Source organism: Anolis sagrei, chromosome 1 (assembly GCF_037176765.1).
Source record: "Anolis sagrei isolate rAnoSag1 chromosome 1, rAnoSag1.mat, whole genome shotgun sequence".
NCBI lineage: Eukaryota > Metazoa > Chordata > Lepidosauria > Squamata > Dactyloidae > Anolis > Anolis sagrei.
In genome coordinates this window covers 297,990,741-298,279,098 of record NC_090021.1, presented here as the reverse complement: position 1 = coordinate 298,279,098, position 288,358 = coordinate 297,990,741, and the positions used below count along the sequence as shown (strand labels likewise).

The 288,358-nt window shown below is 39.6% G+C and overlaps 1 protein-coding gene across 2 annotated transcripts; it reads left to right on the top strand.

Moving 5' to 3' along the window:
- Positions 1 to 71,514: 71,514 nt before the first annotated feature.
- Positions 71,515 to 214,767, top strand: PRKD1 (protein kinase D1). 2 transcript variants are annotated; one of them, XM_060759728.2, is made up of 20 exons: positions 71,515 to 71,678; positions 76,786 to 77,007; positions 159,836 to 159,974; positions 172,878 to 173,009; positions 176,030 to 176,187; positions 179,413 to 179,436; positions 183,024 to 183,231; positions 184,202 to 184,279; positions 190,604 to 190,805; positions 192,310 to 192,433; positions 194,578 to 194,655; positions 195,721 to 196,000; positions 197,428 to 197,480; positions 198,339 to 198,411; positions 199,810 to 199,916; positions 204,060 to 204,221; positions 206,690 to 206,788; positions 208,168 to 208,435; positions 212,494 to 212,579; positions 213,752 to 214,767. In XM_060759728.2, the coding sequence occupies exons 1-20, from the start codon at positions 71,661 to 71,663 to the stop codon at positions 213,968 to 213,970; spliced, it is 2,730 nt and encodes a 909-aa protein (XP_060615711.2). In that variant the 5' UTR covers positions 71,515 to 71,660; the 3' UTR covers positions 213,971 to 214,767. The 2 variants fall into 2 exon arrangements, with proteins under 2 accessions (XP_060615711.2, XP_067318965.1); XM_067462864.1 differs by lacking the exon at positions 71,515 to 71,678 and having other exon boundaries at positions 76,434 to 77,007.
- Positions 214,768 to 288,358: the final 73,591 nt, after the last annotated feature.

Here is a 288,358-nt window from a genome sequence, read left to right as displayed (position 1 = left end):
TAAATAAAGCCAAAACACAATAACAACACAGTAAAATACATACAACATATGAGTACAAAAAAGAATAAAACAAAATCATACACAATATAATAACAATGAGTGGGCCACATGTGCAAGATAAAATACTAAAATACTAAAAATACTAAAAATCAGGATGAGACAGGGATGGAGCTAATTGTTTGTGAGGGAGAAACTCATAAAGGAATGGGGTCGTAAAAATAGACTTTCATACAGGTGGAGAAATATACTCTGGGGACAAAAAAAAAACATTGAGGGGGGACATCAAGTGCATCAGAAAAACCAGGTTTTGAGATCCCTCTTGAAAGTTTCTAAGGTGGGGGGTTTCCTAATTTCACTGGGCAATGAGTTCCAGAGTCGGGGGGCCTCAGAGGAGAAGGCTCTATCCCTTGTGCTCACAAGATGAACCTGTGATAATGGCAAGAGCAAAAGGAGAGCCTCCTCCGAGGATCTAAGAACTCAGGCTGGTTCATGGAGAGAGATACGGTCATGAAGGTAGGCAGGTCCCAAACCGTTTAGGGCTTTGTAGGTGATAACCTGCACCTTGAATTAGGACCAGAAGACAAAAGGTGAAGCTCCTTAAACAAGGGAGTTGACCGTTCCCTGCAATTCACCCCTGTTATTAATCTGGCTGCTGCACGTTGGACGAGTTGTAATTTCCAGGCCATCTTCAAGGGTAGCCCAACATAGAGTGCATTGCAGTAATCCAGTCTAGAGGTAACTAAGGCATGGATCACCATGGTCAAGTCAGACTTCATGAGGTATTGTCGTAGTTGGTGCACGAGTTTAAATTGTGCAAAGGCTCTCCTGGCCACCACTGATATCTGTGCACCTAGCATTAGCGTTGAGTCCAGGAGGACCCCCAAACTATGGACCTGTGACTTCAAGGGGAGTGTGACCCCGTCTCGTACAGGTTGCTACCCAATACCCTGGTTGGATGAGTGACTGACCTAGAGGACCTCTGTCTTGTCAGGATTGATCCTCAGCTTGTTTGTCCTCATCCAGATCATCACAGCGGCCAGGCACTGGTCCAGTATCCGAGGGGCTTCCTTGGAGTCTGGTGGAAATAAATAGTGGAGCTGGGTGTCAAAGTAAACCTCAGGTGAGTGTTTTAGTTAATTACCTATCACCTCTGAAGGGGGTGCCTTGGGTGTACACTAAATATTTAACTTTCCCTATCTGTTTTCCGTGACATCCTATTTAATGCCACACCACCCCAATTTGCCCTATAACTGTATAGGGTAGGCGAAAAACCCTCCTAGAACACAGGAATAAAAAAAAAATCCTACCCAGCCCCCTAATGGCAACCAGAGCATACTGTTTTCATGGGCAGGCATGGTGGGTTGAAGGCCAATCCTGGAATGAAGAAAAGGGGGCAGGCCAGGCAAGAACCTGCCTCTGCCACCCCCACCCCAAGAAGTTCTGGCCAGAACAATTTCTCTTCATTTGGGGGAGGGGACAAATCTCTCTCCCTGTCCAGCTGGGCAGGGGAGGGAAAACTGTATATAAAACCAGCCCTCCAGCAATATATTACATCTGTTCAAAAAAACTATAGGAGAAGCTTGGAAGACAATTTGCAATGAAGCACTGGGGTGTGCATGGGTTGATTGAGCAATCCTGGTTATTTGCTTCCACGGAGGGAGATGACTCTGGCTGACATTTGAAGGAACTATCAAAGGCGATTAATGTATAGACAGGACTCCATACCTTGACTAACTTCTTAAATTTATTTCTAAAACATGGAGTAGATTCACTGCTGCCATGGGGACATGAGACACCAGCAACAAATGTTGGATATTTTTTATTTCATCTGTTTTTCCCAAGACACAGATAATCCCAATGCCCACAATCTGGGATACCTAAACAAAATTTAACATTTCATCTCAAAAAAAATAATTTTAGCATGTCTTTCTCCACCTAACTGGCTCACTGTGGCATAAAATTGTAATGTAATGTAATGTCTTATATCATTTTTAGAACCTACCATTTATTTCTATGTATTATTATCTACTTTTTCATACATAATGGATGTTTTAAATACCATCATGCTCAAATAGGTAGCCCATACTGTTTTAAATCTTCAAGAAGGCAATATTATAAGATTAGTTGACTTAATACATCTTTTTTTTACATTACGTGGGGAAAAGCGTCAACATTTTACAAATAGGAAATGTTTTGTTAATTAAGGCATTTACTATACAGGATCTATCATAAGCTACTGAGATCAAGATACTGAATATTTTGATATTTATCATGTCAAATAAAAGTCTTTTAAACTATATTTAATCATGCGTAAACAGAAATTAGATAACATTCCTCCAAGATGTACATTAAGATATGTATTGGAAAAAGAAACTGCTTTGGTTATCCTGATGATTTTCTTGTATTATTGATGATTACTGATGACCTGGAGGCTGCAAAAGTTTGCTTTTGCCTAAGACTACTGGGAAGGCGAGTGGTATTTTCAAAAAAGTAATGGACATCATGAATATGGACCTTTTGACCCAAAAACTTGCCCAAAACAGATCAAGATCAAACAGAACGGATTGGAATAATTTTATTAAATTTCTAAAAAGAAAACAAATACAAATGGTTATAAAAACAGAATAAAGAAATATTCCAGCCAAGACTAAAAATATATGCAAAGAGGCATATATATTAGAAGGAATATATAGGGGGAAAAAGAGGAGCCCTTGGTGGCGCAGTGGGTTAAAGCACTGAGCTGCTGAGCTTGTTGACCGAAAGGTTGCAGGTTCGATTCCGGGGAGCGACGTGAGCTTCCGCTGTCAGCCCCAGCTTCTGCCAACCTAGCAGTTCGAAAACATGCAAATGTGAGTAGATCAATACATACCGCTCCAGTGGGAAGGTAACGGAGCTCCTTGCAGTCATACCGGCCACATGACCTTGGAGTTGTCTATGGACAATGCAAGCTCTTCAGCTTAGAAATGGAGATGAGCACCACACCCCAGAGTCAGACACGACTGGGCTTAATGTCAGGGAAAAACCTTTACCTTTACCTATAGGAAAAAAGAAATAATTAATACCACGGGAAGTGATCTGGAAGTGATAAGGAAAAATGTATAAATGTATGTTTTGTTATGATGCTGGTTTTATTCTTTGCTTTTTTTGTTTTTTATCTCTTTCCTTTCTTTATCATTGCCCTCCCCCTCTTTTATTTTTCTTTCCCATTCACCTCTATACTCTTACCTTTCTCGTTATGATGTTCTCCTACTTTCACTGTACCAAGAACCAGTATCATAGGCATGTCTAGGATATTTTATTCATTTGTTTGTCCAATATGTTTTTGTTCAAGGTTGTTTATGTTACTTCTAATAAAAATTATTTTGGAAAAAAAGAAAGAAATAAAAGTAAATAAAATTACGGATCAAATAAAGGTTGTCCCAGGAAGCCATCCAGCCCCCCTCCAGCTCCCAATTTCACCTGTAAAACTTACCAGATGGACTGGCAGCCATAAAGCCTCTCTGGAGAATCTTCCTGAGTTGAGAAAATGGCACCTTTGGAGATGGGAGGGATAAAGAGGGAAATCTCTCTCCCCATCCCTGAAGCACCATTTCCTCAACTCAGGAGGACTCTCCAGAGAGGCTCTGTGGCTGCCATGCCATCTGGTAAGTTTTGGGGCCCAAATAGCGAGCTGGGGTGGGTGCCCTTTTGCACCTTTGGGCTCCAGGAGCCCAAAAGTCCAGGATGGCTGTGTAGATTGACCCTTGAGATCATATTACGTGAGAGTCAATCTAAGATTCGAATCTTAGCTTATTTATTTATTTACTACATTTATATACCACTTTTCTCCTCTGAAGCGAACTCAAAGTGGTTTCCAACATAATAAAGGCAAAATTCAATGCCATACACATATGTGAAAACCAAAAGATAATAGCAAGACAGTAACATATAACTTTAAATTAATCTAACCAAATTTAAACATAAACGTAAAAGAACATTTAGACATAAAGCATAAAAAATTAAACATCGATAATATAATAACATTATAATGAGCCACAACAGTTTAAGTGGTGTCCAAGTGAGGGCACTGTGCGGATTGACTCCGAGGACTGCTCCCCCAAAATGATCTCAGTTCTTCAGGTTCAAAGAGCCCAAAGGAGCTAGATGACAACCATCCACTCTCCTCCCAACTCTCCATTTCCCTCTAAAAACCTTACCTGAGTAGCCTGCTGGTAATGTAAGGCCCTCCAGGGAGCACTATTGACACCCGAAAATGCTGCATCAGAAGGTGGTGGTGGTGGGAAAATTCCTCCTCCCCCACCTCCTGGCATAGGAGGGGCCCGCGCTGCTGGCAGGCCCCTCAGATATGTTTGGGGAAAATGGGGTGCTGGGGAGTGGCTGGGATTTCCTCTTGGGCATGTAGCCACTCTCTCCCCTAGGAAAACCCGGAGTTTGTGCTGGGAATGGGGACTAAATCCTGGGAAGAACTGGGATTTAATATCCCAGTTCTTCCTGGATTTAGCTATGCCTGGAAGGTCCCTTAGATGCACTCTGGCAGAATTCAGGATTGTTGACTGTCACTAGTTTTGTTTTGTTTTGTTTTTAAAAATCATAATAATGAAGCACCAGTGGTTTTGCATATATTGATGTAACTGTATATTTTTCATAAATGCAGCAGTATATGAAACATAAGTATGCTAATAAATAAAAATGTCAACACTGTCAACGCTCCCATGTTAGTAGCTGAAGAAGCATTGATCTAGAAGGGATTTGGATGAGTAGAATTAATGCTATTTGACACCACTAACTGCCATGGACAATACGCTGGAATCATGGAAATTACATTTTTACATTTTTTTTAGCCAAATAGTGCTGGTGCCTCACCAGAATACAACTCCCTTGATAAGTGTTTAGAAAAGAAGGGAGATGGGCAGTTTGTTATAAAATCCATAGATATAGCTTTGATTGTGAGTTGCCACTAGATGTCAGCAGAGAAAACAGGTTAACTTAGATGCACCCTGGCAGATTTCAGGATTGTTGACTGTTACCAGTTTTGTTTAGATTTTAAAAATCAAAATAAAAACACCTGTGGTTTTGTATTTATTGATGTAACTATATTTTTCATAAATGTAGCACTATATGAAAAGTAAGGATGCTAATAAATAAAAATGTCAACACCTTCAACGTTCCCATGTTAGTAGCTTAAGAAGCACTGATCTAGAACAGATTTGGATGAGTAGAATTAATGCTGTTAGACACCACTTTAACTGTCATGGCTCAACATGATGGAATCGTGGGGATTGTAGTTTTATAAAGTCTTTAGCCAAATAGTGCTGGTGTCTCACTAGCTAAATACAATTCCCGTGACTCGAAAACATTGAGCCACAGAAGTTTAAGTGGTGTCAAACTGTTTGTGCTAAATCCAGGGCTGTTGTCCAGGTGGCCTTGGATTGCATCTGTTCTACTGGAGTGACCTGTATCTCACTTCTGTTGTGTTGCTACTGCTGCCAATGTTCCTAGCTGGTCATGGAGCCCCCCCCTTATTCATACTGGTTTTGTAGGCATCCTGACATTAGCAAAATGTTCCAGAGCTGCAGGGAAGCTCCGCGGCATCCTGCAACTTTTTTTAAAATGCTGGAGTAGCTTTCTCCTGCATCAAGGTGAATGAAACCCATATATCATGTGAATGTCATGTAGTCCATTCACCCCTTAGCTAACTCATTTGGCTCATGCAAATGAGCCCTCAATTGAATTTTAGGTGAGGAACTGCCCAGAGGTTATACCTTTTAGTAGATCCTGGGTCATTTGCCTAGGATAGGACAAGGAAACACTGCTTTACATTTGGTTCTGGTTATTTCTGATGCAGGTAATAATGAGGGACTCTGATGACAGTCTAAAGGCAGCAGATGTCTGTCTTGGAATCTAAATCGGGCTCTGGCTAGTACTTAGATGGGAGACCACCAAAAATGCCTAATACTGCAGGTTATATTTTAGAGAAAGGAACTAGCAAAACCACCTCTAAGTATTTCTTGCCTCCCCCTCGATGGACTGTCACCTTGTCATGGTGAGGGGGCTTGCATGTTCCAATGAACCTGCGGGCACAACAACTGGAGTCGTGCACTCCCAGGAGTGGCTGCGGGGGAGGTTCCATTCCAAGCACAGTCCGAAGACCCAAAGACCTCAACAGCAGAGCAGGCGGAGGATAACATGGTACATGTTACAATGGCTGTGAAGGTGGAAGAAGGCTGCAACAGTTTGAGAAGCCACGGTCATTGTGTGGAACCTCACTCTGTGAAGACTGTGTTGATCAGCTGTGCACTGACCTCCACACATTAAAAAAAACCCACGCACAGGTGTCTTCCAAAGAAAATAAAAAACAAACCAGCAAAAGTCCCATGGCGATCAGCGAGTGGCGACGGGGGCAGGACTGTGAAATCTGGAAGCCCCTAGTCACAGACTGGCACATGGGCGGTGGATATGAACTCAGTTGTTCTACTTCAAGGTCCGAGGCAGTTGAGTAGTTCGGCAGCTGCTTCCACGACTGAACAGCCCTTTTGAGGACCCATTCTGCTCACCCCACATTGAGAGGGGGCTAGAAAAGGTGCCCTAAACATAGTCTGCCTCTCTTATCCCTGACTGGACTGCCGCGTCCAGTGAGGTCACCACCCTATGGCCAAAAAAGAAAAATGAACTTCGGTACATAGAACGTATGGACACTGATGGACAATACTGATAGTAAACACCCTGAACGCAGAACTGCCATCATTACAAGGGAGCTGGGACGCTTTAACATCAACACAGCAGCACTTCAGGAGACCCAGAGAGCAGGAGAGGGACAGCTGAAGGAAGAAAAAGGAGGCTACATTTTCTTCTGGAAGGGACTGCCTGAAGAAGACCAAAGAATGCACGGAGTTGGCTTTGCTATCAGAAATGATATGGTGAAACATCTGACTGAAGCACCCATTGGCATCAACGAACGACTCTCAACCCTCCAAATTGATCTTGCCAAAAACCAACAGGCAACCATCATAAGTGCCTATGCGCCAACACTAGATGATGATGAAGACATCAAGGAGAAATTTTACTGTCAGCCTGACACTGTCCTATCGGAGATACCTAAGGAGGACAAAATCATCCTCCTGGGGGACTTTAATGCAAGAGTCGGGCGAGACTTCGACCTGTGGCCAGGAAAAGATGAGGTTGGAAACAGCAACTTGAATGGCATCCCACCACATGTTAATTTTGCGTAGAATAAGTTCTGAACTTCAAGAGTCTCATCAGTCCAATTTTTTTCTCATCAGTTGCTTAACCATTGAAGACTCACTTTGAACCATTTTCCAAATATTTGTTTATATTCTTCCTAATTCTGTTCTCATGGCCTTATATCCCACAGGGTTTCTGAAACAAATAAGGATGAATAACTTCTATAGATTTATCCCTGCCTTAGAGAAAATTAGTATTTTTACACAATTTTCATCCAGAATGTGCACATCTCTGACAGTTTTGTAAATTGTTCTACAGCAGTGGTTCTCAACTTGTGGGTCCCCAGGTGTTTTGCCTACAACTCCTAATAGATCTGCTCCCTCCCTCCTGGCTTTTAGAAAGAAATTAAAATCATGGTTTTGGGACCAGGCTTTCAGAGTGTAGATGTATGTAGAGTTTCAGAGGGACATTGACTGGAACGGCAATACAATTGGCAAGACTGTTTTATTGTTTTAATGCTTGCTGATGTACTGTTTAATTATTATTTATGTTTAATTGTGGTTTTTATTATTGTAACTGTTATGTATTGGCATCGTGTCAGTGCCCAATGTAAGGCATTGAATTTTGCCATCCATGTGTAAACCACTTTGAGTCCCCCCAGGGATGAGAAAAGCGGTATATAAATACTGTAAATAAATAAATAAATAAATAAATAAATAAATAAATAAATAGAAATGCCAGCCAGTTTACCAGCTGTTAGGATTTCTGAGAGTTGAAGGCCAAAACATCTGGGGACCCACAGGTTTAGAACCACTGTTCTACAGAGAAATAATGCAGTTAGTTTGCTTGAAATCTGTTTGTGTTAGTAGTTTGAAAACATGCTAACGTGAGTAGATCAATAGGTACCGCTCCGCTGGGAAGGTAACAGCGCTCCATGCAGTCATGTTGGCCACATGACCTTGGAGGTGTCTATGGACAATGCCAGCTCTTCAGCTTAGAAATGGAGATGAGCAACACACCCCAGAATCAGACACGACTGGACTTCATGTCAGGGGAAAACCTTTACCTATCCTTTCTACCATGATGGGACTCAAAGCCCATCATTATAGGCTTTCATTCATAGCCAAGCATGATTGCCTTTCAAGTGTAGAGTCTTGGCGGTGGGTCCATAGGTGACTATAGAGACCTTTTTCCGGATCCACATATCCTTTTGCAGTAAGGACATCGATTTTCAGGTAGAAAGTGGTCCTGACAAGGGTTGGCTTGACACACCTTCCTTTTGACATGTTTCTCCCTTTTACCCTCCATTCATCCCTCTTCAAATTCCTTAGCACTTTTACTAACAGCTGGCCTCCAGCTAGAATGCTCTAGAGCCAGGGTTTCCCAGTTCTCGGTGTCACAGTTTTTAAGATTAGCTTTAAGCCCATCATTAAACCTATTTTGCTTTCTACCAATATTCTATTTTCCGTTGAGAGTAGAGTAACTGTTTTGGGACAAGGTGTTTGGGCATTCGGACAACATGGCCAGTCCAGTGAAGTTGATGGCGGCACAAAATTGCTTCAATATTGGTGGTCTTTGATTCTTCCAGAATGCTGACATTTGTCCACCTGTCTTCCCAAGAATTTTGCAGTATTTTTCTGAGACAATGCTGATGGAATTGTTCCAGAAGTTGAGAGCGACATTTGAAGACAGCCTACATTTCGCAGGCATATATATATATATATATATATATATATATATATATATATATGTGTGTGTGTGTGTGTGTGTGTGTGTGTGTGTGTGTGTGTATTCACATACAGACACACATACACACTATAACCAACCATGAGAAAGTCACACAGCATGTATGGTTTCTGTTATTACTAATCTCAGAGCTGTTAGTTTTCCAGTTGAATGAAATGAAAAGTGGGGGATTCCGATCAGTGATTGGGGATAGCAATGAGATTTCTTCCAGCACCTCTCAGTTTCCTAGTTGGTAAGGCCTGTGGTATGTTGGTATATACTTTTCTTTGCTTGGAATTCATGGCTTTATGAAGGAATTTGCTCAGGAAATATCCACCAGCTGGAAGTATTGTGTTGTTAGAAAATGAATTGAGGTGTGTGCTCATTACAGGTTTCCTTCTTATGAATGACCACAAGTCTAACTTGCTCTTGGCTTTTTAGAGGTTAATCAACTTCTTTTGAGCTGTGAAGGATTTTCATGGCTTTTAATGGTGATAATTATGCAAATTCTAATTACCCATATACTTTAATATTTTGCTGCTGTTGTTATTGTTTTCAGGGCTGAGAAGTAAGATAAAAATATAAAAAGAGGCGAAAAGTCAGAATGCAACTAACCTGTGGAATTGTTTACATAAAGAAGGGGTCTTTGTCTCCATGGAGATGAGGCTCAGCAAGGGCTTGATGAACTCAAGGTGCTTAAAGAAACAGCAGTGACAGGCAAACAGAAAACACAACCTTGCATTATTGTTCAACATCTATTTATGCTGTGATATGTTGGAGGCTGACACCAAAAGTAGTTGTGTCAGGAGCATACAATTTCAAGTATTTTTTCTCCAAATTGCATTTAGTATATGAAATCCACATTGCACTCTGTATCCATGAATTTGCATCCAACAATTCACCACTTCAAAATGTTTTAAATATCCAAAAAAGTAAATTTTCATTTTTGCCAATTTTATATAAAGGATGCCATTATATTATGCCATTGGACTTGAGCATCCATGGATTTTGGTGTCCACAGGGGTTCTGGAAACAAATCCAACAGATATCAAGGGCACACTGTGTAGAAAATCAATTTATGCTGCAAACTCGTCTTGATAAAGGTATTCATAAGATCAGCATCATATCTAGTTCTCCACTAGACTTTGGCAATGGGAATTTGAACACTTCATATTCAGATGACTGATTTTGAGAATTGCAGTAGGGGCAGAACTGATCTGGGGACTTGGGAGTATGAAGGGCTGCAAAAAAGGGTCTTTGGTGAACCATGTCAGGCCCCATGGGTGCATGTTGCTCACTTCTTATCAGGAACATAGCAGCCCTGATCCAGATGACAGGCCCCTATCAACTAGGGAAAAAAATCTGTCAAAGTTAGGAATTATCCTCAGAATGCACCCCCAAAAAACTGTAAGCAAAATCAAGAGCTCAGATTCTTCAATCTCTTCTCTGCCTGCTTCCTTGTCTGAAAGTCACTTTGTGTATTCATATCAGATGGGTAGGAATTGAATTTTGATTCACTTTGATTTGGATGTTATAGTTTACACAGGTCTAATTATAGGATACATTTAAATTTGTGCAGCCCAAGGATGTAAACAGGATCCTCAGGAGATGTGAGAGCCACCACATGAGTATAAGACCCATGCCCTTCCTGGTTTTGAAGGCAGCCAGAACAGAACTGATGAAATGGTAATTGGAGTAGCAAATGTGTCACTGCCACAAGGGAGGTTCCCATCCTGCCTAAAAGGGGCTGTGCTGAGACTGTTATTTAAAAAGCCTTCCATGACGCCTCTCATACTGAACCGTTATCGGCCAGTCTCCAATATCCCTTTATTGGGAAAATTTTGGTTACCCTGGCAGTACTGTTTAGGTAATCCGACCAAGGGTAGGGGAGTGCATTCTTGTCAGTTCCACTGGACATTTTGGTGGCTTATGATACTAATACTCATGGTATATTCTCTGTGATGAGACTTGGTGGCACTGTCCTATTATATTTCTGGTTTTTCTCAAAAGTTTGTGGCAGAGATTCCTGTTCAGTACTCTGGCCACAGACCTGTGATGCAGTAGACCGCTGAGATATGTTATCCAGAGTTTTGCGATTTGATGTCAACAGCATGCTAATGATACAAAACCCTATCCCACTTTCCCACCTAACTCAAAAGAAGTTGTTTCTTTACTACACCTGTGTCTGCTGTCAGTAATTATCTGGATTAGTGTGAAGAAATTGAAATTTAATTCTGACAGAATTTTTTCCAGGTCAATTGCAAAGCAGCTCAGAGAATAGGGATTTAGCTGGGGATTCAAGTTTTGAAGAGTGTCTTTGCACAATTAAAGTGTATGGACCAACTGTTCCCATTGCTGGAGATGTCAGATCTAAACACAGTAGAACATGCCTTGATTACATCCTATTATCATAACACATTCTATGAGGGGCTGTCTTTCAAAATTGTCTGGAAGCTTCAGCAGGTCCAAAATACTGCAGCCAGCTGCTGACTGGGGCTGTTTACTGAATGATGTCACTGTAGGTGATGGTTGACAGGTGGAGTAGAAAGGGGCAGTAAGTACCATCCCATCTCGCCAGGCTTCCCAAGTCTGGGAAATGGAATGACAGTGAAAATAGTTGCTGCTGGTTACATTCCAGAACCAGTCCAACTGTTCAGGTGGGTCCAAAATTGGAGGATACTCTGAATTCTGCTGCAAAGTTCAGACTATCTCCTGACTTTGGTTAATGTGGGGCAAGACCACATTTAGGTGGTCTGCCCTGCATTTCTTGAATCAGCTATGCACAGCATTTGACTGCCACAGAGCTGATGCAGGCCCATTGATCCATGTATGTATGCCCTAGATCTCAGCTTCCCCAAACCCCATCCAAATCTTTTCTTTTTCCATTTTCCTCAATGACTCTATCTAAACCTTTAACAGACAATCCCTTGGCTTTTATATTTATATTTCATAGGCACACCCCACCCCAGCTTTCCATCAGTTTTTTTTGTTACACAGGCCCTAATGCAAATATCCCCACTGCTTCCGACTCCTTGAAAGACAGATTCAGTTCTTGTTGTCCAGCAGCATGTCATAATTGTGTAGTATCACATTGAGAAGAGAGAACCACGTGTAACAACTTGTTACTATGTCCAGATTGTCTTTCCAGATTAGGCTGATAGATCGGAGTGCCTTGTCAACAGTGTCAGAAACTGTGAGATTGTGTGAGTGTTGTGTTCATATATTAAACATGCCATGGATGGTAACATTTTGCTTTATTTTTGCCATGTTATGAAACCTAGGAAGTCATTAAAATGTGTTCATATTACTCCCAAACTGTAGTGTCATCCTGAAGACAATTTCTCTTCATTGCACAGCTCTAACTGTGCAATATTTTCATTTTCACTTAACTAGAGCTGTTGGGAGCACAACCCTGATATTAGTTTCAGGAATCTTGGGGTAGATACAAAGAGAATGGGAGCAGTGGTACCTACTTTGAATTTCAACCTACAATACAGACAGCATGAAAAAAAAATGCTTAACCAGCACTTTGCAAAGATGTTAAGCAAATATTTGTAGTGATGCACACACACACCTATAGAGAAAAACAGTTCTTATTGCTGTTGAAGCAACAACACAACCCAGCCTTGATTAAAGCATCATCTAACCTGTTTTTTTATGCTACAGTTGCAGAATCTTGTTAAAAGGAAAAGAATTAATTACAGACAGGCTGTGTGTCATGATAATTAACAATTGCTGCTTCTCTGTTTTGTCACATTCTGGAACTCTCCCCCTGCTTGATGCCCTCCTTTACTAGTTAAAGGGAGTAAGATTTTTTTTATCACATTTCATGCCCAGAATCCCTGATGGAACTGACACCCATAAATTTGCACAGCAAACACAAAATATTGCGCCATCAGCGGTTCGAAACACCATACACCACGGTGTTTCTCATAGGAGATGTTTTGTATGTGAGCCTTTGTGAAGCGGTAAACACAATAATGAAGGATAGTTAAATATTAATGACTTTTAAAAATATAGCACTGTATATGCCAAGACTTTACTGTGCACTGAATTTTTATATAAATAGTGCTTTATAGAATAAAGTTTAAATATGGCTTCCTTATTTAATTTGTGTTGTTGTTGGATTAGCAGCTTGATCATGTAACAAAGTGATACAAGAACAAACACTGCATAACACAAGCAGTGCATCTTTGCATAACAGTACTGAAAACATCAGCATCTTCATTTACAAACCACACCATCCCCCCCCCCACTTCGCCATCCCTATTCTAAAAACTGAAAATGGGATATCTACTGCTTTTTCCTTTGCCTCTGGATATTGTTGGACAACAAGTCCTATCATCCGTAGCTGATATAGTCAGGCTATATGTCAGGTTACACAGAGAAGCCATTGAAATCCACAAGCATGTGGACAATTTCAACAAAAAGGAAGAAATCATGAAAATGAACAAAATCTCATTACCAGAATAAAAAAAAGAACCTCTAAAATTATAACAGTATATAAAGAACAACACCCAAACACAGGGGAACTCCAGACAAGAAACAATCAGAGACAGCTAATCACCTCTCAACAAAGGATTCCCCAGGGCAGTAACAAGCCATACCTAAAAACTGTCCATCAAATGGTAATCAAGGTGGCAAATTGAAACATTCACACCTGCTCCAATAGATACGACTTCTTTCTCCCACCCAGGACTTTCCACAGATATATAAACCCAATTTTCCTAGTTTCCAGCAGACCTCACAACCTCTGAGGGTTCCTGCCATAGGTGCAAGTGAAATGTCAGGAGAGAATGCTTCTAGAACATGGCCATACAGCCCGAAAAACCTACAACAACCCAGTAGTGAAGGATTTTGGATCATGTTGTGCTTCTACTACCAACCTGTGGATCGGTATAGCAAAATGTAGAGTGGCATATAATAACAATGCCTACAGGTACTAGAACATAGGCCTGACTTACAGGGCCGGGAAGTTTTGGTGGCAGGGCGCTCCCTCCACCTGACATCTTAGCAGGACTCCTTCCCAGGGAGCCCTGTGTTGCATGTGCTCTCTGAGTGCCTTTGCCGGCCAACCAATCAGGACCCTTGTTCCAGGACCCATGTATAGCTGCCAACCCTGTTTTCAGTTGTAACAAAATAAACAAGTTGTGGCCCAAAATCATGTGAGACTGTTTCTCTGGTCAGGTCTAGGGGGGTGGTTGCGCACGCAACATAACCTCTTAAACCCTTTTCTAGCTTCTCACTTTCCCGATATTACACCAGGGGTGGATAGGGGAACTGAGAGAGGGTTCTGGAGAGTTCTAGCTTCCCTGATCCTCCTCCAGCATCTTCCCCACTGATGTCATGTGGAAGGCAGGGGAGGAGTAAAGCATGGAGGGATATAGCCTTGCATGATCCCCTCTAGTTTCTATCCCCCCCCCCTCACATAACACCAGGAGGATGTGGGGAAGCATGATGAGAAAGAATCTCTCAAAGTTGTGCAGGTGACAGGAGGGGGGACTTGCTGCCACAGATATTCTCCTCCTGTGAGACTTTCAAAAAACCTACCTGTAGGTCAAGATCACTGCAGCTATAGCCTTGCCACCTGTGTTCTGAGAGCTGGATCACCATGATGCGGACATGTCATTTGGTGTGTCTACACTGTAGAATTAATGCAGTTTGACACCACTTTAACTGCCATGGCTCAATACTGAGAAATCCAAGGAATTGCAGTTTGGTAAGGCACCAGTATTCTTTGGCAGATAAGGCTCAAGATTTTATGAAGCTACAACTTCCATGATTCCATAGCGGCTCTGGCAGTTAAAGTGGTGTCTAACTGCACTAATTCTATAGTGTAGATAGACCTCTAGCCTGCTGGATCACACTTTGCATGCACCTGCTCAACATAAGGAGGCAAAGGGAGACTTAAGAATGTCTCTGAAAGTCCTTTTCAAAAACTATGTCATTCTCAAGATGTCTGGCAGAAGGGAGGAAGTTGATTAAATTATTCCTTCTCTCTTGTGAGAACAAATAACATAACTTGTGCTATTCCAAGCCCAAAGCTGTTTGGCAGAAGGCTCACTGTCACCTCTCAGCAAGTTTCCCCCCCCTTAGACCCTGTTCTACTGCTGGCTTGCTCCAAATGACATGATGGGCCCAAATATGTGCATCTACCCTCTCTCTCCCCTCCAGCCCCTATTCTTAGCGGAAAATATAAGATATAAATAGAGTTACAAGATGGGTAGATGGGGGGGGGGGGGAATGCCATGGATCGCTTTTGACAAGGTCCCCCGTGACCTTCTGGCAAACAAACTAGGCAAAACTACGGTGAGGTGGATCTGTAATTGGTTAAGCGGACACCCCAGAGGGTGCTCACCAATGCTTCCTCTTCATCCTGGAAAGAAGTGGCGAGTGGAGTGCTACAGGGTTCTGACCTGGGACTGGTCCTGTTCAACATCTTTATTAATGACTTAGATGAAGGGTTAGAAGGCATGATCATCAAGTTTGCAGATGACACCAAATTGAGGATAGCCAATATTCCAGAGGACAGGAGCAGAATTCAAAACGATCTTGACAGATTAGAGAGATGGGCCAAAACTAACAAAATGAAGTTCAACAGTGACAAATGCAAGATACTCCACTTTGGCAGGAAAAATGAAATAAAAAGATACAGAATGGGGGACGCGTGGCTCGAGAGCAGTACGTGTGAAAAAGATCTTGGCGTCCTCGTGGACAACAAGTTAAACATGAGCCAACAATGTGATGTGGTGGCAAAAAAAGCTAATGGAATTTTGGCCTGCATCAATAGGAGCATAGTGCCTAAATCCAGGGAAGTCATGCTACCCCTCTATTCTGCCTTGGTCAGACCACACCTGGAATATTGTGTCCAATTCTGGGCACCACAATTGAAGAGAGATATTGACAAGCTGGAATGACTAAAATGATCAGAGGTCTGGAGAACAAGCCCTATGAGTGGCTTAAAGAGCTGGGCATGTTTAGCCTAAAGAAGAGAAGGCTGAGAGCTGACATGATAGCCATGTATAAATATGTGAGGGGAAGTCATAGGGAGGAGGGATCAAGCTTGTTTTCTGCTCCCCTGGAGACTAGGACACGGAACAATGGCTTCAAACTAAAAGAAAGGAGATTCCATCTGAACATTTGGAAGAACTTCCTGACTGTGAGAGTTGTTCAACAGTGGAACTCTCTGCCCTGGAGTGTGGCGGAGGCTCCTTCTTTGGAGGCTTTTCAATAGAAGCTAGATGGCCATCTGTTGGGGTGCTTTGAATGCAATTTTCCCGCTTCTTGGCAGGAAGTTGGACTGGATGGCCCATGAGGTCTCTTCCAACTCTATGATTCTATGATTTTACAAACAAGATAGGTTCTGCAGATGTGTTCTCAAGCTGAATTTGTTAGTCAGAACAGGAAAAAAATTTTTAATGTAAGTCCAGCCAAATATCTATATCTATATTGGCTTTATATACCAAAGGAAAGACTTACTACCTCTGGGGTGTTTGTTTTGCTGTCTGTGCAGAAGATTTCACTTCACTTTCTGTCCCTACAAGAACTGGATTTTGAAAATTGTGGTTTGTTGTGGAAACAAGGATTGGAGACACCTTTCCCCTATGATAACTCTTTCAGGAGTGAATTTCCCTTCCTAGGGGTAGATTTCTCTAAATTCCTGTTGTCTTACAAATAAGTCATAGTTAAAAGCAGAGGTAAGTCAGATGTTTGTAACTCAGGGACTGCCTGTATATATATTTTAATATATGTATTTATGTTTTTAATCTATACATTTTAACTTTGTTATACCCTGTCTCGAGTCTTGAGAAGAAATGGGTAAGAATTAAATTATGTTCTTGTTGTTACTAAAAATATGGCCTGGGGCCCTCATTACTGCTGCTGCACTAGCGAAGGGGACAAGGGGAAAAGGGAAACTTGTACCTAATATTTTCCTATGCTTCAAGGAAATGCTAGTTATTTTTCTGACTCCTTAGTTCTAAAAACTAAGGGGGAGAGAAAGCAAGAGCTCTCAATTTCTTTGTGTCCTATGTTACTAGGAGGCAGGGAGAGGGATGACAACTATCTCCACATATCCCTGATGGGTTTCTCAAGGATGGTGAGGACACTTGCAGTTTTTAGTGCTATTTCATGCCCAGGAGAGGAGCAGAAGAGAGATCCTTTGCATTAGATCCAAATGACTGAGCCTAGCTATTATGTTCACAAATCAAGCTGACAAGGTAAAGTCATTCCATTAAACAGTTTCATTATTCTGACAGGCTTAATTCAGTTTACAGTAATCTGATCGGCCATTGGAGTCTAGGAAATGCAAAGCTGACTCAGTTTCATCTGTTTTGGCACTTTGACTGTATATTAATTAATGATGTGACCTCCAAGCACACGCTGAGGCTTTCAGCATATGTTAACAAGCAGCCTTAAACTGTCTCCTCCTCATCAACACTAGTTCAATTTTTTCCTTCCGTAACCTTCCCAAGCATTTTTTTAATGACACCTTCTAGGATTCCTTTTGCATTTGCTTTTGCTAGAACAAGCAACGAAAGTAAGGATGAATAATTAGCAGCATTTTGTCATTTTTGATGACTATGTGGAGCTTTTGTTGATGACTTCTTGGAACTAAGTTAGGGCACAAAGAGGGTAAAGAGTTCTGGAATAAGCATGACTCTATCCAGCTAGTGGCACAACTTTCCCAAAGTACAACTTGCTCAACATTTATGATGGAAACTTGTCTCATTATGTGGAATTGAAAGGTAAATTTTATTAATCTTTGAAATGAGGATCATCATGTTCACGTCTGTGAATAAGATGGTCCCAACTGTTGAAATGGATTAGGGTTGTACCTTGGGTTGGGAATTGTGCAGACCTTCAGATGTTATTGGACTGTGATTCCCAGCACCCCTAATCAACATAGCAAATGGTGAGGATCGATGAAAAGTGCAGTTCAGCAACAGCTGTAGGAACGCAGAATTTCCACCTTGGTCAAAAGAAAATTCCTGCCATTTTTATGCTGAACACAGCTGGAGGGGTGTTGGCTCATTTTTCAGTAATCGAGGGTTAATGATGCTAGGGTTGGGTGACATTTTGGGTCTGCTTCATCTTGGATCTGCAGAAAATCCTAAGAGACATTCATCCAGTGGGACGAGTTGTTTGTGAGAAAGTGTCAATAGTATCAAATGCTTTGATGGCGAGAGATTATAAAAATATGACACTATGAGGTATGAGAAAAAACCTTGATATTGTTTTTTAAATATTTTTTGATATTGGAAAGGGAAGGGACTACTCCATCAATCTGGGAAAGCATGATCTCAGATTAGAGAAAACGGACCAGACTCTCCACTCCTTAATGCACATCTGAAGCCCAAATGTGAATGGCATTGTCAGTAGAACCAGGACTTATGTTATCCGGGTTCAGCTGAATATGATTTAAGACTGTTTAGCAACTTTATTAAAATTAGCACACCATAAATACTCACTTGTATGTTACATTCTTGGGGCTTCTGTTGCTAAATAGTCTGCTTTTATGTCAAATGAACATGACAAGGAAAGTGCATTTCACTATGCAATCTTACACAAAGAAGGAAATTCCAATGAATGTAAAGGTTTTTTCCCACCAGGTAGGCTGGTAAAACAGAAAGAGAAAAGGGGAGAAGTGAAGATACTGTACTCTTTTCATTAGTTTCCTTTAGTTATTCTATTTCTGCCAAACAGTCCAACACATTTATTAAACAAACCTCCAGGCCAGGCAAGAGAACCAAATCCAATAGGTCTCATTGTTATGGACAGCTCTGACAGCAAGGACAAGGGGTTGTTAGAAGGGCCACTATTGGATCTGGAGACTAGTGGCCTCCAACAGTCCTTCCAGCCTACCATAGTCAGTTCAGAAGAGCCCTCAACAGAAGCTACTGCTTGCCAGCAGGAGAACAAGTAGAGGCCTATACATCAGGGCAGGGTGAGGAAGGGTTAAGTGCTCTGTCCCTTTTACAATTTCGATAGGAACATGCTGCTAACCACAGGTTTGCACGAGTAGCAGAGAAATTAGCTTTTCACAAGCAACACTCGAGAACATAGAATAAAAGTTTCTCAAGTTTGCAGTGCTGTTGTTGAAGGCAATGTCTTGCTTCATGGTGAAACTCTGGGTGCCTTAGATTATTCAGCTGTGCTGATTCTGGGTTGTATCTTGACTTCTGGATTTGGATTCAACCTTGGACTTTGTTGTCTTTGACCTGACTAGCTTTGTTGGTTCTAGAACTTTCTTGGTGTGACCATAATATTTGGACTCTGAATTCAGATCTTGAATTACTTTCAACAGTTGATGTGTGCTTTAACACTAGACCTCAAAGACTTGGTTCTGGGCTATTTATGTGTTATATTTGAAGCCTTGTTTGAATATTGTGTTAATAGTTTAATTTGGGACTTGGCATAACACAACACTTCTTTGTGCATGCACATGAAAATACACAAACACAAACCAGGGCCAAGTATCATCTCTTCATTATTATGGCTCAGGTCTATATAAAAGTAGTTAGTCATTATGTATTAGCAGCAATGATGAAGCAATTCAGTTTCTTCATGTATGAAAATGCCCTAAAGCTATAGTCCTCTGTACACTTATCTCTAAGCAACCTCCATTGATTTCAGTGATACTTCCTAAGAAATGGGCAGGTTACAGGTATAGGCTACAAATGTTGCTGTTTGTGGAAATGCCCTTGAGTTAGCTCTGAAGTTTGTTGTACTGGTTTTATATCACTAACTCTTAAATCACTTGTATCATATAATGCAAAACAAGTGAGGGGTTTTCATTTGCCCACACTTTTGTTCCCTAGGTCTACATGGCATACATCTTTATAAATAGATTATTACCCCCAAATTGGCTCAAGCTGTTTTGCCTTGAAGCACTTGGCATAATTGCTAGTTCACAGGACATGAAAAGTGGAGCTGCTGTGCACTCTACCTGCTACAAGGAAGCTTATAGGTCACCCAGAATGGCAGGAAATGTGGCATTTATGGCCTTTGCTTTATTCAGGTCCAGAAGCATTTTCCTTTTGATATGTTTGTTAATGTGTATGTCAGCAAAGAAAGGACAAATTGTCCATGCTGGCTTCATTTTCTGTCACCCATTAAACCTGTGTGTTAATTCTTCTAACCTTGAAAGAACAGAGAAACAATTCATCTTAAATAATATACCACTAAATGCATTCAGTTGTTTATCGGCATGAAGTTACCTCTTATTTCATCATGGGTGGTAGCGGTAGCTTTGAACCTGATTGCACCTTAGATTCCAATAGCTGAGTCCATTTATTTTCCTTGGGAAAAGCAATAGTGAAATTTGGAAGGAAACACAACAGAATTTGGAAGAAAACACCCTTCCTCTCATTTCATATTAGAACACATCGTTTTGGAGTAGAATAGAGCATCAGAGTAAGCATCATTCACATTATTTGCCCATGTAGAATGTCAGATTCAGGATGCATGGATTCAGTATAAATCTTAATGTACTGCAAGGTGAAATCATATTATTTTCCTTCCTGAGGTGAATAAGAAAATAGCTATCTCTACTCAGTGAAGAAAAAATGAGGCCCAGTGACCACAGACTTTTGCCTATCTCCCATTCACCTGGTTCCATCCTCCTTTTCTTTCTCCTCTTCCTCAAAGCTGCAGGATCATGCCCTGGATTTTAGGAAAAAGTAACAGGTTGACTGAGAGTACAAGTTGAGTACCTGTTATCCAAAATCCTTGGGACAAGAAGTATTTGGGATTGTGTGTGTGTGTGTGTGTGTGCGTGTGTGTGTGTATATATATATATATATATATATAGGTACCTGTATTTGCATAAATGTGCATAATGAGTAATCAAGTCTAAATACGAAATTCATGTATATTTCATATAGTATTTTAAAAATAATTTTGTGCATGAAACACAGTTGGTGTACACGGAACCATTAGAAAACAAAGATACCATTATTTCATCCACCCATATGGATTTCAGAATATTTCAGATTTGGGAATAAGGGATACTCAAACAGCTCCAAGATTTGCTAATGCTAAATAGATTACCTCCAGCAAAGGGTCACCACCTTGTTGTGGCGCTGGAGCTTGAGCACCTCAATGATGTCATGAGCGAAACCGTGAAGGGCCACCCAAGACGGGAAAGGTCGTGGCAGAGAGGTCAGACCAAGCGTGATCCCTGGGGAAGGCAATGGCAAACCACCCCAGTATCCTTGCCAAGAAAACTAAATGGACCAGTACAACCAGAGATATGTCGGTATGCCATTGGAAGATGGGACTCCCAAGTTGGAAGATGGCCAAAATGCTACTGGGGAGGAGCAGAGGATAAGTTCAACTAGCCCCAGTTGGAGACTAGGACACGAAACAATGGCTTCAAACTACAAGAAAGGCGATTCCATCTGAACATGAGGAAGAACTTCCTGACTGTGAGAGCCGTTCAGCAGTGGAACTCTGCCCTGGAGTGTGGTGGAGGCTCCCTCTTTGGAAGCTTTTAAACAGAGGCTGGGTGGCCATCTATCAGGGGTGATTTGAATGCAATATTCCTGCTACTTGGCAGGGGGTTGGACTGGATGGCCCATGAGGTCTCTTCCAATTCTTTCATTCTATGATTCTATGATTCTATGAATCATACAAGGTATTGATAAATATCAATTAGCCAGTGTTAATCTTTTGTGCCATAGATTCCCAGCACATCTTTTCAGTTGATGTCTGATCTACCACTTGACCAAAATAATTGAATAGATTAGTGGTTGCCAACCCATGGTTTTATGTGGGGTTGCTGGGCAGTGGTAAGCTATGAAAATTTTTAAAAATAAAAATAAAAAAATCACATCATCGTGTCCTGCATAGAAATTGTTTGCAGAAATGTGTAATAATCTTGCCTTCATCAGGTTAGCTTGTTGTAAGGTCCAGGTTTATGCGCAGCTGTGGTTGGCTCTATGGAATATGGGAGCTGCTTGGCTTGTGATTGGTCGATTCTTAGTGATACATGCACACTGAGTGCCTAGACTTGTTTCTTGTGGGCAGCAATGGTTTTTCTTTGATACCAGTGAATTCTATGAAATATAATAAATCATATGTCAACACAAATCGAATGATCCCACTTCCAGGAATCTAACGCCCAACACATCACATTATTTCTCTTCTTTGGCTAGCTGAACAGCCAGCCAAGAGCAATCAACCATGAGCTGAGAAATGCTGTAAGTTCCAGACACCATAGTTGTCACTGTAGTAGCATCAACAGCTGTAAATTTTAATGTATCAGGGTCGCGGGTAATCTATTTTTAATGTATTGGGGCTGTGGGTTACTTGCTTCTATAGAATGGAGTTGTGAGTCGAAATATGTGGGGAACATCTGGACTAAATAATATCTTATTCAAACAAGGTGGGAATAACACAGAAATGCTGGACCACTCTCACAACCACCATGTCAGACTACACAGAGAAGCCATTGAAATACACAAGCATGTGGACAATTTCAACAGAAAGGAGGAAACCATGAAAATGAACAAAATCTGGCTACCAGTATTAAAAACCTCTAAAATTGCAACAGCACAACAACAGAGAGGAAGCAGGCAGGGACATCTAATTACCTCTCAACAAAAGTTTGCTCCAGGCACAGTCAGCCCATTGTATGCTAATCAAGGTGGTCAGTTGAAACATTCACACCTAACTCCAGCAGAAAAGAGTCCTTTGTCTCACCCTGGTCATTCCACAGATATATAAACCCTTTTTCCTAGTTCCAACAGACCTCACTACCTCTGCGGATGCTTGCCATAGATGCAGGCGAAACGTCAGGAGAGAATGCCTCTAGACCATGGCCATACAGCCGAAAAAACCTACAACAACCCAGTGATTCCGGCCATGAAAGCCTTCGACAATACTTATCTGTTCAGTTAAGTAACATTCAATTTGTTTTAGAGGAGGTTTCTTTTTTGTTAAAGGATCATGTTGGTAGTTTGGTGGTACCGTTCAGTGCAACATGGCCAATATAAGCATACACAGTTTCTGTGACATAGGTGTATCACTTTCGGGTGATATATCAGCTCTGACCCTAGTTGACACACACACACTCACAGAAAGCTATGGAGTACCATTTTGCTTCCTCCAACTATTCCTTGCCTAGAAGAACAGTATGAAATTTATGGACTCACCATATATCGACAGGTGACAAGATACAAATATACATACATGGATTATTGCAGCTACTTTAAAAAATGGTCCAGACACTTCAGTTGACCCAAAAAGAGATCGTTTGGTAACCAAGTGGGAAAGGCAATTAGATATCTATCTGTGTATACCTATTGTGAGTTATTTTGAATCTCACACTATGAAAAAGGCAGCATATAGATAAAACAAAAGGAAGGATGGAAGGCTTATCTAATTTTTATATCATCATCTTTTGGCCACTGGGTGAATTTCCATTAAGATTCCCAGAGATTTTAAGATTTGTTCTTAATGTTTTAGATCTTAGCACTGTTCTTATTTGTTTATAGGATTATTTTATTTCTATGTGTTGCAATTTTATCTTGATTATATGGTGAGCTGTTTTCATTATTTATTCCTTCGACTTCATATTTTTATGTACTGTGCATCAATAAGAAGACTTTAGTTACTTGGCAATGCTGAAGTATAATAAAATAAAATGAACGAATGAACAAATACATAAATAAAGATATCCTCACTTTGAAAATGTTCTTTCTAGAAATTAGAATTCACAAACTGCTTCCCTTCTTTAAATTGAGTCTTGATGAAACTTGGTATCTCAGTTTGTGGCAGCTGATGAGTATCGTGGCAATTGGGGGGGGGGGGCAGTGAAATTACTTCTCTGAACTTTAAAGGAACTTTCTATGGTGTTAAACATAATTGCAGACCAAAATTCAGTTGGATAACTTCTTTAAAACCAGAATGCATTCATTTAAACCAGCAGTTATTGCTGGCCTTAGTCTAATAAGTTATCTTGTTATCAGGAAGATAAAGGAGGAAACTTGACATGGTCCTTAAGGTTATTTTTGTAACTCAACACATATTTGCCTTGGCATTTCATTGTTTAGATTTTGAAGTTCTCTTCTGCAAAGCTCACCTTTCTGGAATCCAAACATATACAAAATTGTTGATACTATTTTAATACCCCTTCTCCTTCAAATGATTGTCCAATTAACGGCTCCAATATGTTTATGAAATGCCTAACCCAAGAACACCAACAGGCACAACATTTGGTACAGATATTTTGATATGAGCAGTAGCTGGTAGTGGTAATACAACAATAATTGCTGGCTCATTTACGGGCTATTTAGCTCGTGCAGTGAGCCAGATGAGAACAACTAATGAGCACAGCTTCTTGCTGTAATTAGTAGAACAATCCTGGCTCACAGATGATTTGCAATTTGGGAGAATAAAAAGGTTTGCATAGTGACTGGTGTTTTTTATATGCCCCTGTCCAGATATATCTATACATCTTGTGCCATGTCATGTTTTCTTCCTGCTCTGATCTAGCATTCACATCTAATAGGTTTCATAAAGTCTAGTCATCCAGCGATAAACTGAATTTGCTTAAAGTTATACTAGGTACTTGGACGGTTTCGCTCAAATTAAAGATTAAAACTGAAATGCGAGTTACTTAAATTCAACAAATTATGGATGTTCCCATTCCCCTAAGGAATTCAGGAGAGTCCACATCCCTAAGTGGCAGACAGTAAAGTTGAAACAACATTATTTTTATTGCTTCCCACTTCCCTAGCCAATCTCAGTTCACTTGGAGCTTTCGCTATCCTTATACTGTTGCTGCAAGCTAGGGTACGCATCTATACTCTTCCTTGGTGATTCATTCTTCCATTCCTTATATATTATTTTTTAATCACCTCTTCCTCAAGTTTGCTCTGCACTCTGCGTGGCCTTGTTTCCCATTGCTTTTCTTCCATGGAATTGTTTTGTGCTTTTTCAACTCCTTTGTGAACTCTTTCCCTTACTGGGTGCACTTTCCCATTAGCCACTCCTGGCCTACATGCTTGACCATCAAACATAACATGTAATGAGATCATAGATAGAAGGGGATAAGACAAAAGCAACAGATAGCAGCCACGAGGAAGGAGGGGTCAACATAGCAGATGAACCTATTGGGCAAAATATTTTCTAGAGTAGAACCACTATCAATGGGATTTATTTTTATTTGATTTACTTTATTTTATCCCACTTTTCTCCTGACATAGGGACATCTAACTATCACTTCAAACCCACAATGTATGATAAAATACCTCACAACCTCTGAGGATGTTTGCCATAGATGCAGCCGAAATGTCAGGAGAGAATGCTTCTAGAACATGGCCATTTAGCCCAATAAACCTACAACAATCCAGTGTTTCTGGCCATGAAAGCCTTCGACAATATCATAAAATAGTGACATTAGGCACAGAACATTGATGCACATTAATGGCTTTCCCCCCACACACTTTTGTGGGAATTTGTAGTCTTGCTGCCACAATTTGAAGCTAGATTCTTATTGCATTAAATGGTCAGTGTAGATGTGGCATAAGTCTATTTTATTTTTCTGCTAAAACTTGTGGGTGCTGGTCCAATCTCAGATGCTTCATGAGTTCGAAGCCAGCCTAAGTTGGACTGAGCTCCCGACCAAAATTGTGTAGCTTGTTGTCAACCTTTGCAGCCCGAAAGACAGTTGCATCTGTCAAGTAGGAAATTTAGGTACCACTTATGTGGGGAGGCCAATTTAACTGATTTATGAGGCCATAAATATCTCCAGGAAGTATGCAAGGAATGAGGAAAGTACTTCATCAGTGTCACAAACGGACGGTGAAGCGACAGCTCCCCTGGTGACCAGAAGCTGGAATGTTAAATTGCCTTTGAGTTTCTGTCTATATATGTTGTGTGTCTATGTCATTGAATGTTTGCCATGTATGTGTACATTTTAATCCACCCTGAGTCCCCTGCGGGATGAGAAGGGTGGAATATAAACACTGCAAATAAATAAATAAATAAATAAATAAATATTTCTCTCTCCGTCTTCACTTTAGTTTTCAATCTGATATTATCACCTTCACTGTCGACTGAGCTTGCTCTGTCTTGATGGGCTATGGACGAGGATTTGTCTTGTTTGTCAGCATCTATCAAAATCCACAATAAACAAAAGTAGGAGAAAGTGAAACTGACAGGTTGGCTCAACCCCATATGGTGTGTTTTTGTGTGTGGGTGAATGCTTGGCAGTTTTTTTAAACCTTGAATCATAGAAAAATAGAGTTGTAAGAGACCACATGTGCCATCTAGTCCAACCCACTGTCATTGAGGAAAAGCACAATCAAAGTATCCCTGACAGATGGCCATCCAGCCTCTGTTTGAAGTTCTTCTAAATATTGCAGAGCCTTCTCTTTCTCAGCCATGGCCTTGTTTTGACTCTGTTTTTATTGGCAGAGACACCAAATCACTATTGGGGTGATGATGATGGTGTGATGGTGATGATGATGATGATGTCTAAAGCCAACATTCAAACGACATAATAATCAGAACTTGCAACATGAATTCTTAACCGAATACATTTAAAAATGTGTACTGATTATGCATTGCTCTTTCCTGTTCTTTTAAACTGATGTTTTAATTGGTTTATGTTTCATGTGTTTTAAGCTAATGGTTCATGTTGTATTTGAATATGTTGCTTTTTGTTACCTCAAGACATCATTATCGTCGTTGTCACCATCATCAGCATTATCAGAAATAATTTATTCTCATTGCTTAATACAATGTTTGGAAAGCAATGTGTTGATAACTCAAGCCTGAAGTCTTCCCAGAAAGCAAAATGGCTAAACCAAGGCCATTGTATTTTGGCCATATCATGAGAAGACATGAGTCACTAGAAAGGACAATAATGCTTGGTAAAGTAGAAGGCAGTAGGAAAAAAGGAAGACTGCATTCTAGATGTATAGACTCAATCAAGGAAGCCACAATACAGAGTTTGTAAGATAGGAACTGGACTATTGATATAGAGGTAATTTAAAGATGTGTCATTCAGATGTTCAACACAAGTCTACGTCCATTTGACAACAGTTAATAACACCTGTGTATAAAAGTAACCTGTTGCTTTGCTAGCTGCATTCTTCTTCTTCTTTTAAATCATTTATCATTTATAAAAACCCTGGGATTTAAAACAAAATGGGATATAGCTTGAAAAAATATTTTAAATGACGCAAAATCTCTTTGATTTTTTAAAATTAGAAAATGTTATACTAATAATGTTGCATCAGTCCGAATCTTTGCTTTTTTGAGTTATAACTTCATTATATCCTCAATACCAAGGAAAGTAACTTGTTGCTGGTAACTGCTTGTAAGTCACTGCTTCCAAATTCTGACGATGATAAAGAAGAGCAGTGATTTATGAAAGAACTACAGATATCTAGCCATTGTTTTTTCATTCCCTTTTCTTTAATAAAAATTCAGATTCTTTTCACAAGGAAAGATTTTTCCCAAAGACAACTTGAAATACTTAATTAAAAGGGGGGCTGCTCAATTTACAGTTGCAAACTGAAATTAACTAAACACAATCATGCAAAAATAATTTTAATGGATTGTATAATTCCATGTGGAGAATGAAATGCAAATAGGTTGCATTTTTCTTTTATTGTTTTCCCTGCCTTCGTCCTCTTTCATCATCTGCTTTGTATTTTTATTGCGGCCTGGCTTGGAGTTGTATTTTGAAGCGGAGGGAAAACAATCAAATCAAATCAAAACTTGTCAACAACAACAGCAGTCAAATTTGTTACTGGGAAATAATATGCCAAAGAAATTAAAACAAACCAGTGACAACAATAACATCAAAAATATTCCCAAATAAATTATATCCCCAATTTTGGGATATACCATACGATATCAGCTGTTTTTTTTATTTTACATGCCAAATAAATTATCATGGCTTGTCCCAAAGAATCATGGAACCTTGCTTTCTGAGGACACCAAGAACACTTCTGCAGTGTCAGAATAAGTCAGTTTGAAACCAGTTCAAAATGAACCAGTTTCACTGTAGGATGATTAGATTGACAGGTCTATAACTGCTCTCAAATTGTCTTGCAGGTCCCCCCCCCCCCATTTTTTGAAGAGATGTGCATCAGTGTACCAGAAACAAGGGATATAAGGGAAAGTGACAGGTAGGTGCTGAGGTAATCATTAGCTCCCTGCTACCCAACCATGCCCTAGCCATGCCCTAGCCTAGGGCACTTATCAGCAGCTCCAACTCAAGATTCTCTATTGCACTTCAACACTTTGCATTTTGCAGAGCCAATATCAGCCTGGATCTGGCATACACAGGGATCAGCTGCAGCCCATTTTTTCATGGACCTCAGACAGAGGCGGCCCTAGGTAATTTTCAATGGTAAGCAAAGAATATTTTGGCGCCCCCCCCCCCCAAACCAATCACTGCGATACACACACACACACACACATATGGGCATGGACAAATTTTGGCCCTCCGGGTATTTTGGACTTCCTACTGGCTGTTTGGATTTGTGGGAGTTGAAGTCCAAAACACATGGAGGGCCAAAGTTGGCCTATGCCATCCATACACACACACACACACACACACACTAGCCGTCCCCTGCCACACGTTGCTGTGATCCAGTCTGGTGATCTTGAAAAGAAAGTAATGAGAAAGTTGGTTTCTAATCTATGTAATGCCTTTCTGCTTGTGGGTAAACAGTATTTCTTGTTTCTTTGTCAGTGTTGATATGGAGATTGTCTGGTTTGCCTACTCTGGAACATGCAACATATCATTGTTCTTCTTTAGGGATCCCTTTCAAATCTATGATATTACATCTTCCATATGTGTGTGTGTGAGAGAGAATCATATAGATCTATATCTATGGCTGGATGGCTCTTTGTCAGGAGGGCTTTGATTATGTTTTCTTGCTCTGGTGAAGGGAGTTGGTCTGGATGGCCATGCAGTACAAAAATATCCATTTGAGGCAGAATTTCCTAACTAACAATCATCTAAGTAAATGCAGCTGGAGCACAAATAAGCAGCTCTGTTACATTATCTGACTAACAAGGTTATCCTCTGATCAGATTAAAGTGTTTTAAATTGTTGTTGTTGTTGTGTGCCCTCAAGTCATTTCCAATTTATGGGTACCCTAAGGCAAACATAACAAAGTGCAATTCATCAAGTATCAAAGGGCCCTTCAACATTGCCATGTAACCCAGAATAGCAAGGCAGATAATCCACATTATCTTCTTTGAACTGGGTTATCTGAGTTCACACTGCCATATAATCCAGTTCAAAGCAGAGAATGGATTTCAGGAAGGCCTTCGACAAGGTCCCCCACGACCTTCTGGCAAGGAAACTAGTCCAATGTGGGCTAGGCAAAACTACGGTGAGGTGGATCTGGAATTGGTTAAAAGGACGAACCCAGAGGGTGATTCTCCCCAAGGCTTCCTCTTCATCTTGGAAAGAAGTGACAAGCGGAGGGCCATCAGCAGGGTTCCATCCTGGGCCCAGTCCTGTTCAGGATCTCTATTAATGACTCAGATGAAGGGCTAGAAGGCAGGATCATCAAGTTTGCAGACGACACCAAATTGGGAGGGAGAGCCAATAGTCCAGAGGGCAGGAGCAGAATTCAAAACGATCTTGACAGATTAGAGAGATGAATGGCCAAAATTAATAAAATGAAGTTTAACAGTGACAAATGCAAGAGACTCCACTTAGGCAGGAAAAACGAAATGCAAAGATACAAAATGGGGGGCAATGCCTGGCTCGAGAACAGTACGTGTGAAAAAGATCTTGGAGTCCTCGTGGGGAGGAAGTTAAACTTGAGCCAACAATGTGATGTGGCAGCAAAAAAAGCCAATGGGATTTTGGGCTGCATCAAGAGGAGCCTAGTGTCTAGATCTAAGGAAGTCAAGCTCCCCATGCTCTATTCTGCTTTGGTTAGACCACACCTGGAATATTGTGTCCAATTCTGGGCACCACAATTCAAGAGAGATATTGACTCTAAGCTGGAATGTGTCCAGAGGAGGGTGACTAAAATGATCAGGGGTCTGGAGAACAAACCCTATGAGGAACGGCTTAAGGAGCTGGGCATATTTAGCCTGAAGAAGAGAAGGCTGAGAGGAGATATGATGAGAGCCATGTATAAATATGTGAGAGGAAGCCACAGGGAGGAGGAGGGAGCAAGCTTGTTTTCTGCTTCCCTGGAGACTAGGATGCAATGGAACAATGGCTTCAAACTACAAGAGAGGAGATTCCATCTGAACATGAGGAAGAACTTCCTGACTGTGAGAGCCGTTCAGCAGTGGAACTCTCTGCCCCGGAGGGAGTGTGGTGGAGGCTCCTTCTCTGGAAGCTTTGAAACAGAGGCTGGATGGCCATCTGTCAGGGGTGATTTGAATGCAATATTCCTGCTTCTTGGCAGGATGGGGTTGGACTGGATGATGGCCCAGGAGGTCTCTTCCAACTCTTGGATTCTATGATTCTATCTGTATTTTATATGGCAGCATAGAAGGGGCTGAAAACCCTTTCTACACTGCCTTATACCCTGGGATCTGAACTGACATTATTTGCTTTAAACTGGTTTAAACACTGCCAGATGATAATAATAATAATAATAATAATAATAAGCTTTATTTATTAATGTGGGATAAGAAAATAATCTGGGTTTAGATCCTGGGTTATAGGGCAGTGTAGGTCCAAAACCCCTTCTACACAGCTGTATCCAGATTCTCTGCTTTGAACCGAATTATATGGCACTGTAGACTCAGGGCCCTTCCACATAGCCCCATATCTCAGAATATCAAGGCAGAAAAACCCACATTATCTGAGTGTGGACTCAGATAACCCAGTTCAAAGCAGATATTTTGGGATTTCTGCCTTGATATTCTGGGTTATATGTTTGTGTGGAAGGTCCCTGACAGGTCCTATATCCTAGGATCTGATCCCAGATTTTCTGCTTTGAACTGGATTATATGAGTCTGCACTGCCAGATAATCTGGGATAAACTGACAACCTGGGATCAGATCCTGAGATATAAGGTCTGCCTGGAAGGGCCCTGTGACAATCCAGTTCAAAGCAGATAATATGAAAAAGAAAATAAGAAAAAAAACTCAACTCTGGGGTTTTTGCAGGCCCCACCCCCCAAACCCCTGCCATTGATATTCTGGATTATGTAGGTGTGCAGAAGGGCCCTAAACCTCCTTCTACACTGCCATATACTCACGGGGAGTGGGTGGCTGGGAGTGGAGTGAGGAGGTCGGTGGGAGAGGTCGCCCTCGGCTGCTCTTGCCCCGCCCCCATGGATGGGCCCTTCTGCCGCCGCTGCCCAGTCACTCCAAGCTTGAGAGGGAGCCGGGGGCAGGGACAGCTCAGCTGGCCACCACCCCACCGGTCTCCCTGATAACCGAGCCTGCCGCTCCTCCTCCTCTTCCTCCCCCCCTCGCCCTCGGCATCTTTGAGCGGCGCGGCCTGAGGAGGAGGAGGAAGAGAAAGGGACAGAGGATGGGGGGCGGGGAGGAGGAACGGAAGGCCCCATGACCAGGGAGACTGGCGGGGGTGGTGGCCAGCTGAGCTGTCCCCGCCCCTGTCTCCCTCTCAAGCCTGGAGTGACAGGGGGCGCCGGCAGTGAGAGGGGCCATCCACAGGGGCAGGGCAAGAGCAGCCAGGGCAAGAGCAGCAGGCTGCGCCGCTCGGTGGGGGCGGGGAGGAAGAGGGACCCTGCTGCTGCTGCTGCTAGTGGAGGCGGAGAAGGAGGAGGATGGGAGGAGGAGGAGGAGCAGCAGGCTCTCTGGCCTCTGCTAGCTTCCCGCGTCCCTCGCTCGCGGCGCCCCAGGGCAAAATAAAGTGTTCCGCAAGGGCTTACTTCGCGTAATGCTTGAGCCGCCCCTGACCTCAGAGTTTCCTGGGACTTTTTAAAAGCACAGTAGCATCCTTTATGTGTGTTGTAGCGCACATTGAAGTTTGTGCTTTGTGGCCACCACAGTCTTCAGTCACCTTATAGTGTTAATGCAGAAGAGTCATGAAGAGTCATGAGAATATTCTTAAAGGATCCTTCATGGAACTCCTTATCCTGAAGGGAAAAGGATGATGATGAAATTATTTCAAGTTTGTATCTAGGCCAAGCACCAACTGAAAGGCCTTCCACCTCTCTGTCTGAGTTGTCATTGCCATATCTTTGCAGAGAGAGAAGAACAGTCAGGCACAGTTCCATCATCTGATGAAATGTGCTTGAACATTTGGGCCTTTGGGAGCATTGACTTCTCTGTAGCATTGGAGCATCAGAAGGTCTTATTTAAAAGCCAACCAGATCTGAAGAAAAACTTCACTCTGTCTTGTTTTCTGCCTGCTGAGGAGAAAAAAAAAAACCCCCACTTACTAGAATGCTGTCAAAAATGTGATCTGGAAATTTGTAAAATGTGGGCACCCAATTTCAACAGATTTTCCCTCATTACTAATAAAAAGTGTGTGTGTGTGTGTGTGTGTGTGTGTTTGTTTGTGGGGGTTTATGGATGCTCAGAGAATCAGAAAAACAATCAGACTTCCCTGCTGGGATCAGTCTGTTAGGGGAAGCTAGATGTGTTCAGGATACAGTATCTGAAAGCAAGACATGCCATAATAAATAAGCATTTCATTAGATTTGATCTTGGATCTACTGGGATGAGTAAGCCAAGTTAGTTACACTTCACTTCAGTTCCATTGAGTTAAGGAATACACAGGTTAAGTATCTCTTATTTAAAATGCTTGAAACCAGAAATGTTTGTTTTTTTAGAGCTTTCTTTTTTTAAAAAAACAGACAAACAAACTATATAGTCTATAAGCTTTGGATAGCATAGGGAAGGATGAACAGCCCTATGGTGTTTGTTTTGCTGTCTGTGCTCCTCTTCAGAAGATTTAACCCCACTTTCTGTCCCTGTGAGAATTTGATTTTGAAAAAATGGCTTGTTGTGCTTCACTGGAGATACATTTTCCCCATGATAGCTCTTTCAAGAGTGGCTTCCCCTTCCTAGGGGTAGATTTCACTCACTTCCTGTTGTCTCACTTCCTGTTCTTAACTGTGAGTCATTTGTAACTTTTGGTCTGTGCATACATAATACATATATTGTAGATGGGTTCCAAGTGTATACAAAATTCATTTTTGTGTCATGGATACTTATACACATGGACTGAAGGTAATTCTATACACAATATTTGTTTGTGCATGTAACAAACCTTGTGTACACTGATCCATCAGAAAGCAAAGGTGCCATCTATCCATGGAGACAATTTTGTAGTATTTTAGATTTTGGAATTCCAGATAAGTGACATTCAATCTGTACTTCCAAGTAACTTAATATAGATCTAACTATTCTACTGAATATTTTTTAATTCATTTTTATTTGCAACAATTTCAGAATAACAATAAAAGAGTGGGAACAACTCAGATGTAAAGGAAAGTAGGAAATTAGGTAGAATAGGAGGGATAGGATATGGGGAATGTGGTGTGTTGGGGAGAGTAGTCAAGGTTGGGGGGGGGGGTAGGTTGGGTGCTGCTGCTGGGAAGGGGGAAATAGGGATTTGGGAACTTCCAGTCCCTTCCACAGAGTGATGATCGTCTATTTTATTTTATTTTGGATTCCGCTACCGAATTGACTCTGGTAACTTTTAGTATCGGTTTTTAAATATTCAATTTCATATTCTCCTTCAGATACTTTCTCAATGGTTTGCAGTTGATTTTGCTCTCTTTATACTGATCTTTTAATAGCTGCGTTAATGTGTCCATGTTCATATATTCCGCTGACTTAATAATACAATCCTCAATTGAGGGAGGGTTTCTCTCTCTCAGTTTTTGTGCTATTACTACTCTCGCTGCTGCTGTCAAATGAAATAACATCTTTTCTTTGTTTTTCCCCCACCTCAAAGTCTATTATATTCAACAAGTAGTATTCAGGTTTCAGGTCATATTTTACCTTAATCATATTTTGTATATGTTTATGAATTATTGTCCAAAACTTTTTGATTATTTTACAGTCCCACCATAAATGGTAATCGGTACCAGGATCATTCCCACATTTCCAACATTGGCTTTTATAATTTTTATAATATCTTGCTAGTTGCAGTGGCGTTAGATGCCAATGATAAAACATTTTATACCAGTTTTCTCTTATACTGATAGCTCTAGTATATCTTAATTTTTCATTCCATATCCATTCCCACTCTTTTAATTATATTGAGTGTCTGATATCTATCGCCCATTTTACCATGCTTCCTTTTACTTCCTTTTACTAATTCTTTTTCTGTGTCCCATTCTAGTAAGGATTGGTATAATTTTTATCAGCTTTTTCTACTTTTGCATTATGATGTCCCAGCATGTCTCTTGTGAGTTGAAACCTTTCTTTTTATTTTCTTTATAACACTCTTTTACTTGTAAATAATGGAACCAGCTTACATTCTCCTCCGTTTCCCTTAGTTCTTCTAATGTTTTGAGAAGCCATTCATTGTTTTGGTTTTTTAGTAAATGTTTGTATGTGAGCCATTTTCTCTCTCGGGATTTCCTGCTTATGAAAAGCCTCTGCTGGTGAGAGCCATATTGGGATTTTATTATAAAAATAACCTTTATGGTTTTCCCAGGTTTTTAACAATGCTGCTCTGATGAAGTGGTCTGAGAAGTTTTTTTCAACTTTAGCTTTGTTGTACCATAGATAGGCATGCCAGCCTCTTCGAAGGTCAAACCCCTCTAGTGTTAGAATCTTTTTCTTTTCTAACATGGCCCAATCCTTTACCCATGTTAGGGCACATGCATCATAGTACAGTTGGAAGTTGAGGAGTGTTAGTCCCCCTCTATTTTTTGCGTTTTGAATTTGATTCTGGGTTTTTTTCCTGTTCCATACGAACTTTGAAATGTCTTTATCCCACTTGTTAAAGCAAATTTTCATTCTAGTATTGGGATCGTTTGACATAGGAAAATCATTTTGGGCAACACACTCATTTTGATGACTGAGATTTTACCCATGATTGACAGATTAAGCTATTTCCAATTTTCTAATTTCTTTTTGATGTTTTTCCATGTGCTCTCATAGTTGTCTTTTAATAGATTTGAATTGGATGCGAATATTATTATTCCTAGGTATTTAGTTTTTCCCCCCACTACTTCAATTCCTGATATTTCTTGTAATTTTCCTTTTCTTTCCATTGTAATGTTCTTGGTTATAATTTTTGTTTTGGGCTTATTGATCTTGAATCCTGCTAGCATTTCAAATTTCTCTATTTTTTTTAATCCATTGTCCTATGGATTCAAGTGGTCTTTCAATATTTATGCAGACGACCTTGTCGGCGAAAGCACTGATCTTAAACTCATCTGATTTTTTTCGTCCCCTGGAGGTATTATTCTACTGAATTTTCAAACCAATTTCAGTGTGCCATTATTTATGGTAGCTATTTGCTACTGGAACCTATATCAAGTATTAAAGAAAACAAGGATTATGATGACCAAAGCAAACTTAAGAAATCATATGAACAGACACATTACATGCACATGTGTGCATGCACACACATACACACACACACATACACACAAAGACTTTCAATGACAGTACTTTTGCCTTAAAATTTCTCCCCCTGGCCCTTAAGACATGCTGTGAAACTTAAGGGATGCTCTACAATCTGGAAACCATAAACCACTATAAAATACTGCCTTTCTTTGATTCTTCAATACCTTCTGTAATTTGCTAGAATTTTAGAGGACTTTTAGCACTGAAGACACTTGTTGATCTGAACTCTAGATTTATGTATTCCTACTTCTGTTTTGCCTGGAATTGATTAAACAAAGAGATGTGCTTCCTTGCACAGAAAGACAACATTCCTATTAAGCAGAGAAATTATCTATTTTAGGACTTAAAATCCATGTCTTCCCATACAGAAGAGAGAACCTATGTTACAAAGGAGATTAAAGAACCTGTCTCAGGGCCTTATTGGATGGGAATTATATTTTCAAAAAATCTTTTCCAGTGTCATAAAAAAGAAATTACAATATTCAGGTTTCAACAGACTAAATGGCAACATTTGATAATAACTATAATGGATAGAATTAGGATTTGGCTAGACATTCAGAGCTGAGGGAGATTTATGATTTCTTTTAATGGCAGGGTGGGAGAGTTGGTAAATTTCTTAGGTATCTAAAGGAATGCACACAAAATTGTTTTTCAAGTATTGTACATTATATTTCCAAGGCTGTACATGGATATGAGTGACTTCATAAGTATAAGAAAACAAATGTTAAATGAATATATGAAAGCATGTCTCTCACGGAGTTAGTAATTGTTCTCTCTCCCCCCCTCCCCCACCTTTCTCTTGCATCAGTGACTTTTCCCTTTTTTCCTGAGACATCTGAACAGATCAAACAGTTAGACAAGTAATTGATTATTGGTACCTTGAAAGATTATAGTGAATTAGTTTACTCTTTCAGAATATAATAATGAGAGCATCTTGTTCTTGGTTACATGTCTGAGTGTGCTTTCAGGAGTTGAAATGTACATGTGAATCAGGTTATTATTTTAATGTGTCATTTTCAATTAGTTAGCACCTAATATATTGAACTTGTAGTCCTTACTCTTTTAAGATTCCATTTAAATGTGTTTGTGGAGCAGGATAAATTGGTACATCCAATGCCCCCGTTCTCTGGCTGCTGAGTGGCATGGAGGTGGGTTCTCACAGGAGGAACATGAGCCTAGTGGAGTTTTGACTTGTTGCACAACAGAGGTAGTGAATTCCTCCCTTTTGAACAACCAAAGAAGTTCAGGCATTGAAATAGTGTTCTGGGAAGTAATTGTGTACATTCTGTGTGCTCCTTCATCTTTCCAACTAAATTCTCATTTGCAGACCTACACAGGAAATAATGAGACCACATATAAAGCATTTTATTTAAACTATCATCTATTTAAATATCCCCTAGGGTGTGCAAAAATGGAGGGGATAATGTGGGAGCAGTTGGAACATTTGGACTTTTCTCTAGCTTCTCTAGGTGAAATCCCAGAGCCCCAGGAGGGTTTAAAACCTTGGCTGCTTCTAGGCTGGCCATCTACAGGAAGGGTAAGCCAAACAGCCAATATCCTAAATTAATAAACAACTTTTCAGCTACTATTTATTTCTGTACATCATGCAACCCCCCCCCCCCCCAAAACACAAAAAAGCCAAAAGAAACTTTTGAATAGATGGGACAGAAAACATAAGGCTAAACTAGATTGTTCATCCAGTCAAATATCAATGTAGATATTATGCTGCTTTCCCAAAGAAATTTCCTCAATAAAGGGGCTGTCTAGATCTACCCAGAAAGCCACTAGTTTCTCTCTGGTTACTATAATATCTAGATTTCTCTCTCTGACATTCTTGTTTCCTTGACTGTCCTTTTGAACCCCCTGACAAAAACAACTTCTAAATGAGCTGTCTCTAATCTGGGTAACTTCAGATGTTTTGAGGCAACAACTTCCTTCCGTCTAGCTGGCACGACCAATGTACAGAGACAATGGGAGCTGCAGTCTAAAACATCTGGAGGGATTCAGACTGGGGAATGCTGCAGCAGAATCCATCAGATTATAATGGAAAACAAACATAAAACATTGGAATTGTTTCATTCCAATTACAAAGACTACCACAAGGCCGGAATGATAATACTGTTGTTTTGCTTTTAGTTGTTTTGCTGTGACCTTCCTGGTGTTGATTTATGCTCAAATTGCATTTTTGATGTTCATTTAGACTCAAGCTACATTTAACACATCTGGTTTTAATAAATTAAAAAAGACAACAGCAGACAGTGAAGGAGGGAGAGTGAGTGCTGTGCAAGACATGTTTAAGCCCCCTTTCCATGATATGATGAAAATCTCCCCCATCTAAAGCTGCTATCTGTCATGGAAGGGAAAATCCTGAATAGTAAATAGAAACCTTCCTCTTGTGGTTACATGACACCTTTCACTGAATCAGAAGTCTTTCTTGTGCAATGCCACTTGTTTTCAGAGTTGTTACTATACTATTAAGATTTTTAAAATACATTTGAAATGCAGTTAATACAGTTCACCAGTAGTCATATCTGGATTTAGACTTCTGATCCAAGTAGTATCCAGGCCGGAAGCTCACAACTGATAATCGGTTAGCCTGGTCTATGCCAAGCACTTTTTACAAAAGTAACTCAGATCTAGGAAAGGTTACTCTGGCCTTAGCGAAGAGATTTATGAAGCTGTCATTCAAGCAGCAATGTCTTTAGGCTCTGAAATAGCTAATAACTATTGTAGATATGAAGTTTTCCATCTGCATTTCTCAAAATGTTGCACAGGATGAGTGTCCCTTATCCAAAATACTTGAGACCAGAAGTGTTTGGAATTTCAGATTTGCATATATGTACATAATGGGATATCAGGAAGATGGGATCCAAGTATAAACACAACATCCATTTGTGTCTCATATAAACTTTATAAACATGCTTAAAAGTAATTTTATGCAGGATATAATATTTTCAAACATAAAATAAAGTTTGTGGACATCAGAAAATAAAGATATCATTTTCTCAATCACCCATGTGGACTATTTTAGATTTTGGAGTTTCTTGGATTTCAAAATTCCAGAGGAGTATACTCAACCTGTATAACAAATTCATCTAGACCCATAGATTAGTTCTAATGAAATATAGGCCTAGGAGGTAGACAGAATTTTCAGGATAAAAGAAATCTTAGAGCAATTCAATAACTTCAGAACATGAAATTTACATAAATTTAAAAACAGTCCAAAAATTGTGCCAACAGCTAGAAAAGATTAATCTTAAATATTTTACACAGCCAAAACCAAATATCCAAATGAATAGATTTAATGCTGTGATACAACTAGATAAAACTGCAAAGATTTTGGTGTGTGTGTGTTTTAGTCAAAGCTTTCCAAAAACATTCCTAGAGTAAAACCTTTACAGAAAATGAAATTTGGGGAAAAGGTCATGACACCATCTGATCTTTCCGTCTACTTGGGAATCATTAAGTGTGACAGTACCTCATTAGCTGTGCATCAGTCACTCTATATATTTCTAAATAGATATCCATTATGCAGACATCAAGGGTGCCAAACCAGAGAATGGGATAGTAGAAGATCTCTGTTATCAGTAGGAACCAGCTCCCCCTCTATTCCTTTTTACAATAGCAAGGGTTGGATTTACCCTTTTCTCCCACAAACTCCCTAAAGTGTGAAACATGGATGGGGAATTTGTGTCCCTTCAGATGTTGGGCTGAAGCTCTATCCTTCTTCAGTATTGGCTATGTGTAGTCCAACAACATCTGGAAGGGTACAGACATTATTATTACATTTATTTATTTATTTATTTATTTAGATCACTCTTTATCTCTCCTGAAGGGGACTCAAAGTGAATAGAGACATGAGGAAGTTACCATCTGTCAATCTCCCAAGCCAACAGGACTGTTTTGTAGGCAGGTGACCCAATGCTGCAAAGGACATTATATAACAGGCAAGGACAAACTTCAGCCCTCCAGGTGTTTTGGGCCCGATAGGCTGTTAGGGATTGTGGGAGTTGAAGTCTAAAACACATGGAGGGCTGAAATTTTGCCCATGCCTTCTATAAATCTTACCAAGAAACCGCTACCCTAGAGTTGTCATGAACTGACTTGAAGTCACTGAATAATAACAAAGCATTTGAGACACTACCAAGAGACTATTTACCTCATTAGTCGGCCGGTGGTAGAAGGAGGTGGCAGTCTGCTTTGCTGCAAGGCATGAGGGATCCGGCACTCCATGCCTCACATTGTCCACCTCGCCACGAGAGTGATCACATGGGGGAAGCGTGGAATGCTCGTAGTGTGCATTGCTTCCCCCCACAGATTGGGTTGCATGGGAAGCTTCCAGCTTTGCCAGGGTGGTGGTGACAAGCCGGTTCTACCCCTCTGCACCCACAACATTGTTTGATGGGAGCAACTGTGGGTGACCAGGGCTAGATAAACATTGGCCCCAATGTTGGGATCATGAATATGTAATATGGTCACAAAGGGATACATTTCATTTGCAGTTTGCACAAATATCACCCATAGCCTGAATTCTATTTTAGTTAAAATTAGAATAGAATGTTGAATCAGTGGCAGTTACCTATGTGTACTCACTGTGCAATGAGTTATGCAATTATTTTACATAAACAAGACTTGCCACTGTTACTAGCCAATATGATAGAATTATAAAATCATAGAATCATAGAGTTGGAAGAGACCTCGTGGGCCATCCAAGAAGCAGAAAAATCACATTCAAAGCACCCCCGACAGATGGCCATCCAGCCTCTGCTTAAAAGTCTCCAAAGAATGAGCCTCTACCACACTAGGGGGCAGAGAGTTCCATTGCTGAACAGCTCTCATAGTTAGGAAGTTCTTCCTAATGTTCAGGTGGAATCTTCTTTCCTGTAGTTTGAAGCCATTGCTCCGCGTCCTAGTGTCCAGGGCAGCAGAAAACAAGCTTGCTCCATCCTCCCTATGACTTCCCATCACATATTTATATGCAGCCATCATGTCTCATCTCAGCCTTCTCTTTTGCAGGCTAAACATGCCCAGCTCTTTAAGCTGCTCCTCGTAGGGCTTGTTCTTCAGACCCTTGATCATTTTAGTCACTCCCCTCTGGACACATTTCAGCTTGTCAATATCTCCCTTCAGTTGTGGTGCTCAGAATTGGAAACAGTATTCCAGGTATGGTCTGACCAAACCAGAATAGAGGGGTAGCATGACTTCCCTTGATCTAGACACTATATTCTTATTGATGCAGGCCAAAATTCCATTGGCTATTTTAGTTATTGCATGACATTGTTGGCTCATGTTTAATTTGTTGTCCACGAGGACTCCAAGATGTTTTTCACACATACTGCTATCGAGTCAGGTGTCCCCCATTCTGTATCTTTGCATTTCATTTTTTTCCTGCCTAAATGGAGTATCTTTCATTTGTTCCCGTTGAATGTCATTTTGTTAGTTATGGCCTGCTCCTGTGTTTTGGCGTATTGGCTATCCCTCCCAATTTGGTGTCATTTGCAAACTTGATGATCATGTCTTCTAACCCTTCATCTAAGTCACTAATAAAAATGTTGAACAGGACCGGGCCCAGGGCGGAATCCTGTGGCACTCCGTTCGTCACTTCTTTCCAGGGTGAAGAAGAAGCATTGGTGAGCACCTTCTGGGTTCATTTGCTTGACCAATTACAGATCCACCTAACTGTAGTTTTGCCTAGCCCACATTTGACTAGTTTATTTGCCAGAAGGCCATGGGGGACCTTGTGGAAGGCCTTACTGAAATCCAGATACGCTACATCCGTGGCATTCCCTGCATCTACCCAGCTTGTAACTCTATCAAAAAAAGAGATCAGATTAGACTGGCATGACTTGTTTTTGATAAATCCATGTTGACTATTACCGATGACCGCATCCTTTTCTAAGGAATGTCCTCCCAATGCAGCTCCCATAAGCAATGGAAATGCAGCACTGCCCTCATATCCATGGGTGATTTGTCCCTGGACCTTGCATTGATCATGCCAAACTCTGGTTAATAGCGGAACTCTGTTGAAATGAAGGATTTCTGTCTAAGGAGTACTCTAGAGTCATGCGAAAGGATCCAAAATGCCTAGAGAGGACACATTTTGTTGGCATTGGATAAATAAATACATATATTAACAATTGGAAGCAGTGCTTCAGCTGTGAAGCTAGCTGTATGTCATGTGGATTTCTGGCAGCAGTTGCAAAAGGAGTCAACTTTTGTGTGTATACACAGTCCTATATATTCATTGAGCTGAAATGTTATTTTTTTTAAATTGAAGAGGGCAGGGCTTGCTTCTCAAATTACCATAAGAAGTCTCTGGGTGGAATGAATCATGCAAGTGTTCCTTCTGCTACATGACTCTTGGAATCTTGTCATTGCATCCTACAAAGACTATGGCTCTAAGTCTTCTCTGAGTTTACTGTCATTTGAAAAAAAGACCTTTGATGCTAAAATTATTATAGAGGGAGGGTGGAACTGATTTCACTGCCCCCATTGGCATTTTCATCCTCCCCCTCTCCTATGAAGGTTGCTTTGTGGGGAAAAGGAGAGTTGAATCATCTTTTTGCATCTGAAGCATCTATAGAAGTGAGGGGTTTTTGCCTTAGAATTAGTGTACTTTTAACTTTGATCTACTTGTGTTAAAATACTGACAAATGGCTTCTAGATTTCCAGTACAATCACATGTACATAAAACCATATCCCTAACCATAGAACATGGGCAGGTTCTTATAGGATCTTCCCTGAACCCATCCCAAAGGGTCCTTTACACTATTAGAAAATGTTTTTTATCAGTTCAGCAAAATGTCCATTTGATGCAGACAAGAAAAAAACACAGTACAAAAGAGTAGCTAAAGATGGCAGAATGGAACTGGCTGAGTGGGTAAAAGAAATGATTAACATGTCTTCTTTAAAAATACATTTTGTTATTGTTTAAAGAAAAAGGAAAAACAGTGATACACATTTACAAACAGAGCACAAAACAAACAGAGACAGTAACAAACACAGTGGAAAATACATTCCCTTCATCCCTGCACCCGTGAACCCACCACCATGGACTTCCAGTCCCTGCTCACTATGATATCTATATTCTATAATACCTCCTTAAATAGTTCTCCTTGCAGCATCCTTAAAGTCAACTTTGGCCTTTTTTCCAAGATATGTGAAGACCAGCCATCATTTGTTTACAAATTGTTCATTGTTTTTATCTCAAAATCTGTTAGATATTTTCTCTCCAGTCTCCCTTGAGTATTTCTTTTTCTCCCTTCCATGATTTCTCTATAACCATTCTTGCTGCAACAAAGCTGTATTGGTACATTTCTTTAAAATCTTCCTGGTTAATACCCTCTCTGAATAGACCTAGAAGGCATATTGCTTGGCTTTTCTTGACCATATTGGCGAGCAAGGTATTGTTCGAAACCAGCTGTGAGCTGTGAATAGAGAAATTAGGGGCCACAGGGAGCCTAATCTATGACACCATAAAAATGCCAGAGAGCAAGGAGGAAATACTATGATAAAAAAGGCTCAGCATCATAATGGACAAAATGACATAGTGGACGAAGCGTCAGCTCCCCCTGTGGCGAAATCGAGCAACCTCCAGTATCCGAAGTGGAAGAACTGCTGAGTGGCCTCTATCTGTCTGTATGTTTTGTATATCAAAAACAGCATTGAATGTTTGCAGTGTATATGTGCATTGTGTAATCCGCCTTGAGTCCCCTTCAGGGCGAGAAGGGCAGAATATAAATACTGTAAATAAAATAATAAATAAATAAATAATAAATTTCCATAACTACCCCTTTCCAAAATTGTAATACTATCGGACATGACTACTGAACATGGAAAAAAGTACCCTTCTGTTTTTTACATCTACAGCACTCACCCCTGTGAGTTTTGTCCATTTTAGCTAATAACTCTGATGTTATATAGCTTCTGTTTTTTAAAAAACCTTATAAGTTCTCCCTAATGGACCTTGCTATTGAGGACAGACTGGAACTGGCTGAATGGGTAAAAGGAAAGGTTAAGGTGTCTTTGTTGCAATGCAGGGTCCCCAAATGTCTGAAGGAGGCTATTGGTAAACCTCTACTGAAAAACTTTATCTGAATCCTACTATAATGGATAAGTGTTTTCCAGTGTAAAACTGTGCTGAGCAAGAACTAAGGGTGACATCTCAGCTCTAGGGGTTCCTGGATGAAATGAATTGTCTTAATTCATTTTAGTCTGGTTTCAGAGCTGGTCAATTGGATGGAGACAACCTTAGGGATGAGCTTAATCAGGAACTTGATGGAGGGTGCCCTCCCGTTGGTTCTGGTGGACCTTGGTGACTTCTGGCAGTCTCAATGTGATGGGAATTAGAAGGACTGTTTCATAGTGGCTCCATTCCTTCTTGGAGTGACAAATTCAGATATTACTAGGTACTAGAAGATTTCAGTTTGACTCCTAGCTAATAGCCTGAGCACTCATAGAATCAGGGTAGAGACTACAAGGGTCATCCAGTCCAACCTCTTGCCCTGCAGGACCACATAATCAAAGCACTACTGACAGATGGCCATCCAACCTCTGCTTTAAAACATTGAGATCGGGAGACTCCACCACCCTTGGAGGCAGCGTATTACACTGCCAAACAGGACTTACCATCAGGATGATCTTCCTAATATTTAGGTGAAATCTCTTTTTGAGGTCTCTCTGTTGTCACTCATGCTTTCACATGAAACCATTGAGATTGTTATCTGGAGATTTGGGATCCCGTGCCACCAACATACTGTTGACACCCAACCTCATTTCTCCTTGCTGTCAAACTCTATTACCAGAGTAAACAAAAGTAAAGGAATTTGGGAGTGGTACATGTTCTGGAGTTCTTGGGGGACAAAACTAACCAAAGATAATAATAACATGTCTTGAAAACAATGGTGGAGGGCCATGCCCTAGGTGCCTTTCCTACTTTGAAGGTTGTGCAACTCAACTATTATGTTGCAAAAAAAGTGACTGATTGAAGCTGCAGCTTTTGCTGGTTTGAACATTTTGCTGCCTTTTCATTGCCTGAAGCTCTGCAGCTTTCAGTTTCTGCTGAAAGCTGTGAAGTTTCCATAAAGCTATATAATTTTCCTGGATAGATGCACAGCTTTCATAGAAAACTTGTGCACTTTCATATCCTTATGCAGAAAAAAAATCCCAGCGCTTTAGTTTGAAGAACTGTTACCTTGCCCCAAAGCTATGGGATGAAAAATTGCTTCCTTGTTTTCAATATGCATTAGGAAGCAGTAAAATTGAGATTGAATATCCCTACACTCAGGTCCCATCTGGAGGCAGTCTGGAGCATGATGCATCAGACTGACCACAGTTCAGACTTGATGGTGGCTACATGTACTGGACTGAATTCTCTCTGGAACCATGTTGGTTTCCAAATAGTTTATCTGGACTGAGAATGCATCAACCATGTTATTTATTTATTTATTTATTTATTTATTTATTTATTTGATGCACTTATTAACCGCCATTCTCAGCCCTTACGGGCGACTCATGGCGGTGTACAGTACACATAAAAAGACAGTATCAACAACATATAACTATACGACAAATACAAACTACATAAAAATCCGCTTCGTCTCTTAGTAGAATCATAGCCAGTCTCATCTTCCTTATACCATTCCAGTTCTCATTACCGTAATGTTGTTGCTTAGCACTTAATTAAATGCCCTCTCGAACAGCCAGGTCTTAAGGCTTTTTCGAAAGGACATGAGGGAGGGCGCCTGTCTGATGTGTGCCGGGAGAGTGTTCCACAGCCGGGGGGCCACCACCGAGAAGGCCCTCTCCCTTGTCCCCGCCAGCCGTGCCTGTGATGCAGGCGGGATCGAGAGAAGGGCCTCCCCAGACGATCTCAAGGTCCTCGTGGGCTCGTAGGCCAAGATGCGGTCAGAAAGGTATTTTGGGCCGGAACCGTTTAGGGCTTTGTAGGCCAAGACCAGCACCTTGAATTGGGTCCGGTAGCAAATCGGCAGCCAGTGGAGCTGGGACAACAAGGGCGTTGTGTGCTCCCTGCTACCCGCTCCAGTTAGTAACATGGCTGCCGCACGCTGGACCAGCTGAAGCTTCCGGGCCGTCTTCAAGGGCAGCCCCACGTAGAGAGCATTGCAGTAATCCAGGCGGGATGTGACAAGAGTGTGTACCACCGTGGCCAAGTCAGACTTCCCGAGATACGGGCGCAGCTGGCGCACGAGCCTAAGCTGTGCAAATGCTCCCCTGGTCACCGCTGAAACCTGGGGGTCCAGGCTCAACGATGAGTCCAGGGTCACACCCAAGCTGCGAACCTGCGCCTTCAAGGGGAGTGTGACCCCGTCCAGCACAGGCTGTAACCCTATATCCCGTTCGGCCTTGCGACTGACCAGGAGTACCTCTGTCTTGTCTGGATTTAGTTTCAGTTTGTTCGCCCTCATCCAGACCGTTACAGCGGCCAGGCACCGGTTCAGGACCTCGACAGCCTCCTGTTGGCAATGAGAAGTGGCAGCAACAACACAGATGGCAAGATTTGCTTGTCATCCGTGTTGCTGCTGCCACTTCTCATTACCGGTGACTGAGCTCCCTGCAAGAACTTGACCATCATGATCAGTCTGCAAGGCATACCTGCATGATCAGCAAGGATGAGACAGGGCTCCATGGCTAATGAGTATGGACAATCCACCCCCTTCCCTGTGCTGATCAGTGCATAGAATGGTTGTGTGTGTGGACAATGGATTGGGACATAATGGACCTAATCCTGCTATTCATACAGGTACAAAGTCCGAAGATACTCTGGAGCTTCCTGGAAGTTGTCATGTGTGTGAAGACTGCTAGTACCAGATTCAGGGTACGGTCCTATTTTCCCTGTCACCTCCCCACCTCCAAATGTAGACATGAGCTTGTTCTCTTTCACATACACACACATTGTAGGATGGAGAGAAAAATGATTGTAGATCACCTTTAAGGCTAACTGGTTTTTAATTTAGCATGACCTTTATAGATTGATATATTACGACATATTGCTCTCCAAATCTGTTGAATTCCATTTCCCATCATCCTTCACTGGTTAAACCAATGTCTTAATAAATGAAATAATACTGCTCCTTTTCTTCTTCCATCACATGTTGAGCAAGCTTGACATAGTCATTCCCAGCAGTTGACAAGACCCACTGGTTTTAACATCTGTTCAGAGTCCGTGTACCCTTCTCCTCATTTAGGTTAGTAAAGAAATAGGAATGTGGGAATCTTCCATGATTTTAAATTTCCCACAATGTTCCCTGTAAATTCATATTATGTTATGTTTTTCATTCCCTCTAGTCAACCTGTCAGGAGAGATGGTGAAGTTGGGAGGGAACCAAATACAACTTTGCTGAGGGAAAGAAACATGATTCGTCTAAAACACGGAGATGCTGGACCCATTATATGCTGGACCTACCTACACTTGTTTTACTTGTTTTCTGTCATTAAATAGTGGACCAGTGAAGAACCATAAAAAGAAAATGAACTGAAGCAAAAGTGAGAATTTAGATGAGATGGAAGCATGCTAAGCAACAGGTGGAATTCTATACTCTCTAGAAAAGACTGCCTGTAGCTCTCTAATGTTTATTCTTGGGGAAAATATCCAACTGTTATCCATTTTTTCTTATAAAAGCAACAGATGATTTGGACCTTATTTAACAAATATAAAAAGAGCAGCAGCTAACCTCTTCAAGCAACATCTGTGGCACATACTTTTACATTTTGCAGGATGTTCTCACACTTCTATTACTATTCCCTGTCCTCTTTTTTTTGAGACATGTATTAAATGATGAGCTGGAAGCAGAAAAAGACACGTATATCCCAAGAATATCTTCTATGTGATCTCACTGAGATTAATCAAAGCTGAACACATCTTTGCATGTGTGTGCTTGGTTATTTTAAATGTGTTTAATATTTCTGCAATTTTGTTCTCCTATAGAATCACAAAGATTATTAACAGGCTTGATTACAATAGGTGGTTAATGGTACTGTTTATAATCGTTTTTAAAAGGTAACCCCCCATCAAACAGTTGTAAAAACAGCAGAAAATTAGGGGAGGGTGTGTGTGTGTGAAATAAAATGAATTGCCATTGCCACTAGGAGAGAAAAACATTAATTCACATTTAGACTTATACAAAAGAAGAGATCAACTAAATTTCTGAAGGCAAAGTATTTGATAGAAAACCAGCCTGGAATCCTAGGGTTTGTAGTCTGTTAAGCTACTAAAGCACTCTGAATATGGAAGATTGTATGTTTCTATGTTCCATCTATATAAATAAAAATGTAATGTTTGTGGGATTAACATAACTCAAAAACCACTGGAAGAATTGACACCAAATTGGAACACAAGACACCTAGTAACCCAAGGAGTGACCATCACTCAAAAAATGGATTTTGTCATTTGGGAGTTGTAGTTGCTGGGATTTATAGTTCACCTACAATCAAAGAGCATTCTGAACTCCACCAACGATGGAACTGAACCAAGCGTGGCACACAGGACTCCCATGACCAACAGAAAACACTAGATGGGTTTGGTGGGCCTTGAGTTTGGGAGTTATAGTTAATAGGGCTGGGCGGTTTCGTTCGTTAATTTCGTAATTCGTTATTAATTCGTTATTTTTTTATAACGATGCGATATTGAACCATTCAGGAGGAACTAAAAATCGAAATGAATTTTTAAAATTTATTTCGTAATTGTTTCGTAATTGTTTCGAAATTGTTTCGTTATTGTTTCGTTATTATTTCCGTATGTCTGGTGCAAGTTTTATAGTTGTTGTTTGTTTTATCAGTGATAAAAAAATAAATTATCACACCAACAGTCAACAACAGAGGGAGAGGGAAGCTTCAGAAGTTCCCCCTGTCCCATTTGGAGGGTTTTTTAGCGTATTGCGCAATCGCGTCCGCCATTAACGAATCGATTCGTTATTGTTTCGAAATTGTTTCATAATTTCTGAAATTTCGTAAATATCGAACTTTTTTAAAGAAAAATTCGGAATTCTTTTAAAAAATGAAACGCAAAAACCCCCTAAAAACGAATTGAGTTTAGAAACAAATTTTTCAGTGGTTGCCCAGCCCTAGTAGTTAACCTACATCCAGAGAGCACTGTGGATTCAATGATGGATCTGGACCAAACTTGGCATGAATATTTCATATGCCCAAATATGAACACAGATGGAGTTTGGAGGAAATAGACCTTGACATTTGGGAGTTGTAGTTACTGGGATTTATAGTTCACCTACAATTAAAGAGCATTCTGAACCCCATGAACAACAGAATTGGTGCAGACTTCCCATACGGAACCCCCATGACCAACAGAAAATACTTAAGGCCATCCAGTCCAACTCCCTTCACCAGGGCAAGAAAACATAATCAAAGCCCTCCTGAAAAAGAGCTATCCAGCCATAGATATAGATAGATATGATTCACACACAGAGAGATGTATAGTATCATAGATTTGAAATGGACCCCTAGAAAAGGACAATTATATGTTGCATGTTCCAGAGTAGGCAACCCAGACAATCTTCACATCAACACTGACAAAGAAACAGCAAGAAATACTGTTTACCCACAAGCAGAAAGATATTACATTTATTAGAAACCAACACTTTCTCATTACTTTATTTCCCAGATCACTAGACTGGGCCACAGCAACGCGTGGCAGGGGACTGCTAGTCTCTCTCTCTCTCTCTCTCTCTCTATATATATATATATATATATTTCCCTAAACTGCAAATCATTGGATTCCATAGGATGGAATCATGTTGGTTAATGGGGAAACAATAGTGTTATAACTGTGTAATGTCAAAGGGCCCTGGGGTTCGAATCTCCACTCAGCCATGGAAACCCAGTTGATTTCCTTAAGAATAAAAGCAATAGCAAACCTTTTCTGAATAAATATTACCAAGACACCCCTACACTAGAGTTGCAATAAATTGAGTTGAAGGCACTGAACAACAACAAAACATCTGAGATACTGCCAAGAGACTGTATATGTTCTATGGTCACAAAGGGATATGTTTCATTTGCCATTTGCGCAAATATCACCTCTAACCTGAATTTTATTTTTAGTTGAAATTAGAATAGACTGTCGAATCAATGGTATTTACCTATGTGTGAACTCACTGTACAACGAGTTATGCAGTTGTTCTACATCAGGGGTCCTCAAACTAAGGCCCGGGGGGCGGATACAGCCCTCCAAGGTCATTTACCTGGCTCTCGCTCAGGGTCAACCTAAGTCTGAAACGACTTGAAAACACACAACAAGAATGTTATCTCATCAGCCAAAAGCAGGCCCACACTTTCCATTGAAATACTAAGTTTATATTTGTTAAAATTGTTCTTCATTTTAATTATTGCATTGTTTTTACGTGATTTTTTTTTGCCCTACAAATAAGATATGTGCAGTGTGTGTAGGAATTCATATTTTTCTCAAATTAAAATCTGGCCCTCCAACAGTTTGAGGGACTGTGATCTGGCCCTCTGTTTAAAAAGTTTGAGGACAAACAAATTAAAATTGAATCCAGACAAGGCAAAGGTCAGTTGTAAGGCCAAACAGGGCATATAGTTACAACCTGTGCTGGCTGGAGTTACACTCCCTTTGAAGGTGCAGGTTTGCAGTTTGGAAGTGATTGCGCTGGCATGGCAGTGCCAGGAGATTTGAATTCCTTTTCTTGCACTGCTAGTTTGCATGAATCTATTTAAACCATGCATTTTGCAATAAGGTAGCTTCCCTCAGATTGCAATCATAGGGCCAACAACTTGGCAATAATCATTAGAATCTTTAGACCCGCCCCTTTTCCCAGGGTTTTGGAGGGAAAGGAGGACTTTGTTCAGTCTCACTCTTTTGGAGCCTAACAGCAAGACATGTGGGTCTCTCTCTCCCACCTGCACAAAGGCTTTACTTCTCACAGCTTTTGCTGGGGGTTAAAGAAATAGATCCCCAGCTCTTCTGGGGAGTAAAGAAATACTTCCTACAGCCTTCATGGAGAAACTAAAGGACACCTTTCAGCTTGGCAGATCTACAGGAACCTTGCCAGGTAAGGGACCACTTGGGCTATCCATAAAGCAGCTTGGAGCCGGGAATAGGGGCCTCACGCCAGCAAGGTAAAGAGAGATTGCCCAGGGAGGGGTCTTCCCTAAGGAAGAAAGAAACAGTTTACCACCAGTTGCCTGCCTCTTGTTGGCAGAGTGAGGAAGCTACCAGTTTTCCAAGGTTATAAAGTGTTTAATTCATTTGTTTGAAGATTTAAGCCCAAATAAAAAACTTTGTTGAACTTATCTTGAGCCTCAATAGAACTTTGTGTTGGGAAATCTAAAGGGCCCTTCAGCTGAGGCACCCTGGTGCCCTGTTGGGCATACAGAAGGCACATCCTGTAAACAGACGTTATTTCAGGCCCAGTGTGCGACAGCACAGTGATCCTAGATTCATTGTTGAGCCTGGAACTCCAGGTCTCAACAGTGGCTAGGGGCGCTTTTGCCCAACTAAAACTTGTGCACCAGCTGCACCTGTACCTTGGGAAGTCTGACTTGGTCACAGTGCTCCATGATCTTGTTACATTCCATATAGATTACTGCAACACATTCTATGTGGGGGTTGCCTTTGAACACTGTTCAGAAGCTTCAAATAGTCCAATCAGCAGCAGCCAGGTTGCTCACTAGAGCATTGTTTTGGGAGCATACCACCCCCGTTACATCAGCTTCACAGGGTGCCAGTCTGCTACTGAGCACAATTCAAAGTGATGATGTTAGCCTATAAAGCCCTAAATGGTTCCAACTCAGCTTACCTGTGCAAACATATCTCCTCCTATGAACTATCGCAGAGATTAAGATTGTCAGGGGAGGCCCTGCACTCAGTCCCAGTACTTGTTCAAGTGCGAGTGTTGGGAATGAGAGACAGGGTCTTCTAAGTGGTGGCCCCTCATCTGTGGAACTCACTCCCCAATAAAATCAGAAAATCTCCCTCCATCCTGTCTTTCAGGAAAAAACATAAACATGGTTATGGGACCAAACATTCAAGCAGTAACTATAGCAATGCAATACTTGAGATTGCTTAAAGTGATGGACCAATGGACTAATCTTGGACTACGATTTTGAACTTGTGTGATTTTATTTGCTGTTCTAACAATTTATGTTTTATCGCTGGTTTTAATTGCAATTGTTATTTTTGAGATTCTGTTGGTTTGTTGGGCATTGAATTGTTGCCAGTTGTGAGGCTGCCCTGAGTACCCTTCGTGGTGAAAAGGGCAGGGTACAAGTACGGGAAATAAATAGTGAAAAGTGCTCTGGAAGTCATCTTGTTTTCCACTCTGGGGAAAGACAACATACAAATGAAATAAATAACTAAATGGAAAAATCCATGAACTCATCTGAGGTATATGAATGACTAATTGTAGAGATCACTGTTGCAATTTAACTCTTCAAAGAAGTCTGCTTGTGAACCCTCTGTTGAATGCACTTGCTGTGAGAATTCTGATAAAATCCATACATTAGCTTTCCTCAAGCTGTTCTTCAGCTAAGATTACTGTTTATTTCCAAACACCATTTTATGATGGAGCCAAACCAGTAACTCAAAAATCCTTCTTGTGGCACAACAATTTAAACAGGCACATCAAGTGCTTTGTTCTTTGTTTATCAAGAGCTGTGGCTCAGCCATGAATTTTTAGGTTGAAAAAAAAAGATCCTCAAGCAAGTGATCTGCCTTTTCTTTGCTCAAACCCAGTTTTGCCATGTCAGACCTGTCAACACTGCTGAATATTCAAAGTGAACAGAGTTAATTGCTGGGTGAATGAAGGTCGGGAGCATTTCAAGTGAAAAGGAAGCCCCTTAACTGAAATCCATCATTTTATGACAAGCTGTAATTTATTCCCACTCCATAATAGACACTGACAGGTTCCAAACCTTTCTTTAGTCTTTGCCACAAATTGCAATTATAATAATGTATGGTGACATTTGACCCTAGAGGTTGTGGCCCTATTTCACCACACTTTTATCTCTCAGGAAATTCTTGGCAACCTTAGTCAGGAAAAGAACCACTTCTAACTCACAATTGTGTTTACTCATCATCCACTGTGCCTGGAGGACTTATTAACATTATGTGTTTCAGAAGCCTACATGATACTATTCTGAAGAAGAACAAACTGATGTTGCGGTCAAATGTTTGTATATGCTAGCAGATATGGCAGGACCATGTGCAAGCTTTTGTATTCAGGTTTATCTATTTTTTTTGTATTGATAAATAAGTTCAGTTAGGCCTGGTACCAACAATTAAAATTTAAAGATATAAGCACACACAATACTTGTAGCAAGTTTTTAAAAATAAAACACCCGACTTTTACAATGGATGAAAAAATATATATCAGGTTGATTATTAAAATAATTTATTAATTATATTTATGAAAACGAAAACCCGTTAAAACATAAAGGAAAACAGCAAATAGAAAATCTACACATTATACAAAGTCCATTGCACTTCAGCAATCAATCATCCAAGGTCTGATAAAACAAAAAAACATCTTCACCTACTGGTGGAAAGGTAGTTTAATCTTTCTGAGAAAGGAGTTCCAGAACCTTGGTGCTAGGTTTTCCAGATCTCAGAGTCCAGCCTTATGAAAGCAAGTCTTAATGTCCCTCTCTTGCTTTTCCACTAGGTGTACCGGTAAATGGCCAAAGGGGAGAGGGTTCTGTGTCTCAGTGGTATGTGGGGTTTTCCTTCTTCCTGTGTAATTACTGTGTCATGATATGCCATACAGGATTCTAGTCTTTGTCTGATTTCCCTCACTACACCTTTTGTGACCCTAGAATAGTATGATTGCAGTCTCTGTCCACATTTCTGATTTTGACTTTTGCGGATTTGATTATTCAAAGAATTGATTAAAAATATTCTCCCTTGGACTCCCTAGGTCCTCCATTGTGACTCAGTGGTCAACTTCCTCCAGTCATACTGGAGCACTTAGAGAGCCTTCCCAATCCAGTTCTATGTTCAGCTTGCAGCACAGGATGACCATGCAGTTGTGCTGCAAAACATAGAAATTCCTAGAGAGATGTTCTCTCATACAAAAAACAGCATTTTTATTATTTGTGGATTTTCAATATCATGGGATCTTTACCCTAACCCTAGTGAATGTGGAGGGCTGACCGTTCTTGCATAGTGCACCAACACAATTCTGGACAGAGGCATGTGGCTTCAGCAATTGGACAATGCTATTGTCCCTTAAGGATCTCTATAACCTTCCTTTTCACACACACACACAAGCTTTGAATGTCACCAATGTGATTACTATTTTATTTCCCATGCTTCTCCTTTTAAAGGAGAAGAGAACGGGAGTGTGGGCAGAAGAACTGCCATCTTGAGGCCTTAGCAACGTCTTGACTGGTGCTAAAAGAATTGAGAGTCGCAATCTTATCCAAAACTTTTTAAAATGAAAGTTTCCAGACATTTTTTTAGAATTAGCTGATGCCTTTGACTCCTCTTATGAATTTGCTCCACTTTACAGCTTTGCTGAAAGACATAAACTTGAGGAGAGAGTTCATTTTATCTTGGTGCAGTCTCTCCGAACACTTCTAATAAAGAATAGACTCCATTTTCAGGACTGTCTTTTCATTAGGGCAGAAAGCAAAGGCCTTGAAAGTGGTAGAAAAACATGGTGTAATCACTAAGGGACCATTATCCTGTCCTAGTAACCTAGTAAGCCATTAAGTGTAAGCTTCCCAAAGCCAAGGAGAGTAAATTACTCATTTATTGTTACCTGAGCTGCCTAAGAGAGATTGAAATCTGGACTATTAATGATTTTTTCATTCTGTTTGGGAGAGATTCGGTAAGAGTTGGATGTCTACATTTTCTCCAGGTGCACAATAAAATAGAGGTGGAGTGTCATCTTTCTCATATGAAAAACCCTCATCTTTTTCTGAGAGTAGCTATAAGCAGATAAAAAGTGTAGTTCTTGTTATTCCTAGGCAACTCTGAAAAATATTAGATGCCTTGCACTTTTCATGTTTTCTCAGGGGAAAAAGAAAAAAGAAAGAAAGAAAGCTAGATGGAAAGGAACATTTAATGTATATATGTTTGGTTTTCATGCCTGAGCTCTGTTTCATATACTTACTAAGTACAGGAAAGTAAATATAGCTATGGATATACTTGATCATCAGCTATTTTGTTGTATTCTCATTTTCCTTTGTTACTATATTCATCTTGCACATACACATAGACACTTAACTTGTGCTCATGGCTGCATAGTGTTGGTTGATGACTTGTATGTCAGTCGGACAAAGAACCTGCTCAGACTTAAAAAGAGCTATCCAAGGTGCTGAATACTATCTGCAATATAGATTATACATCTTGAATAGCTCCTTTAAGTTCAGAGCAGATTCACTGCTTTCCTCACATACGATAGGTCATAATTTTGCCTATGTTTGCAGCTGTGTATATGTGTATAACTACAAACTCATGGGTGCATGTGTATACACTCACTAAACATACACACACATTCCTTTCAGCTTAAAATATTCTTTATATTTGGGAGTGACTGAAGAAAATTTATACACTCCAACAAAAACCAAAAATAAGATAACATTCAAAACTAAAATTCCACACTAAGGGAGGCTTTTCATTGGAACTCTTTACCAGGAGAGGGTAAGAAGAACACTCCCTTTTGACTTTCTGCCAAGAGGTAAAAGTCTTTTTATTCTAGTGGGCTTTCAGCAATGGATTGCATTTGAGCTAAATAGATGTATTGTAACTCACTCCATGGACAACTCAGACAAAGAGGAGGTTTGCAAGAAAGTGCCAACTCTTGATAATGGAACCTTCTCTGAATTCTAGGAAATTGGGACTGGGACAGTGGAAGACCCCCTGAAATTCTCATGGTGGTCCACGAAAAGGCCTTACTGGTGCATTATTTAAACTGTTGTGTTTATTCATATCATGATCTGATCACAATAGTCAATATATCCCATATGCATGGGGGTATTGGGGTAACAATACAAACGCTTTGCTAGGGTAGACCCTCTTTCACTCAGACTCAGCCCCCCCCCCCCCGAATCGAAATCCTGGCTACGGGCCTGGGGAAGATCAAACATAGCCATAGTCAGACACATATTCCATACTTATTTTTTGGCACGACACCTCCAAAACCAACTCCCCCACAAAAACATAAAAAGGGGAAAATAACAACTTGAAATGACGGGTATCCTTCATGTTCATCTGTAGTTGATGGCAAATCTCTCCTTGAGTTTCATAGATTTAGGCTGTACCCACTGTTTTTGTTTATTTTAATTTATCCTTTCCATTTCACTGTGTGCTGCCTTGTTTTTTGTGCTTTCCAAACACAGCCAACTGTTGAACAAATTCAAGAGGCACCAGCTGAGCCTGCATTTCATATGAACACTTCCAAATATTCCATATTTGAAATGGTATTATCACACCTTCAAAGATGTATTTCCTTTCCCACAGAAAAAGTGATGGCAATACACTTTTTTGATCAGGTTTTCATTTGTATTGCCCTAAGGGAGGAGGTAAAAGTTTAAAAAAATGAAATGAATCCCCCTTCTCCCTCTCCTTGACTCTCTAAGGTATTTATCACTTCAGATTCAATACAAAATGAAAGAAAACATTTCTGCTACACTTTATATTTTGACTACCTTGTTTAGTAAAATTTTCCCTGTCTGAAAAAATTCTGGGATGAAACCATCATTCTATCAATAGTCTTCCCCACTATGGTGCTCTCCAAGTTTTGTCTTTATCCAATGCCATTGGCCATTCTGATTAGGGAAGATGGGAGCTTAAGGATGTGGAGGGGTGGGGGAGAGTGTCCTAGAGAAATCAGTGATGAAGGAGCTGTTGCATCCTGTTCCCCAAAGGAAGTATAAGGGCTGGCTCCATGCTGTAGAATTAATGCAGTTTGATATCACTGCCAAGACTCAATGTTAAAGAATCCTGGGGTTTTGTAGTTTGGTTTCACCTTTGTTGAAAATATTGCTCACATTTGTTCTGATTTTGTTGCTACAGTATGATCAAGATATATAGATAAGCCTTTTGCATCTGCTTGTCAAATTTGATTTGCAAAGATATGTTTTAACTAATTTAGCCTAAGAAGATAGATTGACAACAAGAGCTGATGTGTACTGTGCTACCTGAGATAGCCAATGTGAGACTTATTAGTAGAAAAGATTTGGAATGTTGTTCTGGGTAGGAATGAAGTACCAGGAATTTGAAGCAATTAGTTGTAATCCCATTGGCCTTGAATCTCATCAACAACTTTTTCCTGCAAAAACCTAACAAAAAGTAACAGAAAGCTATGAATAGTATCATTGTTACAACAGCAGATTCCTTCTCAGTCACTGTAATAAAAGTAATGTCATTCAACGAATTTAAATTTGTGATTGTGACCTGCCTTGTGAAGCCCATGTAGGAATGGAATGTGGGACAAGTAGAATTTTCTAAGTAAACATCCTCATTTCTTCTCACACCAGAAGTGACTTGCAGCATGCAACCAACCAACCAACCAAACAACAAAACAAAACAAACAAACAAATCTTTTCAGGACCAACCATGACAATAATCTCAATCAACATTGAAAGCATGTTAGCTGCCAAAGAACAGCTGCTTTACGAACTGTCTTGAGATAAGAAATGTGATGTGTTGTGTCCAAGAAACACAAAGGGATAAACAACAGAAATGACCAGAAGTTCCAGGAATGATCTTAATGGCAGAAAGACCACATGCATAGTATGGAAATGCTGTCCCCTAAATGAAGAATTTTGTTTCTCCTCTCCTGATAACTTTGATAGGCACCAAAGGGTAGTAGTAATTTGTGTATTTAATAGCCATGGCCATGTATGGGGCTATGCTCAGGAGGATAAAAATGGAGAGGCCGTCCTCTCCTGGACTGAATTGCATAAACTATCGCTTATTAATGATAGTAAGCTCCCACCATCCTACAACAGGGGGAGATGGCACTGAGGTTATAACCCTGACCTCCTATTGTGCAGCAATGCACTAAACCAGTGGGACCACCAATACTAAACACTAGGCCTGGGTAACAACGGAAAAAATTGTTTCTAAAATCGATTCGTTTTTTGGGGTTTTTTGCGTTTCGATATTTAAAAGAATTCCGAATTTTTTTTTAAAAAAAGTTCGATATTTACAAAATTTCGTAAATGGTAAAAAAATTACAAAACAATAACGAAACAATAACGAATCGATTCGTTAATGGCGGACGCGACCGCGCAATACGCTAAAAAACCTCCAAATGGGACAGGGGGAACTTCTGAAGTTTCCCTCTCCCTCTGTTGTTGACTGTTGGTGTGATATTATATTTTTTTTTCACTAATTAAACAAAAAACAACTATAAAACTTGCCCCAGACATGCGGAAATAATAACGAAACGACCTCAAACCAATAACGAAACGAATACATAACAAAATACGAAGCATTTACGAAACGAATTGAAAAATTCGTTTCATTTTTAAGTTGCTCCAGAATGGTTCGTTATCGCTTCGTTAACAAAAAAATAATGAATTTTAACGAATTACGAATTAACGAAACGAAACCGCCCAGCCCCACTAAACACACAGCATTGGCCGATAGTATGCCAATTGTTCCCAACTATAAGGTCCCAAGAAGTTCAATTTAAATGAAGATTCAACTTAGAAAGGCAGCTTGGCCTAATTCTCAGATATGTTAAATGACAAGATCATGTTGGTTGCCCCAATCTCTGAGGACTATGAGCACTTTATCAAAATAGTGAAACACAATGCACACAGAAAACATGAGCTTTGAAATTATAAGAGAAATAATGGCAAAGAGCTAAAGTTTGTGGAGGTTTTTAGGCAGAAGGACGTGAGCAGCTGACCCAACAAAGTCAAGAGAAAACAATGCTGTAATCTGTTAAAAAAAGGAGGAGGAAGAACTACTGAAGTAACTGCTGAAATGCATTGTCTTCTTGTTTCCAGTAGATGGCAGGTACAGTTCTTTAAAAAAAATTAATAAGGAAAAAAGGAAGAAAGGGAAAAAACAACAACAACATTTGCAGTAATCTATTTGCAATTATATGTATTATACTTTTTGACAATTAAGATTGCGCAATGTCCCAAATGGAATCTGTTAAAAGATAAATGTTTCTGCGTAAAACCCTTCATAAAGTTTAGCTCTTTGCCATTCTTCCTCTTATAATTTCAAAGTGCTTTGGATTCTTTTTTTAAATTTTAGAACACCTACATTTGTATTTACTGTATGTACATAATGAGATATCTTTGAGATGGATCCAAGTTTAAACAAGAAATTAAGTTATGTTTCATATAAATGTTATACAATAACATGTATGAAAAAAGTTTGCTTACATTAAACCATCAGAAAGCAAAGTTGTCTCAGCCAAATTTTGGATTTTCATATGTATACTTTTATCACAGTGAAAATGAATGATTGCTAGGCAAAATGTAGAAGACTTGAACAATAAAAAAACCTAAAGGCTCAAGATGAAAATGCAGTGAAAGATTACAACCCATTCTGATTTATTTATTTATCGTGTCAGGAGCAAACCAAACAGTTGTATTGCATTAAAAAACAAACAAAAACAAAACAAAGTTTGCAAACTTGGTAGTTGATTAAATGTCCTTTGACCAATAGCTGGCCACTTGGAGTGCCTCTGGTGTTTCTATAAGAAGGTCCTCCATTGTGCATGTGGCAGGGCTCAGGCTGCATTGCAGTAGGTGGTCTGTGGTTTGCTCTTCTCCACACTCGCATGTCGTGGATTCCACTTTGTAGCCCCATTTCTTAAGTTTGGCTCTGCATCTTGTGGTGCCAGAGCACCATCTATTCAACGTCTTCCAAGTCACCCAGTTTTTTGTGTGCCCACCTATTCTGATGAAAATTAATTTAAAAGTCAGCCCTGCTGCTATTTTCAGTGAGACTTATTCTTTTTTTCTTCTTCTCAAGACATACCTTCTTGGCAGTGGTGGAAACACTTTGCTTTAGGAAATGAAATGTAAAATTAGGTGTTTATTGGCAAAGGGTTGCACTGATAAAAAGTAAAACCTGTCTGCTATAGTAGTTCACAAATGGAATGGGATGTGTCTTTGAAAAACATAATCAACAGGGGATCTGTAGAACACCTGAGGTTTGTAGAGTGAAATCATATTCAGATGACACCCTCTTTTGTCACTTGCTCAGCAACCTAAATGAGTACCTGGGGCCCTTCACCCCAATTCTTCTTAAAATTTGATTGCTGCAATATATGGAAACCTGGGATTTGCATTTTACAGAGGGATATTTAGAAGTCAGCCAGAGGGTTCTAGTGCCTCACCAAACTACAAATCATAGTATTCCATAGGACTAAACCATGACAGTTAAATGGAAACATAATACTATACATATTATGTACAGCCTGCAGCCTGGGGGGGGGGTGTTGAAAAGTTAACCCCCCCCCCCAAATGTGTCAGGTTAAAAAAAGACCTGGTTTACTCATGAATTGGTTAACAAAAGACCTGGTTTACTCATGAATTGGTTACAATTCATGATTAAATCTGTTTTTTTAATCTGACATATTTGAGGGGGGGGGTTGAATCCTTACCCACCCCCCTTTGGTTATGGGCCTGCCCCTAGTTCCTGGTAATGTCTATGGCAGCTGCTGACAGTTATTCATTATCATTGCCATTTTTTCCTTTGACAATCATGCAAAATGCTTCAAAGTACTACTGTTATCCAATCCATTTTATGTAGACTACAAATACTGCAGCTCAACAGGGCGCACTAGAGATCTCTCAGAGGGAACTCTGAGAGACTCGCCAAACTACAAATCCTCAAGTACTGTGGAATTGTCCACCTTTGGTAAGATAGTAGGTGGGAAATAGAGGATGAAATTGGAGCATGGTGAATCACAAATGTCTCAATTGACCAAATCAAGGTGAGCATGGCTGAAGGTTGCTAAGCAAAATTAGAAGCACTAGTGAGTCTTAAATACTGCCTGGATGATACTATCCTTCCATTTATACTGTCACCACCATTGCCTTCCAGCAGGCATATGTGTCCCTTAGTGGATCAAATGCTTTGTCACAGATTATAGAAAGAGTTTGAATTTGGGATTTCTCCTATCTCTATCTCTCTATCTCTCTATCTCTCTATCTATCATCTATCCATCCATCCATCCATCTATCTCCAGAAATCTATAATTTTGTATAGGTAATCTTCAGTGGTGGGCTTGATGGTAGGATCCATGTCCAGATGTGGAAGAATGAAGGGCATTCCACTGGGGCATGTCATTGGGTGGACTTTTTGTGAGTATGAGGGATCTATTACACACCCTTTTCTGTAGCTGTGAAATAAGAATTTTGTTTCTTAGCAGTGCTGTCTGATGGTTTCAGTGAAAGTGGATTGATGAAATTGCAACAGGTTTCATTCAAAATTTTAATAAAACTATCTAAGATACTGGGACTTCTACCCAAAATTTAGGATTAAAACATAGATGTGATTCACCATAATACTGATAAGGAAGCATTTTGGCAATGTTAAAGCAGGCAATTGACTTCTAAGACTGCTGCATTGCCCATCTTTGATCTAAACCAATTGTTGCCATCACAGCATCTAAAAGGTAGGCTTTGCCCTGAATAGGTCCTGTGTCTGTCTTCCCACTGTAGAGTTCAAATCGACACCTTGTACTTAAATCGCACTACTGATTCCCACTGAATAAATAAGCCTTGTTTTTTTAATTCATGTCTCACATTAATATTTTTAGGTAAAGGTAAAGGTAGTCCCCTGACATTAAATCCAGTCATGTCTGACTCTGGGGTGTGGTGCTCATCTCAATTTCTAAGCCGAAGAGCCAGCGTTGTCCGTAGACACCTCCAAGGTCATGTGGCCGGCATGACTGCATGGAGCGCCGTTATCTTCCCACCGGAGCGGTACCTATTGATCTCATCACATTTGCATGTTTTCGAACTGCTAGGTTGGCAGAAGCTAGGGCTGACAGCGGAAGCTCATGCTGTTCCCCGGAATCAAACCTGCGACCTTTCGATCAACAAGTTCAGCAGCTCAGTGCTTTAACCCACTGCGCCACCGGGGGCTCGGTGGTGCAGTGGGTTTAAGGTACCTTATAACCGGGGACCAGTTTCATGGCTTCTCTTAATAAACAAAAATGGCTTCCACTTTAGGTGTTAATGAAAAATTGAGACATCTCATCCCAGTCTCATCTGTCTTGACCATAATCAATCCTCTTTCTCTTGCATGAACGCATGATATTTAAGTGCCTCCCCAACTGAGCCATTTTCAAGGCAATGGGAACCAAAGAAGTTGGTGAATCAAAGCAATGACAATCTCACAGATCCAAGGTGATAACAATTACTTAAGGTGACAAGTCTCCTTTTCTTCTTAAGTGACCACACTCTAGCTTGATAACCGTTCCTTTTCATTATCCAAATGCCACAATACTAAAACATTACCTTGTTTTGACATCTAATTAATGAATCGAACTATTCATACTGGGAAAGCTGCTAAACTTCCAAAGATGTACAATCACCATCATTTTAGATAAATTGTCCTGTCACTGACACATTTGAAATGCATACATAATTATTTGGCCTCTAGGAGTGTGTTTGTACTTGATCTCAGATCTGAATGAAGGCTTTTCATGAACACTAGAGTTCAGACTGCTGGGGACGGGGGTGGCAGCTTGGGACATTGGAAGTGTCTCAGTTTCCTGTAGCAAGTCACACATAAAGGATCCCTTCATTCAAACAAGGAGTTCGCACGAAAACTCTACCCTTTCTTGACTCCTTTGTTATTTCCCATCTACTTCTATTGAGTTTGTAACTTCAGGCAGAACTGCAACTGGGGGGCAGGGTTGATGGAGATGAAGAGTTTTGTTAGAAACCTCTTACTTATCGATTATAATAAGTGTAATATCAAGAGCTCATGGGCCTAAACCTGACTACTAATCTAATCCGAAGAAAAACTATTGAATCAGAGGGATTTACAGAAATGTTGGCTTACTATTCAGTAATTGATTCAATGAGTTTATTTTAATTGGCATTAGTAATTGAATTTGGGCATAAGGTTAAGCAGCAGTACTAACAGTCATTTTACAGACTTTCTGAAACCAATGATTTTTCAAAGAGTCCTTTTATACAACTTCGGTTGTGTTTTACAATAATATATAGAGAATATCTATTTACATTTCACAGTCAATACAGGGTGTTAATCCTGCCTAACAATTGCAATTGTTTATTCTCACTTGTAAACGTAACCACCTTCAGTGGAGGAATAATGATTCTCTTTACCTAAATGGAATGTTTGGAAAAAAGTGGTTAAAGCTGATCAGAAACAGTAAGTTATAAAAGAAGACCAAAAAAAAATCCCCTCATCATTGTAGAATGATTTGATATGCCAATTAAAACTGAGAAAGTTCCAATCTGTCTTTAATTCAATAACTTTGCTGTGGAATAAAGACCTAAAGATCTCCCCCATTCCTAGTAACAGTCCACATGAAATGAAACGAGTAAAAGAGGTTTAATATAAAATGGGTTCTGTGTATAACCCGGACTTCCATTAGGTTTTGGACAATGAACACAACTTATTTCATGTTTTCCTTGAAATGAGGAATTTTCAATTTCTGAGACTTATTGTAATACAAAGCATACCACTCCTCCTCCTTTACATATTTGTGAAGCTTTTATAGTGTGTTTTTGAGAAGTACATGCACAAAATAACACACACCTTTACAATATGTGAATGGTTAGACATGGTTCAACAATATGGACAAACACACTTTAGTCAATAAGGAAATTAAGTAGAAAAATACATTTAGTATTAAAATATCCCTTCCCAGTGATGTTAGATCAGCCCCCTTCCTCCTGACCTTCAGAGAGAGAATGAAAATGTGGCTCTGGATTATGACTGCAGATAACATGGTTTTATAGTGATTGTAATGTTTTTAAAATATTTTAATGTATTTTAATTTTAATTTAAATGTTTATTAATTGTATGCTGTAGTTAAGGCATTGAATTATTGCCTATCAGTAAACTGCCTTGAGTCCCCTTCGGGGTAGGGAAAGGTGGGATATAAATTGAATTTTTGCCGCTTCTTATTGTTAACCGCTCTGAGTCGCCTAATTGGCTGAGAAGAGCGGTATACAAATAAAGTAAACAAATAAATAAATAAATATAGTAAACAAATAAATACACATGTATACAGAGTTTTTCAATCCATGAGAATTTTTTTGAGAGAAAAAAACAACATCTGTGAAACGATGGACAAGAATGTACTATTTGGAGAACAGCAGCAGTCAAGACTTCCCTCTCAGGATATGGCACCTGTACATTGAAGGACATATATCCAGAATAGCCAAGTTGGTCTCACAGAACTAATTTAAAAAAAAAATCTCCAGATGTTTGCCTTAAATGAACACAACAACAACAAAAGCTGAAATGTGCCAATGATAGTCATTTTCAAATTGTTTTTACTTCAGTTGGAGATGAAAATCTCAAAGAGTAAATGTGCTCTCCATATTTCAGGATTCCCGAATGCATCTGAATTCAGGGTTGTCTCTGTATGCTGAATGTATATATAGATATATTTTATTGATAGAGCTGACTCTATTCTTAAGCAGAATGAAGCATATGGTCAAGGTGGAAGGCATAATTTTCTGTTTGGTCTCAGTCCACCAAATGTTTTGGTCTGACCTTGGAAACTAAAACCAATAGATGAAACCAATGGTTTTTATGGTCCCAAATATTTATCTTCATAGAAGTGGTTGAAGTCTCCAATTTCAAATTTAATGTGTCGGTAGAAGTGAAGCATATAACAGTTCCCGTTAATTTAGGCAAACCTCTTGTTTAAGTATATACTTTGGAGTCTGGAGTCAGTTTTAAAGTAAGTTCCAGTTTATTTGATAGAAATTCCATTTCCCTTAGTGTAAATAAATGCATTTTTTGCCCTACTGTTGTTTGTGATCAAACAGGTTTATGAAGTTCTTGAAGCACTAGAAGAACTTGCAAATGTGTTTAACAGAGATGATTCTGAGATGAGCTTATATACCAAGAATGCCTGTCATAGTACCTTCAATACTTAAAAAATACATAAAAATGGTCAGCTTCCAACCAAAATCTGTTCAAAATTATTTGACATCTGTTATCATTTTTAAAGAAATGATTGATCACAAATCTGTTACTGCAACGTCTCATATTTCTTGTGTCCTTGTCAATGCAAATATAGCACAATATTGTTTCTATACTCCTCCAGCTATATGTGGGTAGTTAAGTACTTTTCCACAGAAATGTTTAAACTCACTTAACATCCACAGCAAATGTAACTTTGAGCGCAATCTGCACTGCTTTAAAACTTCTTTTTTAATGGAATGGAAATACAAAACAAATGTCAACAAATGGATATTAATTTAACACATGAACTACAGTACAAAGTTGCACTGGCTATTCAGCTGTGCTAATATATTAACAAACTTGAATAAGGTAAAATACAGAAATGAACAGAGATACATTAAGCAATATGGAATATTTACTTTATGATATTCATCTACTGGTTCCGTTTTCTTTTTGTTTCATTTCAATGGCTTATATGCCATTGGTGAGAGGTCAAAGGAGATGTGACCACTTTAACTGGAATTTCTTACATTGATTGTTGCTCTTTTTGAGACTTTTTTCTTTCTTGTTCAGTAAGATGTCACTATGCACAGGCCAGAAAACCACAAATGCAAACGATACCTTCCTTTATTGAAAAAGGAGAAATGTGTAGGAGAATCTGGATATTTGCTAGCATCATGGGGCTCTTTGTCTGTCAAGTAGACAGTGTTAATCCTCCAATGAATGAAATAGCTGCCTCTGCCACTTTGTTATGATACACAGTGCTTACTACAGCTGAACTGTGTACCTTGATACTAAAGCCACTGAAATGTGCAATTGAATTCCCACATAGCCCACGTTTCATATAAAACCAACAGTCTGTTTGACAGATATTGAGCCATTTCTGAAGTTCTCAAATGTTTAGCTATTTTCCCACCACTTCAGATTATTGATAACTAAAATTATTTTCTACACTATAATCATATGCGCCCAAACCACTAAACATGGCACTTTTTAAAGAAGATTCTAATTTTCTTATGTCCTGCTATTGTAAATGTCCTCAGAGCACTTAGAAGCTCTGGCCAAGATCCAACTGGACTATTGATGCAGTGTAAAACTCCATCAATCCTCTCATTCTAGTGGTTGGTGGGGTACTGGTACTGGAGGCTGCTTTGATGTGCCCCTATTCTCAGACAGTGACAGGGGACACTATGCCTGGGAGCTGTCCAACTGCCACTGTACAGTAATAACCTCATCAGATGGGGCTTACATCAACACCATATGCCGGTTCAGCAATAGTTTACCCATGGGGCTCCGTGGGTAAACTATTGTGGAACTGTCATGTGCTGCCATGGTGGCAACACAGGAACCTTTCTGTGTTGCATCAGCAACAATAGGGGGAAACCCGGCAGGTGATAGCCCCCCCCCTCCCATGGGATCGGGGTGACACGTACTGCTGGATTTGCCACAATGCAAAGTGATTTCAACAGCTCATCTGATGAGGTTATAAGTGACAGAGATACTACACAAGAAAGTACTGGATATCTCATTGAGCAACTCTTCAAGAAGCATGTATTGTAGTATGACCAGGGGTTGTATCAGCGTAAATTGCCAATAGGATTCTGGCTATTGCTTGATTGCTAGCCAATTATCCACTTCATGGACAGGCATCCTCAAATTGTGGCCTTCCAGATGTTTGGGCCACTAACTCCCAGAAGCCCTAGACAGCTTGTTCAATGGTCAGGAATTCTGAGAGTTGGAGGCCCAAACAGTTGGAGGGCCCCAGTTTGAGGAAGCCTGTCTTCGGAGGTGACCTGGGAGCTACTTTAAAAATATTTCTTCTGAGCCTAAAATGTCCTGCTATCTCCAATCCCTTTTCAAAATTGTCCCTTGTCCCCAAATGATGGCACAAAAAGTGTTTTTCAGGAGATGGTAGAAAGGAATATCACTGTATTTTCAAGGAAAATATCAGTGTCCTCAATCTCCCAAAAGTTATTTCTTAAAAGAGAGAAGCACTCCCTGTAATAAGTTACCTGATAGCATTCCATCTCCAGGTACCAGCAGTGAGAGAAACATGATATTTGATTGCAAAAGAACTTTTTCTGTGGTGATGTTTCAATCTCATACTGCCTTGCTGACAGAGACATGATTTGTATTAATATTTTTTTCTTTTCTTTTCAGACTCATTCCAAAATGCTCCTAAGCATTTAAAATTTTATATGGTGCTCATGCATGTGTGTGAAAAATGACTGATTGATTTCTCTGCTGATCAGATAGTTTCTGTACACAGCTATTAGTTCCTTCATGAATTAAGAATGGGTTACACAATTTTAAGACAAATGAAAGAAACAAAACTATAGTTGGCCTGCATATTAAGTGAATGACCAATTAAGTTGCAAGACCAATTGTAGAATATCATTTTTAAATAGTTGGGAACTCTTATTTTTCTTACCTTATATCTGGGGGCCCTCCTCCCTCCCCCAAAGTCCCTAAACCCCTTTTAAAAGTAAAGAAAACTTACCCGGCCTCCATTACAGTCTTAGAGCAGCTCTCCTGGCATGTAGAAATGACGCACAAGGAAGGGGGGGGGAGAGTGATTTTCCTCCTCCCCCCCCCGATCTCCTGGCATGTCATTACTACTGTCATTTCTTTACTTTTCCAAGGGGTTTGGGGGCTTTGGGGGAGGGGGTGGGTATTCCCATAGTTTTCCAAATTAATTTAGTCCGGAAAACTCTGGGAATGGTGTCTGGACTGCAGTTCAGACACCAGAAATAGTGGGTTCATCCCACATCTTCCAATAAGGGGCGGAATAAATTCACTACCTAATTAATTTTCTACAAACCAGGGTTGGTAGCTGTGCCTCCTTCACATATGGCCATCATTTCATGCCAGGGATCATGGGGTTGTAGTTCAACTCCCACAATTCCTTCTGCAAAAATACAATGACAACATCATTGATGTAGGCAGAAGCGTCTTCATTTTTCAAGTAGTGGGAGGTGTAGATAACAGTTCCAATGAAACTCATCCAGCTCCAATGAACCATCTCCACCTACTATCTTTTCTCATAACGCCCCATTTCTGTTCTGATCATCACAGCAGAGATAGACAATTTGTCTATCTGTCAATCTGTCAATATAATTTCTCATTTTCCTTACCTGACATTTATTATGTCCCAATTTTTGATCTTCCTCTAAAACTGCATTTTAAAAGTCGCAAATGAAAATATGTATGTCTTCTTCTAATAAATGCATTTTTATTCAATCTGTCCAATATATGCATTTCAGCAAACAGTTTTTCTTCATATAATGCTGCTTTTTCATTAATATATATGCAGCTTGTGTAACTGCCCCCAATGTATGTGTTTATAAACATTTTAAAATAATTTTATTAAATTGTACATCAAAAATACAACTTCCAAACATTTTCTGGTTGAAGGAATAGCATTGTAAAATTCTGAAAAGTATGACTACCGAAGTATGATCATAACCTGGTTCCCATATCAAATATTTTGCAGTTCTCATAGTCCAAACAAAAAAAAAATAATTCCCATCCTTTTCTAGCAATGATATAAAGAAGGACAAACATAGTCTAAAACTGAATTATCTACAGTAAGCATTGCTGACTTATAAAAGTGCCATTGGGAGTAATAATACTTACTTAGGCGATCCCTCGTTGTCTGAATACGATGGCCTTCCAAGTGTAGTGTCTTGGCGGTGGATATGTAGGTGATTGTGGAGTCTTATTCTTGATCTGCATGTTCATCCACAGTGAGGGCATCGGCTGTCAGCTGGAAGCCAGTTCCAATCAGGGTTGGCTTGACGCACCTTTCTCTTGGCACATTTTTCCTTTTTGCTCTCCATTTGTGCCTCTTCGCATTCTGCAGCACTGCTGGTCACAACTGACCTCCAGTTAGAGAGCTCAAGGGCCAGTGCTTCCAAGTTCTTGGTGTCTATGCCATAGTTTCCAAGGTTAGCTTTAAGCCAACCTTAAATGGTAATGGTAATGGCAATAGTTGATAGGTAATAGGAATTAATAGGTGATAGTAATGGTAATAAGTGATGTAACTATTTTGAGCCAGAAACAAATCTAAAAGTAATTCTGTAAATGGAGAATATCTCATTAGGTCTTATGTTGCAGGCTCACCATCTTAAAATGATTGAGTCACTATAACAGGTATGGGCAAACCCAGGCGCGGGGCCAGATGCAGCCCCTTTGGCTCTTTTCTCAGGGCCTCGTCTCTCTCACCATCCTATCATTCCTTCCAGAAGGAAGGAAGGAAGGGAGAGAGGTGGGGAAGTCAAGAGAACTCGGCTTCCTTCCCCACCTCTCTCTCACCCTTCCTTCCTTCCTTCCCTCCCTCTTTCTCCCTCCCTCCTTCCCTTCCACCTTTTCATCCTTCCCTCCCTCTTTCTCCCTCCCTCCTTCCCTTCCACCTTTTCATCCTTCCTTCCCTCTTTCCTCCCTCCCTCCCTCCCTCCCTCCCTCCCTCCCTCCAATCCTTTCCAGTATCCTTCTCTTCCTCCCTCCCTCCCTTCCTAATCATTTTCCTTCCTCCTTTCCTCCTGAGAAATGTTTAGCTGGGAGAAAAGAAGGTAGAGAGGGAACATGAAAACCATGCTTCAAGATTTAAGAGAGTGTCCCATTGAGGAGGAGGAGGAGGAGGGGGAAAATTGACTTCCCGCTGTTCTAGAGACCTGTCTGATGGAGCTATAATGAAAATTTTAAATTTTTATGTATGTTTTAGTATGATTTTATGTTTTATGATGCTTGGTTTTAATTTGTCTGTATGGTTTTTCTTTTCTGGCAATTGAATATTTTGCCTTATAGGTTGGAAACCACCCCGAGTCCCTCTGGGGTGATAGGGCAGTATATAAATAAAGTATTATTATTATTATTATTATTATTTGACACATAACAAGATTAGTACACAGCGAACAAGATCTCTATGTTGCCTTTTGCAATTGATCACACATCGGACACTTCTCAAGTATCTAGGTTTGTGTGATGTATCAGCAAATAATGAGTGCATATCCAAGTAGGGTGTCCTTTTGCAGCTGACAGATGGTAATTTTGTCAGTGCTGCCGCTGATTGTTTTTAAGTGCAGGCCACTGCACCCAGTGTGCCAATCACCACTGGGACCAGCTTTACTGGCTTGTGCCAGAGTCTTTGCAATTCTATCTATAAATCTTCATATTGTGTAAGCTTTTCCAGTTGCTTCTCATCAATCCTGCTGTCACCTGGGATTGCAACATCGACGATCCATACTTGTTTTTTTCCTCCATGATCATGAGGTCAGGAGTATTTTGCTCCAAAACTCTGTCAGTCTGAATTCAGAAGTCCCAGAGTAGTTTGACGTGTTCATTTTCCATAACTTTTTCAGGTTTGTGATCCCAGTTCTTTGTCACAGGCAGATGGTATTTGTGGCACAAGTTCCAAAGGATCATCTGAGCAATATTATTATGCCTCTCCTTGTAGTCTGTCTGCGCGATCTTTTTGCAGCAGCTGAGGATGTGATTGATCGTTTCATCTGCTTCCTTGCAGAGTCTACACTTGGGATCTGCCATCAACTTTTCAATTCTGGCTTTGATAGCATTGGTTCTAATGGCTTTTTCTTGGGCTGCAAGATTCAGTCCCTCCATCTCCTATAATAACAACAACAATAATGATTTTACTGACACAAAAACACAGTATGACATAGCAATCAAGATATATATGCTAGATTTCATATCACAAAATCACAAGTAGAACACTTCCCAAGCATTTAGGACTGTTTGATATATTTTCGAATGATGTGTGCAGATCCAAGTAAGGTGGCCTTTTACAGTTGAGATTGTGATTTGTCAATGTTCATTGTTTCCAAATGCTGGCTGAGATCTTTTGGCATGACACCCAGTGTGCTGATTACCACTGAGACCACCTGTACTGGTTTATGTCAGAGTCTTTGCAGTTCAATTTTGAGGTCTTGGTATAATCCAAACTTTTTTCTTTTCCACAATCATGATATCTGGTGTATTGTATTCCAAAACTTTGTCAGTTTGGATTCAAAAGTCCCACAATATTTTTGCATGTTCATTTTCCATGACTTTTGCAGGTTTATGATCCCACCAGTTCTTTACTACAGGCAGGTGGTACTTGTGACATAAGTTCCAATGAATCATTTGGGCCACATGGTTGTGCCCCTGTTTGTAGTCTGTCTGTGCAATTTTCTTGCAGCAGCTGAGGATATGATCAATGGTTTCATCAGCTTCCTTGCACAATCTGCATTTTGGGTCATCGGCTGATTTTTCGATCCTGGCTGCCTCCGCCTCCTCCTCCTCCTCCTCCTCTTCTTCCATAAACTGTAATAACATAATGTCATGAAAACTTTTCATTTATATTTCAGAAAAAAGTAAGATAATAACACACATTTTCAAGATTTTGTCATTTCTCGTTATGTTTATGTGACACATCTGCACAGTGCAACCAACACACTAACGTGTCATGACATATGGTTTGGAAAGCTCTGCATTACACCATGGCGGCTCTTAAATTTCTATTAAGTTCAAATTCCCAGTCTTTTGCACAGCATTTTTGTGTTGCCTAATTTGTCATACAAGATACACTCTAGAGATGCCACCCCAAGATCCTTGGTATAAAAAGGATGCCAAGGAAATGAAAAGAGGCCCATCCTGCTTTATTAAAGCTTTCATTTGAACAAGAGCTGAAACATGCACTTGTTCTGTTGCTGGAAAGACAAACTCCTCCTTCCTGCATTAAACATAAAGAGCTTCTGGTTAGAAAATGACATTCACTAGATAGGATGTTTTTGTGTGTTTGGTAAATAGAAAAAAAATGACAGGTGGTGGGTGGGATTCTTTCTTATTATTCTCCACTAAATCAGATTGGGGAGGAGGAACAGCTGAGATGAAGGACACAGCAGTCAGCTGAACAGAACCCCCCGTTTTATGTGGTGACAGCTGCCTCCCTCTCCTGTCAGCATGTGACTGGCTCTTTGTGTGTGTGTGTGTGTGTGTGTATGTAAACTGGGATGGGGGAGATCTAGAAAGAGTGGGCTGGCAGGTGGAAGGAAGCTCCTACTCACGTGTAAGTCCTAAGCCAGCCCAGAAGTAGGAAGGATTCAGTATTTCTTCAATGTGAACAGCAGCAGTGCACAAACCAGTAAGAACAGCTGGGATGAAGGCTGCTTTGAAGGTATCTGGAGGGCTTCAAGGGAAGGGGGAGGGGGAGGGAGATTGTCTCCCTTTTCTTTATGCGAGACTTGTCAGGGTTGGAAAGGGAGGTGTTAAGTTGGACTTTATGGAAAGGTGGACTTGGGAGCAAAAGGGTTACATGGATTGGAATGTGCTAAAACAAATTAACTAGATGGCAAGAGGGAAGTTTGGTATGAAGTTGGGAAAGGGGGGGAGTTAGGCAGAACACAGGTTGGCTATTTCCGCCTCTTTTTGAGGGCTTTTTTTTGGGAGGGGGGGAGTTAGGAAGAAAGAAGGTTGCCAATTTCCTCCTCGCCCCTTTTGATGGCTTTTGGGAAGGGTGGTGGAGGAAGAAGTGACCTATTTCCTTTTTTTGGAGAGAGAGGGAGTAGGAAGAACAAGTGCTGCTGATTTCCTTTCCATTTTTGATTGCTTTTTTGAGGGAGGGGCTTCCTATATGGCAAGAAGTTTTGTACAAAGTGGTCTGGGAGATGTTAGGAAGAATTAAGGTTGCCAATTTCCTTCCCCTTTTTGAGGAATTTGGGAGGGCAGCAGGAATTAAGAAGAATTTATTTATTTATTGTTGTTGTTGAAGGCTTTCATGGCTGGAATCACTGGGTTGCTATGAGTTTTCCGAGCTGTATAGCCATGTTCCTGAAGCATTCTCTCCTGACGTTTCACCCACATTTATGGCAGGCATCCTCAGAGGTTGAGAGGTCTGTTGGAAACTAGGCAAGTGAGGTTTATATATCCGTGGAATGTCCAGGGCGGGAGAAAGAATTCTTGTCTGCTTGAAGCAAGAATGAATGTTGTAATTGGCCACCTTGATTAGCATTGAATAGCCTTGCAGATTCAAAGCCTGGCTGCTTCCTGCCTGGGGGAATCCTTTGTTGGGAGGTGATTAGCTGGCCCTGATTGTTTCTTGTCTGGAATTCCCCTGTTTTTTGAATGTTGTTCAAGATAATAAATATTTATTTATTATCTTGATTTATATCCTGACTTTCTCCCTGTGGGGACTCAAGGTGGCTCAGATTCCACATCAGGCAAGTTTAAAAGGTGCAATACGAAAGTTAAAAAGAAATTAACAAGGAGCAGTGTGGTAAAAACAAAACTGAAATACAGTAGATATGCTAAAATGCCATTTAAAACTCACAGGAAGGTTTCCCTTTTTGATGGCTTTTGACAGGAGGAATAAGTTACCAATTTCCTCTCTCTTGGGGTGGGGCGGGGGGGGGGCTAGGAGAAGAGAGGGCTGCTAATTTCCTCTCTCTTTATTGAGGGGAGGTAGATAGAAGAAATTAATGTCAACTTCTTCCCTCTTTTTGAGGGGAGGGGGTATTAAGAATAAGCAACACATCTTTGGCAGGCATCCTCAGAGGTTGTGAGGTCTGTTGGAAACTAGGCAAGTAAGGTTTATATAATAATGATAATAATAATAATAATAATAATAATGAAAGTTTATTTATAGAGCACCCTCTCTCCCCAAGGGGACTCAGGACAGTTTACAAACAACAAAGGTAAACATTCAATGCTTGAACTCAAATACAAATAAAATAAAGAGGATAATACAAAAATAATAACCATAAAATTGTGACAAAAAGGAAATTAACATCAAAACGAGGGGCAAATACGAATAACTGAATAAACCTAATTATACTAATGACATAAATTAACCATTGAAAAATAAAGCCTAGAAAATACAACTAAAAACATTAAAATGACTATCAAGGTTGTTCTTCTCATGTACCATAGCAGCAGTGGGATACAAATAGGTTAGCCAGCATTCCTGTGGAACTGAAATGCCCTAATCCTCCTCCTCTCCATACATCAAAGTGCACAAGTGCGTTTTCAAGAGCCCTTTAAAGGAGAGGAGGGTAGGTATCATTTTTATTTCTTTGGGAAAGGAGTTCCAGAGATGGGGAGCGATCGCAGAGAAAGCCCCCCCCCCTCATTCTCACCAGCCACACTTGTGATGATATCTGTGGAATGGAAAGGAGAAAAAAAACATGAAAATGAACAAAATCTGGATACCAGTATTTAAAAAACTTTAAAATCAGGGCAGTAAATGAAGAGCATACTCCAAAAAACAAGGGAATTCAAGATAGGAAACAATCAGGGCCAGCTAATCACCTCAAAACAAAGAAGTCTCCCAGGCAGGAAGCAGCCAGGCTTTGAAGCTGCAAGGCTATTCAATGCCAATCAATCTGACTAATTTCAACATTCACACCTGTCTCAGGCAGACAAGAGATTTTTTCTTCCACCCTGGACATTTCAAAGATATATAAACCCCACTTGACTACATTCCAACAGACCCCTCAACCTCTGAGGACGCCTGTCATAGATGTGGGTGAAATGGGAGGAGATAATGCTTCTGGAATATGGCCATACAGCCCACAATGATGGAATCATTGAGTTGGAAGAGACCTCGTAGGCCATCCAGTCCAACCACCTGCCAAGAAGCAGGAAAATTGCATTCAAAGTACCCCCGACAGATAGCTATCCAGCCTCTGTTTAAAAGCCTCCAAAGATGGCACTTCCACTACACTCCATGGCAGAGAGTTCCACTGCTGAACAACTTTCAGGCTTGGGAAGTTCTTCCTCGTATTCAGGTGGAATCTCCTTTCCTGTAGTTCTGTGTCCTAGTCTCCAGGGCACAAGCAGAAAACAAGCTTGTTTGCTTCTCCCTATGACTTCCCCTCACATGGCCCTCATCATGTCTCCTTTCAGCCTTCTCTTCTGTAGGCTAAACATGCCCAGCTCCTTAAGCCTCTCCTCATAGGGCTTGTTCTCCAGATCCTTGATCATTTTAGTCATCTTCCTCTGGATACATTCCAGCTTGTGAACATCTCCCTTCAATTGTGGTGCCCAGAATTGGATACAGCATTCCAGGTGTGGTCTGACCAAGGCAGAATAAGGGGTAGTATGACTTCTCTGGATCCAGACCAGGCATGGGCAAACTGACCCTCCAGGTGTTTTGGACTTCAACTCCCACAATTCCTAACAGGCTGTGGGAGTTGAAGTCCAAAACACCTGGAGGGCCGAAGTTTGCCCATGCCTGAACTAGACACTATACTCCTATTTATGCAGGCCAAAATCCCATTGGCTTTATTAGCTGCCACTCTTTTTGTCTAATTCTATTACCATTTTATCATTTTTTATTATGATTTTTAAAATTTCATTACTATGTTATTATTAAGTATTTTATTTGATGTTATTGTTTTGTTTATATGTATTTTGCTTTATTGTAATTTGTCTGAGCTTGACCTCATGTTAGCTGCCCCAAGTCCCTTCAGAGAGATGGTGGCGGGGTATATTATTATTATTATTATTTGAAACACAACAAGATGAGTCCACAGCAGACACTGTTGGCTGTTGAATTGGAACACACATTGGACACTTCCCAAGTGTCTAGGACTGTGTGATGTATCTGTGAATAATGCGTGCAGAACCCAGTAAGATGGCCTTTTGCAACTGGTAGATGGTAATTTTGTCAACGCCAATTGTGTTTAAGTGCAGGCCAAAGTCTTTAGGCACTGCACCCAGTGTGCCGATCACCACTGGGGCCACCTTTACTGACTTGTGCCAGGGTCTTTGCAGTTTGATCATTAAATCCTCATATTGTGTCAGCTTTTCCAGTTGTTTCTCTGCAATCCTGCTGTCACCTGGGATTGCAACATTGACGATCCATACTTTGTTTTTGATTGTGAGGTCAGGAGTATTATGCTCCAAAACTCTGTCTGTCTGAATCCGGAAGTCCCAGAGGAGTTTGGCGTGTTCATTCTCTGTAACTCTGGATTGTGATCCCTCCAGTTCTTTGTTGCAGGCAGATGGTATTTGTGGCACAAATGGGACTCTCTGCCCTGGAGTGTAGTGGAAGTGCCATCTTTGGAGGCTTTTAAACAGAGGCTGGATGGCTATCTGTCCGGGGTACTTTGATGAATCATCTGAGCAATGGTGTTATGCCTCTGCTTGTAGTCTGTCTGCGTGATCTTCTTGCAGCAGCTGAGGATGTGATCCATTGTTTCATCTGCTTCCTTGCAGAGTCTACATTTAGGATCTGTTGTCGACTTTTCAATTCTGGCTTTGATGGCATTGGTTCGAATAGCTTGTTCTTGGGCTGCCAGAATCAGGCCCTCTGTCTCCTTTTCAGAGTTCCATTTGTGAGCCACAGCCATGTTTTTTCTTTGTCAATTTGGCTATTATTATTATTATTATTATTATTATTATTATTATTGTTGCTATTATTATTGGCTCTTGTTTAAGTTGTTGTCTCTAAGCAACCCAGTGATTCCGACCATGAAAGCTTTCGATAGCCTTTATATTCTCACTTTTGAGGGCTTTTTTGGGCGGGGGGGAGAGGGGCTAGGAGGAGTGAGGCTTCCCAACCCCTCTCTTCCTTTTTGTGAGGGCTTTTGAGTCTCTCCCTTTGGCAAGCAGAAGTGCCAACAGGTGTGGCATCCCCACCTGGGCCTTTTATAGTTCAGCAGCGAGCCCTGCCCTGACAGAGTGGCACCAAAGCTGGGTCCGAGCAAGGGCTGGGCAGTTCCTCCTTTCCTCGGGCCCCTTCCAAGCCGATGTTGAAGAAAGCGACTCTCATAGGGCACCCAGTAGGGATGCCGCACACCCGGCAGAGCAGTGCTGCCTCTGAGAAGGGCTCCCTCGTAGCCCGGCCGCCTCCGCAGCCTGAAGCGGTCAGTGCAGACGGGGCCGCCCCAGGGGAGCCGGGCCTCCGCTGCTGTCGCCCCGCCCTCCTTGGGCGCCGGAGAGGCTCCTGTTGCTGCTGCTGCTGCTCTGGGAGAGGCTTTCACGCCCTTCCTCTGCCTCGCTCGGCTTCTCTCAGCCAGAGAGCCAGCCCGTCCTCCCTCATCCGCTGCAGCCGAGGCGGCCTGCCTGCCTCGCTTCTCCTCCTCCTCCTCCTCCACGCCTGGAGGCGGCCTTCCTTCTCCGCTTCCTCTCTCCCCGCACATTCCCACAGACAACGAGGACCCTTGGAGGGGAGCTCGGCCTCGGCGGACAACTAACTTTGCTGCGGGCCGGCTCCTCCTCACTCTGCCCCTCTTTCTCTCCCTCTTTCTCTCTCTTTCTCCGATTCCCGGGGCGGAGGGAAGTTGTCCATGAGCGCCCCGCCGGTCATCCGGCCGCCCAGCCCCTCTCCGCCGGGCTCAGGCGGCAGCATCGGAGGAGGAGGAGGCGGTGGCGGCGGCGGCGGCATCTCTTTCCACCTCCAGATCGGCCTCAGCCGGGAGCCCGTGCTCTTGTTCCAGGACTCTTCGGGGGAGTTCAGCCTGGCCCACGTCCGGGAAATGGCCTGCTCCATCGTCGACCAGAAGGTAAGGCCGTCCAGGGGAAGTCTCCCATCGAGGCCGGGAGTGCCTCTGAGCGCGTGCAGGGTGCCGAGACGCCCTGGGTTGGAGACAACTAGGGGCCCTTCCACCCAGCCCTATAACTCACAGTATCTGCTTTGAACTCGGTCATCTGAGTCCACACTGCCTTATATCCCAGTTCAAAGCAGATAATGTGGGATTTTATTCAGCTGTGTGGAAGAGGCGTGAATGGATCTCGGTTAACTCCCAACTGACAATTGTTATTGTTATTCTTCTTATTCTTATATTATTATTATTTTACTTTCTTCAGAGTGGCTATCTCAGGCATGGGCAAACTTGGGCCCTCCGGGTGTTTTGGATTTCAACTCCCACAATTCCTAACAGCCGGTAGGCTGTTAGGAATTGTAGGAGTTGAAGTCCAAAACACCCGGAGGGCCCAAGTTTGCCCATGCGTGCTATAGACCCACACACCACCACCACCATAAATTGTTCTATGAAGACCCTGCAAAAATGGCACCTATAAGGGGGTGGGGTCTAATGGCCCCTAAAAGGGGGTGGGGTCTAATGGCCCCTGAAAGGGGGTGGGGTCTAGTGGCACCTAAAAGGGGGTGGGGTGGGGTCTAATGGCACCTTTACATTCAACAGAAGCTTCCCTGGATTTCCCCTGTGTACTTCTGACAGTAATAGTTAGGTAGCCCAGGCATGGGCAAACTTCGGCCCTTCAGGTGTTTTGGACTTCAACTTGCATAATTCCTAACAACCTACTGACTGGTAGGAATTGTGGGAGTTGAAGTCCAAAACACCCGGAGGGCCCAAGCTTGCCCATGCCTGCTATAGACCCACAAACATACCCACCACCACCATAAAGTGTTCTATGAAGACCCAGAGCTCACCAAATAAAAAGGGGGTGGGGGTCTAATGACACCTTTACATTCAGCAGAAGCTACCCTGGATTTCCCCTGTGTATTGTTGAAGGCTTTCATGGCCAGAATCACTGGGTTGTCGTAGGTCTTTTGGGCTGTATGGCCATGTTCTAGAAACATTCTCCCCTGACGTTTCACCTGCATCTGTGACAAGCATCCTCAGAGGTTGTGAGGATTGTTGGAAACTAGGAAAATTATATAAACCCAATGTTCCTAGTTTCCAACAGACCTCACAACGTCTGAGGATGCTTGCCACAGATGCAGGTGAAACATCAGGAGAGAATGCTTCTAGAACAGCCCGAAAGACCTACAAGAACCCAATTTCCTCTGTGTGCTTCTGACAGTAATAGGCAGGTAGCCCAGGTGTTTTGGACTTCAACTCTCACAATTCCTAACAGCCTATTTACTGACTGGTAGGAATTATGGAAGTCCAAAACACTCAGAGGGCCGAAGTTTGCCTATGCTTGCATTAGCCCCCACCCCTTTTTATTGAATGAGTTCAGGGTCTTCATAGAACACTTTATGGTGGTGGTGAGTGTGTTTTGTGTGTCTATAGCAGACACTTGGATGGGATGTCAGTTTGGGAAGCAAAGTTCTGGGAGCTTTAGTTCTTTTCTAACACATGTTTTGTCCTTTCAGTTGTTTGTCAGACAGGCAGGCAGGCCCCCACCCTGTCCTCCTTCCAGAGGGAGTTGAAGAGACTTGGATGTTTAGACAATCTTTGAAACGGTCTAGACCAATGGTCCACAATTATGATACAGCACAGCACTTTCATCCCATGACCTTGTTCCTTAGCTACTACTTGCACTATCCCTTTCTCTTCTTCTTGTTTACAGTTGATCATGTTTTTATGACAGTTGACACTACAGGTTATTAGGTGTCATTTTGAGTTTAAATTGTTGTTTTATATACTACTGGTTTTTCTTGTATTGCATTGTATTGTACTGTGTGTTTATTTTATTTTATGTGGGTTTTTAAGCACTTTCTGCCATTTGTAAGTGTCCCTTCAGGGAAATGAAGGCGGGGTACAAAAATAAAGTAGTTATTATTATTATTATTATTATTATTATTATTATTATTACTAGCTGTGCCTTGCCATGTGTTGCTGTGGCCCAGTCTGTGTATACATGTTTTGTGTATATATTTATTTGTGTATATGTGTATATATGTGGTTTTGCGCATGCGTTGTAATGTATTTTTTGTTTTTTGGCTTTTTAAGTGTCTTCAGCTGTGTTTTTCAGTGCTTTTATGAGTTATGGTCACTTATTGGCCTGATAGGTGTCTTGTGTCCAAATTCATCCAGTGGTTTTTGAGTTCTGTTAATCCTACAAATGAACATTACATTTTTATTTATATAGATTATTATTACTGTCAGTAGGCAGTTAGGAATTGTGGGAGTTGAAGTCCAAAACACCTGGAGGGGCAGAAGTTTGCCCATGCTTGGGATATCTGCTTATTACTGTCTGAAGCACACGGGAAATCCCAGAAAGCTTTTGCTGAATGTAAAGGTGCCATTAAACCCCACCCCCTAGCAGCTGTTAGGAATTGTGGGAGTTGAAGTCCAAAACATCTGGAGGGCCAAAGTTTGCCCATGCCTGGTCTATAGTATAGTGCAGTGGTTCTCAACCTGTGGTCCAGATGTTTGGCCTTCAACTCTCAGAAATCATAACAACTGGTAAACTGGCTGGGATTTCTGGGAGTTGTAGGCCAAAACACCTGGGGATCCACAGGTTGAGAACTACTGGTATAGACCAAAGGGTCCAGATCCGATCAGATTTTGGATACTAAACAGGGTCAGCCCTGGTTAGCATTTTTGGATAGAAGACTATTCCCCAGTACTAGGTGCTGTAAGTTGACATTACAGAGGGAGGGACTGGCAAAACCACACCTGCATATCCCATGACTGAAGGGTGCACGTTTGCTGTAGAGCAGTGGTCCCTAGCCTGTGGAACCCCAGGTGTTTTGCCTGCAACTCCCAGAAATCTCAGCCTGTTTACCAGCTGTTAGGATTTTCAGGAGTTGAAAATCCTAACACAGGTTGAGAACCACTGCAAATTAATACAATTTGACACCGCTTTAACTGCAGTTGCTCAATGCTGAGAAATCATGGGAGTTGTATTTTCACAGTCTTTTCCCTTCTCTACCAAAGGGTACTGGTGCCTCACCAAATTACAGTGCCAGGATTCCATGGCAGCAAAAGTGGAGTCAAACTGCATTGATTCTACAGTGTAGATGCACCCTAAGAAAGCCCTATGAGGTTTTTGTGAATTTACAAGCCACTCGGAGCCACATATAAACACAATGTAATAATACAGTTCAGTCTTCTCAGTTCCACCTCCCTCCTCAATTTATCACTTTTTTTCCTTCCATCTCTCTCTCTCTCCATTGCTCCTGTTGCAAAGAGTGATTAAGGATCAGGAGGAGGGGGCTCCCCAGCAGCTGTCAAAATAGTAATCCTGCCCTGCTCTCTGGGGAAAGGAAAAGTTTCCATTTATGCCAGCCAGAAAACAAAACAAGGCAGCCCCCTTGATAGAGGAAAGCAGCAGACCAGCAACAAACCTGATGCTAGTAGGGAACTGTCTGAAGAAGTCCAGTGGAAGGAATAGCTGTATGCTGAAGTGTAGAGAGTTCCTAAGTGGAACTCAGAAACTCAATTCTGCTTTTCATTTAATCAGTAGTAAGCCCCCACCAGTACAGGTTAGTTCCCATAAAAGTGTGCACAACACTATGGCCATGCTTTGCATGCCTGCACATGCCTATTCAGAAGTAAGCCTCATTGAATTCAATTGGGCAGCCTTTTGGGTATAAAATTAGCCCAAGGGATAGCAAAGTAGTTTTAACAAAAAAGATACACAGGAGCTGTGTAGTAGTTTTTGTTGGCTAGAGTCATGTTTTTAACTGCAATGAAAGAAGTGTGGCTAATCATTTGTCCAAAAAGTACATCTTTACTTTTGAAGTTATTTTTAACTCCTCTTCTTATACTTGTCCTGTATAATTTTAAGCAGTCCTTCTTTCATCACAGGCTTATTACTCCCTCCTTCTTGGTTCACAAGTAAAATTCTTAGTGAATCCAGTCATGTTTGTATTGGATATATTTAGTTGTAAACATGCAATGTATGCTTCAGCCTCATTAAGAAAAATGGGAGCCCCTAGTGATGCAATGGGTTAAACCAGCATTTCTCAACCTGGGAGTCAGAATCCCTGGGGGGTCACTAGTGGGTGTCAGAAGGGTCACCAAAAACCATCAGAAAACACAGTATTTTCCGTTGGTCATGGGGGGTTCTGTGTGGGAAGTTGGACCCAATTATATCATTGGTGAGGTTCTGAATGTTTTTTGATTGTAGGTGAACTATAAACCCCAACAACAACAACTCCCAAATGTCAATGTCTACTTTCCCCACACTCCTCCAGTGTTCATATTTTGGCATATTGAGTATTTGTGCCAAGTTTAGTCCAGATCCATCATTGTTTGAGTCCACAGTGTTCTCCGGATGTAGGTGAACTACAACTCTAAAACTCAAGGTCTATGCCCACCAAACCCTTCTAGTTCTTTGGGAGTTCTGCGTGCCAAGTTTGGTTCAATTCCATCATTGGTGGAGTTCAGAATGCTCTTTGATTGTAGGCAAACTATAAATCCCAGCAACTACAACTCCCAAATGACAAAATCAATCCCCCCCAACCCCACCAGTATGCAAATGTGGGTGTATTTGCACCTAATTTGGTCCAGTGAATGAAAATACATCCTGCATATCAGATATTTACATTACGATTCACAACAATAGCAAAATTACAGTTATGAAGTAGCAACAAACATAACATGAGGAACTGTATTAAGGGGATGCGACATTAGGAAGGTTGAGAACCACCGGGTTAAACCCTTGTGCTGGCAGAACTGAAGACCAACAGGTTGGAGGTTCGAATCAAGGAAGAGTGGGGATGAGCTCCCCATGTGGGGAAAGGAGAGAAACCTTCCACAAGGATGGCAAAACATCAAAACATCTGAGTGTGCCCTGAGCAATGTTCTTGCAGACAGCCAATTCTTTCACACCAGAAGCGACTTACAGTTTTTCAAGTTGCTCCTGACACGGAAAAAAATTAAGAAAAATGAGGCCAGTAATAACTAAAAGCATATATTTATTTGTTTTATCAGATTACACCGACCTTGGAAAAGTTAAGTGTTTTGATTGCAGTTTCTAAAATGCCTGGGCCTCTGGAAGATGTAGTCTAAAAAGTAACTTTTCCATGGCCTGCTAAGTTGATCCTATGCTGCTTTGCCAAATGCAGCATTCATTATTCAGGCAGCTGTAAAATCAAAATTATGTTTTCAACATAAAAACAGATTGAAAACACACACATAAAACCCAAATTAAAAAAAACACATGTAATTATGCCAATAAAAAGATACAACATCATTTATCCAGTTAATGCTCCCTTCTGTTTATGTTGTTTGGTTGGTCATCTTTTGCTGATAATTTGTGGTGGTTTATATTCCATCTCCTAAAGAGTGCTTTACAACTGGTTTCTAGGCGGTCTGTCATCCAGAGCCAGATCCTTTTTTGTTTAGACAATAAAACAAGATAGTTGTGTTCTCAGGTCATTTGGTTGGCAGACTTGCCTCTTTACCCTCTGAAAGCGATGACATCTGGCGGTCACACAGGAAGCACAGCTGCCTCCTAAAAGTGTGAAAAGAGCCTTACAGGCCCACTGCTTGCTTGTTGTGGCATCAACATCTTAAGAAACAGTTTTCCTAGGAACATGAAATGGACTGAAAAGGTGGCAACGGGTGATATATATACTTTTGACAAGGAAATATTGGCAGCTATTTCGAGTAGATTCATTGAAATGAATGGAACTTGCTCACTAAACTCACAAGCCATCATTCATTTGTCATATGAGTCAATTTCTTTCTGACTGAACCTTTGTCTCCCAGCTTTTCTTATGGCTAGGCAGATCATAACAATGCCAAAGCAGTACAATCCTGGTCTTCTTTTTAAGTTTCTTGTTCAGGTTTGATTGACTGTGGCTCTTCAGATGCTGTATACCTAGCTGGTAGTGAGGAATACTGGGGATTGCAGTCCAATAAGATCTTTGTAGCTCCCAACAGGACTGCAAGTCATGGTGTCAAAAGTAATCGAGCCTTCTGTTCTTCAAACAAAGGAACGGATAATTTAGTACAGCCTTCTCCAACATGGTGCATTCCAGACATGTTGGACTATGACTTATTCCATGCCATCAATCACCAGGGTTGACTGTTACTTTTATGTTGTCACAGTATATGTTAGCACATTTTGTGAGGATGATCGGAGTTGTAATCAATAGGGCTGGGCAACCACGGAAAAATTTGTTTCTAAACTCGATTCGTTTTTTGGGGTTTTTTGCGTTTCGATATTTAAAAGAATTCCGAAATTTTTCTTTAAAAAAGTTCGATATTTACGAAATTTCGTAAAATTACGAAACAATACGAAACGAATACGAATCGATTCATTAATGGCGGACGCGACCACGCAATACGCTAAAAAACCTCCATATGGGACAGGGGGAACTTTTGAAGCTTCCCTCTCCCTCTGTTGTTGACTGTTGGTGTGATATTTATACTTTTTTTTCACTGATTAAACAAACAACAGCTATAAAACTTGCCCCAGACATGCGGAAATAATAACGAAACGATTTCGAAACGATTTCGAAACGAATACAAAACGAATACGAAGCAATTACGAAACGAATTGAAAAATTCGTTTCGCTTTTTAGATGCTCCTGAATGGTTCAATATCGCTTCGTTATAAAAAAAATAACGAATTTTTAACGAATTACGAAATTACGAAACGAAACCGCCCAGCCCTAGTAATCAAATACATCAGGTGTGTGAATTCAAAGACTTAACTGCGTTAATTTAAATCAGTATACAAAGGAATCTAAAATACCTTTGAGACGGAGAAATGTGTGTATCTGATTAAGTAGATGCATGTCAACAAAAGCTTATGATACCAACTTCTCTCTCAAGAGTGCTACAAGATCCCTTTGTATACATCAAGTGTGTGTGTGAGAGAAAGAGAGAGACAGTCAGAGAGAGAGTCAGGTTCTAGAGCAGTAGTGCTCAACCTGTGGGTCCCCAGGTGTTTTGGCCTACAACTCCCAGAAGTCCCAAGCAGTTTACCAGCTGTTAGGATTTCTGGAAGTTGAAGGTCAAAATATCTGGGGACCCACAAGTTGAGAACCACTGTTCTAGAGGGCTGGCATGCTTCATTCATACTCCTGTGGGTTATGGGTGTTTAACAAAGAATACCATTTACAAGAAAACAAGAAAAAAGTATCTAACTTTCTATATCCTCTAAGATCTTGGTGCAAAATATGTGAAAAATTACATGTTGGATTCAGTACTTAGGCAATATTCTGTCTAGCTGTTAACTTTAATACTGTGCATACATTAATCATCAGCCTTAACTGCAATATTTCATTTCTGTTCAGTTGATTTATTTGTTAGCTACATTGGAAGGCAGGACAGGATAAATGGATTTCAAAGTGATATTTTAGCCTCATCATAGCAGTTTGGTTAAGCTGAGTGGAGGTGATTGTTCAAGGCCATCAAGTGACCTTCATAGCTGAGTGAGTGTTTGAACAGGGATTTCCCACATCAGAGCTCAACACTAGCAATATCGCACTGATTCTGTCTAAGATGATGGGAAGGGAAGTTGCAGTGGTGAGTGTTGCATTGTAATAGGGTGTGTGTTAGGGTATGGTGAACAAGGCTGGATAAATATTTCAGTGCACTGCTTCAGTCTATATACTGTGTACACCAGGGAAAAAAAGAAAAATCAATTAAAGCTGGAATTTCAGGATCAGAATAAATTAGATGTGTCTACAACCACTTTTCAACCCTTTTCCATTGTGAGCATAGCAACATGGGAAATCAGTGAAACAGAAATGCAGCTTTGAGGAAAGATAGTTTGGTCCCATATAACAACTGTGTGACAAATTCTTCTTTAAAATAATTTTTATTAAGGTATTTATCTAATACAACGAAAGAGTGAGAACATTTAAAGAAGATAGGACAGTAGGAAAGAAAGGATGAGAATATAAAAAATACTACAAAAATACAAAACTACAAAACTACAAAAGTCTATATAAATATATATATATATATATATATATAAAGATTTGACTTCCATCTCTTCGTCAGGTGTTGTATTTCCAAAACTGTTTCTGTTATTCTACTAAGCTTTGTCTCTTTTTTACTTTTTCTCTTCTTCCTCGTACTTAACAAAAAGTGTCCAATCCGTCCTCTTTATCGGGTTTCCGGTGTTTTTTTTCAAATAAAAAGACAGCTCGTCCATCTCCCTTATTTCTCTAATTTTCCCCAACCAATCATCCTTAGTTGGTATATTATCTTGTTTCCAAACTTTTGCTAATTCAATTCTCGCTGCCGTTGTCATATAGGTAAAAAGTTTATCCTCGTTCTCTTGTAATTGTATTTCAGAATCAGTAAAGCCCAATAAGTAATACTCGGGTTTCTTCTTAAATATTTTTTTCAGAATTTTTTGTGACTCTTCGTGAATCATAGACCAATATTTCACTACTTCTTTACATGTCCACCACATATGATAAAAGGTACCTGTCTGTTGGCAACCTTTCCAACATTTGTCCGAAGAGTTCTTATTTATCAAAGATAATTTCTTAGGCGTGGTGTACCATCTGTGGAACATTTTTATCCAATTTTCCTTTAAATCAGTTGCGTATACATATTTTAGTTTCTTGTTCCACATCTGTTCCCACTCCTTAAACTGAATAGATCTTCTTATATTTTGTGCCCACTTTATCATACATGGTTTAACTTGTTCAGTTTCCGTTGACCACATCAGAAGCGTATTGTAAATGAGCGAGATAACTTTTTTCCTTGCCTTTAAAATTTTGTCCCAAATCGATCCTTCCCAAGCAAAGCCTATTTTATTATCTTGTTTGACATATTCTTTCATTTGTAAATAATGTAACCATGTCATATTCTTATTTTTCTCCTTTAACTGCTCATAAGACTTAATCTCCCCTGTATTCTCTTTTAAAATATCCTTATATGTTGGCCACGCTCTCCAGCCTAATAGTCTTCTTTGGTGTGCCTCCATTGGTGAAACCCAAAGAGGCGTTTTATTGTAAAAGAAATTTTTATGTTTTGTCCACACTCTCAACAAAGATGCTCTAACAAAATGATTTCCAAAATTCTTTTCTTTTTTCTCTCTTTCATACCACGTGTAGGCATGCCAACCCACACGTAGATCATGCCCTTCTAAATTCAAACATTTTTCATTTTCTAATAACATCCAATCTCTTATCCACAAGAGAGCGCTTGCGTCAAAATAAGTTTTTAGGTCTGGGAAACCTAATCCACCTCTTGTTTTTTTATCAATTAAATTCACATATTTAATTCTAGGTCTTTTTCCATCCCATACAAATTTCAAAAGTTCTTTATTCCAGTTTTTAAAAATTATTTGACTTCTAATTACGGGGATATTTTGAAATAAAAATAATAACTTCGGTAGTACCGTCATTTTAATTAATGCAATTCTTCCTAATAAGGATAGTTTCAGTATTTTCCAATTCTTGAGGTCTTTCTGTATTTTATTCCAAGTCGATTCATAGTTATTTTTTAATAATTGACCATTCTTTGCTGATATCCAGATTCCTAAATATTTTAATTTTTTAACAATTTCCATTCCTGTAATAGATACGATCTTCTCCTGATTTTCTTTCTTTACATTTTTTGTTAAGATCTTTGTTTTCCCTTTATTCACCTTGAAGCCTGCCACCTTTCCATATTCTTGCAATTTGTTTATCCAATTCTGAAGATTATTTATGGGATCTTCCACAATTCCTAACAGGTCGTCCGCGAAGGCTTTAATCTTATATTCGTATTTTCCAATTTTTGCTCCCTTAATATTTGTATCTTCTCTTATCTTCCTCATCAACGGCTCTAAGGCCATAATAAAAATCAAGGGAGATAGCGGGCAGCCTTGTCTTGTTCCTTTCGTGATTATAAACTCTTCAGATTGTTGACCATTTATCCGTATTTTCGCTCTTTGTACCTCATAAATAGCATTAATTGCATTTATAAATTGCATCCCCATGTCCATCTCCTGGATCAGCATCTTAAAGAAGTCCCAGTTTAAATTATCAAAAGCTTTCTCTGCATCAATTGATAAAATGGCCGCTTCCTTTTGATGGTTCACTTCAAAATATTCTATCTGTGACAAATTCTTTGTGTGTGTTTTTTAATTCCTGTAAATAAGGTGCCAAACATTTATTGTCACAGAAGACTGCAGAAAAAGTGTAACAACTACTGAATATCATATCATATTTGTGCCATAAAAACATGGAATTACAGTGGGAATTGCATGTACTATGAACAGAGATGTTCTACATTTCGGATGATCACATCTCCAAGGAAAAGGCACAAAAGTTTCAAATGCTTTGATGATTTTTTATTTAGACATCTTTTGTGGATTGGGAGTAGAGACGTCATTTCTTTATCCATACATCCAGGTGTCTCTGCTAGGTTAAAGTTAGAAACTGAGATAAATTAGACTATGGAGGGAATATGGTAGGAATTCATGCATGGGACTTATTAGCTCTGTTTGTGCAATTTAACAGAGCATGGCTGATAAGTGTGTGTATGCTCCTTTAATCTACCTGTTGACTTACGGCAGCCTCATGAATTCCATATGGTTTTCTTATGCAAAAAGTGCTCAAAGATGTTTTTGCCAGTTTCTTCTTCTGAAATACTGTCTATAGCAGTGATTCTCAACCTGTGGGTCCCCAGGTGTTTTGGCCTACAACTCCCAGAAATCCTAGCCAGTTTACCAGCTGTTAGGATTTCTGGGAGTTGAAGGCCAAAACATGTGGGGACCCACAGGTTGAGAACCACTGGTCTATAGAACCTGGTATTCATTGGTAGACTCTCATACAAGAACTAATCAGAGCTGACCCTGCTTAGCTTCCAAGGTGATACAAGATATGGTTCCTTTACAGTATTTAGGCTACCATAAAACCCAGTTTCATGATTTTAACTGGCTGGTTTTCAAATGTTGCTGCATTTTAATAAATAACATTCCTCTTTGTAAAACTGATTCCCATTGCTTTGTGATCCAAGAGAGGTAACAATCTAATTCTGACTTCAGTAGTGGTGTTTTTTTAGTCTTTATGCAGCATGAGGGAATGCTAAATGGAAAATTATCTGTTTCATATATAATATGTAATTAGTAAGAGCCCCCGGTGGCGCAGTGGTTTAAAGCACTGAGCTGCTGAGCTTGTTGATCGAAAGGTCGCAGGTTCGATTCCGGGGAGCGGCGTGAGCTTCCGCTGTCAGCCCTAGCTTCTGCCAACCTAGCAGTTCGAAAACATGCAAATGTGAGTAGATCAATAGGTACCGCTCCGACGGGAAGGTAACGGCGCTCCATGCAGTCATGCCGGCCACATGACCTTGGAGGACAACGCTGGCTCTTTGGCTTAGAAATGGAGATGAGCACCACACCCCAGAGTCAGACATGACTGGACTTAATGTCAGGGGACTACCTTTACCTTTACCTTATGTAATTAGTAAAGAAAAGTGAAGCAGATTGTCTTATTCCTGTTATCATTATTTTCTAAAGTCATTTGTTTTATCAAATAGAATCAAAGTCTCAGGTACTCAATTATACATCTCTGTATGATCACTAGACGTAGAATGTTTAAATGTTTGAGGGTACATCCATGTGGGCAGGAAACCCTAGGACTGGTATGGAGTGTAGTTCTCCATACCAGCCTCAGAAGTGGCTTCACTGCTTGCATTTGTTCTACTGCAGCAGCAGAACTGAGTCCACATTGTCCAGCAGGGCCAAACCTGTTTGTGCCCCGCTGGATGGCCACCCTTACCTTTGTGGTCCCATTGCTGTTGTTGTGGTAGCCACAGAACTCCAAAGACTTTCTGGTCATCAATTAGTACCGTTGCCAACATTTCCAGAGGCGCCTGAATATCTTGGAGAGGGGGATCACTGCTCCTTTCCCGCATCTTCTTTTGGAGTTGCTTGGGTGCCCTTGCAAACACCAGCAATGGTGCCCAAGGATAGTCAGGAGCTCTTTTGAGCTCTGTGGCTGTAACAACAATGTAAATAAGATTACTAAGGTAGATGCCAGCTCTCTGATCCTGTAATGGGGAGCTCGGGGAAGACAGGATGACTTTGTGAACATTAGGCTGATTCTGATTTAGAATGAGGCCAGCTTTTTTACATTAACCCGAAGTATGTGGCTGCTTCTGAGCTTTGGGGAAGATCTGGGCATTCCCCAACTTTGTCTAATGTGGGGCAAAATCACATTAAATGGCTTTGTCTTGCATTTGGGGTGAGGTGGGCTCATGTATCATATGTATGCCACAAGGCCAATTCTTGCCCACCCTAGTTTAAACTGCTAGTGTAGATATGCCCTGAATGCAGAAAATAATAATAATAATAATAATAATAATACTTTATTTATACCCCGCTCCATCTCCCCCAGGGGGACTCTGGGTGGCTTACATAAGGCGACGCCCATCAGTAGAATGAACACAATATTACACAAAAACATAACAAAACCAGAAAATAAAATACATAAAATGCAAAACCAATATAATAGACGACACAGCAATATAAAATCAAACAATTAAAACACAAGGGAATCACACTGGGTGTGGCCAAATTCAAGGATAAATTTAAAATTAAAAAATTTAAAACACTGGGAGATAGGGCAGTGCAAAATTGTCGGGAAGTGTGGTCCAAGGATGAGGAAGGATTCAATTGCACGAACCATAAAATAAAGTGCTTCTGAGGTCATTTTATGCAGAGTTTGGTCAGGGAGTTTCTTATATTCATAGGTGGCAGTCACAATTTGGAAAAAATAATTTTATAGCTTACTGGAGCTATAGTCCAAAATAACCTTTTCCAGATTTGGTTTTAGTGTCTATTCCAGAATCAATGACTCAACAGAACATTTGATCATACTCTAGATTTTCAGTATGTACCTGCTCTTCTATGTTCCCTCTGCCATTTCTTTTCAGTCCGTTTTTTTAATGTTGTCACAATGGAATGTAGAGTAACTGGCACTGAGAAAAGACTGCAAGGGCTAACTTTTTCTGCTTCTAGGTGGTAAAGTGATATGGAATGGGAAAAGGTGAGATAAACAGCAAGTTCTCATGTTCTGACACCTGCAGTGTGCTCAGCGAGCTTTTCAATGCTTAAGGCAAGCTTTGTCTTGGGGGGTACAAATTGAGCTTGGAGCAAATGGCTGTGATGATAAGTGTGTCATGTCCCGGGCTACCCAAGAACAAAAAGAAGAAGAAGAAGAAGTGAGGGTTGGCAGGACTCTTTCAAAAGGAATGGTGCTGAATTTCAGCCTGGGGAATCGGCATGTGACCTCTGTGCATAATGAGGGTAATTGAATCGCACTTTGTTACAGCCTGAACTATCTAGTTATAGAACTGCCGAATACAAAGATGCAATAAACGCTGAGAAGAAATTGTTAACTTCCTTGAACCCAAAGTTACTGTTCTGGTTACATTGCCACCATCTTTTGTCTTGTGATTTTAGAGAGTAAAAGATGTGTGTTCAACAGACTCTAAGAGGGATTACTCTCACATCTTCTAGGTGTAAAATGTTGCTAAATATGCAGCCCAACTTTTGGTTTACAGAGTGTTATTTTTCACAAGCTCTTAAAAGGGTAGATGTGCTAAAATATGTGTTTCTGCTTGTTAGAGTTCTCTTTCTTCAAAATACAAATTATGTAGTTAAGTTTTAAAAGTAGCATCAGCAAGAAGACTGATATTTTAAGCACACTTTTCTTTATTGCTGATTTCATTAAGAATAGACAGTTTAAATTTCTGTTTGTAGAATTGCTGGTTTGAAAATAAGTGAAAATTTTAGAGCTGGTTTTCTCTTTTTTTGGCCATATATTTTTTATTTCATTTCACACTTTTATACCATAATAGTGGGGGGAAAGGCCAAGGAAAGTATAATATGTTGATTATGGAGTTTTGTTAATATGTTAGGTGTATCCATCGGTCTAATGTACATCCAAGAGTGAGGAAGGCAAGAGTATTGTTATACATATTTCTATTTTTTAAACCAGTTCCATTGAAAAGCTCTTTTGCTTAGGAAAAACAAAATAATTGTTTTTTATTCCATTTGTTTTTCTTGTAAATTTTCTTTCTTCTTATATTGTCCTATCTTTTTCTTATCTTGTCCTCTGTCCCTATACCATAAGTCTTCCTTCTAGTTATTTTGTCACTTTACTTATACATTAAATTTTCTATTTACATTTTCTATTTACAGATTACATTTTCTATTATTTCATTTTTACTCCATTTATTATTGTTAATATTACACTCATTATTTTACGCTAGTATTATTATTATTATTATTATTATTTATTTTACGCTATTATAATTACATGTATTATTTTACTTTATTGTTATTACATTTATTATTTTACTCTATTATTTTTATTACATTTGTTATTTTACTCTATTATTACTATTATTGTTATTACATTTCCATTATTTTGCTCTATTATTTTTATTACATTGTTTATTTTACTCTTTCTTATTATTAGAAGTATACATAAGCACAGTTACATTGAAGAGGGTTAGAATAATCATTTAATCATAGTTGGACACTCTTATCTTAAACTATGGTTTAACTATCAGCCTTACTGATGCCTGAATTAATATAATTTTATTGGTATCTATTTTTATTTTGAAATTTACCAATAGCTGCTGCATTTCCCACCCTTGACTTATACTCAAGTCAATACAGTTTCTCAGTTTTTTTGTAGTAAAACTTAGGTGTCTTGGCTCATATTTGGATCGGCTTATACTCAAGTATATATGGTAGTTTCATAATTTGTATATGCTTGGGCAAAAATTTCTCCCCACTTTGACTGCATTTTAATATTCAGATACCTCTAAAGATGACCATCCTTAAACACTTTGAAGTGTTTGATATTTTGTAGAGTAGTTCAGGATGCTGTGCTGTTATTTAGTATTCCAAATAGATAACCTGCCTTTTTCCTTTTACAAGGCAGTTTACATTTTTCTAACTATACCAGTATTGCTTTTGCTTACCAATACATAATCAATGCATACACACCTAGAGAATACTTATAAAGTTTTCTGTATTAGTTAATACAGAATCCCATTGTTCATATTATGCTTATGGGCAAAATCAGGAACACTTTTTTGAGAGGGCAAGAGCAGGTAGTATATTTCTGTTCCATTTTCAGACATTGTTTGACACCAGTTCAACTGTCATGGCTCAATGCTGTGGAATCATGGGAATTGTAAGTTTACACAGTTTTTAGCCTTCTGTACCAAAAAGTGCTTGTGTCTCACTAAACTACAATTCTCAAGATTCCATAGCATCGAGTCAGGGCATTCAAAGTGTTGTTGAACTGAATTAATTCTATAGATTCATCAAATGTCTGTACTTAGTTTATTATCTCTGTCCTTCTGGCCTGGCTCTAATGAGTTGGAAGAAACAGGATTTTTAAGACACTCAGTTGTCATTGTAGTCATCACAGCTTCACCTTGTGATGGTGGAATCTTTTATTGAGTAACTTCCACACATGCCAGGAGAGGGCGGGGGGGCAGAAGCAATTTTCCTCCTCCTCCCTTTCTCCTGGCCCATCATTTCTATGCCCCAGGAGAACTCTGGCAGGCCTCTAATGGAGACTGGGTAAGTTCTTTTGTTTTTTAAAGGGCTTTTGTGGAGAGGGCTGGTGGTTTTATGGTTTTCCAGGCTAATTTTTCCCAGAAAACTGCGGGACTACTGTCTGGACTGCCCCCTCAAAAGTCCAGAACTTTTGAGGGAGCAGTCCAGATAGGTACTGGAAGTAGTGGGTTTATCTTGTGCCTTACAAGAAGGTCCAGAATAAATCCACTAACAAATTAATTCGCCACAAACCAGGGGTTTCCTGGTTTGTGGCAAATTTATATGGGTTTGTTCAACCCCCTTTTAATTGCAGGAACTCCCGAGTTAAAGGGGCTGTCTGGATGGGCCCCAAGAGAGCATTAGGCTCATATGGAGTCCTCAACTAAAGTAGATGGGTGGGGAATGTGGCAATTTCAGGCACTTCAAATAGAACTTCCTGACTGTGAGAGCTGTTCAGCAGTGGAACTCTCTGCCCTGGAGTGTGGTGGAGGCTCCTTCTTTGGAGGCTTTTAAGCAGAGGTTGGATGGCCATTTGTCAGGGGTGCTTTGAATGCAATATTCCTGCTTCTTGGCAGGGGGTTGGACTGGATGGCCCATGAGGTCTCTTCCAACTCTATGATTCTATGATTCTAATGGATTTTTAAATTCATTTCAGCCATCTTCAGGCTGGATGAGGTGCTGAGTCTGCATTGATTGTTGTGGTAGATGCTGGTGTGTGTGTATGTGTGATTGTGTTGGTTCTCTTAGACTTTTCAGTGTGAGTTATCTCCTTGTTGTCTTTCCTACATGGTTAGGAAGTTGTGAAATATTGATTTGGAAACCATTTTCCTCTAAAAGGGAATTTATTTTGGAGCTCTCCGCAGTCTAAATGTATACTAGTGTTATTTAACATCTGCATAAAATCGCAGTTTATTTTAAGATATGGAGTGGGTTGTTATCAGTAAATGAATGATACCAGATGTATATCTCTTTTTATTCTAAACCAGATAATGCAGTTTTAAAAAATCTGTAAATGGACTCAGTAAACACATTAAATATCAATCCAAACAGCAAAGATTATCTCATGTTATGTCCAATTCTTGTGAAATATTGAGAGTGCTTTCATGTTCCAAACATGAAGGTCAAGTGTAGTTTAAGGGTATTTTTACGTGACCATTTAGGTTGGTGTAGAAATGAATGATACCTGCAGTAGCTAGATATCTCATGGGGCCAATCTGAGTTAACCTGGGAGAAGGCCAACTTAATATGGCCTAGCTTGGGTGAAGACCCAACCAGAACCGACCGCAGCTCTCTTGACTGCCATCCCATGTTGTGAGGCCTGGGTGACCCAGGAACATGGGGTGGCATTCTGTTGTCCCCCCACCAGCTTGTACCACCTTACTAGTGAACCATGTTGGCACAGCTAAGCTGTAGGAATTCCCTGCTGCCTCAGAGGTAGCTGAGGGAGTCCTTGTGTGGGTTCCATGTGGCCTGCATTTGGGATCTAGGTAGAAGGGCCCCAAGAGTTATCTTGGGCTTCTTCTGGATACCCAATTTGGAGATTGCATTACCAGAAGCAATGATATCATCTTCCATCGGTTTGCTATCTGATTATCTTTTTATAAAAAAAGAGGCTTGATCACCTTGATCACCCTGGTAATCTCAGAGATGGATTAAGAGGAGTCTGAGGCAGGGTTTTTAATTAGCCAGACTCCTTGATCACAATTATGTATTTATTCGGCAAAATATAGAAGAAACACATAAGAAATTATCTTAGGAAATGGGTTCAAGGGTGCAGAAGAATATCTAATAACACTGTGTAACATGGTTTTTGTTCCTGGGTTATAAATGTCATTTCCTAATTGGCTGTATCATAAAAACATGGAAAAAGTTTATTAAGCTGCAAAAATTATTTTTGCAGGACATCCTGCGGCATATTTTGCTATAGTTTTTCAATGACTACTTCATAGAGTCTCAACCAATTCAACATAGTTTGTGGCAGCCACACAAGTAATGGTTCTGGAGTATAACACCTAATTTCAAAGTAAGTACCACACAATTAAACAGGAAATAACACTTCCAGGCCAGTAATAGAACATTTTTCAAGTTTTGTTACATAGTGTAATTAGTGTAGAGAATGGTCTAAAAGTAGACAATGCAAGATTGTCTGGCTAAAGATCATAACTTGCTCATAGAATCATAGAGTTGGAAGAGACCTCATGGGCCATCCAGTCCAACCCCCTGTCAAGAAGCAGGAAAACAGCATTCAAAGCACCCTGACAGATGGCCATCCAGCCTCTGTTTGAAAGCCTCCAAAGAAGGAGACTCCACCACAGATCGTCATGATCTTTAAAGATCTATACACCTTAAGTCTACACCATTGGCTCCTAACTTTGGTCTTTCAGGTATTTTGGATTTCAGCTTCCAAAATTCCTAACAGTTGACCAAGCTTCTTGTAACTAAACTCCCAAATACTTGGAGGACCAAAGGATAGAAACCACTGATCTGTGCTATCTGAAATTCCGTGTCTCATCATATGCACAATTTCTAAGATCTTTGTGGGAAGGCTTTCTCTCTATCCCCAGGTGAATTAGGTAAGAACAAAGAAGACAACATTCTCAGTGGCTGCTCCCAACTCGTAGAATGCTTTCTACAGGCAGGTCAGTTGAACCCCTCTTCTCTTTCCAGTGGCAGAACATTGGTTTTTAAGTTACTTTAACAGAAGCATTGTTTTAATGAAGTAAGTTGTGCTTTTTTCTGTGGCTCAATGCATTTTAAAGTTGTAACTTAGTGTCCTTTACAGAAATGTTTATTTAATGGTTTTAAATCTCGTATTAAATAGATTCATAGTGTACATTGTTTTTAACTTGATGTGAGCTGCTTTGAGTCTCATTTTGGGAGAACGTCTAGGACTATGTGAGCTCCAGGATGTTTTAGGAGATTTTTAGTTTAATCTTTTCAGTTTGAATTTTGCCTGGACTGCTATAGGATAGCAGTACACATTCCAGAGTGGTGCTGTAAGGTTTCTGTGAACACCATGGCATTTACTTCTCCTCCAGTCCATATATTCATTAGTCATGATCTCACATAAATTATATTGCTTGCAAATTTGTAAAAAGTGTTCCCGTTCAACTATATCCTAGTCTGTAAATAAACTATAGTTGCACCTTCTCCATAGGGAATTGTTAAACTTGCTCATATATACATTTGTACAACATATTACAAGTAGTGATTACAAGGTTGACCTGATTAGATCACCTGATCACAACTTTCTTCTGAAATGTTATGAAAATAGATGTGATGCAGAAGATAATGAACAACATCTAAAATGAAAAATGTTAAACAGGCTAAAATGCTTGCCTTCCTATTTTCAATATAGTACGTTTAATTATAAACAGAGGTATACCACTAGAATTTATGATTTATGCTTGAGTAAATTTCTCTCCTTTTTGTAATTTTCACTCCTTCCAAATGTGTAAGAGACAGGGAATACCTGCTCCTGCATACATTCAGACCCTTCCTCCAATCTCATTAATCTATGAGGGCGAAAGTGGGGTCCTGGGGTTTTTGTATATTTCCACATCTTTTTTGTGGCTTTTGATTCCTCTTGATTTTCAAGAGCAGTAGATGTCACCTAATTCTATCTAACGAAACATTTCCTCTTTAGGAATTTTCTAGGTTCTTCAAACAATTCTATCATATGTTTCCACCAGAGGTTACCATACATCTCTAGGAATTTTTAGAGTTCTCCAGTGACATTCAGTGGTAATTTCTGGTAGAAGGCATTCATTTCAATAGAGTTTGTTATTATCCAAAGTTTCCTATTCAGCGATTGTACTGTAGTCTTTTCTGCATTCCTGCAGGTGATTTGCCTCTCCTGGAAATCTCTAGGAGAGGCCATTCACCATTTGAAAAGGTGTGTGCCTAGTTTAATCATTATAGTGCAGTGCAATAACAGATATGGAATAGGGTTGTTGTAGGTTTTTCAGGCTATATGGCCATGTTCTAGTAGCATTCTCTCCTGACATTTTGCCTGCATCTATGGCAAGCATCCTCAGAGGTTGTGAGGTGAGATATGGAATATATGCAATGACTATGGAATGGCCTTGGACTATGATTATGGATGCTATGGTTTTAATATTGAATGAAATTTAAAAAATCCGTTTAATATGTATTAATTTTAATTTAATTTTAACTTTAATATTATTGGAATTGTGTGTGTTCTAACTGGAGCCAATTGTAGGGAACGTATGATGCTCTATTAAAGCAACTCCAGTGGCTGCTGATAAGTATCTAGTCCCATTTCAAAGTGCAGGTTATGACCTACAAAGCCCTTAACCAGTGGTTCTCAATCTGTGGATTCCCAGGTGTTTTGGCCCACAACTCCCAGAAATCTCAGCCAATTTACCAGCTGTTAGGATTTCTGGGAGTTGAAGGCCAAAACATCTGGGGACCCACAAGTTGAGAACGTCTGTCCTAAATGGTTCGAACCCTGCCTATCCGGGATCGCATCTACCCCTATGAACTGGCACGGGCTCTAAGATATGTCAGGGAGGCTCTCCTCTCGCTTTCACCACCATCACTCGTCACCACCATGGTGACCTTCTCGGAGGCCCCCCCCCCATCTTTGGAACACCCTTCCAAGAGAGATTAGGCAAGACCCCATACTGTCCTCCTTTCATAGGGATCTGAAAACCTGGTTGTTCCAGCATATTTTTGAGAATGATTAGTCCCTAGACTCAGTTCCTAAATATCCAGATAGCACTGTGTCCTGCACTTCGTCCACTTCCCTGATCCTATGATATGTTGTTTGCACTATCTCTTGCCCAGCCCTTTTATAGTTGACCACATTCATTTTGTTTTCATGGCTATTGGTTTGTTGAACCTCTACTGATGGAGCTACAATGAAATGGGTTTTTAATGTTTTTATTTTTTAGTGTATTTAATAGGATTTTGGTATGTTATGATGCTTTTAGTTGTTGTTATTTTGTTCGTTAAGTTAAATTTGGTTGTGTTACATTGTTGAATGCATTTATTTTGATGTAATTGTCAGTATGGTTTCCTTTCCTGCAATTGAATGTTTGTCTTAAATAAATAAATAAATAAATAAAACATTTTAAAAATCACTTATTTTTCAAGACCTGTAGTAGTCTCCCTCCCCCAATAATAGTTCAAGATGATTTCTATTCATTTGATCTTCCAGGCATAGCTTAGAAGGAGCAAGATGCAAATAGCATAGTTGGCTTAAACTACCGTATATTCCGGCATATAAGACGACTGGGAGTATAAGACGACCCCCAACTTTTCCAGTTAAAATATAGAGTTTGGGATATACTCGCCGTATAAGACCACCCCTCTTCCAATGCACACCAAATAATTTTTTTTAAAAAATCAGATTTGAATTCAATATGGTAATTTGAATTCAAATGCTTCTGACATGCAGGTTCCTATGAGAGGGAAATTGTACCTTATATTGGACATTACAGTTGCTCTCCCTCAAATTTCATTTACACTCTGGGTCCTTTACATCATGCTAGCAAGTATGAAAGCAGGCTTTAAATGGTTCAGATTACATGTATGTTGGCATAGAAGCTTGCATGCAAATAGAAGTCAGGCTTTGTACGATGAGTACTGAGGTGAAGGCAAAGCATTTGTAGAATTTTTATCTATAAGCAGTCTTTAAAACTCAGGACCTCCTATCAGAAGAGAGGGGGAGATTGGACCCTCATCCTTCAGAAGTGTAGCATTTGGCATGGCACATGTTTACTGGGTCACATCTCGACATGTCTTCATCCTCAAATCACCGTGACAGCTTGAATTGTTTTAGAGTTTCTCAAGAACACAGCCAGGTGATGTTTAATTGTTAGAAGAGGAAAAGAGATCAGAAAAGAGGAAGGAGGGCCCTGGGTCAATAAGAGCTTTCCAGTTTGACTTCTGTCAAAACTGAAATGCAAAGATACAGGATGGGGGACGTGTGGCTCGAGAGCGGTATGTGTGAAAAAGATCTTGGGGTCCTTGTGGACAACAAGTTAAACATGAGCCAACAATGTCATGCGGTGGCAAAAAACCCCCCAAAAACCAATAGGATTGTGGCCTGCATCAATAGGAGCATAGTGTCTAGATCCAGGGAAGTCATGCTCCCCATGCTCTATTCTGCCTTGGTTAGGTGGGGGAGCGGCAGGCAGAGTGGTAGCCTACTGGGCTGTCTTCACCCTCACCGGCATGGAGTTGGCTCCGCCTCCGCCCTCCAGCTCAGAACAGCTGCTGCAGGAGGGAGCCAAAGCCAGAGGGGTGGGGGCGGGGCCTCTGGCTGCTCCGCCCCACCCCCGCAGAGGGCCCCGCCCCCTGGTTCCGCCCCCCCGCTTCGGCTTCAGCTCCTGCTGCTTTACCAGGCCAGCGGGGGTGTTTGCATGCTGTACTGTCCCCTCCGCCACTGGTCTGGTGCTAGCTCCACCTCTGGCCTCAAAGCCAGAGCAACTGCCGAGGGAACCAAAACCAGAGCGGGGAGGCAGTGGGAGAAGAGGATCCCTCGGCAGTTGCTCTGGCTTTGAGGCCAGAGGCGAAGCTAGCAGCAGACCAGTGGCAGAGGGGACAGCACAGCATGCAAACACCCCCACCAGCAGGAGCTGAAGCCGGAGCAGGAAGGGTGAGGTCCTCTGCGGGGGCAGGGCCTCAGCAGCCAGAGGCGAGCTCTCCCAGCCCCGCCCTCGCTGTTCTGGCTTTGGCTCCTGCGGCAGCTGGGATGGAGGGCGGAGGCGGAGCCAACTCCATGCCGGCAAGGGTGAAGACAGCCCAGTTGGCTACCACGCTGCCAACTTGGCAGCGAAGCCTGCCGCTCCTCCTCCTCACCCCCTCCCTCCCTCCCTCCCCCCTCCCTCCTCCGCAGGCTCCACCACGTGGGGATGCTCAGGGCGAGGGAGACGAGGGAAAAATGATGCCAAAAAATTTATACCGGGGTACAAGACGACTCCCCACTTTTGAGATGATTTTCCTGGCTTAGAAAGTCGTCTTGTACCCCGGTATATACAGTAGTTTCCTTTTTCTCATACCGAGTGCATCAACATTACATTTCAAAATCAACATAGCAAGCAAGACAAGAGTTACTTTCTTGGTGCAACAACTAGAGATTTCTAGATGTTTTCAGAAGCCATTGTAAAACGCATGTTAAATAACAACATCATAGGAAAGCAACGACAGGGTATTGTTACTTTTTCAAACATCATAATGCACAATGTTGATAGGTGTAACTGTAGCTGTGTCCTCATTCATTCAGTATTGCAACTCTCACTCAGAGCTAGTGTCAGTTGAAGCCAATTTGATGGCACAGAGCAAGAAGAGATAATGGGAATAGATTACTTTTTAAAAGTAACTTTTAAAAGCTCTTTTCTCAAGACACGAATTTTAAAAAGCAAGCGCTAACTACTTTAAACACACTGAAGAATTGGATCTTAGCATCTTTCAGCAAAGAATTTGGCAGATGGACAACCAGCCTATTGCTTGTGTACCAGAATTGTCTGTGTTTTAGGGATGGTGGAAGTGGAAGTGAGAGATGTATCTTGTTCTGCAGCCTTTCTTCCTGCTTTCTGAGTTTGAAGCACAAAAACCAAACTCGGTGATGCAATTGTCCTTAATTGTACATCTCCCTCAATTCTTCTGCTTTGAGGCCTCCGCCCTTTAGCCATAATAGAACCTCTAACAAAGAGCTGACTGCAAACAAACAATACCTAAATCTCAAGGAGTATAGATACAGTGTACACTGAAGTTCGCTTAAACTATAGGATGCTTCTACAAGCTGCAGAATTCATGATTAGGGATCTACCTTGTAGTTGCTGCTTTGGACAAACCAATGGGAGCTGGGCAATTTTCTGTGCCCAATGTTCAAATATTTGGGGACAGGCTGCTGCTTCTATTTTAGTTCACTAGCACTTGGGAGTATGAATTCTGACAGCAGGGAACTTTTGGCACATTTGTATGAGCCATATGGAGCAATTTATTCTGCTTACCCTGATTTTAGTGCCCATGTTTGTGCTTGTGTATAAAGTTCTTTGTTATGTTATCTAGTATATAGGTGACAGAGAAGTACATGGTGTTAGTTAAAGCCAAAGATTTGAACTTCATGACCACTACTCCTTTAAGCTTTACAGTGACTCAGTTGATGTAACTTTAGAATGTTGATAGTCATTTGCAAAAACATAATTTGTTTTATTTGTTTAATAAAGTATGAATTTCTTGTATTATTGCTGTATGTTAAATGTTAGAAATGTCACCATGTGAAATACAAGTTGTGGGAAACAAGTGTCTACAGTTAATATTTACAAAAAAGAAACCTGCAACACATGCAGGCCCATGTACCATAAAACTGTGATGAGAATAGATTTGAACTCAATTGACAGAATAAGCAATGCATTTTCCTGATAAGCTTAAAGTAGACAAAATCGTCTGTGTGATCTTTTGAACCACCCATTTCATATCAGGAGTAGTCCAGTTCAAAGCAGATAATCAGGGATCAGATTATCCAGTTCAAAGCAGATAATCCAGTTCAAAGCAGATAATCAGGGATCAGAAACTGGGATATAGGGTAGCCTCAAGCAGAAACCCTACCCTTATGTGGATATGTTTGATCCAGGATCATTACAAATCTTAACAAATCCCCTCTTATTTTTATGTAAAATGTTCAAATATTGATTCATTTAGTTCATAATTTTCATCCAAAATTTTCAAATTGTTAAATAAATGTAATGGAAACAGTAGAAAATATTCGGAGAAAGTCAGGCTGGATCTACACTGACATATATCCCAGGATCTGATAGAATCATAGAATCATAGAATCAAAGAGTTGGAAGAGACCTTATGGGCCATCCAGTCCAACCCCCTGCCAAGAAGCAGGAATATTGCATTCAAATCACCCCTGACAAATGGCCATCCAGCCTCTGCTTAAAAGCTTCCAAAGAAGGAGCCTCCACCACACTCCAGATTATCTGGGAGTGTTGACTCATATAATCCAGTTCAAAGCAGATCCTGGGATATACGGCTGTGTAGAAGGGGTCTCTGGATGGATAAGATTATTTTCTTATCCCAGATTATCTGTCAGTGTAGACTCAGCCCCCTTCCACACAGCTGAATAAAATCCCACATGATCTGCTTTGAACTGGAATATATGGCAGTGCGGACTCAGATAACCCAGTTCAAAGCTGATATTGTGGGATTTTCTACCTTGATATTCTGGGTTATATAGCAGCGTGGAAAGGCCCCCATATAATCAAATTCAAAGCAGATCATCTGGGATCGGATCCTGGGATATATGGCAGTGTAGAAGGTGCCTCTGGCTGGATCTACACTGCCCTATATCCAAGAGTCTGATCCCTGGTGGTGTAGTGGGTTTAACCACTGGGCTGCTGAACTTGCTGACTAAAAGGTTGGTGGTTCAAATCCAGGGAGTGGGGTGAGCTCCTGCTGTTAGCCTCAGCCTCTGTCAACCTAGCAGTTCGAAAACATGCAAATGTGAGTAGATCAATAGGTACTGCTCCGGTGGGAAGGTAATGGTGCTCCATGCAGTCATGCCGGCCACATGACCATCTATGGACAACGTCGGCTCCTCGGCTTAGAAATGGAGATGAGCACCACCCTCCAGAGTTGGACATGACTAGACTTAATTTAAAGGGGAAACCTTTACTTTTACCTTAGAAAGGGCCTCTGGCTGGATCTATACTGCCCTATATCCCAGAGTCAGATCCCAGATTTTCTGGCAGTGTAGATTTATATAATCCAGTTCAAAGCAGATAATCAGGGATCAGAAACTGGGATATAGGGCAGCCTCAAGCAGAAACCCTACCCTTATGTGGATATGTTTGATCCAGGATCATTGCAAATCTTAACAAATCCCCTCTTATTTTTATGTAAAATGTTCAAATATTGTTTCACATTGTATGTGGGAGAGAAGCACAGGGGAATTGACAAGGGCAGTTTTCCAGGCTTGGTCTTAAAACTCCATTTTTATGAAATGTTCCTCTTAATTGGCTTCTGTTTGCCTCAGAAGAGTGCATTTATCACAAGGTAAATTAAGGTTATAAACCTATGGGAGTTTAATATGATGCATACTACTATCTTCTTGTTTCCATTAGAGAACTATAAGACAGTAACAGAGATACAGTAGTAAAAGATGCACTTTTTGCGTTCTTAGTGGGCTCCTCTATTTCTCTGATGTTGGACACAGTAATATATAAATGTCCACATTTAATTGAAACTAATGGATATGCCAAAGTACAATAAAACCCCAACCTCTTGTTTATGGTAGTTGTAATAGGTGCCCATGATACTTGAAGAACTGCATTCCAAACAGTATCCAACACTAGGAATGTTTTTTTATTGGATTGGTTACCCTTTACAGAACAAATATTCTTGCTCCTACCCAGACTTTTCAAGCAGAAAAACATAAGCAGCTCACCTCAAACACTCATAAATTTGTGAGAATGACAGGGTCTCAATCCACAAAATAGGATGCATGTGAAACTGTGAGTAAAATGCAAATGAACAAACTACACATAGTTATGATATGCAGAAACATACTTGGGCCACTGGCTCCAATTTTTGCAGCCCCTTGAAGTCCCCCGCCGATCTGCTGAAGTCCTCTGAATCCTTTTTTAAAATTGGCACAATGTTCAAGTTATTTTTGCCTGAAATTCATGCAGAAAGCTATCTCAAATACACAAAGCAACCCCATAACTCTTGCGATACCCACCCTTACTTATCTCCACTTTCATTACATTTTTTCTCCAAATGGCTTTCATTTTGAGAGAAGCTCTGCTGAAAAAAAGATATTTTGATTCACCGAGCGTGTGGTGTGTGGGTGCAGAATGTGGGTGGTGAAATGGAATTGACTTCTAGTTCTTTAGCAGTTACCCATCCATGGGGAAAGTTATATAAATTAGATAATTTGCCATTGGAAACATAAATCAGCATTGCTTGGAAATGCAAAATAAACAGTGATAAATAGAAAAAGAATAAGTTTGATAGATATAACTGAAAAAGGTCCCAGAGATTCCGGAATATTGTTTAGTGTAAAATCCACTTATGGAAAAAAATGATTTTATTAATGTAATTGAAATACTTTAACATTTAATGGAAAACATTGCTATCAACAAGTCTGTCATATATTATGTTCTGCAGTTGATTGTGGTTGGTGATGGAAGGGTTAATGTAAGTATTTGTTCTAAAGGGTTGAGTAATATGTAAATAAGAGTTCATGGGTGAAAGCAATTAAGGGTGGAGGTATGCAAGAGATAGGTTGCAACTGGGAGTTTCTGGATATAAGGAGCTAGCTTTGGGAGAAAAAGTATTTGTCTTATTTTGGTGGTAGATGCTGCTGGTTTTTCCCCAGGTTTGTGGATTTTTGGTATCCTGACTTGTCTCCTGAACATTTGGAATCCTGGAACCTTGAATTTCTGGACTGGCTTTTGACTACGGTATAGACTCTTGATCCCTGGACTTTGTTTATTAAATTCTTGGCATTTGACCACTGGACTGGACCTTTTGACTATGGAGTTATCTTGAACCTGCAACAGTGTTTGCTGTTTTTGCTTTATATTCTGTGGCTGAGTGCAATCTTTATGTTTTATATTTTGGACTATTAAAACAGCCAGAAAGTAAGTGCTGTTTTAATTAAACTGCTTGATACAAACTGGGTATTTGTTTGGTTCATCTCTACCTGAATAAGGCAGAGCCCTGGCATCATGACAAAATACTTTTCTCCCAAAGCTAACTCCTTATATCCAGAAACACCCAGCTGCAACCTATCTCTTGCACACCTCCACCCTTAATTGTTTTCACCCATGAACTCGTACTGACAGATTACTCAACTCTTTAGAACTAATTCTTACCTTAACTCTTCCAATACCAACCACCATTGACTGCAGAACATAATGCATGACAAAGTCTAAGGAAAAATCGGAGACAAGAGATATGTGGTTTTCACAGACCATGAAGAAGAAGAAGAATCTACAAATAATTTTTCATCAATACAGTAAATCAGAGAATAACAATCTAAAGATAAATTCCCTGATTTGTTGAACTCACAGAAGGGGTCAATATGGCAAATCTATAGGCTTGGAAATTCCCAGTGACTATACCGGAATATTAAATTGACAGCCAGGACATGTTGCTTTAATAATTTACTCTGCATTTACCACAAATTCCACTTTGTTTCTCTTATATCACGCAAAAGAACCTATCACACTATTGACATGTTTACAGAGGTCTTAAATTTATGGTACTTCCTGCATCTACACAGTGAGCTTTGCAGTCTTCTAGTTTAGAATAATCTGGCTGCCAGTGTGAGGGGCTGTAGCCCCAGTTCCTGTGTTCCACCAACATCGCAGCAGCTTGGAATCTCTCAGCAATCTTACCACTTTGACTATGGACTGTAAGACTACTCTTTGCTATTCCCTTTTGGTTGTTGGATAACTGGTGATTTGACCTGGACTGTTTTTTGACCATGGTTGCTCTTTAAGTTGACTCAGTGTGTGTGTATGGTGTTTTGAAAAGAGCAATGGTTGCATCTGAAGACTTTCAGGGGTAGCATGTCATCCTTTTTTGAGTACTTAAAGGATAGTCTGGGAAGTGTGGAGGGAGCTAGACTTTTCAGACTTGGAGGCTGCATGCAGTCTCATATTTACACTTTGTGCATCTTTGGGATAAACTATTAACAATGGCTTGTCTCTATTCCTCCTTGCTTGACTTGGACTGTATTGACTGATTTTAAGTTTTAACCAAGAATGTCAACCTCGTTGGTTAAAAACAGTGCAGCCTGTGGAGGGAAATTGCTGAAGGGGGATGGAACATACCATGTGCCTCCTATGCTTTGGGGAGTGTGCTCCTGTCATATTTATTTGTCTTTCATTCCTGAAGCACATAAGAAGAGGGAGAAGAGGCTCAAAGCCCTACTGTGTGCGCAGGCTCTGTGTCTTCCTAGTTCTTCAAGGAAACAGGTTGCATCTGAAAAGTCATAAGTTGCTTTTGATTACAGGTCATATCCAAAACTATAAGACAAATGGCAGCATTTCTATTTAAATAAATCTTCATCAGTATAATCAGGAAAATTATAATTATACCCAGATACATCATTTGTATAAGATAAATCAAATAATTGGATAAGACTTGTGTACTTGCTTCATTATTACTCAGCATATTTTTGAGATTTATCTGGCTTTCTATCTACAGTGAAATTTCAAACCCTTCACTCCAAGTTGATATCTTAGAAGATACCTGTTCTTATATTTCCCTATGATGTTGCTTATCTCACTTCAGGTAATTATAAAAGAAACTACAAAAATCAGTGCATTAGATATAAAGCATGGAAAGTTACAGTTAATGATAGTCTCCAAGTGGGTATGCTAGAAATAAATGGAAATGAAATGAATAAGACATTGGGCAAGTGTGTTAGTATAAGTATCTTTGTCTACACTTTAAATTTCCACTTAACTGGTTGGTCTTTGGGGAATATTCCTAACTAGAGGTAGACATTGTCAGCATTTTAGGCTCTGTTTTTATTGTTGCTGATGTTGTTGTGAAGGAAAGAAATCTGATCCAGCTCTTTTCCCAGTTTCTCAAGCAATGGTATTTACTTAAATTCTATATGGAGGACCAGTATGGTATAGAGACTACTTGTGTGCATATGAGAGGCTTCAGGTAGGATTTTTAGGATACTGGAACTTTGTGAGATGTCTGGTAGGAGCAGCTTTAAACCAGCAATCATTATTGGTGATTTACTTGCTGGTTGTCTGTTAGATTTAATGGATTCACCAGTGAATGGATTTATTTAACTTTGGTAGAGGCTTATGAACCCAGCTGAAAAAAGGTTATTTCTTGATTATTAACTGTGCATTATTCCTTGTTGGAAATAATTTGGGATGAAAGGAAAGAGAACCAGGTGGTCCAAGCAACACCTTCATAGTGCTCAATTTTTATTCATTAGGTAACATTCACCAACATTATATGAAATAATTGTTACCTGCAGAAACTGTTTCAAAATACTGCAGAGCTTTTGCAGTCACAAGATCACAATATGATGTAAAAGCTGCAAGGATGATATATAGGTTATTGAAACAATTATGCATATGTTAGTTTATTTCATATTTTGTCAAGTAGAGGAAATTAGGAATTGGCATTCCTTTGAGGCTCTTCCAGTGGATTATTCTTAATATTTATGGAAGGATGAAAGATTAAGATCATCCAAAGTGTTGTGATATCTTTAAATTTAATTTAAACATTAGACCAAAGATGTTCGTGGATACAGGAGACAGGTTCCTCTCCTGGGTGGTTTTGAGACAATATAGGTGGGCGAAATGCCACAAAATAGATGGCTGGGGAGGGGGGATGATAGATGTATATTTGATGTTTAGCAAAATGTGTGTGTATGGTGTTTTGAACAGAGCAATTGTTGCATCTGAAGACTTTCAGGGGTAGCATGTCATCCTTTTTGAGTACTTAGAGGATGGTCTGGGAAGTGTGGAGGGAGCTAGACGTTTCAGACTTGGAGGCTGCATGCAGTCTCATATTTATACTTCGTGCATCTTTGGGATAAACTATTAATTGCTTTAATTTGACTCCCTTAGCTCAGAGGTTCTCAAACGATGCTCCCCAGATGTTTTGAACTTCAGCTCCTACAATTCCTAACAGCTGGTAAGATGGCAGGGATTTCTGGGAGCTGAAGTCCAGAACACCCAGAGGAACACAGTTTGAGAAACACAGCCTTAGCTATTATCACTAGCATTACTATGTTACAACTAGATTACTATTTACATTCTTTACTTTTTGTATGATTTGTTTATTTAAATTAGGGTTACTGTGCATCTTCCTTTGCCTGAGCACGTCTACTTTTTCAGTTTTTTTTTCTTCCTCTGGGCGGATTTTTAAAATATCTGGGTTTTCTACCAGTTGGTATTCAGATACTGAGGATCTGGGAAAGAGGAAGAGAGGTTAAAGCAGGGGGAGAAACTCTCCCCAAACAGCTTCAGACCCACAGAAATTACAGAGTGGCACACTGTCTTCCAGCTGAGTTGGGGCCGCCATCTACCATGTTGAAGAGAAGACCCATAGGAAGGAAAATGGTGGAGAGGAAAAAGCCACCCTGCTGCCATCACTGGCATGGTGCCTGGAAGCAAGGAAGGTTTTTCTTCCCTATTGGAATGACTCAGTTGAACTGTAGCTCCGCTTACAATTGTTTAGAGCTTTTTGAATACTGTATTTAACATGTGGGTCATTATAGTGATTCCTAGGTTAGACTGGCTCCAATGGATGGAGCCAGCATGGGTCCTCTCCGGGAGGGCAGTGCTTCCCCAGTGTGATGGGGAATGTATCACTGAAAGGGAGCTGCGTTAGACATGACAGATTTGCTCTGCTTCCCCTCTCCTTTTGCTGTGATGCCAGGCAAAACGGGACACTTTGCCTGATCTTTGTGATGAGGCCCTACATAATCTCTACGAATATATGGAAAAGGTGAGCCTACCAGTATAAATGTGCAAAATATTGCATACATTTCAATGCAGGAAGAGAATGGGAAGTCTTACAATCTGATGAGAGCCAAGGTTGGAAAGAAAATGCTCAATATTCAAAAAAATTGAGACTCAGATATTTTCAGTTCCCTACACTATATCTTGACCATCCTCTGATCTGGAAGAAATGATTATATTTTATAAAAATAGTATAAATGTCTCAATTATGAGCAGAATGTTATGTTTTATGGTTATGTTTCTCTATCAGAATTGCATCTAGATTATAAATCGTGAATGAGCAACAAAGGCATGTTTGTGATGTATTCTGATAATCAAGTGCAGTTGTTTGTGGGTTTGAGTCTCTCAGACTAATCTCTTTCACAGAACCGTGGACAAGAATTGAAAAGTACTTCATATACATAAAATAATAAAAACTTGTAGAAATGATTAGGTACCATTCTGTATTTTCTAGAGGGTTCTTGGGGAGGGGGAGCTTGAAAAGTTTTCAAGTATCTGCACATGAAGCCGATCATTTTCATTCATCATCTCAAGTGTAGCAAATCATCCAAGTGGTCTTGTATTTGAAAAGGATTTAAAAGTCAACCAGTGACTTTATCAGCACTTAGAAAAGATCACTTCAAGAAAAAGAGAGTGATTATACAGCAGGATACATAGTTATATTTAGAAGACAATTATTTTGAAATATTACCTTTTAGTGTCTTGTCACTAACCAGAGAATTGCTTTTTCAAGTTAAAGACAAATGAGAAACATCCCATGCAACATGATTGTACATGTTTGCCAAATTGGGTGTGGGGTGGGAGGGAAAAGATTTTCACAGTTTTCAATCATAGTTCCAACTTCTTTTGTTTTTCGACAATTATTGTTCTGCCTCTTTAGTCACATTGTCATAATGCAGTGAAAAAACACATTTATTTCAGGCAAGCTGACGTTTTCTCCATCTGGTACGCTTAATAGCTCGAAAACTTTTTCTGGACATAGTACAGTTAATGACTGGTTTTGAATAAGGTTTTATTGGCATTAACTGGAAAGTGCGGAAATGAAATTAGTTATAGGTTTAGACATTCTATTGACAACAAAATTGCAATTCCTAAAACAGATACAATTTTTTCACTATCACGGGGCAAGCAGTAGCCCAAGTACGGATGATGTTTCTGCACCGGAAAATCAAATGCTGTATGCTATATTTCAGAGGAAAGACTTGGCAAACACACCTCTGATTTTTCCATGCCTAAGAAAACCCTGTGAAATTCATGAAATTGCTGTGTCAATAGGCTATTGGAAAGCGTGCATGTGTACACACAGGAGTTCTACCAGCGTTGCTTTTCTATTCAAATTGATCTCTACACTTTCACTGAAAGAAAATATGAGGATATCTGCATAATGTAGCCCACAAAGAGTAATCAAAGGTTTTTGAAATGTAGTGATTGCTTTCCTTTTGGACAGTGCTTAAGAAAGCTTTAGGTCCTTTTTCTATCACAACTCCAAGGATCTCCCAGTTAGCATGGCCATTGGCCATATTGGCTGACAGCCTTTGAGCTGTTTAGCCCCCCCCCCCCCAGCCAAGCTTCCAAGCACTGAATCTAAATTTCATGGGTACTCAGAATTGGTTTATAAAGAATCACCCATCTTTTTTCATATTTGCCTTCCTGTTTCATTTCACACCTCACATATGGCGCTTTTTAAAATATAGAATACAATTGCAATGTTATTCTCTACCTAAAGGATTTGCAAAGTGTTATCACAATTTCTTTAATTATTTTCCCTCTAAGAGAGGAGATTACTGAATCTGCCTTATATCAAGCAATGTTCTTGTCCCAAAGCTTTCAGTTCATTATTACAGTGTGATCCCCTTGTCCACACACTCAATATCTATGATTCCACTTAGATAGATAGAGATATATAAAATGTTTTCCCAGAAATGTTTATGCTATTCTATGATATACTTCAAGGCCAATTATAATCAAAGTACAGGATTCACTATTATCTGGTGTTTCAGGTATCCATCTTGGAATGGATATGCAGGTTGTACTGTAACGCTTTTCTGTTTTGCAGCCATAGGAGATCTAAAGTCTTTTAAAAGATTTTATTTTTAAAATCACAATTGCACTTACAGCTAAATGATAAAAAGGCATTAACACTTCATCTGGCTTGTCAGCCACATGTCAAGAAATCACTATCTGAAGTAATGCAATAAATAAAGGAACAGTAACATTAAGGCCCCTAAAATGAATTGGGATGCTCATGAGAAGTACCATACTTGAATCAATCAATTTTATGGATTGATAGATCTACTTGTCAGCACACTTTTTATGGTATCCGGAAATGTAGAAGAAAATATTGGCATTTGGAAAAGCAGTCATGTTTCAGTGTAAAACTTTTACATTTCTATCCATAGACATACGAGGTAACTAAGTGGTATCATGCTTTAGATAAGAATCTGCACCAGTCAGCCAACGTGTTGGAAAGATGTCTTTTCCAGCCTTGCACCCTTCAGTCTCCATAACAGAAGGTGTGGGGGCATTCTGAAGGCAAAGCATCTGTTCTGCCACTAGGCTGTGGCCCCTTTCAAAGAGAAAGTGAGTCTTCCAATATGAATGGAAAAAAAGACCACATAAGGAATTACCTTGCAAACTGCAATAGAACATAGAGATGACAGAATTGTTGATGGCTACTGCTAAGCTTGAATATCAGAGTGGAATGTTACTCTTAAAAAGTAACTCATTTTATTGCTCATTACAGGTTCCAGAAATGCAGCCTGTTAACTGCCATTTCAGAGTAAAGCCTTCAACAACGGGGATATGTTGCCACTTTTATACAAAATGGACAGTTAGTATTTTCCTAGAACAAGACAAAGCATGTTACAGATGGATTGATTAAATAAAGGAAATAATTCCCCTGTAGCTGCAAGATCTGAGCAGGTATGTTGATGACCAGGTTTCTCATTCATCGGATTGGCCAAAATCAACATGTACCTGGTGTTTTATTTATTTAAGGAATGTTTTCTCACCATAGAGATATTTTCTCTTTCTCTGTAGTGTTTTTATTACATTGGATTTAGAGTTGTTTGGCACTGGATACTTTAAAGTAAAGACTTTCTGTATATATTTCAGATTTCAATATTAATGTCAAAAATACATAGTAAGATTTTACATAGGATGTGTGCTACATTAGACCAGTAAAGACAAATATCACTTAAGTAAAATAAACATCAAATATTAAATAACCAGAAAAATAAAATAAAGTGTAAACACTAAACTATTCTGGGAATCTGCTATTACTTACTTACTTAGGCGATCCCTCATAGTCCGAGGATGATGGTCCTTCAAGTGTAGTGTCCTGGCGGAGGGTCCGTAGGTGACTGTGGAGCCCTATTCTTGATCTGCAGCTTCTCCCACAGTGAGGGCATCGGTTACCAGGTAGAAGGCTGTTCCGGTCAGGGTTGGCTTGACGCACCTTCCTCCTGGCACATTTCTCTCTTTTGCCCTCTATTCGTGCCTCTTCAAATTCTACAGCACTGCTGGTCACAGCTGACCTCCAACTGGAGCGCTCAAGGCTCAGGGCTTCCCAATTCTCAGTGTCTATGCCAGAGCCTTTAAGGTTGGCTTTGAGCCCATCTTTAAATCTCTTTTCCTGTCCTCCAACATTCTGTTTTTTGTTCTTGAGTTCAGGAAACAGCAACTACTTTGGGAGATGGTGGTCAGGCATTTGGACAACATGGCCGGTCCTGCGGAGTTGATGGCGGAGGACCATCGCTTCAATGCTGGTGGTCTTTGCTTCTTCCAGAACGCTAACATTTGTCTGCTTGTCTTCACAAGAGATTTGCAGGATTTTTTGGAGGCAGTGCTGATGGAATCTGCTATTGTCCTAGGGATGGAAGCTAGGAGTCAGTATCTTAAAGAACTATAGGAGCTTTAGAGAAAACATGAGAAATATGCCTTAATTCTGTCACCTTCTTGGAGTTTCCACGTTAGAGTGTGAAGTTGTGCCCAGTCTGAACAGAAGCAACTTTTCTGTTTATGGAATGGTATTTCTCATTGTAAATACTCATTGTATTTATATTGAATGTATTATATGATACAGTACCATGGGTTCTTTGTATTGACTTGGGTTTGGTTGCAGGACCCTCTATGAATACCAAAAATTGTGGTAATCCTATTATATGTAATGATGGAGTAAAATTATGTCTCTTTTATGAAATGACAATGCCAAGGTTGGTTTTTTAGAGATGGGGGAATATTTTCAAGCTGTGATTGGATGTATATTGTTTTTAAGGCATTGAATTATTGCCTATGCTGTAAGGCACCTTGAGTCCCCTCGGGGTGGAGAAAGGAGGGATATAAATATAGTAAATAAATACAAAATAAATAAATACATTTCAAGTGAATGTATGCACATAGTGCCATTGAGCATACAGTTGTACATTTTAGAATACTGTTATTTTTTTTCTGTTGAACTTAAGGATAGCAGTGCTGTGTTTTTACATTTGATTTCATTTTTGGTTACCCAGCATTGCCATTCAGCACAAGGGTCATATATCACCATTAGCTTGTAACTGAACATGGAGAATTCTATTCTGCAACTCTGATGTAAGGTCTTGGCTTTTTTCTCTCTCTCTCTATACACACACACACACACACATATATTAGGGCTGGGCGGTTTCGTTTCATTAATTCATAATTCGTTAATAATTCGTTAATTTTTTCAATTACAAAACGATAACGAACCATTCTGGAGCAATTATTTAAAAAAACGAATTTTCAAAAACGTTTTGTAAATGCTTTGTATTTCAATATTGTATTTGTTTCGTTATTGTTTTGAGGTCGTTTCGTTATTATTTCCGCATGTCTGGGCCAGTTTTATGGTTTAATTAGTGAAAAAAAATTATAATATCACACCAACAGTCAACAACAGAGGGAGAGGGAAGCTTCAGAAGGTTTTGGAGGTTTTTTAGCGTATTTCGCGGTCGCGTCCGCCATTAACGAATCGATTCGTTATTGTTTCGGAAATCGATTCGTTAATTTTTTACCATTTACGAAATTTCGTAAATATCGAACTTTTTAAAAGGAAAATTTTGTAATTATTTTAAATATCGAAACAAAAAAACCCCCCAAATACAAATCGATTTTAGAAACAAATTTTTCCGTTGTTACCCAGGCCTAATATATATCACATTTTTTAAAAAATCGACAAATGTTGAATATGTTTACAATGTTTAAATTTCTAATGTAATGATCTAAAACCATAAATTGTACGTAGCTAAAATTACACATATCTAAAATCAGAAATTTCAAACATCTGCCACAATACAGTAAAAAGATTACTAACAAGTAGTAAAGGTAAATAAAATATTTTCTTATTTTCTGGACACCCATTGTTTCTAATTAGTAATTGTGAGACCAAAGTATTTAGTCTTTTGAGTAGGATGGAGCCATTATGTGCAGAGTATAACGTTTGGAAAAATCCAGTTCTTATGATTTTGGGTCATTTGTTCAAAGTTTCCTAAGCCTTGAACAGTGTCTCCTTTCTCAATCCAAAATAAAGCCATTTTCAAACTTCATGGCTACTAGACAATAGGTGTTGGACTAGGCTAGTAGCAACTAGCCAGTAAAACTGCAGGCGGTTGGGAAAATGGTATTGGGGTTACACATTAGGCACTGTTGCAGTATATATTTGAGGAACAAAATTCTGTTTTCTAAACTTTGGTGGTTTTGTCTCTGATATACATATTAACATCTAATCATTTGCCATTGTAATTAGCATCGCTGCTGCAAAAGCTCTTCTGTTGCATGCTGTGGTCTCTGAATAGGATCCATTTATATTAGATGATAATTATAGCTGATTCTGAAAAGATCAAGGAAGACTGTACTACTTCAAGCATAAAGCTCACCACTGGTTTCCAGTTTTGAGGGCTGATCCCATACAGTTCTCTTTGAAGACTAGTTTTTGAAGTGGTATTGAAACAGTCCTGAAAGCCAGTGGCAGTTTAAATTTAGACTAAATACTACCTTGTCTTCCTTTCTTGTTTTTATAAAGCTAAGTGGTACATGTAGATTGTGCAGACTTAGCAAACTACTTTCTCTTCCGAGTGTGCATGAAATATGCTTTTGACAATAATATCAAGTGTCATGGGTTCCCCCCCTCCCCCCTAAAACTGCCATAATTAATCAATTGCTGTTAGATTGTAGACCAGGCAGGAAAACATATGATTGTCCAAATATTGTTGGAAACTCCTCTATCAACCTTAATATGAACCATCGGTAGTTAGGAATGATGGGATTTTCATCATATTTATTATTTATTTATTTGCAAAATTTGAACACCACCCTTCTCAACCCTGAAGGGGACTCTGGGTGGTTCACAGTGACTCAGGGTGGTTTACATCATCTGATGTGCTATCTTGTATCCAATATCAATACTTACAAGTTTTATCTGGGCTTGTGCCCAGAAATGTGCTCATGTGGTCCTGCCACAGTGCCACTCCATTGTTTTCAGGTTTTGCAGTGCTGTGTAAACTCACAATCCTATTGCTCTCCGTGGTTTGTGAGATGCGAGAGAGGGTCTTCGCAGTAACTAACCCTTGATTCTGGAACTCCCTTCCTACTAAGGCTAGAATAGCTCTCTTCCTGTTGTTTCTAGTGGCTGGCAAAAACTGTTCTATTCAGGCAGGTTTTTGAAAGAAGAAACTTTTAAAGAAAGAGCCAGTTTTTAATGGTTTTAGATTATTTTAACTATTTGTTTTAACAATTCTATATTTACTTCTTTTTTGATGTTCATATGTTTTAGTTTTAAATTATAATTTGTACTGTTCTTAGTGTTGTGAGTCACTTTAAGTCTTGGTAAGAGAAGAAAGCAGAATATAATTAAATATAATAGTAATAATGATAATACAAGACAGCAAGTTTGAAGACCTTGGAAAAAGCTGGTTGTTCGGGCCTTGAATTTCCAAGATGTTCTGCTGTATTGTCAGTTGTAGGCCAGACAACTCCATCATTCTTCCTAATAGTGTACCTGGAGAGTGTGGTAGAGGCAGTACATTCAGTCTGAACATACAGAAGAAAGTCTGGGGCTCATTAAACTCTCCAAGTATCAGTGCTGTGGCAAGTAGAAATATGGAACCTTGGTAATGGTGAGGACAGCTGGGAAACCAGCTTGAAATCATCTGGATAAGAATCAAGGGAACTGGGACTCAAAAAGATGTCGTTGTAGGCATCTACTACAGACCCCCAAGCCAGGAGGAAGAACTTGATGAAGTCTTCTGCCAACAGTTGACCAAACAGGCACAGAAAAGAGATGTAGTAGTCATGGGCGATTTCAACAATCCCGATATTTGCTGAAAAACAAACTCGGCCAAGAGTACAAGGTCCAACAAATTCCTCGCTTGCCTTGCAGACAATTTCATGGTCCAGAAGGTAGAAGAGGCAACAAGGGGATTGGCTACTCTTGATCTCATCCTAACAAATGCGGAGGACCTGATCGATGCGGTCGAAGTGGTAGGATCCTTAGGGGCAAGTGACCATGTGCTCCTGCAATTTGAGGTACAAAGGAAGGCCGAAACTAAGACAAGTCAAACCCGCATTTTGGACTTTAGGAGAGCTGATTTCCAAAAAATGAAGGAAACGCTGAGCAGCATTCCGTGGACACAGATACTAAAAGACAAGGGAGTTACGGGTGGATGGGAATTTCTCAAGAGTGAAATACTCAAGGCGCAATTGCAAACTGTGCCAACAAAGAGAAAAAATAGGACAAGTGCAAAGAAGCCAGAATGGATGTCCAAAGAACTTCTAACTGTGCTAAGACACAAAAGAGACATGCACAAGAAGTGGAAAAAGGGAGAAATCACCAAAGAAGAATTCAAACAAATAGCCAACACCTGTAGGGAAAAGGTCCGCAAGGCTAAAGCAAAAAACGAGCTCAGACTTGCCAGGGACATTAAAAACAATAAAAAGGGCTTCTATTCTTATGTCAGTAGAAAAAGGAAAAACAAGGAGGCGATAGGACCTTTTCGTGGAGAAGATGGGGCAATGCTGACAGGGGATAGGGAAAAGGCAGAACTACTTAATGCCTTCTTTGCCTCGGTCTTCTCACAAAAAGAGAGTCTTCAACCTCAGCAAGATGGAGTGGATGAGGGATTGGAGGACATCCAACCCCAAATTGGGAAAGAAGTCGTCCAGGAATACCTGGCCGCTCTTAATGAGTTCAAGTCCCCAGGGCCAGATCAACTACACCCCAGAGTATTGAAGGAACTAGCGGAAGTCATTTCGGAACCATTGGCAACCATCTTTGAGAGTTCTTGGAGAACGGGAGAAGTTCCAGCAGATTGGAGGAGGGCCAATGTGGTCCCAATCTTCAAGAAGGGAAAAAAAGATGACCCAAACAACTACTGTCCGGTCAGCCTCACGTCGATACCGGGCAAGATTCTGGAAAAGATTGTTAAGGAAGCGGTCTGCAAACACTTAGAAACAAATGCAGTCATCGCTAATAGTCAACATGGATTTATCAAAAACAAGTCATGCCAGACTAATCTGATCTCTTTCTTCGATAGAGCTACAAGCTGGGTAGATGCGGGGAATGTAGCGTACCTGGATTTCAGTAAGGCCTTCGACAAGGTCCCCCATGACCTTCTGGCAAGGAAACTAGTCCAATGTGGGCTAGGCAAAGCTACGGTGAGGTGGATCTAGAATTGGTTAAGTGGACGAACACAGAGAGTGCTCACTAATCCTTCCTCTTCATCTTGGAAAGAAGTGACGAGTGGAGTGCTGCAGGGTTCCGTCCTGGGCCCGGTCCTGTTCAACATCTTTATTAACGACTTAGATGAAGGGCTAGAAGGCATGATCATCAAGTTTGCAGATGACACCAAATTGGGAGGGATAGCCAATAGTCCAGAGGACAAGAGCAGAATTCAAAATGATCTTGACAGATTAGAGAGATGGGCCAAAACTAACAAAATGAAGTTCAACAGTGACAAATGCAAGATACTCCACTTTGGCAGAAAAAATGAAATGCAAAAATACAGAATGGGGGACGCCTGGCTCGAGAGCAGTACGTGTGAAAAAGATCTTGGAGTCCTCGTGGACAACAAGTTAAACATGAGCCAACAATGTGATGTGGCGGCAAAAAAAGCCAATGGGATTTTGGCCTGCATCAATAGGAGCATAGTGTCTAGATCTAAGGAAGTAATTCTACCCCTCTATTCTGCTTTGGTTAGATCACATCTGGAATATTGTGTCCAATTCTGGGCACCACAATTCAAGAGAGATATTGACAAGCTGGAATGTGTCCAGAGGAGGGCGACTAAAATGATCAAGGGTCTGGAGAACAAGCCCTATGAGGAGTGGGAACTGGGCATGTTTAGCCTGAAGAAGAGAAGGCTGAGAGGAGATATGATAGCCATGTATAAATATGTGAGAGGAAGCCACAGGGAGGAGGGAGCAAGCTTGTTTTCTGCTTCCTTGGAGACTAGGATGCGGAACAATGGCTTCAAACTACAAGAGAGGAGATTCCATCTGAACATTAGGAAGAACTTCCTGACTGTGAGAGCCGTTCAGCAGTGGAACTCTCTGCCCCGGAGTGTGGTGGAGGCTCCTTCTTTGGAAGCTTTTAAGCAGAGGCTGGATGGCCATCTGTCAGGGGTGATTTGAATGCAATATTCCTGCTTCTTGGCAGGGGGTTGGACTGGATGGCCCATGAGGTCTCTTCCAACTCTTTGATTCTATGATTCTATGATTTCAAATGTTGTAGCACAGTGAGGGCAAGGTACAGGCAGTACATTGCTAGTACTGAAATACATTAACTTACCATATTTATTCAAATCTAGTGCACTATTGAATCTAGTGCGTATCTCATTTTTCAAGACCCTGAAACAAAAAAAAAGAGTATTTGCTGATGAATGTAATATGCAGCAGCAAAAAGTGCACACTTTGTAATTTGTTCCCAAAAGGTGTGCATTACAGTTGCTGTGTGCTTAGAATTACTTCTTTTAAAATAAAAAAGACTAGATCGCAAATTCTTCCAGCAATGGAAATGAATACCAAAGAATCAGGTAAACCTTGATGGAAAGATAGGAAGGAAAAGGAAAAAAAGAGGGTAAGAAGGAAGAAAAGAGATGAATGGAAAATAGAAAGAAGGTAAGAAAAAAAAGAAAGGAAAGGAGGGAGGGCAGGAGGGAGGAAGGAAAGAAAAAGAAAGGAAAGAAGGAAGGAAGGAAGGAAGGAAGGAAGGAAGAAAAGATGGGAAGAAAGAAGAGGAAAAGAGAGAAGGAAGAAAAGAAGAATGGAAGAGAAGAGGAAGAAAGAATAGGATGAGAGAAAAAGAAAAAATAATTGCATGGTCTTCAAAACAAAATTTGGAATGAGATATCCTCTTGAATTAAAGCTCCTTTTTTCAAGTACGGATCTTGCAGAATCAGGGTTGAAAGAGAGCAGGAGAGTCAGTGTAGCAGTGGTTGTAACGGCATTCATTGTAGACAGAGCTCTGCATCAGAATCTGGGAGGTTTACTTTTGGAGAGAGATCCCTATGGAAAGTGGGAAATGTCAGAATGCAAAGGAAGCAGAAGTGGAGCAGCAGCAGCGCTCTCTCCTCTTTCTTCTCCATCCAAAGAGGAGGGCCAGTCATCTTCCTCCTCCTCTTTGTCTTTTTCCTCATGCTCCAAATCCTCCTCCTCGCTAAAGTGCGGGCTCCGGGAGCAGAAGAGGAGGAAAAGAACGCAAAAGAAGGCAGCGGAGACTTGGAGCAGACAGGAAGGCGGGCACGTACTCCTGCTTCCTCTCCTGTGTTTGCCCGCCATCCTGCACTTTAGCACTTTACCATATTACTCAAATCTAAAGTGCACCTCAATTTTGGCATGGTCATTTAGACAAAAAAGGTGCACCTTATATTTGTCTAAATATGGTAGTTTTAAAATGCATTGTGACCTTCGATCACACAAGAAAGTGTATTGGAAGGGATGCCTGTTGTAAAGCCACTCTCTCCCCCCTTGAGAGTCAGAATGATGGGGTTTGAAATAATAATAATAATAATAATAATAATAATAATAATGTCTGAAAACACTATGGGCTGCCTCCAGTGATCACGGACTAAGATCCCATACCTGCAGAATGGGAAGAGAGGAATTCTCAGTGATTTTCCCTCCTCTCTGTATTCCCTCCCCAATCTACATTGAAGTTTATTGGATTCTCCAAATCATATTTGGAGACTGCACAGTAGAGATGACGTGATAATGCTCAGCAAATTGAAGGGAGTAAGTAAAGAGGAAGGCTGATTCGATCAAGGAAGCCACAGCACTGAGTATGCCAGACCAGAGCAGGGTAGAACTGTATGTTTCCACTTATGGCTGCACATCTTTAGAACTTTTGGGGAGGCCCTTCTTTTGTGTTCCTCTAGCCTAGGCATGGGCAAACCTTTTTGTCTTTGGGCCACATTGTGGGCCCGATGGAGATGACCGGGCTGGGAAGATGGTGGCTGAGCACATCCTCAGGTTATCCCCCCTTCCATAATGATAACAACAACAACAACAACAACAACAACAACAACAACTTTATTTATAACTTGCCCTATCTCCCCAAGAGGATTCAGAGCTTTTCACCCCATCCTTGAGGTGAAGAAAAATGAGACATATGGTGGCTGAGAGTGCTCCATAGGGCTCTCAGCTCTTGTGTGCCTTCCTCTCCCATTCTTTCTGCATAAGGATAAGATGGGCCACTGTGTCCTTATGCTGAGAGGACAAGGAAAATGAGGAGGGCCTGAAGTAAGCGCCCAGGGGGCCACATCTAGCCCCCCGGGGCCTTAATTTGCCTCTCTTGACGATCTCAGGGTCTGGGCAGGTTTGTACAAGGTGCACACATTTAATTGTGCAAAGGGCCTCCCTGCCACCACCAATATCTGGGCCTCCAAGTTCAGTGCCAAGTCCAGGAGGAACCCCAAACTGTGAACCTGTGTCTTCAGAGGGAGTGTGACACCATCCAGCACAGGCTGGTTCCACATTCCCTGACCTGCCTTCCGATTTACCAAGAGTACCTCTGGATTAAGTTTCAATTTGTTTTCACTCAGCCACTCCATTACTGATGGCAGGCACTCGTTTAGGGTCAGGGCAGCTTTCTTGGCATTAGGTGGAAAGGAGGAGCAGAGTTGGGTGTCATCTGCTTCTAGATGCAGATATATCTCTGCATATTCGAGAAAGAACCCAAATTAACCTGCTTCTTTTGGCAGACATGTTCCAGTAGTGGAGTGGCTAGTTTTGAATATAATTTCATTTATACAAGATCTGTTGAATTTTTAATCTTTCTTGGAATTCCCCTACAGACAATAAATAATGCATTTTGTATATTGAGATGTAGCTTGGTAGCAAATATAAAAAGGAGGGGTGCAACAATGATTTTAAACTTGTTTCATTTTACAAATCTAACTTTTTCCTTAAAATTCTTACAAGAAATGGTTTATTAGTTAGCCACTTTGAGTCTCCTTGTGGAGAGAAAAAGCAGGGTATAATAAACATGAACATAACAATAATGAGCAATCATTGGTGGTGAGTGTCAATTCTAAACTTTATCTGCCCCCAAATGTCAAACTATGTCTTGTATGCTGCCAGTATTTGTAGATTTGTCTCTGTGGTTAATTTATTAAAGCTTATCCAAAAGAATCTCATTATAAATACTCAGTGAATTGGCAAAGTGCATCCCACCCCAATGCTTAATTATAGGAGCACCTTATAATATAATATTAAGAAGGACAAACGTAACCCTAATCAATTATTCCAAGCACCCTCACCAGGCACATGTTTTTAAAAATGTAGTATCTTAATTTATAATGTTATGCCATATGACAAGGTGCCACACAAGAAGTGACAGAGAGAAAATGTTTCTGACATCAGGTACCAGCACTTCTGTGCTTTAAATTTGGGGCATGATTTATTGGAAAATTGAATTGTTAAAACCATCTGCAAGTACCAGATGTGTCACTAGAAAGAAGGAAATATTAGTCTAGAAAATCTTTCAAGTCCTAGTATCAATATAGATATATTTAGCTATTTTAACTATTTTTTTAAAAAATATTGGCACATAAAATAATACATAATCTGCATAATAGAACAGTAAAAAAGTCAGTAAACGGAGTAGAAAGATAGTGGAAAAGCATATTTTTCTATAGTGGCTACTTGAACACATTCCCTGTCATTCTGTCTCTCTGTAATAATCCAAACCATTGTGATTAGCATGTGTCAAAGACAAAATGCTGGGAACCACTATGTGAAAAGAGGACAGTCAGTGCATGTTGGACTTAATGCTCCCAACTCAAAATGTGAAAAAAAAAATTATGTTAAGCCACATATAGTATAAGATAGGATTGTGGCTTTAGTATCTAGATACAAACCTGTGTATAAAATGCATAAGCACAACCAGCCTTGATATACTCAGGGTAGGTGTCCTCTCTGTTTGTGAGACAGTGAACGTTTTCTTGGGTTTGAGGATTATGACAGTTTTGACTCACAGTACAAATCAGACTAAATTTTACCAATTAGTTCTACTTGCAACTCCGAAGAAAACATTAGAAATTTGATGTTTTAATGTGAGCCCATGTCTTAAAAATATTGGTCCTACCTATTACACAAGTAATATGCTTGTGAAGTTATTGAGACAGAGGAAGACATTTTCCCAAAGAACTCAAAATGTTGTCTTCATATAGGGAAATACAATATTTCAGGTACTCTGGATTTAAACCAGAGTACATGGATTAATAAGTCATATTTTGACTTGTGCCTAGAAATCAACAGGTTGCCAGTTAATATGTTGAAACAGGAAATTGAAAGTTTCCTATAACCAGCCTTATTAAACAGTCTGGTTGCAGCCTTTCAGAATTACTTCCAAACACTTCTCAAAGGGTTATAGTAACCCAAACAGAATATAACAAAGGGATTTTTTTTTCATGTCAGGAGCAACTTGAGAAACTGCAAGTCATTTCTGGTCTGAGAGAATTGGCCATGTGCAAGGATGTTGCCCAGGGGAAGCCCGGGTGTTTGATGTTTTACCCTGCATGGGGAGCTAGAGCTGACAGAGGGAGCTCAACCCCCTCTCCCCAGATTCGAATAACTGACCTGTCAGTCAGCAGTCCTGCTGGCACAAGGGTTTAACCCATTGCGCCACCAGAGGCTCAACAAAGGGATGTGTCATTGTGACCAGATCGTATACTTCCAGAAACACACACAGCTGGACTACTAGCTTTTAATGAGCAAATGTACTCCTGGCTACTGCTGAAATCTGGACATGCTTAGGATTGATTTCCAGGAATAAATCTGAACTGAATCTGAGATTTGGAACAATGTGTTAGAGGGACGAATCTGAGCCCTACTAGACCAGTGGCTACAGCCATTGGCCAGGTGGTCAAACAGGAATCTTCTAGCACCAAGAAGGGCCGTAATCACCATAAAGCTGTACCTTAGATGAGGACTGGAAAGATACCATGTTTGATGGTACTGGAAGCTATTTCGAGGTTCCATAGAACCAATAGGGTCACAGTTGCCTTTTCTAATTCCCCGAATTGGTCATGCATAAAAACTATCAAACCTGTCAATTGTATTTGTTGTGATGTTACTGCTATGGTGTTAGATCCAATACGCATACATTTGATGATGTGCTATTCTAGTTGCAAACATTTTTGTAGTCCATATAGTACACTATGAAGGGCTTGATTCTTACCCTACCTAAATGAATGTTTAATCTGAACAAAACAGATAAGCTTTCTATCTGCAGAACAAATAGTATTGGAAATTCCATAAACTTTTGGAAATAAGTGCACCTTAACCTTATTGAAAAGGTAAGAATGATGTTACATCTGTTTGGTAAATGTGAATCTCCATGACTATGTGGAAACCACCTTTTGAAAACCACTAGTCAAGAAAAGCATGACCTTGTTAGAAGTCAACCTTTTGAACTAGTGATATTCACAAGCATTAAAGCCAGTAACTCAGCTGTTAAATTGAAGAACCATGTCTTTAAACTACGAAGGATAAAGACATGCCACTACAAAAATATATTGGTTAGCAGAGGATTTCTTTGAAGTTGCAATTGGCCATCTACTCTCCCTTAAAACCTCTTAGTTAAATATGCACTTAAGAGACAAAACCAAAGTAGTCCTCTTTAAAAATAACATCTTATTTACTCATAAACAGCTTGTATATATTTAGCATACAAGTCCATAGTCCAATGTTTTTAAGCATGTAGATATAGTCCAAACTGCGTGACTCTGCTCACTGAAGTCTGAAAGGAGACAAACTGCAATTCACCTCCATTGAGGTCTAAAAGCAAACTATTAAAAAAATGGAATCCAGTGTCTGAAGCCCCTCCCAGACCAAAGAGGTACATCAAACTGGCAAACCAAAATGTACATACAATATACGTTAACAATTATACACATTTACAAATAGTTAGCGGAGGCTTGGAAGGTTGCTATAGCCAACAGAATTCTTGTGCTGCAAGAATTCTTCACATATCTATCTTGAATGCTCAGGAGAAGTAGAAGAAAGTTTATTGTCAAAGGAAGATTCAAAAGCATGGTGCCTCTCTTTTTTACACCTGGGACAAGGGCATCTGTTTTGGGCATGAGATTGAACTGACAGCGCCAAACCTCCATGTCAAGCTGTTGCTGATGTCTCTGCATATGGACATTGAGATCTTTGACAGAATTAAAGGTAGCCAACAGACTGACTGTAATGGAGATAGATGTGCTCTTGATTAGAACTAACAGGCTCATTTACTTGATGATGTAGCAAGTAATGTAAAATCATATGCAAATCAATGTTCATGGACAAACTTGTGACAAACATATGTCATAGATGTGTAGATATTAAAGATCAGGATATACGTTCTCAGAATACAATGGTTTGGACTAAGCAATATTCAACATATAATTAAGCGTCCAATTTTTTTTTTACAGTTTCTGTAGTCACACAAAGAGGATAACTTTTTATGTGTGGTGCTAGCTGCAATCTGTTTTTTAAAAAGTTTATTTCAAGCTGAACAGAATAGTGTTTAGAAAATAGACCAATCTGAGGCTTACTGTGTTTCTCATTTCCCCCTCTGTGCTCCATATAGTTTTTTGACATCTGCACTTCATGTGACTAAATATTTGATTTGCTGAAAAGTACATTTTGGGTTTGGCTGTCATGGTGTTTGCTCTGATATTACTGACATCTTACAAATGCCTCACAGCACAGCAGTAATTGTCTCCAATTCCCAGCATCACATTTTCAGATATTGGTATGCATGGGTGCATGTGAAAAAGAACTGCAGCTGAAGGGTTGTGTTGCTACTCAGCATACCCTGCAACCTAATCTTGGTTTTTATTTGTTTGAAGGATGGAATGAAATGTAGAGGGAATATGAACTAGAGTTATTATCGTTTTGATTGAACACATTTTCTCTCCTACTTTAGTTCTGAACAACAACAACCAAAGAACCATGTAGTTTTTGGGGAGATAGTCACAAAGTGTCAAGGGTGGGTGGGTGAGGTTGTTAAACAATAGGTTGGTATTATAAGCAATGACTGATGCTGAAATCCATGTACCATTACATTGAAAGGAGAAAGGAATTGGATGGGTAGAGAAATATATGTAAACAAACTAGGATAAATTACAATTACATGGAGAATTGCAATTGAGAACTCGGGTGGAACAATAAAAAGTGCTTTGATCATAGGATTGTCCTTAATACATCTATAAAATATCCTTAGAAACATTGAGCTAAGTGGGAAAAATAACTTTTCCTTCTATTTGCTAATAAATTAATATGTTTTGGAAAAGAAACTGTCTGATAGCAGATACAACATGGAACATAACAAGGTCTGTAAGTGGGTCTACTATAGGGAGAGATCCTTTTGCAAAAATCATTTGTATGGAGGCAAAATTGTAACACACTTTCCCCTTCTCTGCAAAAACAAACAAAAATGACATGCTGAGATAAGTGCAGAGCTTGGAAACATTACATTTTTATCATAACTCCCAGAAGATATCAACCAGGATGACCAGCGGGCTTTTTGGTTAGTAGATTCTGGGTTTTGCCTTTCAGTTTAACATTTCCAAGATCTAGGCCAGTGCATACAAACTTTCCACTAACCAGAAGTCAGTGTGCAGTTAACAAAAGGATAGAAGATTTTAACCTCTCAGAATCCATTGCTTCCAATTCTTAGAAATTGGGAAAGATATTTTTCAGACTTGTAGATGTAATTCTGAAAGCTAATTTTTCAAAGCTCTGCAGAAACCATTGTGGCTACTCTATTCACTTTATCTCCAAATTGTAGGATTCAGTTTGTTCACATAATTGATCAGTGGATATAAAAGAAACTAAGCAAAAGAGGAGGAGAGAACTGTATCACAACACTTTGGAGGCAGGGTTACTAGAGCCCTTTGGACTGATGAAGTTTCAGAAAATGATTGTGTGTTTACTCCATATTTGGCAGTTGAAGACTGAATCAGTTTTGCATTGTTCTTCACACATTGTCACTACTGAAACTTGTGTAATAGCCCATTAATATTTCAGTGTGACCTTTCAGAATTAAAATCAATGTTTGTCTATTGGACTAGTAAAAATGCTTTATTGTTTAGAAGAAAGCTAATTACATTGGCATAAAGAGGCATCAGTATCACATTACTTCATTTATATTAGTGCTTTGTGTTTTTTTAGTCCAGTCAGTTTTTCTCATCCGCTGTTTATGATCTTCATTTGTTCTTGTCTTGACAAAGATTTGGTACATCTGAATTATGCAGATACATAGTTATAATTGTTTTGTACAGTACTTAGAAGTGCCTACTTGGAGCACTTCCAATTTTATTATTTTGAGATTTGATTATAGGATTATGGAATCACATCAATATTGGTCTTACAGTTAAGTAAATAGAAATGTGTTTGTTGAATTCCTGTTATCATTATGTGCTATCTTGTTTATGTGTGTGTCACTGTGTTTCCTGTACTATATCTTAGTCTACTTTTATACAGATGTTCAGAAATAGACCCCCTCTGGAACATCCAGAATAGGAGTTAAAAATTAGATATTACAAGTCTATGTTTATTATATGAAAGAAAACATGGAAGATGGTATAATACAACAGGATATGTATTTTGAGAATATAGAATTTATATAATGTATTAAAATGATCCAGTGTGGTATAGTGGAAATCCACTGAGTTAGAAAGACTAAATGCTATATGGGAAGAAGTTTTAGAAGAATGAACTTTGCTATAAATTTTGAAAAAGTTGTGAAAAAATAATAATTTAATATGGTGTTAATGATTCAGTGAAATAAATAAATGACTTTATTCATTACCTACCCTATCTCTCTTAAGGGACTCAGTAACCAATTGAAAGTAACCAATTGAAGGTACTTCCACCTATGAAAGATTTTTTTTTTACTTCTAATAATATATCTCTGAAATATTGAAGGGCTTGTCGCTCAGTTAGTATTACTGAATATTTTGGGCAGCAATTCAGGATATGATATCTGCAATGATGCCACCAATTTGTGACGACGCTACCACTTTGTAAAGACGACACTAGAAGCAGTAGGGCCATCACTGATTTATCAGGGTCTCCTACTATTTTTAATGGATTTATAAAATTGATAACACAGCTAATAGCTTGTAATATTTTGTTGGGCTTTCTTTAATGTATAGAGCGGCTTGACTTGAAAGTATTCATAACAGAGACTTGGCTTTTAGAGAAACTGTAACAAGTTTATTGAAGTAGAGAAGAAGCTTAATAGTTTCAATGTTTCTTAACTCCTAGAGGCACATTTTTTTTAGAGGTTATAGTTATAACATTTCATAAAACAACTCTTAAGAGGACTGTTCCTTCCACTAAACAGGTTTTAAACTTATTTTTCTTCAAACTTAGTTTCTTTCCTTAACCGTTCACTTCAGGTACCAGCTTATTCTTTCCCTATGTTATTTCTGTTGCAGTAAAGATGCTTACTAGGGTTCTCTTCCCCTTTTTGCTCATACACTAACTACTAATCTAAATAAGTCAACTTGACCTATCTAAACCACACAGGCTAAAAGCCTAAACCTTCCTGGTTCTCAACACAGTAGAACCAGCCTTTCTCTGTAGTTCTCTAACTACAGACTGCTTCCCTGATTCTCAACACTGTAGAACCAGTCTTTCCTGCAGTTCTCAGACTGCAGACTGACTGTTTTAAAATGCCTGCCCTGCCAAGTGGCAGTTGGCTCTGCCCCTTTTTCCATGGAAACCCAGCTCAGAGTGAGCTGAGCTGGCTACCACCCCCCTCCCCCCAGTTATGCTATTTTAAATACTTACCCTTTTAAACACCTATCTATAATTATACATAACTGTAGGTTAAAATTCACACTTCATCACAATATCTAATAAACTTTGGTTTGTTTCCCTTGTACCATGTCAACAAATAATGTGCCAGCTGAAGAGGGTTTTTCTACAGTGGAACAATGGTATAATATAGACAAATATGACTCTTAACTTGAATGGAGAAGTGAGCAAGCCATATGCATGACCATACCAAGAGAGATGATTCAGACTCCATTATAGATTATTGGTGTCCATTCATTATGTTTGTTAATAATATGCTGTTGATTAAATGTTTTCCTATGAGACGTACTCAGTTCCGGTCAGATATGCTCACATTGTAAGTAACTTGTCTCATTACAGGATAGACTGATAGAACAATCCAGTACTTCAATAATGCTGGCCACTGGATATGATAGAAGTCTTGTTGTGCTAGAAGAAAATTTTGGAAACACCAGCAGAAATAGTACCAGCATATCCAAATCCTGCCATATTTCAATTACTATTTTGTTTGTTTTATTTTCTGTAACTGTTTTTTTCCTGAAAAAAAATGTAAAATAGAGAAGAAAATAAAGCCAGAGTAGTACCCTGCACACAAAGTTTAAAACTGCCTCAAGGTATCATTGGCCAAATTGTGATGTTTGTGTTTACTACTCCTATTGGGGCATTTCCAGAATCTGTCAGTTTCTGTGTGTGATTCCTAGAGATGTGCTGAATGTAAAGGTAGTGCTGTTCTGAAGTAGTAATGGACAAAAATAAAATATTGGAGGATGAAAGAAGATTCATACTTGTCTCATCTATATAAATATGCCTCTCTGTGTATTTGTACACTGAGATTCTTTCCTACACAGTTTCACATTGGGAGGTCCTTAATATACAGTGTAAGAATCCTGGTCCTCTGGGCACCCCCTTCTTTTCTTTAGACTTCTCTTTCCTAAACAAAAAAAAAATCCCAGTGTTTGGCCTCCTGTTATATGGAAAGTAGCTCACTACACATAACTGCTGCTATTAAATAGAGCCTTAGTGGCTGGGCAGGATGCCCTAGAATAGCCATATAAAACCTTCTTTTATTGTTCTCTAACATCTCCTAAGTGATGAGATTAAGCATATGCCCATGAACAGGAATTTGTCCATCTGAAATGTTAGAATGATGAGGGAGAAGTTTTCATGGATGAAATACACCTGAAACCAACTTATAACATTGTTAACCCTATAAGAAAAATGAAACATTGTCATTCTGGATTTCAGAAAATTCTCAGGCAAAAAACTAATAACTCTGGCGAGGACACAAACAGATTATTAGTGATAAGTCTGCATCAGATAATGTGAGTTGGTAAAAGATTCCTGGCCACTACCACAATTATTTGTATGAGTGTTGGGTTGGTTTAGTTGGGGAGGAAAACCCTAAGGAGGAAGCTATGTTTGCTGATGGAATTCAGGAGAGAGAGAGAGCAGGAGAGGAAGTTTGCCAGAGTTTGGGAATAGGCCCTTTCACTTTGAATTAGGCTTTAAGTTTGTTCAAAATACACATATTTGGCACCACAGAGCACAGAAAACGTTAATCACCATTTATCCCTCACCATTGACTATGTTGGCTAAGGGTGCTGGGATTGCAGTCCAGCAACTTCTGAAGAGATGCATTATTCCTACTCCTGATGTTAAAGACTTAAAAAAACAAGGTGGAACCACCCCATATGTCAAAGATCTTGAGGCAAAACAGTTCCACATTTTGCTCTTCCGGGGAGAGTGGAAGCCTTCATGCCTTCCAGGTGCCTTAGAAGGTATTTAAGCTTAGTCACTTGTATGACTCCTTTTTACCTAAATATCACACAGTTAAAAGGTAATCAACAATAAGTAACAAGTTTATTAAATAAAGAACTATAATCCAGAGTCTTGAAAACATAAACAAAGAACTATAATCCAAAGGCTTGAAAACATGAACAAAAACTGTAATCTAATTAAGAGTCTCTGATCTTAAACAGGAAAACAGGACACAGAATCAAAGGCAAAACTCTTACTTCTTAACCCAAAGCTCCCAAAACAGGTGACTTGGCACACCAAAATCCAACGATAATCTCACAATGAGTATTGTGGTAGATCACTTGAGAATTCTAATTCTTACCCATGACATCGCTCTATCTCCAACCTGGATTCTCTTTGCTTATTTTTCAGCCTCTGGGGAAAAAGTAGTTGCTCTGCTTAGCGCTATCTCATCAGAACGGTAATTATTGAAATATGGGCAGAGTTCCTGTCTCCTCCACATTCTTTTCAGAGTCAATCCCTGGCAAATTCTCATGAGAACCTCTTTCTGTTTCCTTAAAAGCAGATCTAACTGAAACATTCCCATCATCATGAGAAATATTTTCTTTTCCCCTAAAAGCAGTTGTAACTGTAGCATTTACATCATTCAAGGAAATTTCTTGGTACCCCACAGAAATAACAGGGTTAGAAGTAAAAGATGTCCCCCCCCTGGGCCCATGAAAAGGTGTCCCCCCTGTGAAGTCGATTCTCATCGACTTCACAGGCCTCAACAGCAGGTGCTAGAGCTGATGATATCATCAACTTCTAAGAAGTCTGAGAAATTGTAGGCATATCTTCATCCATACCCTCTGTTATGCCATCTACCAGGATGGACGAGGTTGTTTCTGTGCTGAACATGGACCTGAAACAAGATTGGAATGGATCAAATAAATCATTTTCTCTGATTTAAAAAGCCAAATGTATGCTCTAGGTCCCTGCTAGAAAAATCCAAATCATTGGAATTTCCAAGGTAGTTTTCTTCAGCCATAGGATCATAAAATATTTTTTCTACATAGGCCTCAAGAGTTGTAGAATAGAAACTACATCTTTTCTTAGAGAAACACTAATTGCCTTGAAAGTCCATCTCACCCTAGATTTTGGAATTAAACTCGTTAAGTGTCCATAGTTTAGGGAGGGCTATTTAGAATTATAAATAAGGGAACTTTAGTGTTTCACCAAATTATAAACCACAGGATCCAGCCATGACAGCTAAAGTAGAATCACAGTGCTGTAATCGTATAGTGTGAAAGCGGCCTGTTTCATACTTTGTTGTTTTTGTACTTCAACAGTATCGACTAGAGGTGTGCAAAGCAACTGAAATCCGATTAGCAATTTATTTCGGAGATTTGGATGCCCCCACACTTCATTTTGTAAATTTTCAAAGGTTTTCTGATTAGCAATTCGAATCTCCGAAGCTTTGTAATTGTTTCGTTAAGATTTGTTCCATTAGTGGCAATGGGGAAAATTTAGAGGCTCATTTCTCCGTCATTTTTATGGATATCAGTGTGCATAGTTGGCATGCTTGTAGGTAACATTTACAAATTTAAATCTGTCAAGTTTCAGAACATTTTGGTCATCCACTGATTTTTAGGAAATTTTAAGTTTTTGCAAATATATATATATTTAAAAACTACGTGACCTGTCCCCTGAATTTCTGCACAGTGAAACAACATAAGCAGAGCATCAATCTTGCAAAGTTTCAAAAAGGTTTGTTCATCTACTGATTTTTAGGAATTTTAAAAAAGTTTTCTCAATTTAAAATTATTTTAAAAAACTACAAGACATATCCCCTTAAATTGTGGAACAAGACAACATGATTTTAAACATACATATTTTCAATTTAAGCACATGGGCAGCTCCATTCTTCTGGCACAAGCATAATTCTGTGAAATGTAATTTAGGATAGGGCCTTTTGAATACTCTGCTACAGAGGTCCTCACCTTACCAAACCGCATTTTCCAGAATTCTGCTCACGCCAGAAGAACCGGGCTGCAGCTTGGGGTTGGATAATTTCACCAGAGGAAGATTATGGATTGGATATGAAAGAAAGAAACTAACAGAATTATCAAAAAGCCAAGTTTAAGTTTTACCAAACACACAGAAAGACTAGCACATGCTCTCTCTCCTACTTCTCATACAAATCTCAGAATTATGAAATGGAGCTCCGAAGCTTTGCACAGCCCTAGTGTCTACATTGCTGAAGAAAATCTTCTGCCCTCCTGCTCTTTTAGACTAGCTCCCAAAAGTGCCTGCCAGCATGACCAATAATAAGAATTATGTGATCTGCAGTCTATAATAGTGGAGAGTTAGAGGTTTCCTACCTTGATCTAGACCAGTAGTTCTTAACCTGTGGGTCCCCAGATGTTTTGGCTTTCAACTCCCAGAAATCCTAACACTTGATAAACCGGCTGGTATTTCTGGGAATTGTAGGCCAAAACACCTGGGGACCCACAGATTGAGAACCACTGATCTAGACTGAATGGCTCATATTTAAGCATGAAATTGTTCAACATGATTTAAGAATTCAGTAACATTTTGTAGTACAGCAAAATCAAACAAATTGTCTGTCAAGTTAGGGAGATCCTTTTAATTTCATAGTTTTCTTAGAAGAGGAATACTTAGAAGTGGTTTTGCCAGTTCCTTCCTCTGAAATATAGCCTACAGAATTTGTAATTCATTAGCATCTCCCATCCAAATATCAACCAGGGCTAACCCGGTTCAGTTTCCAAGATCTGACATCTTTACGAAATTTAGGCCCTATGTCACACGTTACTAATTTTTACTTTTAAAAATAAAGAGAAAGGCATTGATTTGGAAAAACAATGATACTTTTTCCTTTATACCTTGAAAAAGGTTGCTAACTAGAATCGGCAAGTATCCCAAATTATTATATTCAATTTGCCACCATGACTTTAAATAAGTTTTAGATTATCCTTATTGTCTAATGATATGTTTGGAAGGATGAGGTCTTTCAGATTTTAGTGTTCCAGATGCTCAAACAATGTGCTTTAACTACTACATTCATAGACCAGCCCTATAACATAGAAGAATTGCTATTTTAAGATTTGCATAGTAAATGATATGCACAAAATTATAAAAACCTCACCACCACCACTTACACTTGCAAATCTGGATAGACTGAATTAGCTAATTATGGCTACAATCCTGTCCTTAGTTACATCATGCATATATGTTCTGCTGCAAATGGGCACTTGTATCTGTACAGAATTGTAGCTTCAAAATGTATTATGAAATAATATAGGCAAAGGACCAACTGTCTGCTGGAATTCTACTACTTCATTAATACTCCTTCAACAAAGAAAGCTTCAAATCAATTACGTTGTGGTCTTTATTGCTTTTTACTATGATGCAAACACAAGTAGCTCTTGCAAATAACAGAAAATTTAAAATGACCCAGGAGAACAATATTTCTAATTTTTTAGCAACTCTTTTGGCCTGAGTGCCAAATATATGAATTTCCAATTTAACTAAATGCAAATGGATTCATTTTACACTCTTTTTGTGTTTTATAAATTTTATTCACTCTGTATTATTTACACATTGAAGGGGTGAGACAGAGCATGGAGGGGGAATCAGCTGGCCTTGGTAAAAGTGAAGGCTGTTGGTTTACCTCTTTTATCTGGGAAACAACAGCAGGATTGTAACTTGTGAATACTGTTCTATACACCATGAATGATCTGTGAATGACCTTAGAGAGCAATGTGATTGAAGTTGAAAGAGCTTAAATTTCTTGTTCATGTTTGTTTTTCAAATTAAACTTGAAGCTGCAACATCTCAATTTTCATTTTTAAAGGAAATTCTGAGAGTTTTGTTGGAGCATAGTAAAGTGTCAAGTTTTATATCTTATAGTGATCACTTCCATTGTCCTACATCAGTGGTTCTCAACCTAGGGTCCCCAGATGTTTATGGCCGTCAACTCCCAGAAGTCCTAACAGCTGGTAAACTGGCTGGGATTTCTGGGAGTTGTAGGCCAAAACACCTGGGGACCCACAGGTTGAGAACCACTGTCCTACATGATCCTAAGAGAATGAAAATGATTAATGGGGAAACTGTAGATGCATCAAAATATGTTCATTTTATCACCTTAAAAATAATTGAAATATGTCTTTTAAAATAACAATGAGGTGTGAGTTGGGATGAATAGCATTAGGTTTCGGCTTGAGATTGTTAGACCCTTATGAGACAGTTTACTGTGACAACTAGATAATGCATGGCACCAAAGCGTCCTACAAGTTAAAAAGTTTAAAGCAGAACAAGCAAAACAACAGCAGCAGCAACAACAATAGTAATAATAAACTTTATTTGTATCCTGTCCCATCTCCCCTCTGGGGACTCGGCACAGCTTACAACGTGGAGGAAACGATTTAATGCCAAGAATACATAATACAAAAAATGTATACATTAATATAAAACAATTAAACAAACTAAACAATAACAATCAATAAAACACAACCACAAATATTAAAATATAAAATATAAAATGCCAGGGAAGTCCGAGATATGCCCCTGAATGCACATGAGTGAGCCTCAAATTTAAACCACATTGCAGGGTGAAATTCGCTCTGCAGAATGTGAAGCTGTCAACTTATCTCCCTCTATGAACCAGTTTGTAGATTAAGATCTTCCGGGGATGTCCTGCTCTTGGCCCCACAGGTCTGGCTGATGGGGACAGGGCCTTCTCTGTGGTGGCCCCACAGCTGTGGAACTCCCTCCCGAGTGAGATCAAGACAACCCCCTCCCCCCTGACCTTTAAGAGTCAGCTAAATACCTAACTGTGGAACCAAGTGTTCGGCCCATCATAGGAATATTTAAAGTTATAGTGAAAGTTAAAAGTGCAATGAATCAAGATTGTTTATGGACAAAATGATATGTAATGTCATTTTATGTGATATGTTTAATAATGTTTAATGTTTTATCAGGGGAGGGACAATTTTGATGTTTTATACTGTGTTTTATCAATGGCATTGAATTCTTGCCAACACTGTGAACTGCCCTGAGTCCCCTTTGGGGTTGAGAAGGACGGTATACAAATACCACAAGTAAATAATAAATTAATAAGCACTTGGTAGACACCTTCCCATTCTGAAGTGCTTTGTAAAATTCAGCATGCAGAGATGGAGCCCTGCCAAAAAATGTCCCATGGGTGGCTAGTAGGAGGACAATAGATCCCCTGGGACAGGTAATTGATTATCTCCACTGCTTTTACTTTCCCTCCTTGTTTCCTTTTGATATGCCTCTGGAGCACTGGTTCACAATTCTTCAGGAAATTCACTAGGGGGGATGGGGACGGGATGGGGCGCTATATTCTCTGGTGTCTGTCAAGCCTCAGGGACTGTGTAGTCTGGATGCGGTTTGAGGCCAGTTTCTCTGGTTTATGTTATCATTTGAGGCCAGATTCTCTGGTTAATATTATCATTCGAGGCCAGATTCTCTGGTTAATATTATCATTTGGAACAGATTAGATCATTATTATCTAATCTGTTCCAAAACGTCTGCCAAACCTGTTCTGAACTGACCTAAGTGATCATTGACAATGTGCCCTGAGAGTATATAAAGGTGCAACTCATAGCAAGACTGAGATGAGAGGCAGGGAATGGTGTTGGGTCACATATGCAGGAGAATAAATACAAAGTGAGAATTGTGTTGGAATGTCTGAACCAAGGAAGCAAGAATGTGGATGAAGAGAGATCAGGAACTGAAGTTACACGTAGATTGAGCCAACACATAGCAAAAAAAAGGATATCCAGAAAATCACATGGGTTAGGAATGGCAGTGGGTGGATCTACACTGTATAATTCATGCAGTTTGACACCACTTAACCAACCATAGCTCAGTGCTGTAGAACCATAAAAGTTGTAGTTAGGTAAGGCACCAGCAAGCTTTGGCAGAGAATGCTAAAAGTTTTGTGAAACTCCCATGATTCCATAGCATTGAGCCATTGCAGCTAAAGTGCAAATGTGCCCAGTGACACTTCCCTGACTTGAAAACAAATAATGCTAGAAAAAAATGGGTTTCTTAGTGTCATAGACAGCCATATTAGTTTTGTGATGGGTAGTGATTCTCAGATGATTCTCAGTGATGTAAAGCAAAACTCACGCTCTTGGGGCTTGGGCCATGATGATGCTCTAGAACCCAGAGGCCAACAACTCTGGCTTCAGTTCCTTATCAAAATGAACTCTGTGTTCAATGGCCATTAGCTGAGGTTCATATTCACAGACATTCTTCTGGTTTCCCACAAACTGACTTTTGGCAGAAGTAGCTGGATGCCATTATTTAAAAATGCATTTGGAGATGGTGGCTGAATTCCTCCTGCTTTTTCATGACTGTTTGGGAAAGCATCACAATGTTTGTGTACATTGGTGGTGGGAGGTTGTGCAGACAAATGGACTTAGGATAAATCATTTTAAACAAACCTTTTTCTGGGTGGGGGTACACTTTGCCCATCTGTCAAAAGTCTAGAACTGAGCATGAGTGGTTTTCTTCTACTTTTTGGTGCATGTTTTTGTAACTAACAGCCACATATTAGGTTCATGAAAGGTATTTTATCCTCCCTGCAAAGGTACTGAGTTTGGTCATATATATTATATTTTATTACATATCAAATCTGGATGTAATACAGTTAAAATTGCATGTATGAACTCAACATGGATGTATCCAATAAGAGAGAGAGAATATCCAAAGATTAATTGCTTTCTAAATAACAATGTATTAATTTCATTATTTTTTCAAGTCACATAAGCAATAATTATGTTGATACATAATTTCTTGAATTTGCCTACAGTAGTCTGTTTTGCTTTTCAGCATTTTCATATCTTGTCATTTCACCAAAGGCTGCTTTTATATTAAGAAGCAATATCCCTTTCTTAAACGCTTTGTCCATTTTAAAAAACAACAAAAGCATTTGCCTGCAGCCAGATCACTTGGTTACACAGATTCTTTAATATTACACCAAGGAATGATTTTGACAGTTACAGTAAACAGTTTAAACCCAGCCTGAGGCATTTTTATGGCTGGTATCCTTGTAGTTGAAATTAAAGGTGACACAGACCTTGCTTTCATAAGGATGACATTTACTTGGGAGGATTATGTTGTAAAACATGTTATGCAGAAGCAAGCAAGAGGAGCCTGGTTGATTCTCGGGAAATAAAACATAATGGTTTGACTTCAAAATACTTTAGTCACATATTAGTCCCATTGATTCTAATGGCACTAAAGAATGACTAACTTGGAAAACATGAAGAAGCCACAGGAAACCCCCTGAAAGAAACATTGCCTTAACATAGATCTTACAATTTACAGATTGCTGATATTTCTTGCGTATAATTTAGTTAAAATTTGTATCAGTCTTCATCAAAAAAATCTAATAATCTGGGTCTGCTTGTATTAAAAATATAGGTATGTGTTTGTTTATTTTCAGGTTTTTTAAAAAAAAATCTGTTCTAGTAAGTCTCTACAGCAGAGCTTTCCAAACATTTCATGTTGGTGATACACTTTTTAGACATGCATCATTTTGCAACATTATTATTATTATTTCAAATATTTGTACCCCGTTCTTCTCAGCCCCCAAGGGGGGACTCAGGGTGTCTTACAATGGCAACAATTGGATGCCAACGCATACAAAAACACAATACAACATGACATAACAAAGCAGGTAAAAACATTAGGTTAAAATCCATTTAAAACATTATAATAATACCAATCATAGTAATTCAGTTTTAAAAGGAAAATGGGGGCAAAACCAATTCCCTATAAGAGATGCAGGCACATACAATTGTAAGAATGAAATGTATGGGAATACAACATATATCATGAAAACCTTTTATTTATATTTTTGAATGAAAATACATATTTGTACAGTAATACTCAACTCAGAGGTTTGCAAGATACACCTACATACTGCAGCCGACACACTAATGTGTCACAAATACTGCTTGGAAAGCTCTGCTCTAAAGAATGTTGGGGTTTGCTGCTCGAAAATAAGAAAAGGTCCACCTGCTGCTCAGGGAACAGATTGGAGACCATATAATTGAATCAAACAGGAATTTATTAACTGTCAAGATTTTTAGACTTTCTCTCCTCTCGAGACTCACTTCAAAGTCTTTATAAGGAGAGGTAAAGCCTTTAAGAGAGTTCTGGGCAAATGGAGGCCCTTGAATCTTTATTTCTTCTTATTGTCTCTTTCTTGGAGGTGTTCAACTGTCTTTAAGATGGTCTCAATATTTGACTGGACTTGAATACAACTCAGACAGTTCCGACTGGATATGCAATTTTTAGACCCTATGGCCTTCCTCTCTCTTCGCTTTCCACTCACAAAAAGGCTGACTCTTCTGAGAACCAGAAGTGCCTTGCCTGATGCTCCACCCCTGAGAGGGGCAGGGCAATGGAGGCTCCAAATACAAAGAGGCTTAGACTAACCCCTCTCCCAGAAACTGTACATAAAATATTAAACTCTCTAACTAAAAAGGGTTTAACTAGGGGTAAGCAGTAAGGGTCTTCATGGGGTATGAGACCTATTTATATAAGATTAGTACTTAAGATATAGCATTACTAAAATGTCTCAATTTTAGTGGACTCTGGAGTGGAGGGAGGAATGGATGCTGAGTTGACTGAGGGTGGGGGAGGGTGGGCGGGTAGTCATAGGAATGAGAATACCAAGGAGTGGCAGCAGCCTTTGATGGGCTCTCTGAGGACAACCAACAAGGTAACACCAAATCATATGGTTCAGCCAACCGCAGCTGGTACTCAGGACCAACATCTTCCAACAGACAATTTTGCGGTGGACATTGCGGACCTGATGATAAACAGAGGCAGATGGACTTCTAGGAGAGCAGTTCGTGTTTCACTAGCCCAAATTCTAGGAAAGAGACCATGGGAAATAAGATTGGAGGCCATTACATGGCTGTGGAGGGACTACCAATCACCTGACCGTTCCTCGCGTCTTCTAATCACACCAGAAGACAACCGGTGGCTTGGCGAGTTAATGGAAAGGCAACCTTGTCTAAAGAAGTGGGGCATCACCATCAGAAGGGTAGTTGTAGACCCCCTCATTCGCCCCCTTCTTGACAGTGGGGTGACCTCTCGCCCTGTTCCATCAAGCCCCCGCAAGAACTCCATAGATACTTCCCTGGTTAGGGCTCCCCCTCCTGGACTGTACCAATTTGAGACTCCATCGGCCCCTGTTGCCCCTTCAAAACTCGAGACCCCATCTACCTCAGCTGTTTTTGCACAATCAGCCACTCTCTCTCGCCCAAGGACACTCCCCCTATTCAGTCCACTTAGCTCAGTTACTGACTCTCCATCCACTCCATCATCGGAAGCATCCCTATCTAACATCCAAGGGAGATTATATTCCAGCATTTCCCCTTCCGAGAGCTAACTAGCCACAGGTTCTAACCAGGTGGGAGGGGGGAGGGCTGAGGAGGCGGGTTCCATCCAAGTCATGTGGGGGAGGAGACTTGTGGGTTACCATCATCCCAGGGAGAAGCGCAACAGAGTTCTTGCGACCCTGAAGAAGGTAGGAGGTGGTAGGCGCCATGGCAGTCCCCTCGGTCTGAAGGTCCTGCTGATCAATGCCAGATCCGTGAATGGTAAGACCTCTGCCATTCAGGATTTGATCCTGGATGAGAGAGCGGATCTGGCATGCATCACGGAAACCTGGCTGGATGAGCTGGGGGGAGTAAATCTCTCCCAGCTGTGCCCACCGGGTTTCGGGGTGCATCAGCAGGCCAGACAAGGGGGGCGGGGAGGAGGGGTCGCAGTGATCTTTCGGCAATCCATCGCCGTGGCCAGATGCGCTGTACCGCAAGCACCTGGGTTTGAGTGTGTCCACCTGAGGGTGGGGAACCGTGACAGTGTGGGGCTTCTGCTGGTGTACCGTCCACCCCGCGACCCAGTAGTTTCCCTGTCTGAGCTAGCGGAGGTAGTCTCGAATTCGGCCCTGATCTCCCAGCACTTGGTGGTGTTGGGAGATTTTAACATTCATGCTGAGACCTCCTTGTCTGGCGCAGCTCAGGACTTTATGGCCGCCATGACGACCATGGGACTGTCACAAATTATATCAGGACCCACCCATCAGGCTGGACACACTCTTGACCTAGTCTTTGTAGCGGACAGTGTAATGATCAGAGTGGAAGAACAAAACATCCTTCCAGTGTCATGGTCTGATCATTATCTGGTCAGCTTCAAGCTTGCTGCGACCCCCAACCTTCGCAGGGGTGGAGGACAAATTAAGATGGTCCGCCCCAGGAGACTGATGGATCCGGATGGATTCCTGAGGAATCTTGGGGTTCTTCCTGCCATGGAACCTGGCGATCCTGTCGACGCCCTGGTCGACCTTTACAACAGGGAGATGTCCAGGGCGATAGACACGATCGCTCCCGAACGCCCCGTCTCATTGCGTCATGATAGGCCGTCCCCTTGGTTTACCGAGGAGTTGGCTGTGATGAAGCATACGAGAAGGGGGCTAGAGCGCAAGTGGAGGAAATCTCGGGACGCATCTGATCAAGCACGGGCTAAGGCCTCTCTTAAGGCATATTCCGTGGCTATTCAGGCGGCCAGGAAATCTTTCACGACCGCCCGGATAGCGTCTGCAGCAAATAGGTTATCAGAGCTGTTTCGGGTTGTCGGGGAGCTCCTTCACCCACCTGTGGTGGAGGGGACCCCTGACGACCCAACAGCTCGGTGTTGCGATTTCGCACACCACTTTGCAGGCAAGGTTGCCCAGATACGTCTTGAGCTCGACTCCAATCTTATTGTAGCACCAAGAGAGGTGACCAAGGCATCTGCTTGTCCAATTTTGTGGGATTCTTTTCGGCTTGTTTTTCCTGAGACCGTGGAGGAGGTTCTTGGGGCTGTGAGGGCGACCACTTCGGCTCTTGACCCTTGCCCATCCTGGCTTATCAAATCTGCCAAGGAGGGGTTGGTTGATTGGTTTGTGTTGATCATTAACGCTTCGTTGGAGCAAGGGATCTTTCCATCTAGTTTGAAACAGGCTGTGGTTCGTCCACTCCTAAAGAAGTCATCCCTTGACTCTACGGTGCTGAACAACTACAGACCGATTTCCAACCTCCCTTTTTTGGGTAAGGTGCTGGAGCGGGTGGTTGCCCTCCAGCTCCAGAGCTTCCTGGATGACATCAATTACCTGGATCGGGCACAGTCCGGTTTCAGGCCTGGTCATGGCACCGAGACAGCCTTGGTCGCCTTGGTGGATGACCTCCGTAGAGGACTAGACCGGGGGAGTGTAACCCTGCTGGTCCTCTTGGACATCTCAGCGGCTTTCGATACCATCGATCATGGTATCCTTCTGGGTCGGCTATCTGGGATGGGCCTTGGGGGCACGGTTCTGTCGTGGCTCCAGTCCTTCCTGGAGGGACGTACCCAGATGGTGAAGCTGGGTGATGCCTGCTCGGATCCCTGGCCTTTGACCTGTGGGGTCCCGCAAGGCTCCATTCTATCTCCCATGCTTTTTAACATCTACATGAAACCGCTGGGAGAGGTCATCCGGAGTTTTGGAGTTGGGTGCCATCTCTACGCAGATGACACACAACTCTACTACTCTTTTCCACCTAATTCCAAGGAGGCCTCTCGGGTGCTGGACGAGTGCCTGGCCGCTGTGTCTATCTGGATGAGGACGAACAAGCTGAAGATCAATCCCGACAAGACAGAGGTCCTCCTGGTTGATCGCAAACCAGACCGGGGCATAGGGTGGCAACCTGTGCTGGACGGGGTTACACTCCCCCTGAAGCCACAGGTCCGCAGCTTGGGAGTCCTCCTGGATTCATCGCTCACGCTTGAGGCTCAGGCGTCGGCGGTGTCCGGGGGGGCTTTTGCACAACTGAGACTTGTGCGCCAGCTGCGCCCGTACCTCGCGAAGGCTGATCTGGCTGGGGTGGTCCATGCCTTAGTCACCTCTAGACTGGACTACTGCAATGCGCTCTACGTAGGGCTGCCCTTAAAAACGGCTCGGAAATTTCAACTGGTCCAACGGGCAGCAGCCAGGATGCTAACGGGGGCCCCCTACAGAGAGAGGTCAACCCCCCTGTTTAGGGAGCTCCACTGGCTGCCATTTATCTTCCGAGCCCAATTTAAGGTGCAGGTGCTTACCTACAAAGCCCTGAACGGTTTGGGACCATCCTACCTACGAGACCGCATCACAGTCTACGAACCCACACGCTCGCTCCGGTCATCAGGAGAGGCCCTGCTCATGATCCCACCCGCCTCACAGGCGCGTTTGGTGGGGACGCGGGACAGGGCCTTCTCTGTGGTGGCCCCCCGCCTCTGGAATGCCCTCCCGAAAGATCTCAGACAGGCCCCCACCCTGGCGGTCTTTAGAAAAAACCTGAAAACCTGGCTATTCCAACGTGCCTTCTCAAATTAGGAATCCCCACTACCAAAGCCCAGAAGCACTTTAGTAGAGCCAAGATCACTCTCAACGCACACCGCACTTATATCTTAATCTTATATCCCTCCGACACTTTTTCAGCACTTTTAACCCTGTACCCCACCCCAGCCGGCTCAGTTTTTTTGAAATAACGTCCTGTTGTATTGTTATTGCCTTTGTTTTCTGCTTTAACTGTTTTATTTTGCTATGTATTGTATTGTTGTATTGTGTTGTGCTGGGCTTCGGCCTGTTGTAAGCCGCATCGAATCCCTTGGGAGATGCTAGCGGGGTACAAATAAAGTTTAATAAGAATAATAATAATAATATGTCCTTTGCAGAACAAATATGAACCATGAAAAGGTTATTTATTTGACTTCAAAACATAATAAATCATTATCACCCCCGTAAAACAGTGTACTCATATCTCTTTTCTTATCATCTAAGCAGTTGAAATAGATTGCTCATTCTGCCTGCCTGTCTATCTACCCACTTACCTAACTACTGTCCCGTCCTGTCTGTCTGTCTGTCTGTCTGTCTGTCTATCTATCTATCTATCTAAAGTGTGCATTATAGTTGCTGTGCACTTAGAATTCCTTCTTTAAAAATAAAGTGTGTTAGATCACCAAATCTTCCAGCAATGGAAACTAACACTGGAAGGAAGGAAAAAAGGCATCTCTCAAAAGCCCTCGAACCAAAAGACTAAGGCAAATTCTGTATTCATTAGGGTAATTAGATATATTCCCTACCTGTCAAACCATTGGTCCTCAACCCCACTGAACATTAAAGGTAATCATTCCAGGGAGCAGAGCATAGCATCCACCTACAACAGTGTATCATCACCGGATCAGAAAAATAATGTATCAGCACTGGGTCAAGTCCCAATGCTCCGTTTTCTCAAAGTGGAGGAACACATACTTGGATGGGATATATAACAAAATCACCTAGCAAAAGTAGTTTCTTCATTGCTGACAACCTTTTAGAAATAACCTGCTGAATAGCGGCTTTCCAAAGCGGCATTCTGCAAAGGCATGAGTATCGTAATTCAGAGTTTTGTTAGACGGGTGTCACTGATTTTCAATATTTGGTTGGTAATGGTTGTTCTACCAACCTGTGATTTTAGTATTTTCTGAGTTATAGGTGTAATCAAATTTTGAAAGATAATTGTGAATTAAATTATTCAAATACCAAGTGCCAAATATAAATAGCCAAATCCCAAGACATTTAACTACAAAATGTCTAGAAGGCCTTTTTCAATAATTGAAAATTTCTGCTGCAATTTCAATAATTGCAGCAGATTTGTGACTGGGAGAGACTTTTTGTCCAGATGAATTCTATTCCAATTGGAATAGAATTCTATTCCAATTGGAATAGAATTGGAAGAAGCAGGTTGCAAAGCATGTCACTATAACTAGAGCTTGACCATAAGTCACAGAATGTCCCAGGAAGTGTGATCAATGACTAAGGTAGCACTTTGTTGAATGTATATAATGCAGACATGCCTTTAGAAATACTTAGTCTGTCTCTGCTCTGTCTTTTTCTCTGTGTTTATGCATCTTCAGAAGAATTAAACCTCCTTAACTCTAAAGATTTAATATAACATTATGCAAATTTAAAATGAAATTCTTGGCATATTGGGTGAATATCTTTTAAATGCTTAAAATTACTTACTGACTTATTTCCTTCAAAAATATACAGCTATTTTCAAATGTCACAGCACTGTATATGTAATTCTTGTTAAAATTGTTATTAACATAATTGTTAGTTCAAGCTAAAGTCTTCTGTGTTCTCAGTTTCTTTTTATCATTTGGATGTGGAATTTACACAAAAACTAGTCATTTTCTCCAAAATTATTTGATCTTCCCCACAGCTCTTCCCCATTCTGAAGCTGTTTAAATGTATAAAAATGCCCTCTCTGATAAAAAAAATCCAAAGAAAAGGATAAACACACCTGAATTTGTGCAAGATTTGGTATTAAATCTCTACCCACCCTAATTTATATAGGGGAGTAGCTATTGGGATGGGGGAGGGTGCAAATTAATTCCCAGATAAGAATCTTGCCTTCCCTATGACACCTTTCAATCCTTACATTTCTAGCATTATAGTAATTCTCACTTAAACATTTAGAAATCTAGTTTAGCCATCAAAAGAAAAAGGAGCAGGTAAACCTATCAAGGAAATGCAGACATAGTAAAATGAATGGGTTCTAGGTATTTATGATTCCCAATCTTTTATCCTCTGCATTTCTAGAAGTTTGCAGACTGAATGGAAATGACATGGCATCAGAATTTTTATTTAGAGAAATGCCTTTCTTGTCAACCCCATAGCTACACACCTGCATTTGCATGTGAATAAACATTCAAACTATGAGAAAAATAAGTGGAACTTTAGATATTTGTTTGATACTGGTGATTATTCAGGTTGATGGTCAAAATTCCTTCCATTTTTAGTAAAGATAGTCTTTTTTCTGTTTACCAACATTTGTGCCATGGTTTTCACTCAGTTTCATGGTAGAAATAATTTATACTTTCTTCTAACTTCCTCACTTTGCAAGCTATATGATTAAGACCTTCATAGATTTTCTTTCCCTGACATTGATGTCTATATTGCTGCTGTATATACAAGTAAGTATTGGAGGCCACATTCTTTCAAAGAGATCCCATTTGTTTGATGGTATAACCTTGCATGTTTGAAATGTTAGGAAGAACTCGTACAGCTTCACTTTGAAGACTTTGTGCTTCAGAAAACCTTGAAGTTTTAGTATATAGGGCACATTTTTTCAACATCTCAGGATTATTATTTGCTATCATGGAGAGTTTCACAAATAACATTCTAATACTCAACATTTTTTTCCTAACAGTAAAGATTACACAAGCCAACATTGGAGGGGAGGTTTCAGAAGAGTCCATACACATAGAAACAACTGTCAGTCCAGACACATGGAAACAACTGAGTGCATGCTACTTCAGTGCATGTTCTACAGAAACCTTAGAATTAATCTCATTGTACCATGGCTTCTAAAATACCCAGGGTGCAGCAAAAATTACTACCCTGCTGCTTTCAGACTCTAACACTACAATAACTTACAATGTTGCGAAGTTTTGTACTGCAGCACTTAAAATTAGATGGAGGATGATTGACCCCACAAAGCAACACCCTGTTTGGAATGTAGTTAGAGCAACATGTTACAGCTGAAATGCTACTATACTTGTAATGTGACCCTCTCTTCCCCTTTAGTGCTCCCCCCCAGTGTTTTGACCCCTCTTATCAGTCCCCCCCCCCCCGACTCCATACTTGTTACATTAACCTGTGTTTTTAAGCTGTGATATTAAACTGTTTTCTGATTTGTTTTTTAAAAACTGCTTCACTGAGGAGCTGTGTTTCCTCTTCCCAGGGTGCTTGTGCCCTGCTTTGTGCTAGTCAGTGGCTGTAATAAAGTTGTGTATTGTACTGACACAAGCCAACAAGTATTTTTCATAAGATAAGATTTTAGATAATTCTTATGGAGTTTTTTTGTGCTGAATTCAGATCTCTTTTATTTTTTCTCTATCACATATGGTTTTTTCTCTCTGAGGTTAATCAAATAATTAATGCATTTACACACTGATACAAATAGAATCTAATTGATATAAGTGCATAAATGCATTAATTATTTGATTAGCCTCATTGTAAAAACCACATGTGATAGAGAAAAAATAAACACAGATCTGAATTCAGCACAAAAAAACTCTATAAGAATGATCTAAAATCAAATCTGATGGCCGACAGTTTATAGGTGCAGCTTGTTCCTGCCTGGGGAAATCCTTTGTTGAGAGGTGATTAGCTGTTCCTGATTGTTTCTTTCTGGAATTCCCCTGTGTTTGAGTTTTCTTCTTTATTTACTGTTATAATTTTAGAGGTTTTTTTTAATACTGGTAGTCAGATTTTGTTCATTTTCATGGTTTCTTCCTTTCTGTTGAAATTGTCCACATGCTTATGGATTTCAATGGCTTCTCTATGTAGCCTGACATGGTAGTTATTAGAATGGTCCAGCATTTCTGTGTTCTTAGATAATATGCTGTGTCCAGGTTGGTTCATCAGGTGCGTCTGCTATGGCTGACTTCTCTGGTTGAAGTAGTCTGCAGTGCTTTTCATGTTCCTTAATTTGTGTTTGGGTGCTGTGTTTATTGAACTGATTCCTAATCTTGATTATAGTTCAGAGTCAGAATCTAGAGCAAGGACTCTAGATTTCCAAGAAAAATTGTATTTAGTGAAACGAAAAAAACTACAAAAGTTTATTTTTTAGCTCACAGTGTACTAATCAGATTTAGATCCATTTCTGAACCAAATAATAGTTACTTTAGCATGCCTTCTGTTCCTCGTACTCTGCTAGCTGTTCCTTCTCCTCTTTCACTACTTTTGAGTTTGAAGGTTTGATATACTTTTCACATGAAATCAACCCTCATTAATCTGCACTAATCTGTACAGAAAAAAAAAATCAGATTTGACCTAAGCTGAGTGTTAGAAGACTGACTTATCAGAATTCATGGTGCCTCTCCTGAAGTTCCATTCATTTTCTGTGTATGTTTTATTTGTCTGTGCCAAATAAAACATGCAGCAACATGGAGCACTCTAAATAAGGCAAGATATTTTAGTCTTGCTTCTGAAATTGCTAGTTTCAACCTCTTATTGTCTAAATTCTACACCATTCAATAAATGGCTTGGCATCATCTCTTGAAGAAAGGAGAATGTTCCTATAGAATTGCTACGGTGTGTGAGAGATAGATAATTCATGCTTATATAATATGTGTTAATGAAAAATTAAAGTTAGAGATTTACTGTTTACTTATAATTTTGAACTATAAATTCACAGAAGATTACAGATCTGTGTGTAGTACAATTGTGACACTTTACTTTGAGTCTGAGTTGTTTTAATGTGATTTTTGTTTTACTTGCTTCCATGAATTTTATGCAAATTTATTTGAAACTATAATAGTTTTATATTTCAAAGATTTGCCAACAGCCTCATTTTCCAGTTTTTATAGTTATAGTACATAACTTTATAGCTTTATCAGCTGCTATTCTGTTCAGAAGTAACACCTACCGGTTGGCTAAAATTACAGTGCTTTCGTTGGAATGAAAACTATATTCTTTTGTTGTACTTATGTGTTTTCCCATGCTTTTTCTTATCTCACAGAAACTTTCCTCTGTTCTTTCCATTAATTGTAATGCTGCAAAATGTATTGCTCTTTTTTTTTTTTAAAAAAAATAATCTTTTACACTATTTTTCATGGGTTGCACTAATATTGCAGTTGAGTTTCAATAGTGTTATCAACCATAGCATCATAGAATCATAGAGTTGGAAGAAATCTTGTGGGCCATCCAATCCAACCCCCTGCCAAGAAGCAGGAAAATCACATTCAAAGCACGACTAACAGATGGCCATCCAGCCTCTGCTTAAAAGCTTCCAAAGAAGGAGCCTCCACCACACTCCGAGGTAGAGAATTCCACTGCTGACCAACTCTCACAGTCAGGAAGTTCTTCCTAATGCTCAGGAGGAATCTCCTTTCCTGTAGTTTGAAGCCATTGTTCTGCATTCTAGTCTCCAAGGCAGCAGTAAACAAGCTTGCCCCTCCTCCATATGACTTCCCCTTACATATTTATACATGGCCATCATGTCTGCGCTCAGCCTTCTCTTCTTCAGGCTAAACATGCCCAGTTCTTTAAGCTGCTCCTCATAGGGTTTGTTCTCCAGACCCTTGATCATTTAGTCACCCTCCTCTGGACTCATTCCAGCATGTCAACATCTCCCTTCAATTGTGGTTCCCAGAATTGGACACAATATTTCAGGTGCGGTCTGACCAAGGCAGAATAGAGGGGTAGTAAAATAAGAACATGTTTTAATCTTTTCAGTCATCTACATTCCAGTTCAGACAACTGGAAATATTTGTCAGAAAAGATGGTTCATGGTTTAGCAGTAATATTTGCTACTCATTTTGGCTAGTATCTTTTTTGAAACCTTTGGATTTTTATTCAAAAGTATGGCTCACTCAACAAAAGAGGCAATATCTCTGGCCCATCGGATATCAGCCAGCACACCAACGCCTTAAATTAAGAAATAATTTTCTAAGATCTACAGAGATACTCACAGGAACACCTCAGCAAGTGAAAGTCCAAAAGTGGCAGGCTAAAACCCAGCACCTCAATCCATGGTTGATACCAAATGAGAGACTCATTCCTGGGCATACAGAAGACTGGACAACTTGAAAGGTGCTGAACAGACTGCACTCTGGCACCAGGAGATGCAAAGCCAACCTTAAGAAATGGGGCTACAAAGTGGAGTCCACAATATATGAGTGCGGAGAAGAGCAACTACAGATCACCTATTACAATACAGCCTTAGCCTTGCCACATTTAGAATGGAGTACCTTCTTATAGTAATACCAGATGCACTCCAAGTGGCCAGCTACTGGTCAAAAGACATTTAATAGAATGCCAATTTTTTAAACTTTGTGTTTTCTCAAATACATCAGTTTGCTCCTGATACGATAAATAAATAAATGGTACGGGAAGTATGAGGAGACACTTCCGGACTCAATCCCAATTCTCACCTTGTATTCTATTCTTACCCATGCCAACTGAAATACATTTGTGTTGGGAATACATTGATAGAGCAAAGGCACCCCTGAGTCTCATGTGTTAGCACCTAGTGGCCTTTTTCTAAAACTGACATGCACATTGGGGATAGCATATCTTCATCTTTTTACAGACCTCCTTGTAAGAGACTAGGGGCATGAGAACAGTGGATGATGTACTGTTCAAAATATGTCATGATGCCTCTATGTCATGCTCTATCTCCAAGACAGTGGGAAAATATAGGCTGTAGAAAAACACAGTCCATAGAACAGCTATAGCAGTTGACTGTTCTGATGGTAAATTACATACAGTAGTTGGTCTTCATTGGAGCCAGATCACTGTGTTGTATGAGGAGTGCAGTCATGCTGCAAGAATTGTATAGATCAAAGCCTTTGTGAGAAAATACCCATATGCACAATTTGCCTGTTTCAGAACTTGGAAAAAGTTAGTGCTTTAGATCACAGTGGCCACACTGGCTAGAACATTCTCTGAGTTGTAGTTCAAAAATGTTTGTATATATTCTTGTATATACATTTTAGTCTAAAAATAGGCCCAAAACTCTAATTTGACTTTTCCATGGGTCAGTATATGGGCTGCAGCTTAACTCTTAGCAAAAAAGGAACTCTTCCCTTTTATGAACAGAGTGACAAAGGTAAGGGCTTAGTTAGTCTGGGAGACCCTAAACAAAAAGCACTGACCCACTCTACTTTCTCCATGGAATGTGTGGGTGAAAAAATGATGGTGGGGGCTAGGTCCTTTGACATGGTGCTAGAGCTTTCCCCTCTGTGTAGAATGATGCCCAATTTATTTATGTGTATTTCAAAATCCATAGTTTTGGTTCCAAAGCTTGCCCTGACTTATACATGAGGTTGCCCTAAACACAAGTACGGTAGAGTTTCACTTATCCAACCTCCGCTTATTCAACATTCTGTTTTATCCAACACAGTCTGCCTCTCATCCGGATCCACAGCTGTTTCAATACATTGCAATGTTTGGTGCTAAATTTGTTGTGGTCTGTTTTGTATGTTATTTGATGGCTCAAGAGCACTAGTTGCAAAGTAGAAAGAGGAAAACACCACAATCGTAGGACTTTCTCAGTTGTGTCTCTCCATCTGTCAATGCCAGGGCTTTCATCCTTTGAAAGAAGGGCCAATGAGTCATGCAGAAAGCATGGAGGGTGGGGGAGATTTTCTGTCAATAGCACTCTGGTTATATCTTCTAAACAATAAGTCACATCAAACACCATGGAACCTCATTTCTAAGCAAAGAATTGGATTGTGTTGCATAATTGTTTAAAAACAAAGCTCTTGGTGTGTGAGCAGTTCAGGCAGTTCGTATTAACTTTATGAACTAATTCATTTTCCAAGAATCTTTAATATTGAAGTTTTGTTTAAAAAGTGAAATCATTTTTTGTTACAGGGAACTAAGAAGAATTTTACTGTGAAACCCCTTCTGTTAGTGATGAAAAACTGGGAGCTGTGTTCTCGCCCACTAGTGTTGGATGTAATATGTCAACAATTTTGTTCTCTGAAACCACTTGGCTTGTTTGGTACAGGAATGAGGATAGTGCCAAGGAAATTTTGTAGGGCAGAGAAGAATGTGGCCATGAATATGTTTTTTTTTAAAGACAATGTTATGCTGAAGAAAGGTGCTTTGTTCAAAAAGAATGTAGTCATTTTATCACTTACTGGGAATATTTGTTTTTCAAATGAATACAGCTGTGTAGATTGGAGAATGTTTTTTCAATTGTTTTAAACCTTTTAAACATTTGTTTTAATGTGATTTAAACTGAACTGTTTATTATTAAAATTGCATATTGCTTTGGGTCTTAAGCCAGGAAGAAAGCAGGGTACAAGTAAATACATTTAATAATAATAATAATAATAATAATAAGAAGAAGAAGAAGAAGAAGAAGAAGAAGAAGAAAGCCAGGATTGAAAAATCAGCTGATGACCCAAAATGAAGACTGTGCAAGGAAGCTGATGAAACCATTGATCATATCCTCAGCTGCTGCCAGAAAATCGCACAGACGGACTACAAACAGAGGCACAACTATGTGGCCCAAATGATTCATTGGAACTTATGTCACAAGCACCACTTGCCAGTAGTAAAAAACTGGTGGGATCATAAACCTTCAAAGGTGGTGGAAAATGAACACGCAAAAATACTGTGGGACTTCCGAATCCAAACTGACAAAGTTTTGGAACACAATACACCAGATATCATGATTGTGGAAAATAAAAAAGTTTGGATTATTGATGTCGCCATACCAGGTGACAGTCGAATTGACAAAAAACAACAGGGAAACCTCAGCCATTATCAAGACCTCAAAACTAAATTGCAAAGGCTCTGGCATAAATCAGTACAGGTGGTCCTCAGTGGTAACTGGCACACTGGATGCCATGCCAAAAGATCTCAGATTGCATTTGAAAACAATAAACATTGACAAAATCATGATCTGTCAACTGCAAAAATCCCCCTTACTTGGATCTGCGCTCATCATTTGAAAATACATCACACAGTCCTAAATGCTTGGGAAGTGTTCGATTTGTGCTTTTGTGATATGAAATCCAGCATATATATATATATATATATATATATCTTGTTTGCTGTGTCATAGTGTGTTTTTGTGTCAGTAAAACACTAATAATAATTTGTTCTAGACATTTTACTAACTTTTGAACATCGTCTAAACTTATAAATTTACAAAGCAAAACAAAACTCACAAATGCGTGTGTTGTCCTCCAGAAGTTCCATCCCGAAATTCCCAGCATTCTTCATCATTGGTTTAAAACTGATGTGCTACAACTCACATCAACATTATGTTAACAAAAAAAATGATGAAGAATGCTGGGAATCTCCAAGCACATCTAGCAAACCATGTAGAATTTGTCTCCCATTGACAAAAATAGATGCCTCCATTTCTGAAAGACTTCTGATTGAGTAGAACAACTCTAGAAATCTGGGGATTAGAATTGACGCATCCAGTAAAAGCATGTTCCATTAAAATAAATGATCCAAGTTTGTCATGAGATCTAAATCGATGGGACTTAAATCAATGGCATTTAAATTTCAATAATTTAATCTGCTTCTAACATTATATATTTTTGTTAAATATTGCAACATTATTGATTTGTAATAGCTTTCACAACATTATGATTACTGTGTTAATGTACCATGTGACTAAGATAGTTTTACTTCAAATGGACAATATTTTTATGTCAGTTTCAATTGTATATATTTGTGTATATGTAAATTAAATGTGCATTTATTTTTTGTAAATTATTGTGTCAGTAAATTTTATGGTCTGTTGGATATAGTGCATAATAATATAATTTCTAGAACAATGCTGGTAAATATTACTGCTGGTAATTGTTTTGTTTTGCATGTTTTGAAGAGTAGGTTAATTTGTTATGGAAAACTTTTTCTATTTTGTTCAAAAAATATACAGGCAGTCCTCAAGTTACAAACAAGATGATAGGTTCTTTAGGTTTGTATGTAAGTCAAAACAGATACATTTTAAAGTATAACTCCAGCCACATATATAAATATATAGCATAGAGAAGGGTCAACACCTCTGTGGTGTTTATTATGCTGTCTGTGCCCGTGTTCAGACAATTTCACTTCAACTTTTTGTCCCTGTGATTTCTGGATATTGACAAATTTGCCTTGTTGAGGAAACAAGGAATGGTGATAAAGCTTCAATCGAGACACCTTTTCCCATGATAATTCTTTCAGAAGTTAATTTCCCTTCTGAGGGATAGATTTCTCTCACTTCCTGCTGTCTCATTCCTGTTCTTAACTATGAGTTGTTTGTAAGTTGGATTTTTGTAACTCAGGGACTGCCTTTATATAAATATTATTCCTCCATGTTATTTACTTTCTACCCTGGACAATTCTAAGAACTTCTAAGAACTTTGGGTGGCTTAGGTCTGAAATCTTTAGATAGATAGAGGAAATTTGTGTGTCTATGTGCCTTCAAGTCACCTGTTGACTTATTGGCCTCATGAATTCCATAGGGCTTTCTTAGGCAGCTCTCAAGCTGCATAATGCAACAGGAGAGCTGTTAGGAATTGTGGGAGCTGAAATTGAAAACATCTGGAGGAGCAACCCTGATCTAGACTATTCAACAATAATGTTGATGGGGAAAATATTTTGAAATCTGTGTCTTATATGTGTGTGTCTTTTTTCTACACATTCTAGAAACACATCAAAATTAACTGCTGAATGGTTGCAAGAAAAGAGGCATGCAGTCCTTCGTAACTCCAGAAGAGTATAACTTAATAAAACTTGTTCTAGAAATGTGAGATATTGAAAGCTGCAAAAAAGTGAATATATATAAATATATATAAATGTTAACTTAAAATGTTAACTTTTCATTAAAATACATTACAGGAAGTCAATCACTAAAATTTTCATTTCTCAGTCAGAAAATTCTACACATCCACATTACAAGGCATTTTTCACAAAGCCTATTGGGGTTTTTTTGGACACACATATGGTCCAACTAATGTAAGATGAAGCAATTAATGTCTTTTCCCTCTAAAGGGGTTAGCACGGAGATCTTGCTGAATGTCATTTTCTTTCAAAACAATAGGTCATGTTTCAGTGATGAAAAATCACAAGTGAAAAGTGTTGATCTGAATCAGGACCAAGGCAAGTTGCATGAGATTATGTACTCATGGAGTTGCTGTTGCACTCTAGAGGTCACCTGTTTTCTGTCAGGATTAATTTAGTTATGTATGTGTTTTTCAATGTGCTTCTATGTATTGCCAAGATGGATGCCACTGTGAATTGAAAATGCCATGCAGAAATGTTTATACTTTGAGGCTGTGATTAAGTAAACTTGAAATAGTAAGATAAAGTTTGTTCTTGCTGAGAACAGAAGGGAGTAGCCAGTCTCAGCAAGAGAAGATAAGCAGATGTGAAGAGGCTTTCGGTTTTGACTAGTTCCTGAATTGTAGCTCGCTGTAAAAAGACGTGTCTGATGTATGTACTTAGTAAACTTAGTTTCTTTTGTAACTCAAAGCCTGCAGAGTCCTTATTTTGCAATTCAGTGTCTGCTTGATCTAGAATTCCTTCTGCTGGGTATTGTCAATCTCTGACATTTTCACGCAGCACCATGCCAGAGTCCAGTAATATCTAACTTTACTAGAAAAACATATACAAAGGGGCAAAAGGCAATTCCCCAAAAGCAGTAGAAAAGGTACCATAAAATAGCAGTAGTCCATATATACAAATTCAACCATAAAGGCAAGGTACATCGAAGCCAGGAAATCAAGATCATAGGCATAAATCCATAAGCTTGAAAACAGTAGCTTTTCCAAGGCAAAACGCTTACAGGAACATAGGCAAACACAGGAGACAAGATTCATGAGCATGAGAGCTGATCCAGGAACTTGATTCTATGGCAAAGTTGTCTGCTCTGTAGACTCTAAGAAAATATCACTTAATTTAAGCTCAGGCCCAACCAAGAAGCCATGTGATAATCTCTTTGACTTCTCATGGAGTTTCAAGGACTTCTCATGGAGTCTTTCTGACCATCTAATTAATCTCTCTTTCACTCCCTCCACATAGGCCCAATCTGATATCTGTTGATGGCTGATTTCCATGAGAAAGGAAATTCCGAACATTCTCTGTAACTGCAAGCCTTTCTCTCTGATTGCTCTGATCTAAGGCCTGCAATTCAGCCTGTGTTTCGGCCTGGTCACACACAGACTCAGTGAAAAAACCATCATCCCCTCATCCTCCGAGGATTTTCCAGCATCCTGCTGCTGAGCTTAAGAGTTGGATAATTCTCACAGAAAAGCAAGCAAACCAAAAAAGTGTGTGTGTGTGTGTGGGGGGGGGGCATGTTTGAAGATAGAAAATGCACAGATCTGGAAGAGTTGCTTCGGTAAGATAAACTTAATTTCAATAATGCTTGGCGGGATAAGAAGAGGGACTAAGCAGGTGCAGTCCAAGACAGGTTTGCAACAGCAGAACCCATTTTTGGAGCCTCATGTGATAAAATCCTTGGGATCAGAAAGGATTCCTGTAGGAACAGTCAGTAAAACTAGTAAGATGTTATGTGAGTTAAAATGTTAATTGTTGTATTCTGAACTAACAGCCGCGTATACCACATATTGCAGTATCTGTAGTGAACATTACTAGGGCAGAGGCTCAACCTGGTGAACCAATAAAGACACAATAAATACAAAAAGAAAATGCAAATACATTCATCCCCCCCCCCCCCCCACATCTCTTCATCCATATTATGGGAATTAATTTTCTATTAGCATGGAATATTTATGTTTGTGTATGTGTCGTATTCATTAGAATATAATTATATTAACTGTGTATAATAGGGTTCCATACTGTCCCCCATGCTGTTTAATATCTACATGAAGCCGCTGGGTGAGATCATCCGGAGTTTCGGGGTGCGGTGTCATCTGTACGCAGATGATGTCCAAGTCTGTCACTCCTTCCCACCTGCTACTAAGGAGGCTGTCGAGGTCCTGAACCGGTGCCTGGCCGCTGTAACGGTCTGGATGAGGGCGAACAAACTGAAATTAAATCCAGACAAGACAGAGGTACTCCTGGTCAGTCGCAAGGCCGAACGGGGTATAGGGTTACAGCCTGTGCTGGATGGGGTTGCACTCCCCTTGAAGGCGCAGGTTCGCAGCTTGGGTGTGACCCTGGACTCATCGTTGAGCCTGGATCCCCAGGTTTCAGCGGTGACCAGGGGAGCATTTGCACAGCTCAGGCTCGTGCGCCAGCTGTGCCCGTATCTCGGAAAGTCTGACTTGGCCACGGTAGTACACGCTCTGGTCACATCCCGCCTCGACTACTGCAACGCTCTCTACATGGGGCTGCCCTTGAAGACGGCCCGGAAGCTTCAGCTGGTTCAGCGCGCGGCAGCCATGTTACTAACTGGAGCGGGTGGCAGGGAGCACACAATGCCCTTGTTGTCCCAGCTCCACTGGCTGCCGATTTGCTACCGGACCAAATTCAAGGTGCTGGTTTTGGCCTACAAAGCCCTAAACGGTTCCGGCCCAAAATACCTTTCGGACCGCATCTTGGCCTACGAGCCCACGAGGACCTTGAGATCGTCTGGGGAGGCCCTTCTCTCGATCCCGCCTGCCTCACAGGCACGCCTGGCGGGGACGAGAGAGAGGGCCTTCTCGGTGGTGGCCTCCCAGCTGTGGAACACTCTCCCTGCAGAAATCAGACAGGCGCCCTCCCTCATGTCCTTCCGAAAAAGCCTCAAGACATGGCTGTTCGAGAGGGCATTTAATTAAGTACTATAACAATGTGGTAAAGATGACTGGAATGGAACAAGGAATATGAGACTGGTTATGATTCCACTATGAGACGAAGCGGATTTTTAGTGTAGTCTGTAATTGTCGTATAGTTTATATGTTGTTGTAATTAGCCTTTTTGTAAATTGTCTTTATATGTATTATATGTATTGTACACCGCCATGAGTCGCCCTAATGGGCTGAGAATGGCGGTTAATAAATGCATCAAATAAATAAATAAATAAAATAATAGCACAATTGCATCTTCTGTCCACTAAAAGATCTTGTTTAATCACTTTTGGAGTGTGATAAACTTAGGCAAGAAATGTTTATCTTATTTTCCCCCTAATCCGAAGCTGATATACTGTACATTTGTTTATTCTGCCTAATAAGCAAGTATTTCATTTGTTAAAAAGCCGCTAGTTGGGCTACCATGGCAACTAAACAACTCAGCTGTCATAGTGGTTTGTCTGGCTTGCACTTTATCATTTTGATGCTTTTGTAAAAAGGAGAGTAAGTCAAAAAAACAGAGGAAAGCTAGCAACATGTTGTAAGGACTCCATGTGAATGAATAGATAATACTTTTTTACAGGACAAATACATCACAGGAACTACCTGATACAAATATGATCATTCTTGCCTTGTACCTTCTCTCTGCAATGGCAAAAATAGGCGCAATTATTTCCAAGCACTCTTTGATTTGTGCACTGTGTGTATATATATAATCAAACCTTTTGATTAATGGGAAAGGTGCAAATCCTTAGAAATGCACATTATGGCTAATACAGCCATAGTCCAGAATCTTCACATGGGCAGATGAGATGGTGGCAGCTTTGTTTTCTGGGAGTTCAGTGAACACAAATATATTTTCTTACAAAAAATTGATTTATAAAAATATTGTATAAGATTACTTTCAGACAGTATGTTTAAGGTAAACATGAAACATAAATGAAATTTGTGTTTAGACTTAGGTCCCATCCTAAGTTGGATTTATGTGTAATGATTACCTGAATGGCCTGACTATGATTATGGATAATGTGGTTTTATAGTTGTAATTGCAATGTTTTATATGTTTTAATGCTCTTAATCTCGTTTAAATTTTTAATTGAAATGTTTATTTAATTGTACATTGGATGTATATTGTTTTTAGGGCATTGAATTATTGCCTATGATGTAAATTGCCTTGAGTCCCCCTCGGGGTCGAGAAAGGTGGGATATTAATATACTAAATAAATACATCCTTCAAGGGCGGTTCCAGACAGGCCTTTATCCCAGAACCATCTGCATTTTAAAATCACGGATATTCTTGTGGGCCTATTTACACATACTCCAGAAAGCACGTGCTTTCTGAGGTGGGTGTCCAGATGCTCTTGTGGGACTGTCCTGTGAGAACAACTGGAGGCCCTACCACCCTTCCCCAAAGCCCCCCAAACACTTTGAAAAGTAAGGAAAACTTACCTGGTTTCCAGTAGACTGTAGCTGAAGCTCTCCCGGTGTGTAGAAATGACACGCTAGGAGAACGGGGGGCGGGGGGGGGGGGAGTGATTTTCCTCCCCCTTGCTCTCCTGGCACATCATTTCTACATTCCAGGAGAGCTCTGGCTACAGTCTACTGAAGGCCAGGTAAGTTTTCCTTACTTTTCAAAGGGGTTTGGGGTCTGTAAGGGAGGGGGTGGGTATTCCCACATTTTTCTGGACTAATTTACTCCAGAAAACTGTGGGAATGGTTTCTGGACCAAGAAGGTGCAGAATAAATCTATCTAATTAATTCACTACAACCAGGGTTTTCCTGGTTTGTGGAGAATTAATTCAGGATTATCTAGGATGTCATCTGGACAGCACCTTCTTTATTACCACGATAAAGGGGTTGTCTGGATTCATTCCAAGATATTATGTATATACAACTATTCCAAAATACTATTTTTTTCCAAATTCCAAATTGTTCTTGTCCTGAGCATTTCAAATAAGGGATACTCAGCCAACACTATAAAGTCTCAAATCTGCATTTTGAAATGAAAAGATTAATTTCATAACACTAGAGTAGATTATCTGCAGGCCACATTTGGCTCCTATGCTACCATTTGGTTCCTATGCCCCCATTTGGTATCCTACTCTGCCCTCGTTTTCACAGAATTGGCAAATAGTAATAAATGCTGAGATCATTGGCACTAATACTGTAGTTTTTCTTTTTTTCTTCTTGTTCGTTTCTTCCTGAAATGGCAGAGGGATGGTTGACTCTGGGCTTTGGAACTCCTTCCCTGTCTGTCTATCAACAGGTGAAGACTTTTAAAACTCAAGATTTTAAGAGGAAAGATTTTAAAAGGTGCTTCCTGTTCTAATTGTACAGATTTTTAAATTGATTTTTAAATCCTTTTTAAGTGTATGCTTTGAGTTGTTTTGATATTGCATGCTATAATGATTCTTACCTCATAGGCCAGAAGAGAAGCCTGGAATATCAGTAGGCAGGACTCCATTTTGGGTGTGTCAGCAAAGGAAGCAGACATCTTGGGAGTGTAAAAGGAGAAGAGGGGAGGAGCCGAAGCTCTCTTTTGATTGGTTTGGACAGATGGGAGGAGTTTAGCCCTGAGAGGGAAAAAGTGTCAGCTTGCCAGAGAGCAGGTAGATTGATTTTGGGAACGGAAAAGTGAGAGGTAGATTTTTGTGTGCTTAGATTTTTCTGTCAGAGAGCATTTGTGACAGGTGATTCTGCATTATTGGCCAGGAGGGTCAAAGTAGACACCTGGGTGCTTGCGTGGGTTTTTACACAAGTGGTTTGCTCTCTGGGTTAGAGTAGATTAGCTTTTAGAGGACTCTGCTTAAAGTGTAGCTAATTGCTCTAGGGACAACCTGGTTAGGTTTGTCTGGGGAACTCACTGCTACTGGGTTATTGTAGAGTGAGGAGTTTTACTCGTATCTAAGTCAAAGAACTTGTTTTAAGTTGCCATCAAGATTATTGTACTTCAGCAACCATTCAAGTGTGTGTGCCTCATTAAAGAAGATAGTTGTTTGTTCAATATTATAAATAAACATTTTCTCTAGTTCAACCTTTAAAGAAGCCTCAGTAGTGATTAATTCATGTGAAAATATTTCTATTTGTCTAAACATCTTTACTTCACAGTCATCTCAGGGAGCTGAGGAAGAGCTGGTGGGCAGTAAGAAGTTACCTCAGGGGAATCATCTTCAAGTATCCTAAAGTAATTTAGGTGGTGGCAGCGAATCTACCAAAGTACATACATATTACCTCATCACGTACATATAAACGCTCCTCGCCAAGAATCATATTCTATCATATTGGTGTCCAGTTGTGGGACTAGTAACTAAGATCTTTTAAACTGATGACCAGTGGCGTGATATATTCTGAGTTATAGCAATACTAAGATGCGTTAAACATGCCTCTTTTATTAGACACCTACTAACACCTACTAACCCAAGGAGTGTACATCACTCAAAAAAGTGATTTTGGGAGTTGTAGTTGCTGGGATTTATTGTACACCTACAATCAAAGAGCATTCTGAACTCCACCAATGATGGAATTGAACCAAACGTGGCATACAGGACTCCTATGACCAACAGAAAACACTAGAAGGGTTTGGTGGGCATTGACCTTGAGTTTGGGAGTTGTAGTTCACCTACATCCAGAGATCACTGTGGACTCAAACAATGATGGATATGGACCAAACTGGGCACAAATATTCCATATGCCCAAATGTGAACACAGATGGAGTTTGGGGGAAATAGACTTTGACACTTGAGAGTTGTAATTACTGGGATTTATAGTTCACCTACAATCAAAGAGCATTTTGAACCTCACCAATGACAGAATTCAGGCAAACTTTCCACACAGAACCCCCATGACCAACAGAAAATACTTAAGGCCATCCAGTCCAACTCCCTTCACCAGGGCAAGAAAACGTAATCAAAGCCCTTCCCAAAGAGCCATCCAGCCATAGATATAGAGAGAGATATATTATTCACACACACAGAGAGATATAGTATTCTAGATTTGAAAGGGACCCCTAAAGAAGGACAGTGATATGTTGCATGTTCCAGAGTAGGCAAACCAGACAATCTCCACATCAGCAGTGACAAAGAAACAGCAAGAAATACTGTTTACCCACAAGCATAAAGAAATTACATATATTAGAAACCAACACTTTCTCGTTACTTTATTTTCCAGATCAGCAGACTGGGCCACAGCAACGTGTGGCAGTGGACGGCTAGTGTTATTATATATTCTGAAATTAGCCTACCATATTGTATACCAGATTTAAAATAATCAAACGACAGTTTTGTACTATTTGTGCCTGAACTAAATGCTCAACGTTATCTATTTTCAGTTTCCTGAGTGTGGTTTCTATGGAATGTATGATAAAATCCTGCTTTTTCGACATGACCCAACCACTGAAAATATTCTTCAGCTCGTCAAAGCAGCTAGTGATATCCAAGAAGGTGACCTTATTGAAGTTGTCTTATCAGGTAAAATGTTCATTTTATTGCTTTCTGGTTTTCATTTTATTTTTATTAACTATTTGTGATTTACTATGCTACATTTGCACTAAAACCATGATTACCCCACCTTCTTCCTGGTTATACATGGTCTCTGTTGATGTCGGCACACGGTGCCTGCATTGGCCAGGAGCTCTCATGAAGCGATTTGGGAGTGGTGGTGACACAGACATAGTCTGCCTCCTTTTTCAATACAGACAAAAAGGAATGGTAGCAGTGTCCTGTGTGGACAGCAGACCAGTCTGAGGACTTTATCACATTGAGATATACTTTATATCAGTATACATACTGTGTTTTGTTAGGGCTGCATGCATACTGTATTCAGATGGGATGCGCTGACTTCATCACACCTGATTCTTACATTTTGAAAATACCACACTTTGACTCATCATACCATGGAAGGCTGGCTCTTTCCGGTCCGTTCAAATGGCTTCCTATGTCACCTTTTTATAAAATCAAATATTGTTTGATTTTATAAATATTGTTAAATTCTCATGATATTTTTAGCTGATGGGATGTATACTGATTTTATTTCCACATGTAAAAACAATGTCTCAGAATTATATTAAATCAAAAAACAGATGGATTCCCACAGATTTCTGACAGAATGGGACAAATGTCACATGATTTGGAAACACATTCAAGGGGTCTCAGAAATGCAGTATCTCCCAATGTGACAAGGTCCTGAATTGGACCCAATCCTGCTGTCCACACTATTCTGAAGCCAGTAGAATAGGAGTTTCAGGCGAACCCAAGAGTATCCCACAACATTTCCCAATGTGGGGTTATGCTGGGTTAACCCAATTTAACCCACAATACTTTATTGCCCAAGTGGAGAAACATTGTGGGGATAGCCAGAAGCAAACTCAAGGTGGGTCTCTGTTTATTGCCCAAGCAGGGGTGAAAGAGTGCTTAAGTCAGCAGTATGTATAACTCCAGATGTTGTTAGGTTGCTGATTCCATGAGCTCTTGCCAGCATTGTTTGTTATGAGTCTAAGAATATCTGGAGGACTACAAGTTTCTCCAGACTTGTAGGATACACTTTATAGCTGGAATTATTAGAATTGTGCTGGAGTTGTTAGAAATGTTCAGATTTACCATGTGAGCAGGGATGGACACCAGATGGTTTTGTCCCTGATGTTACAGCACTATGTGGCTCCACATCAGGCTCCTCAGTATGTTGTACAATAAAGTGCAATTGGAGAATTTTGTGCGCATAACTGCATATTTAAAAGTGTATCCTGATTCAGAATTCCAAAAGATTGGAGGTCTAAATTATGCTAAAGCTTCTGTGTGGATGGGGGCATGTACAAAGTCCTTCATACTGCAGATGTCTTTGCCATATAACTAGACATATAGGGGTAGAGCTGCATATTACTGTGATGTTAGGGTGAAACTACTATATTTTCTTCACACTGACTTCTAGCATTTCTAATAAGACTGAACACAGCTTATATTCTTCATTCTGTGTGAATGATAAACAAATATATAACAAAATGACAAGTAATGATTGTCATTTTGTTGTGCTCTCATTAAGGATGTGTCCTGATGTTGTATGATGAAAAAATGTGGAATTACAATTTAGTTTTGTTTCACCTATGGTACCTTAAGGAACTAATGGTTTCTGATTTTCTTTTAAAACTGAATTAATTGATACTGACTTATTATTTTATTATTATTTGCACTTGTTAACCGCCACTCTCAGCCCGAGGGCGACTCGTGGCGGTGTACAGAGCATAGAACATAAAGACAACAGTTTACAATAGATCAGGACCATAACACACATCTTACTAATACACAGCTAATTAAACTAAAAATCCGCTTCGTCTTGTTTGGGGTCACAATAAATCTCGTAGTCATAATCCATTCCGGTGGTCATTCCAAAAACATAGCACTTAGTTGAAGGCCTTTTCGAAGAGCCAGGTTTTCAGGCCCTTGCGGAAGGCCATGAGGGAAGGCGCCTGTCTGATTTCAGCAGGGAGGGAGTTCCATAGCCGGGGGGCCACCACCGAGAAGGCCCGCTCTCTTGTCTCTGCCAGGCGTGCCTGTGAGGCAGGCGGGACCAAGAGAAGGGCCTCCCCGGATGATCTCAAGGTCCTCGTGGGCTCGTAGGCCGAGATGCGGTATTTAAGGTATTTTGGGCCGGAACCGTTTAGGGCTTTGTAGGTTAACACCAGCACCTTAAATTGGGCCCGGTAGCTGATCGGCAGCCAGTGGAGCTGGGACAGCAAGGGCGTTGTGTGCTCCCTGCGTCCCGCTCCGGTTAACAACATGGCTGCCGCGTGCTGGACTAGCTGGAGCTTCCGGGCCGTCTTCAAGGGCAGCCCCACGTAGAGAGCGTTGCAGTAGTCGAGGCGGGATGTGACCAAAGCGTGTACCACCGTGGCCAAGTCAGACTTCCCAAGATACGGGCGCAGCTGGCGCACGAGCCGAAGCTGTGCAAATGCTCCCCTGGTCACCGCTGAAACCTGGGGATCCAGGCTCAGCGATGAGTCCAGGGTCACATCCAAGCTGCGAACCTGCGCCTTCAAGGGGAGTGCGACCCCGTCCAGCACAGGCTGTAACCCTATACCCTGTTCGGCCTTGCGACTGACCAGGAGTACCTCTGTCTTGTCTGGATTTAATTTCAGTTTGTTCGCCCTCATCCAGACCGTCACAGCGGCCAGGCACCGGTTCAGGACTTCGACAGCCTCCTTAGTAGCAGGTGGGAAGGAGTGACAGAGTTGGACATCATCTGCGTACAGGTGACACCGCACCCCGAAACTCCGGATGATCTCACCCAGCGGCTTCATGTAGATGTTAAACAGCATGGGGGACAGTATGGAGCCCTGAGGAACACCACAGGTCAAAGGCTGTGGTGTTGAACAGGAGTCCCCCAATAACACCTTCTGGGTACGACCCTCCAGAAATGACTGGAGCCACCGCAAAGCGGTGCCCCCAAGGCCCATCTCTGCAAGGCGTCCCAGAAGAATACCGTGGTCGACGGTATCAAAGGCCGCTGAGAGGTCCAGGAGCACCAACAGGGACACACTCCCCCTGTCTAGCTCCCGGCGGAGATCATCCACTAAGGCGACCAAGACCGTCTCGGTACCATGTCCCGGTCTGAAGCCAGACTGTGCCGGATCCAGATAATCCGTGTCTCTCAAGAATACCTGGAGTTGTGAGGCCACCACGCTTTCCATGACTTTGCCCAAGAAGGGAAGATTGGAAACAGGCCGAAAGTTGTCACTTTGGTGGGGTCGAGTGATGGTTTCTTCAACAGCGGCTTTATAATAGCCTGTTTTAGGCTCGCTGGAATCGTGCCTTCCCGGAGGGAGGCATTAACCACCACTGTTACCCACTCAGCCAATCCCCCTCTGGCCTCTTTCAGAAGCCAGGATGGGCAGGGGTCTAGGATGGACGTGGTAGGCCTCATTCCTCCAAGTATCTTGTCCACATCCTCGGGTCTCACAAACTGAAAAGAATCCATCAAAATAGGACAAGCAGGTGCTTGTGTCACATCCACAGAGACTGCATTTAATGTGGCGTCCAGCCCAGAACGGATCAAAGTGACTTTGTCTGCAAAGAACCGAGCAAATGCTTCACAGCGCGTGGCCGAGTTGTCAGGGCTCCCACCTGAGATAGGGGGAGTTAAAAGACCTCTGACAATCCGAAACAACTCCGCCGGACGGTTTTTTGCAGACGCAATAGTAGCCGCAAAGAAAGTTTTCTTTGCGGCTTTTATTGTCGCGGCATATGCCCTTAGAAAGGACACAAACCATGTTCGATTTGGCTCGCTTGGGTCCGAGCGCCACACGCTCTCTAGTTCCCTCTTCCTTCGCTTCATCGCTGCCAGCTCCTCGGTGAACCAAGGAGCTGGTTTAGCTCGGTTACTTGAGAGGGGACGTTCCGGAGCGATCCTGTCAATTGCCCTGGTCATCTCCCCATTCCAGAGAGCGACCAAGGCCTCGACATGGTCACCTACCGAGGTAGCGGGAAAATCCCCAAGAGCCGTCAGGAATCCGTTCGGATCCATAAGCCTCCTGGGGCGGACCATCTTAATGGGTCCTCCACCTTTGCGGAGGTTAGGGGGCGCAGTGAGCCTGAATCTGATCAGGAAGTGGTCGGTCCATGGCAACGGAGAGATAGACAACTCCTCCACACCGCCACCCTGCTCCCAACCCTGGCAGAAAACCAAGTCCAATGTGTGTCCAGCACAGTGGGTGGGGCCAGTTATTTGTTGGGACAGCCCCATGGTTGCCATGGCAGACATGAAGTCCTGAGCCGCTCCTGTGAGGGTCGCCTCGGCATGGATGTTGAAGTCCCCCAGCACAAGGAGCCGTTGGGACTCCACCACCAGGCTCGAGACCACCCCCGCTAGCTCAGGCAGGGAGACTGTAGTGCAGCGAGGTGGACGGTACACTACAAGAATCCCTATTCTGTCCCGGTCACCCACCCTCAGGTGGACGCATTCGAAATTTGTGGTCTGCGGGATGCGGCTCCTGGTCAGATGGATGGAATCTCTATAGACCACTGCGACCCCGCCTCCCCGTCCTCCGGCTCTTGGTTGGTGTTGCACGGAGAAGCCTGGAGGACAAAGCTGGGAGAGGTTTACGCCCCCCGCTTCATCCAGCCAGGTCTCCGTGATGCACGCCAGATCTGCCCGCTCCTCCAGGATTAAATCCTGGATCCAGGTCGTTTTTCCGTTGACAGATCTGGCGTTCAACAACACCACCTTCAAACCAGAGGGCCCGCTCACCTGGTTACACCAAATTACCTTAGGAGACCGGTTGGGGGTTGTTAATATGGATAAGCGGTCCGAATTAGGCCGAATTCGAGGTCTCCTTTTCCCGCATCTCCTCCTTCCCACCACGACCTCTATGGGGGCCCCTCGGCTAATGGAACACCTCCCCCCCCTCCATGCCGCAGTCTAAAGACAAGATCTTGCTTTCTGCTTTGTTCGTTGTTTGATTTTCCGGTCCTTGCCAATCTCCTTTCTTCCCCTCTACCCCCCTCCCCACCTCATTTTTATTTACAGGGTCCAACCCACCTCCTCCCCTGTCCCTTACACTATACAATAGTAACAAGGATAGTACACAAAGGGGGATGGGGGACCACATGGATGACAACAGTACAAGGCGGTGTTAGATGTTCCGGCCACACCAATAGAATAGTTCATAAAGTGCACAAGTAAAGTGCTAGATCTAAAGTGCGACGAGTGCCCTATATTGATTGGGCGGTAGCTACAGTAGCTAAAGTGCGGCACAGAGGGACAGGAATGGGGCGAAAGTGCTAGTGCACTTCATATGTTCATTATAGCAAATTTTGTAGGATTGTTTTATACATATAATAGGAGCCCCCGGTGGCTCAGTGGGTTAAAGCACTGAGCTGCTGAGCTTGTTGATCGCAGGTTTGATTCCGGGGAGCGGCGTGAGCTTCCGCTGTCAGCCCTAGCTTCTGCCAACCTAGCAGTTCGAAAACATGCAAATGTGAGTAGATCAATAGGTACCGCTCCGGCGGGAAGGTAACGGCGCTCCATGCAGTCATGCCGGCCACATGACCTTGGAGGTGTCTACGGACAACGCTGGCTCTTCGGCTTAGAAATGGAAATGAGCACCACACCCCAGAGTCGGACATGACTGGACTTAATGTCAGGGGACTACCTTTACCTTTACTATACGTATAATATAGACCAGAATCTTGAGATGCATTTTTGTGATGCACATTTTTGTTATTTCTGTCAGTGGAACAGGGAGGAATTGTAATTATTTTCAAATTTCACATCAACACTCTTCCATAAACCCAAACTTTGTTTGAGGTGATTTGGGATTACCTGTAAGGCTACGAAGGAAGGGGATGAAAGTTTCAGCATATTAGTGAAAGGGTACATTTCTGCCTAGCATTTCTGTAAGCTAGTAGCTTGCACAGACTCAGTGGCAAAGCGTGGTCAGTGATTATTAGATGCTTCCATGGGTTGTGGCCTCCATCAGGAGACTTGGAGATACCCAATAGACAATCTTTTACCAAATGACAACAACAACAACAACAATAATATAATAAAAAACTTTATTTATGCACCACTCTATCTCCCTGAGGGTGGTTTTCAAGTAACATCACCGAAACATACGAAGTAAACAGCATAACATAAAATTAACAAAACAACATAAGCATAAAATTATCACAACACATGTATATTAAAAATAATCCTAAATAATATTTAGAGCAATTAAAAAGCCGGGCCAAGGCTAGTGCAAACTCAAATATGAGGGGGCCAGGAATTAAGTACAGTGCTATAACAGGCTAATGACAATAGCAGGTATGGGTCTGTGGCTGCTCATTTCCAGGGCCTATTAGAGAGATGACCGGGGTAATAGGTAAGAAGTACAAGACCATATTCAACAATGTTTGGGGCTGGACTAGAACTGGTCATTCTCAAAGGCTTGTTGAAATGAAAGGTTTGTACGCACATCAACCATATAAGTCATTGTAATCTAGGCCTCGGGGAACCGGAGACTAAAGGTTCACACCTTTAGTCTCCGGTGCCCCGAGGCCTAGATTACAATGACTTATATGGTTGATGTGCGTACAAACCTTTCATTTCATGCAGTCATGCCGGCCTCATGACCTTGGAGGTGTCCTGTGTGGGGCTCAGCTGCAAATAAAACCTGAGAGGTTACTTTTTATCATTCCAAGTAGACACTAGCCACTTTGTTAATGATTTACTGTCATAGATTTGCCATGTTCCAAATGGATCAGCATCTTTTTTAGGAAAAAGAAAAAAATGGGATACAGCCAGGACTACCTGTTAGATACAGTTGAATTGGAAGTAATCTTTTTTTCTGAAATGTTTGGCTTTTTTGTTCAGCAGCAGAACAGTGCACCTAAAATCATGTTCTATAAATTTGAGTAGGCATTCATTTTGTGGTGATCTGTCTTCTCTGTCATGTAAAATTGCAGGGTGCTTATGTAATGAAAAAAGTAGAAACCTGAATTTTCAGAAGTTGTTACATCAGACATAAATAGATTAAAACTTCTTTTTAAAAAATCAGGTTGACATTGTTCCTGCCAACCAAATTCACAGTATAATTGCATCAAAAGGAATGGAAATTACTGCAGTATGATTTTACCTAAAATATTAAGTTTTGTATTACTCCTGATTCAACTCAAGGAAATTAGATTTTCCAAATTTTATTCTTGAAGGTACATGGAAACCATTGCATACCAACTTAGCATAATCAGAGATAAAATGGTATTTTAATGTACAATTTTTCCTCCCAGAAGGAAAACTATTCAGAAGACATTGAGCTTTTTCACAGAAGTCCAATAAGCCTTTTCATCCAGTGATGGTGAATGTAATTGAGTTCTCTTTCAGATTCTTTCTCTGTGCCACATTGGATCATAAGAAAGAACATTGCTCTAATACCTGCTGTGATGGTAGGGTGAAATACTGAATTATTCGAGGTATAACCATCTAATGAACAAATCAGATTGTAGTGCAAGTATGTGAAATAAAAAAAATATCCAGTTTCCTTTCAAAGTTAGAGTTGTCTTTAACTTGTTCTTCTACGAATCAAGTATGATACGCAATTTACAGTTCATGTATGATCACTATTCTGCAGAAGTCCCTGATGGCGTGATGGGTAAGTCCTTGTGCTGGTAGGACTGCTGACGGATAGGTCAACGGTTTGAATCCAGGGAAAGTGGGTTGAGCTCCCTCTGTGAGCTCCAGCTCCCCATGTGGGGCATGACAGAAGTCCCTCACAAGCATGGTAAAAAAATTAAGGACATGTGTAAAATTAACCACCAAAATTCCCACTTTATCTGGAATGGGGGAAGATGTTGCATCTCTTCTATCTGCCTGATACATATTGACTTTTATTTTTTTAAAACTACAATAATTCCTCACTTGTGTCAAACTTTGACTCATACTTGATTTAAACTTCTGTGAGTTATTTTAAAGTTAGACTGGTAGGTAATTAGGTGATGTCATGTTATTTCACAGGAGAAAAAAATAATTTGGAAAAGTAGTTTGTTTTTTAGAAAATAGAAAACATGGCATCACAAGATGAAGAAAACTCCTATATGATTGTATATATATACATGACATGGATGAAGGGATACTGGGAGGAAGGGGTGGAGGCTGGTGGGATGTCCCATGAGGAAAAGCAGCTTCAGTGTTAACAGCCACTCTGTTCTCCTTTCTAAGTTTCTTCCAAATGAAATTGCTTAACAATTATTAGTTCCTGATATCATTATGGCACTAACAGTTTTTGACATTTCATAAAGAATGACAAAGATGAAAAAGATTACTAAAAGTATCCCAGTCCTAATAGATGGTTGGTTCCATGTAGTCAAACTTATTAAGTGGACTTTTTTTTCAGAATCAATTGCTTGAAAATGATCAGTTGATGTTTATAATGGAAGCCATGATGGTTGGGTTGTGCTACCTGTTAGCGTGACTGATAGCAGCATTTTATCCTAAAGCGCATAAGAAACATGGAAGGAAAAAAAGAATATAGCACTTTATAGAAGTAATAATAATCAAGGGTTTACTTTTGGACTAAACTTTTTGGCTGGATGGAAAAAAAGGAATATTAGGAATTCCAGATGGATGATGTGTGCTTTTGGGGAAATTAATACTGTTCCATATTTGGAGTGTTCATCATCATTATCATTATAAATGATGATGATGATGATGATGATGATGATGATAATAATAATAATAAGTACTTTTCCATTATCCATGCAGAGGCCACTAGGGGGTGTTAGAGAGAGAAGAATAGTCCATTTTATGGGAGGGGGGGGGAGTTTAAGGAGGAAAACTATTCCCCCATTTTTGCTGGTTATTCCCCCTCTCCACTTCCCTTATCATAAGCAAGTGTTGTTTTCACGATGGTAACATGGGTGGGGGGAATAACAGGAAAACAGAGAAAATAGTTTTACTTCTTCAACCCACCATCCACCCCCATAAAATAGACTATCTTTCTTTCTCTTGCGCTCCTTAGCGGCCTCCGTCTGGAAGGAACACTACCCAATAATGTGAGAGAGATTCATTATCTTTCCCTGCTATACCTTCATGGCAACCATGAAGTTTACCTGAAAGTGTTATACTTCAACTCCCACCATTCCTTTCCTGTGCCATGGCTGGTGTCACTTGCTGCTCAGCTTTATTTGAAGAACCCCATTATTTCAGTCCTTGCTGTTAGAAAGGTAGACGCCTGAAACTTGGCAGGCATACTAATGGGATTCTAAGGGTTTTTAAATAAAAGGATTAAATAATTTTAAGAGTCAAGGTGGTGTACTGATGTGAGCAGTACTCTTGAGTTACCAAATCTCAAATCCATGCTTAGCCTTGAAAACTCACTGGGACACCTATGAGAATTTACATTCCCAGTCTCAATGGCAAACCTCCTTTGAACAACTCTTGCCAAGAAAATTCTAGGAATTTATTAATTTTAGATAATTAGAAAGGGCTGATTTGCCTGCATTACCATCTTTGGTCACTAGGTAGCAACTTCCTTGAACTATCCATAATCCCCGGACATGCAGCTGGGGGCAGGCTGGAAATACTCATTTTTCTACAGGGTCTGAAGGATCAAATGGTTAAAAAACAGAAAGACAGAAGAAAACCTTTCCTGTTTGGTAAGAACAGCAACAGTGAATAATGAATATCTGAGGACAGGAAGTGAGGAGGAGAGAAAGGAAGGGCAGATAAGAGAATAGTAAGAACAGAGAAAGAATAAGAAGAGAAAAAGAATTTAAGATACTTGGAATCTTTTGAAGCTTGAACTTCTGTTGCCTTTTAATGAAGCATACCAAGAGTCTAAGTAATTCTCATAATTTTAATAGAACACACAGGGTTTTCTAAGAGCTGCTAGTTTACTTAGGAGTACTTAGGCTATATAATTCTGGGAAGAGATGACTCAGTTTGTCTTGCTGTTTGCCTTTTTTCATGCCCTGCAGAAGAGAACAATGAACTTTGCGTTAACCAAACCACAGAGTAACAAGAATAAACATGGTGGGCGTATTATATTTGGCAAGTTTGTGCTGGAAATAATTTTGATGCAAGGTGGAGGGACAATATGAAGAAAGAAAGGACATGAAATTTAATGCCTTGCCATAACTGTTGTGAATGTTTTGATATGAGTATACAATGTGGTACATAGAAATTAATTATAGTTTTTTAAAACAAGGGATTAGCCATTGTAGTCCTGCAGAAAGAGGAAGGTAAAATATTCCTGTTTGTATTCAACATAATAAAATCCTGACAGTGTGTTAGCCAGTGGATGTCATGGGTGTTAGTATTATATATCTATTCAGGATGATACTATTTTAAACTGTTGTACTATTCGTCTGATGGTGGTAATGTTACTGGAGTTCATACAAGGAAAACACAAGATAATCTTTGTGACAACAAACTGGAAAAACAGAATGAAAGCATAAAGTTTTTCTGATTTCATTTTAAGATATTTAAACACACATTCAAGTCTACTATTGAACCAGATGGGCAAGAAAAATACTTTACTTAAAGCTCAAACTTGCTCATGTACATTTGAAAGTAAATCTCATTGAGCTCAGTAAGATAAATATTATGGAACTGTCAGTCCTATGTGGATTCTTTTGATTAGAAATGATGTGTTTAGTTGTGAGGGGAAGTCTTACTGAATTTCCAGATCGTTACATTCTTCTAGTTTAAAATTTTATAGGTATCTTCCGTCATCTTATACTTCTATTAAGCAAAGTTTGGCCTAAAATGTCTGAGTACAAGTTACATAGGTATAGTACACATATTTTTTCTGACCCTAATTTCATATTTTGAAGCCTCAGTAATGAATAAAAATGCAGCAGAAGTGTACGTATGGGCTTTAGTTCACACACTGTATTGCTTTGATTTTCAGATGTGATCTTCTTCCATATAATCATCTCTAAAAATGGGATTCATCATAGAATCGTGGATGCTTTCTTATATTAGTGTGCATCTTACAATTGATTTTGCCTTAGAATTAAAGAAATATAGTGTTACCTATATTTTTTGTGTGAGATTGGTGGCTCATCTTTATGATCAATATAGCACAAATTTTAGTATATTCTCGTTTACAAAATTCAGTCATACAGTCATACTGAATCTTTAGAATGAAAGCTGCTAAAGGTTCAGTCATACTGATTCCTTAGAACAAAAGTTGCTATAGCCCTCTTAAATTTGGGCCCTGGCCAGAAAATTCTCTGGAACTCTGTCTCAGATAATCTCTGAGCATTGTGCCTATATTAATGCTGTAGATAGGTGCAATCTTCGACATCAAAGCATGCATGATTGATTTAGTATTTGCTCTGAGTTGGCATATTTGTATTGTTCTGTCATGTATCCTATCATGTTTACAATTTCTTGTTTTTGTGCTGAGGTTTATGAGCATTGATGATCTCTGAATTAATCTTTAGAAATTCTTGGTGGATAACTTAGGGTTTCTCTAGACCATCAGTTCTCAAAGTGTGCTCTCTGGAGCCTTTAGGGCTATGTAAATTATACTGAGGGGCTCCATGATTCCCTCCTCCAAGCTTTCACTCCTCTGTCCTGCACCTCCCTCTCCCCTGCCTTTCTTGCACCAAAAGCCTTTTTTCTTTGGCCTCCTTGCTGCCAAAAGCTCTTTTTTTTTGCTCGCTGCCCCCATCCTTCCTCCCTGTCTTGCTTGCTTCTAAAATCCTATTTACCTCCCATTGCTCAGTGGGTTCTTTGATTGTGCTTTTCTTGCATGGCAGAAGGGAGTTGAACTAGACAGCTCCCGGGGGGGGGGGGGGGTGTTCTTCCACAGAAATATTTTTAAGTTTATGTTGATTCAAATTGTTCTTCATTTTAAATATTGTATCTTTCTTTCTTTCTTTCCTTTTTTTTTTTTTGCACAAATGAAATATCTGCAGTGTGGATAGGAATTTCTTCTTTTTTTTCAATTAGTTCACACAAATACTCTCCATTCAGCTGCTGCCGCTGCCCTTGCCTATCTGTCAACTTTAATAAGACAATGCACTTAATGTATATAAATCGGGCATGAGCAAACCTTTTAACATATAATATATAACATAACATATAAACATGTCTTGGCTCTACTAGAAACTGTTGCACCAAAAAGGGCTCTGCGGCCAAAGAAGTTTGAGAACCCCTGCTCTAGACAGGGGTTCACAACTGCTATGCTGCTTCTCTGATAGATAGGAAACATCCAAGGAATGGGTGGGGTCTGGGAGGAGAGACCACAAGCTGGTTCGTAAATTCCAGTGGCCGGACTGATCACATCTTTGTCAAGATTGGTATACAGTGTTTATAAGACACTGTGTGTCCTGAGGAAGAGGAGGATACAATTTAGCTGAATCAAAAGATGGCCTTCACACTCATATTGATATATTGAAGTGATTTATTAGAGATGGAAGAATAATGATTTCCCATTTCCAATGTGTTTTTGTAACACTGTGGATTTAATTCTGCAGTAGTGTAAATTATACCCTTGCATCCTTTTAATTGAATGCATAAGCCAGTTTTCTTTCAGAAGTTTTAACCTACAAATCCTATCTAATAGTTTGGGGGAGGCACATTACAACACATATGGAAGGTAAAAACTATGGGTATATTATTGTTTGGAATTGTATAGTTTATGTTCGTATGCATGCTGTAGAACTTCACTTTTACTGTCCTCTCAAAATAGCAAACTTTTGTTTCTGTGCTTATGCCAAACAAAAGTCTTAGAACATATACTTTTGAGCCAAAATGCCTCAGGCATTCTGTTGTTTGGATAAGTAATACACAGTGATAAAGTAAGTAGTCTGTGAACCACTTACTGCTACATCATATGTTTGATAACATTTTTTGATTTTGTAAAGAAATCCATTGGGAATCTTTTATTTCCCCAGCGTCTGCAACATTTGAAGATTTTCAGATTCGACCACATGCTCTCTTTGTGCATTCATACAGAGCACCAGCATTCTGTGACCACTGTGGAGAAATGCTTTGGGGTCTTGTACGTCAAGGACTTAAATGCGAGGGTGAGTGAATCTGCCTCAGGATCTTTGAAATGTCCTCCTAAGTATAACATGTAATATGTGTAAACAAAAATGTCAGACCTGTGACAAGGAAAAGAATGAGTCACGCTTCTGCAGTCACAAGTCCTCCCTGGATATATTATTCCATATTAATACATTCAAATCCATGAAATATATCAAATCTATAAAATATATCCATATCTATGGGAGAAAGTGAAAATGCTACAACTAGATATACTGTTAATATAAAATCAACTGGGTACACTTATGTCTGGTTGGTGTCAGGCTGCACATACATGTTCTCTTGAGCTGTCCTTGTACATCAAAGGAGGGCAATGTTGTAGAGCACTGGATCCATTTTCCATCTACCCAGACCCACTTTGGGCTCCACTGACCCTTCCGGATGAAACCTTCTTGTCACTTTGTTTTTAAAGGGGTGCGTAGAGTGATGTACCTTGCTTTAGAGTAGAATACCATCTATTCAGGGCTTCTAGAGAGCTATTTGTTACTGTTGTTTTGTCTAAAAGGGTTGGGGGTGTAAAAAATTGGTCTAGGGCCATATGTGGAGGAGGAGGAGGAGGGGGGGGATGTAATATGTGAGCATTGTTGCCGCCCCCCTAAACAAACAATCTGTATCCATTGAAATTTTTCTTCAGTCATCACATTTCATGCATTGCAAAAAGACACATCTAGAAAATTGTCCTTGCTTAGAATTCTTATACTTACCAAAGGTAGTATTAAGTTTGTGTGTGTTTTGATTAAGATAGCTGCTACAAGCAAATTAGTTTCTGTGTCCCTCTTGGTAAGGCAAACAGTCCATTGAAGGGAGACAAGAAGATCTGATGAGTAACTTGATTGAACAATGAGAACATGGCTAGGACAAGATTTGTTGTAAAGTATCAAAACACATAAAGGTTTGTGAATGATTAGATTATAGGTGTCAATAAGCACCTAAGGGAAGAAGTTTGCTTCCTTGAGAGATTACTTGTTTCAAAAATATGCATGATTGAGCGAGAAAGTAAAGTGGCTAAAGCAGTCTATGCTGCAGTTTTAGGAAACTGTATGGATTGCATAGAAGCAGAATAGAAAAACATTTTTAATCTTAGATGAACTTATATTTGAGGGATCAGATTAGGAGAAAAGATTTGTGTCATGATACTCGAATGACTGCCTATGCATAGGAGAACCAGAAAATGTTGGTCTGGTCAAGAAACAGAAGACTGCACACCTCAGGCTGTTAGCATTGAGTATCTACAATATGGTATAACTATATATATGTAAGATGTTGTTTGTTATATTAAAAAAAACCTCAGACAATAATAATACACTTTATTTATATCCCACCACCATCTCCCTGAAGGGACTCGTGGCGGTTCACAAAGACCTCAATAGTGCGAACACACAGAATACAGTAGGTACATGAGCGTATAAAACAATATAATAACATAAAACTAATGAGTTCTTTTTAAAAAGTATTTTTATGCCTTCCCAGCTCCTACATTTTCTCTGTGCCCTTTGTTTAGCTGGAAGTTTATAAAGCAGAATCAGCATTCAGGGATGGAGAAATATATGCTGGTATCAGGTTGTAACAGCATGTCTGTAGCAAACAATGCAATAAAGCTTGAACTAGAAAAGAATAGGAATATACTCCTATTGATTTTACTGCAGCTATGTGTACCTTCTTACAACAAACAAGATAAAAAGCTGCCTATAGAATCCCTTACTGAAATGCACCAACAGCAAAACAAAGGGAAAGCAGATATGCCTGCCTTACTAACCATCCAGCATGGGAAAATTGATCTATAAATTTGGACACTAAAGTGTAAATCATAAGAAAAGTGTGTGTGTGTGTGTGTGGGGGGGGGGGGGGGGTTGATGAAAGAAAAACATAGTCCTTGGAAAAAACTTTAAAGTGCTGTAGAAGGATGAAAATATTTCTTTTTTTTACATAAGTAAGTCTTATCTGACCTGGTTGTTTTATTTCATGTATGCAAATCGTTAGTTTTCAATAAACTGTTTGCTGAAAATTGTTGGAAGTTATTTCAGCCTCTGATACCAAGTTTTCTGTTAGAAAAGTAATATGCAGGAACAAATCTACTTTACTTTGAGCTGGATTTAAAGGCACCTGATTTGAAAATGTATTATCCCTATGTTGCAAACTCTAGTGGGCACAATTAGCAGAAGATAACTCACAGTTCTGTGGTATACTGTATGATAGCTGTGAAATAAGGAAAGATATAATACAATCTATAAATTTTAATGTGTGCTGTATCCTCAGTTTCAGGTGCCTCGCAGATACAAATCCATTCATTATAAGGGATGCAGTTAGAACAACATATTTTATGTGTGGCCAAGACCCAAAAATAACATATAAAACAGCTCTGTATTTCAGTAAAACAATACGTTTGAGAACCACATATGTGGGGCTGATCAGGGTAAATTGTATCTGTAGAGTGCAGTCAAGTCTTATCAAGCCTTGTTGTTTGGTTTGGTATTGTGATACGGCCTAAGGGCTAATCAATAAAAATTGTTGTTATTGTTATAAATTCTAATGGACCGTCAAAAGTTTGTGAGAAAAAGCTAGTTCAGAGTTTTACTGCTACACAAGAAGTTTATGTGACATTTATGGTTTTATTTAGAAATAGCTGATATTCTGACCAGTTGGATTATTTACACTAGAGTTTGACAGAATGAAAATGTTTCATTCCGGAAAAGAATGAAACACTTTATCCTTTACCATTCCAATATCCTGATTAGGATCAGGTGCTTTGTCCTAGCTATTTCTAGAAGAAACAATGCATGTTTTAGATGAAATTCTAGTCCTTCAAATGTTTTGGACTTTAACTCCCAGAAACCTCAGCTGTCTTAGCCAGTGATCAGATCCAAAATCTAAAACCCCTGGAAGAGCAGACTTTTGGAAACACTGTTCTAGATATACTTTTTGATTAATATTAACATTCCACTTTGACTTCCTTTTTTTAAACAAAAGTTTTGTATTGTAATATACCTTTTTGATTTTTCAGGGTGTGGGTTAAACTATCACAAGAGATGTGCATTTAAAATCCCAAACAACTGCAGCTGTGTTCGGAAAAGACGGCTTTCGAATGTTTCCTTAACAGGGCTCAGTAACATCAGAACAGTGTCTGCAGAACCCTCACCTACTTCAGATGAAGCTCTCCTGGTACAAAATTTCTCAGTATTAAAATAGTAGGTTCTATAATGAATGGATTCATTAATTGTTGCATCTTTCTCCTACTTATAGACAACTTTTTATGCACATTTACCATTTTTACAATTTTAATTATCCTGCTACTTTTGACTACAAATGGCGATGCCCGTGCAATATATTTGTTTCTGGAATTGTCGTTGGGGTAACATCATTAAAATGCAGCTTCTATATTGCATGTTGTTATAAAACTTTCTAGAAGAAATAACTACTTCACTCTGGCAACATTATGTATGGTGAAGAAAAATATGTAGTCCCTTCCCCTTCACACTTTTGGGCGTAATGAAAAAAACTGAGAGCAATTTAAAACAGTTCTGCTTGAAAAGAAGATTTAAACATATAGAAGTCAAGTCAGTGTTCCTTGGATCTTGCCCAGAATAATGATGAAGAGGCCAGTGTGTTAGCATAACACATGATGGTTGTCTTTTTCTGCAGTGACTCATAAAAGACTTGCTAGTAATTTAAGTGGTAGTAAGATCATAATGTCAGTGTGACTCATGTAGCTTGATATAAACATTTGCTTGAGAACCATGGAAATATCCTGCACAGTCAGTTGCAATTCTAACTTTCTAACTTTCATAATACTGAGACAGAATATCTCTTGGACTACTTGATCCAAAGCCCTTTTGTTCTGATAAAAGAAAATCCTAGCTGTGGCTATACATATTATGAGCATAAATTGTTTCTGTGTCTTTTTCATTTTAGACCAGTCAGGAATATTTGGATCCTTTGTGTTTGAAATTACATCTTTTGTTGTTGAAATGTAAGCCATGTTAACCACCTTGGTTCCCATGGGGGAAAAGGCAGGGTATAAATAAAGTTAATAGTAATAATAATAAACCTTACTTGGATCTACGCACATCATTCAAAAATGTATCACACAGTCCTAAACGCTTGAAAACTGTTTGACTTGTGATTTTATGATATGAAATCAGCAAATGAGTCATATTGTGTTTAGTATCAGTAGAATAATAATAATAATAATAATAATAATAATTATTTATTTATTTATTTATTACTTGCACTTATTAACTGCCGCTCTCAGCCCTAGGGCGATTCGTGGCGGTGTACAAAAACATAGAAAAGACAATTTACAATAGGTCAAGACAGCACAACAACATTCTACTACTACATAACATCTACTTATACTAAAAATCCGCTTCGTCTTATCATGGGGTCATAATCAATCTCATAGTCGTAGTCCATTCCGGTCATCATTTCCAATAACATAGCACTCAGTTGAAGGCCATCTCGAAAAGCCATGTTTTCAGGCCCTTACGAAAGGCCATGAGGGAGGGCGCCTGTCTAACTTCAGCAGGGAGGGAGTTCCACAGCCGGGGGGCCACCACCGAGAAGGCCCGCTCTCTCGTCCCCGCCAGGCGTGCCTGTGAGGCAGGCGGGACCGAGAGAAGGGCCTCCCCAGATGATCTCAAGGTCCTCGTGGGCTCATAGGCCGAGATGCGGTCTGCAAGGTATTTTGGGCCGGAACCGTTTAGGGCTTTGTAGGATAACACCAGCACCTTAAATTGGGCCCGGTAGCAAATCGGCAGCCAGTGGAGCTGGGACAACAAGGGCGTTGTATGCTCCCTGCGTCCTGCTCCTGTTAACAACATGGCTGCCGCGCGCTGGACTAGCTGAAGCTTCCGGGCCGTCTTCAAGGGCAGCCCCACGTAGAGAGCGTTGCTTACTGTATTGTTTACTTACTGTCTCTTTGGAAATGGTCAAATATTACACTATGAAAATGGATGCATTTTGGTTTCATTTGTTAGCCGGGGGTGTGGCAAGTCATTCTTACTATTTGATAGGTGAAGTTTTTCCTGGATTCTGAAAATAATCCATACTTACAGAATAAAATTACATTTGGTCAACTATTTAGCTGTAAGTTTGGAGCTTCTCAGTCAGCATGGCATAGTTGTTTGAATGCTGGAATATGACCTTGGAGAATGGGATTAAAGTCTTCACTCAGCGATAAAAACACACTGGGTGACCATGGGCAACTTACACAGCCTCAGCCACTTAAAACCCTATGATAGAGTCACCTTATTATTTATTTATTTATTTACTTCACTTGTATACCACTTTTCTCACCCTGAGTGGGGGGACTCAAAGAGGTTTCTAATATATACATAGCAAAATTCAATGCATCACATATAGAAAAATCTAACATGAAACAATAATAACGTACAACTATCAATAAAATCATAAAATGTAATGACATTTAAACATTAAACGTGGAGTTAAAAACATATTAATATAAATGTATTGTTGAAGGCTTTCATGGCCAGAATCACTGGGTTGTTTAGGTTTTTTTCGGGCTATATGGCCCGAAAAAACCTACAACAACCCATATTAATATAAACATTAAAATCACATAATCCAACAATCCTAATCCAGGGCTATTCCAAAGATTAATGTCTATTCCACATAATCCAGATCATTCCTTGTATTGCTTACTGCCCAAAACCTTAGGACAGTGGTTCTCAACCTGTGGATCCCCAGATGTTTTGACCTTCAACTCCCAGAAATCCTAACAGCTGGTAAACCAGCTGGAATTTCTGGGAGTTGTAGGCCAAATCATCTGGGGACTCACAGGTTGAGAACCACTACCTTAGGATCATCATCAGTCAGAAATTACTTGAAAGCATTCACAAACAATGAACAGGGTTAAATGTTGTTTTAATGATTTAAGCTTCAAATCTGGTTAGTATCTAGAGGTGAGTAAGTGGACTTATGTAAGGAAATCTCTCTTTTCTGTCCCTATTCTTTGAATTATAACCCCATTTTAATTTGAACAGATAGTTTTGGCCTGATCAAACTTTTACAGATGTAGGTAATAATGATATGCATTATTTATGTATTTATCATTTTATTATATCCTACCTTTCCCTTGACAAGGCACCCAGTCAGGATAAAGAAAGAGCTGAGGTTAGAAAAGGTAATATAATTAAACAAGCTGTCATTTTAAAACACCATCCAGTTATAAAATATAACGCTATTTCAACATATCAAGTTAAAAATACAGCAATGCCATGAAAAGCCGGCTCTATACAACCAGTTAATAATCAAATTGACATTTAAATAAATCATTTCACTGGATAATTATATGAACTTTGCTGTTATTGTTATTGATCCATGTTTTCCTTTCTTCTTTCTATTCTGGATGATTTCTGCCTGATCAAGATTCCTACAAGCCCTAGCTTTGAGGTAGGTACTAATTTTAAATTCTTCATCATTTTTTCTAAACAGAAAACAAACCATTTAATTGTCATTGGATTTGATAAAGAAGTATAGTTTTGTTTCACACTTGTTTTTAATGCCAAGAAGATGAAAATAATTTTAATGTTTTGATTTTAAATATTTTACAATTAAAATTTTCAGACATTTTTGAAAAAATACTTTTTTCATTATGCCACATAATTTCATGGGAATTTTTTTTATAAGAGTGTGTGTATATGCATATTTCTGTTGCTTTCAAATGAATGAAGACACTTTTCTCAATTTGCAGGATTATATGAAGGTAGGTTTATCAAACTCCAAAGCTTTGCGTCTTTATTTGTGTGCGTCGTCCTTATTGTTCAATACTATTTCCTCCCCCGAGGATCTGTGGGATGCGAGAGAAGACTGGTCCTGAATAAAATCTGATCCTGAATAAAACATCTAAAATGATTTGCCTAACCTTATGACTGTATGGGTAGAAACATTTCAAAGTTTGATTCCTTTGCATTTGTAAATCATATGTTCACCCCCTCCATTTCAAATGACCTCTAATAATTGGGTAAAAAAGTACCTCTGAACGAAAATTGGAGAATGGTTGTCAGTTACCGGAGAAAATATGGACAAAATGTACTTTCCTCATATGTCTTTAAGGCATGAGTATTTTTATGGCAACCATAAAATGCTTTTTCCTGGCTGTCATGTCTCAGTTTTGCAAGTTCTAAGTAAAAAAAGCCACAATTTCTGGAGAGGAACTGTGGCTGATTTGTAATAGTTCTTTCCCCAATAAAAGAACCTGTTTTGTGATATCTAAATACCATCAGTTAGATATTTTCATTCTGGATTCAGCTATAGCTTGATCAGTACATTATGCACATGCTGTACTCTTGAGATTTCCTAATTGAAAGAAACATCAACAACCCCACTAAACATATTGCGGATTTTTGTTAAAGAAGTACTTTTTTTCCTGGATAGTAGTAGAACATTTCCCTTATTTCTTTTAATCCCACAAGTATATGTAGAGCCGTATAATATTTCTTTTTATTGCTTGGATTGAATTGGTTTTTACTAAGACATCCTAGTAGCTGTGCAGGTTAAATAATGGTATCCAGGCACCTGCAAGTGGAAACAGCATGGTGTAGTGGTTTGAGCTTTGGACTATAACTCTGGAGACCAAGGTTGAATCTCTGCGTGGCTGTGAAAGCCCCCTGGGTGACCATAGGCAAGTCACACACTCCCAACCTCATAAAAAGGCAAAGGCAAACTCTTTTGAAAAATCTTGCCAAGAAAACTCCATGACAGATTTTCGTAGCATCAGCTTCCATAGATGATGTCAGTGTTGCATCAGTCACAAATTACTTGGAAGGCACATAACAACTTTTATCCGCAACCATCTTTGCATTTGCAAAATGTGTTTGAAATACAGCAACCACTGTCCATGCTTGGTGGAAGGACATCTGGAGGGCACCAATTAGGGGAGGGCTGAAATATAGTATTGTTGAGTGTTAAAGTAATGTTTCTGTTAAGAAATTATTTCACATATTTGCTCACTGCCTGGAGCATTTGCTGGCTTCTGTAGTTTCCATAGTGTAATCTAGTTAAGCAATTGTTTCCTGGTAAGAATCCAAGCTTCCTGAGTCAGGAACCTGGCTGGCTACCCGGAAAAAAATAATTCACATCTCACTCTCTTTAACCAGCAACCAGCACATTGCATAAAGAAGAAAGAGTCCAGTTCACAGCTTTACATTTTTACAAACTTCTATGAGAAATAATTTAATTTCCTGACAAAAACATTAGATTTTTGTCCTACATTCATTTGTTTCGACATTTAAAATCTGCCCTGAACAAAAGTTTCACTGTAGGGCTGACACCTCAGTGAAAGAAACCCGAGGCAGCTTATTTTATTTAACATTGGTTTATTAAATGAGTCGATTAAAATGCATGCATCTGTATGTATTTACATTTTAAAGCATATTGTTTATAGCAGCATTCAACTGTCTCAGCAAGCACCCCGCTAAGGCCAAATTGGATTCCAATGAGCGCTGCTGTTCTCCTTATTTACATTTTTTTAAAGAAAAGCGAACAATAGAGAAAATTGGCAGGGGATTGGACTGGATGGCCCATGAGGTCTTTTCCAACTCAATGATTCTGATTTTGTGGCCCAGGAGGGTAGCAAGTGCTATGGAATTTTCAATTCATAATTGCTGCCCAGTTGTTTTTTTCAGTCTTAGGGAGAAAACGTATAGGGCCCCTTAACTTTTTAACCCAAAGGGAAAAAAGCAAATTGGCTGAGTAAGGTCCCTTTTACACTATGCTAAAACCCAAGAGGAAACAGGATAAAACTACCTGCTCCCTCTTGGGTTCTGGGAGGGGAGGGGGCACCATCCTGCTCCTTCAGGTTTTTGGGAGTCCAAAGAAGTGGGATGGCTGTGGGGACTGACCCCTGGGACTGCAAAACCAGCCCGGAGCGTCAGTCCCCACAGGGCCCTCACCTCTAAGGACCTCGGTCCAGATCTTTAGAGGTGTTTAATTAATGTGGAGTAAACTGAGAAAACCTGATTTACTCTGCATCAATTCGCTTTTACCTGAGGCATCGTTTGGATGCCTCAGGTAAAAAGGTAAAAAGCGAGACAAGTTCCACATTTTGGGCATGTCTGGACTCTTCCCTGAGTTAGCTGGACAAATGGCCGAAAGAAATGATTCAAGCAGGCTTTTCCTTTTATCCTCTTCAGGATGATCTGCATTGAGGGGAACAATGGAAGAATTACAAATTTGCATTTCAACATACATTTCCCCTTTTATGAGAAAGAGTAATGCTTCTGTTAAAAAAAGTATTACATTTGTATTATATTTGGGTGAAAAACCTGCTACCTAGCTAAACAAGGACATCATGTTTTATTAGTCAAACTGTGTTAAGGGAGTGCTCCTTCTGATTGACTCACACTGCTTCCTTGTTTTCCCCACATAAATCTCCAGCTACCCAGAAGCAATATATTAGGATTAAAACTACTTTACTTGACAATATAGCTCTACTTGCAGTACAAGTTACATTTTAGGTATCCTTAGCTCTATTACATATTCTGTAGTTCTAAAATAAGCTGGTGAATACGTTTTGATAACCAAACTGAATTTTTTTCTCTCTCAGCAGTTCTTTTACAACTTTTCAGACTAACTGAGATAACGTACCTAATGTAGTACACATAGTCTATGAAAGCTTATGTTACTAAGGTCTTCCCTCAGATTCAAAGTACTGAAAAAGCACTTATGCATACTGATCCAGACTAACACAGTTCTGTCTTTAAATTGTAGAATTTCCCTTTGCTTCTGACATCTCATCTGCTGCTGCACTTCATCTCTTTTTATGTTTAATTTTTTATGCAAAAACTATCATGCCATGAAGAGGGTATTGAGCTGCTCTTGGGAAGGTCATATGATGTTTCAATGGTGGCCTATATAACATTTAAACACCCAGGATCACCAGTCAACTGTTTGGCCACTGTAGTTTTGTATTTACTTTTATTGAAGATGATGCATATTAAATGATTCTGTGTACCTGTCTCCACTTTGTTGTATTGTAGCAAAAATCACCACCTGAGACATTTGGGAGAGAGAAGCGATCTAATTCACAGTCTTACATTGGGCGCCCTATTCAGCTGGACAAGATTTTGCTTTCCAAGGTTAAAGTGCCTCATACGTTTGTGATCCATTCATATACACGGCCAACAGTTTGCCAGTACTGTAAGAAGCTACTTAAAGGACTTTTTAGACAGGGTGTACAATGCAAAGGTAAACCTATTTAAGAATTAGCTTGAACTCTATTAGCTGACTTTTAAGAATGTCAACAAGACAGTATTTTTTAAAAAATAAAAGATTTGATTTTTTCTCTCTTCTGCTATGTATGGAATGAAGGACTGTAAGGCAAGATACCGATGGGCATGTTTCTGTATGACATGTGCCTTGGAATCCCCCACTGTACATATTAACCATGCATTCATCTAACACGAACAACAACCACAAGGGTTATAAAGTGGAATCATACTTCTCTACATTCCTTTTTTAAAAGAAAATGAAAATGCAAAATATTTTCCGTAACATATTTTTCCATTTTTGTGAAGCTATGCAGAATCGTAGAATGCAGGAAATCAGAACTATGTACATTCCACAGACATATTATAATTGGGAGTATGACCACCATTGGCAGGAAAGCTGGCCATCAAAGAGAATAATTAAGACCAGGTCCTCATTCTTTACATTCCATTTCTTTATCTAATGTGGATAAGATGAAATATGCCCCCCTTCAGCAAAAATGCCTATGCAAACTCTTAATCCCAAGAACCTTGTTTAGGCAATGTTTTGTTTCTTGCTGTTGAATATGGGCTGTTGCCATTCTGCAGATGTGTGGAAAACAGCACATAATTTGGAATGTTGTTTCAGAATGATAGATCTGAAAAATACAACTTTTAGCAATGAACACACTTTCAATGCAAAGATGGAACTGTGTGCATGTGCAATGCCAGCCATTCTGTTTCTGACATTTTTTGAAGTTTTAATGTCTGCCCCAATTTGATGCTCTCTGAATGAATCTTCACATTGAAATAGGAAAACTGTAGTATATATTTACCCTCAAAACTAGGATCACGCCATGTTTATTATCCTGACCTTGGAACCAACAGCTAACTGTGATTTGCTTGTTCTTATGTAAGAGGTGGTGATATCATATAAACGAGAAAAAGTTACAGAATTACTTTTTAATCAGATTGCAGATTCAACTGTCACAAACGCTGTGCACCTAAAGTGCCAAATAATTGCCTCGGGGAAGTGGCCATTAATGGAGGTAAGTTACATTAAAGACTGTAGTAATCTCTATTCTAAAATCCTTTTGAAGGAATAGAAGGCATGTTGAAAGGATTGGGATTTATTTTAAAGTCATGTGCCATTAAATTTAAAAGAGAGAGGAAATACATGGAGTAGATGTTGCCTTCTGAGATAACCAAGACTTAAACATTAAAATATTGTTTGAGAATGAACTCTGTGCTGTACTTTAAAATATGAGAAAATATACTTAAGTGTACACCCCCCTGGTGGCGTAGTGGGTTATACCACTGAGCTGCTGAACTTGCTGACTGCAAGGTTGGTGGTTCAAATCCAGGGAGCAGGGTGAGCTCCCACTGTTAGGTCCAGCTTCTGCCAACCCAGCAGTTCAAAAACATACAAATGTAAATAGATCAATAGGTACTGACTTGGCAAGAAAGTAATGGCGCTCCATGTAGTCATGTTGACCACATGACCTTTGAGGTGTCTACGGACAATGCTGGCTCTTTGCCTTAGAAATGGAGATGAGCACCACCCTCCAGAGTCAGACACTAGACTTAATGTTAGAGGAACTTTTACCTTTACCTCTATACTTAATAAATCTTGTTCTCAATATTAATCGGTGGAAAACAAGACCACCGGATTCAAATATAAGGGAGATATTTTATTATTCTTTCTGTTATATGTTGATAGCTGCATCTTGTGTTTAGACACAGAAAGATGAGCATATGCTTATATCATATTGCATATTTTTAAAAGATAACTGAATACATTTACAAGTTCATACTTGCTAAGTAGTTAGCAATAGAAGCATCGGCAACCATGATCCGAACCGTTACAAAGGAGGAGGAGGATTTTTAAAAAAACGAGGAGGAGGAGTAATAACAGACCTTATCTGTTTTGTTTATTGGCGCACTGTGTGCCAGGCCCAAAATTCACAATGGATCTTGGGAAATAAATTTGTGAAGAGCTGTTGATTTTAAATGATGCTGGGAATTCTGGATTCTCCTGTTCTTTGAGACTTCTAAAACACCATTTCGGAGTCCCTGATGAATATATTGTGGCAAACCCAGTAGACAGTTGTTGTTTTCAAGGTTTTCAAGGTTTTTAGTGTTGTCTTTTCAATGGTGACATCACTGAACTCATCTTGTCCTCTTGCTGTGTGTAAAACAAGCCCTTTATGGGAAACCAGTCTCACTCAAACATGTGAATATGAGAAGGAAAAACCATTTTTCTTCTCTTTGGTAGTTGTTATGACTGCCAAATCCCTACTTTGGGGAAGTGCCTCTCAGGAAACTCACAAGAATTGTTTGTTACACTGAACATCCATCCAAGGATTACAGCAGTGTTTATTGGAAGTTCATTTCAAAGGAGGGAAAGAAAGATTACTGTCTTATAAATATATAATAAGTAAGCATCATTAGGGAAAGACTTAACAATTTCCTTTTGGCACAAAATGTATATCGGCTGATAGAAATGAAATGAGAAAATTGGCTGTATTCCTCTCCATGTGATGTTATTTCTGGATAAAGAATGGAAGGAAACACTGAGACACATTCAGCTCTAATGTTCTAGATGCACTGCTGATGCTTAGAAAAAAGCTATTTTAAGAAGGGTGAAGGGAAAGTGTTTTGAAGCCCATATTACAGTATGATATTTGATGACTAAAAATCTGCCAGTTTAATCCCAAAATTAAGGCTATATTTTTTTGGCTGAAATTTTACAAGGCCAGGAAATTGGGAGCTAAGGCTTAACAGATGTGCCCTGTGGCCAGTAATGAATACAACTACTAATGTAAGCAACAAGCGTATACATAGGTCAATTACAGGAGGATTCCTTGAAGCGGGGGGGGGGGGGGTATTATTCAGGCGCTTTGTAAGGCTATAATGAATCTGGACGAAGAGGGCGTTTCTGATGGATTCTGGCATTTCACTACTCCATCCTCCCCATCTGGATTAGGGTTGAAAAGCAAAGGGAAAGTGTGGGTGGATAGAGGGTTAGTTGTAAGCATGATTTGTGATTTTTCACATTGTTACTGATAACAGCAATTCATTTTCTTTTCTCTCTGCTCTTCTTGCATATTATCATTTTGTTCCTGATTTCCTTATATGTGGCAAACCACAGTAGGCATTACATCTGAATCATAAAATCATGTTTGCACTTCCATTCCAAAACCGAATTGGAAGCCACCATCAGGCACAAATGGCCCTACCATAGTGTTATTTGTGAATGCTAGTATAAGTATTGAATAAAATATTAGACATGAACAATAAAATAGGGTTTGGAAAATTAATGTATTTGTAGTACATGGTAGCTTTGAATGATACATCTTTTTTAATTTTCTCATCAATATGCAAGTAAAAACACTGGCATAGTTGTGCTTTATCTCAAATAATAATAAACTTTAATAATCTTTATTTGTATCCTGCCACCATCTCCCCAAAGGGACTCGGGCCGACTCAGAGAAGCACTCCAAGTGTCACATGCAGACAACAATACATAAGTATAAATACAATAACACCATATATACTTGAGTATAAGCTGACCCGAGTATAAGCCGAGGCACCTAATTTTACGACAAAAAACTGGGAAAATGGATTGACTTCTGTATAAGCTGAGGGTGGGAAATCCAGCAGCTACTGGTAAGTTTCAAAATAAAAATAGATACCAATACAATTACATTAATTGAGGCATCAGTAGGTTAAATGTTGTTGGACATTTACATAAAACTGTAATTTAAGATAAGACTCCAACTCTGATTAAACAATTATTCTGACTTTCAGTGTAAATGTTCTTACGTATCCTTCCAATAATAATAGAGTAAAATAATAAATGTAATAATAACAATAATAAAGTATAATAATAACAAAATAAAAAAACCTTGACTCAAGTATAAGCCGAGGGGTACTTTTTCAGCTTAAAAAAAGGGCCAAAAACTAGGCTTATACTCAAGTATATACAGTAGATGTAATGAACAGTGCATAAATATCTCATTAATATAATTATAGAAATTTGAAAATTATAACATTCCTAAAATGCAGTGGAACCTTTCCTAATGTATACAAGCCATGAAGATAAGCTTTCTCAAGCACATTTGTAATATACGAAGATGAAATTGATGTTGCATCCAATTTATTTTAAGAAATGATGCTGATTCAATACAACTCAAGTTTGAGGACAGGTCCAATTTATCTAAGCTTGCTGTAATATAAGCAATATTAATGTGTTTATTTATTTATGGTTCATATGGAAGGCGATAGTGCCCCAAGCCAGGTTTTGAAGACCAGAATGAACATTATAAAATGAACCTAGTAGTGAATTAGAAAGTAGCAGTAATTTCCCTGGTTAATGTAATTAGGTCTTCCAGGCAGATTCTGGAATCTATCTGGAGTCTCTGAAAGCTTTTCAAGAATAGCCCCACATTATTTTGCAATAATCTAAGCATGAATCATTGTAGCAAGAGGTTTCCCCCCTCTGTGTTATAATAATTTGTTTAAAAAGTTTTTAAAAAGTCTATATGCAGTTTACTTTTTTCTACTCTCTATCCAATATGCATTCCATATAGAAACTATGGTTTTCCACTACTGAATAGGTATATCTCCTTTAATACAGTAGATTTATTTATTTGTTTGTTTGTTTGCAGACCACTTCCTTAACAATCTTTTCCAGAATCTTGCCAGGTATCAACGTGAGGCTGATCAGACGGTAATTGTTTGGGTCATCCTTTTTTCCCTTCTTGAATATTGGGACCACATTGGCCCTCCTCCAATCTGATGGGACTTCTCCCGTTCTCCAAGAACTCTCAAAGATGGTTCCGAGATTATTTCTGCTAGCTTCTTCTATACTCTTGGGTGTAGTTGATCTGGCCCTGAGGGCTTGGACTCATTTAGAGCAGCCAGGTATTCCTGGACGACTTGTTTCCCAGTTTGGGGTTGGATGTCCTCTCATCCCTCATCCTCTCCATCTTGCTGAGGTTGTAGATGACTTTCTTTTTGTGAGAAGAACGAGGCAAAGAAGGGATTAGGTAGTTCTGCCTTTTCCCTATCTTCTGTCAGCATTGCCCATCTTCTCCTTGAAGAGGCCCTATCGCCTCCTTGTTTTTCCTTTTTCTACTGACGTAAGAAAAGGAGACCTTTTTATAGTTTTTAATCTCCCTGGCAAGTCTGAGCTCATTTTGTGCTTTAGCCTCCTTTTCCCTACAGGAGTTGGCTAATTGTTTGAATTCTTCTTTGGTGATTTTTCCCTTTTTCCACTTCTTGTGCATGTCTCTTTTGAGTCTTGGCACAGTTAGTTCTTTGGACATCCATTCTGGCTTCTTTGCACATGCCCTATTTTTTCCTCTTTGTTGGCACTTTTGCAATTGCGCCTTGAGTATTTCACTCTCGAAAACCCCCCATCCATCCGTAACTCCCTTGTCTTTTAGTATCTGTGTCCATGGAATGCTGCTCAGTGTTTCCTTCATTTTTCGGAAGACAGCTCTCCTGAAGTCTAAAATGCAGGTTTGACTTGTTTTAGTTTCGGCCTTCCTTTGTACCTCAAATTGCAGGAGCACATGGTCACTTGCCCCTAAAGATCTGACCACCTCAACCACATTGATCAGGTCCTCTGCATTTGTTAGGATGAGATCGAGAGTAGCTGACCCCCTTGTTGCCTCTTCAATGCCGTTTAAAACATAACCATAAAACATATCCCATCAATTAAGCAATTAAAACAGTTAAACAAATAAAACACATAGAATAATAACCAATTAAAAACATATTCAGTGCATGAATACCATTAATCCATAATCCTTACTCATATTCCTTATTCAGATTGTGTCGAAATCTGTACTAGTTTATTCTTCAAATGCTTGTGTGCAGAGTCAGATTTTTAATTTTTTCCTGAAAACCGGAAGAGATGGGGCCTGTCTGATGTCGGTGGGGAGGGAGTTCTACAGCTGCGGAGCCACCACTGAGAAGGCCTTCTCTCTTGTCCTCACCAGTCACACTTGCGAAGAAGGTGGGACCAAGAGCAGGGCCTCCCCAGATGACTTTAAAACTCTTGTTGGCTCATAGGAAGATATATGTTTGGACAGATACATTGGACCAGAACCATTTAGGGTTTTATAGGCCAAGACCAGCACTTTGAATTGGGCTCAGTGGTAGACTGGCAACCAGTGGAGCTGATGTAACAGAGGAGTAGTATGCCACCCCAATTAGAAATCTGGCTGCCACCCATTGGACTAATTGAAGCTTCTAGGCTGACTTCGAAGGCAACCCCACATAGAGCATGTTGCAGAAGTCTGTATGAGATGTAACAAGAACACAGATCATCGTGATCAAGTCTGACTTCCCAATGTATGGGCACAATTGGCACACAAGTTTTAATTGTGCAAAAGCTCCCCAGCTATCTCTGAAACCTGGGGCTCCAGGCTCAACAATGAATCCAGGATCACTCCCAAGCTGCGAACCTGTGTCTTCAGGGGAATGCAACCCTATCCAACACAGGCTATAACCCTATACCTTGCTTGACCTTACGACTGACCAGGAGTACCTCTGTCTTGTCTAGATACAATTTCAATTTGTTTGTCCTCATCCAGACCATCACTGTTCAAGCATCGGTTCAGGACCTGAACAGCAGGTGGAAAAGAGTGATAGAATTCTGTTCCTGGGTATTACTTCTTTAACAGAACATTTGGTATCAACTACATAAATAAGATATATGTCAGTGACTTTGTTAACTGTTGTATGTTTGTCCACTGTAATTTTCTGGTATGTACAAATGTGTTAAGAGCTAAAGCAAAATTCTTCACAAGCACATAGAATTGTATTTTGTCTCACCCTACCTAATTATAATTTTATTTCTTCCCCTAACAATTTCATTTCTGCCCCAACACACACAATTGGTATTTCAGTTTTGGGTGGACTACTAAAGATATCTTAGAATGAAAAGATACTATTTCAGCTTAATTGAAAGACAAAGGCAAACCTCCTCTGAATTAATTTTGCCAATAGAACACTGTGATGGGATAATCAGGAGTCAAAATCAATTTGAAGACTCACAACCACAGATTTTTGAAACAGAATATTCTCTCTTATCCAAACCATGACTTTTATCAGTGCCACAGGAAGGGAAGCCCTACCCTCACTACTGCAGCCCACTATGCTGTTTAGAAGAGCGGAGGAGTTATTTGAAAATTAACGGAATAAGTTGACTTCAGAGAGGAGGAGCAGAGATTAACATTGTAATTATAGTTGCTTATTTAAAATTGTATCTCAACCAAAAAACTAAGTTTGACTTTATGCCAAAGTGAATATTGAATCTGTTTTTCAGACTTTCGATATTATTTAATTTTGACATATTTCAGATCTGCTTAGTCCTGGTGCTGAGTCTGATGTGGTCATGGAAGAGGGAAGTGATGACAATGACAGTGAAAGAAACAGTGGGCTCTTAGATGAAATGGAAGAATCTATGGTCCATGATGCAGAGATGTCTATCATGAGCCCAAATGACAATGGAGAAATGCAAGATTGTGATCTGGATCATGATGAAAGTAGCAGAATGATTAGGTCAGTATATGGGTGGTCCCTTCAATTTCACCCTCTCAAGAACAATGTGAACTAGGAATCATTTGTTTCCTAGATGAAAAATGGATTTCCTGACACTCAGGAAATTAAGTTGTGAAGAATAATACAGAGGTCAGAATTCTGCAATTTTTGCCCAGTAGTTCCATATCCAGAATTGTTTCAGGAAGTTATTCTGCACAGAAGTCTATTTTATTTTTGTAAAAATTTGGGCCTTTGCACAGAAAACATTGTTTCCAGATATCCATGTGTTTTCTACATGAAATTCATCAATCTTGAACAACAGAAATCGTACACAAAATATTTTTGTAGAAAAGTTTAGCAGTTTTAAATAAACAAGCAAAAGTCAACCACATGTGGTGTTTTCTGTGCAAGTTTATTGTCATCATCATGATCATATAAGATTTATTTATATATAACAGACAGTGTACATGCCACTTTACATGAGTAGTTTGCAATTTTGACAGTTCTCTCATATTTGCAATCTAAAAATACACAACGTAAGGAAACGGGATAGCAATGGGGGAAGGAGTTAAGTGCAGTAGATGCTGGCTGCTGTTCTCTCCCTTCAAAGCAGTGGCAATTGAGATAGCTGGAGAATCTTTCTTCAGCTGCTGAGCCTAACCACAATGAAGCTGTGTGTGTCTCTTCTTCTCTCTCTTATTAAGTCTGATGGAAGAAGGCCCTATTTTCAGCTGCTGGGTTTTTGCATAATAGAGCTGTCCTTAACTATTCTGTCTTTATAAAGGCAATAACAGTAACAGTTGGAATGGAGTAGGGCCTTTTCTCAGCTGCTGGGCTTAGACACAATGGAAATTCTGCAATATTTTTTTGAGCAAAATGAGTCATAGAATAATAGAGTTGGCCCATGTGGTCTCTCCATCTAGCCCAACCCGCTGCCACTTTACAGGGAAGGGGGAATTGGGCCATGTTGACACTTACTGGATTAATCTGGGTTAAATGACTCTGTAGCTGCTCTGATGAAGCCTGGGAATGTACCTGGAACCCTTTGGCCAGATAAGGTTGTATTGGGGTGATTGCCACAGTTGCATCACCACCAGTGACATCACATTCCTGGTCACATGGCTGGACACTTTGGTATGACATCACCAGGGAGCTGCTTGTTGGTGGTGACACAGAGGTGTTTCCATTAGTAGTGTGGACGAGGGATTGGGCCAATCTGCTATCCATATATCTAAAGCTTAGGGGTAAATCCCATTTTCCTTTGACCCGCATTCATGGCTGGGTGCTGCACTTCTGCAAATCCAGCAACTCCATGGTGAGTCCACTTTATTTTGGATCTCCTCTTTACATGTCCACTGGAAATGGTGAGCTGGATAGAAGTCTTCAAATTGAGAGAAGAAAGCATTCCACCCATAAAAGAAAACCTCTGAGTACAATCCATACACCCATAATATGTCTATGGAAGGTTTTGTTTTGAGTGTTTTTAAAAATAATCTCTTGCCTCCATTTATTGTTTTCTTAAAAGCCCTTCAACAAGTAACAACATCCCATTAATGAGAGTGGTACAATCTGTCAAACATACAAAAAGGAGAAGCAGTGCAGTAATGAAAGAGGGATGGATGGTTCACTACACAAGCAAAGACACTCTGGTAAGAAAGAGGCTAAACAAAGAAGTAAAATTCACTGGTAGTTGTGACTAAGAGCTGCTATTGCTCTCCTTTTCTCTTGATTTTTTTAAAGGAATGTTTTCAATTTACAAACAGTTGCAGAAGAATGGGGTTGCTGACACAATGTTGATTGGATCTACAAATCTGATTAACCTGATGAGAAGTTACTTTTAATGTACAAGGCTCTAATATCTGCTTGCTCTTTCTAACTCTAAAATTGAACTATTCAACAAGAACAGCTTAAATTGCGATTTTTTAAAAAAAAACTTACTTCCCTTGTTAAAATAGGTGAAAATATGGGGAGACATTCAGATTTACATTAGACATACCACAGAACGTGAAGTGAAGACGTTCTATAAAACCAAATCAAAATGTATCTATAATGGCATCAGAGATGTTCAGGAAAACAGCTTTCTTGTATCATTTTTTAGAATTAGGAAAATGCACTAGGAAATTGATATTTTTGATGTGATTCATTTAGAATGTGTACAAGTGTGCAAGTCTTATAAAGTAAGGTGTGGTGAAGTGATATTGACTATTCTTCATATCTAATGAATAAGGAGTATAATTCAGCTTGTATTATAAATGGAGCTCTCTTCTGTTGTCACATGTAATGAATAGCTGTCTAAAGAGAGCAAACTCTTCTGTATAAAGGGCCTCTCCATGTTATGTTAAAACCTGATATTTTTCATGATCCTTGATCATGTGGAGAGCTTCTATGTTAAACAGAGATTCTTCCTTTTCAGACTCTCTCTCTACACATAACCTCAATTGGGAGGGAGGGGGGCAGAAGCAAAGTTAGCACACTCCGTTCCTCATACATTTAGATTTACCCATTTTAAAATGCTTGAATATGGCATTGGGCAAAGAAGAATCTATACTTGATTATATAATCCTGTGATATTTTGGGTTATGGTGGTGGGGCAAGTAGTATGTAGAAATGCCTCTATTATGGGTAATAGATTCAGGCATTTAGTGGATATCCTGATACAGAAAGTGGGATTTTTGTTCTAAATACACCCCAAGTTCATCTAGCATCTTGCCATCTGATGTTCACTAGCTTATCACACAGGGCAACTGTTGTTAGATCCCAGTAATTCCTACACGACACACAGCTACCTAAGAATATCTTTATGTTTCTTGCTCACTTAAGAAATACCATGACGCATAGGGTGCATGAGAGAGGATCTTCCAACATTACCCTGGCATTATGGAGATCACTTGAGAGTGAATTCCTACACTGCTTTGATAAATTGATAAGAGCTCAATCATGTTATGTTACTGTTATAATTTGCTATTTTCTGTAACTTTATAAAAACACACTTTAATACAGTAGAATCTTGCTTATCCGACATAAACGGGACGGCGGAATGTCAGATAAACAAAATTGTAGGATAATATGGACTCTCCTACTGTTACCTGTCCAACGCAGCACTAGACACCTTGAATACAAACAACAGAGACTCAAAGGGTTCAGGCAAGGTAACACCTCAGGGTTAGAGTGGCCCAGCAGGAAATGTCCGGATGCGGAAGAGGAGCGTTCTGTCTCTTTTTCCCCTTTCCCCTCTCCTCCTCCTTGTCTTGCCTTTTTCACTTATTGCAATTGGAGAAAGAGTTGGGAAGAGCTCTTTTAAGGGGAAATGCTTGAGGAAAAGGGGGGTGTTAGATAAGAGCGTTAGATAAGATGGAATGTTGGATAAGCGAAGGTCGGATAAGTGAGACTACTGTATTGCTGTCTGATAAAGACCTATTGGTATAATCTTATTGATTACTCAGATCATAGATTCAGTCTGTATATGGTCAGTCAATGCAGAATTATAATTGTTAGTAAGGAATTACTACTAACTTTTTCAAACACCAAAGCAAGATAAAGATTAATTTCTGACTATATTTATCTACCAGAAATAACAATCTTTGGTGAATAATGGGAAATAGATGATAAAAATCTGTTGATTTTCAGAAAGCTTAAAGTATGAAACACTTCTGGCTTTCAAATCAGTTATTGTTCTTTATCATTCATCTCAGTCTTGGTTAGATTACATGGTCTTATTACATTTTATTTCATTTGATGTCTAGTAAAATGCTATTATAGTGTTTTAAATTGTTTTTTTTTTATTTCAATGCAGAGGAAACGGCACTACTGGAGATTGGACAGCAAATGTATTACACTTTTCCAGAACGATACTGGAAGCAAATACTACAAGGTAAAATTGCTTAGGCTTTACTTTTGAATATTCAGGTGTATATAAAATAACTGAAATATTCTGACAGTTTACCTTAACAAATATGGATAAGCTCTGCATTGCACCCACCATTTCTTTATATTTGATTGTCTTGGAATTGAGCCAAGTTGTTGTTTTAATAAATTGGAAAATGATGATGATGATGATGATGATGATGATGATGACGACGTTTTATTGGTTACCTGCCCCTCCTCACCGTTTGTGGTAGGGCATAGTTTGGATTATGCTCGAGTCAGATTCACTTAACATCTCCACCTCCCTCACAGACCCACCATGAACCCCAAAACCTCTCCGCATGATAAACTACATTAGGTCCTGTACAGAGTTAAATTGCCTTGTGGTCCAATATAATTTTATCAAGAGATGTGACAAAACAGGCATACAAAATTATCTATATGGCTTCTTCTACTAGCCAGGAAATCCATTCTGGTATTTAAATTAATCTTCTAAACTATGGCATGGTTCCAAGGGGAAACAAGAAATTGAGAAAGAATACAGATGCTGTCATTAATTAGAGATATTACTGAAGATCTCCTGTAGCAAGCTCAGAGGCAGAGGTGGAGGTTTAAGTTGGTTTTAGCATCCACACTGTTCTTTGCTTGGTCAAATGTTTAGATACAGAAAATAATAATGAAAATAATAGAATAAGAATAAAATATTTTTGGTGCATGGAAATAATAATAAGTCCCAGAAGCACTTTATTAGAACTAAGATTGCTGCACACTGCACTTACCCTATAATCCTTACATATCACCTGTCACATCAGCACTTTTAACCTTGTACCCATTACTCTGGCCCGGCCCAGTTTTATAGTATCACGATGTATTGTTTATTGCTTGTTGTTTAATATTGCTTTAACTGTTTTTAATTTGCTTTAGGTGTTGTATTGTTATGTTGTGTTTTGATGCCTTGGCCTTTGTAAGCCGCATCGAGTCCTTCGGGAGATGCTAGCGGGGTACAAATAAAGATAATAATAATAATAATAATAATAATAATAATAATAATTGCAATTATTATTCTCCTCAGGAAATTCCATTGTCTGAAATTTTATCCCTGGAACCTGCAAAAACCTTCGATTTATTACCACAGGAAGCAAATCACCATTGCTTTGAAATTACCACAGCAAATGTAGTCTACTATGTTGGGGAAAATGTGGAAAACCTGCCAAGTGTTTCATCTAACAACAGTATTCTGGCAAGTGGTTGTGGCCAAGATGTAGCAAGGTTGTGGGAAATGGCCATCCAGCATGCCCTCATGCCTGTTATCCCCAAAGGAGCATCCACTGGTTCAGGACCAAACTTGCACAGTATGTTCACTTTTCTTATTTTAGAATAAACTGATGCAGAAAGTCTCAAAATAACCTGTTGGTGAGGTCCATGGAGATGGCTTGCAGAAAGACCGTACAACAGTTGAAAACATATGTTAAGCATTGTCTCGCTACTCTAATAGTAGAGATATGACAGTTCAGGTGGTTAAAATAGTATTATATGCAAAACAACAAGATGCACTTGAAATGTTTTGTTAATCTGTACTCTTAATTTGACATTAGTGAATGTTGAAATAAATGAGTTATTAAATGATTAACTGGCATAAATTGTTTGCTTTAGGGAAGGAGCATGCAAAGGATATCCTACAACAGTGGTTCTCAACCTGTGGGTCCAATATGCTTTGGCCTTCAATTCCCAAAAATCCTAACAGTTGGTAAACTGGCTAGGATTTCTGGGAGTTGTAGGCCAAAGCATCTGGGGACCTGCAGGTTGAGAACCACTGTCCTGCAAAGTATATGTGATCCACCAAGGCCATATTTGTGCTCCCAAGGACAGTCCAGTCCCGACCTCCCTGCCTCATTTTTTGAAAACAATTTTTGGCTGAAATACAAAAGGACAAGGGATAGCCATTTTAGGTTTAGAAGGGCCTTTTTGCTAAAACAGGAAATGAGCAAAAGCTAAATTTTAGTCAAAGTTACCAAAACGAACAAAACAAACAAATCAAATTGGTGAGAGGTTAATGTGACCCCTAGCTTCCCACAGCCTTCTCTACTTATGTGTTTTCTTATGTTTAGTAAAGCACTCTGAGCTTTAAGGAAAGTTTGATATAGGAATCTAGGTGATAAATCTGGGATTGGATAGGTTGATATGCTTTGTTTGTCTCATTAAGTACTTTTGAATTCAGTAAATCTCAGTATATTTCATATAAAAACCATACCTGCCATTATGGACATTATTGTAATGGTCAACCTAGGTAGGATCTTGGTTGTAATGTTGGAATATTGATTCTCAAGTTATTCTATTTATAACTGTCTCATGGAGTTGGTTAAGGAAAAGGTGAAGAACTGTGTAAAAGACCTTAATCACTCGACTACATTATGTTCAATGTAAATTGATTTTAGCAGTTATCTTGTGTTGAAATTTAAATCATAGGTAGTATTGTGATCTTAAAAAAAACTCTTTTAATATCACTGTCAGTTTTCAAGGTCTGTGGGCAGGAAGATAAAAATATATTGGTTCAGTTCATAAGCTTAACTATCCTACAGAGCAAACTGAGACAACTGTAAAAATCAATGTGGAAGAGAAACATAATCATGTGAAACCATTTTGAACCAACAGTCTCTATGTTATGAACGAGATGATTATTGTTTCATGATTCCCCAAATACACTATATGTGTGTGTGTCAGAGTGAGCAAGAAGGAGATAGACAGAAACATACAATAATTACCTCACTTTTTCTTCTAGGAAATATATCCATCAGTATTTCAGTATCAAATTGTCAGGTCCAAGAAAATGTGGTAAGTGTTCTGAGTGTTGGTGCCAGACATAACAGTGCAGTTTGCAAAGCCATTGATCTGTTTGGAAAAGTTTCAGAGGATGTCTCACTACTCATTTTCCTTACTGAAGGACAAAAAAAATGAGAAAATTGCCCATTTAGATTTTTTTTAACAGGCTAAAATCCAAGAGGCAATTTTTAGCTAACTTCATTGTTGCTCCATATCACTACATAGTTGTTGTACTCCATGAAACTGCATGGGAACAGTCATGAAAATGTCCACCTAAAGTATATTTATTTGTAAGTTTGTTCAACTTCAATTTGACATTCCTAATTTTATTAAGTTTTGAGAGTATTCAAAATGAGTTAGGACTCTTCCATTGGTTTTGTGCACCCTGATGAAGTCACTTAACATGGTTGGAGTCTATAAGCCTCAACAGAACTTTCACCGTGTACAGCACAGAACCAACCTTGTCCCATCACAAACCCACAGATTCTTCAGTGTGGAGGGTGAACACGAGGCCTTTCAGAGTACACATCAAATGTCCTGTATCTATCATAGATACAGGACACTTGATGTGTGTTTCCAGAAGCTTCGTTATGTCCCAAGATGAAAACTGGCTTTAAGTACACAAACATTTGGAATATATGTGAGTTTTCCAGTAAAAATCAGCACTTATATAACAAGACATTCCATAACTCATGCGGATTCTAATGAGTAGCTGTGACACCTACACAGTTCCTGCATAGACATAATTCAGACTCTGACACTTAGCAGCATTTCTGTCAAATCAATTTCTTCACCTTCAGCAAAAAATTAATTTCTCAGCTTCACTTCCATATCTTATGGTTAAAGGGTTGTTTATATTTACACCTGTAGGATATCAGTACAGTGTACCAAATCTTTCCAGATGAGGTGCTGGGATCAGGACAGTTTGGAATTGTTTATGGAGGTAAGATGAATCATAAATATGAAAATGGGGGAGAGGGGAATTTAGAACCTAAAGATAGTTTTTTTCTCTGTCACTGACATGCAAAAAAGAAATTTTAATGTCTTATGTTGAGAAGTCAGGGAGCAAAATATTACTATGTGCCACCAAGTCATTCATTAACTGGTCGTATTTAAATGTTTTGCTAAACCATAGTTTTGTTAAAGTAGATGAACAGACCCAAGATAAGAATTTTCCCATCATTTCACAGATAAAATCACTTCAGCTTGCACTGACTTTAGATACCAGAATAGATACAGTTCCAATGGATAAAACCTTGGTCCTTGCTTCTTAATTGTTGATAGATACTTTTCAGTTTTTGCAACCTGAAGCTGTAGATAGGATCGTTGGAAAGTTGAGAGTCACCACATGTGTACTAGACACTGACAATCTTGTGTACTAGACACTGCCCGCCTTTGCTAATTAAACAGGCCAGATGAGGACTGACTGAGTGAGTAAGGAAAGGGATTAATCCTTTTTTACAAAACAGGAGCTCAACACTGCTAAAACAGGTGGTGGTAAGTCTTTTCAAAAAAGACTTCCCTGGGTCTGAGAATACTGGATAATTATACTCTCCAGCTTTTGAGCAAAGTACTAGAGCAAGTAGTTGCTTGCTATCTCTAATGGTTCCTGGTTAAGGTCGATTATCTAGATCCACTTCAGTCTATTTTTAGCCCTAATGTCAGGATCCTCTGCCTAGGATCTGCCATAGTATAAAGGATGTAGAACTGGGATCCAAAGTCAGTCTCATGGAAACTGATATTTAGACAAATCATGTAATGTTTACATTTATTAAACAATCATCAAAAGAGTATGAAATGTGTAATGAAGGGGTGTTATGGGCCAATGAAATTGTAACACAAAAAATGTTTGAACGCTAGTCCTATGGACAGCATGTATCTTATAGCAAGCTTTAGTCCTAACAATGATAATGTGCCTTTATGTTCTTTTCCTCTGCATTAACTGCTAATGGTAGTTTGCATTCAAGGTAGTCTCCACTATGAAGAACAGCTATTTATTATCAGATTACATATCACATTTGTAGGGCAGGCTACACACAGTTCTTTAAAAAGTTGCAGGCACTTTTACACTGTGTATGAGAAGGAGGAATGTATGTGAAAGGCTTGCTTTAAACTTCTGCCCTTGTGTTGTTTTACTTCTGAAATTCTCATCTACTGCTTTTTGCTCCGTGAGAAATATCATGAAATTAAAGAGGAAAAAAGCTTGAATGTCTTACAACAATCTTCATTGTAAGGTGACCTTGACAATGAGGTTTTAATGTAACAGAAAAGATTGCGGTTTTAGAAAGGTGATAACTTCTCAGAGTTGATCATGTTAATTGGCATATTTTTCATCATGCAGGAAAACATCGCAAAACGGGAAGAGATGTAGCAATTAAAATCATTGACAAACTGAGATTTCCAACTAAGCAAGAAAGCCAACTTCGTAATGAGGTTGCAATTTTACAGGTATCTTTTATTTAATTACCAATTATATCCTGTATGTATTTAATTTAGAGCAGGGCAATAAAACTTACTGAGAACAGGTTACAGCAGTAGAAATCTTTGCAACTAATTATGCTTTGGATTTTCCAGATAAAGTCTCCAGTAATTTCTCCTTTTCAAATAATTTCTAATCTGCTTCAAATACAGACAAATTGAAACAAAGTGTTAATAACTTGGTAATTGACATGTTTTGAAGTAAATGCACTTTGTAGATAATCTAAGCAATTATTATTCTGATGGCAAATCAGTGGGTATTAAGGGATTTTTCTTGCCTGTCCTTTCATCTGTAGCAAAAAAGAAAACATAAGCCATATTTTCTTTGAACTATGGAATGAATTAAAACTGCAATTTTAAATTTTACATCATACCAGTCACTGTCTAATAATAATAATAATAATAATAATAATAATAATAATAATAACTTTATTTATACCCCACCACCATCTCCCCAAGGGACTCAGAGCAGCTTACATGAGGCCAAGCCCAACAACACATCACAACAGAAAAGCAATAACAACAATACAAAGCAATACAAAATAATATAAATCACATATAAAATAACACACCGGATTTAAAAGCTTATGACCAGGCCAGATGTAATGATTTAAAATTAAAAAAATAACGCTGGGTATGACAAGATAGGATATATCTTGTAAGAGGGTTTTTAAAAAGTGGGTTTTTTTTTAAATGAGGAGTACAGTCCAACACAACCCAATGGTTAAAGTGCATTTGTAAAGACATTTTGCTGGGAGTTATTCCTTTAGCAGTCTAGGTGCTGCTATTTATGGAGTCAAAACAGCACCATCAAAGAGGGAACAAAAATATTTAGAAGAGGAAAATAGTATGGAAGGGGAACCCAAAATGACCAGTAAGGACTGAATATGCCCTGTGACCATGGAGTTCTAACTGACGGGAAGAGAGAGGGAGAGGGAGAGAGAGGGAGGGAGGGAGGGAGGGAGGGAGAGAGAGAGAGAGAGAGAGAGAGAGAGAGAGAAGAATATTAATTGTTAGGTTGAAAGGGAGTTTACTGAAGGAGTTCATTGCACGGCTAGCTGCAACTGTAATCAGAATCCTGGATTGGTGCAGTCTGCTTTAATCATTAAGCATAATTTAAGAAAAAGTATTCAAGATTTCAGTCTGAGATTCCAGCGTCTAAAAAGTTGGGAGCAAGATGAAGATACAACACAGAACTCCTATAAAACATCACAAATGGCATATTGAGCCTTTAACATTAGCAGATATACTATAACAGTGATTCTTAACCTCTTAGGGAAAAATAACTATTTTAAAATCTGATTTTATTCCTATGAATCCTGTAAGTCTAGAAATGGTGGGGAAAAAAGTCTAGAAATGGTAGGGAAAAAACTCAACCCCAAAAACTTGGTTCAACTTATTGACAGGTCAGTGTGAATACTGAAATCTGTCCCAGGAGAAACTACAACAATCACCAATCCCCTCTACTTTCAAAGGCGTGCCACATTTGGTCTTTTTGAATGCCTGAATAGGGAAAATTGCTTGTATTTTTGTTTTATTGCCTGTATTGTTGTATTTGGGCTCAGCCTCATGTAAGCCGCACCGAGTCCCTTGGGGAGATGGTAGCGGGGTACAAATAAAGTGTTGTTATTGTTATTATTATTATTATTATTATTATTATTATTATTATTGGGAAACGGTGGTGGTGGACAGTAGCAGGTGGCCCCCTGTGACAGTGTTGGTGCTTTACCCGCTCTGCAGAATAACCCTTCATATCAAAATCCATAATTTGGGCCTGCTCTTATCTAATTGCATTGGAACACGAATTCCTTTCCTTTTTCACTTCTGAAGATCTCCACCAGCCCGAATGGTTAAGGCTAGATTTATACTGCCCTATATCCCAGGATCTGATCCCAGATCTGTTTTGAACTAGATTATATGAGTCTATACCAGGCATGGGCAAACTTCGGCTCTCCAGGTGTTTCGGACTTCCAACTCCCACAATTCCTAACAGCCTGTTAGGAATTGTGGGAGTTAAAGTCCAAAACATATGGAGGCTGAAGTTTGTCCATGTCTAGTCTCCCCTGCCAGATGATCTGGGATAAGAAGATAATCTGGGATCAGATCTTGGGATATAGGGCAGTGTAGATCTAGCCTAATTCTCTCTTAAAGATTTTCTGCTTTAGAATGGAGATCTTCAGAAATGATGAAGGAAAGGATTTCACATTTCAATGCAATAAGATAAATAAGAGAATGTATTTTATTGCATTGGAACTCCTTTCGACTGGGGTGGAGAAGACCCCTTTACAGTGAGTCTAAAACTCTATTTCAACTTCGGTGGGAAAGCTATTAAAGATAATGAAATAAAAAAATGAGGAGCTTGGTGAGATTTCTAGCAATAACAGTGAATTGTAATAATTTTCCAGTCTTTGCATATGTGTTACAGAAAGCACTGCTATTGTGATGGTCTGGTGAGTGTCACCATTTTAAAAAAATGAAAGGATGCCTTCGTTACAAAAATGTGCCTGCCACTAACATTGTTTCTTTTGGGTCATTACTTAAGACTCTTTTATTCTTCCAGGCCTTTTACGTCTTTGCTACTGGAATCTCTATTGTTTATTTTAACTAGTGTTTCATGTTATGTTTGGTTTGAACCCCATATAATTTTTACCATATTTCACTGTATTAGCCTAACTTTGTATTTTCATAATCTTGGTTTGATCTCTACAGCCATAGTCTTTTTATCATTTTGCAAAATAAAATTATCCAGAAAAAAATCATTACCTTCACACGGACTAGTTCGGAGCAAAAGAAATTACAATAGAAATATGAAAAGACTAAATTGTCATCCCAATTTACAGGGAATATTAACATAAAGGGAAAGATGTGGAATAAAAAATATTGTTTTTGTACCCAATTCATAGCCTCTTAATGTTTATGAGTCCATGAATGTCAGGTTGAGAAGCGCTGCATTGTGGCATGAACCTGTGAACTATAGCCCACAAAAGCTAATGCTGTAATGAAGCTCTTTGTCTTAAAGGTGCCACATGACCTTGTACGAGGGTTGAATGAAAAGTAATGCCTCCACCTTTGTTACTTGGGTTTGGATGGGAGTATTTTAATAAATCAAATGCAGAAATAATTCTTAGAATGTGCTCTTTAACTACCACTATTCACTTTTCGAGATAATCACAAGACAATTGGATGCATTTCTGCCAACGATGAACAAGTTTTCTGAAGCCATCACGGAAGAAGTCAACACTCTGTTTCTGCAACCCATCATGCACAGATCTTTCAGTAACCAAGCAAAGCAATAATGTGACCCACACACTCTTGTGAAATGCCGATTATGCTTGAAATTTCTCTCTGAGTGATACAACGATCGTCCTGAATCAGTCTGTCAACCTTTTGCTTGTGAAACTCAGTGGTTGCTGTCACAGAACGTCCAACTCTTTGTTTGTCACGCAAGTCAGATGTTCCCACCTCAACATCTTTAAACTTACTCACCCAACGATGCACAGTACTCACATCAACACAATCACCATAAACAGCTTGCATTCTCTGATGAATCTCCTTTGGGGTGACACCTTCTGCTGTCAAGAATTCAATGACTGCACATTGCTTAAGTCACTTTGACTGAATGTCTGCACAGGGTTCCATACTTCGCACTTTAACAACACAACCATTCAATGCTAAGGCTTCCTGCCAAAATGGAACTGTAGAAGAGAGTACTGAACAAGCCAGTACCTGCCTCATACCAGTATTGTCATATGTTGAGGAGTTATGAAGGTGGAGCCATAACTTTTCATTCAACCCTCGTAGGTTGCAACAGACTAATATGACAACTTCTTCAGAACTGGTTCTGTTGTTCTGCTCTTAAAATAAATTCATTAGGGCAAATTGTCTGTTCTATGTACACCCTTAAAATGTTATTGTTGGCAGATCAAAACTTCGGCAGTTGTTTGTGTTGTCCTGGCTGTTTCACTTTACATAGCAAATTATCCCTTGTACTTTTATTCATAGCTATGCTAGTACTAAAGAGATTGAAAAATGAATAATAACCCGTTTCCTGAGTCTTGACATTGGATCTAGACAAATACAGCTCATTCAAATACTGTTTATCTTTAATAACAGAACCTGCATCATCTGGGGGTTGTAAATCTGGAATGCATGTTTGAGACACCAGAAAGAGTGTTTGTTGTTATGGAGAAGCTCCATGGAGATATGTTGGAGATGATCTTGTCAAGTGAAAAAGGAAGGTTGCCAGAGCGAATAACCAAGTTCTTAATTACACAGGTAAGAGCCCATTAAGGGATGTCAGCTGTTATATTTCTTTCCTTGCAAAAAAATTCACTTCTATAAAGTAAAATACCTTCAAATAAACTCTTCATGTAGCTAGCAGGTGACATCAAATGAAGGAGTGTGTTGGCAGGGGCTGAAAATGAGAAAGTACAATCCAGGTTACAGAAAAATTGGAGCATCTACTGCTGATATAGCTTTATGCTTTATAAGTTGTTTTTTTTTTTTACATATAAGACAGTCTCAATCCAACTACTAGCCCCCACTGGAGTACATTCAGATTATTATTATTATTATTATTTTATTTTATTTTATTTTATTTTATTTTATTTCTTATCTCCCTTTCCTCATGGCTCGAGGTGGGATACAAAACAATTAGAATACATAAACAAAGCAAAAAAAACTACGAATACACACACAAAACATACCTCCATAAAAGATGCACACCAAAACGTATCTCTATGAAATACATCTTTAAACAGACGAAACAGAGATTAAACAAAGGACATGTATTAAAATTCATGTTTATGTTTAAAGGCTGTCTCGGTTGGCCTGCTGGAAGAGATACATCTTTACTTTTGTTTTAAATTCTGAAAGCTGATTTAGTTGTCGGAGCTCTACCGGCAGGCTGTTCTACAGCCTTGGGGCGGCCGATGAAAAGGTCCTCTGCGTGGTGGTTGTAAGTCATGTTCTGGCTGGTTGGAGCAGACACCCCCCAGAAGAGAGAAGTGTGTGGGTCAGATTATATGGGAGAAGGCGATCCTTTAGGTAACCTAGACCCAAACCATATAGGATAGGATTTATATATTTATTGACTTACTATTCAAGAATTGTTTCAGTGGGTACTTTTGTTTCAGATTAGTAACTGGCCCAATTTATATTCTGTACCATGATCCTACCTGAATGCAGTAGGATGAGTGAATTTTGATATGCTAAGCCTCCACAAATGTATTATTATCGGCTTTGGCAAGTATGTTTCTTTTACTGAAAAAGTTTCCCTGGATCACCATTTATAGGAGACTTACAATATTCCATTATTGGGAAAGGTACTAGAATATGGCAACAGAAAGCTGGCAGGTGGAGACTCAACTCATTTGAAATGTGGGACTGGATAAGAGTTTTGCAGATGCTATGGACTGCCAAAATGACCAATACATTGTTCCGAGAGCAAATCAAACCTAAACTCTCTCTAGAAACCAAAATTATGAACCTAAGAACATATGAGATAATTTACTAGAAAAGACGACAATTTTAGTCAAGTAGGAAGCAGTAGGAAAAGAAGATGACATTATAGGTCAATGGATAGACTTCATCAAGGAAGACACAGTCCTGACTGTAGAAAATGAGCAGGACTTCTTGATGACAAGGTGGCTTGAGATGTCTCATACAAAAGGTTGCCATAAATTGAAGCTGACAGTAGTTAACAGCAAACTGTGGGTAGTAGATGTTAACATCGTGTGTATATGTAATGCATATATGTAAGATACTGGTCCTCTTTTCTGAATACAGAGCACACAAATACTTTTTAAAATTAGGAAACTCGTAGTATTCGCCTTAATCCCACTTCACAGATGATTGGTAAGTGTGAGAGAAAGGGCCTTCTCGGTGGCTGCCCCTGACTCTGGAGCCAAATGGCACCCCCTCCGCTGGCAGCAAGCTAAAACCTTTTTATTCAGGCAGGCTATTCAGGCAGGCTTTTAAAGATGAAGGTGTTTAAGATCGATTCAGAGGGTGCAGTGGTTTTGACTTTGAATTTATTGAATAGTTTTGAACTGGGATTTTTTTTAAAATAGTGTTTATATTTAACCCTGTTTTATTGTTCATTTATTTGTATATTTTAAATGGTTATGCTATTGCTTTTATGTTAAGCCACTTTGAGTCCCCTTTGGAGAAGATAAATCAGGGTATCAATGATGATGATGATGATGATGATAATAGTTAGGCCGCCTCCAAACCACACTTCCTTCTCATCCTTGTTTTGCTTTTCAGTACATATCTTAAAGCCTTATACAGCCCAAGTTTAATTTTTTTCTCTCCCAAGAATTTTCTTTGTTCCCCTCCCCTCTCCACCTAAATAGGTTTTCTGAAGGCAGTCCTTGAAAAGATAGTCGCAATTTGGATCAGTGGGTGATGAAACACCATTACCTTAACCAATAGATTAATGAGCATCTTTAAATCAATGTTTATGTACAGTTTTCAAATTATATTAACATTAGTCATAGAAGTTGGAATTCTATATTACTTATGGGTGGTTAATGTATACATTTCCTTTTTTAAATCTTTGTGTGAGGTACTTATTATTCAGTTTAGAATGGGGTCATACAATAAAAACATGAAAAATCACTTAAAATTAAATAGTCTTTGTGCTTGTTGTTGTTACTTCCCATATCCATAAAACACATTAAAACATATCTTAGTACTGGAAAAAAAATACATCATATTGCAGTTGATTTCTTTCTTTATAGATCCTTGTTGCCTTGAGACATCTTCATTTTAAAAACATTGTTCATTGTGATCTCAAACCAGAAAATGTATTGTTGGCATCTGCTGATCCTTTTCCACAAGTAAGTAAAAATAACTTGTTGTGTAGTCAATTACAATAAAGCAAATTAAGACATGACATTGATAACTTCAGCTATTTCTATACAGGAATATAGAAACAGGAATTGGGTTTTCAGTGGATTGTTCAATGAAAAAACATATTGTCCTAATATGCTCCTCCTAAATGCTTACCACACTACCACCCTATTCACTAATTGCACATCTAATGCCTATGACATCTGTCCCTCAATTGCATATCTATAATATGATAATATGCAAATACATACATCTTACTCCCATTCTAAATTGTAGCCTTTTCCCAAAGCTGCACATAGAATTAATTGTATGTGAAATTCCATATCTTTCCATCAGGTGCACAGATATTTTGTGGGCCTGCAAATGAATAACTCCCGCATCCAACATAGTCATTCTAGTCAGTCCATATTTTCACTGACCTACCAAATTTTGAATATCTTCCTTTAGAGAGAGAGAGAGAGTAACATGTCTTTCCACTTGTACACATAATACAAACACACACTCATATTCCATGAAAAGAGATTCCATATTACAGTTTCAGAGAAGTCTGTGGGTATTCCCAGATGTACCAGATGTAATTTAATAAGTGAGCCAGCATAATTCTCGTTATCAAAGTCAAGCTCAGGGGAAACATGTATTTTCTGGTTTCCATCCAAATCCAGCTACCACAATGGCAACTCACTAGTTTCCAGTGGTATGATGGTGGAACCAGTGCTTTCTCCCTCTCTCTGGAGCATTTTTTAAATTTAGAGGTGGGATGTTGTGCTTGTTTTAAAGATGGTGAATAAATCTCAGGTGAGAAAATATACATGTTGTGCCTTTTAGCACTGAGGAAGAGGCAATACAATAGACTGAATCAGTTTGAGATTAAGTGATCAGTATATCTGTCACTGATATTCAAATTTGTGAGGCAGTCAGGCTTATATTTCTAGGGAAACATTATACATCCCATTGGTTTTGTTATATTCATACATGCCCCACATGGAAATACATTTGCTGATATGTTTGCCTCCCCAATCTCAGTTCTGTCCCCTAACTTGGGAGTTCAAAACATGTTTTTTCACCTATGCTCTAAGATTCATGCCTAGTGATGGTTGCTAGAAGAGTGCTGTAGAAAGACTATTGTGTGTTTGGAGTACCTTTTGCCAATGGAGTTAGTATTGTAAAGGAGCATACTACAACATCCCCAGTTGGCTGCACAGACAGTACAAATAGTAACACAATCTTGCATTCAGTATCCACTTAATTCAGCATACTAACCCCTTACTTTGATATATATGCATGATATCTGTATGACAGACTATAATTAAATGGATGAAATGTTTGAACTGTAATGGGTTTGTATCATTGACTTCTGTGCTGACAGGTGAAACTTTGCGACTTTGGTTTTGCTCGGATCATTGGAGAGAAATCATTCAGACGCTCAGTTGTGGGTACACCAGCCTACCTTGCTCCTGAAGTCCTCAGAAACAAAGGATACAATAGGTCATTAGATATGTGGTCCGTGGGTGTCATTATCTATGTCAGCCTTAGTGGTACATTTCCATTCAATGAAGATGAGGACATTCATGATCAAATCCAGAATGCTGCTTTTATGTACCCACCCAACCCCTGGAAGGAAATCTCCCATGAAGGTACTACTTTGCTTAAAGTTTGGCATACACTGACAAAAAAATGAACATATTTATATCCTGTCTTTCAATAAGGGCTACCTGAAGAAATAAACACTGCAAACTGCCCTTCCCTGCTGTTCATGAAAAATATTATCAGACATCTTTTTGTTGCTTAAAGCAGCTAGTTTGAAACAAGAAACAGTGCTTCCAAATAAGTAGTAGAGCTAAAGGTGTGCCAAAATAATTTCTCAAGTTTTCATAGATGATTATTCTGCTGCAAAAAGAAAGTGGGGAGGATAGAACACAAAACTTTGAGGAGGATATTCAAAATTCTAAGAGCATTTCCTTTGAGGTTTGCCTTTAAATATGAGAGTCTGATGCAGTTGCCCAAGGTAAACCGGTGGGTTTCACTGGCTAAGTGAGCCACAGTGGCACAATGGGCTAAACGCTTTTATTAGCTGAACTGCTGACTTTGAGACCTGAAGGTCGGCTGTGTGAATATGCGAGACGGGGTGAACTCTTGTCTGTCAGCCCCAGCTTCCCATATGGGGACATGAAAGAAGCCTCCCACAAGATTGTTACACATTCAGGCATCCCCTGGGCAACGTCCTTACAGATGGCCAATTCTCTCACACTTGAAGCGGCTTGCGGTATTTTTTCAAGTTGCTTCTAACATCATCAAAAACTGGCTAAGACCTACCCTTGTAAATATTCAATAAAATTATTTTTAAAAAACTGGCTAAGTGGGAATTTAAGCCTTTGTCTTCCAGATTTCTAGTCCACACTCAAGCCACTATACCCCCTTCTCCTTCTCTCTCATTTTCTATCTCTCTCACACACACATCTTCCAATACTAAAGTAATACAATATAGTTTGTTTGTTGGCATCTAATGGTTGCCAGTTGTAAGCCACCTTGAGTCCCCCCTCGGGGGTTGAGAAGGACAGGATACAAATATTTGAAATAAATAAAATAAATATAGGACATTGCGATATTCGACAGAGATAAAGAGCTGTATAAGTCTAGTTCTAAAGAAGTACAGTGTAAGAGACTGTGTACATCTAGCAATTAAAGATGTAGCTGGTATTGCCCTATTTTCCTTTACTGTCTAGCAGTGTGAGGAACATTCAGGTTGGGTGGGGGAGAGTTTAGTTCTTTAACTAAGGGAAGGAGGGATAAAACCTGGGGTGAGACTTGTATGGCATTCAAAGCACATATGTTGGGGGAACATGGACCTACTCAGCACACCCCACTTCTTCCCACTTGTATTTCCCTTTCAAAACAAAATCTTGCCTCTGTTGTGTGCCTGTGTGTGTTCGTGTAAAAATCTCTTTACTCTGTGATGCATCTCTGGCCCTAAATATCGATAAATAGAAAGGGTAAGCAATCAATATGTATTTTTTAATTAGTGGAAAATAGTAGGGTGCAACCCATAAGGGGACAGATGAGTGAAAAATAAGGTGGAGTGGTCCTCTGACCTTCAGCAGTTTCCTATTTCTTGTTTTAAACCTTCCTTCCCTATGCATGACAATGACCCCAGGAAAAAAGAAGCTTGTTCATCTGTAAGAAAAAGAGATGTAACTGCCAACTACACTCTTGAATGGAAATGTATAATATCGTAGCATGTATCAGAATATGAAAATTATTTTACTCTGCTTCTAATGCGGTCGCTGCAAATTGTACATTCAACTGTAATCTATATAGCTATACATGTATGTACAGCAACATTTAAAGATGGTTCTGCTATGTGTCTCATTCATTGCCATTCAGAAAGAAGTAATGGTTTAATCATGATATCACAATTGAAGGGAAAATATGTTATTGTTGGAGAGTAGCTTTGAAAATTAGCACCAAGTCTATTCATTAGATTGCTGCTTTGTATTTCATAGTGAGAGCTTCTGTTTCACCTCTCTAATGTATGGCAATATTTCTCATTATAACGTGGAGAACAGAATGTAAGATTGCCAATAGAATTGCATATTGGTGTCAAGGTTTTTTCTTGGCCTCATTATGCTCAAGGCTGTCCTAACCATCAAAGCTTCTAGCACAAAAAAATAGGTTAACACTTGAGGCAAGTTATTTCTGCTATTATATTTGAACAAACTTGCAGTCCTAAAAGTTCCTTGTGCCTGACCAGTTTTCTTGATGGCTATATTTTTGTTCCTATATTCATGTTTTGTTAAGAGTATTTTTTCTAAGTAAATCTGAATAGAAAATAACAGAAAAAGAGAATACCTTTCTTTTTATTTTGTAAACATGGACTGTAGATATGAACAATAACATTAACAATTGATATGTACCCTCCTTCCTTTATGGAGTGCGCTTATGAGGTCCATGTTAATCTTTCTTAACATGTTAAATGCTAACTTTAAAGAAGATAAATTAGTTGTACTTTATAGGTTTTAATACATGTGTGTTGTTATTGTGTTTTATCGTGAAGATGGTTTTTGTAATGCTGTGTGTGTATATATATTATTGTGTATTCAGCAAAACAATTTAAAATGTAGATGTGTGTTTTTTCTGATTGATTTTGTAGTTGTGGTTGCTAGTGAGCTGTGTAGTTTTAGCATTATAACATTTCTGCTTCTTTTTCTATCAGTGTTGCATTTTCCTTTGTATCTCTTTTTCCTGTCTAAAAAAATGTTCACAAAAAGGACTTCAGAAGTGTTAAAATATTTGAAACTGGAGCAAGTTGGGGTTTACTGTCTAATCTGCAATTCCTTTGAATATCATTTCCCACCTAAATGTTGGTTGCTTGCCTCTGGATTTTATTTTTATGTTTCAATCATTATTATTCCTATTCTGTTTTGTATATTATATCTTTATTGCTTTGATCACCATCTATTGTTTTCCACCATCTTGTCTGTTTTCTCAATAAATCTGTAACGAGCCATTTTTTTAAAAAAAAATGCTAATCAAATAGATGAATTGAGAGCAGCAAATGTATTTGGTTTTCCCAATATCAGCATTGTACTTGAATTAGAATGCCCATAATTCTCAAAGAGAACATGTAAATTACATGTGAAAATGTATTGTTGAAGGCATTCATGGCTGGAATCACTGGGTTGTTGTAGGTTTTTCGGGCTGTATGGCCATGTTCTAGAAGCATTATCTCCTGATCTGTGGCATCTGTGGCAAGCATCCTCAGAGGTTGCTTGCCATAGATGCAGGCAAAACATCAGGAGAGAATGCTTCCAGAACATGACCATACAGCACAAAAAACCTACAACAATACATGTGAAAAGTTCTGGGTTCAGTCCTCAGCATTAAAGAATCTCAGGAAACAAGAGTGTGTGTTACTTCTGTCTCAAGTCCCCGAAAAAACTGCTGCTGCTAAGGAATACACATCTGGTCTACATGGGCTAGTGATCAGACGTGATAAAAAGCCACTTAATGCATTCAGTGAGCACTTGTTAACAAATTAGTGAGAGGAATATCATATCAGCCAAAACTGAAGTTGTACCATGTTCCACCCACAGTCACAATCTGTCAAGTGATGCTCCAAATGAATCAGGATACACACTTCTTGTGCTATTTATGTTAGAGGCTGCCTGCTCCTTGGGTATTCTGTAATAACAGGCTATCTGAAGAGCAGGACTTCATTCCAAGATTCCATAGATAGGTATTCCATATCTAAAATAGTTGCCAACAGCCATGAATTCAGCTCCGATGTACCCTAATTGTGAATAGCTGCGTTTCTTCAGACATTCAACTTCTCAGATTTCAGATACATATAGCAGTATGAGTCCCATGCTGTCCTCTTAGTACAAGGAACACGTGGAAGGCTTAGGGTTTCTATACCATTTGCCCCCTTCAGCTGCAATTTTCCTTGCATTCCACTACACTACAAAATTGGCCTGAACAATTAAGAACTCGGTGGATAGATCAAAAATTAAGTTTTACTAACTTGGTCAAAACAGGTTTTCAAAAGGCCAGGCTACCTCAACTGGCACACATTTCACAAACAGAGTACTGAGTTTTGTCTTGCAGTTTGGTTCCCATTACATCTGACCTGTTGCTATATAAAATTCAAGCAGGCATTTGGAGTGATGTCTTCCAATATTATTTTCTCTCTCTCCAGCTATTGATCTCATAAATAATTTGTTGCAAGTGAAAATGAGAAAGCGCTACAGTGTGGACAAGACATTAAGCCACCCATGGCTACAGGTAATGCTGTAAATTTCATGCCTTTTGACTTCTGTATCTTTCTAGTTAGATACCAAACAAGGATATATTTTTGGAACTGCCATTCAAAACTGAAGCCGAGTTATCAGTACATCAGGAAGTGCAGTGTCTAAATTAAATGGAGCATTCCTTAAGCATGAGTTGCTGAAAAGTGTAATCAGAATATCAGCCACTAGCAGCTTTGGGTCTTGATCAAGAGAGAAAAGCAGGGTTATTATTATTATTATTATTATTATTAGTAGTAGTAGTAGTAATAGTAGTAGTAGTAGTAGAAGCAGCAGCAGCAGCTCTGTATTATCTTTGGATTCCTATTTAAACATCTGCCAGAGTGTGTGCAGAATCCTTAGGTTAGCAGAGTGCAATGTAGTGGCAAGTCATATGCTGCATATAGGATAACACTGGTTCAGTCCCTGCTATCATCAGAGCACCCAAGTAGACACTGTTTTCAAGTTTTAAGATTCTTCCACAAATTACATTAAACTGCACTGGAACCACCATTGCTCAATGCTACAGGATTATGGGAGCTATGGTTTTTACAAGGTCTTTAGCCTTCTTCATTAAAGACTGCTAGTGCCTTACCAATGCCCATGATTCCATGCCATTGAGCCATATCAGTTAAAGTGGTGTCAGACTGCATTAATTCTAGAGCTTAATGCATTTTACATGCTGCTTACTCCCACTTTTGTTTCCTTTTTAAAATGTTTCTGGGTTTTGCCCTTTTTTAAACAGATTTGTTATTTATTGCTTTGTTTTGGATCAATTCCGTTTTTAGTCTAAACAAAACTGATTGAATTAATGGAACTTCCATAAATTATTCACCAAACTCTCACTTACTTTGTGAGACTCACATTTAGATTTTAGGCCAGTTACGATCGGAGGTGCACCTGTATTTCAGAACAGTAGCATATACCACAGAATCAGATATAGAATCATATAGTTGGAAGAGACTACAAGAGCCATTCAGGTCCAATCCCCTGCCGTGCAGGAATGGCAGATAGCCATCCAGCCTCTGTCCAGAGAAGGAGACCACTACATACTTAATTCACTGTCAAACATCTGCCTCAGTCTTGTCAGAATATAAAGAAATAAGCTTTCGTGGTATTGTCTTTTCATAGTTTTAAAATATCAGTGATCCATGCTGTTTTCCCTCCCAGGATTACCAGACCTGGCTAGATTTACGAGACCTTGAAAGTAAAATAGGGGAACGTTACATCACCCATGAGAGCGATGACTCGCGGTGGGAGCAGTACGCAGGAGAAAATGGCTTGCAGTATCCAGCACACCTTATCAGTTCAAGTGCTAACCGCAGTGAAAATCCTGAGCCAGAGGAAGCAGAGTTGAAAGCCCTCAGTGAGCGTGTCAGTATCCTTTAAATTGCAGCCCTTGTAATCTGTCAAAACACTGTGGAACTAATAAATACATACGGTCATGTTTAACATTTGCTTTGCAGAACTGCCATTATTTTCTGTCAGATGGGAACAAAGCTGTTACACTGTTACCACCATTGATGTATGGGAGTTGCCAAGACAAATCAACAGAAGCATTTTTTAAAAAATTGTGCGTGAGCAACTGTGTTATATTAACAAAAAAGTTCTCAGAAACACTCAACCTGTTGTTGTGGATGATTCCTGTTGTATGCTGAGCATTCAGGCCTGTTTCTACCGTGCCTTTTCAGACAAGTTTTTCCTTTAATCAAGTCTCATTTCGCAAGACAAAGCATCTCCAGGCAAATCTCTGTTTTTGTGTGCATTATTAATTAGTATTGTAATTGTTTGCAAACTCTTGAAGAGTAGATTACTACTGCTGTTCTGTGAACAACTTTTAACATTTTCAATAAAAGTGGGGTGGGTGGGTTATGTTTTTGGTTTTGCTGTGAAAAAAATACATTGAGATATTGCATGGGGAAAATTAGGGAAAAACACAGAATTGTCCAGGTGCAGACCAGAGGCTACTCTGTGATGAGCATTTATATGAATGCACTGGCTAATAAATCATATTGCACAGTTATGGAAGGTGCAACGTTTTAAAACCTTAATGCCTTAGTAACGTTAACTGCAGCCCTTATTGGTAGTTTATTCCTGATTCTTACAATCTTCTGTAGCATGGACATTTGGAAGCTAAAAATCATGTTACCTTTATGTATGTTTTGAATAAAACTTTGCTGAAAATATATGTTTTGATGTTGGAATATTTTACCAATCTTAAGAATTTCCAAGTCTAAATCAAGAGCTTCTGTAAACTACAAGTCTCAATCAATATGGTGCAGCGATTCTAAAGAAAGTTAGTAGGCATCATCTCAGTAATGTCTGGTTAATAACAGGAATAAAGAATGAAAAACTCACAAAGTTATAACTGCAGCTTTGGATATGATGAGAACATTTCTAGTGGAAATAAATCCAGTTTAGCAATTCAACTTGATAGGCTTACTCTTAGAAGTAGGTAGATTGATAGATACATTTGGTCACTAGAGTCAACAAATGTATTATGTCTTTATTCCTGATTACTCACTCGTGGTCACAAAATATATTTTCAGATCCAGATCATGGTTGATGATCTACGATGATCTACGTAATGTTAACTCAGGTTGTTATAATACAGTAGTACATATTGTATGCAGAACTTCCATTGATGACTGGTGCAAACTCTACAGATCACCTTCCAGCAGGGATGGCTCTCAGACTATTTTCTAGGATTTTGAATTAGCTGAATATTCTATTTTTCTAGTATTTGTAAAGTTTTCTAAAGGCTGGACTTAAATTTACATGCCTGTGTTCTCAGTAACTACTTTTTGTTGTGAATGAACTATCACATATCTGAAAACACAGAAGTCAATGATCTCCTTAAGGCAATGCTTTTTATTTTGTGACTCTCAAATCAGGTGCTACCCATATAGATGAATAGCTTTAGAAATTAAGTGACAAAAATTTTGCTGTCAGTTTAAAACTTCTTAAAGATGGAACCAATGTGCCCTTCTTTTGGAAGAATTCTTATACTCAGGATACAGCTACAGAAAAGAGTCCTTCTATCTACCAAATTATCTACCCTGGTTGCTAGGCCATAGAAGAGAGTCTCTGTTGAAGATCATAAAGTTAAAAGGTAATATCCAGCCCTCTAAAAATTAGTTCCAGAAAATAAGGCTGAACACTGTGGGGGAGTGGTGCTAAGAAAGAACAAATTGATAGCATCTCTCCTTTTGCGTGCAGGAAATCTGATTCCTTTTTAAATTAGGGTCCCTCTCATCTCTTCCTTTTCCATTCAAAGAAGATTAATTCAGCATCGCAAGACATTGGATTAACTCATGAGTATTCATTCATGTGAAACTAAATAGAACAATTCAAGAATAATTTCTGCAACTTGGAGGGTCTTGCTTCACAAAATGACCAGAAAGTGGGAACTCCACTATGGATATGGTGGTACCTTCAAGGAATGAACAACAAGCCCCTTACTTGACCAACTCAGTACATAATGTCCTTCGATGCACTTTATCTCACCCTTCAGTGATTTAAATCCCATTGCTTGCCCCATCCGAACCTCCTACCAGATACGTTACCTTACTCATCCATCTCACCCAGGGTTTTGAAAATCCTATCTGTTGTATTAGGCCCTGCCCACTTGGTTCAATGTTTTGTTATTTGTATTATACTCTGTTTACTTTGTACTATTTATTTATTTATTGTATTCTATTTGATGTATTTTATGATTTTATGTTGTATTATTTTGCTTTGTTGTAATTGTTGGGCTTGGCCTCATGTTAGCTGCCCCGAGTCCCTTTGGGGAGATGTTGTTGTTGTTATTGTTGTTGTTGGTATTATTATTATTATTATTATTATTATTAGTAGTAGTAGTAGTAGTAGTAGTAGTAATGCAAGAAAGAATCACTCTTCTACTTCTCCTCACCTGGTTCTCTCCATAGAACAAAAAATGTAGCCTGAAAAATAGATCAGAAACTTTAAAATCCTTTTAAAATAGAGCAAAACTAGGAGAAGGACTTTGAGATTATTGCAGCAAAGTGTAGTGCTGCAAAAAAGAGGGTGCATAATATTTTTGCCTGCATGAATAGAACTATAGTTTTATAAGACAAGGGGCGTGATAATCCCACTATATTCTACATTTGTTTAAGGAAATATATGGACAAGTTGGAGCACTTTCAAAGAAAGGCAACAAGAATGATAAAGAGATGAGATATGGAGGGGAAAAACCAGTGAGAAAAGGTTGAGATATTTGGCTTGCTCAGCCTGGAAAAGAGAAGACTGAGGGGTGACACAATTGCACTTTTTAAGTATCTAAACGAGTGGTTCTCAACCTTCCTAATGCTGCGACCCCTTAATAAAGTTCCTCATATTGTGGTGACCCCCAACCATAACATTATTTTTGTTGCCACTTCATAACTGTAATTTTGCTACTGTTAGTAATTGTAATGCAAATATCTGATATTCAGGATGTGTTTTCATTCACTGGACAAAATTTGGCACAAATATCCAATACGCCCAAATTTGAATACTGGTGGGGTTGGGAGGGGGCAATGTTGATTTTGTCATTTGGAAGTGGTAGTTGCTGGAATTTAGAGTTAATTTACAATCAAGGGGCATTCTGAACTACACCAATGATGAAATTGAACCAAACTTGGCACACAGAACTCCCATGACCAACATAAAATACTGGAAGGTTTTGGTGGGATTGACCTTGAGTTTTGGAGTTGTAGTTCACCTAAATCCAGAGGGCACTGTGGACTCAGACAATGATTGATCTGGACCAAACTTGGCACAAATATTCAATATGCTCAAATGTGAACACTGATGGAGTTTGGGAAAAATAGACCTTGGCATTTGGGCATTGTAGTTGCCGGGATTTATAGTTCACTTACAATTAAAGAGCATTCTGAACCCCATCAACGATAGGATTGTGCCAAACTTCCTACACAGAACCCCATGACCAACAGAAAATACCGTGCTTTTTGATGGTCCTTGGCGACCCCTCTGACACCCCATCATGACCTCCCCAGGGGTCCCAACCTACAGGTTGAGAAACACTGATCTAAAGGGATGCCACAGAGATGATGGTGCTTGTTTGTTCACTGCTGCTCTATAGGGTAAACCCAAGGGTAATGGTTTTAATTTCAAAGAGGATAAATTTTGTTTAAACATTCAAAATAAGAGGTGGTAGGTTCTTTTTCTCTTGACATCTTCAAAAGGAGGCTTCTGATGATACTCCGACTGGATTTCCATGTTGAGGAGAGATTTGGACTCAATGACCTATGAGGCTCTTTTCAGCTTCATGATTCTAAAACCAGTACTATCCTGAACACTTGTAATCTTGTTTAGCAGGGTCTGAGCCTGTTAGTACTTGAATGGGAGACAATCCATCAATACCAGGAAAGCTAGAAAAGAGCCCTGGAGAGCTGCTGATATTTAGAGTTGCCAGGAGTGCATTAGTTGGACTGATTACTATAAGATAGCTTCCTGACTTTCTGTTATACACTGGATACTGGTTTGAGACGGATAAAATCAGGTACAATATCCCAGCAAATGTTTCCAAAATGAGCTGTTTGTATTTCTGAATTATGTAGAACATAATGCAGAGAAAGAGAGGCATTTGAGAACTAAATTATTTCTTTGCTGCAACACAAATTGTCTCATTATCTTCTATTGTATTTGTTTTTACTTAGAACTCTTTAACCATTGAATGCCAACTTAATTGTTTCCTCCTCCCCTCCCTGTAATGGTCTGTGGGGGTGGGGAATCTTGTTTTGGAAAACTTGTCAAGATTAGAGACTCATGTAAGGAAACAACCTAAATTTGGCTTTTGTATGGCTAAATCTCCACAATTATAATAATTGTTGAATTTGCTCTGACAATAATGGAATACATACAATCTGTAAAGTATGCTAACTTTTATTGTGTTCTAAAATGTTGAAAACCTGTTTGTTGTTGGAAGTTACTCCTAGAGATTAAAACCGACACAGAAGAGACTGCAAATTAGTGTAATCTCTCAAAAGGCTGTAATTTGAAAAAGATGTTTGCCTTTCAACCAGGGAACTATATCATATTTCATGCCCTAGGCATGCTTTGAATTACACCCAAGAAAGTACATCAGAATGAGTTGACAAAGGGAATGTGCTGGCGACTATGCTTTCATGTGATGTGTAATATTTGTATGCATATAGCCTGGAACATAGAAATTAGATAAACTTGGGCTTTTGTGGGTTATTTGGGCTGTATGGCCATGTTCTAGAAGCATTCTCTCTTGACGTTTCGCTTGCATCAAGGCAGGCATCCTCAGAGATTGTGAGGTCTGTTGGAAATTAGGAAAAATGGGTTTATATATCTGTGGAAAGTCCAGGGTGGGAGAAAGAACTCTTGTCTGTGGGAGCTAGGTGTGAATGTTTCAGTTGGCCACCTTGATTAGCATTTGATGGCCTGACAGTTTTTAGGTGTGGTTTGTTATTGCCTGGGGGAATCCTTTGTTGAGAGGTGATTAGCTGTCCCTGATTGTTTCTTTCCTGGAGTTCCCCCGTGTTTGAGTGTTGTTCTTTATTTACTGTTATTAATTTTAGAGTTTTTTTTAAAAAAATACTGGTAGCCAGATTTAAACTTGCTTGTAAAATGAGAGCCATGTAGCCCAAGATTGAGTTTGATTACTTTCTGTCTTGACCAGAATCTTGCCTAAATAACCTACAGACACCCGATCATGTCTGATCTTGGAAGCTAAACTGGATCAGTCCTTGTTAGTACTTGGATGACAGAACACCAATGAAAATTCAGGCTATATTTTGGAGGAAGGAACTGGAAAAACCACTCTCTTCTTTTTCATTAGCTGGAGCAAAATATACACTCATTTTTCTTATAGAATCTACATTGTCAACTTTTCTGAATAAAAATTTTAAAAGCCCTAAAAGTTGGCCCTCCATATTTACAGGTTTAACTTTTGCAAATTTGATTAATATGTTTTCTTTAGGAATCTGCCATCATAGCTCTGATCAACTTCTACCAGATGGAGTTGCAATTCTTATTCAGTTTTTCCACTCTTATCCTAACTCCAGTAAATGTGGAGGGCCTATTGAGAGGGATTCAGCTTGCTAGATGAGGTTGCTTTCTTGCTAAACACATGGCTTTGCCATTTGGGGTTACTCCTGAATTCAATCCTAAGACTGAAGGCATAGGTGACCAGAACACATTTGCATAGAGTAACACCTGTATTTATTCTGGATCCAAGCTGTAAAAAACAGTGCCCAGAAAAGGGACCAGTAGTCTGTGAAGTTTCAACCAGAGAGTTGTATGTTCCCCAGTCAACAGTTTCAACCACAGCATTTTGGACCAGTTGAAGTTTCTGAACAGTTTTCAAAAGTAGATACACAGACTGTGGTGCAGTAATCAAGGATAGTGTTATCATGTGGAGAGTGACAGTCTGAAACAGAGAGCATTCACTAACCATGGGAGCTTTCCATGCAAGTTAGGCCCCTGATTTCTTGGGTTCCAGCTCATGTACAGAGACAGCAGGGAGGACTAGTTCAATATGCTTAAGAAATGTATGAAAGGGGATAAAGCAATATTTTTACCTGGATATGTGGTTTGAATGCACAAATTCTCAAGATATAATTGTATAATTAGGTGTGCATATTCTGTGCATAAAAACTATGAAATTGGCACGTTTTAATGGAAAATTAGCATTTTACTGTTAAATCAGTATGAGAAAACAGGATGGTTGACAACTTTTGGGCAACACAGTATTCATGTATTCAGTATGTGAATACAAATGTAGAAGTAACAGGACCATCAGCAAGTTAGTCATCTATAGCAAGATAGCATTTTGAAATTGAGTTATCTGCAATGAGAACAAGGTCTAGCTAAGAAAGTTTTGGGGGGGCCGGGGGGGGGGGAGGATTGGTACATTTATTTCTTGTCTTATTCGCTTTTATAAGTTTAATGTCTTGTTACTGAGTGCTCCTTAGTGCGAAATGAAATGAAAATAGGTTGGAATCCTGTTGGGTTATTGCTTATTTGTAAGTGGACTTATACCTGCAGGAATTAGAACTGTGCCATTGTCCTTTTTAACTGCAGAGAGATGCTATGAGGTAGCAGAGCACTGGTTCTGATGTGCGCCAGGACTGGTGCATATTGCATTTATCTTTAAGAGCATCAGGCACCAATGCACATAGAATCATAGAATCATAGAGTTGGAAGAGACCTCATGGGCCATCCAGTCCAACCCCCTATCAAGAAGCAGGAATATTGCATTCAAAGCAACCCTGGCAGATGGCCATTTAGCCTCTGTTTAAAAACCTCCAAAGAAGGAGCCTCCACCACACTCCAGGGCAGAGAGTTCCACTGCTGAACGGCTCTCACAGTCAGGAAGTTCTTCCTCATGTTCAGATGGAATCTCCTTTCTTGTAGTTTGAAGCCATTGTTCCGCATCCTAGTCTCCAGGGAAGCAGAAAACAAGCTTGCTCTCTCCTCCCCATGACTTCCTCTCACATGGCTGTCATATCCCCTCTCAGCCTTCTCTTCTTCAGGCTAAACATGCCCAGCTCCTTAAGCTGCTCCTCATAGGGCTTACTCTCCAGATCCTTGATCATTTTAGTCACCCTCCTCTGGACACATCCAATATTCTTGCTAGTGTTCCATTATACATTTTATCAATTCTGTAACTGGATTTCTTGATTCTACTTTATGGTGACCCTAATATGACACTTTAAGGGGGGGGGGTGTCTGATAAGATTGTTCAGAGGTGGTTGGACATTGCCTTCCCTTGATACTTTGTGCTTTTCCTGCTTGGCAGGGGTTGGACTAGATGGCCCATGTGGTCTCTTCCAACTCTAGGATTCTATGATTCCTCAGAGATGAAGAGAATAAGACTTGCACAAGGTGACTCCCTGGGTTTTCATGGCTGAGTGGGGAGAAAAACCATGGTCCCCAGAGTCCTAATCCAACCAACAAACCATTGCACTACACTGGTATATGCAAAGTTACATTAGAGAAAATGTCATATATGATTCTGGAGGTATTTTTTTTTAAAGTAAAACCCATGCAGATTAGTGGGAGACACTATTATTGAGTGCAAAGGCCTGAAGCTTGTTCTGGTGCCAAACAGAAAAGTCCAATTGAATCAAATGTCAAATGGTGAGTCAATACTTACATAAATCACTTTGCTTCAACTTTCCTACTCTAGTTAGGACAACCAATGGGGACCATGTCAATCATTTTATATGTGTCTATTCTATATCAAATGCAAGGTAACTCTACTGTTTGGAAGGAACCCCAACCACCATTTGGGAATGCAGAAATCCACAGCTAAAGTGTCTATCTAATTTCTATGTAAAAAGCTCCAATGAAGGAGAGTCCACCACCTTCTAACACAGTCTATTCCACTTCCATTTATAATATGAGGATGTTTCCTCCAGTGTCTGAGGAATCTCCTTGCTTGTAAATTGGATCCATTGTTTGCACTTGAGTGTCAGAAAGCAGCTTGATCCATCTCTACCCTAAAGGGTTAAAATGGTTATTGTATCACCTCTCAGTGAGGTGCAACAAGTGTATGATATAGAATGGTGCATATACCCTCCAGCAAGAAAATGGTTGAAGGTAAACCCGACACATCTCTCAATTCAGTGTATCACCCCTCTTTTAAATAATTTCTAGTTTGACTAAACTCTAAAACCACCGAATAGTTACAAATAGCACCAGTTGAGTGGTCCTATTAATTCTTAATGAATAGTGCATCCACATTTATGCAAGTTGTATTGGTTCAGTAAATCTATTCTATCTAGGTTTACTCATTGATTTGTTGCTTGTATAATGTAAATTGGATTTTATCTTTTAGTTTACATTATTTTGTATTTTTATATGGCATTGAATGTTTGCCTCTCTATATGTTCTAAGCCACCCTGAGTCCCCACTGGGGCGACAGAGCGAGATAGAAATATAGTCTCAGTCTCACTCAATCAATTGAATCATCTATGACAAGAGAAAATTTTGTCTCTATAATCTATTTGTGATAGTAAAGGAGACCTTTCTATATAACCAGATAATCTTTTAAATAACAGTGCTGAAGTTGAACAAATAATATTGATGCTGTACTTAGAGGAAAAGATGAATTGTATAAGAAAGACTTCCTGGTGTGCAGTTATTGATAACATATTCAGTCTCTTTCATTCATAAAGGTGTTGAATTTATTGACTCCTTGAAGAGGAAATTTCTAATTTTTTTTGTTTGGTGCATTTGTGTACCTTGCCACCTAGTGGGTGGTTTAGACATGTTCATGAATCTGTTTTCAACAACTCGCAGTGTGTGTACAGGATTCTGCAGCAAATTCTTCAGCTGCAGTTCATAAAAGGGGAAAATCAGCCTGCCTTGTTTAGCAAACCTTGCAAATGCTGAATTTGCTTGATGGCTATCTTTTCAATATTATGTTACATTCATACTTGATGGTGTAAAGATGCTGAACAGTCATTCATTAATAGGTGCTTGTTTTCTACTTATAGCCCAATTATATAGTTTTATAGAGTTTTAACATACTGGCTAAGCTAGAAGCACACCTCTCCTTTTACCCAAAATTGCTTTTGCAAGGGAATAAAAAGAGAAAAGGGTCAAAGGAGGGGAAAGAGGGATATTTGTTGTACTAGCATTCTAGTTTCAACCTACTGTATTATTGTGTTGAGTCAGCTGATGGATTTCATGATAGGAACATATTCCATTCCAAGTTTTAGTCCAAACTTTAAAGTAACTGTCAAAAGGATTTTGTTGTTATTTGCCATTGTTATATTCAACCCATGTGAATCCTATGATTGAGAGACATACACGAGCTCCAGATCAATGCCTGCTCAGGTCTAGCAAACTCAGGGCTGTGGTTTCTGTCTTCTTTTTTTCCTACTGACTTCCACTTTATCAAACATTATTGCCTTTTTCCAGGACACATGTCGCATGATATATCCAAAATATGATTGCCTCGGATTGGTCAGTTTGGCTTCTAGGGAGTGCCGAGGCCTTATTCCTCTAGTGTCCAACTATTTGTTTTCAGCAGTTAATACATCTTTTTCTAGAAGCATATTTCAAATGCATTAGTCTTCTTCCCTGTTCAACTTCCACATCCATGCACAGGATAGACAAGATTAAAAACCTGGAGTGGATTCACAATTTTATTTGATATCTAAACCGTCAACCGTCACTAAGTATGGACCCATCCATACACTCACAGAAATGATGCCTTCACCAAATATGTACCCTTGGCAGCAGAGTACATAAGAAATACTGGACTTTATCTTCCTCTTATAGCAACAAAGTTTTCCTACAATTCACTTACATTGATGACATTTGCTAAGATTCAACAATATTTACAATTGCTAAGAAAATATAACAAAGATACCACGTAAATGGGAACAGCTATAATACTTAGGCCTGAATTCTTTGGTTCATCTGAACTAGACTTACTTACAAATTTACTCACCATTTAACAATTGATTCAGTAAGTCTACCTGGATTGGGATGAATAAATTTCACAAGGTCGAGGTCCTGAACCGGTGCTTGGCCGCTGTGACGATCTGGATGGGGGCGAACAAATTGAAATTGAATCCAGACAAGACAGAGGTACTCCTGGTCAGTCGCAGGGCCGAACAGGGTATAGGGTTACAGCCTGTGTTAGACGGGGTCGCACTCCCCCTGAAGACACAGGTTCGCAGTTTGGGTGTGATCCTGGACTCATCGCTGAGCCTGGATCCCCAGGTTTCGGCGGTGACCAGGGGAGCATTCGCACAGTTAAGACTCGTGCGCCAACTGCGACCGTACCTTGGGAAGTCTGACTTGGCCACGGTAGTCCACGCTCTGGTTACATCCTGCCTTGACTACTGCAACGCTCTCTACGTGGGGTTGCCTTTGAAGACGGCCCGGAAGCTCTAATTAGTCCAACGGGCGGCAGCCATGGTATTAACAGGAACAGGGCGCAGGGAGCATACAACTCCTCTGCTGTACCAGCTCCACTGGCTACCGATTAGCTACCGAGCCCAATTCAAAGTGCTGGCTTTGACCTTTAAAGCCCTAAACGGTTCTGGTCCTACATACCTATCCGAACGTATCTCGGCCTATCAGCCCACCAGGACCCTAAGATCTTCAGGAGAAGCCCTTCTCTCCATCCCGCCTGCTTCACAAGTGCGGCTTGCGGGAACGAGAGATAGGGCCTTTTCTGTGGTGGCCCCCCGGCTTTGGAATGCCCTCCCTACTGAAATAAGATCAGCCACCTCGCTAATGGCATTTCGGAAAAAACTGAAAACTTGGATGTTCGAGCAAGTTTTCAACTAATTCCGATGTGATGATGTTTTGATCATGGACTAGCAATCAAGGATAACGAATTGGATTACGACTTTAACTATGAGATGTTCCGGTCTGTATTGGTGGCCCAATACTATGTATGTATATGTATGTATATGTATGTATTTTTATATTTTATTTTATATTTTTAAAGTGAATTTTGTATTTTTAAATATGCTGTAAACTGCAATGAGTCGCCGCACAGGCTGAGATATTAGCGGTATACAAGTGTACCAAATAAATAAATAAACACAGAATATAGCATAATCACTTCTCTATAGCCAGTTCTGTAGGCCTTAGATTTGGCTTGTGTGAATGAATGAATGACTCTGCACAACCAGTCTTCTATACTGGCACCCTAGGGCTATACTTCTAAAACTACATAAAATAGCTCTTTTATCCAAATATTTTCTGGAAGATTAAGATCTGAACCCCACGAACCACATATTGTAATCAGATGCAATGGAGGGCATTATTCTGTCACCAGTGTTCTAATAAGACTCAACTGCCAAACCAGTTGGCTTTGAGATGTGGAGTAAGGGATGGTGCTGGGTACCATTTTGTCCTTTGATTTGGGTAATAAAATATTTGACCCCCTGGTGTGTTACACATCACTGATTTCCTAAGGCATTATAGGTTTTACAGGAAAGAACCACTACCTTTTAATAAACTTTTTAAAATATATTTATTTGATTATTATTTTATTACCTTGATTTTGTCTTTGGCGGTGCAGTAGCTTTTCTGTAGCAAGCAGAAATGTTTTACTCCCTTTGTCATAGTGGTAAGGTATTATGATCCTTCAATGAAAATAAATGCTGAAGAGTCCAAGGAAGCCCACAGGATGAAGTGATAGCTGCCAAATAGGACAGCTTTAAAGAGGGACTTCATGGAGAGTCAGTTTATTTATATGCTTACTGGTCACCATGACCACATATTACTACAGTATCAACAGCGGTATTCCCCCAAGTATTGATGGCTGAGGAACATGAATGAAAAGATGCTCTTGCACTTATTTCTTGCTTGTCGGCTTCCAACAGGGCTCTGATTAGCCTCTGTAGGAAGAAAATGCTGGACTTAATAGGCATTTGGTCTGATTCAGTCAACCCCCTATGTGCTCTAATGATATAAATGTATAAAATAGGTTTTGTTATGAACACCCCCCCCCCCCGTTTTTCGAGTTTCCTTCTTTCCTCACGTGAAGAGATACTCCCATGGGCACCCTGACTCATGTCTGTGTGATGGAGGGGAAGGGGGTACACCAGTGTGCACAACACAGTTTTAGCACTATGATTTCACTTGAACTGTCATGGTTCCACCCAATGGAATTCTAAGATTTGTAGTCTGGTGAGGCTCTAAAGCTCTCTTGCTGAGAAGTCTAAACTGCAGATCCCACAACTTCACCATTATCATAGCAGTTAAGGTGGAATTATAATGTTATTCTTGTGCAGTGTGAAAGGGCTTCCAGTCTAGAAACATGTAACTTTGCAGGAAGGTGTAATTTATAGCTCTTTTATGAATTTATCTTTTTTAAAAAATTAAAGTACTTACATTCCCCCTTTATATTTACAAAATAAGGCATAAGTGATAAGACAACATTATACAAGTCAAAACAAATGATAAACAAATAATAATAATAATAATAATAATTTGATTTCTTACTCACCTCTCCTCATGGCTCGAATTAAAACACACGATAAAACACCTGAATACACATATTAAATGTACCTTTATAAAAGCGACACACCAGAATGTAACTCTATAAAATACATATTAAAATACACAAAACAGAGGTTAAACAAAGGACTGTCTGGATAGGCCTGATGGAAGAAATAGGTATTTATTTATTTAAAAGTTTTGTATACCGACCTTCTCACCTCTCTTGAGGGACTCAGACCGGTTTCCAACCATAATATCACATACAATCAATAAAACATCATAATACATATTACAGTAAAACATTAAAACAGCAATTACAATCAATAACTATACAATAACTTTACATGGTTTCTAAATTCTGATAGCTCATTTCGCTGTCAGAGTTCTTCTGATATGTCATTCCACTATTGTGGGGTGGCCGATGTAAAGGTCCTCTGGGTTGTGGTTGCCAGTTGGGTTCTGAATGGTTGGAGCAGATGCCTCCTAGAAAACCAAAGTGTGTGGGATGGATTTATAGGAGAAGGTGATCCTCCAGGTAATCTGGACCCAAACAATGTAGAGCTTTAAAGGTCAAACCAACCCCTTTTACTTTGCCCGGAAACTAATTGGCAGCCAGTGTAGTGACTTTAGGATAGGTATAATATGCTCACGCCTAGATGTTTCTGTATCCCATTTGGCTGCTGTATTTTGATCTTGGTACAAGGGTTGCACAATGTAAAGCACATTACAGAAGTCCAACCTTAAGGTTACCAGTGCATGCCCTATCATCTTCAGGTCCTCCAAATCTAGGATGGGGCGCAACTGCAGATTAGCTAAAGCTAATAGTAAGCATTCCTGACTATCGCATCTACCTGGGCTGACATTTGGAGGGACGGATTCAGGAGCATCCCCAAGCTGCGAACACAGTCTTACAGGGGGAGTGTAACCCCATCTAGAACTGGTTGACACACCTCCATCCCTAGATGAGGATCCTTGATGGCAAGCACCTCTGTTTTGTTAGCTTCAATTTGTTTTCCCTCACCCAATCAATTAATCCTCCATTCATTCAGAGGAGACATGCTACTCTTAGCTGAAGCTCTTTAGGAAGGCATGGAGAAATATAATTGGGTGTCATCGGCATACTGATAACACCCCCACATGCCTACGGATGATCTCTCCCAGTGGCTTCATGTAAATATTAAAGAGCATTGGGGATAGAATAACTCCTTGTGGAACACCACATAACAGCTCCGTTTTTGAGGAGCAGCTATCCCCAAGTGCCACCATCTGGAACAGTGCCTGCGATTCTCAGTCGCTGCAGGCATTCCAGAAGGATACCATGGTTAATGGTTTGTTTGTTTTTTTGTCGTGTCAGGAGCGACTTGAGAAACTGCAAGTCGTTTCTGGTGTGAGAGAATTGGCTATCTGCAAGGATGTTGCCCAGGGAATGCCTGGATGATTTGATGTTTTTATCATCCTTGTGGGAGGCTTCCCTCATGTCCCTGCATGAGGAGCTGGAGCTGATAGAGGGAGCTCATCCGCCTCTCCCCGGATTTGAACCTGCGACCTGTCGGTGCCACCATGGGGTTCAGTCCTGCTGGCACAGGGGTTTAATGCCACCAGGGGCTACTGTTAATGGTATTAAAGGCTGGTGAGAGGTCTAGAACCACAATCAGGGACACAAATCCCTTGTCAGTATTGAGAGGGAGATCATCCACTAAGGCTACCAAAGCAGTCTCAACTCCATATCCTGCTCTGAAGCTGGTTTGAAACTGGTCAAGGAAATGTGTGTCATCCAAGACTGCCTGGAGTTGGAGGGCAATTGCCTTCTCAAGCATCTTGCCCCAAAAAGGATGGTTGGACACTGGTCTGTAATTATTAAGGTCCAGGGGATCCAGGAGGGCTTTTTCAGAAGCCATCTAATTACTGCTTCTTTTAAACAAGATGGATGTTTCCCTCCCAGAGATGTGCATTAATAATTTTCAGTATTAGAGATCGAATTGCATCTCCTTCCTTGATGACCAGCCAAGATGGACAGGGATCAAGAAGGCAGGTTGTCCTCCGTACTTACTCCAGTAGCTTGTTCACATCAACAATACTCACCAATTGAAACTGATCCAGTGTAATCCAATTAACAGAGTTGCTGGATACCTCTTTATTGGCCTCTGCTCCAATGACAGCTTATAAATCAGCTCTTAGGCAAGGAATTTTATCTGCAAAATGGTTGTTAAAAGCATCACAGTGAGCTACTGAAGGTTCTAGCAAAGGGTTTGGAGGGGAGGGCACTTCGTTTAAGCCTCTCACCACTCTGAACAGTCCAGCTAGATGTGAATCCACAGATGCATTGCTTGCAGAGAGGAAAGCTTTCTTTGCCGCAAGTATTGCCACCTTATAGGAGCAAAGATGCCCTCTATGCTGTGTCCTGACTCATAAAACTCCGTTTTTTTGCCATCTGCAATCTAGACATTATCCTTCCTGTTTCATTTCCCGGAAGGTCTCTGTACACCAGGGAGTCTGTTTTGTCACAGATTGGAGAAGATGTTTGGGAGTGATCATGTCAATAGCACTGATTAGATTTTGACTCCACTTATTTACCAGGGATCCAACAGGATCTTTGGTGATGCCAGCCATAGAACCCTAAGTCCTCCTGGAATCTTAGAAGATCCATTAGCTTTAAGGGCAGACCATTTTAATAGGTCCTCCACCCTGCAAGGGTAGGTTGTAGCTGTGATACTAGCCCTGACCAGGAAGTAATCTGTGCATGACAACTCAGAGGTATTGATCACCTCCACCCACAGATCGGTATGTTCCAAGCTGAAAATCACATCAAGGGTATGACCTGCCGAATGTGTCAGTCCAGAAACCAATTAGGATAGGCCCAAGTTTGTCTTGGATACCATGAACTCCTGAGCTGTACTTGACTAACTGGCCTCCAGCCAGGGGCGGCTCAACCCATTACACAAAGTAAGCATTAGCAGTATAGTTGATTTTTCCCAGGGGTGCTCTTAGAGGAAAATAGACCTTGACATATGCGAGTTGTAGTTACTGAGGTGTATAGTCAACCTACAATCAAAAAGCATTCTGAACTCCACCAATGATGGAATTGAACCAAATATGGCACGCAGAACTCCCACGACGAACAGAAAATATATCAGTGATTGGTTGGGGGGGGGGGGGGCAAAATACTGTTTGCTTATTGTTGAAAATTACCTAGGGCCGCCTCGGCCTCCAGTGGTATGTTGAAGTCACCCAGAAGCAAAAGTCTGAGCCCAGGTTGGAGCACGATAATCTCCCAGCCAAGTTTCAGTAAAATATGTCAGGCCAGCCCCTTCATCCCTAAGGAGATCATAGATATCTGAAATCACCATATCTTTCTCTGTCCTCCATAACTTCTATTGCCTCCCCAGTTTCCAGACACATTGAATTAAAAACAATACAGGAACAAACGAACCACCAAAAGCAGAAAAGAAAAAATACGAAAAGACAAATTATAAGATTAATATAAAAATACTTAACACACTGTCAATGGGTGTATTCCCAGTCAATTTGGCTAGTCCAGCAGCCTCCTACTCCCACCAGAGGATGGCTTTGCAGCCAATGATTCTGGAGAGCCCTCCCACTACTACCCAGTCCTCCAGTTGGTGAAACAATCCCAGAGTGACCAGTATTCTGTATCCCACCCAGACAGCCCATTTTCAACAAAGACCACATGTAACACATTAATATAAAAAATAAAAGTTCACCCATGCCTTATGGTCCCAACTTTATACAAATCCGATTAGAAATACTGATTTACATTCAGCTGGAAAGGGCCTGGGTCTGCAGTCTGTTCTCGAGGAGTCCCAAAGGCAGCAACAGGGTTGGCTGGAGACGTTCTGGCCTCTTCTGTAGCAGCCCAACAGACTCTTCAACTCTGCCAGGCATTGTGGACTCAGTTTTTATAGCTGCATTCTCCTTGGAAGTGCTGAGTCACACCCAGCTGGAAAGGGAAGGGCCTGGGGCTGCAGTCTGCTCATGAGGAATCCCAAAGGCAGCAATGGAAGGACTGGCTGGAGATGTTCTGGCCTCTTAAGCAGCAGCACAGCAGACTCCTCAGCCCTCAAACGTAAAACATTGTACAGAAGTCTATAACCTTGTCAAACTTTGGGCATTGGGTCATCAACAACAGTGTGAAGAATGAAGTTTTAACTTGGTGCTGCAATGAAGCCCAGTTTAGCACAATTGTCTATGGCTTCCATTGTCAGGCCTGAGCAAGAATAGTACAAGAATGGTGTTTGGTCCAGAATATGAAATCACTTTGTTATCAAGGACCCCCTTGGACTCCACTCTTAATAAAAAGAAGACATAGTTCGACCTTTGTGGGAATTGTAGTTTCCCACGGATGGAAGGCCAGATGAACTAGAAATGGCCTCAGTCCCCATGATCTCCCTCAAGCCTCTAAAGACAAACAGCAGCCCATATCCCATAGCCCCCGAGCCCCCATGCATGGACACACACTCCTGGTTCAGCTGTTCAGCGTGAGCCAGTCCACACCAGTGAATCTCCAGAGCTTATCCTACCTTCTCCCTTCTCTCCAGTCAAGATGCAAGACAAACATCTAGAACAGTGTTTCTCAACTTTCCTAATGCCATGACTCCTTAATACAGATCCTCATGTTGTGGTGGCCTCCAATCATAACAGTATTTTCATTGCTACTTCATAACTGTAATTTTGCTACTCTTATGAATCGTCATGTAAATATCTGATATGCAGAATGTGTTTTCATTCCTTGGAACAAATTTGGCACAAATACCCAATACGTCCAAATTTGAATACTGGTGGGATTGGGGGGGGGGGGGGGTTGGTTGATTTTGTCATTTGGGAATTATAGTTACTGGGATTTATAGTTCACCTACAATCAAAGAGCATTCTGAACTGCACCAACGATGGAATTGATCCAAACTTGGCACACAGAACTCCCATGACCAACAGAAGATTCAGGAAGGGTTTGGTGGGCATTGACCTTGAGTTTTGGAGTTGTAGTTCACCTACATCTGGAGAGCACTGTGGACTCAAACAATGATGAATCTGGACCAAACTTGGCACGAATACTCAACATGCCCAAATGTGAACACGAGTGGAGTTTGGGGGAAATAGATCTTGACATTTAGGAGTTGTAGTTGCTGGAATTTATAGTTCACCTACAATCAAAGAGCATTCTGAATCCCACAAATGATAGAATTGGGCCAAACTTCCTACATGGAATTCCCATGAGCAAGAGGAAATACTGTTTTCTGATTGTCTTTCGTGACCCCTCTGACACCCTCCTGTGACCCTCCCAGGGGACCCAACCTCCAGGTTGAGAAATGCTGATCTAGAATGTATCCAAAACACCTCCTTTTCCAAGCCCCTGGTACTATGTATTTCTTTATATTTATTTTATTTCTCCTTTCTTCCTTATGCAAATATGTGGATGTGCGTGCGAATGGAGGAGATGTAATACAAACAAATAAGGCAAATGACCTTTTCAATCTTATATTCGGCAATGGCAAGACTCTCTCTTCATTCCTCTCTTGTCTATAGACCTCTATATACCAAACACCACATGAAAGCTCTTTTATACTTTTATATTATTGTTTTACTGACACAAAAACACAGTATGTCACAGCAAACAAGATATATATGCTGGATTTTGTATCACAAAATCACAAGTTGAACACTTCCCAAGTGTCTAGGACTGTGTTATGTATTTCTGAATGATGCGTGCAGATCCAAGTAAGGTGGCCTTTTGCAGTTGACAGATCATGGTTTTGTCAATGTTTATTGATTCCAAATGCCAGCTGAGATCTTTTGACACGGCACCCAGTGTGCCAGTGACCACTGGGATCACCTTTACTGGTTTATGCCAGAGCCTTTGCAGTTTGATTTTGAGGTCCTGACAATAGCTGAGTTTTTCCTGTTCTTTTCCCTCAATGCGACTGTCACCTGGTATGGCGACATCAATAATCCAAACTTTTTTCTTTTCCACAATTGTGATGTCTGGTGTATTGTGTTCCAAAACTTTGTCAGTCTGGATTCGAAAGTCCCACAGTATTTTGCATGTTAATTTTCTACTACCTTTGCAGGTTTATGATCTCACCAGTTCTTTACTACTTGTGACATAAATTTCAATGAATCATTTGGGCCACAGAGTTGTGCCTCTGTTTGTAGTCTGTCTGTGCAATTTTCTTGCAGCAGCTGAGGATATGATCAATGGTTTTGTCAGCTTCCTTGCACAGACTGTATTTTGGGTTGTCAGCTGATTTTTCAATCCTGGCATTGATTGCATTTCTTCTGACGGCTTGCTCCTGGGCTGCAAGAATCAGGCCTTCTGTCTCCTTCTTCAATGTTCCATTCATGAGCCATGACCAGGTCTTCTCCTTATCAACTTTTCCTTCAATTTTGTCAAGGAACTGCCCATGCAATGCTTTGTTGTGCCAGCTGTCTGCTCTGGTTTATAGTGCAGTTTTCTTGTCCTGATTCTTTGTCTGCTGTGCTTTGAGAAGTTTCCGATTATTTACTTCAATTGATTTCTATTATTATTGTTGTTGTTATTATTATTATTATTATTATTGTTATTATTATATTCTATAAAATGGAGGGAAATGTACATGAAACTTTGAACTCCGTTAACCTCTCTTGAGCGATTCCAGATACCTGTTCCACACCTTATGTGGGAACAAGAGATGGGACATAAGCTATGGGACAAAGCTTCTTCCTGGATCCCAGTGGTAGCCCATCTGCCCGCTGCCCAGCAGTTCCTCTTCAGGGATCTTGACTATCTGTGGGAAAAAGGTCTAGGGTGAAACTTTGATAGCAATCCCATTAGCAATAGACATCTTTGGGACTCTTTCTTTGTCTTCCCAGCATGGGAAGATGTCTGGAACAACAACCATCATTCTTTTCTCTTACAGGGTCCAGTATCTACATAATCATTTCAAATCATCTTTTGGATTTTTGTCTCCAGCATTCCATTACACACTAGGGGTTGGCTTGACCCCTAGGGACCTCTCTGCTCCCAAGACTGCCTCTGCTAGCCCATTGGAATCCCCGGGACCACCCTGCCTAGGTGGGAGAAGATCCTGCGCTAAGTCATCGCCACCTCCTATATCATGGCACACTGACTAAGACCCACCTCCTGACCAATCAGGGGCCTGCGGGATGCCAGCCTGCTTCTCAGTGCTGGCCAATAAGGGGAAAGGGAAGGAGTTTCAAAATGTAGTAATGTTAATACATGAGAATTCTTGTGAATAAAAATGTCTTCTTATGAGTATGTTTTGAGACTTGTACCATTTGAGCATCCATGCTGTACAGGTTTCCCTTTTGCGCAAACGGAATAAGGTCTCTGTTGTTTGGCTTTAATCTGGTGAGATTCCTGGTCCCCGATTCCCGATTCGAGATATCCACGGTTAGCGAAGCTTGCCAGGCACCCCTTGGTAACTACGGGACTTACAAAAACTCAACATTTCTGGGATCAACAACTCAGTGGCAGAACATCCAGAGGCTATCCCAACTTCAATTCCTGGCACATGTAGCTAAAATCTCAGGTACAACATTACAAAATTATGGGAATAGTTCATTTGAGAATCTGAAGAGCTGCTACAATTTTGATTAGATAGTTCTCAATTAGATGGATCAACAGCCTGCCTTTCTAATACAAATTTCCACACAAACTTCTAGAACCCAGTAGTATTGCAGTATTGCTTTTATGGCTTTCTTGCTCTCTTATTAATTTATCACACTGGTTTGTGGATAAGCATCAATCCCTTTGATTACAAAGAAAGGCACCATTGAACCCTCTGCATAGCATCAGTTTACACTTCCGTTATCTCCAGTTTTGTAGAGGTTTGGGTGCATTTTTTTTTTTGGTGAGCACTTGTCACAAGTATTTCTCTGCTTCTTCTATTTCTCTTATTTTGGCTTCATGGCTTGCTTGCTATGATTTCACAGTAGGGCATCAGCAATTGGCAGAACAGTTCACATTCTTTTTTTTATTAGCAGCTGCACTGGTGACAAGCCATACTCTAAGAATATAATCTTACAGGGCAGCAGTGATTTATATATTGACACCCCTTGTACCAATTGCTTAACCCCCCCCCCCAAACCCCAGTTTTTTCTTTGCCTGTATAGATCTTTCCAGTTTCCATTAGGCCATTTGATGGAAGCTAATGATGAAAGTGTCAGTGCATAGCAAATTGTCTAAACTCAGTGCTGACAAATTGGAGTCATTATGATGAAGACTTGCTTAGGAATACTCTTGTCTCATGATTAACATTTACCTAGCTGACATTTTTATGCTGCCAATACCATGCAGAATGTTGGTACATGGTAAAAAATATCTGCAGCTATTAAGAATGTCTTAGACTTCCAAGTAAATAAGCAAGTGTCTAGACTTGGATGTGATGTTCATAGCAAAAGATAACTTAGTATTCCTGCTTGATTGGAGTTTCAAGCAGATATAACATTTTCTTCATAAATTGGCAATGTCCTTATGGAATCCATTGTCAGTTCATCAACTCTTTCACATAATTTCATTCTCAGTTCATTTGGGGGGGGGGGGGTGTTTCAGAATGTGTCCTTATGAAAGCTCTGTGGCACACAATGGGTAACAAATGAATAGGAATTTGAGGTGTCACTAACCTGAAGTAATAAACAGAAACAAAGCATCCTTCCCTATCTGACACCTTTCAGATAATTTGAATTCCAACCCACAGCACTATAGATAGAATAGCCAATGGTCTAGGCCAGGGGTCCTCAAATTGAGACCTGGAGGCCGGATGCGGCCCCCCAAGGTCATTTACCTGGCCCTCACTCAGGGTCAACCTAAGTCTGAAATGACTTGAAAGCACACAACAACAACAACAACAACAATCCTATCTCATCAGCCAAATTAGGCCCACACTTCTCATTGAAATACTAATAAGTTTATATTTGTTAAAATTGTTCATTTTAATTATTGTATTGATTTTAAGTGTCTTTTGCACTACAAATAAGATATGTGCAGTGTGCATAGGAATTCATTCATATTTTTTCAAATTATAATCTGGCCCTCCAACAGTTTGAGGGATTGTGACCTGTCCCTCTGTTTAAAAAGATTGATGACCCCTGGTCTAGGCTAGCAGAAGTTGTAGCTCAACTTCTGGAAGTCACTACCAGAGTGAGAAAAAGCTATTATATAAATTAGAATAAAAATTCTTATGGAAACATTTATTAGATCCTTTCTTTCCCATAGATAAAGGTAAAGGTTTCCCCCTGACATTAAGTCCAGTTGTGTCCGACTCTGGGGTGGGTGCTCATCTCCATTTTTAAGCTGAAGACCTAGAGTTGTACGTAGACACCTTCAAGGTCACGTGGCCGACATGACTGCATGGAGCACTGTTATCTTCCCACTGGAGCGGTACCTATTGATCTAGTCACATTTGCATGTTTTTGAACTTCTAGGTTGGCAGAAGCTGGGGCCAACAGTGGAAGCTCATGCAGTTCCTCGGATTTGAACCTGTGACCTTTTGGTCAATAAGCTCAGCAGCTCAGTGGTTTAACCCACTGCTCCACCGGGGGCTCTTTCCCATACAAAATTCAAATCTCTGTAAATTTAAATCTGTGTAATTCCTGAACATACAGTGGCAAAGCATCAAGCATCTCACCTTTTCTAAGCAACCAGTTTTATAAGGAAGCACTTCAAGGTACCACAGATTCCACCGTTACTTTTTTTTATCTATTAATTTAATTTAGGGATATCCCGCCTTTCTATATATGAGTATAGGACTTAAAATTGCTCACAATGAAGGTTAAGACAAAATGCAAGGGGAAAGTACAAAAACAAAACCACATTCTTGTGTATAGGGGAGAAAACTACTGTAAAGTACTAAATATAGGAAACATTATGTTATTTTGTCATCCCTGAGCTAAAAATCCTGGGACTGGAGATTGAAAAGCTTTGGTAAAAACATTCACCATGATTAGAAAATGGAGCTGCCAGTCATAAAGGAAGAACCTCCTCTCCCTTCAATAGAAGGCCTCAGGCAAATGCTCTTTTATCATTGAATCCATTACAGTTTAGATCTATAAAATCTGTCCATGTAGTACTAAATGAAAATTTCTAAGTTCAGTTTGTTTAAATGAGTCATAGGCAATTTTTCTCTCAATTCAAAATATAATTTCCATCAGACCTTGAAGATTTTTAGCACTGAGTCAAGTCCACTCCATGACATTTTGCCACCTAAGGCTTAGGATGAGATGGTGTCATTCCATACTGAAGTTAACTATACTGGAGATAGAATCTTGCTTCAGTAATCCTGCCATGACAGTATTCCCCACTGCACTTGAAGGCAGCAGGTCCAGTTTAGTGAACACCAGCCAGGTTGCTGATACATCTAGCTTTGCCAATCTAATAGAGAGAAATGCCTGGTGGGCTCAGATGGAATGGCAGGAGTGGGCTCATCACTGCTCTCCATATTGCTGTATCCATTACCTTGGCCATCTGACTCACTTTCCCTATTGGTTGGACTGGCACTATCTACAACTCTGAGTGAAAATGGTTCTACTTTGATACTGAGATGGCATATTTTATGACCTGACCATAGTCAAGAGTGAGACAGAGATAGAGAGAAGGTAGGCTTAGTGTGAGAGTCCTTCATGGCCAGATAGTATACTGAACTAGGAGGCATATATCAGTAGTTTAGACAATGAAACTGTCAGGTTTTACAATGTATTGTAATGTAATATAGCTGAGTCATGCACTGCTAATGGGCTTCTATTGGAAATGCTGAGTCATGCATTAACTGTATATAGGGAAATCATTTGGGGAATGTGTTCTGGCCTAGTCCAGGTGATTGTGAATGATGTAATCCTGGGTCTGAGTTAAGTTAATGAGTTGGGAACCAATCAGAGATTGCTATGTGTAAATGAATTGTATATAAGGAAGTCATGTACAGTGTATATCTCTCGTTGTGCTGTGATGTTGTTCATCGAAGGCTATATGTAATTAAAGAACCTGTCTGCTAAGACAAGATATAACTGTATGCTGTGGTAAGTTTGTAATATCATCTAGACTGGGGGAAAGAAAATGGTAAAACTGACAATGGCCGGAAACATGTGCTCAAGAGTCTGTAAAAGGTTCCAGAGTGACTGCAGGCTGTGGAAGCAGTTGACTGAAAATACTGAGCAGGAAGAAGCTACTGGAAAGCGCTGAAGTTGTGCAACTGATCTGCTGCTGAATTGTGAAGTTAATCTCAACAGAAACAGTACATTAGTTTTCCACCACAAAGTTATGCTTTGGGTGCATCTACACTATAGATGTTATGCAATTGATACCACTTTAATTGGCATGGCTCAGTGTGATGGAATCAAATCAAATCAATTTAATTTGAGTGTGATGGAATCACAGGAGTCATACACAAGAGTCTTACCCCCTCTATTCTGCCTTGGTCAGACCTGGAGTATGTACCCAATTCTGGGCATCACAATTGAAGGGAGATCTTGACAAGCTGGAATGTGTCCAGAGGAGGGTGACTAAAATGATCAAGGATCTGGAGAACAAGCCCTATGAGGAGCGGCTTAAAGAGCTGGGCATGTTTAGCCTGAAGAAGAGAAGGCTGAGAGGAGATAGCCATGTATAAATATGTGAGGGGAAGTCATACGGAGAAGGGAACAATTTTATTTTCTGCTGCCCTGGAGACTAGGATGTAAATCAATAGCTTCAAAGTACCTGAACATGAGGAAGAACTTTCTGACTGTGAGAGTTATTCAGCAATGGGACTCTCTGCCCTGGAGTGTAGTGGAGACTCCTTTTTGGGAGGCTTTTAAGCAGAAACTGGATGGCCATCTGTCGGGGGTGCTTTGAATGCGATTTTCCTGCTTCTTGGCAAGGGGTTGGACTAAATGGCCCACAAGAACCCTATGATTCTATGATTTTACATGAGGTTGGACCCTCACCCAACCACAACACCCAGGATTCCATTACATTAAACTACAGCAGTTAAAGTGGTGTCAAAGTGCATTAATTCTACTGTGGAGATTCACCCTATTTTTAGTTATTCAGAAGCAGGTCACTGCAGGTAAAGATGTGATACAACAATGACCTTAAAATTTACTATTAATTTGGATAGTACCTTGCTCTTAAACCCATCTATGTTCTGGGGCTGGTCCCCTTTCATTTTTCTCTACTATTTGTCAAAAATATTTAATGCAGATAGCATCACATAGTTGTTTGTATTAAAAATCTACTGAAACATTATAAAGTACAAGCACAATTGCTGAGGCATATTCTGATACAAACTAATTATGTAAAGATCTGAACTGTGCATCTGAATGATATTTTAGTAGGTAATTTAATTTAAAAATATGGGGTCTTTTGAAATTCTGTCGAAGAATGCCAGCCCTTATAGGTGAGACTGCAATATTTTCTATCTCATCTTATTGATTTTTTTTAAAAAAACAAACAATTTAAAGCATACATTGAGTAAACATCTAGCAAGGTTTCAGGAGCAAAAGGGATAGGTGGGTTGGCAGGGAAGAGTTATTCTTGGCAGTTATCTACCAGGAGATGGCACCATTGACAAAATAATTTTGAGAGCCCACAAGTAAGTGTTTCACTGCCATCTGTTTATCTGAATATATTGACAGCCCCAGGTGTTTACCATGGGCCCCATCCTTTCAATTAGCATTCAGCCAGCCAATCCATTGATGATTTGCCTTGGTTCAGTAGGAAATTCTCAAGCAAAACAACAACAAAAAACTCCAAGAGATGAAATGTCCAGATTAGAGTAGACACAATGGTTAAATTGTTGAAGAATCAGTCACTACATGAACAAATCCCACTGATTTAAGGGACCTAATGTAGCTGAGACTAACAATAGAGACTAGAGACTAACTAACCAAAATTTGCCATCTGTTTCTCTGCATTCCTATACACACTTACCTGGGAGTAAGCCCCAATTGAAGAAAGTAGCACAAGCAGGCAAACAAAAAGTGAGTTAGATTGGGTACCATATGTATTTTATTTATCAGCATATTAATAAGTTGCTATTTATCAAAAGATATAAGATAGAGATTTTTAAAAAACGGTCGTTCGACCATCAAATGGATATGTAACTAATAACATTGTAATAAAGTACAAGAATAAACTAGTTCCTAAAGATAGAATAAATTGACCAGTTCATAACTCCTTGATATGTAGAAGAGTTATAATCTCATGATTATTTTTTTTTTTGTCAGGAGCTACTTGAGAAACTGCAACTTGCTTCTGGTGTGAAAGAATTGGCCATTTGCAAGGACGCCAAGATGTTTTACCATCCTGTGGGAGGCTTCTCTCATGTCCCTGCATGAGAAGCTAGAGCTGACACAAGGGAGCTCACCCTGTTCCCCAGATTCGAACCACCAACCTTTCGGTCAGCAGTCCTGCCAACACAAGGGTTTAATCCATTATGCCACTGGGGGCTCCTCGTCTCATCTCATGAAATGCATTGAATTCAAGACATTCTGAAGATCACAGATCCAAATTTTCATTTCATAAGCTTGATAGTACTGTTTCCTGTAAGAATCGCAAATTTACAGCTGAAAGAAATTTTGGAGTGGTTTGCTGACCCTGCTATGACTATGCCCGAAGTATATGGAAAGAGTAGATCTCATTGATAACTGAGCTTTCTTTATACCAAATGCAGTGTTATTGCTGTTAATTGCCTTTAATTTGATGACCCAATGAATGGGAGACCTTTAAGTTATTTTATTCTCTAAAGCAATTCAAAGATCTTGCAGATTCAGGAACATGGCTTTGCTCATTTGTAGGACTGTTCTCCAGCACCACAGTTCAAATGAGTAGATTTTCTCCCTATCAGCTTTCTTCACTGTCCAACTTTCACAACCATATATAGAAATGGGAAATCTGAAACATGAACAATCCTAAGTGTAATATTAAATGATATCTCTTTAAAGTACAACCTCCACAAAAAACTTCAATGTCTTAATAATCTACTTCATTTCTGATTGTTATTTTTTGCTTTATTTACATTAAATATTTCAATGTTTAACTCTAAACATGTTATTGCACTTTTGTCTATTCTTTCTTCAGTCACTACTACAGGTCTTTGCCATTTTCTGCTAGTAGAATGATACAATCTGCATTAAACTGTTGATGTTCCATTCTCCAATTTTTAAGCATTGATCCTTCGAGTCTAATCCTGTTTTACATATCAAACTTTCAGCATAAAGTAACAAATAAGGTGATAAAATGTAGCTCACTCTGACCCTTTGAAAGTTGGACACTATATACTTCCTCTGTATTCCCTCCTGAATAGATTCTCATCCCATTATCCAATATATGATAGTAATATGATACGTAGTACCTCTTCCTTTCCTGAACCCAGAATGAACGTCTGGCATTTCTTGTGGTTGCCGTTATCCTTGGAGTCCCCTATCTATTCAGTGTTTTTATCTGTGCTATTCTTTTGTTTTCCATATTTGTTAACAGATTTTCATTAGAACTAGAGTTCATTCTTTCTCTGTAGCTCAAAGTAACTCTAATCTCAAATATAGATATTATCTAAAGATTCTTCTACATTGTCAAATCTGGAAATGATTTTGGGTATGGTGTCAGTTAAAAACAAATTCGGGTGATTTACTTAGAGTATGAGGCAAGGCTCTCTCAGTATACCATGATATGCATGTTGAATTGAGTGGTATTTTGTTGCATAGGAAATATGGCTACTTCAATAACAAGAATGTTTAAAAATCTGTAGTTTGAGTTTACGCTGCTGTTAGTGAAGGATGCCTCTCTCCAATGTTAATATGACTGCAGCATATGGGGAAAAACTTGAGTAAGTTCCAAGTGGGCAGAGTTCTTGACACCAATGGAAAGTTTTTTCCAGGCAGTGATGGGGGAAAAACTTAATATGTTTATTTTAAAATAAGAATTTCCCTTTTTCCCCAAATTACTTCATATTTGGATTTTAAAATGTTTTAAACAGTTTTTCAAAAAGGAAAAACAGAATGCTGACAGAGTCATAACTGTCCAGGTTTGAACTTCTGTTTATTTAACAGTATCAATGTTGATAAAGAGTAGTCATTCCCTGCCTAAGCCCCCTCTTCCCTAAAATCAAGATACTTCATTGTGAGGACATATATAGCATGTTGATGCAATGTGTTCTTCTTGATTTAGGAAGAGTTGTACCTACCAAATTTGGCCAGAGGGAATGGGTGAAAATTGATCAAAATTGCATTTGTGGTTGGAAAGAATTTCTCTGTTCTTAGTCCCACCTTTTGTCTTTACCCTTCCATGAGAATATTTATACTAAACTAAGACAATTTAAAACAAGTTAAAATAATGTAACTGTAGCATATGTGTCAATTGGATGTGACCCTAATCTATATAAATAAAAATGTAATGTTCGTTTTTGGGATTAACATAACTCAAAAACCACTGGACAAATTGACACCAAATTTGTTTTTTAAATATGATTTTTATTAGTGAATAACATAAATGACATTAAACAAACACTTATTGAACACACAAATAATTAAAATAGCTTATACATACCTAAGATACTGGTTTTATACAGGAAAAGTGAGTGAACATTATAAAAAGAAAAGTGAGAATACAGAAATGAAAATAAAGGAAGAAAAAAAGAAAAGAAGAAAGGAAGAAAGGAAGAAAAAAAAGGAGACCAGCATCATGACGGACATACACTTAGACATTTTTCCTTATCACCTCGAGATCACTTCCTGTGGTATTACTTAACCCTCTTTCCCTACACCAAATTTGGACACAATACACCTATCAGGCCAACGGGTGACCATCACTCATAAAAATACTGAAAAATACAGCAGAAGAGACTTAAAAGGCCAAAAAAACAAAAATTACATTACAACGCATGCTCAAAACCATATATATATATGCATATACACAAATATATACACACATATATACATACACAAAACACACATATATATACACATATACACAGACTGGGCCACAGCAACGCGTGGCAGGGGATGGCTAGTGTTTTAATTAAAATTAAAGTTTTGAATTGGCGGTGGAATTACAACCATCAAGTCTGTGAAGGAGTGGGTATTCCATAACTGGAGGGCCATGGGAGAAAAGATCCTTCCAAAAATCCTTTTTGCTCCTGTCCAACAGATTTCAATTTTTGGAAGTCCTTCAAATATACTGATGGAACACAACAGCAAAACTCTTAAAGATCCTCATACCCTCCCATATTTCATAGATTAAACTAGGACGTGTGGTCAAAAGACATCATGAAACATTGAGCTTGAGCCTACTGGGGAGGGCAAAATTTCATCTCCTCCTCCTTTTCCTCCTCTGAGTGCAAACTACTTTTGTACTTTGAACTCGGTTTTCAGTAGCTAAGGTATGCTGAGGACAAAGAGAGAAAGTGAGAGGAAAAGGGAAAAACAGCTGTAAAATTAGGACGACAGAGGGCTAATTATAATAGTTTCCAATGAATCAAGATAGTTAGAGGCTATGAACCCTGTGGCATTCCATAGCACAATGGCCGTCAGGCTGGACAAAAATCCCCCAATGCCATTCTCTGGAACCAGTTTAGCAGAGCAGAATGGAACTAATGTATCTGATGAAGCTGGTCCAGCAGGATACTATGATCAGTGGTATCAAAAGTGCTGAGATACTCAAAAAGATCAGAAAGGCAGTACTTCTCTGGCCTGATACCAGACTATTTAAAACTTGATGCCTCTGTGAGGGTGACAGTGCACATGTGCATGTATGTGAATACACACTCAAACATTTTTAGGTATGTATGCATATACATTAGTTCCTCCACTTATGTAGGGGTTAGAAGTGCTGGACCCCTTTGGAAATGGGAAAAAGGCATTTTTAAAAGTTCTATTTGGGGTGGGGATGTTAACAGAACATCTTTCTAGGAATCTCTAGGTTTTCTAGAGTGATTCTATGGTCAACCTCTGGTGAAAGTTGCACTGGTAGGCCTAGAAATTCATACAGAGAACATAATAATGAAATCCACAAATAATCCAATCTGCAAAAATTAAACCCACAAATGTGGGAGGTCCAACATAAAATCAAGTTTTCCTCAGTAGGGTGCTTCTTGGAGCATTTGTGTCAACTTTACAGCACTCCACAATGTTTGGAAAGGCCCTTAAAATCAGCAGGACAGTGTGGATATAATGCAGACACAGCTTAGAAGTTTCAAAGTCTCAGCAAGGAACTGGAAAGGTCTCCATGCTTTTTCCGTTTTTTAAAAATCTTCTGAGTTTGCAAAGCTGACTCACAAGTTCTGAACAGTGAGATTCAGCTATGTTGGCGATCTAAAACACCCCCGTTGTTGGAAGACCTATCTTATGAGAAAAGAACTTCCCAGACTTCCTGATCTGTTAAGGATTATTTCTTAATAAAATGCCACACAATTTGTTAACAAAAGTTATAGGCACAAATTAACAAAGCATATGTTGCGCAAGCACATATCCAAACATTGAAGATCACTTTGACATAGAAGAAATAAAGACTTTAAAAGGAAAACATAACCAACCTTCACCCATAGCTTTGTGTCCACTAAGAAGAAGAAAATTCACAATTTTCATTAGCAGAGGAATGCATTGGCAGGTAGAGACAAAGTCTGAGGTTTAGCTACTACTGCAGAAAGTTGAGTTTTGGTTGCTAGGCTTTGTTTTATTTTGAGATGGGCATTTTTCACATGACTGAACCTTTTGTTCTGATTTTCTTCCACTCTGCAGAGGTAGGGGTTGAATTGCTAGGTGAATGAAGACTCTAGATTCAGAGTTGCTAGGTGAATGAAGACTAGATTCAGAGAATTTCAGTAGCTGTTTCTTGTCATGCAAGATGTGCTAAATTTCACTGTTCTCTCCCTTCCCCCACCCTCTCTCCCAGCTATCCATCATTTGTTAGACATTGTTTTAGCATACTCTGTGCAACTGGCTTTCCATGAAACTGTGACTGTGCAATGGTTAATGACATCACCAGTATGGGCAGCCTATGGCATTATAATAAGTCATCACTAGACCTTCTGCAGAATAGGAAGGACAAGAGACCTCTTCCAGAAAATTAGAAACATTGGAGGTAAATTTCAGGCAAAAATTGGTATGATAAGAAACAAAGATGGCAGGGACCTAACAGAAGCTGAAGAGATCAAGAGAAGGTGGCGAGACTATACAGAAGATCTGTATAGGAAGGATAACAATATCGAGGATAGCTTTGACAGTGTGGTGAATGAATTAGAACCAGACATCCTGAGGAGTGAGGTTGAATGGGCCTTAAGAAGCATTGCTAACAACAAGGCAGCAGGAGATGATGGGATCCCAGCTGAACTGTTTAAAATCTTAAAAGATGATGCTGTCAAGGTGATGCATGCCATTTGCCAGCAAATATGGAAAACACAAGAATGGCCATCAGACTGGAAAAAATCAACTTATATCCCCATACAAAAAAAGGGAAATGCGAAAGACTGCTCAAACTTCCGTACAGTGGCCCTTATTTCTCATGCCAGTAAGGTAATGCTCAAGATCCTGCAAGGAAGACTCCAGCAATACATGGAGCGAGAGTTGCCAGACGTTCAAGCTGGGTTTAGAAAAGGCAGAGGAACGAGAGACCAGATTGCCAATATCTGCTGGATAATGGAGAAAGGCAGGGAGTTTCAGAAAAACATCTACTTCTGCTTCATTGACTATTCTAAAGCCTTTGACTGTGTGGATCATAATAAATTGTGGCAAGTTCTTGGTGGGATGGGCATACCAAGCCACCTTGTCTCTCTCCTGAGGAATCTGTACAAGGACCAAGTAGCAACAGTCAGAACTGATCACGGAACAACAGACTGGTTCAAGATTGGGAAAGGCGTACGGCAAGGCTGCATACTCTCACCCAACCTTTTTAACTTGTATGCAGAACACATCATGCGATGTGCGGGGCTGGATGAATGCAAAGCTGGGACCTTAGCTGGAGCTGGACCTTAGGGAAAGCTGAGCGAAGGAAGATCGATGCTTTTGAGCTGTGGTGTTGGAGGAAAGTGCTGAGAGTGCCTTGGACTGCGAGAAGATCCAACCAGTCCATCCTCCAGGAAATAAAGCCCGACTGCTCACTGGAGGGAAAGATACTAGAGACAAAGTTGAAGTACTTTGGCCACATCATGAGGAGACAGCAAAGCCTAGAGAAGACAATTATGCTGGGGAAAGTGGAAGGCAAAAGGAAGAGGGGCCGACCAAGGGCAAGATGGATGGATGGCATCCTTGAAGTGACTGGACTGACCTTGAGGGAGCTGGGGGTGGTAACGGCCGACAGGGAGCTCTGGCGTAGGCTGGTCCATGAGGTCACGAAGAGTCGGAGACGACTGAACGAATGAACAACAACAACAGACCTTCTGCAGAATTCTGTGGTTTGTAGTTATGGAGGGGCCTTTAAAATGCTCAGCAAAAAGGTCCTGGGCCTCACTAAACTACAAACCCCAGAATTCTGTTGGAGGCAGCAATTGAATTTAAAATGGATAGATGTTCTAGAGAGCAGTGGGTTCCTACATATTTTGGCCTTCAACTCCCAGAAATCCTAACAGCTGGTAAACTGTCTGGAATTTCTGGAAGTTGTAGGCCAAAACACCTGGGGACCCACTGATCTAGTGTGATGAAGTCCTACATCATCCTTCCATCCCAAAGAAAAAACAAAAAACAAACCAAGAATATATCCTACTATATGTGTGGGGTTTGATATTATTTGGTACCAACTGTTTGTAAGACAATTGAAATTAGGAAATGACCCTTTGAGGGTGGTTTTCAAAATTCAGGACAAAAATTTAACCATGAATTGGTTATTGGGATTGCAGCCGCTGGGCATAATTAAAGAAGATGATGGAGGACATATTTTTCATCAGTAGAGCTTGATGGTCTACATCAAGTATCTCTATAGTGTTGTTTACATATTGAGCAGTAAGGAGGTTGGGAATTCAATCCAGTATCCTAAGTGAAATAAATAAATAAATAAATTGTAGGGTTTTTTTTTTACACCAAGCAGTGATATATTTAACATTTCATATAGCAGTAACAGTAATTAATGTTTATAGTTTCTCCTAAAAGACAGTTACCTTTGTCAATTATGCCCTCTCTTCTCCAAGCCTGAGTACTGACTGCAATATTCTGTCTATCTGAAGCCTCCTTCCCTCAAAATAACAAATGGTAATTTCAGAGTTTATGGCCTACGGATTTTCAAAAAAAGCATTCATCTACCACAGTGCCTGATTCAGCCTAACATTTCATGCTGTGGCATCCTCTAATGCAGGGGTCCTCAAACTAAGGCCCGGGGGCCGGATAAGGCCCTCTGAGGTCATTAACCCGGCCCTCGCTCAGGGTCAACCTAAGTCTGAAATGACTTGAGAGCACACAACAACAACAACAACAACAACAATCCTATCTCATCAGCCAAAAGCAGGCCCATACTTCCCATTAAAATACTAATAAGTTTATATTTGTTAAAATTGTTCTTCATTTTAATTATTGTATTGTTTTTAAGTGGGGTTTTTTTGCACTACAAATAAGATATGTGCAGTGTGCATAGGAATTCATTAATGTTTTTTCAAATTATAATCTGATCCTCCAAAAATTTGAGGGATTGTGACCTGGCCCTCTCTAATGCGTGCCTTTCATAGGTTAAAAAATGGAAGACAAAAAATGTAGACTAGCAACAGGCTAACTGATGCAAGAATGTCCAGATTGTCCAACAGTATATGGATTTTTTTTGTCGTGTCAGGAGCGACTTGAGAAACTGCAAGTTGCTTCTGGTGTGAGAAAATTGGCCATCTGTAAGGATGTTGCCCAGGGGACACCTGGATAGATGGACGCTTTGACTCACTGACTCTAACAGGCTTTGGTCTACTCACTCTCCTCAGGGCGACACTAGCTTTGGCACACTGACTCTAACAGGCTTCAGCCTACTAACTCTTTCAGTGATTGACTTAGACTTTTGTAATCAAAAATACCTAGTTAATTTTTAACATTTCTTACAATTTTTTCATGATTGGGCTGGTTTAGGTGTATTAGAAAATTAGACTGCAAAGAAAAAGCAAGTGCTTCACCATCCCTGGAAGGCATATTAAATGCCGTATTTACTCGAATCTCATGCACATCTTTTTTGGCTTAATTGTCAAGTCAAAATTGAAATGCGCATTATATTTGATGTTGCATTACACTTGCTCATCAAAATGTGCCTTTCCCCCTCCATCAGCCCTTGACCTGATGGCAGAGTAGGGGCTTCCCTCCCCAAGTAATTCTTCCTCTATCTCCTATGTTGGGGACAGAGGATAAATGGTGCTCCTTTCCCTCCCCAGTCTTTTCTCCCCTGTTTCCCAGCTTGGGAGACAGAGGAGAAACTATGCCTCTACAGGAGAGAATGCCTCTAGAACTTGGCCATATAGCCCGAAAAAACCTACAACAACCCAGAAACTATGCTCTTTTTCCCCAGGCAATTTCTGTTCTGTCTCCCAACTTGGGAGACAAAAGAGAAATGGCACTCCTTTTCCTTGCCAAACTATTTCTTCCCTAGGTTCTTGTGGGTTTTTTCGGGCTATAGAGCCATGTTCTAGAGGCATTTCTCCTGATGTTTCGCCTGCATCTATGGCAAGCATCCTCAGAGGTTGTGAGGTCTGTCTCCTAACTTGGAAGACTGGGGAGAAATGGTGCTCCTTTCCCTCCCCAAGCCATTTTTCCTGTATCCCCTAGCTGCACCCCTTTTCTAAAGAAGGAAGGAGAAGTGGCATTGTCTTCTGCCTGGTGGAAGGGCGCTGCTTCTCCTTTCTTTAGAAAATCCTCTTTAGAAACTTCAGGTGCACATTACAGTCGATGGCACATTAGACTGGAACAAATACTGATATAGTCCATTCAGTTTCATATGTAATTTTGGCTTTGATCAGGTACTTATTTAGCTGCTCATCCATTTATGCTTCCATCCCTGCCTTTTACTATATTAACAGAAAGATTAATAGTTCAATCCACTTTCCTCCCTCTTGTACAGATTACACACTCTCCCTTGCTGTTGATTTCCTGAAAGGACAAGTTTGCATCATATAAACTACTATTTAATTGAATAAAATAAATGAACCAAACAATCATCCAACCAACCATGCATCCATCAATTCAACCAACTAACCAGCCAGCTTTTCCTTTCCTAGAGGTGATCCTACATATTATCACGTAACAGTCAGGGCCAAGAGATGGCAACACCAGGACTGCTGCAGTCCTATACTTGGTCAGACATTCCATCATCTGAAGTGGACACATATCTTCTCCTGTTTGTGCCAGTGTTTCAAAGGATATAATGTTTTCTGAACAGCAGAAATGCTGTATTTGAGTTGGAATTAAAATCTTTACTTTTCTGTTTCTCACGTGATGATGAGAATTGTCATTTTATTTCTCTGTCTGCAAAACAAGATTTTTTTTTAGCATTGGCAAGAATGTGTATATTTGCAAAACCATTTTGGTGTAAAGTGAGCTATCACACTATGACAGCTACTGCTTTCTCACATTAACCTTTTATTTCATTTTTTAAAGAGGCATTGGGTGGGTTGTTTGCATCATTTTGATTCATCAGTCTGACCTTCTGTTCTTGCTATATGTGTGAAAAGTGAAAAGACACTACTATTCTGGAAGTCAAGCCCTATGAGGAGCAGCTTAGGGAACTGGGTATGTTTAGCCTGGAAAAAAGAAGGTTAAGAGGTGACATGATAGCTATGTTTAAATGTTTGAAAGGATGTCATAGTGAGGAGGGAGCAAACTTGTTTTTTTGCTGCTCCAGGGACAAAGACATGGAGCAACAGATTCAATCTACAGGAAAAGCAATTCACTAAACATTAGAAAAAAAGCGTCCTGATGGTAAGAGCTGTTTAACAGTGCAATATGTTGCCTCGGAGTGTGGTGGCAACTCCTTCTTTTGAGGTTTTTCAACAGAGGCTGGATGGCCATCTTTTGAGAGTATTTTGGGCTCCTTGTGGTCTCTTCCAGTTCTATGTTTCTATTATTGTATTCCATAGAAACCTTTTGCACAAAATGCAGATTTTTTTTGAAAATAAATATATTTCTCTCATTCTTACACTGAAAATAAGAAATGGCTTGAGGGCTGATATATTTTAGGGTTTAGTGGCTCAACCCCCCAAATTTTCAGATTAACAAAACCCCTGATTTTCTCATGAATTTTAACTAGTTAACCAAATCCCCATACTAAGTCTATGAGAGGCAAAAATGAAATAAGTCCCTCCAGAACTGCAAGCACTATCTCAAGCAAATTATGACAATTTATTCACTCTGTCACTACTTGCAGCTGAGATAGTGGAAGCAACCAAATTGACCCACCCATAACTAAGGCACCGGGGGGGAGGGGGATTTGAAGACCAGACTTGGTGAGGGCAGTTGTGGCTTTGTGGAAACTACAAGGTCTTTCCTTTCTTGCTCCCTCCCCTCCCCTTTTCCAGATAGTAGGGTTCCCATTGCTTGCTATGCCTTTCTCTTAGTATTTATTGGCAGGGATTTCCCAGCTGGAGGTTTGGATGGCTGCACTAAGCAGATTTCCCATCTTGGGTTGCCTCAAGGGAGGCACATCCTGTAGCAGAGGTTTGCCCCCCACCCACACACACTTTTAGAATAAACTCTTACTAAGTTGTTGCTTGAATGAGTCACACCCTCTCAGTCTCAAGTCATGATTCCTGGGCCACAGAGGAAGGTTACAGACAACTCCTTCCTTTAAAAGAATGCTTAATCTATTGTTGTCTGAAGTGAGTCACACTCTCTCAGCCCCAGGAAGGCACAGGCAATTCCACTCATTAACTGTGTCATCACATACTGAGGCCTACATTTTATTGCATGCCTCATGATAGGAGTTAACCTTTGGCCTCATGTTAGGTTTAGCTTTTGCAATTATTTGGCGGGGGGGGGGGGAGCTCTCCTTTGTTTCAGGCCTCATGTTAGGCTTTAAATCTTGCCATTATATTGGGAGCTGTCCATCTTGGTCTATGCCTCATGTTCACATTTATAGCCTTTGCCAGTATATTAGGAAGTCTTCATTTGGAGGTCTGTCTTCATTTTGATCAGACCACATGTCAGGCTTCATGCCTTTGGGCTGTTGTTGCCTCAGACTGGGGCCAATCTGGGGAAGGCCACGTGGTTGTCTCCTGAATCTAAGAGGCTCTCCAGGCTCATGGCCTAACAAACTAGAAGGCATCAGATCTGGTCTGTCCTGGAAGCTGTGCAGTCATACAAACTTACTGCAGAGAGTTCTAAAGAGGAGGAGCAGGATAAGTTGGTGGGAAATGAGCTTTCAAAGAGAGAAAAAACAAAGAAGGAGGAGGGAACAAGAAACAAAGCTCTTGTGCTGAGAAAGGGTGAGCCATGAAATAAATGAAAGAAAGATCCAATTGTTTTATTTATTTATTTATTTATTTATTTGGGGTTCTTGTACCCCGCCCTTCTCACCCCGAAGGGGACCCAGGGCGGCTTACAGCTGCAAGGCGCACTTAGACGCCTGCTACACAAACAATCATCACAAAAATATAACAGTACAAATTCCCACAATTCAACATTATCCAATAAATTTAGAATTTGAATCCAATAAATTTAGAATTTGTGGTGTGGACAAACAGAATTATTTCTTACGTGAACAGCTCTATTGAGCAATTTCAGGAACCAGGGAGATATAGTATGAGAATGATCTTTCATATTATATCTCCCAGAACATACAGAGGATTAGGCCCAGCATACTACCTACCCTGTGTATTTATCCATTTTTGTCATTGTCTGAATAAGGTGCCATTGCAACCTGAAAAGTGATGTTGAATAACTATGTTTAGTCTCATTTGAATTCTAAAGGTGTCAGGTAAATTTAGTTTCATGCATTTGAGGTTCAAACTTCTTATCATGCCTACTCATGGAATTAACTGGAAACTGAAAAGTGCTCATTCCAGTCTTCACACTCTGACTTGCATTCTTGAGTGCCCACCAAAGTTTATCGATGGAGCCTGATTTCTGTCAAAGTGTATTGGCCCAGTTTTCAATTGTTTCCAACAGATATTATTGTATTCTTATGTAACTATAAATTACCAATTAACAGTCATTTTCAGTTATTTTAAGACTTGAAAGTTTGTGACTAAAATAGGAATTTGATTTAATTAAATCTATATAAAATATAGAATGAACCATAGAATTTAAATTATTCTGTGATTCTTCATGATTCGCCAAAAACAGAGTTTCAACCCCCCCCCCCCCCCCATTTTTTCTGGCTATGGCTCTGATGTCAAAGGAAAGCTTTGTGGTGGGGTTGTGCTTTTATCTTCTTTTTTCAAATTACAAGTTCTGTTTTTATATTGTTTTAATCTACTTTTATTTGAATTGCTATTTAATTCTTTTTGTATCAAGAATTGTTTAATTATATTCTTTTTAAAATACCTACCTTGACTCCTGTTATATAAACCAATAAATAACATCACTAGTCAATACAAAAAAAATCTAAGGCCTATCTTAAAACCTGTAATTGGAATATAGAATGAAAAATATATAAAGAAAAACAATAAATTGATGTGCCTCATTGAATAGCTATCATTGGTTTCAAGATTAGTATGCCTTGACAAAAGTGTCCTTCAGAAATGTATCTGGCCGAAACAGTTGTTTTCATAAGGAATATTCATTTGTATGTTGTTGTTGTTCATTCGTTCAGTCGTCTCCGACTCTTCGTGACCTCATGGACCAGCGCACGCCAGAGCTCCCTGTCGGCCGTCACCATCCCCAGCTCCTTCAAGGTCAGTCCAGTCACTTCAAGGATGCCATCCATCCATCTTGCCCTTGGTCGACCCCTCTTCCTTTTACCTTCCACTTTCCCCAGCATCATTGTCTTCTCTAGGTTTTGCTGTCTCCTCATGATGTGGCCAAAGTACTTCAACTTTGTCTCTAGTATCCTTCCCTCCAATGAGCAGTCGGGCTTTATTTCCTGGAGGATGGACTGGTTGGATCTTCTCGCAGTCCAAGGCACTCTCAGAACTTTCCTCCAACACCACAGTTCAAAAGCATCTATCTTCCTTCGCTCAGCCTTCCCTAAGGTCCAGCTCTCACATCCATAGGTAACTACAGAGAATACCATGGCTTTGACTAGGCGGATCTTTGTTGCCAGTCTGATGTCTCTACTCTTTACTATTTTATCGAGACTGGACATTGCTCTCCTCCCAAGAAGTAAGCGTCTTCTGATTTCCTGGCCACAGTCTGCATCTGCAGTGATCTTTACGCCTAGAAATACAAAGTCTGTCACGGCCTCCACGTTTTCTCCCTCTATTTCCCAGTTGTCAATCATTCTTGTTGCCATAATCTTGGTTTTTTTGATGTTTAGCTGCAACCCAGCTTTTGTGCTTTCTTCTTTTACCTTGATTAGAAGGCTCCTCAGCTCCTCCTCGCTTTCGGCCATCAGAGTGGTGTCATCTGCATATCTGAGGTTGTTAATGTTTCTTCCAGCAATTTTTACCCCAGCTTTGCATTCATCAAGCCCCGCACATCGCATGATGTATTCTGCATACAAGTTAAAAAGGTTGGGTGAGAGGATGCAGCCTTGTACAATGAGCAATAAATTAATATCATTTGTACAATGAGCAATAAATTAACATCTCATTTCCTGTAAACTGCTTGTCATTTATGAGTTTGTTATGAGTCTTTTCAGATTATGCATAAAGTTTTCAGCAGCAGTCGTTGTCAAACTCTGGTCATCCACTTGTTGGCAGTGAGTTCTTCAAGTATTTTCCAGTCCTGTGCAATTTCCTTGTGGAGCAATTAATGACACTGGGATTATACCTTTGTGATACCAGTTAGTATTGCCACCTTGAAGCAGAGACAAAAGTGATATTTTCCCACTATGTTTTATGTTCTAATTAGTAATATTCCTTATTTCTTTCCCAACTTTGCTAACAAATGTATTGATGTCGATATACTTTTCTCCAAGTAAAAACTGTTCGCGTCAGATTGCTTTATTTATTTTTATTTTCTCTGATAATTGAGTGTAGGGGATATGAAATAGCTTCTCTATGCAAGCTGTTTCACCAAGAGTACTTGTCATTCCTGGGTGTGCAAGTTTGTGTCTGGGGGGTGGGGTATTTTTCTTTTAAAGTAGCATCTGTGAATCCAAGGATTAAGATCAAGAGTTCTCTTACCTAGTACTAATACTGAAAATATCCTGTATGATATGTTATTGCTAACCATGCATTCAGCTTAATACATAGCTTTGACTTAAATGAGCTTGGGATAATTCTTCACATAATTCCCTCAGTTTAGTACTCAAAATAGTCTAGAGAGAGCTAAGTAGGGGGTCCAGATTTCTGTGTTATTCTAATATTCGTGACTCTCAATATTGCCCATTATGTGAACAGATTTTATTGGCTGTAGGAAAGGAAAGCTATTAATTCTAACAAGGAATACAAATTTCACACTTTCTGTTTCTCGGCACAATTTGTTTTCCCCACTTTACCCTAAGAACTAAAAGTGAAGCCAGTTAATGCAACTCATTAAAGCTGGTGGATTGCTAGCTGTGGTCATTAGCATATCCTAGGTTTGTTCTCTCTCCATCTTCCTTCCCTTCCCTGTGTATTAGCACCACCAATGCAAGCTGGATGTTTAGCAAAGAGCACCTGTCAAAACAAAAGAAGAGCTTCCCACATTGCAATTTTAAGCCCCAGGTAAGAAAGGTGGCCTGGCGGATGGCAGAAAGAGGAAGACGGTTGCAACCCGAAACGAAAAAGACCCCAGTGCACAGTAAATGAGATCCCTCTGGCTACCTAAAGGCTTTTGTTTGACAAGATTAAAATCCTCTTTGTTTCGTTACAGACGTGAGGGCAAAAACAAACAGCCAGATAGAGATAAAGGCCTGGCAGCCTTTCTTTCTCTTTCTTTCCCCCTCCCTCAACCACAATTGACACCTATTTAGTGGACAAGCTTAGAGGAACTTAGTCCACTCAGATAAAATTGAGGAGGTCTTCAGAGCAGGTGTAACATGAAAAGCCTTGGAGGGGTTTTTTTTTGAGATCTTTTTTCCCACCCTGAAAAGTGCAAACCACTTGTGTCAATGACCCGATCAAACGATAAGCATGCCGGTTTCCTTTCCTTTCTAATTAATTTTCTCTGTGTTGAAAGAAACAACTTAGGCTTACATGATGCTAGAGAAGGTTTTTGCTTCACACCAGGAGGGAGGGGGGAAAAGAAAATCTTATGTATGGGAAAGAAAACCCACACACGAATAAGAGCCAGCATTCCTACAGGGCCCAGTACTATCTGAAACTAATTATACCAGTATTGCAGCTTCTTCACATTTAGAAAAAGCTAAACTTCTCTCAGAAAAAAGCTGATTTTATTGTTATGGAACACTACCTCCTTGTCCTTAAACAAACAGTGAATGCTGTCAGTTCACCAGCTCTAGGAAACTGACAGAAGCTGGGGGTCATATAGATACACATTTTAATTATCTCGTTGGAATCAGGAACATCATTAGGCAAATTTATTGTCGTGCATATATCATGGAATAATTAGTCTTCTTACAAATTCGGCACTGTGCTGTGGAACCCCTGTGCAGTCTCACACTGCAGCAACCATACTGACTAGCAATTGGAAACATTACATATATTATTTGCATCGGATTCTTACACACTTTGTGTTTTTAATTTCAATGTTTTCAGTACTTCCAACTGTGCAGAGGTTTAAAAATGCATTAATTTGTTTTAGCTTATCAAACAGTATAATCTACATGGACTTTGTTAACCTTTACTGAATAGAAAAATCTATCTATCTATCTCAATCAATGATCTATCCATTCACAAACACACACACACACACACACAAATAATATATACACATAAACATATCTACACATAAACACACATATATTGGACTAGATTACCTTTCCATTTATGAAAAGAATTTAATTTTGCCACAAATAGTCTCTTTTTAAATCTTCCCTGTGAAGATTATGCTAGCTTCTAATTTGTAATTTGGAAATATATTTTCCAGGCAGAGATGGGAATTTTTTTTATCCATTAAACATTTAATATGCATATCAGTTACAAAAAACCCCCCATCACATGGTAAATTTAATGAATATTTGAAATTCTATAATATTCTTTGGTTTTGAAAATGAATTTTTCTCTTTGATGAGAAGAACGTTACTGTTATCTCATATAGCAAAGTTGGGTACATGTTCACATGATTTTTAGTGTCTTCAAATCCCATTCGAAACCAGATTTACAGAGAGTGTGCATCTTGTTTGGAAGTGAGACCGTTCTGTGTATGGATCTTGGAAGTGTAAATGACAATCAAAATAAGATACATTTGAAATGTTTTAATATATTTATTTATTAAAATATTGAGCAATAAACAGCAAACCACCTGGGACACTGGCCAAATCTTTGCTACCATATAATGCAGTTCAACTACATTGAATTGCATTATATGAATCTACACAGATCATATAGTGCAGTTTCAAAATTCATTTTATTGCAGTGTAGTGGGGTCAGAGAATGCAGAAGAAAGATGGACATATATATCTCATAATTTCAAACCAAAAAAATCCTTTGCTTCAAAGCAAATGTCTTATTAATTCATTCATTTATTTATTGCTGTAGCTGCCCTCCCATAATTTGGTGCCACAGAAGTAGTTTGGGAATGTGGTCCTTAGTGGGTACCATGGATGCTAGCGTGGATGCCAACAGAGGCTGGATGGACATCAGTTGGGGGTGCTTTGAATGCGATTTTCCTGCTTCTTGGCAGGGGGTTGGACTGGATGGCTCACAAAGTCTCTTCCAACTCTATGATTCCATGGCCCCTTGAAGTCCCTCACACAATGTATAAAAATGTATTGTCAAAGGCTTTCATGGCCGGAATCACTGGGTTGTTGTAGGTTTTTTTGGGCTATATGGCCATGTTCTAGAGGCATTCTCTTCTGACGTTTCACCGGCATCTAATCACCTCTCAACAAAAGATTGCCCCGGCACTAACAAGCCACACCAAACAACTGCCAGGCCATCAAATGCTAATCAAGGTGGTCAGTTGAAACATTCACACCTAGCCCCAACAGACAAGAGTTCTTTGTCCCACCATGGTCATGCCACAGATATATAAACCCATTTTCCTAGTTCCAAAAGACTTCACTACCTCTGAGGATGCTTGCCATAGATGCAGGTGAAACGTCAGGAGATAATGCCTCTAGAACATGGCCATATAGCCTGAAAAAACCTACAACAACCCAGTGTATAAGAATGGCCAGACCCCATTTTTGCTAGGCAATTATATCACTGCTAGTCCACTTTAACTGGCACGTATCTATCCTATGGAATCCTGTTATTTGGTAAGACATTGGAGTGCTCTGGATGAATATTCTAAATTCCCCCCACATTGCAATTCACAGGATTCCATAACACTGAGGACAAATTTGTTTCCTGCTGCCGCGGAGCAATGGCTTCAAACTACAGGAAAGGAGATTCCACCTGAACATTAGAATGAACTTTCTGACTGTGAGAGCTGTTCAGCAGTGGGACTCTCTACCCTGAAGTGTGGTGGAGGCGCCTTCCATGAAGGCTTTTAAACAGAGGCTGGATGGCCATCTGTTGGGGGTGCTTTGAACACGATTGTCCTGCTTCTTGGCAGGGGGTTGGACTGGATGGCCCATGAGGTCTCTTCCAACTCTATGATTCTATGATTCTATGAAATAATGTGGATTAATCCCTCAGATGCTGTGGGGAGTCACATTATGTATGGCTGGATTAGCAGGAGAAATATTGCATCCAGCCATTAAAGGGAAACAGGACTCACTGTGGAACTTCCTGGAAGCTCCAGAGTAATCCCAAAATTTTGGAGGTATAGAAAGTTGCATCTGGTTGGATTCAACCCAATCCTCTGTCTATATCTCCAATGGACCCACCTCTGTCTTGCCATCCACAAACAGAATCCTGTCAGAGGGTTGCTGCTGACATCACTTCTGATGGTCACACCAGAGCGGCCAGCCATATCATCATCAATCACCTGACAGAGACCTGTTTGTAGATGGTGGCAGCAGCCCCAATGCACTCTAGGCCCTGACAGCTGTAAGGATGCTCAAAAGGCTCTGGAGACACTCCTGTACTATATTGGAGCAGCTTCAGAACATTTATCTTAGATTAAGTAAGCAAAAATCGCCAAAAGTGGAATAATAGTACTAGAATTGTGTGCCATTGTACACGACTGCCATTCCAAATCATTTTATATGCACGAGAATTCAACGCAGCATCATTTTTTAACAAGTCCAAGGTATATTATTGATAGTTATGTCACATTAAAGTGGTTAAAAGACAAATGGTTGCACTAATCCACTGAACTTCACTTTTTTGAGTAGCAATTTCCTTTCACAAAAAGAACAGGTGTCTTCTGATGGCTCTCTCTTACCATGTTTATGTGGCTATAACTGTATTTGTGAACACATGCACACTTGGGAGTAACTAGCTCTTATCTTTGGACTTGGGGGAGCTCCATTTTCGGCACATTTAGCACTTGGCGACTTGCTGAGTTCTGGCTTCCAAACTGCCATTAGAACATTGTCACTGCATGCTAACAGGATTTAGGGACACAGATTGAGTCAATATACTTAATGCTCTTTCTTTAACTCCTGGTTGCAGAAATATCTGAGTCTGAAGAAAATGTGCTGGGCGCTAAGTAAGATATAAACAAGAAAAAAGGTGAACACCAATATATACTCTGCAGTGAGTTTCTAAGTGACATTAGAAATACACACTGTACATCACTGTTATGTCAAACCAATTTAAATGTAAGTAAATTGTAGTTTCATTTAAAAGTTTGATTTCTTTATTAATTAAAACATTGCATCCTACCTTTGGGCCTAGTGGTTGCAGTGGCTTGAGTGCTGGACTATGGCTCTGGAGACCAGGGATGGAAAGTCTATTCAGCCATGGAAACCCACTGGATGACCATGGACAATTCACACACCCCTTAGTCTCACAGGGAGGCAAAACTCTGTGATAGGTTTACTTTAGGGTTACCATATGTCAGAAATGACTTGAAGACACACAACAGCAACAAATCTGGCCCCAAAGTCCTAGAGTGCCTCACAAATAATATCAATTTAAACAAGTAAAAAACAATTAAACATTGAAAACAAAATAATTCAAATGTACTGTAACTATATTAAACAATTTGATAGGTTGTTAAACCACTGAGTTAAATAGTTTGAAACCACGCACATCTACATATATGGATGAATGTATGAGGCCCTTAAAGGACTTTATGAAAACCTACCATTTGAGGGTGAGAGAATGAAACCAACGTCTTAATTGATCAGACCTCCAAATAGAGAGCAACGGACAACAGAAGTACCACAGTAATGTTTTGAACTCATCAAACATTTATTGCAGGTTTGTAATATATTTGAAAATATTTGAAAAATGAGATTATCAAGTGTCAGGAAACCTCAACAATAGACTCGTAAATGGGTAAGAATTTTTGCACTTTAGGACTTGCTCTGTGCAAAATATACATGTTGAGATATTTTTTCTTTTGCACAAGAAATGGATTTTTATGTGGAAAAAATAAGATCCCCCTTTCCTACTTTCTGTGCAAAATACACCATCTTCTGTGCAGAAAACCTGTTTTCTGTACAGAAAAATGTGAGAGGGTAGTTTTTAAAATTTAGCTCAGAATAAAATCTTGACTGCAAATAGCCTTTCAACATTGCCCAGTTTATTTTATCTTTACTACAAGAAAAAAATTGTGAAGATTTACATCCCCTTGAAATGCTGGTAATATAGACAGAAGTAATGCTGTTTGTTGTTGTTTGTACCCAAATAGTTTCTGGCTTAAGCTTACCCTAAGTTTTGTTCAGAATGAGTTTTCATTTGCTTCTTTGTGTGGTTTATTTATTTATTTAAAACACTTATATTCCGCCCTTCTCACCCCGAAGGGGACTCAGAGCGGAGCACAACATATACATGGCAAACATTCAATGCCTGGATACAATACATAAACATTAAAAACATGTATCTAAATATTAAAATACACCATTTAAAATAGCACAATTTAAAACCGTCATAGCCATCCGCATCAAATCCAATTGGCCCTGTCATCTTTCCCATTGTCCCAAGTTTTTACCATCCTTCTAAAGGACAGGAGGGAGGGGGCCGACCTGATCTCACAAGGAAGGGAGTTCCATAGCCGGGGAGCAATCACCAAGAAGGCCCTGTCTCTCGTCCCCACCAATCGCACCTGTGACAATGGTGGGACGGAAAGCAGGGCCTCCCCGGAGGATCTTAATCTCCGCGATGGTACATAGAGGGAGGTGCGTTTGGACAGGTAATTTGGGCCGGGGCCATTTATTGCATGTCGTTAATATTGCTTTAACTGTTTTTAATTTGCTTTAGGTGTTGTATTGTTGTGTTGTGTTTTGAGGCCTTGGCCTTTGTAAGCCGCATTGAGTCCTTTGGGAGATGCTAGCGGGGTACAAAAAAAGATAATAATAATAATAATAATAATAATAATAATAATAATAATGGCTTTATAGGCCAAAGCCAGCACTTTGAATTGTGCCCGGTAGCAAACTGGCAGCCAGTGGAGCTGGCGTAATATGGGAGTTGTATGCTCCCTGTATGCCACCCCAGTTATTAACCTGGCTGCCTCTTGTTGGACTATTTGAAGCTTCCGAGCAGTCTTCAAAGGCAACCCCACGTAGAGTGCGTTGCAGTAGTCTATTCTAGATGTAACGAGAGCGTGGACCACCGTGGCCAAGTCTGACTTCCCAAGGTACGGGCACAGTTGGTGCACAAGTTTTAATTGTGCGAACGCTCCCCTGGCCACCGCTGCAACCTGGGATTCCAGGCTCAGTGATGAATCCAGGAGAACTCCCAAGCTGCGAACCTGTGCCTTCAAGGGGAGTGTGACCCCGTCCAGCACAAGTTGCGACCCTATACCCTGTTCGGCCTTGCGACTGACCAGGAGGACCTGGTCAGGATTCAACTTCAATTTGCTCGCCCTCATCCAGACCGTCACAGCGGCCAGGCACCGGTTCAGGACTTGGACAGCCTCCTTAGCATCTGGTGGAAATGAGTGATAGAGTTGGACATCATCTGCGTACAGATGGCATCGAACTCCAAAACTCCAGATGATCTCAGCCAGCAGCTTCATGTAGATGTTAAACAACATGGGGAACAAACAACACTGAGCCCTGCGGGACCCCACAGGACAATGGCTGTGGAGCCGAGCAGGAGTCCCCCAGCAACACCTTCTGGGTACGACCCTCCAGGAAGGACTGGAGCCACTGCAGAACAGTCCCTCCAAGGTTGAGAGAATGTGACTTGCCCAAGGTCACCCAATGGGTTTCCATGGCTAAGCAGGAATTCGAACATTGCTCTCCAGAGTGACAGTCCAGTGCTGAGACCACTACACCATTCTGGTATTGCTCAAGGATATAAATGAAAGTTCCATTTATTTATTTCATAATATTGTTTCAGACTATCAACATTTTTTTAAATAACTTTCCTAAACATGCTTCCATTGCACAAAGACAATTCCAGGCCATAAATCCTGGCTTAATTACACAGTTCTGAATACGGTTTTCTTTAAGTCATATTCTTGTCATTTCCAAACAACAACATCTTTTTCATACATAAATCACCAACTGGATTATGATCCTGGAATCTCTGGGCATGTTTTAATTTCAAATTCTTCATTCCCACAAAGAATAACAAGCAAATCCAACACATTCTTCCTCACTGCAGGAATAGCTTCAAAAACCTGCATTTTCCAATGTTCTTGCAGTAAGAAGAGTCTCTCTTTGCCACTACATGAAGGCCTAATTCTACTGTTCTGGTCCTTTTGTGTTCCTCCCTCAAAAACCCATTCTTCCTCAGAAACACATTCTACATATCTCATCCAGTGTTTTATCATTTTCATCCATTTTATTCCTAGTACATTTGGCCTGCCCGTTGTGCTCTATTTCTCTATCATGTTATTTCAAAACTGTTTATTTTATTTTGTTATTTCATGTATTTATTTTGATTGTATTTTTGCCTCTTGTATTTTATTTTGCGGTACTGTAATTTTGGGCTTGGCCTCATGTTAGCCTCCCCAAGTCCCCTTTGGGGAGATGGTGGCGGAGTATAAATTAAGATTATTATTATTACATATACCTATTTTCTCTGCCTTCTTCCACAGTTATATAGTGCATGTTAGAAGAAGGATGGGATAAAAGCTGAACAAGCTGTTGAGTAAGGAGGAATGCTCATTGATAGCTATTATAACTGGTGATGGGCTAGCTTCACTAAGTTATCTCCTTTGCATTTCCTGGTATGACCATATAGTGCCTGGCAAGAGGGGTTGGGTAAGGGCTGAGCATCATAACTAGTGATGGACTAGTTTCACTCAACTATGTCAACCTCATCCAATGGCACAGCCATGCAGTAGCTTGCAGGTGGCAGTGGGACAAGTGAACAAGGAGGATGGCTCATTGATGGCTGTCATAGCCAGTGATGGATGAGCATGACCCAGCTATGTTTCCTCCCAACACCATGGCCATGGAGCAGAAGGAGGTGGGGACAGGCAAGGGAAAAGATAAGCAAAGATTGCCCATTAGTGGCTATCATAGCTGGTTCACAATGAGGTCGACATCCTCCAGAGGTGTCAGAGGATGGCATTATCACAATGTATTAGATTCTAGCCATTCTTCTGTTGTCATATACCTCCCAATTTTTCATAGATGATAAGCAATCCACAAGGTGGGAGTGACTTCAGCAGTTTCCTTTAGTTTGAACCTAGTGGCATAGGCAAGGTTCTGCTCCCTCCTGTCCTTTCTCTCTGGGTGAGATGTGTCCAAATAATTTTTACAATTTCAACTATTTTTTTTAGAAATAGAAACAAGTTAAGGTTAAATGGGGAAACGGTAGAACAAGAGAGAAACTGGAGCATTTAAAAACCTCTGAAAAGAGAGCCAATAGAGGAGTAATTCCCTTTCTAAATCAGGTCAACACGAGAGTGCATCCCATCCTCCAGCTTATCATCATATGGCAGTGAGGCAGGGCGCAGAAAACAGTGGAGCCAGTACTAAGGGGGCAGGAGTGTAGTCCTTGAGTCTATGAGGACTTAAGAGGACAAGAAGATGACTTGTCAAGATTATCCTTGTCTGTCACATTGCCTGGGTTCTACCTTATTTAGGTAGAGATGAACCAAACTCCCAGTTTTATCAAACAGTTTAATTAAAACAGCACTTACTTGCTGGCTGTTTTAATAGTCCAAACATAAAACATAAAGATAGCACCCAGCCACAGAATAAACAAAAACTGATAGCAAAAACAACTCCGTAGTCAAAAGGGTCCTGTCCAGTGGTCAAATGCTGAGAGTTCAATAAACAAAGTCCAAGGATCAAGAGTTTATACCATAGTCAAAAGCCAGTCCAAAGGTTCAAGGTTCCAGGATTCCAAGATTACAGGAGACAGGTCAGGATGCCAAAAAATCCAACAGACCTGGGGGAAAAACCAGCAGCATCCACCACCAAAATACAACAGATGCTTTTCTCCCAAAGATCAGTCCTAAGGCTAGCTCCTTATATCCAGAAACACACAGCTGCAACCCATCTCTTGCATACCTCCACCCTTAATTGCTTTCACCCATGAACTCTTACTTACAAACTACTCAGACCTTTAGAATCAAAACTTACATTAACCCTTCCATCACCAACTGCTAGGTCTACCACCACCAACCACCATCAACTATGAAACATATGACATTGTCAACAAGTTTCCTTATATTCAATTACCTGGTTTTTTTCTTTGTTCCCCCTCCTATCTGAGTCTTCAAATATTCTTTCCAACCCTTACTCCAGGCTAGGGATTATCCTACTACTCCAGTCAGCTGAACAAATATATTTTTGCACATGTTAGTGTCATTGTTCTGAAGTGAACTGCTGTTTTTAAATGAAAAATTTGCAATGCTAGTCCTCTGATAGGGATTTTGTTGTAGAACTGTATGAGATGGAATTCATTTAGCGGTCAACTCTTATATGAAATGGTTTTGCTTTTTGGATATTTTTTGAATATTTTCAAACTGTTATTGGTTGACTCTATTGATACAGAACCTGTGGATTCAGAGGGCCAACTGTACATGATTTTAAAAACCCCACAAAAAGCCAAACCTAAGAGACCTCTTCCACCATCATAGAACATCCATAACTTTATAGTTTTATAGGTTGTTTTAATGAATGTTTTGAAGAACGTTTTACGTTACTTTGCTTATATTATTGATGTTGTGAGCCTCCTTGAGTCCATTTGGAGAAAGGCGGCATAGAAATTCCTGAAATATATAAATAAATCATACTGCACTTCTGTCCAGGAAGGTAACCAATGTGCAAAATCTTGTTTCAACTTTAGGATTTCCTTTGCTGTTTCAAAGTTGGTGTTAAAAATAGATTTATATGTAGAATATGAACCTGGGGTTGGATAAAACTGACCTTATTTCACTCATTTCCTACTGTAGTTTAATAATAACTTGTGTTTTCTGCTATCATTATGATTTTCTTTTTTTCAGAAATATTTCAGAAAAATTGCCACTTAGAGATGAAATGTATCAAAGTGTTCCATTAGATATGTGGGCAAAACTATCTTTATTGAAAATGACAAAGAACATACTCAGTTTGAGGATCTGGAACATTTTAATGTCAAATATTTTGCAAGAGAAAGAATCCAAAATATCTGGCGAAAGAGTCAAAGCTAGAAAATGTTTAGCCTTGTTGTGAGTAACACTGTAGTATATGACTACTTTTATAATTCCTACAATTTAATAGATCTGCTGTATAAAATATTTTGTTTAGCATTCATTAAAGACTGCTAATGTATTTTTATGGTCTAATTTCTTAACACATCGTCTTGGTATAATTCAGATATGTGACAAAGAGGAAAGAGTTTGGGTGTTAAAATGTGATAGAAAAATTTATGTGCATCTGACTTTTAATTTGTACAGGGATTTTTTTTATCCCACAACCCATCTTTTAATGATTGTTATCCCAACTTTTATTTTTTAAGCTCATTTTGTCACTGTTTTGTAACAGAAACACTGTAAATATTATAGATGTGGTAAACTATTATACTTGTTTTCTTATAAATGAAATGATCTGTGCCAACACTGACAAAATGAATTAATGCGTTACTAAGGCAACAGTCACATTATATGCTTTCTCTTTCACAGTATGCAGCAGAGCATATGGTTTACTCTTAATGGAACACTAGCTTCTCATTAACATACCAGTAGCAATGTCAGAACTTACAAACCATCATAACAGGGAAATAGGGAAGAAAAAACTTATAAATTAGACCCTTTCAGTACTATTGAGAAGAAAATGACTGATCTTCAAAGGCACAACATTTAGCTAATGCAGACCCCCTTTTCTTCACTTTTCATTTTCCCAAAAAACTTTTCTCATGTTATAAACATAAATATAAATATTGAATTATGAGTAATTTATTACCCTACTTAAAAGAATGAATGACACCCATGTTTAAAAAGGATTCTTCAGCACCCTTAACCTCACAGAAATGCTTCTCAACAGCTGGAATTCTCCCCCTTCAGTCCCACAGCTACAAATCAACATTTGCAGTATAAAGCAGCTAACATTTATCCAGGCAAATGCACCAATGCAGAAAAAGTGATGAAATGAGCCATTCCCCACACTTCCACACCTCCCAGAAAGTAATGAGGTTTGAAATAACACACAATAGTGGCTATGACTGCTGGTTTCCACCTGAGTGGGGTATCCATGCTTTGAAGGAAGTATCCAAAGTTCTGAACCTCTTCCTCCAAATAGGACCCACAGGTTGGCTTCACTTCATTAAGGTTTGAACTAAAATTTGGAGTGGATACACTATCTCATTGGCATGGAAACCACTAGCTGCCACTGGGTGATAGAGGCCTGGGAATTCAGCAGCCCTTTGGATCTTATTGGAGTGTAACTCCCAAAAGCCTCCACCAGCATAATAAGTAGGTTAGGAATGATGAGAGATGCAACCAGTCAAACTCTGATATAGAAACGGCATTCCCATCACTAGGAAAAGGAAACTAACACTGCCTGGTAATTTAGATTATCTGATGTTCCTTCTCTGACATTATTATTTGTTGTTCTTGGAACCAAGATGTCTTGAGAATTGTATACACACTGATGGTAGGAACCTCTCAATTCATTGATGAAATATCAAGATAAACCCCCATAAAAGTTACTGCTGATATTTAGTTAGCTGCTCCAATAGAAACTCAATGGAGCAGCAAGTGGCTACACTTTCTTATACTTCTTTTTTCAAGTATGAGCACATTATTCTAGAGACATCTGTATGGAGGGCAGTTTGCTCAAGGGCCAGATAGGGCCAGGCACACAGTGTTGATACAAGTGCTTCAAGAATGTCTCCTTCACACAAGTAAGTCATGATAGGGGCTTTCTTCTAATGTACCAGGTTCAAGACTAGGACCTAAATATCCTGAAGGCATTGAATACCAACTGATTTTGGAAGATAAGCAGGGTCAGTTGTGATTAGTATTTGGGTAGGAGGCCACCAAGGAATGCTAGAAACAGTTGGGTGAATTTCAGAAGAAAGAACTGGCAAAACCATTTCTGAATATTTCTTGCCTAAGAAAACCCTATGAAATCCAAGAGATCACTGCAAATCAACAGATGACTTAAAAGCAAATACACACATTAACTAGGTTCAGATCTGCTTAAATGCTGAATTTAGCCACTTTACCTTCACAAATTAAGATACTTTGCAGGGTTTATTATATTATTATCTATTCTCTCTCTCTCTCTCTCTCTCTGTCTGTCTCTGTCTCTCATTCTCTTTAAAGAACCCAGTTGACATAATATCTAATAACAAAACATACCTGTACAAGAAGATAACGTACTTCAGAAAATATCTATATCGCAGAAATGTTTTAAATATTAAACTGGATCACTAGTCATTCATTCTTTCTTGAAAACCTTGAGAACTTGGAAAAGTTAAAACCTAGGTCTGTAAGGACTTTTGGTAGATAAGTCTCAGGACACTTGCCAAAGTTTAATTCCCAGGATCGCTTCATTAGAAGAAAGTCTGCACAATTAAACTGATATGAAACTGCCATTCTTACTGAGTATGATTCACTTTGGCAGCTTGTAGAATGTATGCTATAAACTGTATGCCTAAGGGCAGGACCTGTGTTTTTCCTGTGATACATCACCCAGTTAAAGTAGGAACTCTGCAGATAAATTAATAGCAAGTCATAATTATTTTCAAGCCTCTTAGTTAATAATTTAATGATGTTTTCTTGCAAAATATATTTATGCCAACTGTTAATTATTGAAATGAGGCACAAATCAATTGAATTTACACTCCAGTACAACCAGTCTTATGGTTACAACAGTGGAACCCAGAATGATTTTAGCAGTACTATGTCTTCCATATAAATACATACACAAAATATGTAAGAAAAGTGTGCATATCCTGATATTACAAACACAATTCTATGCTCTATTTTAATATAAATTTTCAAAATGTGAGAATACGGGATCTGTATCCTCTTGAGAACAGAGCAGCATGTATATATCATTACGGGTATTCTCTAAGAATTAGGTTTGCTAAATGCACATGTATAGTGTGGATCTGTCTAAATCAGCAGTTATAAAGAAACAAATATTCCCATAAATAGATTACCTTGTAATATAATCATGAAATATTGTACAGTTGTTTAATCTTGTATTTCACACCAGCCAGAAGCAGATTTCTGTGGAAAAACTACTAGCCGCTTTAATTTTTCTAATTCTGCCTCATTCTAGAAGCTACTACTCATTTTCATCCTTGAGGAGATGAAACGCATTAGAGATAATAATTCACACTCCCCCTCATCAACACGACATTTTGAGGTAACAGGAGTCAGAATTAATGCATCAAAAGACACCCACCACATACATAGATATACTGTATATATTCACATATAAGTCCAAAGATTTTAGTTAAAAAAATGAACTCAGAAAATATATATTGACTTATTCATAAGTTAACAAAGTATTGTACCCTAACCAGGCATGTAGCCGGGGGGGGGGGGCTCGGGGGGTTTCAGCCCTCCTCCCGAAATTCTCAGGGTGTCCGCAAGAAGGCCTTACTGGTACATTATTTAAACTGTTATGTTTATTCATATCATGATCTGATCACCATGCTCAATATATCCCATATGCATGGGGGTATTGGGGTAACGATACACAAGTTTTGCTAGGGCAGACCCTCTTTCACTCAGACTCAGCCCCCCCCCGAACCAAACTCAGCACCCCCCCCCCCGAAACAAAATCCTGGCTACGGGCCTGACCCTAACTGTTATATAAAAAAGAAATTATTCTCTGAGCAGAATGGCAAAAGGCAAGAGTTTAGTCCATCTCAGAAGGACCTAAAAGAAACATCAATATTGTACTCCTTCTGCTGCTGTAGTACCACTTCTGGCCAGGACAGGAAAATAGTGGTGGCAGCAGTGGCTTGTAATTTGTATTCTGAAGAGGCTCCAATACTCTTTGGTAGTGAAGGCCTTGCACTACTACAACTCCTATGGTTCCATAGCATTGAACCATGATCATTAAAATGGTATCAAACTTAATTAATTCTGTACTGTACAAGCATCCTGGGAAGGGAGTTCCGGAGTCTAATGGCAGCTGCTGAGAAGACTCCGTCTTGCATTCTCAACAACGTTTGTTGATAGTGGTAGGACTCTGAGAATGGAGTCTCTCATTGATCCCAGGTCAGCTCATATGGTCTGCCAAACAGCCTGGACGTGGGCCACGTAGGGCTTTCCAGGTCAAATTCAGCACTTGGAAACTAGCAGATAGTGGAGCATGGGCATAATACGGTTTCTGTAACCTGTCCTACTTAACAGTCTCACTGCAGTTTGTATGACTAGTTGAACTTTCTAAATGCTTTTCAAAGCCAGCCTCATGTAGAGATATTACAATTATCCAAATAGGAACCTGGCATTCAGAAATGTGCTACTTCTGTTTCCGTGTGTGTGTGTGTGTGTGAGAGAGAGAGAGAGAGAGAGAGAGGGAGGGTTATGACAAATAGCCATCAATAACCTTATTCTCTATTACTTTTCTAATCCCCATTAATATCATTTAGGATAGTGGCCCTTAGTACATCAAAATACTTCTGAATCTACAACCATTCAGCTTCATTGGATATTCCTACATCCCTACATCCAAGATAATATGAGAGACACCGCTCTCCCCTTATTTTTCCATCCTGTATATAGTTTTATATGCTCTCTTATGCCCCTGACCCTTGATAATCTTTTCCCTAAGCTAGAAAGTGATGGAAGAATTGCTCCAGTCCCCAAATAATTTCAGCTGTTTTCTTGTTTACCTTTTCCAAATTTAAAAGGTAAATAGGAATGTCATGCTGGTGAATTAAAGATTTCTTGAATAAGAGACTGCCAAATCATAACAGATTCTGTAGGATATATTTTAGAGAAAGAAACTGGCACAACCACTTCAGAGTATTTCTTGCCTAAGAAAACTCTATGAAATGCCAGGAGTCACCATAAGTCAACACAGTTTGACTTAGTGTGGTGGAGGCTCCACAGTGTGGTGGAGGCTCCTTCTTTGGAAGCTTTTAAACAGAGGCTGGATGGCCATTTGTCAGGGGTGATTTGAATGCAATATTCCTGCTTCTTGGCAGGGGGTTGGACTGGATGGCCCATGAGGTCTCTTCCAACTCTTTGATTCTATTCTATGATTCTAACACATACACCCTGGCCCTGACTCCGGCTGTGTCCTTGGCTGAGGGACATTTAACTCCTTCCCTGCTCCATTTCTTCTCCAGTCCTTTCGGATCTTTGGACAGTTGATTTCCTCTGGCAGAACAGCTGTGCTGTTAGAACCCTTTGCAGATAGATCTCTGAAATCAGTCAGGAGATGTAGGTTTTGCTGAACTAAAGACAATTCAGCCTCTAAAATGCCAGGTCAGCTAGTAAAAGAGACCTCAGTCTTTTCCTACCCCTTAGAGCCAGAACATCTTTGAACTGGGACTCCACTATACAATTTACTGAATCTAAACTCAGTATAAGAGCTACACGATTCCCTCACTATTTCAGTTGAAAAATAATATTCCTAACTGTTAAAATAATTGGCTAGATTTGTGTTAGGATTGTGCTAAACGCTTCTGAATAAAAATTACTTGACAGTAAGCCTCATTGCATTGTTTCCAATGTATTGGGTGTACAGTGTCATGTTCTTAAGGATGACCATCCATTGATACTAAAATGGTGAAAGTTATATAAAATAGCAAACTTGAGGTTTACTTTTGGGATTTTTTTTGGAGGAAATATTTTCAAGCTATGGATAGTTGAGTCCCTGTATACAGAATCTGTAGATATGAAGGACTGACAGCAAATACATTGTACATCTAGAAGATATAATTCCTGTTTCTTTTGCTGCTATTGGGTGTGAAGTAGAAACTGGCAAAGATCATCAAACACATCACAGAAGCAATAATGGGGGGTGCTCCCATCTTTGTTATTCCAGAATGCCTCTTGGACTGAAAACTACAGTCACAGAATCATAGAGAAGGAAAGGGCTGAAAAGCAGTTTGTTCTACAGGCTTAAGAGTCCTCTCCTCAACAGTTAGCAATTTCTAAAAGCCAGATGGAATAAAATGTCATTTGCCTACTGACCCAACCTCCCATGGTAGATAATTCTAGACCCTGGGAGCAGCCACCAAATATGTACAGGACAAAAAAAGTGTTTCCCTAAAAGATTTCAGAACCTAGACAGTCCTACATGTGAGAATACACTATTTCAGATACTTTATACCCAAGTCACAACCTCATCACATGGACTTACTTAGTACATCCTATCTAGAATTTATTTATTTATTTATTTTGCTTATATACCGCTGTTCTCAGCCCGGGGGCAACTCACAGCGGTGTACAACATAGGAAGAACAAAATTCAAAACACAGTATAAAAACAATTCACAATCCATTATACAAAAACATTATACAAAAAGCATTATACAAAACATTGTCATTACTACAACAACCATTTGGATTTTGCCTGAAAACAAGCTGGCAGGCAATGAAACTGCTGTTATATATCAGTCACAGGTTCCCTCAGCTAGCCTCAATTATCTCTGGTCAACAACAATTGAAATGGCATTATAGTGTAAATGGGGCCCTTGTCTTTGTCAGATCCATTTCACTACCCACAAGTCCATGTAATGCCAAACAGCAAATCCATAGTGCTGGAAGTTATATTCAAGAACAATATTTAGTGTCTTGCCATGTCATACTAAGACAAAGTTACTGACAGGATTTTCAGTGATATCCACAAAACCCCTCAGATCATTCAAGAACCCTTCAGATTTCCTAGGTATCTGGGGAAGATCACTGTAATAAATCTCCTTTATGGAGAGACTGTGAAGTAGTTTAACTAGAACTACAAGGCTTCTCCAGTTTCTCTATAATGAGAATCCAATTTTCAATTCAAGGGTTATCCTGCTATCTATGAACCATCCTGGAGGTTAAGAACAGGCACGACTAGTGGGGACAAGAGACAGGGCCTTCTCAGTGGTGGCTCTCAGCTATGGAACTACCTCCCTATGGAAATTCGATCAGCCCCCTCCCTCCAGACCTTCAGGAAGAAAGTGAAGACATAGTTGTGGGACCAAGGCTTTGGACGATGATTCCTAGTGAAATAATAATCTCTCAGTGCAATAATGAATAATACAATTGACAACCAGAATAGCTCCTGGAATATGCTTTTGGATTCTGCAATTTGAATTAATTGTTCTAAGTTTGATATGCTTTAATTATGTAGTTTAAAAGAATATATTTTGTTTAACTCTATATATGTATTATGGCATCAAATTGTGCCTTTGTTGTGAGCTGCCCTGAGTCCCCTTTGGGGTGAGATAGGTAGGAAATAAATTCAGTAATTAAATAAATAATAAATAAATATGAATATGAGACAGTACCATAATTGTCATGGATATCACAGAATCCTAAACCAGTCCAGTGAAGTAATTCAGGGTATAGTTTGGGGCTCCTACAATGCCACATGTGGAATAACTTCAGTCAGCATGGTCAGGAAAGCCAGCAGCACCCCTGTTTTCACTCTGTCACATTAGATGCGGACCTTCCAGCCCAGGTCTTATTGAAATTTCCTGGTAGAGACAGATGTCCTATGGATCATGATAATTCCCATCCTTCCAGTCTGTCCCGGTGTTCCATTGAGCATCTAGATGAGCAAAGCTGATCATGATCAGGCTTAATATTAACACGGGTCCAAGTAATATGTCAGGTTGGATCTCCATCCATGATTAAATTCTGAATAAGCAGTCTTATTTCAAAGTGACATAGTATTAGAAAAGAGTAACACTGGGCTAAATGGTTCATATGTGAAAATGGCTGTTAGACCATGATGATACATGAATCTATTTTGCTCTTCCAAAGATCTTGAACAATGGCTCATCATTTGCAGGCAGCAGCTTGTAAAAATTTCACAATGACTGCATGAGCAAAATACAGAGCAAAAGAAAAAAAGTTTTAGAAATGCAGTGCAGACATTTTAATAGATAACCTATGTTGAATGTTAACACCTGGCTCCTGACAAATCCTACAGCTATGCAAATGATATCACATGGGTACCTTGGATGAAATTTGATAGCCAGATCTCCAGAAGCCTACTTAATTTTAGGAGATGTAGAGATGAAGCTTCACAAGGAGCAGAAAGATCAGCCAAACTACTTAGATTGTATATAATTATTCTGCCTGTCCGCTGGTCAGCCTTATGTTCTAATATGCAAATTAGATGGAGCATGCAGATGTATAACCCAGGAAACATTCCAGATTTGTCTTTATGAAAATATGGCTTTCAGGACTAGGCAGAACTACTTTGTTTAGAGATACATGGCCAGCAATAACTTAGAATGTGTTATGTTGAAAATATATATATTATGTTCTTCATGGGCAACTTGCCTGGCTGAACATAGTTTTCAGATATCAAATGAAAAAAGAAAGAAACTCATACTCTGCTCCATTGTATTGAAACTTGTTCTGCAACAAGCTGTTGTGATTAAAGTTAATGTGTTTCTGTATCTATATCACCATAACTGCACAAATAGGGTTGAATATGTGCATTTCTTGGGACGCGTATTAGTTTAAAGATCTAGTGGTAATAGAGCATTGGCTACTAGAAATGTCTGGAGCTATGCCATCTCCCCTCACATAGGGATGTCTGGAGAACTCAGGGTTTGTGAATTCCTATGCAGAATGACCCAAATGACGTTTCCCCCACTAATATGTGGAATGACTTTACCAATCTGTCAGATATGGGACTTGTCTTAATACTGTAAAATTAGTTTCAGAAATGTACTCAGGGGTTAACAATGGTCGGTCAAATTCAGCAAGTAGAGATAATGATGAATATTTATTTGTATCAATATTATTCATTTTTATCAGTGCATCATAATGGGATACTAACTTAATGAATATAATAATAAAATAGAGAGAGTGTATCAGCAAGATGTAATGGCTTGAAGTAGGACTCAGAGAAACTAGAGCTGAAATCCCTTCTTTGCCAAGGTGAACTCATTGGTTCACCTTGGCAAACCACACAGTCTTAGCCTCAGAGCAAGGCAATGACAACGACACTGACCAAATCTTTGCTAAGAAAATCCTGTGCTAGGTTCACTTTAGGTTGCCCAAAGTAAAAAATAACTTGAAAGTACACAACACCAATGACAACAACAACAACAAAATAATGGATGTACAATAATAAATTATTAAATAGCCACAAATATATGCACAACAGTGAGGTTTCTGTTATTTGTGCTGTTACACCAGACATCAGAGACAAGTCAGAGTTATGACTGCATAAAGAAGAAACTGAGCCTCTTTCACTGAGGAATCCATCTGAGTATTGGACTTAGGAGCACTTAAGTCATTATTGATGCCCTGTTTGCTTCTCATTGAATAGACTATTAAGGAATTATTGAAAACTGCAGGACTGCTGTGTTAAACTTTGTATCTGTGCAATGTTTGTGTATCTATGCAATGTTTGCAAGCTCTAAATAAAATACCTTGACTTTTGCTTTGACAATATGTGAAGTGTTGCTTACTGGAACTGTAAGTATCAATGCAGCTGGTTGAATGAATTAAAGCAGTGGTTCTCAACCTGGGGTCCCCAGATGTTTTTGGCCTTCAACTCCCAGAAATCCTAACAGCTGGTAAGCTGGCTCGGATTTCTGGGAGTTGCAGGCCAAAAACATCTGGGGACCCCAGGTTGAGAACCACTGAGTTAAAGTAAAACATCTACACAGAATTTTTTTCTGGTGTGTGTGTGTGTGTGTGTGTGCCTTCCAGTCACATGTCAACTTATGGCAACCCCAATAATTTCATAGGATGTTCTTAGGAAAGGAATACTCAGAAGTGGTTTTACCAGTTCCTTCATCTGAAATGTGGCCTATAGCATCTGATATTCATTGGCAGTCTCACATGCAAGAACCAAGACTGACCCTGCGTAGCTTCTGAGATCATACAGGACCTGGTGCATCTAGCTTCCAAAAATTGAAAATATGGTGTAGTGTCTATAGGTAAAATATATCTGCAAAAACAATGAAAAAAGTTATTAGTAAAATATCTGGGCAGATTAAAAAAACTATTTAATAATACAAATAGATGACCAATGGAACCTTGCCTCTACAGAGTTCATGGAGTGAACTTTTGCACTTTTGGATGAGTTTACAGCTACCAAAATAAGCTAAGAACAAATGAAGAAAGTCAAAAGAGGAGAGAGAAATTAGAACATTTACAAAGCAATTCTTGGGATACCAGAAGTGTACCAGATTGGGATTGTCCTTGCCAAATTCAAACAGCTGGACAATATGCAATTTCTTTGGTAGCTGCCATTTCCCCAAAACTCTGGTGAATTCGTATGATCTGCCAGTGTGAAATAAGAATTTAGATATACAAAGAGAGATATACAGTTTTGCAGTGTTGAAGTTTCCATCCATTTTGGTCTCAGTTTCCATGCAGTAGTACATGCAGTAGTCAACATTTTTATCTTTATTGTACAACAATATAGTCCTTAATGTAAAAAAAAAAATCCTGTCTTGACAATACTGAACAGAAAAAATATGTGTGTAAAAGTATATAATTCAAATAATTATTTAAAGCAACAAGAAGGTTTTTCTCCAACTGTCATGATGACCACTAGATTCATCATAGCAAAAGAGACTGCTTCATCCTCATCTCAACACACTAAACAAAGAACAAAGAGACTAGTGGAAACAGTGGGGAGCCATTATCATGGTCAGGAAAAATAACTTTTTGTTCCTGAAACATGCAATTGATCACAAATATAGTTTAGCTTCTTTCACACCAGTTTAGAGTGTAGTAGAATTACCTGGAAAGGTTCAATCTTCCTTTGTATTGATTTTTAAGGAAATAATAATATTGTTGTAAGTACATTCTATTTTTTTTGTACAGAAACGTGCAAAAATGTGTTGCTGGTTTTTTTAAAAAAAAGTTATCTTCAAAAGTTGCTAAGTCTAGTAAATGTTTTGTCTGTTTCTGATAAAACTTATTCCTCCCTTAACTCCACCATAAACAGGAGCAGCCTGTGCACATCGATAGTTTCTGGGAAGGTTGTTTTTCCAGCTAGGAATTACTGTATCAGGGATGTAGCTATGTGTGTGTGTGTGGGGGGGAGGGGGGGTGTAATCAAATGAGGTCACTGCTTCCTGAAATAAGAATTCTGTCCCACAAATTAAGTTATAACTTTGCCCATTTCTGTTTTTCTCTGAGGAGTTTATTGACCAGGAGTAGAAAAAAGTGGAGGGAACTATCTTCTTTTATCCCTGTCATTGAGGTCCCATGTCTTTCTATCTTCTGTGATGGCAACAGTTGCCATCACATGTGCTTTTTTCACCTTTCCCCTGTTTTTATCCGTCTTTTCTCATTGGGAGTCGAGTAGCACCTCAAAATGCAGTCTTCCCTCTGTTTCCATTGCCTGCTGCAACAGTATTCCATGGACAACCACTGGAAGTGGCCTTGCATCTTGTGATGATGTCTGTGGGACTCTCTTTCAGCAGCTGTTACACATCCCATGATTCCTTAGGAGAAAATGATATTTTGAAGGTATCACAGAACGAGATACATAATACACCTCTTCCATCATCAGGCCTGTAGCCGGGGGGGGGGGGGGGTAGGGGTTCAACCCCCCCTCCCAAATTTTCAGGTTAAAAAAACCCCCTGGTTTACTCATAAATTTTAACTGGTTAACTAAATCCCCATGCTAAGTCTATGAGATGCAGAAAATTAAGAGTCCCTCCAGAACTGCAAGCACTATCTCAAGCAAATATGGACAATTTATTCACACTGTCATTACTTGCAGCAATGGCCAATGTAGCAAGGCAACCACGTGGGGGGGGGGGGTGTTGAATGGTCTCATTAAGGAGGCCAGACTTGGTGGAGGTGGTTGACAGGGGCGGAGTTGCAGGCTATTGAAGGCTGCTCTGCCCCCTGCTGTGCTCTTTGCTTCAGTGTGAGCTAGAAGGCAGGTTTCAACCCCCCCCCACACATTTTCAACACCCCCAAAAAATGTTTTCTGGCTATGGCCCTGCCCATCATTACTGAAGTTTTCTAGAAATTGCTATCCTGGCCCTTATAAGTAGAACTTTTGGGGACTATGCATTCAGGAAGAATCAAAATAAGATAGGCTATTCAGTGTGAGCTATGCTCAACATGTTTCTCTGTCTACTTATGATAAACCCATTTCAAAGAATTTTCTTATGCAAATTTCATAGAAATGTCATAGATAAGGAACACTCAGATGTAGTTTGACACTGCCTTCATCTTAATATAACCTGCAGCACTTGGTATTTTGTAGTAGTTCCTTTTTCAAGGAATTTCCCCTGATTAGCTTCAAATATCAGATGGGATCTGTAGAGTTTATTAGCACCTCTTTGCCACACTTCCAGCATGTATTGCTCATATTTTCATGCATTTTAGTCAGTCTCTCCAAAGTTAGATTCCACTGGAACATCATCTTGTAAAGTTTTTCTTTTAGACCTTGAAATAATATTCTTTTAAGTTCCAACTTTCATATATTTCCCTATCTTTCTAATTTAATATAATGCCCCAAGTTTTGCACCCATGTTATTACGCAATCTTTCACTAGTTCTGGTTCCAATTACATTCTTAACAACATTTTGTATATTTTCCCTATTGGATGCTCCTCGATGTTACTGAATGTTTTTTTTTTTCAAACTCTGAATGTTTTTTTCTTCCAAAGCTGTTACTTTTATTATCTGTTAAAATGTGTCTTTTAACTGCCTGTTTCTAAACCATTGAACTTGATATTCTTTTAAAAATTATTCATATGTTTTGAATATCTATTGGTCTTTCCCCCATATTTGTAGATCTCTATATGTCAACCATTTTTATTTCTTCTTTTTATCCGATTTAAAAATTGCTTCTTCTGGTGATTTTGGGTAAATGTAGTTTAAATTTGTATTCCAGATTCCCAGAATTGCTCATCTGCTGAAACTATTTCTAAATCCTCATGTACTTTTGCCTTTCCATATCATAAATATGCCCTTTACCAGTCAAAAGGATAATTTATCATTCAACTTAGGCAACAGAACACGGAAAGATAAAACTGTTGTGTCTTCCTCATGATTTACTTGATCAGTTTGAGTCACTGGCATTTTGAATGTATCATTTAAATATTGCAGATGGAATAAGGATATTAACCACCATAAATATACCAATCTTTTAATGAGAAGTGTGGGCCTGCTTTTGGCTAATGTGAGAGCCAAGTTCATTAGAATTGTTGTGGTGGTGTACCTTCAAGTCATTTCGGACAGTGGCATAAGCTGCCTCAAAGTCTGGTGGAGTCGCCTTATCTGGAGGTTTTTAAGCAAAAGCAGCATGGCCACCTGTCAGGAGGGATTTGGTTGTGTGAGAGGGGAGTTATAGTTGCTTCCTGGCACTTCCCTTTTCTTCTCAAGGGTGGAGCTGCAGAGAAGGGCAGCCTTTTGGGAAATACATGGCAGCAATGTGGGATGAAGGTGAGGTGGAGAAAGAGGGAAGGAAGCCAGGCAGGCACTCAGCCTCCAGGGTCCATTCTTCCTGGTCATGTAGCAGCAGCATCAGTAGTAGTGAATACCTGAGCCAAGCAGAGCAATTGGGAAGCCTTCCTTTGCACAGAAATAAAGAAAAAAGTTGGTGGGGGAAGAGAGAGAGAGAGACAAGGGGCCACTGGGACAGAATGCCCGAAGCCAGAAGCACCCGGAGAGAAGGCGATGCTTAATAGAAGTACACAATAGGCTGCCATCTCCCTTTCTCTCTTCCCAAGGAGCCCACCTTTTTCATGGCCCTGATCCCAAAGAAGGAAGGGAAGAACAAATGAATAAAAGAGGAAGAAGTCAAGAATGGAAGGGAGAATTCAAAATAAATAAAAATAAATCCATGTTCTTAATTAAAAATCTATTATAAAACAATATTGAAAAACTGGACAATTTGTCAGCCTGTAAGGCTGTAACAAAAGTAAAATATTTAGGATTATGGATTTCTAATAAAAATAATAATTTATACCAAAATAATTATGAAAGAGCATGGAAAGAGGTAAAAAAAAAGACTTGGAAAGATGGCAAAAAAATCCAACTAACTTGGATGGGAATAGCTGTGACAAAATGATGGTCTTACCAAAAATGTTGTTCTTATTTCAAAATCGACAAGTAATGAAGGGAGTGAAGGTCTTTGAACAATGGAAGAGGGATTTGGTCCAATTCATATGGAATGGGGAAAAAGCTAATACTTAACAGAGGGGGCTTAACGCTTTCAGATCTTAAGTATTATTATGATGTGGTAGGCTTTAGCTTGATAAAGGAATGGATTAGAATAGAAAATTGTGGCTTACTTAACTTGGAAGGGTACAATTTAAGATTTGGATGGCATGCATACTTACAGTAAGAAAAAGAAAAGGCCAATAAGTTTTTAATAAACACATTATAAAGAGCCAGTCTTCTTACAATCTGAGCCCCCTTGGGGAGATAGGTTGGAATACAAATATATTATTATTATTATTATTATTATTATTATTATTATTGTTATTGCAATTTGAAAGGGATAAAAGGCAGGGATGGAGCAAAAAACACCTCTATGGATGCGACCTCTGGAGGCAGTGCTAAATCCAGCATTTCATGAGAAAAAGAGAATCTATAGGGAGTACCTAAGCAAAGAAAAAGGACAATGGAAACTAAAAGGGAGGGAAAAATTAGAAATCAATGACTGGTTTCATTACTTCCAATGACACGACAGATTTATGAAAGATAGTAAAGTAGGATTTCCCCAAGGAAAATTGGAACTGGAGAACATTTTGGAAAAAGGGAATAAAGGATTAATTTCCATATTGTACAGATACATTTTATAATACAACTTAGAAGATAAAGTAAAACAGCAATGATTTCATGGTCTGAAGATTTAGGGGAAAATATTGAGGTTTTAAATTTGTGATAGCTAGCTGGGTCTATCAGAGAACACATGTATAAAATGTTCTATAGAAGCTATATAACTCCTGAGGTGATAAGCAAAATAGATAGATCCCATGGGGTGGGGGCTAATGCTGGAAATGCAAAATACATAAAGGTACCTTCTTCCATGCTTGGTGGACTTGTAGGCTGGTACAAACCTTTTGGGAAAAGGTAATCAAGAAAACAAACAAAATAATTACTAAAAGGGTTAAGAAAAACCCAAAATGTGTCTCTTAGGTTTATTCAGTGAAAGAAAAATCCGCAAAGAAGATATAGAAATTTGTCAATATAGTTTTGTAGCTGCAAGTTTAATAATAGCAAAATCATGGAAAGGGGGGAAAGAACTATTTATAAAGGATTGGAGAGGAAGATTATTAGGGTATATCCATTTGGCCAAGCTGTCCAATGGCATTAGAGGAGGAATTTTGGACATGCCTGAGTTAAGGTGATAAAATAGACTACTTAAAGGGAACTAAGAATAAAGAATAAATAACATGAAACTTCCCCAATATATATTGTTATTAAAGTCAAAAGAAACTATAATTTTGAAATAATAGGAAAACATGGGTGGGTGTGGTATTGACACTTGTGCTGCAATGTGAGTGATTCATAACCTTTTATGAAGTGAAATAAAAGCAAGGATAATTAAACTCTATACATTGCATCAGCATGGGTCAATTAAAAAATTAACATTGGCCTCATTGTCTAGAAGCATTTTTATGCCTGTGATAACACTGTGTAACACTCCACAACACCACTTTTGCCTCCTAGATCTGCATTTGCATATGCATATGCCACTCATATAAGAATATTGAGATCTTCTGGAGATGTTTTGTGCAAACATGATATCTACACAAAGTAAAAACAAATAACCAAAACCACAAAAGTAAACCTTAAGCATTTGTATTTCATTATATTGCAAACCTCTTCAAAAGGAAATACGATATTTAATATATAATCCCTAGCATTGGTCAACAGATTATTCCTAAGAACAATGATGGAGAAAAAGAAGATCAATCTGGTAGGTCTAGTGCAGAAGAAAAGTCATAGGGCACTAGGGAAATGATGTGGGTTACTTTATGGTCTATTGCTATGGAAAACTTCAGGTTTTACTGGTGTGAGGTGCTACATGTAGAATGGAATGTAGAATGGAATGAATCAATTATGAAATAAAGCAGCCAGAGAGTAAGGAAAGGAAATGAAGCATCCTGACAAAATTATTTAGAGAACTAGAGTGTTTGATTGTGGACATAATTATTCACCTTTCCTTTCTTTTGGAAACAACGATCAATTTTATAAATTCTCTCTCTGAGAAAGTCTTTGAAAATTGCAGTTCTCAGAGGCTAGTTCCAGTTTGAGGCTTCTCTATAAATTTTGCATGCACTGCTTTTGTAGAGAGACAAGCATTCATGCAGAAAAAGGGGGGGGGTTGCACATAAAGTAATATTTTTTCAATGTAATGTTATTTTACATACAAAATACTGGTTTTCTGTGCAAAAAACGCTGTTTCCTGTTCAAAACAGCCCTGCATAAATTTTGCTTAGAAAAAGTTCTACATCACAAAGATTCATATCAATCTGATTCTTCTCATCAGGAATCTTGACATTCAAGAAACACATGTTCAAACCATTTTTTCAATATTTTATTAGCCCATGCCTATTCTATATACATGTGAAATATCTGAGTGTTTTGTGTATATGGAATGAAGGGAGGAATAGTTAAAGTAGTCTTTATTCTTATAGACAGTGGTCCAGAGTCCCAGGGAGTTGATTATGCACACAACAGAAGTGGCCGGTTTTACTGAAATAGTTGTTCTCCAAGCGTAACAATGCATACTTCATGAACTGTGAAGACCTATCTGGATCCTCAACAAGATGGTGCAAGCAGAGGGTAATATGCTGATAGTGGAAATGTAGGTGTCATTGTAGGTCATAGAGTATGGGTAGTTTCACAGGAGAACCTTATGATAGTCTTGGGGTCACTCAAAAGGGGCCCTGAGTGTGTTAGATTTCATGGAAAGTCTCCACAATATCTTTACAGGTGTCTGGTCTTAAGGACAATGATGAAATTTGAGAAAAGAGTACAAAGAAGGGAATGGCTTCTTGTGTATGTGACTTTAATAAAGGTTTTAATAGCTTTGTTTTGAATGAATTAATAGAAAACTTCCTTGGGGTCCTCTCTTCTGGACTGAGGTTAGATTGGATGCTTCAGCATGAAGAAAACCAGATGCCCATGGAAGAAACAAATAAAGATTTCAGGAAGAAAAGACAACACAAATGACATCAAGGTATATGAATATACCAATCTATTTCAAGGTAAGGGCACTTTGGGATTTTAGACCTGGGTTAGTTTCTGTGTTTCATGCCCAGAGTATCATCCAGAAGTCAGGAAGTCACCAACGTTCCTACTGTTTTCTTGTTAATTTAATGTCAATAGAGGACATTGCAGGTAATGAACTGCAAATATGCTAAAATTGCAGGTAGCACATTGTTTATATAAGGATCTTTTCACTCCTCGCTGCTACGAATCTCTTTCCATATAGCCTTTCCAATGACAATTACATATCCCTCACTTTCCCCACAATTGGGACCCAAAGTGGCCAACTACTTAAAGAGCAATAAAAGGTAAATATTAAAATAGAATTAAACTTATTTTCTTATAATTCGATTACTATAACAATTCAATGTAAATACATTATGAAATAAATAAAAAAGCTGTTACAAAAACAAATTCAGCTAAACCAATGCAGCTCCAGTAGTCCATTTCCATTTTAAGAGACATTTTAGTGGAATTATTTTAATCTGTGTTATATCTAGGTGTTTCAATCTTATCGTGTTTTAAATGGCTTTATGTTTTATTTCATATATTTTAACTATGTTGTAAACTGCCTTGAATAGATGCAGGCTAATAATAATAATAATAATAATAATAATAATAATAATAATAGACCAGGTTTCTAGAAGACAGGGTTTTAGAAGCCCGTTGCATAAAAACCAGTAAAAGAGTTTCAGTGGATTGTATTTCTATGTATAAATGTCTAAGGTGATGGCAGAAAGCAGTTCTAAGAGTTCCTGCTTAATGAGTGTAAGAACCAGACTGTTTTAAGTACAAGACATTTGTTTTCCTTTCTGATTTAAGCCTCCTTTTGGCACAATTGCTGCTAAGCTGAAGAAGCGTAAATATAATCATGATAAAAACCACTTGTAGTTTTTGAAGGCTGTCACCAGAGGGCATTTATATACCAACTGAAAGCATTTTTCCCTCACAGGTTGTACAGAAACATTGAGAAGCATGTTTGGCTATCCTATATGAATATTTTAAAACCATGACAGTTTTTAAAATATATTTAAAAGTTAATTAAAAATAGGACTTAGAGTCAAATAAATTTAGAAGTAATGGGTCACGATAGACAAGATGACTCATAGCTTTCTTGACTGAAAGTGTTGTAAATGTTCTGAAAATAAGAACCCATGAGGTAAAATAAATATTTGCATGCACTGTTTGTTCAGAATATTAATGCAGTTTTGGAACAACATGCATATTTTAAAAAGAAACACGTCTTTGAAGAGAGGGAGAAAGAGGCAAATAATAACGACAGCATATTTGGATGACTTAGAAGAATAAGTTAGAAGAATCCATCAGGATCTCATGCATGATGTATATTGCGCAGATAAGATTTTGAGAGGCAGTACTATATATATATATATATATATATATATATATATATATACCATAAGCTTTAGACACTTGCTTTATTCATTCTTACATTTTAAATCACTATGGGTGATATTCAAAAAAGAGTAAGTGGGCTTTCAATTTGCTATAAGATCTCATTTGTTTTTCTTTATAGCAGCCCATGGTATCTGGAGAACTCTCCTACAGTACCATCGCTTAAATGAGTTTATTTTCTTCCTATCATTTCTTTTCACTGTCCAGATTTTATATCCATTGAAAGAAAGTAGAAGAACAATGGCATGGACTATTCTGGTTCCGGTATCTATTGATATATAATTGCACTTAGAATCATAGAGATGGAAGAGACCTCATGGGTCATCCAGTCCAATGCCCTGCCAAGTAGCAGGAAACTTGCATTCAAAGCACCCCCGACAGATGACCATTCAGCCTCTGTTTAAAAGCCTCTGAAGAAGGAGCCTTCACCACACTCTGGGGCAGAGAGTTCCACTGTTGAACAGCTCTCACAGTCAAGAAGTTCTTCCTAATGTTCAGATCTTTTCTTGTAGTTTGAAGCCATTGTTCTGCGTCCTAGTCTCCAGGGTAGCAGAAAACAAGCTTGCTTCCTCTTCCCTGTGACTTCCTCTCACATACTAATACATGGCTATCATGTTTCCTCTCAGCCTTCTCTTCAGGCTAAGGATCGTATCTCGAGGATCTTATCTAGTTACTTTTGGGGTTATCAGGAGTCATCTGGAGGGGGCAGCCAGCTTCATGCTTACTTTACTAACTTATAGTGATCCTTGTGTCTACTGGACAGCTCCTTTGGTTTCATTGGTTGGTTGAGCCATCATGCTGATCTCAATGCAATATTTTATTTTATTTTATTGATGACATTTCTATCCCACTTTTCTCCATCCTGGAGGGGACTCAAGGCAGCGTATGCATAGGCAACTATTCAATGCCATAAAACAATGTACACTTGAAATAAACATTTAAATAGAATTATAAAATACATTAAAACAATTAAAAACATTTAAGACAATATCTTCACAATTAATCACGTAATCCTCAAGTGTAATCCAGGCCATTCCAATAATGATTGCAAACCATTCTATATCTATCTATTGTGCAAGTTCTCCAAAGGTTTGGTTACAGAGCCAAGTTTTCACTCTCTTATGGAAGGTCAGGAGGGAGGGTGCTAATCTAATATTCATGGGAAGGGAATTTCACAGCCAAGGAGTCACCACTAAGAAGGCCCTGTCTCTCATCCCAGCCAATCACACCTGCAAAGGAGGGGGGGGGCAATGTTGTCACAGGGGGTCCACGAAGGGATCTTAAACTCTGAGATGGTTTATAGGGGATGATCCATTTGGACAGGTAAGTTGGACCAGAATCATTTAGGGCTTTATAGCCTAAAGCCAGCACTTTGAATTGTGCTCAGTAGCAGACTGGCAGCCAGTGGAGCAGACATAACAGCGGGGTTATAACACCGCTCTAGTGAGCAATCTGGCTTCCGCCATTTGAAGCTTCCAAACAGTCTTCAAAGGCAACGCTACATAGAGTGTGTTGCAGTAGTCTATTCGGGATATAACCATCCTATTATAATATTTTGAGTATAATTATTTATTTACAGTATTTATATACCGCCTTTCTCACCCATGGGGGACTCAAAGCGGTATAATGATGTCATATGAATTTAAAATAGTAATATCAACATTCATAATAGTTAATAATTTAATAATTTAATCCTTCATGGACCCCCTGTGACAACATTGCAGACCTCCAGGGATCCCTGGACCCCAGATGGAGAACCACTGACATAGACCCCAACCTAAATTATTTATTTAAGTTTTTACTTGTCATTGGCAACTGATTCAAATTGGGTCTACTCAAATGGATTTAAGAAAAAGGTTTTGCAAACTTGTGAAGCTGATAACTCTTGCTGGCATAAAATAGAGTTACACTGAGAAAGATAAAGAATGATTCTATGATGGTCACACAACAGAAGTAAATTAGGATAAATAAATGTATGGACTATTCACAAATGGTGTGTTCATTACTCACTTCCTCTTTTGTCTAAGTCATAGAAGGAGGGGAAGATATTTTAATGTGGCCATCAAACTGAAAAGCACCAAGTCAAGTAGGCTTGTGCACGGATTCGGTTTGGTTGGTTCCCTTTGGCCAATCCAGCTTTTTTGGCTTGTTTGGATGGCCAAAACAGTAAGGTCATAGCTGCTACATTTTTTGTGTGTAATGGGGCCACGTGGCAGCTGATCATGGTTTTTTCTTCCCTATTCGGCACCATGTAGCACGTGGAGAGGCTGCCACATGCTGCTCACATGAGGTTTCCCTGTGAGCCCTGCCTGTTGGCCAATCAGAATAGAAAAATGTCATAATGTGTCTTACACACAGCTTCCTTAACCCCATTGCTCAAACTCAGACTTCCTTGAAAGGAAGAAAGAAAAGAGTTTCAGGAAGGATGTTTGCTTAATCCTGTTCTACAAGCCCAAACTCCCTTGAAAGGAAGATAGGATAGGGTCCCAGGAGGGGTGCTTCCATAAACCCATTCTTCAAACCCAGACTCCCTTGAAAGGAAGATAGGAAAGGGTCCCAGGAGGGGTGCTTCCTTAACCTCGTTGCTCAAATCCAGACTCCCTTGAAAGGAAGAAAGGAAAGGATCCCAGGAACTAGTTCCCCATTCCTGCCAATGGGCTGGATCTTCCTGGATCTTTTGGCTGCCTAGCCAAAAACAGATTTTTCCATGATCAGATTTTCAGGAGGCTCCCAAAAATGAATCTGGGTACTCATCGAAATTTAGATACCAAAAACAGATCACCTTCCAGCTGAATTGCACAAATCTAAAGTCAAGTTAAGTCAACTTTATTCATACCCTGTCCCATCATCCCTTGGGGACTTGGGGAGGTTTACAACATAAATGGCAGTCATTCAATGCCATACAGAACACAGTAAAAATACAAATGTATACACATAATAAAAGTAAAAAAAATGTGTATGTGGCAGAGATGTGCACTTACACAGACAGACTCCCATTTCTACAAAGAGCTATAACTTCCACCATTCAGGAGACATCAATGGCCCTCCCTCTAATGTACATTGCAGGTTACAGTGAGCACCACATCCCAGAGATTCTTTCTCTCTCAAGTGGTGTGGAATTTGCATGACCCTACCCACTTCCTCTCACTTAACCCTTTCCTACCATTTCCTGTGGCACATAGCAAAAAAGAATTGATCAGCGACTGAACAGGGGTTTGGGGGACTGATTCAACAGGATGGAAGTTGTAGTTCAACCTGCATCAAGACACAACTCTGTGACCCCACCAACAATGGATGGGGACCAAAGTTGGCACTGAGAAGCCCCATGACCAACTGAACACACTGCTGGGGTTTGGGGGAACTGACTTTGATTTTGGGAGTTGTAGTTCACCTGCATCCAGGGAGGACTGAACCCTGTCAATGTCAGATCTGTACCAAACTTGGCACACAGACCCAACATGGCTAACTGTAAATACTGACACAGTTTGGGGGTAACTGCCTTTGGCATATGGGAGTTGTGCTTCACCCATATCCAGAGAGCACTGAACCCAGTCAACGATGGATCTGGACCACACTTGGCACACAGGTTAGCTTTGCATACAGGTTAGCTTTGCATACAGGCCTGATTTGGGGAGGATTGACCCAAGATTCTGGGAATTGTAGTTCACGCACATTATTATGTATTTTCTAATGAGAGCATTCATAGACAACAAAATTAAAGACTTTTTTCTAATAAATACTTACTAATTAACTAAAGATGCTACCTAACACCCCAAAACAAACAATGTCTTTTTCAAATAACACATGCACTTCCGGGTCCCCAAGCTTGTTCATAATAAATTAAATGCATAAAATTAAAGGACAGTTTACTGTAACTAAATATGAAAACAAATCAATGAAACACAATTGACAACAGTGATTAAAAGGCGATTAAAAACCCAAATGGTAGATTAAAACCATAAACGTCATTAAGGTCCTATTAATAAACCTTTCATTGTGTGGCAGCCCAATATTCAAGTGTCTCCATAAGCCTGGAAGCATAGGTAAGTTTTTAATTCATTTCTGAAAGAGGACAGCATGGGGGCCATTTTAATCTTGTTCAGGAGAGAGTTCCAAAGGCGGGGGGTGATTGCAGAAAAGGCCCTCTCTCTCGTCCTCACCAACTGGGTTTGGGACAGGGGCGGGACTGAGAGGAGGGCCTCACTTGATGAACACAGTGTCCAGGTAGGTTCATATGAGGAGAGGTGATTGATCAGATAGTTTGTACCTGAACCGTTAGGGCTTTAAAGGTAACTACCAGCTCATTAAATTTTGCCTAGTAGCAAACGGGGAGCCAGTGGAGCTATCTTAGCATGGGGGTTATTCGCTCCCTGTATGGTGCTCTAGTGAGTAACCTGGCTGCAGATGTCTGGACCAGCTAAAGCAGTGGTTCTGTTAGGATTTCTGGGAGTTGAAGGCCAAAACACCTAGGGACCCACAGGCTGATAACCAGTGAGCTAAAGCTCCCAAGCGCTCTTTAAAGGCAGCCCCACATAGAGTGTGTTGCAGTAGTTCAGATGAGATATTTTATCCACCAGTTTTATCACACCATATTTTGCCCATGTACCTGGGAAATCTTTAGTTTGTGGATGTACATTCACAATGGATTAGCCATTGGATCAAGGAGTGTTATTACCTTTCCCTGATATAATTATTACATTTCCCTTTTTCAGTGATAGTCCTTCATCTATATATCAAAAATATGCATAATCTATTTTTTCCAATGACTTTTTTTCAGATCTTGTTTTATAATCTGTTTGGTGAGGCGCTGATCAGACCACAGACCACCATTTAATGAGTTTCATGGCTGAGTGGGGATATGAACACAGGTCTCTTCAATCCTACTCAAACAGGGAACCACCTTGGCTATATTTTACATTTTAAGTAATAACTGGTTGGAATCCTGTTGGGTCTTACATCTTTGTAAGTGGATTCATGCCTGTGAAAATTAGAATTGGACACCTCCATAATGTTCATATCCAATAGAAGACCGCTCTTATGCTGTTATATAGGAAAGCCAGCAAAGGGACCTATGCACAATGGGACCAATGCACAAAAGGACCGATAAACAAGGCATGCACATTGTATGGGTCCCATTGGGCATCTCATCAGCTTCAGTGCACATCACATAAGCACTACTAGTACTAATGTCTTAACTGTCTCTTCCCATTGATTGAGGTGGGCAACAATGAGCTACATCTGGCACTCTTGTTAGTATCCTGTTACATTTCTTCTCAATTCTATAAAAGGATTGCTAAGAGACCCTACAACGTAACTAGGTGTATGAAAAAGTTATGTAATATGAAAAGTCATAGAATTCCAGAAAATATCTTAAAACATCTGGATTGCTGTCATTGGTAGATGGAACAACCTTTTTTTTACTCCTGTCCATTTTGGTAGGACCAAAGCCAATAGGTTCCTATTAGAAGGGGAAAAAAAATCCCACAACATTGAGGAGAATTTTCTGTTGATAAGAACCACTCAACTGTGGAATG

Bases quoted from the DNA above. Each gene is read 5' to 3' on its own strand.
- PRKD1 (XM_060759728.2), top strand. The intron at 77,008-159,835 runs GTAAGGCCGTCC...ATCTATTTTCAG, and splicing joins GCTCCATCGTCGACCAGAAG to TTTCCTGAGTGTGGTTTCTA. The intron at 192,434-194,577 runs GTAAGAAAGAGG...ATTTCAATGCAG, and splicing joins ACACAAGCAAAGACACTCTG to AGGAAACGGCACTACTGGAG.